This window comes from Cervus elaphus, chromosome 13 (assembly GCF_910594005.1).
Source record: "Cervus elaphus chromosome 13, mCerEla1.1, whole genome shotgun sequence".
NCBI classification, from domain to species: domain Eukaryota; kingdom Metazoa; phylum Chordata; class Mammalia; order Artiodactyla; family Cervidae; genus Cervus; species Cervus elaphus.
Window position 1 is genome coordinate 26,053,339 of NC_057827.1, and position 238,715 is coordinate 26,292,053.

The following is a 238,715-nucleotide window of genomic DNA, read 5'->3' on the forward strand; positions in this document are numbered from 1 at the left end:
TCTTCCAAGGAGCAAGCATCTTTTAATTTCATGGCTGCAGTCACCATCCACAGTGATTTTGGAGCCCCAAGAAAATAAAGTCTCACTGTTTCCATTGTTTCCCCATCTATTTGTCTTAAAGTGATGGGACCGGATGCCATGATCTTAGGTTTTTGAAAGTTGAGTTTTAAACCAGCTTTTTCACTCTCTTCTCACTTTCATCAAGAGGCTTTTTAGTTCCTCTTTCCTTTCTGCCGTAATGGGTGGTGTCATCTGCTTATCTGAGGTTATTGATATTTCTCCCAGCAGTCTTGGTTCCAGTTTGTGCTTCATCCCAGTCCAATATTTTGCATTATATATTCTGCATATAAGTTAAATAAGCAGAGTGACAATATACAGCCTTGATATACTCCTTTCCCAATTTTGAACCAGTCCATTGTTCCATGTCCCATTCTAATTGTTGCTTCTTGACCTACATACAGGTTTCGCAGGAGGCAGATAAGGTGGTCTGGTATTCCCATCTCGTTAAGAATTTTCCACAGTTTGTTGTGATCTACACAGTCAAAGGCTTTAGCATAGTCAGTGAAGCAGAAGTAGAGGTTTTTCTGGAATTCTTTATTTCATTTGGAGTTTACTCTTGTGTGTGGTGTTTGGGAATATTCTAATTTCATTCTCGTTTCCACTGTTGAAGGAACCAGTGAAGCAGGAGATAGATGAGCTCCAGGTTTGAAATTCGCAATCAGCCAGCCTCTTCTTTTCACTTCCTAAGGCAACATAGGTAGGTTCCAGTTGAGAAATATACAACCAATCCCGTCGGAAATTGAAGTAACAGCAGAAAGAGGGGAATAGCCAGTCTTTGTCTCTCGTAAACACCTCCAGGGAATAACCTTGGCAAGGACAGAGAGAGGCAAAGCCCTGTCTGACTAAAGGATTAGGGAGAACGCTACACATGCGCAGAAAGGCTCCTTGGAGTCAAAAGTCAGAGGCTAATTCCAGGCCATAATGAGTCTTGCTCCTCCCAGAAGCCTTCACTTTGAGATCCATCTTGGCTAAGGTTTGTGTGCACCCCAAGGGCGGGTCCTGAGACACAGTATCTGGGTGGGTGGGGGCGGCGGGGAAGACAAAGCAAGATGATTGGCCAGAGGGAAGACGAAGACCTGGAGAACCGGCCGCTTATAAAGGCACGTCTCTGTCTCTGAGCCCGCCCCTGCCCCTTTACACATATACTTTTCTTTTCAGTAAACTTTTTACTTTACTCTTCACCTTCTGACTCCTCACCTGAATTTGTTCTTGACTAGGCAGGCAACGACTAGGGACCTTAGCCCTGACTGCTGGCTCTGTGGTCCAGTGGTGAGGACTCCTGGTCTGGGAAACTAAGACCCTGTTTCTAGGTACCCCTGGCTGCCGCTTACTGCTGGGCACATCAGAAATGACCGGCGCACTGTCCTCCAGACTGGCTGTCACCAATTTGTGTTTCCAGCAGCAGAGGAGGAGGGTTCCCCTTCCTCCACAGCGTCGGCAGCATTTAACCTTTGTGGATTGTTTAGCAGTGGCCGGTCTGACCCGTGTGAGGTGATAGCTCTTGCAGGACTGACAGGACCTCCTCAGCGATGTTGACATCCTGTCATATGACTTTTTTCTTAAAGGATGTGAGTTAAAGGTGAAATCGGCTGAAATCGACTCCCTGAACATCGGCCCAGTTTTGAATTCTTTTTCGTTGACCACCCCTGGGGGACTTCTGGAGAGCAGTTATTTACCTCCAGGCCCAGGGACCTTGGGGATAGGAAGTGCCAGTCAGCACAGTTGCTGTTACAAAAAATGTCCACAAGGAGGCAGGATTTCTTCGTGTCCCACGTTTCATTTTTCCTTTTTCTGGACCTTCATTGTTATTTCGGAGTAGTTGCTTTCTGATATTGTGTTTGTTTCAGGCATATGGGAGCTTGATTCACTTATACACAGACGTTTATCAGTTCCTTTTGGGGTTCTCTTTCCCATGTAGATAATTAAAATGTATTCCATAGACTACCTTGTACTTTTCAATGTATTTATTTTGATCAACTGTTCAACATCTATTAATGAGCATGTGGTATTAGCAATTTATCCCTTAATTTATCCCTTAATTTATCCCTCAATCCTAAGATCTTTTTGGATAATCATGTTTGTTTTCTAAGTTTGTGAGTCTGTTTCTATTGCATAATATCCAACATTTACATTCATTTCAAAAATATACCTGTCAGGGATACCCTGTGATATTTGTCTTTCTCTCTCTGACTTCCTTTACTGAGTATGGTAACCACTCTGCCCTTCCATGCTGCTTTCAATGGCATCTTCTGTTCTGATTCATGGCTGAGTAGTGTTCCAATGTAGAGGGGCATCACTCGGTCCTCATTTTTCTGTCAGTGGATATCTTGGTTGAATTTGTTGCAGTGAAAAGAAAAAAAAAGAAACGAGTTTTTTCTTTCACTTTCCTGAGAACAAAGACAATAAAGAGAACAGTGAGCAGGACTGAACATTCCCAGTTTTTTACTTTAATGCTCCTAACTCTGCATGTCTGTGACTAAGTTTGCTTTTCTGTCCCCTAACTCTGCAGGAGCTACACTTTGCACCAATTTTCCTTTGACTCTGGTAAATACATCCCTATCTGGTGTTTACTCTTACAACACCCTTCCCCTTGTAGTTGCACATCAGAAAGAAGGCCGCAGAGCCACCGAACTGCCAGACTCAATTATTGGGTTACTGATGTCAGTCTATGACTGTCTTTGAAACAATGCAAGAGGAAGAAATCAAGATCCTATCAGCTTTCCTCATGACTGATTCCTGACTGAAGCCCTCATCTTATTAAGCCCCTAAACTCCTCATGGTGGGGAGGGCGCACAGTTCTTGAGGCATGAGCCTCCTATATTCCTCTCTCTGCTGGGTGAGAATTAAAGTCACTTTCTATTTCCTCCAAAATCTGTCTCCATATTTTTTATTTGGCTTCAATGGGCAGAGAAAGCCATTATTTTGTCCAGCAGCAATTCTAGTTCTTGGCCGTTGTTAACCGTGCTGCCCTGAAAAGAAGGATGCATGGGTTATTGTGAATTCTGATTTTCTCTGGGTCTAAGCCCAGACGTGGGATTGTCAGACCATGTGGTTTCTAGATGTTAAGTTTATAAGGAACCTCCTTGCTGGTTTTTATGGTTCCTGTACCCATTTACCTCCGCACCAAGGCGTAGTTTCCCTTTTGCCTCCATGCTCTGCAGCACAGATTCTTTGTGGATGGTTTAGATGGTGGCCATTCTGACCAGTGTGAGGTGACTTTTCATAGTAGTTTTGATTTCGTTGTCATTGTTCAGTGGCTCAGTTGTGTCTGACTCTTTGCAACCCCATGGCCTGCAGCACGCAGGTTTCCCTGTCGTTCACCATCTCATGGAGTTTGCTCAAACCAACGTCCATTGAGTCGGTGATGCCATCCAACCATCTCGTCCCCTGTCGTACCCTTCTCCTCCTGCCTTCAATCTTTCCCAGCATCAGGGTCTTTTCCAGTGAGTCAGTTCTTCACAACAGGTGGCGAAAGTACTGGCGCTTCAGCTTCAGCTTCAGCATCAGTCCTTCCAATGAATATTTAGGACTGATTTCCTTTAGGATTAACTGGTTTGATCTCCTTGAAGTCCAAGGGACTCTCAAGAGTCTTCTCCAACACCATAGTTCAAAAGCATCAATTCTGCAGTGCTCAGCCTTCTTTATGGTCCAACTCTCACATCCATCCATGACCACTGGAAAAACCATACCTTTGACTAGACAGTCTTTTGTTGGCAAAGTAATGTCTCTGCTTTTTAATATATTATCTAGGTTTGTCATCATTTTTCTTCCAAGGAACAAGCGTCTTTTAATTTCATGGCTGCAGCCACCATCCATAGTGAATTTGGAGCCCAAGAAATTATTATATTGTCCTCATTATACTGCTGCCTAATTCATTTATGACATACACATACAGCATATCTCTTTTTTTGGATTCTTTTACCATAGAGGAATTGCATAAGGTCTAGCAAAGTTCCGTGATGAACATCAGATCTTTGTGGAGTATTAGAGATACAGATTTCTGTGTATATGTTAAAGATACAGATTTTGGTAATATATGTTAGACCTACAGATTTTTGTTTATATCTGGAGGAAGGAAGCAAGGAAGGAGATAATCTTGCTGATTATCTCTTACAGATATAGATTTCTGTGTATATGTTAGTGATACAGATTTCTGTGTATTCACAGAGATTCTGAGATTTCTCTATTTGTGGAAGGAAAGTAAAAAAAAAAAAAAAGTGAAAGCGTTAGTCACTCTGTCACGTCCAACTCTTTGCTACTCCATGGACTGTGGGATTCTCCAGGCAAAAATACTGGAGAGAGTAGCCATTTCCTTCTCTAGGGGATCTTCCCAACCCAAGGATGGAACCTGAGTCTCCTGTGGCTCCTGCATTGGCAGGAACAGCCCCAGAGCCCTTGTTAATTGGAGGTGCTAGTAAACACGCAGTGGGCAAGTTATAGTTACAGGAAACGTCCGCAAGGCGGCATCACTTCTTCATGCCCAGCTCTGGTTCCACCTGCAACCCCAGCCTTAGGGAAAGTGGGCTTCCTGGTCTATGAATCAGAGTGAGATGTGCCTGAGCAAACTTCCAAAGACTTGTGTCTCACTACTGCTTCCCCCTAAAGCTTCACCCCTTCCCTCCAGCCTCATCTGAACCTGGGGCACGGCTCCCTGCTGAGGCTGCACTCTTAGGAAGGAGGCTTCAGCACCAGTGAACCTGGATTCTTGGTGACTTTACCCTGGTCCTCAAGGCCAGAGGGTCAGGCCCCCATCGTTAGGGGGCACTAGGAATTCTGGTTCCAGCCAGGGCAAGCCAGACAGTGCAGGTTTAACAGGGGTGTCAATGAAGGGCACCTCCTGGCCTGTCTCGACCCCACCCCAGTCCAGCCGTGGGACTCAAAGTCTACTCAGGTTCCAGGAATGAGATATCAGCCCAAGTTAAGGAGGTGGCAGGGTGTAAACTAGTAATTCCTTTTCTTTAATCTCATGGGATGCTGTGCTGGGATGGTTTTCAGTTTTGTACTTGTTGGCAGTGTACAGCCACCTGAGTCAGTTGTGACATATACAGACAGCTTATCTGTTGTTTTCTTCAATTATTTCTCCATAGAGGATATTGCACAAACTCAACTAAAGTTCAGTGTGATGATCCTCAGGTCCTTGTGGAGTATCTATTAGAGATAGAGTTTCTGCACATGTGGAAAGAAGGAAGGAGATAAAGCCTTTATTTATTCATTTTTTTGGCTTATTTCGTTTGTGTTGGAAATCTGAAAGTCTCTTTTTGTCTTGTAAATTAGTTCCCTGTATCTGCTTTTTTTAATTTTCTAGAATGGACTCATATGCTGTGGTCTCTGTCCATTGACTTCACTTAGTGTGGGATCTTCCAAGGTCCACCCCTGTGGCTAGCAGGGGTGTCACTTCAGTTTCAGCAGCAGTTTCTCTGGGGGAGTAACAGTCCACTGTCTGCATGTACTGCACCTTCTATAAGTTTTAGCCTGTGGGGGAACATCTTGCTGGTTCTGTGTCTTGGCTATTGTAAGGAGTGCTGCAGTGAAGGTTAGTATGCACGTGCCTTTTTGAATGTTGATCTTCTCAGGATATCAGCCGAGGTGTGGGAAGGTCAGATCAGAGGGTTAACTCTCTGAACGGGCTGTCTCTACCCCACCCTAGTCCTTCCTTCCTTGTTTATCTTTTTTGGCCAGGTGTGTGTTTCAATCCTTACCAAATTTTATTTGGGTTGTTTGGTATCATGTGAGTACAGATCATTTATCTGATATGTGGTTTGAAAATAGTCTCTTCCAGTTTGTGGTTCATTTTTTGATTTTCTGAATGAGGTGTTTCATAGTGTAGAAGTTTTTAATTTTATAAATAATTTTATAATTTTTATTTTTCTGAGGAACTTTTTAATTTTTTGAGGAAGGTTTTAACTTTCTAAAGAAGTTTAATTGTATGAAAGTGAGTAATTTTATGAAATGAGTAAATCTATGAATATTATTAATGTATGAAAGTTATTTATTTTAGGAAAGTTAATAATTTGTGAAAGTTATTCAATATATGATAGTTATTCAATTTATGAGAGCTATTCATTTTATGGAAGTTTTAATTTTATGGAAATTTTCAGTTTTATGGAGGTTATTAATTTTATGGAAGTTATTAATTATATAGAATATCTATGTAGCAATATAAATATTTATCTACAGAGATATAAATATCTATCTACCTAAACATGTAAACATCTATCTATAGAGAGATACAAACAATTCTCTAGATACTGATATAAATTTCTATGTACATATCTGTTTATATTCTTTGGCCAGGTATGTATTTCAATCTTTATCAGGTTTTAAGGAGCTGTTTGATATAATTTGAGTACAGATCCTTTCTCTGATATGTGTTTTGGAAATAGTTTCTCCCAGTCTGTGGTTCATCTTTTGGTTCTGAATAAGGTGCTTCATTTCATGGCTGTAGTCACCATTGCAGTGATTTCGGAGCCTGTTTCCATTTCTTCCCCATCTATTTGCCATAAAGTGATTGGACCAGATACCATGATCTTAGTTTTTTGAATTTTGAATTTTATTCCAGTTTTCTCACTCTCCTCTTTCACCTTCATCAAGAGGCTCTTTAGTGCCTCTTCACTTTCTGCCATTAGGGTGGTGTCATCTGCATATCATTACGGAGTAGAAAAGATGGCAGAGTAGAAGGATGGGTGCTCATCTTCTCCTGTGAGAACTCCAAAATTGCAACACGTTGCTGAACCACCATCAATAGGATAATGTTGGATCCCAGCAAAAAAAGATACCCCACGTCCAAGGGCAAAGGAGAAGCCCCAGCAAGATGGTAGGAGGGGTGCAATCGCATTTAGAATCAAACCCCATACCTGCCAGAGATGCTTAGAGGGCTCAAACAAAACCTTGTATGCACCTGGACCCAGAGACCCCACAGAGACTGAGCCAGACCTGCCTTTGACCTGTGTACACACAGGTCAGCAGTGGCCGCATGGGGACAGGGGCTCTGGCTGCAACAGTCCTGGGAGGCGTGGCATGTGGCATAAGTCCTCTTGGAGGAAGTCACCATTAGCCCCACCATACAGCAACTGAGCAGACGACCCATAAATTGGAGAACAATTATATCAAAGAAGTTCTTACACTGTTGCAAAAGTTCTAGGGCCCACAACAGATTTCCCAACCTGGGGATCTGGCAAAGGGACTGAGAACCCCAGTGAATTTGACTTTGGAGGCCGGTGGGATTTGATTGCAGAACTTCTACAAGACTGGGGAAACAGACTCCTGGAGGGCACAGTCAAAACCTTGTGCGCACCAGGAGAAAGAAACAGTGACCTCACAAGAGACTGACCCAGACTTGGCTGCGAGTGTCCAGGAGTCTCCGGCGGAGGCGTGGGTCAACAGTGACCAGGGGCACGGAATACGACAGTCCTGGGAGCTGCAGGGCATGCTGGCATAAGTCCTTTTGAAGAAGGTCGCCATTACCCCACCATGGTTTGGCCTGTGGCCACAGCTCCACCATGATGAGGGGACACAGCCCCACTCTTCAACAGAAAATTGGATTAAAGATTTACTGAGCATGGGCCCACCCATCAGAGCAAGACCCAGATTCCCCTACAGCCAGTCCCTCCCATCATGAAGCTGCCACAAGGTCTTCTCCTTATTCATCAGAGGGCAGGCAGAATGAAAACCACAATCATAGATAACTAAGCAAACTGATCACATGAACCACAGGCTTGTCTAACTCAATGAAACTATGAGCCATGTCATGTAGGGCCACCCAAGACGGGGGTCATGGTGGAGAGTTCTGACAAAACATGGTCCATTGGAGAAGGGAATGGCAAACCACTTTGAATTCTTGCCTTGAGAACCCCATGAACAGTATGAAAAGGCAAAAAGATAGGACACTGAAAGATGAACTCCCCAGGTCAGTAGATGCCCAATATGCTACTGGGGAAGAGTGGAGAAATGGCTCCAGAAAGAATGAAGAGGCTGAGCCAAAGTGAAAACAACACCCATGTGGATGTGACTGGTGATGGAAGTAAAGTCTGCTGTTGTAAAGAACAATATTGCATAGGAACCTAGAATGTTAGATCCATGAATCAAGGTACATTGGAAGTGGTCAAACAGGAGATGTCGAGAGTGAACGTTGACATTTCAGGAATAAGTGAACTAAAATGGACTAGAATGGGAAAATTTAATTCAGATGACCATTACATCTACTACTGTGGGCAAGAATCCCTCAGAAGAAATGCAGTAGCCCTCATAGTCAACAAAAGAGTCCTAAATGCAGTACTTGGGTGCAATCTCAAAAATGACAGAATAATCTCTGTTTGTTTCCAAGGCAAACCATTCAGTATCACAGTAATCCAAGTCTATGCCTCAACCACTAATGCCAAAGAAGCTGAACAGTTCTATGAAGACCTATAAGACCTTCTAGAACTAACACCAAGAAAAGATGTCCTTTTCATCATAGGGGACTGTAATGCAACAGGAGGAAGTCAAAAGATACCTGGAGTAACAGGCAAGTTTGGCCTTGGAGTACAAAATGAACTAGGGCAAAGGCTAACAGAGTTTTGACAAGAGAACACACTGGCCATAGCAAATACCCTGTTCTAACAACACAAGAGATGACTCTTCACATGGATATCACCAGATGGTCAATACTGAAATCAGATTAATTATATTCTTTGCAGCCAAAGATGGAGAAGCTCTGTACAGTCAGCAAAAACAAGACTGGGAGCTGACTGTGGCTCAGATCATAAACTCCTTATTGCAAAATTCAGACTTAAATCAAAGAAAGTAGGGCAAACCACTAGACCATTCAGGTATGACCTAAATCAAATCCCATACGATTATGCAATAGAAGTGACAAGTAGATTCAAGGGATTAGATCTGATAGACAGAGTGCCTGAAGAACTATGGACAGAGGTTCATGACATTGTACAGAAGGCCATGATCAAAACCATCCCCAAGAAAAAGAAATGCAAAAGGGCGAAATGGTTGTCTGAGGAGGCCTTACAAATAGCTGAGAAAAGCAAAAGGTGAAGGAGAAAAGGAAAGATATACCCATCTGAATGCAGAGTTCCAAAGAATAGCAAGGAGAGATAAGAAAGCCTTCCTCAGTGATCAATGCAAAGAAATAGAGGAAAACAATAGAATGGGAAAGACTAAAGATCTCTTTAAGAAAATTAGAGATACCAAGGGAACATTTCATGCAAAGATGGGCACAATAAAGGACAGAAAACAGTATGGACCTAACAGAAGCAGAAGATATTAAGAGGTGGCAAGAATACACAGAAGAACTGTGCAAAAAAGATCTAATGACCCAGATAATCACAATGGTGTGATCACTCACCTAGTCAGACATCCTGGAATGCAAAGTCAAGGGGGCCTTAGGAAGTATCACAATGAACAAAGCTAGTGGAGGTGATGGAATTCCCTCTGAGCTATTTCAAATCCTAAAAGATGATTCTGTTAACATGCTACACTCAAAATGCCAGCAAATCTGGAAAACTGAGCGGTGGTCACGTGACTGAAGAAGGTCAGTTTTCATTCCAATCCCAAAGAAAGGCAATGCCAAAGAATGTTCAAACTATCGCACAATTGCACTTATCTCACACACTAGCAAAGTAACGCTCAAAATTCTCCAAGCTAGGCTTCAACAGTACATGAACCAAGAACTTTCTGATGTTCAAGGTGGATTTAGAAAAGGCAGAGGAACCAGAGATCAAATTGCCAAAATCTGTTGGATCATAGGAAAAGCAAGAGAGTTCCAGAAAAACATCTACTTCTGTTTCACTCATATGCTAAAGCCTTTGACTGTGTGGATCACAAGAAACTGTGGAAAATTCTGAAAGAGATGGGAATACCAGACCACCTTACCTGCCTCCTGAGAAATCTGTATGCAGGTCGAGAAGCAATATTCAGAATAGTACATGGGACAATGGAATGGTTCAAAATTGGGAAAGGACTACATCAAGGCTGTATATTGTCACCCTGCTTATTTAACTTATATGCAGAGTACAGCATGCAAAATATTGGACCGGATGAAGCACAAACTGGAACCAAGACTGCCGGGAGAAATATCAATAACCTCAGATAAGCAGATGACACCACCCTTATGGCAGAAAGTGAAGAGGAACTAAAGAGCCTCTTGATGAAGGTGAATGAGGAGAATGAAAAAGCTGGCTTAAAACTCAACATTAAAAAAATGAAGATCATGGCATCCCGTCCTATCACTTTGCAGCAAACAGATGGGGAAAAAATGGAAACAGTGACAGACTTTACTTTCTTTGGCTCCAAAATCACTGTAGATGGTGACTGCAGCCATGAAATTAAAAGACAGTTGGTCCTTGGAAGAAAAGCTATGACTAACCTAGACAGCATATTAAAAAGCAGAGACATTACTTTGCAGGTAGGTCTGTCTAGTCAAAGCTATTGTTTTTCCAGTTGTCATGTATGGATGTGAGAGTTGAACTATAAAGAAAGCTGAGAGTCGAAGAGCTGATGCTTTTAAACTGTGGTGTTGGAAAAGACTCCTGAGAGTTCCTTGGACTGCAAGATCAAACCAGTAAATCCTAAAAGAAATCAGCCCTGAATATTCATTGGAAGGACTGATGCTGAAGCTGAAGCTCCAGTACTTTGGCCACCTGATGCAAAGAGCTGACTCATTTGAAAAGACCCTAATGCTGGGAAAGATTGAAGGCAGGAGGAGAAGGGGACGACGGAGGATGAGATGGTTGGATGGCATCACTGACTCAATGGACATGAGTTTGAGCGAGCTCGGGGAGTTGGTGATGGACAGGGAGGCCTGGGTGCTGCAGTCCATGGGGTCACAAAGAGTTTGACATGACTAAGCAACTGAACTGAATAGTTACTCCACAGGGAACTGATGTTCGGCACAGAGAACTTTACTCAACCTTGTTCAATAACCTTTGTTGGCAAAAGAATCAATAGAAAGTAATAAAAACTGTATGTATATGTCATAACTGAATCAGTCCATTGTATACTGAGGACAAGCACAAAACTGCAATTGACTAGACTTCAACATAGCATCGGCATGAGATGAAAGAAAAGGAAAGGAAAGAAAAGTCATTCCCTCTGGTCTCCTTGACCTGAGATGCTATCAGATCCCTGGAGCCTGAGGAGGCATGAGACCCAGGGCTGGACTGATGTGGAGTCAAGGTGAACGGTGTCCTTCATAGAGGCTCCCCTTAAGCCTGTGCTGTCTGGTCTTCTCTGGCTTGGACCAGAGTCCCTATTGCACCCCAAAGATGGTGGCCTAACCCTCTGGCCTCGAGGATCAGGGTAAAGGCACCACCAGGCGTTGGGGTACCCAGTTGCAGCCTCCTTCCTGAGAGTGAAGCTTACTAGGAACCACAGCAAGGAGTGCTGTCTCAGGTGCAGAGTAGTCTAGCAGGGAGGGGGGAAGCTTCAGAGGGGAGAAGCAGTGGGACTCAAGCCCTCAGGTGTTTGCTCAGGCATATTTCACTCTTAATTCACAGCCCAGGAAGCTGACTTTTCCTAAGGCTCTGGTAGCAGGTGGAACCCTGGGCATGAAGAAGTGCTGCCGCCTTGCGGACATTTCCTGTAACTACAACTTGACCACCAGTGCTTCAGTTCAGTTCAGTCGCTCAGTCGTGTCCGATTCTTTGCGACCCCATGGACTGCAGCACGCCAGGCCTCCCTGTCCATCACCAACTCCCGGAGTTTACCCAAACCCATGTCCATTGAGTCGATGATGCCATCCAACCATCTCATCCTCTGTCATCCTCTTCTCATCCCACCCTCAATCTTTCCCAGCATCAGGGTCTTTTCAAATGAGTCAGCTCTTTGCATCAAGTGGCCGAAGTACTGGAGTCTCAGCTTCAACATCAGGCCTTCCAATGAATATCCAGGACTGATCCCCTTTAGGATGGACTGGTTGGATCTCCTTGCGGTCCAAGGGACTCTCAAGAGTCTTCTCCAACACCACAGTTCAAAAGCATCAATTCTTCAGCACTCAGCTTTTTTTATAGTCCAACTCTCACATCCCTACATGACTACTGGAAAAACCATAGCCTTGACTAGACAGAGCTTTGTTGGCAAAGTAACGTCTCTGCTTTTTAATATGCTATCTAGGTTGGTCATAACTTTCCTTCCAAGGAGTAAGTGTCTTTTAATTTCATGGCTGCAGTCACCATCCGCAGTGATTTTGGAGCCCCCAAAATAAAGTCTGACACTGTTTCCCCATCTATCTGCCATGAAGTGATGGGACCAGATGCCATGATCTTAGTTTTCTGAATGTTGAGTTTTAAGCCAACTTTTTCACTCTCCTCTTTCACTTTCAACAAGAGGCTCTTTAGTTCATCACTTTCTGCCATAAGGGTGGTGTCATGTGCATATCTGAGGTTGTTGATATTTCTCCCATTAATCTTCATTCCAGCTTGTGCTTCTTCCAGCCCAGCGTTTCTCATGATGTACTCTGCATATAAGTTAAATAAGCAGGGTGACAATATACAGCCTTGATGTACTCCTTCCCCGACTTGGAACCAGTCTGTTGTTCCCTGTCCAGTTCTAACTGTTGCTTCCTGACCTACATACAGATTTCTCAAGAGGCAGGTCAGGTGGTCTGGTATTCCCATCTCTTTCAGAATTTTCCACAGTTTCTTGTGATCCACACAGTGAAAGGCTTTGGCATAGTCAATAAAGCAGAAATAGATGTTTTTCTGGAGCTCTCTTGCTTTTTCTATGATCCAGCGGATGTTGGCAATTTGATCTCTGGTTCCTCTGCCTTTTCTAAAACCAGCTTGAAAATCTGGAAGTTCATGGTTCACGTATTGCTGAAGCCTGTCTTGGAGAATTTTGAGCATTACTTTACTAGCGTGTGAGACCAGTGCTCACTGGCACCTCCAATTCACAAGGCCCATGTGCAATTTATGACAGCTGTCCTCAGGAAAGGTCCTACAGTGGGTTGTTGCAGAAATAAATTCCAAACACAAACAACTTTCAAGAAGCCAATTATAACAGGTAAATTTTCCTCACATCCTTTAAGGAAAAAAAAAAAAGAGAAAAAAGACCCAATAGGCCAGAGGACAAGACGCTCTGCATCCCTAATTAGGACAGAAGGAATGCCAACTAAAAGGACAAGAAATCAATTCCCAAAGAATAGCCATCCTGACTGTCTGCAAACAGCAAATGGAACAGATAGCTGGGAAATGACAGAACCCCCTTCACATTCCGTGGGAATGGTCATGGGCAACAGCCCCTAGGAAGGTTAGCCTCCACTGGCCAGGAAAAAAAAAAACTTCAAGAGAGCTAAACCTAGGATTTTAATACCCATGCTGCTGCTGCTGCCAAGTCGCGTCAGTCGTGTCCGACTCTGGGCAACCCCATAGACAGCAGCTCACCAGGCTCCCCTGTCCCTGGGATTCTCTGGGCAAGAATACTGGAGTGGGTTGCCATTTCTTCCTCCATATCTGGGTCTATATTACGAAAAATCATCCCTCAAAATGACACATGCACGACAGCGTTCACTGCAGCGGTACTTCCGGTTGCGAAGACACAGACCAAAGAGTTGGGCATGGAGAAGTGCTGCCGCCTTGTGGACAGGTCCTATAACTACAACTTGACCACCAGTGCTAAGGGCACCTCCAATTCACAAGGCCTGTGGGGCTGCTAACAGCAGTTGCTCTCAGGAAAGGTCCTGTGGTGGGTATTGCAGAATTAAATTCCAAACACAACCGACTTACAAGTAGTCAATTGAAACAGGCAAATTTTCCCTCATCTTTCAAGGGTAAAAAAGAGAAAAAAACCCAAAACCAAACAGCCACAAGACAAGATGCTCAACATCCCTAGTTATTACAGGAGGAATGTCAATCAAAACGACAAGAAACGAAATCCCATCTGATAGAACAGCCATCCTGACTGCAAACAGTAAATGGTGGAGAGAGCTGGGAGATGATGGAACCCCCCCCTACACGTTTTGTGGGAATGGACATTGGCAACAGTCCCTAGAAAGGATAGCCTTCATAGGCCAGAAAGAAAATTTTGAGAGAGCTAAGCCTAAGATTTTCATACCCACAGCTGGGCCTATATTACAAAAAAGCCATCATTCAAAATGACACATGCAACCCAACATTCACTGCAGTGCAACTTCCAATAGCCAAGATACAGACCCAAAAAATCATCCATGAACAGATTAAATCTTAGAGAAATGTGGTACTTATATACAATGGGCTTTCCTGAGACATGGAAAACCACCATTGAAATTATGAAATTCTGCCAATGGTTCCCACAAGGATGGAATTTGGAGGATCATTCACTTAAGTAAAGTCAGCAACAGACAAAGAAAATAGCAGATGATGTCTCTTCTAGGCAAAATTTAAAAAAGAAATACAGGGTAAGTAATTTACAACACAAGAAAAGACTCTGAGAATTAAAACACAAAGTTTTCAAAAAAAAAAAAAAAAAGGAAAAGCCAGGGATGAATTGGGAGGTTGATACTAAGATATACCCAAAAAGCTGTATCTGTAATAGGTAGTCCACAAGGATTATTTACTTCTTTCATTCTTCCACATTTACACAGAAATCTGTTTATCTAAAAGATACTGCACAAACACCTGATGTTCACTACAGGGAACTTTGTTTGAAATTCTGCAATAACCTCTAGAGCAAAGCAATCCAAAAAAGAACAGATATGACATATGTTAATATATATATTACTGAATCAGGTGGCTGTATAATGACCACAGGCACCAAATGGCAAATCAACTATATTCCCATGTAGCATCACCATTAAGGGAAAACAAAGAAAATCAAAGCGTAGTTAATCTCCTCCCTGACTTGGGCTGCTCTCCCATCCCTGGAGTCTGCGCAGCCTTGGATCCCATGACTGGCCTGGAGTGGGACTGAACAGCCGCGCTGGTGATCCCGAATTAAGCCCCCTCTTTAACCTGTGCTGTCTGGCTTGCTCTGGCTGCGACCAGACATCCTAGCTCAACCAAAGGATGGTTGCCCGACCCTCTGGCCTTGAGTTTTAAAAAGTAACCTAGACTCCAGGTCTGTTGGTGCTGGGGTCCCCAAATCAATCCTCTTTCCTGAGAGAGGAGCCTCTTAGGCACCTCAGTAGGGCTCTGTGGGCAAGGTAGGGATGCGTTGGGAGGTGAAGAGGGAAGTGAAGCGTTGGGGGGAAGCGGTAGTTTGTTTGTTGTTCACTTGCCCGGTCGTGTCTGCACTGGGATACCCCATACTGTTGGGGATCTCCCCGACCCAGGGGTTGAATTCACATCTCCTGTACAGAAGGCATATCCTTTACCACCTGGGCCACCAGCGAAGCCCTTTGGCTTCCTAAGGGTTTTCTGAACATTTCCTAGGAAAGCACGTCACCTCAGAGATAACGTCCAGCCATCTCCAAAGGTCTCAGCATTTCCTTTTTTCCAGGGCATACGTGACCTTCCAGAGCCCCTCTGGGGAGGAGTCAGGAAGATGTAGATAGCCTGTATTTGCAGCAGTGTTGCAGGACTCTTCCTCAGAACACCAGGCCTGCCTGTTCATTAAAGGCCTCTGGGTCTGGGACCTGACTGCAGTCTGGAAATGTGGCAGCTGAGCCACCTGGGCAGCCCAGTGGTAAGTTAATTTGCCTGGTCCCAGGAATGCTTAGGACTGGGGCAGGAAAGTATTTTCACTTCAGCTATCCAAGCTGAGTGCAGAGGACAACTCAGCCATACTGGAGCAGGTAAAGAGGCTTTTGGAGGGACACTTAAAAAAGAAATGAAAGTGACAGCACCTCTTGAGAAATACCTTAGGGATGTCTCAACCTCTTAAGAGAGGTTAAGTTAATTGAAAGTTTGGGATCTTATATAAGTAAGCAAGTAGACAGACAAAAGCCAATTATTTACTCAAGGGGAAAACAAAGCATTTTGCAAGGATGGAAATCATAGTGTACTAAATGACTCTGCCATAATTATGCATAACTGTAAAAATGGAGTGTAGGGAATTCCCTGGGTAAGGAATTAAGGTTTTATTTTAAGGTTTTATCAAGGCCTCAGAAAGAGGAAGAGAATCAGGGCTGCTCAACTCTGAGATTCTGACCTGCAGGCAGTGGTTAAGAAAACAGTAATTCTGCAGCATTAACACACTCAAAAGAACATCCCCCAAAGGATGGTCAGAAGCAAGGTAGCTCTCACTGCTAAGGGCACAGGTTTGATTCCTGGTCGAGAATTAAGTCCCACAAGCTGCACAGTGTGGCCAAAAAAAAAAAAGGGGGGGGTGTAATAATAGGTATAATATAAGCACCTAATAATGTTAAAACTAAGATTATGTTGGGGTGTGTAGGGATTGGATTATCAGGGAGAAAAGCTGAAAAATGGAAGGAACAGTGAATAAGTAAGGAGTCAGCAGCTCACGAGAGAACCCCAGCCGCCTGGTTCTAGACTCACACGTTCGGCCCTGGAGGGACCTGTGACTCTTTCCACAAGTGTTGTGAGCAAACTGTCTGCTGAAACTTGAAGATGAGCATCAGCATAAAGGGTTGTGAACACATGAAAACCTGTGACGGAACTAAAGGCTTAGGGTTGGCTAACGTGGAGTATGTTTTTGAAACCTTAGTATTTTTTATTGTATGTTGTGATGACTCAGAAGGATTTTATTGTTTTCACTGAAGGGTCAACCTGTCTTCTCCAGAGACACCAGGGAATGCCTCTTGTTTGTTTATCGGCAGCCTCAGCCACAAACAATAGAATTGCTCTCTCCAAGCCTTGTATGTGGTGTGAAAGAGATGCTTTTAGAAAAACTAGCTAGCTCTCCACCAGAATTGAGGGCCAGGAGGAATATAATGCATTGTTTTCTACTTGCAGAAAAATTAGACACTATGTGTCCATTATCAGAGTGTGCAATGGCAACAATAAGGTATGTAGGGGGAGCCCTGGGGACCCTGGGGGCCCAGCAAGATTTCCCTTACTGCATCACTAGGCACTGAGAACTAACGGCTTCTGATATTCATTTCTAGGCGGAGAAGATAGCTGAAAGTGTTCAGACTGACAGTTACACAGGTACGGTGCCCCGTATTCATGCTTAGGGTTCACTGAGCTTTTTTTTTTTTCATTGAGCTTTTGAAAAACTGAAAACAGGCCCTACCTCCGATGAGCTCACCTGGTGCGTGGGTGGCACTGTGTTTTCCTAGCGCTGTAGCAGCATCTCTCTCCCCGACTCCCGGGTCCTGAGCACAGGTGGGCATTCTGACAGGTGTCCTGGGCACGTCTCACCTCCAGTGCGTGCACGTCCGTGAAGCTGTGCTGAGCGGAGTGTGGTCTGTCAGCCTGATGCTTGAAGAGGCAGTGGTGTTGGTGTCGGACCACGTCTTCAGCGGGGACACCCCATCAGACCTGCCTCACCTCAGGGCTGTCTCGGGAGGACTTAAGTGGGGGAGACACCTTACAGACCAGGCTCCCTTTTTACAGACAAGGAGATGAAAAGCCCCATGATTTGCTCCGGGACATCCAGCTAGGAAGTGGTCAGCTGGCACTCAAGCCCAGACGGCCAGCTCCAGGAGTCTGAGGCACGTGCTGGGACAGTTCCCCTGGGCACCGGGAATGATCAGGCTTTAACCTGAAAAGAGGAGGGACATATGGACAGCAGGGGCACACAGCAGGTGATCAAGAATGACCGTTACTGGGGAGGAAGGCAGGGGAGCGAGGCACGCTCCAGACAGGGAGAGGTGGACTGGAGTGAGGAGACAGGTACAGAGGAAAAGCGATCCAGGCGTAAGAACAGTGACTAAAGAGGGAGAGTGCAGTGTGTTCTACAAAGAGCCGGGCAACATTCCGACTGGTACAAAAGGTGAGTGTGGGAAGGAGGTGGGATCGTGGAGGGTCCTTCGGTGTTGGGGGGAAATGAAGATCTCCATCTGGAGGCAGCAGCCTCAGTCGTCTTCGCATCCCTGGTGCCTGCCTTAGAGTCTGACCTGCCCCAGGCGCTCAGCGAATGTTTGCTGAGTGGCAGAAAGGGAGACGAAGGAGGGAACTGCAGGAGGTCACAGCGCAGCTTCTCAGCCCGCTGTTTGGACACCAGTCTCCTTGGAGCTCAGAGCGAGGAGACGCTGCAGTCTGAGTGGTTAGAGTAGGTGTGGCTGGACGGGGTAATGAGCATTTGGGCGGGACACCGTGTCCCCGGTTGGAGGCGGAGGAGCAGAGTCAAGGCTGTTCCTGAGACAGGAGAGCTGTGTCCCTGCAGCTCACTTGTGGGCCAGACTGCGAGAGATCAACAGCCCACTCCAGTATTCTTGCCTGGAAAATCCCACACACAGAAGAGCCTGGAGAACTACGGGTCACGGGGTCTCAAAAGAGTCAGACATGACTGAGCACACACACACATCTGGTTTGTCAGCCTCTGTATCATTTCTGCACAGAACTATCAAATTAGACAAAATATTTTAAATACTGTCATTTATAGAAACTTATTATGAAACAGGTGTGACCACAGATTGGAAGGCGTGTATATCAGGAAGCTAAAAGTGTCATAGTTTGTCTCGGAATCTATGTTAAATAATACAGTGGAAAGTTATGAGTGAATTGCAGAACACTCAACAATAAAATCTAGATCATCTAAATCAGCAACAGGTCAAAACCTTAGGGCAAAATTCCTTTGCATCTGTGAATCAGTGAAGCATGACATCAATAGGGCTCTTGCTTCCAAAATGTAGCGATGGGATAGGCATATTGTCAGGCGAGTGTATGCTCCTCGGTTCTGTCTCGTCACAACAAAGATTTGGAGTGACAGACAAAGTCCTCGGCGTGTCTCAGCTCTCGGGTCTTGGACAGACCGTGTTATAGCTCTCAGGTCTTGAACGGGCCGTGTTATAGCTCTTAGACAAATCAGTGTTACAGCTCCGTGTGACAGCCCCATTTTATTTAGAAAATAGCAGGAAAATCCATCCTCGAGGCGTGAGGGCATGTCGACCCAAAGACACGAAGAGAAGAGCGCCCCAGCACGTGGGAGAGAGAGAGAGCCCTTTGGCTCCTCTTTTTATATGTTTTTTTCTCCCCCTGGGCCTGCCCCATGTAAATTGGGCTAGCCCGGAGTGTTGTTTGTTCTACCTGAGGTCCTCATTCCCGCCCTCGGACCTTCCTTTGTTCTATTTTCGAGGGCTTTTCCCTTCCTTATCTTTTAGCCACCACCACTTTGGACTCCTTTTCCCTATTCTAACTACCTAACATTCCCCCCTCAAGAGATTGGAAATTCCCAATTCTTTGGGAATGGGGCATCGAGGTCTCTCTGGCTACTTCCTGCTGAACTGGGATGGCGAGGGATATTGGGCCTCCCCCTCTTGCTAGTCTCAAGCCTCAGAGTCCTGATAGCGGTGTCCATCTAATAGTGAGTGATATTCTCCGTGGTCGGCTGTAGTTTTATATCTTTGTTGAACTGGCACTGTGTGTTGTAGCTTCTTGACCTGGAAAGAGACAAAACAGATTAGACAATTGATAATACACGGAGCAATCATAAGCAGCATCAATATGGGATAACAAGGACTAGTAGGGGCATTACCCAACTCCAAATTCATATAACACATATGATAATAGTTATAGACATTCCTATTCCAGGAAGGAAGAAAACGGAACAGACATAGAAAGGAGTTCCTTGTCCTGATGAGTTTCAGAATTTGGCCCTGCAGAATCCCTTTCCCTGGTGGCTCAGATGGTAAATGCAGGAGACCTGGGTTGGGAAGGTTGATTCCTGGTTGGGAAGACCTTCTGGAGGAGGGCGTGGCAACCCACTCCAGTATTCCTGCCTGGAGAATCCCATGGACAGAGGAGCCTGGAGGGCTACAGTCCGTGGGGTCACCAAGAGTCAGAAACGACTGAGTGACTAAGCACACAGCACAACAATAAAACACACCACCATTAGAAGTGATGATCATAGAGAATTAAATCACAGGGGAAAATGTTTATGACGAATACAAATTCAAGGGGTAAAATCATACCTAGTGTATGTTCTTGGTCATGAAGATGACGAGGAGGAGGAGGTGCGGTGACGGTGTTGTAACCACACTGCCGTCTGGGAGCCCTTCCCTCCTTGGGCAGGGGCTCGAGGCCTGCTGGGCGTCCCTTCACCTCCTCCTCCCCACAGCCCTGCAACGGTTGACAGATGAGGAGGCTGAGGCTGAGAGAGGTGGGCTCGGGGAAGCCAGGCTGCAGATCCCCACGTTATCGAGGAGGTTCACGTGTTGGTTACCAGGCCTGGTTGCCAGCTGGAGACTGCCTCAGGGAGTCGGCTCCGTGTGGGTTCTCTGTTCTGACCTTCTACCTTTTTATGTCCTTTCCTCTTTGGTGTTGGGGGGGCAGGGCGGCTAACTGTGTTGGAACTGGATTATCAAGAGGAACAGCTGAAAAATGGAAGGAACAGTGAATAAGTGAGGAGGGTCTGAAGATGAGATCTTCCCATAAGCATTTGCATGGGGGTCGCCACGCCCCCAGCAGAGATTTCAGAACTGATCTTGTGAAAGCGGACAGACAGGAGACTTGAGCTAGGCTGCCCAGGCAATCCATTTTCCACCTGGGTCATCTCTGGGTCCTGAGGGCCTCTGGAAGGTCAAGAAGGGGTGAAACGCCCTAGGCATGCAAGGGCCTATGGAGGCTTGAGGGATTTTCATAGTTTCAGGACTTTGGTCATCCTGGGAGGAATTTACAACATTTTATGTGAGTGTCTTTTCCTACCCGTTCACCACCCAGGCTTCTCCCCACCCCAGAGGAACTGGGTCTTGACAGGAGCAACAAAAAATTAACAAACAGTAGAGCGTAAGACCTGCCACCTACCTCAGCTAATCTAGATGGATTAGGTAACAATCTCAAGCAGAACAGTGGAAAGCACCAAAGGATGCCTTGAAAAACTGAACCAGAAATACTCACGGATTTCAGTTAATTGAGTTGTATTTATTGTTCCCGCCATATATGAAACAAAGGGCCTGTGTAGCATTGTCTTTCAGAATGTTTCTCTCCTGGGTAGCAGCAAGCTGAGTTATAAAATGTCATTGTTACAGACACAGAGAGGCTAATGTGTGGCCTCGACTTGCTAGATGGCTTCCTCTGTCCTCTCGCTGGCCTGTGACCTCAGAGGTTCAGTCTAGGGGGTCACATGCCTCCCAGTGCCTTGAACCAAAGGAGGCAGAGTTGGTCTGCCAGAATCCCAGGCTTGGTAGGATGGGGAGGGAGCTGAGCCACCAGGTAGCTCTGGTCCTGCCCCTTCACTCGGGCCTGGAGGAGGGTGGGAGACAGTGACTGAGGCCGCGCTCGCCCTGATCCCTGCACCACCTGGTCTCTCCACAGTTTCCAGCCAGAGATGACACTCTTCCATGGCCCGGATTCATTCCATGACGATCGAGGCACCCATCACCAAGGTGACACGGCGACCCCCAACAGTGATGAGGCTCCCCTAGTTGTGCGGAGCGGCTGCCTCTGTGGAGAGAGGAGGGCGAGGGGAGCACTCTGACTGTCTTAAGTTAGCAACGAGCCCCACCGCCAGCCCGACTCTTTGGATTGCTCTCTCATTGCCTTTAAGGTGATGAGAGTCAGGACTTTTCTTTCCGTATTATTGTAGGTCATCAATATCATCAATGCTGCCCAGGAAAGCAGTCCCATGCCTGTGACAGAAGCCTTAGACCGTGTGCTGGAAATTCTAAGAACCACTGAATTATATTCACTCCAGTTCGGTGCTAAGGACGATGATCCTCACACCAACGACCTCGTCGGGGGCCTGATGTCTGTGAGTGTGCTGGCAGGCTGCCGCCTCGGTCCCGCTGCTCTCGCCTGTTTTCTGAGGCTGCTTGTTGACAGCCTGCCCCACACAGCGCTCTTTGTGTGCGGGGTCAGCCAAGGCCTAGATCATCCATTGCCCAGGCTCAGCTGCCCTCCGGCTGAGCCGTCACCCACCTGCGGCCTGTCCGGGGGGGTGGGGGGTACGGGGGGACCTCAACTTGGAACGGAGGGAGGAGCGTGTTTAGGACAGCCAGCTTGTCTGCTGCGTTGGGTCTCCATTTTTACTTAAGGGCTCTACAAGTAGTTGATTTAAATAAAATTTGAAGATTTTGAAAACTGGGGCAGAAAAAAATATGAAGTGTTTCATACCACATTACAGAACAGAACGACTGGCTCCCTCCAGAGCGTCCTGTACAGACTAGGTGACATCATGGGAGGAGGCTGGGGGATCATGTGTTAGCTGGAGGCTCTGGCCCGTGGGCTCCAGGTGCAGCCTCCAGCCGTTTAGGATAGAGGCCTCCAGCTCTGTGGGAAACAGACCATTCCATTACCATCTGTCACCTTCTGTCTTGGTGACAAAGTTCAGAAATAAAAATTCACCTCCCTGCCTAATTCCTGCTTGCTAAAGCCACTAGATTTCATACCAGTGAGGCTGTCAGCAGTCATCAGACGGGTGATCACCGGGGAGCTTCAGTGTGTGCATGTGGATGGAGAAGGCTGCCCGCAGCTGTCCTGTGACCAGCTGACTGGGGGTTTTCAAGGAGTGAGGAATACTTGTGATTTCCCTGTTTCTTATTTCCTTGATTTTTATCAGGATGGTTTGCGAAGATTATCCAGGAATGAGTATGTTCTTTCAACAAAAAGTAAGTTTTTCCTTTATAATTTTTTGTATTGCTATTAGTATTTTAGCTAATACTACTGGGGCTTCCCTGGTGGCTCAGATAGTAAATAATCTGCTTGCAATGAAGGAGACCTGGGTTCGATCCCTGGGTCGGGAAGATCCCCTGGAGAAGGGAAAGGTTACCCACTCCAGTTCTTGCCTAGAGAATCCAGAGAGCCTGGCAGGCTACAGTCCATGGGGTTGCAGAGTTGGACACGACTGAGCGACTAAGTTTCATTAGTATTATAGCCACATTTAAGTGATGAAGAGAAATTTTCAGATAATAATTTTGAGGTTTTTTTTTAATCAGTAAGAAGTTTTTGGTTTATCATAAACCCTAAGAAACAAAGCATCCGCGCCCAAAGATCTACTGCTCCCCCTGAGGGACCGAAATCGCCGTCAAGCCTGTTGATTCTGTTCTGTTCACCCTGCAGACCTTCAGCAGGTTCCCAGCAGCATCATCGTCCCCGTCTCCCTTCACGATGTCCCATCACAGATAACTCGGGCCATGGAAAAGGAGGAACACTGGGACTTCAATATTTTTGAACTGGAGGCTGCCACTCATAAAAGGTGAGCCCATGGAAGCTCAGCAGACAGGGAGTTTGATTCCAAGGGCCAGTGTGGAGAAAGCCTCCCCGGGAGTGTAGGCTCTGCTCAGAGCCAGTCCCTGGTCAGGGAGGAGGCCCCAGGGAAAGAGCAGCAGGTACCTTGAGTCTCCAGGGCCTCAGCATCAGCGAGGGATCAGGGAGAAGCCAAGGGGAGTTCACCTGGCCATGACTGCTGCAGAGAGAGCAAGTGTCTTACTCGGAGTCTGCAAGTAGCAGAGGTTTTCTTTTTGTAAGATACGGTTATTAATTTCTCCTGTAGGTATTAAGCAGTGATATGTTGACATTGCCGCAAAGAGCCTCACTTTAGAGCTCAGAACCATTGGCACTCCAGTGGTTAAGACTCCACGCTTCCAATGCAGGGATCTTGGGTGTGATCCCTGGTCAGGGAACTAAGATCCCACATGCCACTCAGCACAGCCAAATAAATAAATAAATACACAGATGTGCATGCTGATAAGAGCTGTCCCCAGATCTTAGTTGCTGTGTTCGTGACAGGCATGGGGACACTTCAGTGTCCTGACCTGAGTGTGGTCCCCAAGAGCAAGGTGGGATTGGGTTTCCCCTCCCATTTCATACCTCTCTGGAGAACACTCAGCTAGAGCCGTGTGGTTGGCCTGGCACACGGGAAGGGCGTTCAGACCTGATGCCAGCCAGCGCCGCCCTTCAGGAGGGTGAGGCGTCGACCCCAGCAGACAGCAGAGAGAGGCGGTTATAGGAGACTTGTCGGGTCCCGTCCCGGGTGGGTGGTGGTCCCCGTGACAGCCCCTGCCCTTTGCTCACACTCAGCGCGAGTCAAGCTTCTGAGACACTCTGCATCCGCGTGCCCCACAGGGCCAGTGACAGCGGCAGACAAAGCTGTGGGCACTGGTTTACGTCCTAATGTGAGCTGGGACAGGGCAGGTCTGTCCAAGTCCTGAGAGCCCAGCCGGCTTGGACACTGCCTCAACAGAGCCAAGAGCAAAGGCCAGAGGCTAGATGACGGTCACTCTCAAGGACAGGCCTCATTTGGCATCATCTGGTCACCTGTCTGGGGAAACCCCCACCTCCAGAGTGTTGAGACCATCACGGGATGTGTGCCAGCGTCTGGCTGGTGTGCTGCCGTGGGGAACTGGTATCTGCTTCCAGCAAGACGTCTGGCCAGTGATACATGTCCAGCAAGGCCACAGGGGAGGATGGGGTTAGCCTGGCAGCACGTTGACCTGGAGACCCTCCTGGTGCCGGGAGGACTCTGCAGCAGCTAGGGCAGTGGGGAGAACCAGGCGGGTGCCCCCAGAATTGCAGCTGGGCTCTGCCCAGGGCTGGTGCAGGCCACCTTCACAGGCTCCACTTTGCTGCCCCGCTCGCTCCCTGAAGTCTGGCTCAGGTTTGCTTGTTGGATCTGAACAGATCGGACACTGCCAGTTTCTCTGCTATTTTAATGCTGTGGATATTTTTCTCTATAGGCCTTTGATTTATGCTGAGATCCTGGTTACAGATGATTGAAGCCAATTATCACGCTTCCAACCCCTACCACAACTCCACACACTCCGCTGATGTGCTGCATGCCACTGCCTACTTTCTGTGCAAAGAGAGGATCAAGGTGAGCTGTGTTGGCGCCCTGTGCTTCACAGCAGGGATGAGGGTGCAGGGTGTTGGGTGCAGTCTGGCCTGGGAAGGGTGCGGCCTCCTGAGAAGCAGGACCACACCCTGGCTCTGGGGAGTGGATAACTAATTCCCAACTAATTCCCAAGAGGGCGACAGAGTGCCCCCTGCAGGCCACCCTCATAGGCTCCACTTTTCTGCCCGGATTATTCTGTGAAGTCTGTGGCTCAGGTTTGCTTGTTGGATCTGAATAGATCAGACACTCTACCTGTTTCTCTACTTTGATTTAATGCTGTGGATGTTTTTCACTATAGGCCTTTGATCTGCCTTTGTCTCAAAGTGTTTGCTTGCTTGGGAGTCTGTGAATTCTTAAAATGCCCTGAGGCAACGCTGAGATCCTGGTTACACATGGTGACCCCATGACTATACAGTCCATGGAATTCTCTAGGCCAGAATACTGGAGTGGGTAGCTGTTCCTTTCTCCAGGGGATCTTCTCAACCCAAGGATGAAACCCAAGTCTCCCACATTGCAGGCAAATTCTTTACCAGCTGAGCCACAAGAAAAGCCCATCCCTGCTGGGGAAGACAGGCAATTTTTAAAAGTTACAAAGTGTCCCAGTAAGGCTGATAAAAAATTAACTTCATTCTGCTGAATGCTTTAAAAATCACGTTTCTACACCACGGGATCTCACCAACGGAAGCCTCCATCATAGGAGCGGTCCCCTGCCTCCCAGGACGGATACTGCCCATCCTGAGCCCATGGGGCCCCCATGTCGGGGCTTGCACCCACCACCGCCAACACCCAGTGCCCCAACAACTGGTCAGGGAGAACGCTCTCCCGCCATATACCGGCACCTCCACGGCCCTCACGTGCAACCTGCTGTGCCCAGCTTCACCCCTCAGAGACTGAGGGCACTTCTCTGCCCGGGGACGCCACCAGCCACGGAGGCCAGGGAACAACACCCACATGAGTGCTGGAGCAGCGAGCAGCTGAGAGGAGATACCCATGTCCAGTGCCCAGGAGGAGATACCCCAAGTTCAACGTCAGGAGCAGTGACTGTGATGTGCTGGAGCAGCCGTGAAGAGATATCCCACGTCCAAGAATGTATTGTCCAGAAGGCGAGAAGAAGCATCCCTCGGAGGTCAAGAACATCAGTGACGAGCTGGTTGAAGAGAGTTAGTTGTTGGCCACATAATAGGGTGCACGCTATCATTGACCCAGATGAAGAGCTCCCTGAGGACCAGGTGGAGGAGGTATCCAATTCAATGCTGGAGGAAGAGGCTCTTCCCACCTCTGTGACATGCGAAGCAGACAACGAACATGATATCCAGGAGGACCTGATTGAGGAACTGCACCAGGCCTGGGATGAGGAACAGTCTCTGAGTTCCCTGAATGAATATGAAGCAGTCTATGAACACGCTTCCCAGGAGGACCTGGTGGTGGAAGTGCACCAGGCCTGGGCTGAGGAAGAGCCTCTGAGGGCCCAGAAGGCATGAGGAGCATTCCATGAACACGCTTCCCAGGAGAGTCTGGTGATGGAACCCTTCCAGGACTTGCCTGAGGTAAAGGCTCTGAGTACTGTGAACGAATCCGGGGAAGCCAATGAACACGCTTCCCAGGAGAGTCTGGTGATGGAACCCTTCCAGGACTTGCCTGAGGTAAAGGCTCTGAGTACTGTGAACGAATCCGGGGAAGCCAATGAACACGCTTCCCAGGAGAGTCTGGTGATGGAACCCTTCCAGGACTTGCCTGAGGTAAAGGCTCTGAGTACTGTGAACGAATCTGGGGAAGCCAATGAACACGCTCCCCAGGAGAGTCGGGTGATGGAACCCTTCCAGGACTTGACTGAGGAATCCGGGGAAGCCAATGAACATGCTCCCCAGGGGAGTCTGGTGATGGAACCCTTCCAGGACTTGACTGAGGAATCCGGGGAAGCCAATGAACACGGTTTCACTGAGGACCTGCCAGTCAACCCAGCTTGTGACAAGACAGAAGAGACTCCATGTGCCGCCAAGGTGGCGCTTTCAGAATGTGAAAGTGGCTCTATGCTGAGTCCCTAAAGACCTGGACCCCATTCTGGACCCCAGAGGGGATGGAGCCCCCACAGCACCAGGAGCCTCATCTGCACCAGACCGAAGGAGGCCTCACAGCTTCTTTCCTGAGGGCCCTCATTTAGTATAACTTAAGTTGTTTTGTTGTATAGATTTAGTATTAGTTTTATCTACAGTTTTATCTACAAGTTCTGTGTGTATCTGTATGTTCAATATTTATAGATAAGGTGTTTCATTAAAGTTTTTAATCTAAAAAAAATAAAAAAAAAATAAAAATCACGTTTCTGATAGTGTTTTCTATTTCATTTCAGTTCAGTTCAGTCGCTCTGTCGTGTCCAACTCCTTGCGACCCCATGGACTGCGGCACACCAAGCATCCCTGTCCATCACTAACTCCTGGAGCTTGCTCAAATTCATGTTCATCCAGTCGATGATGCCATCCAACCATCTCATCCTCTGTTGTCCCCTTCTCCTCCTGCCTTCAATCTTTCCCAGCATCAGGGTCTTCCCTAGTGAATCAGTTATTCACATCAGGTGGTCAAAGTATTGGAGCTTCAGCATCAGTCCTTCCAATGAATATTCAGGACTGATTTCCTTTAGGATTGATTTTCTGATTACACGGGCTTTAAGTACAACATGCATGCTAAACAACGGGAATCTCAAATACATGTGCAATGAAGCAGGTCTGATACAGTACCCCGGCTTCACAGGCTGGCCGCCCTTCCCTTTCCACCACGAGAACCAGAACAACGTTCACACTGACTGAACGTTCAGGGTCGCGCCAGAATATCCTGGGGGGCTGGGTGGGGGGGGGGCGTGTCCTCCGCATCCGCTGTCCGGTAGGGAATGGATTCAAGCGCCTCGGTCAAGTTCACTGCGGTCCCTCGCCCCAGACGGCGCGAAAGACGACGCGGTTCGGGGAGCGTCCTCCTCACAACTCGGCTAAGCGGGGCCCCCAGGGACCGGGGTCGGTCCTCCTCCCGGCGCCGCCCCGGCCAGGACGGTCCGTGGGCGTCCGTCAAAGCCGGCCGAGAGGGCACCGCGGCCGGGGACGGGGCCCCGCGGGAAGGCTGCCGCCCCGCGGGGCCCGAGTTTCACCGCGGACCGCAGCCCCGGAGCCACCCGCCCGCCCGGAGCCCCTTCTCTTCTTGCCGCTGCCGCGGCCTCCGCGAGGCTCGGACTCTGCGGGTCGAGGCGGCCGTCCTCTGGCCGGGTGGGAGGCTCGGCCCGCCGGGCGCGAGCGGCGGCGCCGCGCACACGATGGCGGGCAGCCGCGCTCCCGGCAGCTCACGGCCAACATGGCCTCGGGGCTCCAGCGAGAGCCGCGTCATCGCCTCGTGGGCGGGGGGTGGGGTGCGGCGAGCGGCGGGAAGGGCGGCCGCCCCTTTTCGTCGCTGCCGCCCCTCAGGGCATGCCCTTCCCGACCTGAGGGCGGCCGCCTCCCTCACAGCCCCGCGCTTCTCTTCATCACGGTGCAGCTACTGTCCAGTGCGGGGCTGTTAGAAGTGATCTGTCATGAGGGATACTTGCTAATTTGGATTTTTAAGTTATTGAAACCTAAGGGATTTAAAAAAAAAAAACAAAAAACTCCTTTCTTTGCGTTTAGAATTTCATATGTGGACTTAAAGTTGGTTTTATTCATAGTTGCTTATATATACATAAGTTATCTCTGGAAAAATGCACAAGACCCTGACAACTATGACTGTCTCCAGGGGAAAGAACAGCTGTAGTTGCATAGAGTTCAGTTTATACTCTTTGTATCTTTAGAATTTTTAATTACGTGGTTTCCATCCTCAAAAAATTTTTAAAATAAATATAAAGGACTAGAGGAAGAGGCATCAGGTACGCCCCATTGATTCTCTCAGCTTTCAGAAGTTCCCCCTTCTGTGTTTCTGGGAACCAAAATTGTTGGGTCTCAAGGTTCCTCTGTTGGGGTGCCTTCTTCATAACCCCAGCTGGCTTAGTTCCATCTCTTTTTATCTTGAGAACTATATGCCTTTCGCTTATGACAGCACTATGAACCCTCTATCTATAGTCTTGCCCCTAAGCTTCCAATTTTAACTTCTGTTCAGGTTCCCCTTGCTAACAGCAGTCTAGGCAGCAACCTTTAGCCTCCGCATTCTTTAAAGCATGCCCTGCCACTGCTGTCCTGGAGAAGGGAATGGCAACCCACTCCAGTTTTCTTGCCTGGAGAATCCCATGGACGGAGGAGCCTGGCGGGCTACAGTCTGTGGGGTCACAAAGAGTCGGACACGACTGAGCAACTAAGCAGGCCACTGCTGTCCGGTTGGTTAGAATCTCAGCCGCAGTGGACACAGGTCCTAGATCACAGCTAGTTTTCAGGAGCACCTGTCTGGTCTGGATCAGTAATCAGCAGCAGTCTCTCCTTTTTCATCTGAAACAGGAATGACTACCAGATGCTGCACCCGGGTATCATCGACATGGTCTTAGCCACAGAAATGACAAAGCACTTTTGTCAACAGCATCAGCAAGCCCTTGGTAGCATTAGAAGATGAGAGGGTAAGTGAGCTGACTTCAAACAGAGTCTGTGTTTAAGGCCCTTCCTTCTATGTGTTGTGGGGAAACCTGGGCTTAAGAAATCATGAATGTTATCATCCCTGCACTGGGCTCACTGCATTTAAATAATTTTTTAACCAATGGAAATTAAAGTTCAAAGACTTGGCAAGACATACAAGAATAGACATGACAATTCTGAAGGGATTGATGATAGACTACCTTTAGATAGGTGGGCCATTCCTGCACCCTTTCTCAACAATTGCCCCGTTCCGCTCCTCTGAGTATTTTGGAGTCAGTTGGAGCCATGAAGTCTTTTACCAGCCACTACCTGCTGGGCAGCCACACCTGTCCTCTGCTGGTTTGTGTCACAGGAGGGTGAGGGTTGGGGAGGCTCCTGGATTTGGACCACAAGGATGTTGGTGTTGTTGGCTTTGAGGCATGGAGTCCAGAAGCACTTCCTGCCTAGGAGAACATTAACCACTTCCCCAGGCAGGAACCCACAGCTGAGAAAGCAGCCAGTCTGAGTTCTCAGCTCTCCTTCTCCACTTCCTTGTCTCAAATGGGCACAGTAGCCCTCGAGGCACAACACTGAGGACATGGCACAAGCTATGCTCTGGATAAACAGCACCTGTTGTGTTCGATTCAGTGTGAGCACAGCACCCGGAAAAGCATGCTGTCCCACGAACCCTCTCCCTGAGGCCCACGTCTGCCTGACCACCAACCCTACATTCCTCCTCCCCAACCCCATCACCCCCCTGCCAGTCTTCACCGAGCATAGAGATGACTTATCCTAAGAGGACAGCCCTTTGAGCTCCAACTCTACTTCTGCGGCTCACTTGTTTGGCTGTGGCTTTTGTCTGTCCCTGGCTTTCTAGTTTATCACCCTTCACACTTGTCCCTGTTTCACCTGATCTGAAACCTGGTGAGAACTCTGCTTGCCTTACCCTGCCTTACCCTTGCCCATTCTCCAGTCTGTCAGTCTGCCTTTACTTTGCGCCCTTTCCAAGGACTCAGTCATTTTTCCATATACAGGCACCTCTCAACAACACTCTTAGCCACCTTACCATTGTTAATGTTTACACCACATGTCTACGGAGTATTTATTAAGGACACTGATATGTTTACCAACATGCATCATGCTATGCCACAGAAAAGATTCAGTAAATTTAAAATAATTGAAATCATATAGAATCTATTCTCCAAGCACAGTGGAATTAAATCAGAAATTAGTAACAGTAAGGTACCTAGGTAAACACCAAATATTCAGAAACTGACAGCACATTTCTAAATAATTCATGGTTCAGAAAAAAGAAATTAGAAAAAAAAAAAAAGAAAACAAAATAGAAAACAAAACAAAACAAAAAAAAGAAATTAGAAAACAGATAGAATTAAAAGATTATGAAAGTATATTAAAATTGTAGGATGCAACCAAAACAGTGATCAGAGGGACATTTATAATTAGAGGAAAAGCCCTAAAGTTAACATCTTAGATTTCAGTTTAAGAAACTAGAAAAAGACAAAGTAAACCCAAAGTAAGTAGGAAAGAAATAATGTAAGAGCCAAAAAAAGAGGAAACAGTAAAGAAACACTAGAAAAAATTAAAGGAAACAAAATGGTGGAGTAGAAGGACTTGAGCTCATCTCCTCTCATGAAAGCACCAGAACCACAACTAACTGCTGAACAACCTACCTAGAAAGATACTCTACACCCAAAGACCAAGAAGAACCACAAGACAGGAGGAGGGGTGCTTTCACAATGTAATCAAATCCCACACCTACAGAGGTTCTCCCATCGGAGTGAATTCTGAACCCACATTAGGCTCCCACCCTGGGGGTCTGGCATCAGGGGGAGGAGCCCCCAGAGCATTTGGCTTTGATGGCCAGCTGGGCTTGAATGCAGGAGCTCCACAGGACTGCGGGAGACAGACTCTACTCTTGAGGGCACTCACAAGGTTTCATGAGCCCTGGGGCCCAGGGCAGAGCAGTGAATCCATTAGAGCCTGAACCAGACCTACCTGCAGGCCTTGGAGGGTCTCCTGGAGGTGGGGGTTGGCTGTAGCCCACTGCAGGGGCAGGAACACCAGTGGTGGAGGCCCTGTGGTATATTCCTCAGCTGAGCTCTCCTGGAGGTCACCGCTTTGGCACTGAGACCCGTCCCCACCCAGCAGCCTGCAGGCTCTAGTGCTGGGACGCTTCTGGCTTTCTTGGATTGGAAGAATCAGTACTGTCAAAATGACTATACTGCCCAAGGCAATCAAATTCAGTTTAATCTCTATCAAATTGCCAATGGTATTATTACAGAACTATAGCATTTTTTTTTAATTTGTATGAAAACACAAAAGACTCCAAATAGCCAAAGCAATCCCAAGAGAGAAAACCAGAGCTGGAGCAATCAGTCTCCTTGACATCAAGCTATATTGCAAACCTATAGTCATCAAAACAGTGTAATGTTGGCAAAAAATAGAAATATAGATCAATGGAACAAGATAGAAAGCCCAGAAATAAACCCATGCACAGTGTGCGCGTATGTGTGTGTGTGTGTGTGCTCAGTCATGTCTGACCCCCTGGGGTCAGCCTGCCAGGCTCCTCTGTTCATGGGATTCTCCAGACAAGAATACTGAAGTAGGTTGCCATTTCCTTCTTCAGGAAATCTTCCCAAGCCAGGGACCAAACCTGTGTCTCTTGTGTCTCCTGCACTGGCAAGCAGATTCTTGGCCACTGCTGTGGAAAACAATTACACTCGCGCATGGGTATTGTGAGGCTGAGATGCAAAAATTCAGTCCGAGGCCCAGCTTGGTGTGGCTAAGCCAGTGGTTCAGGCCTGGATCTCTCACGAGGCTGTGGTCAGACTGTTGGTTGGGGCTGCAGACCCTTGAAGGCCTGATCAGGGCTGGAGGATCCATTTCCAAGAGGGCACCCTCCTAGGCTTTTGGTTAGAGGCCCCAGTTCCTCTGTACGTGGACCTCTCCTAGAGTTCCCTGAGTCTTCATCCCACCACGGGCTTCCCTGGTGGCTCAGGTGGTAAGGCTGCCTGCAATGCAGGAGACTGGTTTGATCCTTGGGTCTGGAAGATCCCCTGGAAAAGGGAATGGCTACCCACTCCAGTATTCTTGCCTTGAGAATTCCATGGACAGTGGAGCCTGGGGGGCTACACCCCACAGGGTCACAAAGTGTTGGACACAACTAACACTTTCACCCCATCTCGGCTGGCTTCCTCCAGAGTGAGTCATCCAAGGGACGGAGCAAGGTGGAAACCACAGTGACTTTTACCTCATAGCTTAGAAGTCACCTGCTGGCATTTCTGCAGTGTCCTATTGTCTTCACATCACAGAAGTACTTAACATGAGAGGGACCACACAAGGGTGCACATACAAGGAGGTAGGGGTCATCGGGTCATGTTGGGGGCTGGGAACCACGTGACCCCTCTGAGCCACTGAGCCAGTCCTGGAGCACCCGTTGCCTGGCTTCTTGTTATTCAACATGAGAAGTCCTGTTATTATTGTGCTATTTAGAGCCTGAAGCATCCTGATAGCCTTTCTCCCAAATTCCTTTTTTGCTTAAAACAGCCAGTCTTGGATTCTGTGACTCACAACCTAAGCCCTTGACGGATACAAGAGAGGAAGCCTAGATCACCAGCCTTGTTTAGGGAAGAGGGAGACGTGGGCTCCTAGGCTGCAGGCCCCCCTGTGGCCATCACTGCAAACCTCACAAATCTGACCTGGTCGTCCAGGGTCTAAGAACAAGCACTGTGAGGGGAAAGAAAACCTGGCTTTTACATGCCTAAATAGTCATAGTTAGGTGAGAATACAAAAGAAAGGGACTTCCTTGGCGGTCCAGCAGTTAAGGGGCTTCCCAGGTGGCTCAGTGGCAAAGAACCCGCCTGCAATGCAGGAGATGTAGATTCAGTCCTTGGGTTGGAAAGATCCCCTGGAGAAGGGAATGGCAACCCACTCCAGTATTCTTGCCTGGAGAATACCTCGGACAGAGGAGTTTGGTGGGCTGCATCCCATGGGGTCGAAAAAGAGACAGGCAAGACTGAGCAAGTAAACAACAATGACACCCAGTGGTTAAGACTCTGAGCTTCCACTGCAGGGGCCACAGGTTAGTTCCCTGGTTTGGGGAATTAAGATCCCATGTGCTGCGTGGCACAGCCAAAAAAAAAAAAGAAAAGAAAACTGCTTGCTATAATGATATGACTTTGGTGCTGCCTGCTTCTCCAGCTAGCTCTGCGGCTAAGTCTCTGTGAAGGGGTGGAATCCTTCTCCTCCTTTTCTCCAGTCTGAGATTTCCTGCTCAACTTTGGAATGGAGCTGATTCCAGCTGAGAGTTCCAGCTTCTGTCCTTGGGATGGCCAGAAACCAAGAGGATCTCAGAATTTGCTGCCAAGAGCCAGGAGAACAGTAAATTTACACAAGTCTGGTCTCCCCGGTGGCTCAGACGGTAAAGAATCTGCCTGCAATGCAGGAGACCAGGTTTGATCCTGGATCAGGATGATCCCCTGGAGAAGGGAATGGCAGCCCACTCCAGTATTCTTGCATGGAGAATTCCATGGATGGAGGAACCTGGTGGTATACAGTCTTCAGGGTTGAAGAGAGTCGGACACGACTGAAAGACTAACACGAGATTCTCCTCATAAAGGTGGGCCAGAAATCAGGATTCCCTGCGCTCTCTGTGTCCTTCATGTGGGTGCTGGCAGGCTGTCACATTTCAGAAGGAAAAGGACTCTTTTTGGACTCTGATCCTCTGGATCAGCTGCAGCTGGGAGCATGGTCATCAGGTGATCCATGGAGGCCAGCAACACCATCACTGCCAAGGTTACTAATTACAAGCTGGGAAAACATCCTGCCCCCACCCAGATTTCTGTACATGTTCTTCTGGGTCTCAAGGGCACACATGCAGAGGGGCAGGCTGCAGGGCAGGAGATTATCTAAGATCATCTTTATCCAATCTTGTACTCCCTTCCCACTCAGAGAACTTGTGAGGGACATGATGAAGCATTTCTTAGAAACAAGAACTGACCTCCATCATTGCAGTGAGGCTCAGACACCGGGGGTAAGGTGGGGGAGGCTGCAGCAGCCTGGGGTCCGAGTTCTGTCACACACAGTGTGGCCTTGGCCAAGTCCCCTCTTGCCAAGCCTGCTTCCTTCTTTGAAAAAAGAAGCCAAGTCACAGAATCTTAGATCTAAAAAGGACAGGGAGAACTTCCCTGGTGGTCCAGTGGTTAAGAATCCACCTGCCAATGCAGGGTTACATGGGTTCAATCCCTGGTCCGGGGAAGATCCCACATACTGTGGGACAACTAAGCCCATGGGCCACAACTACTGAGTCTGCACGCCCAGGGCCTGGGGGAGAATGGATATACGTGTTATACGTGTCTGTGTATGGCTGAGTCCCTTAGCTGTTCACCTGAAACTATCACAGCATTGTTAATGGATTATACCTCAATACAAAATAAAAAGCTTGCAAAAAAAAAAAAAAGAAAGAAAGAGGGATTTCCCTGGTGCTTTGGTGGCTAAGACTCCATGTTCCCAATGCAGGGGGCCCGGGCTTGATTCCTTGTCAGGGAATTAGACCCAACATGCTACTGCTAAGACCTGGAGCAGCCAAATAAATATTTTTTTAAAAAAGAAAAGCCCGCACAGCACCACTAGAGAGTGGCCTCCACTCGCTGCAGCTAGAGAAAGACCACATGCAGCAACACAGACCCAGCACAGTCATAAATAAATAAATAAATAAATTTTTAAAAAAGGAAAAAAGTAAAAGGACAGGGAGATTCAACTGGTGGCCTCGTATGTCAGGTAGAAGGCTTTGGGCTGCAGATGACAGGAGAGCCAGCTAAAAGTAGCTCACACAATGAAATGGTTTTACCCTGCGTAACAAGGAGTTCAGATGCTGGGCAGGTCTACGATGCCCTGGGGACGGTGATGACCCAGTTCTGGTCCATCTTTCTGCGCTGCTATTCTCAGGGGTTGGTGGCTCTCCCCTCATGGTGGCTGGACCACTGAAATGGCTCCATGCATCCTTTTCTCACCCAGTCATTCCAGAGGAAGAAAGCGTCCAATCTCTCTCTCTCTTGTTCTTTTGGATATGGATCATTTTTAAAGTCTATTGAATTTGTTACAACATTGCTTCTATTTTATGTTTTGGTTCTTTGGCCTTGAGGCATGTGGGATCTTGGCTGCCCGACCAGGGACCAAACCTGCACCCCATACATTGGAAGGTGAAGTCTTAACAACTAAACTATCCGGGAAGTTCCCATATGTCTTTTTTGTGTTTCTTTTTCAAAGTGAGCACACCTTTCCAGAGACCCCTCTCCACACCACCCCCTGAGAGCACCCCAGACATCACGTGGGTATGTCACATGCTCATGACCAAACCAATCCCTGATGTGGGGAAAGGTATGACCACGATTGGCTGGAACCAATCAAGCATCACATGGGCTGGGAAGGACCCAGGAAGCAGGTGAGAGGAGGACAGCTACCTGTCTCTCCAACAGGTAACAACCGTGTCTGCCATGGCTGGGTTCCTCCTTTTATAGATGGGGACCTGAGAGGGTCCAGTCCATGGCCTTTCTCCACCACGAGTTGGTGGCAGTCAGGGGTGAATGTAATTCTGACTCTCGGACAAACTGTTTGATCACAAGCTGTTGGTTCCGGCCTGGGTGATCTCAAGTCTGGAACTACAAATCTGATTCTCTGTGAAAGTATTTTTTCTCTAGAGTCACCGTAAGTCCATGGTCATCCTGGGACATGATTCTTCAGCATTAACTCAAGCCCTTGAAATGTGTCTGCCTCCAAATTCAGTAGAACCTTAATGAGAAGTTGCTGTAGCACAGTGGTTAAAAGCTCCCAAGGCGGACCAAGCAAGATCAAACCCCATCTTCCTCTGCCTTATCTGCTATTTGCTGAGCCCAGTGGACTTCCCTGGCAGCCACTGGGAGTAACACCTTCTGCCAATGAGAGCTTAACAGTCACTCCAGCGGTGATTACATCCATCTATGGCCAACCAGGAAATTACAGACCTCTCTGAGATGTCTCAGGCAAAGATAATGATTTAATGAGGGGACTTGGCCAACAGGTGTCGAGGAGCTGGAGACACAGAAGCGTGACAAGGGTGTTCCCAGGGTCAAGAAGCTGCTTAGCTCCAGGGGGACACACACCGCGCCACTGAGCTGCTAGAGGTCCTGCTCCTGTGCTTACCCCGCCCCCCGCTACTGCTGCCACCAACCCAGCCACAGCCACTGCCGTGATGCTGCCAGAGCCAGACCAGCTTTTCCCTTCCTCCTGCCTGCTAATCCCTTCCCTGGTGGCTCTGACGATAAAGAATCTGCTTGCAGTGCATGAGACCCAGGTTCAATCCCTGGGTCAGGAAGATCCCCTGGAGAAGGGAATGGCAACCCACTCCAGTATTCTTGCCTGGAGAATTCCATGAACAGAGGAGCCTGGTATGCTACAGTCCACGGGGTCTCAAAGCGTCAGACACGACTGAGCACCTAACACTTTCCTAGCCCTTCTAACCTCTTTCGTGCATCCACTGACTGAACCCAACTATTAATACAAATCAGCTGGTCAGAGGAGTGGGATGGAAGGGGAGGAAGGATGGAAGGGAGGTCTCAGTAGACCATATGTGGGACAGAAACCTGTCAGATGAAGATCAACAGTGTAGATCTCAGAGTCAGAGAGATCTGGGTTTGTGTCCTTAGTCTGTGACCTTGAGCAAGTCACCTCTTGTGCATGGGTTTTAGCTTCCTCACCTGTAAAACAGAAATGATGGTACTCATCTCAGTGTTGCTGTGAAGGCTCAAAGGAGAATGATCATAAAGAGCTTCAGGCCAGCTGCCAGCAGCTTAGTTGCTGGCAGTCGGGTGAACGTAATTTCAGCAGCTTAGAAGGGGCTCAGTTCCTAAAAGCATGCTCCTCCTTCCTCTCATTTCAGGGCCTTTGTACTCTGGACTTTCTCTGACCTCTGTCTGGAATGTTCCTTCCTACATATTTCATAGATGTATAATTAATGTTCCTTCCCATGGGTTTCCCTTGTGGCTCAGCTGGCAAAGAATCTGCTTGCAATGTGAGAGACCTGGGTTCGATCCCTGGGTTGGGAAGATCCCCTGGAGAAGGGAACAGCCACCCACTCCAGTATCCTGGCCTAGAGAATTCCATGGACTGTATAGTCCATGGGGTCGCCAAGAGTCGGACATGACTGAGAGACTCACTCACTCACTCATGTATATCCTATATATGACTTTCTGACTCATCCTCCTAGCTCAGATAGGACATTTTTTTAGTTGCAAGAGACCAAAATTTTAGACCCACAAAGAGGCTTAATCAAAAGCAGAAGTCATTAAACCTAAAAACTCCAAGCGTAGTTCTAACTTTAGGCATGGCTTGATCAGGGTTTCAACCAATAACACTGACACTCATTAACTCTGGATTGGATCACATGCCTATTTCTAGATCAATTTCTACAGCCAGGGATGTGGTGCGTCCTAAATATTCCACCCAAATAACTTGAGGTGATACTAGGGGTGACCATGGGTTCCCAGAGGAAAATGAGGTAGCTATAAGATGAATGCTGGAGAAGACTCTTGAGAGTCCCTTGGACTGCAAGGAGATCAAACCAGTCAATCCTAAAGGAAATCAACCCTGAATATTCATTGGAAGGACTAATACTGAAGCTGAAACTCCAAAACTTTGGCCACCTGATGCAAAGAACTGACTCATTGGAAAAGACCCTGAAGCTGGGAAAGATTGAAGGCAGGAGGAGAAGGGGACGACAGAGGATGAGATGGTTGGATGGCATCACCGACTCGATGGACATGAGTTTGAGCAAGCTCTGGGAGATGTGAAGGACAGGGAAGCCTGGCGTGCTGCAGTCCATGGGGTCACAAAGAGTTGGACACAGCTGAATGACCGAACAACAATAAGGATGAATGGGTGCTGGGCATGAAGAACAGCTATCTAGTCTTATTTCAGCTTAGGGAAAACATCCTGGTGCTCACCCTCCTCTATCCGAGGTTAAGTCATTTCCTGCTGTGATACACACTCAGAGCTCCTTGTGCGTCACAGCACTCATCAACTTATAATTATACTCTTACGAAGTTGAACAACGCCTGCCTTCAACCTCAGCTTATGAGCTCCATTAATAGGCAGGGGCTATGTTGCCATCCCTGAGTCCCCAGTATCCAGCCCAGCGCCTACACATGCTAGACGCTCAAGAGAGTCTGTGCATGAAGGGATAAATCTGGGACCCTGGTTATGACAATGAGACTCTGCCTGTCACCTTGACTTTTTCCAGCTGCACTTGACTGTTAGGCTGGAGTCTTCCCCCTGCGAAGCCTTCTCTCCCCTGCAAGCAGGCCTGGGAACGCTTACACGGGACACACCTCCCCAGAGAAGCAAATGACAATTTTCCCATGGAACCTGGGAGGCCTGAGACCCAGAACTCTGGGCTGGTGATTCAGGCCAGCAGAGGCAACTCGATGAATCAGGAGAGGAGCCAGCGGAAAAAGGAGGGTTCCTCTGGATTAAGGGCTTTAAGAGGAGTGATTCACGATCATCGCGGCTGACATTTCAAAAGCCCCAAATACTTTTGGTAAACAGTGTGCTGCCCTGCATTTCATCTCCCATTTATCCTGGGAGTAAAGCAGCCTGCATTTGCTCTGGGATGTGTCATATTTCACTTTCTGCTTCTCGAGTATCCATGATGTTTGGCTCCTCAGTTTCCCACATGTAGCTTATTTATCAGGGTTGCCTTGGTGGCTCAGCAGTAGAGAATCTGCCTGCTAATGCAGGAGATGTGGGTTCCATCCCTGGGTCTGAAACATACCCTGGAGAAGGAAATGTCAACCACTCCAGTATGTCCATGGGAAAGCCCATGGACAGAGGAGCCTGGCAGGCTACAGTTCATGGGCCTGGACATGACCTAGCAACTAAATAAGAACAACAACTTATTAAAAATAAGCCAAAGCTTATTTTTGTGGAAGTGCTGGCACAGTGGAGACAGGTTGGGCTTTGGTGTTGGCTCGGGCAGCCTGGTTCTGCTGTCTGGTGTCTGTGTGACCTAGGATAGGTTATTTAACCTCTCTGAGCCTCCCTTTTCCCTCTGATAGATAACATTAACCTCATGGGGCTTTGGGGAGATGTAGATGGTGATATGTCTATTTAGTGCGGGCTCCAGGTTTAGCTGATGCTGTGGCAGGTTGATGGAAGGGGTGGCAAGGAGCACGTTTGTTCGGTGAGGGTGGAGAACAGGGAAAGTCACCAGGCTCTGGGATCTCCCTACACGACCCAGGCATGGGTGTGAGTCTGAGTCCCCAAGAGAAAGTCTGTGGACTGACGCTGGAAGGATTGCAAAAGTAGCCATAGATGTTTTGCCCAAAGTTTTCACTTTCGTCTCAGGTTCAAAGGATTTGTTAACAAAAGAAGCCACTTGTTATATACAAATAAATAATACATACATTTATTAGAGAATTATCTAACTTACTTTCAATATACTAACATTAAAAGAAAAGAGAAATATAAAGAGCAGAGGACACATCACCAAACTGGGTTTTGACCAACATCCAGACTTAAACAGCGCTGGCGAGTCCCTTGTCACAGCACATCTGGAGTCCAGGTCCCAGGCAGCACGTCTGCTCCATGGGTAAGACTTCAAAGATTGCAGTTCTGGGTTCCGGCTTATAATCCCAGACTCAAACTGATATCATCATCAGTGACCATATTGCAAGCCTGGTTTCATTTTAATGCTGTTTGTTTTATCTTGTAAAACTTGGAATGTTGTTAAGCCTGGGGCTTGGTTGGCCAGGTCCCCTTCAGGGGCTCAATAATCTCAAAATCCTTCTCCCGTGTTATCTATGGTGCTGCAAGTCTTACACTCACGGCAGGCAGACACTCACAGTCAGGGCCGTGTCCAGGCAGGTTAGAAGCAAGGTCAGAGGCCTGTTCTGCTTTGTTTCCTAAGCCTAAACAAGATGATTATTTAATCTCCCTAACAATAGACAATGTGTAAACAAATGGGTGTGACTGTGTTCCAATAAAACTTCATATATGGATGCAGATATCTGAATGTCATAGACTTTTCCACATGTTAATATATATGTGTGTGTATGTGTATGTGTGTGTTTAGTCACTAAGTCATGTCTGACTCTTTGTGACCCCATGGAGCCCACCAGGGTTCCCTGTCCATGGGATTTTCCCGGCAAGAATACTGAAGCAAGTTGCCATTTCATTCTCTAGGGGATCTTCCCTACCCAGGGATTGAACCCTCCTGCACTGCAGGCAGATTCTTTACTGCTGAGCCATCAAGGAAGCCCGGAAGGGCTCTTTGCCCAGATACAAACTCTGCAATACACAGGGCACAAACAGCATGGCTTTAGGGCCTAGGAGACAATGTGAGACATTGTGTGTGCGTTTATATGCACACGTGTGTGAGTGCACGTGTGTGTATGAAGGAGGTGTAGGATGATCAACGAGCCTGGTTTGCCTGGATTGCAGGTTTCCAGGGTGCAGGACTTCCAGTGTTAAAACCAGCAGAGTCTTGGGCAAACCGATACATGGTTGGTGACCCTGTGTGTCCTTTTTCCCCAGTGTGTGCCTGGAGCCCAGGGCCCTAAGGACCCCAGAGCCTCAGCTTTCACAGCATCAGGAGTCTGTGCCAGAGGCCCTGCAGTCAGCATGGTACAGGGGTACCCGCAACAGAGAGAATGGGGGGTGATCTCACTGCCTTCCCAGACCCACCCTCAGACACTCCCAGAAGTAACCGGGGGGACGTGGCTGGAGGCCTGCCTTAGTGGAGGGGAAAGAGCCAGCAAAATGTGGGTTATGACCACCATGGTGACCCAGGTGAAGTCTGGGGAAACCTGGGTTCCATTTTGTCATTGTATTTTCTGACGGGCCCTTGATAGTCTAGAGTATCACTCTTTTACTTAATTAAGGTATGTATTTATTGGTGGCTGTGCTGGTTCTTTGCTGCTTTGCCCGGGCTTTCTCTGGTTGCGGTGACTGAGGGTTACTCTCTGCTTTGGGTGTGGGCCTCTCTTGTTGTGGGCAGGCTTCAGAGGCCACAGCACGCCGGCTCAGTAGTTGCGGCACACAGGCTTAGTTGCTCCACAGCATGTGGAATCTTCCTGGACCGGGGATCGAGCCAGTGTCTGCTGCACTGGCAGGTTGATTCTTAACCACTGGACCACCAGGGAAGTCCTCCTGGTCCCTTTTAGATCTAACATTTTGTGATTCAGCCTCTCATTTCAAAGAAGGTAAGTCTCCGTTATTTACTTCTAATCTCGTCATTTTAGAGAAAGCTTTATTCTTAATAACTCTTGCATTGATTACTGAGTATCTTAGATATAAAGCTATATTCCCCACCACTAATGATCAATTTTCTCTCCAGTCCCAATATCTGTGCTATCATTTCTAAGCCGTGCCTCATTGCATTTCTCAGACCATCTAGACAATACTAGGTAACAGTGGTGCGGGTGGTTGCCCTTTATTTTATTTCTGAATCCATTAATTATGCTCCAGTCAAGTGCTTTTTGGTCTTGGGACTCTCTTTAGAGTAGACCTGCTGTATCCCAGCCCTGGGGAGTGTTCTAGGGCTTTACTATTAAATATCTTGAAAGCTCTTAGCTGGAAATAAATACACTTAATTATATTAAAGAAGCATCCTTCTGTTTTTCAGAGCCTTTACAGAGGATAGGTATTGGGTTATTAAAGACCTGCATCAGCCCTCGTTCTAAAAAACGTCCGTGCCTTTGGAATAAATGAGGTCACACACGTGGAGTGCTTGGCAGAAATCCTAACACAGTCTGGCTGGCTGGTATCATCAGGGTCCCATCTCAGGGCTGTCTGGACACACTGCTCTCCTCCTCTAGGCCGGGGGACCCTGTGTTGCTCCCCTACTCCTGCTGTCATGGAGGGGAAGCCAACAGTTATCCACTCCCTGTGGCCTGCTTCTTGAGGTGGCCATTCCTGAGGAAACCCGAGGCCTGTCCCACCTGCCAGGGAGGTAGGGTGAGCCCAGAGGCTGAGCCGGGCTGGGGTGCTGGGTCCAGGGCAGACGGAGGCAAGGACTGTTGTAAAACAACAGGACCTTCAGGGAAGGCCCTGTGAATTTTTCCTGAGACATCACCTTCCTTGCTGGCACTACCCTATTCTTCTCTCCCCTGCACACACCTGAACAAAGCACTTCTCAGAGGAGGGAGGCAGAACCAGCTGCAGAACTTGTGGGGCCCAGTGTGACATGAAAATATGGGGCTTCTTGTTCAACACTTGTTAGGAATTTCAGGATGGTCATAGCCGAGCATCAACCAAGACTGGGGCCTCTCTGAGCATGTGCTCCTGAGGGTAGGGACACTCCAAATTGGGAACCTTGGACAAGGAACTTTCTCTGCAGTGGAAACTGACAGTGTCGTTGTGGGGCTGGGAAGGTAGAGATGGGAGCTCCCAAAGGTCATGTTTTCAGCATCATAAGAAATTATGTCTGGTGAATCAAGCAGTCAGGACTGTGAGACGGTCCTAGTGGCATCTGAGGCCCTGATCTGAGCTCCCTTTCCCTTCCTGTATTCTGGGGAAATGAAGCAAGAAGTACCTGGGTTCGATCCCTGGATTGGGAAGATCCCCTGGAGAAGGGAATGGCAACGCACTCCAGTATTCTGGCCTGGAGAATCCCATGGACAGAGGAGCCTGGCGGGTTACAGTCTCTGGGTTCACTAAGAGTCAGACACAACTGAGCAACTGACATTGGCTGACCTGGAGAGTGCGGCTCTGATGTTTACAACCAAATACAGCAGTGTTTGGAATCTGAGACTGTCCCTAGTAGGTGGGAAAGTGTGGTTGGAGTCGAGGGTAGCAGGAGCCAGCACTGGAGGCTGAGCCCCCTTGTTGGGAGTGGAGGAGTCTGAAATGGCAGGCGCGAATAGGGTCATTCTGAGAAAGAGGGTGCATAGTGGGTGGTCAGTTCTAAGCTCCAGGAGAATCCTGAGTACCAAGGTCCAGAGCCAAACAGAGGAGAGACGTGCTGGGGTGCACCTGGGTTGTGGAGTCAGAGGACAGCATCTGGGGGCTTCTCTCTGCCGTCCTCACCTATGGGAACTGCTGCTCTCTCCTTACGGTTCTGGCCTTCAGGGCGGATCATCCAGTCCCTTACCCGAGAAAGGCAGGAACATTCAAACACTGTACTCAGGTCTTGGAGGTATGGAGAGAAATGAAGGTAAGCCGGCCAGGGGCCTGGAAAGGATGATCAACGGAGGTTTTATATCTGGGGTGGTTGGATTCTCCCTATCCAGGAGCAGAGGGCGTGGCTAAAGGGTTCCCCCTTTCAATTGCTCAGCTCAGCCTGGCTCTAAGTTTTCATTTCCTTTCATCCCTTCTGGAGCTGGGATGGGATGAGAGGGTACATACCTTTTCACCAAACAATTCAACTTTTAGGAGTCCATCTTAACAGAAAAAGATGCATTCAAGGATGTTCACTGCAGCCCTGCTTCTAATAGCAGTGTGTGTGTGTGTGTGATTATTCATAGAAACAGGTCTGGTAGCATATGGTCCAAACTGTTAACAATAGTTACCTCTACGGAAGGAAGGGAGTGGGGAAGGAAGAAAGGCTTTCCTTTGCCTCTGCACATTTTATATGCTTATGCTAAGTTTAATTTTTTTTTTTTTACTATTTTTCTAGCACATATTAATGTGATTTAAAAAGATTTAAAAATCACGTTGTACAAAATCTTGCAATTTAGAGAAATGAACTGAAGTCTGATGGCACAGATTTGTAGTGGTATGGATCCTCGGGGTAATTTTATTCCCTCCAGCAGTTTTTGGCAGTCTGGGGGCAGGCCTGCAGGAAGATGGTGTTGAAAGGACCCAGGAGAATTTGGCAAGCTAAGACACAGGCGCTCAGTAATTATTCTGGGCATCTGACATCGGTTAGCCTATTTAATCCCTGAGGGGTAGATATCGTTAATCCTAGATTTACAGTGAAGGAAAGTGGCTTGGAGAGAGGGCGTGTGGCAGGACTGGGATTCACACCTCAGGGTGTGGGATCTCTCCCGCTTATGGCTGCTTCCAGCTGAGTTCAGTGGGGAGGCAAGGAGAGGAGCAGAAAACTGGGTGCCAGTATCAGCCTTTGAATGCTGACTCCCAGGTGGAGGAGGAAGTAAAGCCAGGAGGGAGCACCAGTTGTAAAAAAAGGATCAGCTTAGGTGTAAGAGGCGCGGAAGCCAAGTTGGTTTGGGTTTTACATAGAATAAAGCTGTGTGGAACGCTGCATCTTCATGTCTCTTATGAACTGGGGAGGGGATCAGAGGACTGAGGAGTCTCCTGGAAATGGCCTGTGTGTGGGGGTGTGGGGGTGCCAGGCTGGCCTCTGTCCCTTGGCTGAGTCCTTTCCCAGTCCCATTGACCTCATGCAGAATAGGTACTGAAGTCGACATTCAGTGACAAGTGTGAGCCTGGTGAGGGGTCAAGCAGTCCTGTTTAGGGGTCCCTGCAGTGGGGGGGAGAATGGATTGGGGTGGTGGGGGAGTATATTCTCCCACATGACTGGGTGCCTCTCCTGCAGCAGCAGTGGGGTTGTGTGTGCGCGCTTTCCACACACATCCACGTGGAGGGCTTCTTCACAGGGACTCAGGTGTCCTGGGTGAGCAAGTGAGTGGCACATGCCAGTGAGGTTTGGGTTAGTTCTGTCACTGTGACTCCTTTTGTGTCTTGTCACTGAGGTCTGGGGAAACTGGGTAGAGAAGTGTTCAGGGACTTTGAGGTTCAGATGATGGCCAGGGAAGGAGGGCTGTGGTGGAATTGGTGTTAGGCAGTCGAAGCTGAGGTGAGAGGGGAAGCTGTGACTTCCTGGAGTGTTTTAGGCTGAGTTCCAGAGTATGGATGAATGTGAGTGAGGGGTTGCTCCTTGTGACCCCAGAAGTAGGCAAATGACTCCCACCATTCCTACCTGCTCCTACTTCATTCTTGGTTTTAGGTCTCTAAGTTTAGTGTTCCTAAATTGCAGACCTGGAAATCAGTTAATGTGCCTATGCAACAGTTCTCTGAGAACAGAGGGTAAGTGACCAGCTCAGGACAGCACAAGGCAGCGCAGGAGGCCAGCAAGGGGATAAGGGGATCAGGGTCAGCTGGGGGTAAGTGTCCTCACCCCTAATTAGAGCAGGGCTCAAGGATTTCCAGAGAGAGGCCAGGACAACAATGTCCTGTATTCGAAGGTGGGCCCAAGAGGCACCCTGGAATGCCAGGAGGAGGCAGGGTCAGTGCTGGGAGTTGTCAAGGCCAGACTTCTCAGTGAGGCAGGGCAGGGAGGACAGAGGGTCTGAGACAGACTTTCAAACTCTCTGATGATTCAAATCATTTTCTTCACCAATTACTCTTTATTCAGAAGAGTCAAGGTTCTGCCTGGAAAAATTACCTTCTAAATCCAGCAGCACAGAGGCAGAAAACACTGCAGTTTTGGTAGTATTACTGGTGATAGTAAAAATCTTCCCTTGTGTCTTTTAAGACATCGTCATTGAGCCGTTGGTACTTTTATAAAGCAGGGAGGCGTATTATGATTATTGCTAAATGTGCTTGAACTTGATAATATAAGTCATGTGCCAGTGGCTTGGGCCAGCTAGCTTAATAAAGAGGGCTGGTAGCGGGAAGCTACTCCCCGGTTACCAGGCTTTCTGCTCGGCTGCCCTCGGGGAACTGCCCGGTGCCCACCTCGGGCCCTAAAGATCCCTGCTGCAGGGGGCGCGGGGGGCTGTGGCTCTTAGGTTCCCTGGCACCCTGAAGCCTGATCCACCGCAGGGAACCCGGCGCTGGAGCCCCTGCGGCAGTGCCAGCGCCGCAGCAGGGACTCCAGCCCGGAGTACGCCTCCAGGTCTTCATAGTAGCCGGGACCAAGGCGGGAGCGGGCGGCACCTCAGGGTCGTTCCAGGGCCGCGCTAGAAAAGGTGTGGAAGGCGGCTGAGGAAAGGGACCCGCCGTGCCGGGGTCTCGGCTGACCGCGAGCCGCCGGGGATGGAGGGGCGGGAGTGAGGGTGGGTCCGAGGTGGGCAGCTCGAGGGTACGTGATGCACACCTAGGGGTGCCACCCTCCAGTTGATCGTGGGAGGGGGGGACCCAGGCACAGAGCGCCTAAGTGATTCGCCCAAGGTCACACAGTGAGCGGGTGGCGATGTGTGTGGGGTGCCCTTCAGCCAATGCGCCTGGCGTCATCACAGGCCTCCTCTGGTTAAGACAGTAGGAGGGCATCCCCAGCCTGACACGAAATGTGGCTTTTTGTTATCCCAGCCTCCCAGTCGCTGGTGTAGGCGGGCCTAGGGCTCCAAGTCTTGGCGAGCGACGACACAGACTGAGCCCGAGTCAGTAACACCCGGCACCCCCCACCCCCAACCCCGGCTCTTGAATGGCTCAGAGACAGGGCCCTGACCGAAGTCACGCAGCTGCTAAGTTTAGGAGCCGGGATTCGAACCCTGCGGTATGGGTTTCAGTGACCACAGGCCGGAGATCAGAGACCACTGGCTCGGGAGTGACCACGTGCGGCCTTGGGTAAGTCGTTCTCCCTCTGGTAGCCCGGCCGCGCGCCCCTCCCGTCGTGGCCGCGCATGCTCCAAGGCGGGCGGAGCCGGGAGGCGGCGGCGGGCGCCCCAGCTGCTTTGCATTGACGCCAGCACCCGCTGGAGGTCACCGCTGGGGGCTGGGCGCGGCGTGCTGCCGGCAAGACCCGGCCCGGAATACGGAGCCGGAGCCGCGTCGCCCTGAGCTCCCCAGCGAGCGCCTCCGCTTCAGCGCTTCTCGACGGCGCGGCCTCAGGTCCGCGTCCCTCCGTCCCTCCCGGGGTGGACGCGGCCTTGCTGTCCCGACGGGATTCCTCCGGCCCGCACCGCTCAACGGCCAGAGATCTATTCTAGGTTTCTCAGCCACCAGCCCTCGGACCAGGGGCATTTATCCGTGGGGCGGCCGGCGGAGCGACGTGAGAGCCCGGGGCCTCTAGAGGCGGCAGCCACAGCGCCTCCGGAGCCGGAGCGGGCGTAGCCCGGAGCTCACCTCCCCTCGGGGGGTCGCGCCGCCTCACGGCGAGGGCGGCGTCGCTCGCGCGGCGGGGACTTGTCGGCTCTCGGGCCGGGAGAGCGCAAATCTCCTCCCCCGAAATTCCCCGGAAGCGCGGCGCGGCCGAGGCGAGCGCGGCGATGTGAGGGGAGGCGGCCGGCGGCTCCCTCCTCAGGAAGGGCATGTTCGGAGGGGCGGCCGCGGTGCGCTGCCCGCCCCACCGCCCCCTCCCCGCCGCCGCCGCCGCCGCCGCCGCCGCCGCCGCCGCCGCCGCGCCCGCACCGCGATAAAAGGGGCGGCCGCACTTCCTGACGGGAGACCCGCGCTCGCCGCCGCCGCCCGCCCAGGCGGCGATGACACGGCGCACGCGGCGGCCCCGAGGCGCCGGGCGGGCCGTTTACTGACCGGATCGCGGCTGCCCGCCAGCGTGTCCGCGGCGCTGCCGCCAGCATGGGCTGCGCCCCGAGCATCCACATTTCCGAGAGCCGGGGGGTGTACCCCGGCGGCAAGGAGGCCGAGGACGTGCCGGGCCCCGCGGCGCCGCCGCTCGCGCCCGGCGGGCCGAGCCTCCCACCCGGCCAGAAGACGGCCGCCTCGACCCGGGCCCCCGGCTCCAGCCTCGCAGAGTCCGAGCCTCGCGGAGGCAGCGGCAGCAAGGTAAAGGGACACCGGGCGGGTGGGCGGCTCCGGGGCTGCGGTCCGCGGTGAAACTCGGGCCCCGCGGGGCGGCAGCCTTCCCGGGGGGCCGGGCGGGGCTCCGTCCCCGGCCGCGGTGCCCTCTCGGCCGGCTTTGACGGACGCCCGCGGACCGTCCTGGCCGGGGCGGCGCCGGGAGGAGGACCGACTCCGGTCCCTGGGGGCCCCGCTTAGCCGAGTTGTGAGGAGGACGCTCCCCGAACCGCGGCGTCGGTTCCCGGGGCACGTCTGTCGCGCCGTCTGGGGCGAGGGACCGCCGTGAACTTGACCGAGGCGCTTGAATCCATTCCCTACCGGACAGCGGGTGCGGAGGACACCTCCCCAAACCCAGGCCCCCAGGATATTCTGGCGCGACCCTGAACGTTCAGTCAGTGTGAACTTTGTTCTGGTTCTCGTGGTGGAAAGGGAAGGGCGGCCAGCCTGTGAAGCCGAGGTACTGGACCCTACCGCCCCGTTGTGTTTTCCCTGTTTGGGCTTTGCACAAGCCTGCAGTGGCAGTTTTCCATTTTCTTTGGACTATTTAAAATGTAATCTGGAATATCAGCTTTGCTTCATTGCACATGTATTTGAGGTCCCGGTTTATTAGCATGCATGTTGTTCTTAAAGCCTGTGTAATTAGAAAATACTATCAGAAACCCAGTTTTTGAAGCATTCAGCAGAACGAAGTTAATTTATCAACCAGTCTTACTGGGACATTTTGTAACTTTTTAAAATTGCGTGTCTTCTCCAGCGCCTGTTGCCTAGGCTATGTTTAGCCAAAGTTTCTGGGCTTCGTCTTTGTTAAGGTTTTCTAAAAGAAAGGTGTTTTTCCTTTTTTAAAAAAGGAAAAAAAGTTCATGAAGACAGACTGCAGACACTTTCGGGTTCTGTGATTTGAAATTTTAGAGCTGGAATTCATGCGTTTGTTTATTAATCTAGGGGGACATTTTCCTGTATGCATGGCTATATAGATTGTTGAGGCTCATCAGTCTCTTTGCTGCTGTATTTTAAGAGTCAGATGTAGAATTGTCTTGATTTTCTTGCTTACTGCTAGATCTTCCAGTTAGAGGGTTAGAAATTGGTTCATTTTCTCTCTTAAATTTCCAGCAGTCATCATGCCTTTTCTACATGAAAGTGAAAAGTCTTTAAAAGTTTTTTTCAGTGTTGCATAACATAGATGCAACACTCCCCCTCTCATACGTGCTCTGAAAATTCAGGTTCATTCTGTTCATCAGATTTGGGAGTCCTTCTATGGAGTCATTGAAGAACCCTGTGATAGTTTTGAACTACTTACCTAAGCTGCTCTTAATACCATTGTAATGCTTGTGGGTTAAGCTACCTAATTGGCTTTTTTTTTTTAAAAGTGTTGCACAGGTGAAGTTGAATAGCAAAGCTTTAACAGCTTTCAAGTTTTTGACCCAGATCTGATATTGGTTATCTTACATTAAGTAATATTAAGTTTTTAGTTAACACGAGTAGCTTTTCAAGAAGTCTTGTGCCTTATTGGCCTACTGGGGGCAGTTGTGGATGTCCTGAATTCACCCAGGTGTCTTGTAAGCATCTCCAGTGCAGCAGTTTGCTCTCTGCCACCCACTTTGCCAGGAGGACCCCTGAGTTTCTAAGAGTCTTGCCAGGCCATTGTCTTGAGTGGGGACCCAGAAAAATACATTCATCATTACAGTGCTGAATCCAGTGGCGTGCATATAATAGGTGCTAAATAAATGTTGAATTTGATTTTTGTTATTAACGAAATGATGAAACTTTTTCAGCCACTGGAATTGGATTCCATAAAACCTCTGGTGCAAGATTTAAGGTTAGTTTTTCAAGAGGAGGAGCCAAATTATAAATAACACCACAGTCACAGAATTAATAGTCCCATGCTTGTTATTCATGAACTACAACATGTTGATACCACATCTCAGTTACAGATATTTGTAATTAGGCCTGTCAAGTGAGACACCAGGGAAGCCCATATCAAGTGATGGTGGTGGTTTAGTCACCAAGTCGTGCCCTGTCAAGTGATAGGCAGAGGTAAATATCAGCATATTTTTGATTCACTATTTTTCTCTTTAAGGGAATGAATCTTCTGAAATTAAGATACTCAGTATGTTCTGGAAATTAAAAAACCCATGTTTAGAGAAGATAAGCTTTCAGCAATTTAGCAAAGTCAAATTATTACACCATGAATTTAAATTCCCTTATATAAACATACCAAGATCCAATTTTAGCTCATTAAAAAATACTTCATATTAAAATATAGTAAGTCAGCTTATTGAATGAATTCCAGTCAGAAATTCACTGGGGAAGTTTTTGTATTTCTATACCATGTCGTAAAGACCAGTTTATCAGAATGCTTGGGAGATTGATAATCAATTGCATTTTCACAGTAATTAAACAGTGCATCCCCTACACCTGTAGTGTATCCCACATGTGTTCCATGAAGCAATTTGTGGACCGTTAATAAGCATTAAATGGATAAAGGGTCCGTGGTGAAGTTAGTTTGGGAAATACTGGCTCAGGCTAAATTTGTCAGATTTCTGTAATACAGGATTTGTCAGAAAACTTAATTTCCTAAAACACACTGTGAACCTCCAAGCCAAGAATGTGCAACACTTCCCAAATGTGTTTGATTATGGAACCCATTTGTTGAGGTATATCTTAGGTAGGCCGCATGTTAAGTCATGATTCCTAACATGAGATAACCAGTATTCAAAGTGCAAGAAATACACTGAACAGTGCAACTCAATAAATATAATTTGCTCCTTAATGATTCCAAAGGTACTTCAGGATCTCGTAATACACGAAGCTGGCTCATCTTTATGAACTCATTTAAGTATTACTAAAAATACGCTGGCTGTTTATTCATTTCAGGAGTTATAGTCTCTGTGGTTACAGATAATGAATGCTGTGTTCAGTTTGAACACTTACAGTTTTGTTTTGTTTTGAATCAGGGTGCACTTTAACTGTAACATTTAATATTTTCTTGTCAGTCTTTAGATTTACTCCGTTTTCCTTTTCCTTGGCTAGGACTCTGAGTTGCCCTTGAAAGATCTGAGTGTGGGGGCGGGAGTGTCCAAGGAGACCTTCTGCTCCCCCCCTCCCTTTTTGGAGACAGGCAGGGAACAACTAAAGGTGGGTCCGCCCTCTCCCCCTGTGTCACTCATCAGCCCTGTGAAGGGGCAGCCCCTCTGTTTTGTTCACTGCTGTGTTCCTGCCTGCCCACCACCCCCCCCCCCCCCCCACACACACACAGTAGGCCTTCCACAGACATTGGTTGAATTGGAGAATTGTGTGAACTAGGCTGTTAGAAGTGGAAAATCCAGCCAGCCCTAGTAAAGGAGAAATAGAAACTAGTTTTACCTAGAGTGGAGGCTGTAGAATTTAGACTTGAGTTTTTGGAAGTGTCTGGTATTCCTTTCTCAGCGCTTTTGTACCCAGGAAGTAATCCATCTTCGCTCTTGTGAGCCCAGGTTTCCCCGTGAAGACTTAAGGATTAGTGCGGCAGGGTGGGCAGCACACAGAGGTGACCGGTAACAGCGCGGCCAACGCTGACCTCTCACCAGGGGTTCCTGCCGTCAGCTCTCAGGCCGACTCTCTGTCCTTCTCTAGTATTTGCTGTGTCATTTTCTTTCCCTCCACCTAGTTTTCTCTTATTTTTCACCACCTTCCCCTTCTTCCCAGTCTTTTCTCCCTTCTTTTCCCCACCAGCCCACTGGTGACATGAATCACCCTAGGCCATCAAAATTTGCTGGTTTCTTAGTGTTTCCTAGCTCTGGAATAAAATTTGTTGCCTACTGTTAATATACAGAGTGGATTAATCCAACTCATATTTCCCTAAAAGAAAGTAAAGTTTTCTTTTTGTGTGACCTGAGTGACCACTCTCCCCCCGCCTCCCCAAGAAGGGTCATTGACCCTTGAATTATAGATTATATAAATTACTGAAACTTTCCCTGTAAAAGTTTAGTTGAGGAAATGGGACCCAACTTTCTGTTCCTGAAGTAAGAAGAATTTTATCTTGAGCTCATGGGCTCTGAGTTCTCTAATCCTTATGTCCTTATGCCTTTTGGTATGTAGAATCTCATTATCTTGCCAAGCCTAGCTGTAAAGATAACTGCTTTTTAAATTTTCTTGAATGCCTGTTATATACATAAATACTTTGTATGATACACTTTTTTTTTTTTTAATGCTTAATGTCATTACCACCATGACTGTAAGTGTGGTTCTTAAGAATGATGTGATATGGGAGGGGGGATCGGGATTGGGAATACGTGTAAATCTATGGCTGATTCATATCAATGTATGACAAAACCCACTGAAATGTTGTGAAGTAATTAGCCTCCAACTAATAAAAAAATTAAAAAAAAAAAAAAAAAAGAGTGATGTGATGAAGGTCACAGCTTTGTCAGCTCAGACCTGCCCTCGGCCGGCCTTGACCTTCTCCTTGCTGAAGTGAGTGTTCGGTCCCTTCTGGCATAAACGTTCCCTGTCAAGTGTCTTGTGATGCTGGTGACCCCTTGGACTGCTTGCCTGTTTGGATTGGGTTCCTCCGTAGGGAATGGTTCGGGATGTGAGGCCATGGGGTGAGGCAGTCATCTCCGAATTACCTAAAATGCCTTAAAGGACAGAGTATTTTTAAAAATTAAAAAGAAATCAGAAAACAGAGGGAGAAGTTGACTGGCACATGGGTAAGCCCTTGGGTGTGTCTGCTGTTGGTGGCTCCTGCCTGGTTTCTCTGCACACAGGGGTGGGTGGTAGGAGGCCTCGGACTCGGAGGTTCTGGGAGTGCAAGCTCTTCGTCCGAGTTGCACCTGGCTTTCCGCGATGCCTCCTGTGTTGTAGGCACTTTGCTGGATGCCTTGTGGACCTTATCTCTCTTCCGCCCTGTGAGGTGGCTGGTGTCATTTCCGTTCTGCAGATAAGGTGCCAGAAGTTAGAAACTCACCCAGGACCAGACAATTAAGCAGGGATGCAAATCCATTGTTCCTGGCACTTATCTCCTGGCTGGTTGCTCTGATAACCAACCACCCCTGTCCCAGTGTTATATCCACCATTCTGTGGCCTCCCACTCAGCTCTGAGCATCGTGGGTCCACCTGGGCTTTAAGCAGGCATCCTGAGTCTGTTACTAAAATTTCAAATCTTGATTTACTGGGGAGATTGGTTCCAGTCCTAGCTTAGGTTCCCATGTCTGTGGAAGTTGCAGCTGTATTCGGCCCTGTCCCAGGTAATGGCCTCCAGTCAGGCATTCTGTGAGGCCCTCTGATGTCCCCTCTTAACTCTCTTAACGAGTCGGCAGGCATCCCTCAGGGCTGCTTTCTCCTCCCTTTCCTGCTCAGGCTGCAGATAACCTACCTTAGCTAGGACCTCCATAGGAGCCAGCCTGCAGGGCAACCCCTCACCCCTTCCTCTGCCCCCAGTTCCACGCATACACACCCTCCCTTGAGCTCTCGGTTGTACTCTCCTCTGCTCTTGGGACCTCCTGTATAGCTCTCGTGGGCTCAGATTTCTCTCCCAAGCCTGCTGCTTGATTATAGGCCTCTGGAGGGCAAGGGCTATGTTTCAGTACAGTTCCCAAAGCGTTTGGCAAACTGTGTTTGGATAAAGACACCAGTCTCTAAGGCTGAAAGGGCTTTTATTTCTATTCCTTGGGTCTATCTCACCTGTTTAAAGTTAACAGAAATTATTGGGGGTGTGTTATGCTTTAAGAAAAAGCCAAAATATCCTGAAGCCAGTGATTAATCTGCAGGATGATTAGTAAAGCTTTTGCCTCTCATTTTGGCCATGTCAGGGTTGAGCAAACGTGCCTGGGTCCCGGCCCTCTGCTCTGCTTTTGTTCTGCTCTGTAAGATGAGTGCTGGAGTATCTTGTGAGAGAGCTGTTTTGACAAGTCTTATGCTGGAGTTTCTTTGCTACAGGCCTCATCTGCACAGATGGGAAGGCAAGCTCAGTTTTCCCCACACTTTCTGGACGGCCTCAAAGAACACCAGGACTTGCCTGGTGGCTAAAGAGTAAAGAGTCTGCCTGCAGTGCGGGAGACCCGGGTTCAGTCTCTGGGTCGGGCAGATCCCTGGAGAAGGGCATGGCAACCCACTCCAGCACCCTTTCCTGGAGAGCCCCCATGGACAGAGCGGGGATGGCCAGCTTTTATGCCGTGTGGGCTGAAAATTTACCCTCGACCTGTGGAGACCGTGCTCGTCGCCTGCTCAGCGTGTGTCTCCCGCCCGCGTCCTGCCCTTCAGTGCGGCACTGCTCCAGCCTTGTCCTCTGCTCCTGGGACAAGCGAAGGTCTGGAGGCCCGGGGCAGTTTCCACGCGGTCTTCACACGTTTGAGATTTACAGCAGCTCCCAAGTGAGGCGTGTTGGAGAGAAGAGAAGTGGGGGAGCCACAGGTGTCTGTGTTTAAAGCCAGCACCATGAGGTACCAGCTGTGTGATATTCAGCAAGTTCTGACCCACGTTTTCTCAAGCATGAAATGAGACTAGAATACCTGGATTTTGGTGAAGATCATTTAAAATAGTCTGTGTGCATATGTTTTGTTAATTCCAAAGCACCAGTACATGTAAGGATCTTTTTCTTTCAGTTACCTTTCTCAAGGACAAACTTTGCTTAAATATATTTGCTTATATTTAATTTTTTTTTTTTTTTTTGGACTGTGTGCATAGCGTGGGAGATCTTAGTTCCCTGACCAGGGACCGAATCCAAGCTGCCTAAACTGGCAGTGTGGACTGGACTGCCAGAGAAACCCTCTATCTGCTTATTTTTTAAAGCATATCTCTTCCTTTTAAAAATACATTTTTATCTTTCCCCTAATATTTTATTAGTTTGAAAAATTTCAAACATATAGCAAAGTTGAAAGAATTCTTACGTGTGTACCCACCACTGAGATTTTATAGGTAACACTTGCCTTTGTTTGCTTTATCATTTCTCTATTCACCCACAAATCTGTTTTATTTTTGGAGCCATTTCCAAGTAAGTTGCACACATCAATATACTTAACTCCTAAACACTTCACTATGCATATCACCTAGAGATCAAAATTTGTCTCTCTCTTTTTTTTGACAGATGTGTATGCCTGTGTAATGGAGAATCTCTGTTCAGGATACAGAATATTACCGTCACCCTAGAAAGTTCTCTGTGCTCCTTCTCCATTCCTAACCTTACCCATCAACAACCACAGTTCTTATATTTTTTTCCATTATAAATTATTTTTGCCTATTCTAGGCTTCATAGAGATAGAGTCTTGAATGTATTCTTTTGTCTAAGGCTTCAGCATAGTATTTTTGAGATTCATCTATGTCACATGAGTCAGTAGGTGGCTCTTTCTTGCTGAGTCGTATTCTGTTTTGTGACTAGATCACAGTTCACTTACTCATTCTCTTGTCAATGGATGCTAGGCCTGCATTTCATTTTCGGCTATTAAGAGTATAGCTGCTATGAATATTTTGGCATAGATTATTATATGGGCATGTACTTTCATCTTTCTTAGGTTAATACCAAGAAGTGGAATTGCTGGGTCATAGGATAGCTATTACCTACTATGTTTAGCTTTCTAAGAAACTGCTTGACCTTTCTTCAGGGTTCCACAGTTTCACCTTCCTGCCAACTGTGTATAAGGAAAGTTTGGTGGTCTGCATCCTAGCCCCAGTTTGGTGTTATCGGTCTTTTAATTTTGGCCATCCTGGTGGGTATGTAGTGATATGTCCTTGTGATTTTGATTTTGATTTCCTTGATGGCTAATCATTTTGTGAATGTTTTCATATGTTGATTGTTTATGTAACTTCCTTTTTGAAGTTTTCATTTTAACAGTTTATTGAAAGGAAATATAAATGTGTCATCATGGTCTCTGGGTTCTGTTGTTCAGTCGCTAAGGCACCTCCGACTCTGGCCACCCCATGGGTTGTAGCCCTCCAGTCTCCTCTGTCCATAGGATTTCCCAGGCAAGGATACTGGAGTGGGTTGCCATTTCCTTCTCCAAGGGATCTTCCCGTCCCAGGGATTGAACCCAGTGCTTCCTGCATTGGCAGGTGGATTCTTTACCGTTGAGCCACCAGAGAAGCCCAAATGAAAAACAGTCTCCTGTTTGCACTAAATAAGTTACGCAAGGCATTTACCGTGAAGGAAAAGGGTGATAAATTAAACTAGATTAAAATAAAGAACTTCTCAACAAAAGAGAGTGAAAAGGAAGGAAACCATAAACTGAAAGATGATGTTTGCAACACTTAATACCAATGAAGGATTAGTATTCAGAATATATCTAGAACTCCTACAATAGATAAAAAGATTAATTGAAAAATAAGCAAAGACTTGGACAAGGAGCTCATTAAAGAGGAAACCAAATGGCCATTAAATATGTGAAAAGATGTCAGCCTCATTGGAGAAATGCAAATTAAAACCACAATGAAATCACATTTTATACCTACCAAATGGGCAAATGTTTAAAAGCCTGACAGTATTTTAACTTTTTATTTTGTATTGAGGTATAACTGATTAACAATGTTGTGACAGTTTCAAATGAAGAGTGAAGTGACCCAGCCATACATACACATATTTCCGTTCTCCCCCACATCTCCCTCCATGTGCTATACAATAGGTCCTTGTTGGCTGTCCATTTCAGACATAGCCGTGTGTATGTGTCTGTCTCAAACTCCCCAGTTAGCCCTTCCCCCCGTGCCTCCCCCCACCCCCACAACCATAAGTTTGTTCTCCAAGTCTCTGGGTCTCTTTCTATTTTTTAAGTTTATTTGTATCATTTCTTTTTAGATTATACATGTAAGGGATGTCATAGGATATTTCTCCTTCACTGTCTGACTTATTTCACTCAGTATGACAGTCTCTAGATCCAATCCATATTGGTGCAAATGGCATTATTCCATTCTTTTTAATGTCTGAGTAATACTCCATTGTTTATATGTACCACATCTTGTTTATCCATCCCTCTGTTGATAGATGTTTAGGTTGCTTCCATGTCTTCTAAAAGCCTGACAGTATTTTTGAGGAATTCTTCAACAGTATAAGTAAAAGTGTAATTCAGTTCAACTGCTTGGAAAACCATTGTCATTACCAAGGAGAGCTAAACATGTGACCCTGTGACCTAGCAGTTTTAACCCTAGAAATACATGTATACATTATGTGTGCTGAGATATGTACAAGAATGTTCATTGGAGCATTGCTTTTATTGATAATAGCAACCTTTTTGATAAAACCCAAGTATCCCTCAGAAACATAATGGATGAATAAGTTGTACTATGCAAAAGAATGCTTTTCAGCTTTGAAAATGAATGGCTTAACATGGAACTCCATGTTATGTGCCAGCCTGGGTGACAGTGGGGTTTGGGGGAGAATGGATAGACCTATATGTGTGGCTGAGTCCCTTTGCTGCTCACCTGAGACTATCACAGCATTGTTAATTGGCTACACTCTAATACAAAAGAAAAAGTTTAAAGTTCAGGGAAAACAAGCAAAAAAATGAATGGCTTATAGCTACAGGTGTCAACATAGATCAGTCTCAAAACAATGTTGAAAGAAAACTTAAGAATTTATAAAGTGTGACTCTTTTAAAGATTAATAGCCAAGCAGTATATTATGTAGGAATGTATGTGATATACACATGCATATAGATATTAAAACTATGAAGAAAAACCAAAGAAATAATTACTATAAAATTCAGTTAGGCAGAGAAAGTTTATTTTACAGACTGAAATGACTGGCAGGTTGATTTGAGTGCCTCCTACAGAAGATCTGGAGCCAAGCAGGAGGCCCTGCCCTCAGGACAGAAGTAGTCTTCTCTGGAAAGGTGGGGCCTCTGACCTGGAAGTGAGGGTGGCGCCTGAGGGGTGGAGTGGGTGTTCAGGGAACAGGCGGGATCTTGGTCTGGACCCATCATTGGTACAGAGGGCAGAAGGCGGGAGGGGCTTGGCCTGCGCTCAGAAGACCCAGGACTTGGGTGGGTAGAGAGTTGGCTGTTTCACAGATAGTGAGGAGTTGACCGGGGACAGGAGGAGAGGCTTGAAAGCCAGGTTGAGGCGTTCAGAGGCCCCATCTGAACCTCGGCATTTTCATTTTCAACATTGTGGTTGCAGGATGAATATATTTTATGAAGTTTTAGGAGGAAGATGCACTGGGTGGAGTGAGGAGAAGCTGGAGGTGGGACATGACTCAGGGCTATGGTGGTGGGTCAGGCGCAAGGTGTACCAGGTATACGGACACAGTGCAGCGGTTTGGGAAGGAAGGGAAGGCCCGCTGACAGGCTGGGGAGTGGGGTGGGTTCAGGGAGCGGGGGGTGACAGAACGGGGCCTACGGCTCAGGGCTGATAACATGCCTCCGTTTGGACTGTGCTGTCCATTGACTGGGTGCTGGTTTTTAAAAAATTGAAATATACTTGGTTTGCACTGTTGTGTTGATTTGCACTTTGTGTTGCTTTACACCGTTATAAGTTTCTGGGGTATAGCAAAGTGAATAAGTTTATATATATCCTTTTTCATTGTAGTTTATTACAAGTTAGTGGATATAGTTTCCTGTGCTATACAGTAGTAGGACCTTGTTTATTTTATATGTAGTAGTTTGTATCTGCTAATCCAGAACTCCTGATTTATCCCTCCCCTGTTTCCCCTTGGGTAACAAGAAGTTTGTTCTCTTTGACTGTGAATCTCAGAATTGTTTCTCTCCACGGAAATCTTCATTAAAAGGGGAAGGATTTATTTGATCTCAAGAGAAATCAGATTATACTGAGTGCAGTTTTTATCCATTATCTCATTTGATCCTCTCCAAGCTCCTGTGAAGTAGAAAGGACAGAGTTTATTTTCCCTGTTGAAGACCTAAAAGAAGCAGAACTTTAAAGAGATCAAATGACTTGCCCAAGTTTGTGGTAACTTCTTTCAGCAACAGGTTCACTATAATAGCATAGGGTAGACGCCAGAGGAAGGAGAGGTTGGGGGGTTTTTTAGAAAAGCCTTTCTTGTCTCTTGGTTCTGGATTTATTTCATAAAAGTAAGTTTTTACATATATATTACCACATGTAAAATAGATAGCTAATAGGAAGGTACTGTATAACACAGGGAGCTCAACCCAGTGCTCTGTGACAGCAGGGGGGTGGCAGGGAGGCTCTGGAGGGAGAGGACGTTTGGATACTTGCAGCTGATTGACGTTGTTGTACGGTGAAAACCAACACAATGCGGTAAAGCAATTACCCTCCATTTAAAAATGAAATAGGAAACAAGAAACCCTGCAAACCAAAACAAAAAAAGGAAGCTTTTATTACTTTTTCTCATTACAAAAGTAATATTCTTTTTAGAAAACTTGAAAAAGGACACGGATCACTTAAATTGCATAATCAGGAGATAGCTACGCGTAAAATTGTGGTATGTTTCCTTGCATTCATGTAGATTACTTTAAATAACTAAAAATATTTCTTAAAATAGTTTTATTCTTTATTTGTTCTTTATTAGTTCTAGGAAACATTTAGCCGTTATTCTTTGAATTGTCACTCTTCTATTTCCTTACTTCCCTTCTGCAGCTTGCTCCAATCATGGGAGTTAGGCACATCTTTGTGCTGTATTTCTTGACTACTTGTACTTCCCCATCATCTGTAAAGGTTTTTAAACTCTCTTAGCTCACTGATTCATTCCTCAGGGTCTACTTGGCTATCTAGCCCATTGAGTTTTGAAATGGGGCAGTTTCTGTGTTCAAGATTTATGGTGTGTGCTTTTTATAACTGCTAATTCATGGTTTTCTTTTCTTTTTTGGTTAGAGCATACTCTGTTATCTTTTTGAGTATATTAATTACATATGCTTTAAAGTCCTATTCTGAATGCTGTTTATTTAAACATTTTTTGAGGTATAAATGCAGTTAGCAAAGTATATAGAATCTTAAAGAGTATGGCTTGATTGAATTGTACCCATATATGCTACATGTAATGACCACCCAGACCAGGAGAGAATATTCCAGCACTCCAGAGGACTGCCTTGTGACTTTTGACGATTATTTAGGATTTCTAACATTTCATTAGACAATATCTCAAAGTTCTTGAAGGAATTTTGCAGTGAACACTTGTATACCTCAAACTCCTGTATTTTATGGTAGCATTTTACTCTGCTTGCATATCATATATATTCTTTACTGTACTTTATCATATATGCTCAGCCATCTGTTTGCATGGGTTCTACCTCTGGGGATTCAACCAATGAGGGTATGTGGGTATAATGGGGGAAATCCAGAAAGTTCCACAAAGCAAAACTTGAATTTGCCTTGTGGTAATGATTCACATAGCCTTTACATTGTGTTTCCAGTAATTTATGTAACATTTACATAGCATTAGGTAGTATAAGTAATCTAGAAACCATTCAAAGTACAAGTATACAGGAGGATTTACTTAGGTTATGTGTAACTTCTGTGCCTCTCATATAAGGGACTTTTGCATCCATGGATTTGGTATCTGAGGGAGTCTTGAAAGCAGTGCCCTGCAGAAACCAAGAAATAACTGTGTGTCAGTCTCTGTCATCTCTATCTCCTTTTCCTTTGATGCATTTTAAAGTAATTGCAGAGATCTATACTTTGCCTAAAATATTGCAGCGTGTATATCATTAATTAGAGTCCGGTATTTAGACTTTTATTTTGAGATAAAATTTATATGCAGTCAAATGCATAAACATTTATTGTGCATTTGCCGAGTTTTGACAGATGCATACATTTATCTGTGTAATTCAAACCTCTGTCAAGGTTAGAATATTGTCTTTCCAGAAAGTTCACTCTTGCTCCTTCCCAGTCTCTTTTCCTATCATCCCTGCAGCCACCTTTTCATTTTTTTTTCCCACCATAGGTGAGCTTTGTCTGTTTGAGAATTTCACAATAAGTGGAATTATGTAATATATACTCTTTTATATAATATGTCTTTCACTTAGCATTATGTTTTTGAGATTCATCTGTTTCATGTATGAGTGATTCATAGTACTGTGACTATTAACTTTTTTGTTTCTGTTTTCTTGGTTATGCTGGGTCTTCGTTGCTGCGTCCATGCTTTCCCTAGTTGCTGGGAGCCAGGGCTACTCTTCGCTGTGGTGTGTGGGCTCATTGAGGAGGCTTCTCTTGTTGTGAGCACAGGCTCTAGGTGTGAGGGCTCAGCATTTGTGGCACACAAGCATAGATGCCCTGAGGCGTGTGGAATCTTGCTGGATCAGGGATGGAACCCGTGTCCCCTGCATTGGCACACCAGGGATGTCCCATGACTGTTGACTTTAAAGGCTCACGGTCCACATTGTTAAATTGTCCTCCAGAAAGATGTGATCAAATTTTAATATCACAGGAGTATATGATAGTGCTTCTTAGGCTTCCAACAATCTGATTGTGTGAGAGTGATATTTTATATTGGTATTTTAGTTATAATTTATTTCATTTATGGTTACCTTTTTCTTTTCCAAGTGTGTTTTGAACACTTGAACTTTGCCTTCACTGAATTTATGTCTGTTGCCTATTTTTCTGGGTTTTAGAATTTAAAAAAATTTTATAAGAGCTTTCTAATGTGTTTGGGAATTAAGTTTTGATTGCTCATGCTTATTGCATATCTTTTTCTCTAGTCTTTTTCTCTTTACTGAATATTTTATTAAAATTGTAAACATCTTATCTTTTTGTGAAATCTATACTCTTCCTTTTATGTTTTTTCCTATTTGCTTTATACAACATCCTGTCTTAAAAAAAAAAAAAATCCTGTCTTATTCCAGAGGCAGTATACAGAGTATGGAAAATTAGCTAGTGCCTCCACAACTAGAGATCACTTATTATGACGTTAGTACATGTCCTTCCAGATTCTTTATCTCCTCCTCCCTCTCTCCCTCCCCTGTCTCCCTGTCCTCCCCCCATCTATCTGTGTATATAATTACATTTTTCCACTGAAATTAGATTACACAGTACATAATGGTTTTTTAAAAAATCATAAAGTATACATAACATTTACCAATTTATCACTTTTAAGTGTACAGTTGAGTGACATTAAGTACATTCACATTTTTCTTCAGTCTCCACCACTGTCAACCTCTAGAACCCTTTCATCTTCCAAAGTTAAAACTTCAGATGTTAAACTCCTCATTTCCTCCTCCTCCCCAGCCTCTGGCAACCACCATTCCCTTTGGACTACCCTAGGTCCCTCATGTAAGTGGAACCATAGAGTACTTATACTTTGTCACTGGCTGATTTCACATAATACAGTGTCTTCAGGGTTCATCCATGTACTAACATGTATCAGACTTTCATTTCTAGGGCTGAATAATATCCCATTGTATGCACACACCACATTTAGTTTATCCGTTCATCCGTTGATGAACACTTGGATTGCTTCCGCCTCTGGGTTATTGTGAATAATGCTGCATACACACATAGGTATACATATCTGTGAATTCCTGCTTTCAATTCTTTTGTGGAGTGAATTTGATGGATCTTACAGTAATTCTGTTTCTAATTTTTGAGGAACCACCATAAGTACATACTGTTTGGCAATAGACTTTGCAGCCAGTAATCTGCATATTTCCATTTCAGTTATTTGTTTTATCTAATAGCTATATCATACCATACCAGTATTCCCGGTGACCCCAGAAACGTCTCCTGCATCGCATCTGCTCTTCGTGACTCGTCCGTTGCTTCTAAACTGGCCTGCCCGCCCCCACCTTTTATATTACACTGAGTTGTTGAAGAGACCTGACCACTTACTTGGTCCCGACTTGTGGATTAATCTTACTGGTTCCTTGTGGTGTAATTTCCTTTTCCTCTCTATCTGCTGTATTTCCTATAAACTAGAAATCACATCCAACATGAATTAAAGTTAGATGTTTTGGGTTAGGCTATATCACTGGCGAGTCACAAATCACATCAGAAAATACATGATGTCTGATTGGCCCACCATTACAGATGCTCAGATTGACTACTGGGTTAGGGTGTTGACCATCTGATTACTCCACTAGAACTTTTAGATTCTCCTCATATGACTAGAAGGTGACCTTGTGGCCCTTGGCATAATATAAATGGATGTGTGTGTTTTAAGTGTATCTATCTATTTATTTATTTGGCTGTGCCCCAGGGCATTTGTGACCTTAGTTCCCCAACCACAGCCTGCACCCTCTTTGATGAAGTATGGAGTCTTAACCAGTGGACCCCCAGGGAAGTCCCAACAAATGTTTAATTCACCATAAGCTGTTCACCTAAGCTTTCTCTTTCTCCCTCCCTCCCTTCCTTTATAGCACCACTTGATAATCCTTATCTAAAGTAACAGTTCTCCCTAGTATTAGGAAATGATGTTTCCTAATTCATTTTACTTTTCTCCATGCAGTAGTTAGTGTTCTTTACAGAGTAAAGTAGAAATTTCAACTATTAGGCCCATCACTACTATAAGATATAGTTCCTATTGGAAAGGTAGTATAAGTGCTTGATTTTTCCCTTTAACAGTTTTAACAGTGAGGAGTTGGTGCCTCAAATGGTAATGAATGTGTTGGGTTTTAAAATATTACTTTTAGGGCTTTCCTGGTGGACATAACTCTCCAAAATAGTCATTATTCCAGCATCTTTTTATGTGGATGATTATTTTTTATTACCAGTTGATTTATACTCTCAGCTTTATCATATCTTTGCACTGTCTATTTTTGATTATCTAGCCTAACTTGCCCTGTTACAGCACTGACTTCATTTTTATAGCTTTATATGTTTTAATAGTGTCTGATAAGGTTAATCCTTTTTCTCATTATGCCCCATTAAAGAAAACTTCCTTAACCCATTCTTCTGTATCCTTCCATGTCAATTTTAGAATGATTTTGTTCTGCTCTCAAATTTGGGGAGTGAACTTGATGGATCATACAGTAATGCTGTATGTAATTCTCAAATTTGGGGGAGATTTTGTTTGTATTGGAGTTAGTGAGTGCAAGTCACTGAGTCGTGTCTGATTCTTTGCGACACCATAGATTGTAGCCCACTAGGCTCCTCTGTCCATGGAGTTTTCCAGGCAAGAATAATGGAATTGTTTGCCATTCCCTTCTCCAGGGGATCTTCCTAACCCAGGGATCGAACCCAGGTCTCCTGCATTGTAGGCAGACTCTTTTACCGTCTGAGCCAACAGGGAAGCCTGTATTGAAGTTAAATCCACTGTAATTTGGGAAGAATTGGTAGCTTTATAGGATTCTTCTGTCATAAGTATGAATTTATTATTCACTTCTCTTTAAGTATTTTCATATGGGTCTCATTCCTTTTTATTAATAGGATAATTCTGTTGTAGCCAGAATCTTCATTAAATCTTCTATTTCAATTAGATAAAATATATTGATGATATCTAATTTAGTAAACAATCGTGTAGTTTCTCAGTTGATTGTCTTTTTTGGTAGTTGTGAAATATATGAATTTTAACTGTATAGTGTCTTGGGTTTTTGAGATAAATGTTCATGTTATTAGCTGACTGATGGTTTTGGGTTTTCCTTTCCAAAAGTAATACTTCATCTCTTGTTTCCTTAGTGGCTTGGCGTTTCAGAAGTTTGTTAAATAATAATGATGTTAATGTGCATTTTTGTTTTATCCTGATGTTAATAGCAACATGTCTCGTTCTTCACCCTGAGGTGTGATATTTGCTTTTGGTTTTAAGACAATATGCTTCAAGATATTTGTACATAATATATTAGTAACTCTTTGCATTCTTTTTTCTTATGCATGCATAGAAAATTTTAAATTTAAAAAATTGTTTTTTGCTATTTTTTAAAAATTGAAGTATAGTTGATTTAATCTTCCCCAGTGGCTCAGACAGTAAAGAATCTACCTGCAATGCAGGAGACTGGGTTTGATCCCTGGGTCGGGCGGCTCCCCTGGAGAAGGGAATGGCAATCCACTCCAGTATTGTTGCCTGGAGAATTCCATGGACAGAGGAGTCTGGTGGTCTACAGTATAGTCCATGGGGTCGCAAAGAGTCAGACACAACGGAGCAACTAACACACACACATACACACACACAAACACACAGCTGATTTATAGTGTTTCAGGTGTACACCAAAGTGATTCAGATATATATATATATGTATATACATAGCCTTTCCAAATTTTTTTACATTACAGGGTATTATGGGATATTGCATATAGTTCTCTATGCTATACAGTAGGTCCTCATTTATAATTTTATATATAGTAGTGTGTATCCATTGAATCAATTTTTAAATGTAAATTTTAAGCAGGTGCTTTGTACAGTTTTATATCCTGATTTTTAAATTTAATAATAAATTGCAACTGTAGTAGATCCTTGGTTATCTTTTTTTTTTTTTTTTTCCTAAAAGATCCGTGGTATCTGCAGGAGATTGATTCCAGGCCCCCAGTGGATACGAAAATCCATGGATGCTCTAGTCCCTTGTATAAGATAGTACAGTACAGTGGGCCCTGTCTATCTGTGGGTCTCTACATGTGGGTACAGAGAGCTAACTGTATTTTCCCATGTCATTAAAATTTATTCAAAACATAATTTACATGACAGTGCTGTGCTGCCATGTCCATCTTAAGTTTTTGTGCATATTTGCGATCATTTTATCAGGGTTTATTTTTAGATGGAGTTCTATTATTTTTGAGTCTTGATTTAAGAACAGTTACGCTACAGCAAGTTTTAAGACCTTTTGGGCAGTCTATAATGAAAAAACATTATTTTTTTGTAAAATTTTTATTTATGAACTTGGCCAGATAAATTACATTTACGTATCGAAATCTTTCATTCTGTTAGAATTTTATTACTTAGTGAAGATGTTTAACTTTACCCTTCCCAAGTTTCCATTTTATGGAGGAGGAAATGGCATAGTGTACTGTTGTCTAGCGGTTTGATTATATCAGAAGCAAAAAAGAAATCAAACACTTGAAATTTCTGATATCATTTGGGTATCAGAATTTGGATATTATTAGTGGAGTTGCTTGATTATTGCGGAATGGTTCTGTTTTCATTTTAATGTCATGTACAGATACCTGTCTCTCTCTTTTAATTTTTAAATTGAAGGATAATTGCTTTACAGATACCTGTGTCTTTATTCTTAGTTTGTAACTCATACGTTTGGACTTTGAATTGGTATGCAGGGAACCTACAGTATTTATGTAGTCATTCACTACATACTTGACCAGTTCTCTTTACTACCCTAACATTTGTAGGTAAAAGCAGGAGGTTTTGTTTCTTTTTCTTCCTGAAGCACTGAAGTCATGTCTTTTTGTTATTCTAGCATTAAGAAATAGTCTTTATTCCTTTTCCGGTAAGCGGCCTGAGCTGACCCCTAAAAATGGTGCGCTATTCACTCGACCCAGAAAACCCCACAAAATCATGCAAATCAAGAGGTTCAAATCTTCGTGTTCGCTTTAAGAATACTCGTGAAACTGCCCAGGCCATAAAGGGTATGCATATTCGAAAAGCCACCAAGTATCTGAAAGATGTCACTTTAAAGAAGCAGTGTGTGCCATTCCGTCGTTACAATGGTGGAGTTGGTAGGTGTGCACAGGCCAAACAGTGGGCCTGGATGCAGGGTTGGTGGCCCAAAAAGAGTGCTGAATTTTTACTACACATGTTCAAAAATGCAGAGAGTAATGCTGAGCTTAAGGGCTTAGATGTAGATTCTCTGGTCATTGAGCACATCCAAGTGAACAAAGATGCCCCAAGATGCGGCGCAGCACTTACAGAGCTCACGGTCAGATCAACCCCTACATGAGCTCTCCCTCCACATTGAGATGATCCTTACTGAAAAAGAACAGATTGTTCCTAAACCAGAGGAGGAGGTTGCACAGAAGAAAAAGATATCCCAGAAGAAACAAAAACTTATGGCCCGGGAATAAATGCCGCAGAAAATAAATGCAAATAAAAGTAAAAAAAAAAAAAAAGAAATAGTCTTTATAAGCCAGAGATTCCAAGTGAGGTGAGCTGCAGTGAAGCCTTGCCTGGGATGAAAGTGTGCATGAGGTTTGGTCAGCCTGGCAGTGAGTCGAGCAGTGTCATCAGAGGCTCAGAACACTCTTATGGGGACACCTGCTAGGGGACATATGAGCCAACATACACTCATTTTTAATACTCAAAAAAATTAGTCAGTACTTCTGTGAGACTCTGATCTCTACAGTGAGATTAGTTTTCAGAGGCTGATTTGGAAGTGTTTTAGAGGTCTTCTGGTCTCACTTCTCCCCGGTGTAGGAATTCTTGCCTCAACTTTCCATCTCCACGAAGAACTCTGGTTTGGTGAGTTGGCATGATAGTCCCTGATTCTTTATTGGACCACGAGGTACTGGATCACAACAAAGCCTGCCTTCCTTCAATCAGGCCACATTTACGTAGAGCTCCCTGCATACCAGGCTCTGCAGTAGGCATTTTAGGTAACACGAGACGAGTGCTTGTAGCCCCCACTTTAGGGTACACATGTCAGGGAACGTGCTTGCCTCTGTTTGTGTCTTCCCAACCCTTGATTCGCCAATGCTTGTCCAGAAATCTGAACATACCCCTTGCAGTGATACAGTCAAAGAGGAGAGGGAACTGGTATCAGACTTGGCTTTGCATTCTGATGTTGGTACTCACCTGGGACAAGCTGTGTCATTTGTCCGTGAGCCACAGTTCCTCATATATGAAACAAGTGTTGGAGAGAAGGCGTGGGAAGATAGTTGTCAGGCACCATAAACTTGACAGACTTTTCTGGTGTCTGTTTGCTTGTGGATCAGAATTGCATTTTCTCACCGGTGGGTTAGGAGAGTAGGAAGCCCTGTTACAGTCCTTTTGGTGCTGCTGAATATACAGATAATGGAAAAATAAACAGGGGTGCCATGGTTTGCTGGCCTGTAAACCAAAAAACAGTTTTTAGTGCCAAAACCTGTGTTTGTTTTGAGAGGCCAAGGATATTTATGCCTCAGATCCCAATTGAATCTCCTGGGGAATCGCACAGTTTTGGTTTGGGGTCACTTGTTTATATGGCTAGCTCTGCTACAATGTAAAGCTTGCTTACTGTGCTCAGTTTCTGCTGGAGTAGAATCATGTAGGCTGGCTCCAGGGGGTCTCCAGTCAGGGCTAGAGGGCTTTGACCTTACTCTTCCAGTGGGCAGGCACTGACCAGTTGCAGCAGCACTCCTGACACCTGGCTAGGCTCTAGAAAGCCCTGTAGGCCTGACACTCTTGCTGGGCTCCTGTTCTTCCCCACCAGGTTGCTTTGGAGTCGGGGGTTTTTGATGGGTGTCTGAGGGCTTTGCCCCCTCCCAGTGTTCTTAGCCTTCTCCACTTCTCCACATTCAGATGTCTGGAGGCCTGCTGTCCTGCAGACAGAAGTTTCAGAGGAGGTGTAGAAGGGTCGTGCCATTGCCTGCCTCAGACCCTCTGTGGCTGCCTACTGCCCACTCCTTTCCATGACCTCAACACCCAGCCTTCTCTAGCTTCATCCCATGCCTTTACAGACCGAACGCTTCATGCTCTTCCTTATACTTCAGGGACTTAATAAACTGTGCAGTTTCCAGAAAAGTACTCTGCTGAGAATTTCTCCCCAATTTAATCAGCAGAGAGAGCAAAAATAACTTTGAAGGCAGAGCTCTATGAAGGAAGTAGGTGATTGTCGTAGAAAGCATCTTATGTCTGGAACAAGTACCCTCAAATTTTTGTGTTTGTGAAATTCCCTTGTGGGGAGGGGAAGACAAGCCTAAGATGGGATGAAGGGTTCAAACTGTCAAGATCACACACGCTCAGAAGATGGATGAGGTCCCCATGGGCATGTCTGGGACCGCGTTTGTGTCCCCCCCCCCCCCCCCGCCCCCTGCTGTCTCACTACAGCTCCTGGGGGCCCAGAGAGTTGAAGGAGGTCGGAGAGAACAGATACCCTAGGGGACAGAGGGGCATGCTGGTGTTTGACACAGCGCATCCTTGCTCACCTCCCAGTGGGTCTGTGGTGGTTGCTATCCTTAGTGGGCACCTGAAGTTGTCCCTTCATTACAGATGAAAGAGCGTCAGGATTTGATGGTGTGCTGTGACAGTCAGGTAGTGTGGGACAGACATGTTTTCTTCTACGGTCAGTGTGGTGCCTGCTTTCACCTGGCTTGATCTGCCTTGACTTGCTAAAAATGGGGGTCACTGACCCAGACATCAACTAAGGTTGATAAAATGTAACAATAACGCACATATTGACGTTTACTACATACCAGGTATTGTTCCAAGTACTTTATGTGTATTAACTAATTTAATCCTCAAGAAAACCCAGTGGGCTTGGTGTTATCCTAAAGACTCCCCTGTAGGAATAAGAAAACTGAGGCAAGTGGGAGGTTTAAAACACTTTGCCCAAGGTTTCCTGGCCGGGAGCTGGCAGCACTTGGATTAAATCCCAGTGCCCTGGTTTCTGAGTCCATACTTGACATTGCTATACTTCTGTACTTTTCATTTTACTTTAGGAGATCTGTGAGATGTTGTGAAATTTTTTGTCTTATCTCTTGAGGCAGTTTTCCTGATTATATTACTCAGAATTGTTTTGATTGCAAGTGATATCAACCTGATCTAAACTAGCTGAGGCCACAAGTGAAATGTGTGGGCCATGGTAGCCTGGCTGATGTAACCAGATCATGAGAGGGACAGGGCCATGCCAGCCTCTGAACCAAATGAAACCAGGACTCTTCTCCATCTTTCCCTCTCATGTGGTATCATTTTCATTTTCTTGGGCTGCTTGTTTTTTTTTTTTTTCTTTTTAACTTTTTATTTTGTATTGTGGTATAGCTGATTAACTGTTGTGGTAGTTTCAGGTGGACAGTGAAGGGACTGAGCCATACACATATGTGTATCCGTTCTCCCCAAAACTCTCCTCCCATCCAGGCTGCCACATAACACTGAGCAGAGTTCTCTGTGCTGTTCAGTGGGTCCTTGTTGGTTATCCACTGTAAACACAGCAGTGTGTACATGTCCACCCCAAACACCCTAACTAGCCCTTCCCTGTCCTTCCCTCCTGGAAACAGTTAGGTTGTTCTCTAAGCCCCTGAGCCTCTTTCTGTTTGGCAAGTAAGTTCATTGTATCATTTCTTTTTTTAATCCCGCATATAAGGGGTGTTATACTATATTTCTCCTTCTCTGACTCACTTCACTCAGTATGACACTCTCTAGGTCCGTCCATGTTGCTGCAAATGGCTTTATTTCATTCTTTTTAATAGCGGAGTATTATTTCATGTATTGGTGTACCATATCTTCTCTATCCCTCCTTCCGTAGATATCCCTTTAGGTTGCTTCCATGTCTTAGCTCTTGTAAATATTGCTGCAGTGAACATTGGGGTGCATGCATCCTTTCAGATCATGTTTTTCTCTGGATACATGTCTTGGTCTGCTTTTTTCTGCTTAGCAAGAAGCAGTGCCCACTGCTAGCTCCTGGCTTTAAATTTCACAGCTTTGTCAGTGGAGTGGGACTGAGTCTCTTCCAGTAGAGACTAGACTCTCTACTTAAGAGTCCATAGGAAGAACCTAGACGAGCCTAGCTTGGAACACCGGCCTGCCCAGTGGCCAGCAGTGGCTTCTCTGACGAGCAGCAGCTTTCACCGAAGTAGAAAGTTGGATGGGAGCAGCTCTCACAGGAAGAGAGGGGTGTTGGTCAGACAGAGAATAGCCGCCCCTACACTGGGGTCCAGCCCAAGTCCCCAAATGCTTTTCAGCTTGAGAACTAATCCCACTTTTATGTGTAATGAGAGTTATCGTTCCTAGTTGTAACTCAGAGGCAATTTGCATTCTCACTTACCAGAGAAACTTTCCAGTAATTCTGTTCGGTAAGAGAAAAATGGATGACTTGTGGGGAAATTTCCACCAGTTTTGACATAGAAAGGGCTTCCCGGTTGACCTGCTTCCTTACTTGTGCATCCTGCCTCAAAGATACTTAGTGATGCTCTGTTGCTCATCACTTCTCTTTTATCCGGTGCTTTCATATCTGTCACTTGTCTTCTGTTCCCGTTTTGCATTCTTGTGGCAAGATCATTGCATCCTGTGTTTTTGTGTTTGTTTTGTCAGTTAAGTGTATCTTGGGCAAGTCATTCAAACTTGCAGACCTTAATTTCTTCACCTATTAGGATAGGCTGATTGTTGTAACAAACCCCTAAATAAACAAAAGCCTTAACCTTGAAAGAAGTTGCTCAGTCACGTTAAGTTTAAAATTGTTGTTGTTTAGTCACTAAGTCATGTCCAACTCTGTAATCCCGTGGACTGCAGCCCACCAGGCTCCTTTGTCCACGGGATTTTCCAGGCAAGAACACTGGAGTGGGTTGCCATTTCCTTCTCCAGGGGATCTTTCCAACCCAGGGATCAAACCCATGTCTCCTGCACGGCAAGTGGATTCTTTACCACTGAGCCACCAGGGAAGTCCAAAGTTTAAAATAGGTGTTCCCTTTTCCAGTTTTTTAAGAAATCTCCACACTGTTTTCCATAGCGGCTGTACTAGTTTGCATTCCCACCAACAGTGTAAGAGGGTTCCCTTTTCTCCACACCCTCTCCAGCATTTATTGCTTATAGACTTTCGGATAGCAGCCATCCTGACTGGCGTCTAATGGTACCTCATTGTGGTTTTGATTTGCATTTCTCTAATAATGAGTGATGTTGAGCACCTTTTCATGTGTTTGTTAGCCATCTGTATGTCTTCTTTGGAGAAATGTCTGTTTAGTTCTTTGGCCCATTTTTTGATTGGGTCATTTATTTTTCTGGAATTGAGCTGCAGGAGTTGCTTGTATATTTTTGAGATTAATCCTTTGTCTGTTTCTTCATTTGCTATTATTTTCTCCCAATCTGAGGGCTGTCTTTTCACCTTACTTATAGTTTCCTTTGTAGTGCAAAAGCTTTTAAATTTCATTAGGTCCCATTTGTTTAGTTTTGCTTTTATTTCCAATATTCTGGGAGGTGGGTCATAGAGGATCTTGCTGTGATTTATGTCGGAGAGTGTTTTGCCTATGTTCTCCTCTAGGATTTTTACAGTTTCTGGTCTTACATTTAGATCTTTAATCCATTTTGAGTTTATTTTTGTGTATGGTGTTAGAAAGTACTACCCAGCAATCCCACTTCTGGGCATACACACTGAGGAAACCAGACCTGAAAGAGACACGTGCACCCCAATGTTCATCGCAGCACTGTTTATAATAGCCAGGACATGGAAGCAACCTAGATGCCCATCAGCAGATGAATGGATAAGGAAGCTGTGGTACATATACACCATGGAATATTACTCAGCCATTAAAAAGAATTCATTTGAACCAGTCCTAATGAGATGGATGAAACTGGAGCCCCTTATACAGAGTGAAGTAAGCCAGAAAGATAAAGAACATTATAGCATACTAACACATATATATGGAATTTAGAAAGGTGATAACAATAACCCTATATGCAAAACAGAAAAAGAGACACAGAAGTACAGAACAGACTTTTGAACTCTGTGGGAGAATGTGAGGGTGGGATATTTCAAAAGAACAGCATGTATACTATCTCTGGTGAAACAGATCACCAGCCCAGGTGGGATGCATGAGACAAGTGCTCGGGCCTGGTGCACTGGGAAGACCCAGAGGAATCGGGTGGAGAGGGAGGTGGGAGGGGGAATTGGGATGGGGAATACATGTAAATCTATGGCTGATTCATATCAATGTATGACAAAACCCACTGAAATGTTGTGAAGTAATTAGCCTCCAACTAATAAAAAAATTAAAAAAAAAAATAAATAAAAAGGGAAAAAAAAAATAAAATAAAATAGGTGTTCCCAATCAGTGGAGGACTCTTCTCTAAGCAGCAACTCGGAGACTGAGGCTCATTCCATCTTGTGGCTCTGCCATCTTCAACACATGGCTCCCTGAGATCACCCTGCCTGTCTGTACAGATAGCTTGCAGAAGGAGAAAGAGCATGAAAGATTGTGGGTGAGAGGTTTTGAGGGACCAGACCTGGAAATAGTTCATGTCTGTCTGTTCCATTGGCCACACCTCCCTGCTCTGGAGGCTGGGGAATATGATCTGTCTACGCCTGTTTATGCCCAGCAAGGAGAGGAACTGGCTTTCAACAGCCAGCCAGCCTCCACCACACCTCTTTGGAAACATTTGTAATTCTTCCCTTTTCCCTTCTCTTGTTCAGAGCACTAGTAAAGTTTGGGTGGAATTGAGCCCACCCCCAGCTCCAGGGGCTCCCTAATGTCCTTCTTGCCACAGTCATTTGTTCAGTAGTGGATACATCACCCAGGCTGAAGTCAGCAGGACATGGATCCTCTGGTCCCAGTCACTAGTTCAGAGGCAGCCACGTGACGTAAACTGTCTCAGTCAGACTGCAATAGCTGGAGGATGGATGTGCCCACCTCCACCCCCCAGTGAGGACCCTGCCAGCTCGTGCAGGAACAGGCTTGGGGAATTGCAGTCACAGAGCCAGAGCCTTATGGAACCAATCCTGAGGCTCAGAAGATCTCACCCTGCCTGTTGCATTTGCATGAGTCCATAAATCCACTTTATCATAAAGTATTTGAGGTCGATTTTATTTACCTGCAGCCAGCTGTGTCCCGACTGATAGAACTTAAGAAAGGTCTTATGAAAGGGAGGGGGAACAGGGAGAGAGAAAGGATAGAGTCTGGATCTCTAAGTTCTGCTTTGGTTCATTGCTACCATATCTGTGATGTTTCTCCAAATACTTGAACACCCAAGCAGAACCTCAGTGGACGTTATCCTAGTTTGACTTCTCAGTTACCTGGAATTACAGCTGAGATAAGTGTTTTTTAATATTCTTCTCCTTTTTTTTTTTTAAACCGTTTAGACAATGATTTCTCTCTGAATTGAAAGATAGTTTCATTGAAGAATAAATTCAGTTTTTTTATTTGTCTTCTACCAAAGTGAACAGAACATAGTTCATATGCTTTCTTTTCCCGTGTTTTATTTAGCAACTTCTCTAAACTTTTATTTTTCATCAGGAAAATATTACAGAATAAATATATCTTACACATTGCAGGATACATTTGGCTTACATAGCTGAGTATTATCTCTATAGGGTATATAGGTCTTCTTTATTTCTTGAGTTGAAGTGTTTAAGCCTTTCTGAAATTTGAACAATTTGTCAAATTTGTTGATTTTATAGTAGCTCTATCTTGAAAAAAAATTGCCACATGGTATTCTTTTTTTTCCCATTTATTTTTATTAGTTGCAGGCTACTTACTTTACACACATGGTGTTCTTTAAAGAACAATTTGGGAGAATTATATGGTACTCACTAAGGCAATTGAAAATAATCTGGTATTTAGGAATTATTCAAGAAGCTAATTTGCACAGCCAAAAGCCATCAGCTCAGCACACAGACACCTCCTGCCACTGTGGTGTCGAAATGTGAACCATGAAGGTCCCGCCTGACTCACTCAGTCCGGAGAACAGCAGAGGGCTGACAGCCCCATCATTAGAGCTGCCCTCCTGTGCTTTACCTCAAAAGAGATTTGAGGCAGAGAATGCTGACTGCAGGCTTAAAAAGCAAGCAGAGAGGACAGGGCCGAGGGAGCACAGGGGTGGGTGGGTCAGTTGCGTCGGGAGTCAGGTCGTGTGTGGCCGTGCCTGCCAGGGGGACTTGGACGGTCACCAGGGGGTTGGGTCACACGTCTGGCGTGGAGCTTCTGCAGCCTCCACAAATGGGAAAACAGCCCCAGAGTTCCCGAGAAGTCACAGGAGCTCGTGACTCAGGAGAAGGTGGTTTCTGAGCCGAAGCCTGAAGAAACGCCCCCCTCCCCCGCCGCCCCGGGCCCTTCCTGAGGGTCAAGGCTCTCAATAATGTTCGCGTAATAAATACGGTGGAGAGGGTCCCTCAGTGCAAGCTGAGGGCATCGTGCTCCATGTGGGCTCCAGGTCAGACCAGAGTCCGTGGGCCCAGGTCCCCTGCTAAGTGGATTCAGGCATTAAAATTCATTCTCTGTGAGAACAGTATTATCACTTTTTTTTTAAACAGTAGAAGAAATTCATTTTTAAATGAAACAAAGAAGGATATTTTTATTGATAAAAGGTATATCACTTTCTAATCTTGGCCAATTTTATTTACATTTCTTTGATTAGAAGTCTTTTTCCAGATATTTATAATTTCTATCTTGTATATTGTCTGTTTCTTTGGCCATTTCCTATTGGAGAACCTGGAAGGAGCTCTTTTCTCATTTGCATAAAGTTTCTTAAAAGTTAAGAATCTTATTAGTCCATTTGTCTTTTATGGTTAATAACTTTTTTTTTTCTAGTTTGCCTTTGAAATTTGCTTATGGGAAATGTTTCTAGGATTGCCTACTGGAGTGAGATAAGCGACCGTGCTGGGGTGGGGAGGATGGGGTTAGGGAACCTGGCTTGAGAAGGGGGAATGTAGGGAGCTGCCTCTCCGAGGAGGGGAGAAGGAGTGTGCAGGGACCTATAGAAAGCACCGTGGGCCTCACGTGGCCCCCAGCCATCTCTTGACACTGTCCTGCAAGGTCACGTGACTCTAGCAGTGCTCGGCCAGTCTTGTGTGTGTGGGCCTGAGCTGGGCAGTTGGGCTTATCTGAAATTAGAGTTTGGCATTTCTCAGAGTGTCCACTAGCTATTGACAAGGCAGATGAGAGGGCAAGAGTAAGGTCTATGAGTTTGGGTTTAGCAGGAGTACCCGACAGAAGAAGAGGCCTGGGCACCTAGGAGAACAGGTGGGCTGAGACCTGATAATCTCCATGAAGGGAACACGAGCCTAGTGCTGAGCACAGCGTCCGCCGTGTAGCACCTCTCAGCACCACTGACTGTCCACAGCAGCCTGCGCCGGCGGTGAGCAGAGAGGCCAGCAGAGAGGCTTGGAGATGATGAACGAATCCTGCCGTCAGAGGCCGCACAGTGGCACTGGAATGGGAGCCCGAGGGGCCTCCAGGACACTAGGAGTGTGGCTTCTTCATCTGGGTGCTGGTTGTGCAGGGGTGTTCAGTTTGTGAAAATTCATCTACTAGTGCATTTACAGTATATGTACTTTCCTCTGTGCATGTTCAACAGAATGTAAAGAAATGAGAGAGCAAGAGCACACTTTGGTGCCAGACCACCTATTTTCAAACCCCAGCTCTCTGTAGCCACTTACAGCTGTGAGACCTTGGGAGAGTTATTCACCTTCTGCACCTCAAGTTTCAAGTCATGACATGTGAGATAATAACTGCACTCATACTCCAGGAGAACTGTGAGGGTTAAATGAGTCAGTACAGGTCAAGGGCTCTAAATAGTGCCTAACACATAGTAAACACTCCTTAGTATTTGTTACTTTTGTTAACAGTGGTTATTGCTAGTATAAACTGAAAAGATAGGAGACAGAAGTGATGAATTGAGAATTTGTGGTCAGAGAAAGCTGGTGGACACTCTGTCAGTTGATGTCCTGAGTGGGGTGGGGTGGACCTGGGAGCAGTCAGAATTAAATGGAAGGAACCTTGGTGTGCTGGTGTGGCCACATGGACCGTGACCTTGCCTAGGACTTGCGGTGGAGAAGGCTGATGTTGAGAGGCCAAGGCCCTTAATGAGTGTGAGTGGCCCGTGGCATCTCGGGGTGATACAAATCTCAGACGGTCAGAGCTGGGGGCTCACTGGGGTGATGCGGGGGGATGAGGAGTGGCCTCCCTCTGGAGAGGAGAGCAGCTGTGGCCTTCATGGAGTTTTATCCCAGGGCTTTCCCAGCAGTCTGTCTGTCGTGTAGCTAGCTGGTGGCCCAGAGAAATGTCAGAAGCCAGGTGACGTATGCTGGGTTGTGGCAGTGAAATATAGGTTAATGACATCTGCTTAAGTGTTTTTTCTGAATTCCATTCCCAGTCTGCTGACACCTGTGGTGGTCTGCCTGGTTTCTTGTCCGTGCCTTTCTCCTTGGACCTTGGCTAGATTTATTTGGCCCCACCTGACCGTTCCTTCTCAATGTGTAACTCCTCCCCCGCAATTTGTGTGTGCACTCTGTTGCTTCAGTCCTATCCGACTCTTTGCGACCCTGTGGACTGGGGCCCACCAGGCTCTTGTGTCCATGGGATTCTCCAGGCAAGAGTACTGGAGTGGAATTTCGTTGGAGGAAATTAAAGTCATCCAAGTTCCACGCTCTGGGACAGCCTCATTTCTGGCAACTGGCCGTTGTTGCTGCAGACGTACTCCCATCTTTAATTCCACTGCCAGGTGTGGGTCTGGCTCTGACATTCTCTCCTAGATTCCTGCCAGTGCCCTGGCTTCCCCTCAACAGCTGAGGCCTCTGTTGAATTTGGCCCCAGCCCCCTTTTCTGCCTGCAGCCACAAGGGTGAGGTCCTAGCACCCAACAGACGCCCACCCTCACTCACCCTCTCCCTGAATCTTCTGTTGCACCTCCGCCCGGCCTCGTCTTGCCCCGATGCTGAGCCACCGCCTTCCACTGAGTCTCCCGCAGGCAGGGTCTGCCAGCATTGTGTGCTGGGTTTCAGTCTCTTCCTGCCTGAGGGAGCCTCCCTCTCCCAGTGTCTGAGGAGCCAGGCACCTACTCCACCTTCGTGAGCCTGTGAGGCAGGCAGGCCGCCCGTCCGCCTGGCCACCTCTCAGGCCAGCCCGTCCTTTGTCTTCAGGGCTCCTGTGCTGACAATGGGCACATGGGAGGGACAGATTTTGAGTCCTGAAAAAAGAAAAAGGAAGGAAGTGCCCTTCACAGGACTTCTGCACGTTTTTCCTTGTTCTTCCTGGGATGTTGTGTGTGTGTGTGTGTGTGTGTGTGTGAGAGAGAGAGAAAGAGAGAGAGAAAGAGAGAGGAAGTGATGTTTTGTTGTTTTGGGGTGGGGGATATTGAAAATGGAGGAGGGTGAGTGGGCAAGTGGAAGAGGAATTTTTATTTTGTGAGTAGGCAAAGGAAGTCTTATAGAAAGTTAACCTGAGACCATCTTAGCTCCCTTCCACCTTTTGATAGAATACTGGAAGACCTTTCAGCAGTATTTACTCTCATCCATCAATTCCACTCCTAGATATATACCCCACAGAAATATGTGCACATGTTCACCAAAAGTTGCATACTAGAATGTTCATAGATGTACTATTTATAATAGCTGAAAACTAAAAATAACCCCATGGTCCGTCAAAAGGAGGATAAATTGTGATATAAGAATACAAGGAACTACTCTGCAGCACTGGAAATGAAAGAACCATGCCACATGCAACAGCGTGGATGAATTTTCACAAGCCAAATGTTGAGTGATAGAAGCCAGACTAAGAAAGATTCCATGCCATGTAGCTTAACTTAGACAAAGTTCAAGCTCAGGCACAGCTGTGGTGTCAGGAGTCAGCATGGTGCTGACCTTTGGGGAAGAAGGGAGACAGGGACTTGGAGGAGGTGTGACGGCCTCGGAGTGTGGTGATGTTCTGTTTCTTCCCCTGGACAGTAGCTCTGAGGGCAAGTTAGTTTTATGATAATTCAGCAAGCTCCACACTTAGGATTCATATTATTTTCTGTAAATATGTTAGTCTTCAATAAAAATTTGTATTAAGAATCTCAGCTGTGTATCATATTTGAGTCAGAGTTTTCACGGATGTGCAGCATCTGTCCGTCTGGTCTCCAGGACTTACTTGGCACGTGCTCCTGCCGCGGTCTCAAGTGTGAAACAGTCTTTCCCCACTCTGCCCGCAGCTCCTTCTCATCCTTCTGCGTCTCCCGTGGTGAGCTGCTCGCCTCCCTTCTCCAGTAACGCAGGGTCCAGTTTTCCTGTCACAGGCTCTGTTGGTACCATGTCCCGAAGCACAGCTTTGACTCCACATGTCTGTGTGAGTATTTGCAGGCCTCTTCTTCTGATCTTAGGGGCTTCCCAGATGGCTCAAAGGTAAAGAATCCGCCTGCCAATGCAGGAGACTAGGTTCAATCCCTGGATCGAGAAGATCCCCAAGAGAAGGAAATGGCAACCCACTCCAGTGTCCTTGCCTGGGAAATCTCATGGATAGAGAGGAGTCTGGTGGGCTACACCCCATGGTGTTGAAAAGAGTCGGACCCAACTGAGTGACTGAACACGCATGCACGCCTCCTGATCTTAAGCTCCAGGAGGGCAGAGGCCAGGCCTGGCTCCACCAGCCACGGTGTCTCCAGGGCTACCCCAGTGCTCACATCCATTGCTGGTTGTCAAATGAATAAACTGAGTGTACTGACTTTAAAGGGAGCAGCCTTTTTTTTTTTTTCTCCACCCTTTTCTGCTTTTAGGTGGGGGAAGTGCAAGCTTGAAGGAGCCATGAGCTTGAACTTCCTTTACAAGATTGTGTGGAACGTTTTGAGATTATGGTGACTTTAATTGCCTTCAAGTGTGACCTGTAGAGGAGTGGAAAGAATGATGCAGAGCTGGCTAACCAGCCACTGTCCCTTAACCTAGTTTTGAGCTCTGTGCCCACTAGTCATGTTATTGAGGACAAACAGTTTATATATGATGACTTCATTTGTCCTGGCTTTTCTCATGACAATCCTAAGGTCAAGCCTATTTTAAGCCTGAGAAATATGTCCTGGAAGTTCGTTCCAGAGTCCCTGTTTCCTTTTTCTTTCCTTAGTATTGAAATCTTGGCTGTCTTCCCTACCCCTTCCCTCCTAAATTGTTCTCTGAAGCAATTTTGAAAGTAACGTAAATATCTTCTATGTTGATCTTCTCTGAACTTCAGTTGTCCCTTTCAACTTGATGTGGGAAAATGGAGAGTTCTCATATACTGTTCTAACCAGCAGCATTAAGCCAAGAGCTTTGCTTTTATTGACCCAGAAAGAAGCATTTAAGACAGTGCATTTAGACTTAGGTTTGTTTGTTGGATGATTTTTGTAGATTTTTTTCCTTCTTGTGGAAAAGTGGTCAGGAGCCGAGCTGTAGAGCCAGGCGGTACCCGTCTGAATCCCAGCCCTGCCTCTCCCTGCCTTTTGACCTTTAGCAAGTCACATAACCTCTCTGGGCCCAAGTGTTTTATTTTTAAAGTAAGGGTAGTCATCACAATTTGATTACAAGCACTATAAAACAATCTGCGCAATGCCTAAAAAATTATAAACACTCAACAAACAGCAGTTGCCTAAAATGAAAGATTCAGCTTTGTCATTAGAAAAATGATAGTTTTAACATATAGTATCTATTAGAGTCTAAAAAATAGATTAGGGCCTTTTGTTTGTTTCTTCTTTTTATTGGCTTGTGGGATCTTAGTTCCCTGACCGAATATTGAACCTGGGCTCCAGCACTGAAAGCCGAGTCCTAACCACTGGTGTGTGCGCACGTGTGCTCAGTCGTGTCTGACTCTGCGAGCTGCAGCCCGCCAGGCTCCTCTGTCCATGGACCACCAGGGAAGACCCTCAGGAATGCTTTTATACTTCTCTGCATAGAGGGTTTTATTAAGCTTAAGTTTAAATTTTTTTTTTTTGCTTTTATAAGTAGTGTTTTCTTTTTTGATTGTATTTTATAACTGACTTTCCTGTAAATGAAGCCCATTGGTTTTTGGTATGTTTATTGTATAACCTGCTAAATATTCTGATTAATAATATTTTTTTTACATGAAGTCTTTGATAATACTATGATATTATGTGTATTGTTTTACGTCTTCTTTCCCAGTTCTTAGATCACTAATTGCAGTCTCTTACCGGTTACATTAGATAGTATCTCCAGTGCAGTGTAAAATAGAAAAGAGAGTGTTTTGTTTTTAATATAATATAGTATCTTATTTCTAGTTTCTCAGGAAATTTCTTGTTTTTCCTCCATTTTCTTCCTTAAACTTTAGCAGACTTTTACATTGAGAAAAGGAACACTGGAAGGAAATTACATGGAAAAATTTTTTATTTGTTATTCCTTTCAAAGTGGGATAAGAATATACTCAAGGATGGTTGTAATAAATGTGATCATCTCTGCTGCTCTCAACTTTATAGTATAGTATCTAATCATTTTCTCAATAGTTGGTGAAATTTCAATGGCTGTTTTCAAATATGTGAAAATATATACTATATTTAAGTGATTTAAAAAATAGTAGAGGCTTTCTTGGTGACTCAGTGGTAAAGAATCTGCCTGCCAGTGCAGGAGACATGGGGTTGATCCCTGATCCAGGAAGATCCCCCGTGCTTTGGAACATCTAAGCCTGTGTACCACAACTGCAGAGCCTGTGCTTTAGAGTCTGTGTTTCACAAGAGAAGCCACTGCAATGAGAAGCCTGCACACTGCAACTAGAGAGTAGCCTCTGCTCGCCACAGTTAGAGAAAAGCCTGAGCAGCCATGAAGACCCAGCACAGCCAAAATAAATAAATAAAATTATTAAAAAAAATAGTAGATACTGTTACTGTATAATTCTAATTTTAAAAACAATTGTATAGGAAAAAAGATGAATGATGTTTAAAAATGAAACCTCAGGGGCTCTCCCGTCTTGTCATTGCCATCTCGGCACCTCGTTCAAGGCTTTCTGTGGTAGGTGCAGAAGACAGCGGTGCCTTGCCCACCATCCAGTACGTGCCTCGCCGACATCGTCACTTAGTGCGCAGTCTCTGGGGTAGAACTAGCTTTATGGCCTCATTGCATGGAGTGGGAAGAGTAATCCTTTTGTGTGCCAAGAGAGAGAACCAGATACGGGTGAGTGTGAGACGTCCCTGCCACACTCTAGAACCTTTGCTAGTGCTAGTTCTATAACCTTTTCAATTTTTACTATGGTTATTGTCCTGTTCTGGTTTTGTGTGCTTTTATAAATTTCTGTTTGTTTCTAGAAAAAAACTTTTTTTCAAGATTTTTAAATGTATTTGCAGTGTATCTTGAATAAGCCTGGTTTGATGGGCATTTCAAAATGATCATTTTGATTCTATCTGAATGAAGCTGGGGGAAGAAAAGCCCCAATTACTTTGGCTGCTGAGTGGAAAATGGATTATAGGGGACACATAAGTAGCAGAAGGCTAAGTCCAATCACAGAGGTAGTTTGGGTTTGGTGGTAGCAGTAGATATGGACAGATGTGGGCAACCTTGGGATATGATTTTGGGAGGTCGAGTCTGTAGTGGTGCTGTTCAGGTAGTCACGTAGGCAAACCATTTCTAGTTGTCTCGGGACAAGGTCAGGAGTTTGTGCCAGGTGTAAATCAACACACTGATTTCTTCGCTGAGAATATCCTGCTGTTAAAAATTTTTTGTGGTTGATTCACATTCTGGCTCAAAGTCTTTATTTCATTGTGAGCTAGTAGCAGCGGGTCCGTGGGCCACTCTTTGAGCAGCACCAATCTCTAGTACTTTTGTTTTAATGCCACAATTTAGTTAACCAGTCTCTTATTGGGCATTGAGATGTTTCAGCACTTCTTCCCCACATCTTCTTTTTGGTACTAGAAATAAGTAATACTGCTTTGAATTCTTATTTATGTAGTTAGGTGTATATCTCTCATGATTCCTTTTATTGGAAATGCACTGATTATTTTTGGCTGCTCTGGGTCTTTGTTGCTGTGCCTGGACTTGGCCTAGTTGCGGTGAGCAGGCCCCTTCATGGCAGTGCACAGGCTTCTCTCACTGGTGCCTCTCTTGCGGAGCATGGGGGGGAGGGCTTCAGTAGCTGAGGCACTTGGGCTTAGCTGCTCAGTGGCATGTGGGATCTTTCTGGACCAGGGATTGACCCTGTCCCCTGTGCTGCAAGGTGAATTCTTACCCCCTGAACCTCCAGGGAAGTCTTCTTGTGATTGTTTTAGCACAGTTCCTGGAAATAGAATAAGAGTTTTGGAACATATTGGAAAAAATTGTGCTCCAGAAAGATTGTACCCACTTACAGAGCAACATTGGTGGTATAGTGGTGAGCATAGCTGCCTTCCAGAAAGATTGTACCCACTTACAGAGCCATATTTTTGCTATCACTGAATTTTTTTTCAAGAAATTTTTGCTAATTTAGATGACACATAGCAAGTCATTATTTTAATATGCATTCATTTGATTACTGTAAGACTGAATAGTTTTCATGTATCTTTTTGAGAATTGATAGTTCTTTCTTTGCTAATATTTTACATTCTTTGATCATTCTTATTTTGGGAGATAAGCACCCTTTACATTAAGGACATTTACTCTTTGACTCTACAGTGAAAATATTTTCCCCCACTTAAAAACAGATTTTCATTCAGTAAAAATTTTTTTTGCCTATGCTGCACGGAAGTGGGATCTTAGTTCTGTGATCAGGGATCAAACACAGGCCCCCTCCATTGAAAGCACAGAGTCTTAAATGGACCACCAGGAAAGTCCCCTCAATAATTTTTTTTAATAAATAAATAAAATTAGATTTTCATGCATTTGTGTTACTTAGAAATTGTTTTATATGAGTCTCAGCAGCATAGTTAGTTGGGTGGTAGTGGTCCAGGCTCTCTGAGCCTTTGTCTAAAGAGGCTGCCCTCTGAGGCAGTCATTTCACTGTTGGTCCACCATTCTGGGCTGAAGGTCTTGGTGTGAGAAACTTAGGAGTTAAAAGCTCTTGTGTCAGGGACACGTGAATGGATGATAGATACTAATAGAATATTTTTAATTTTGTTAGACATGAAAATGGAATTTTGGGGTAGAAAAGTAGACACACAAATCTTTAGGGGTGAAAAATGTCATAGATTTGCCTTAAAATACCATAACAGAAAAGGCATAGATATAGTAGGTGTGTCCAAATTATGATAATTATTGAATCTGAGTGATGTGGAGGTTCTTTATACCATTCTTTATTTTTGTGTATGTTTGAAAGTTTTCATAATGAAAAATTTTTAAGAGGCTCTTCTTGGATCTTTACAGTGCTGCTGGGGGGGTTTTCTCTGGAGTGTCTAGAATTCTTCCTGAGCCCCTTTCTCTTGGCACTCTGTAGGTGATGACCCACGCCACAGATGGAGCTACCGCTGAAGTCAGTTGTGAGTCAAGGAAGGAGGCTCATTATTGTCCCTTTATTTAGATGGTCATGGTCATTTGCAAATAATGTATGTTCTCTGTTTAGGTACAAAGTTCTAAGTATGTCAGTTAAATCAAGGGGTTATTAATCTTCTGAATCCTGTGTCTGTGTTTATTTTGTATGTGCCTAATCTGCCAAACAAGGGTGGCATTTTGAAGTCCTTCACTACGATTGTGGTTTTGGCTAGTTTTTCCTTATACTTCTCACAACTCTGGGCTTTTTTTTTTTTACAAAAAACAAACACAAATTTTAAAATAACAAATAATTTCAGACTTACAGAAAAGTTGTAAAAAATATAGTACAAAGAAGTTCTGCATACTCTTCATTCAGATGCCCCAAATGTTGACATTTTAGCATGTGTTTTTATAATTAATTCTCTGCATCCATATTGCTGTTATTTTCAGAACCAGTTGAAAGTAAGTTGTGGATATGACACCCTTTTACCCCAGAATACTTCAGTGTGTTTCCTAAAAGCAAAGACATTTTCTTTTTTTCCCTTAACTTTTTAAATTATATTTTTAATTGGCAGATAATTGCTTTACAGCAGTGTTAGTTTCTGTCATTGATCACGAATCAGCCATAGGGATGTGTGTGTGTGTCCCCTCCCTGTTGAACCTCCCTCCAACTTCCCACCCTATCCCATCCTTCTAGGTTGTCACAGAGCACCAGGTTTGAGCTCCCTGTGTCATATGCAAATTCCCACTGGCTTATCTATTTTGCATATGGTAGGGTATGTTTCAATGTTACTCTGTCAATTAGTTCCTCCCTCTCCTTTCCCTATGGTGTCCACAAGTCTGTCCTCTATGTCTGCATCTCCATCGCTGCCCTTCATGTAGGTTCATCAGTACCATCTTTCTAGATTGCATATATGCGTTAATATGCGGCTTGTTTTTCTTTCTGAAAGACATTTTCTATAATCAATCCAGTTATTAAAATAATGAGATTAATGTTGTTACAATACTTTTATCTAATCCATAGATGTTATTCAGATTTCATCAGTTTTCTCACTACTTTCCTCTGTAGCCAAAGAGAAAGTTATTATATTTTCTGATCTAGGATCCAGCCCAGGATCACACATATAGTTGTCATGTCTCTTTAGCCTTCAGTCTGAGACAGTCCCTTGGTAGCTGGCTATTGGGATCCAGGCATTTTTGAAGAGTACAGCAACTTACTTTGTAGAATTGTTCTTTTAGGTTTGTCTGATGTTTTCTCATGGATTCAGATCATACGTTTTTGTTGGAGTACTACCACAAGTGATGTTGTGGCCTCCTCAGTGCATCGTATCGGAGGGCACATTATGCTCTTGTTCCATTATGGAAGCTGCTCACTGTGCTTCCTTGATTAACATGGTATCTGCTGGGCCCCCTAACTAAGTTCTGCCTTTGAAATGGATCTCTGGGCAAGTACTTTGAAGCTATGTAAGCTCATTGGGAAAGACCCTGATGGTGGGAGGGATTGGGAGCAGAAAGAGAAGGGGATGACAGAGGATGAGATGGCTGGATGGCATCACCGACTCGATGGACATGAGTTTGAGTAAGCTCCGGGAGTTGGTGATGGACAGGGAGGCCTGGCGTGCTGTGATTCATGGGGTCGCAAAGAGTCAGACACGACTGAGCAACTGAACTGAACTGAAATACCCCTTTTTTTCATTGAACTTTCACCAGTCAGTTTTATTACCCGTTAATGATTTTTGCCTGAAAGAGTTACCATGAGGATTAACAAGTGGTGAGTGTAAATGCCGGCCAGCATATTTTGATGTTTTGTTTTTCAGCTACTCCAGGTCTGTTTCATGCCTTTCTAGTTGAGAGGTACAGCAGCTTTATGGAAAAGAGCAAGCAGATCTCAACAGTGGTCCATGCACATGGGCACTTGGTGGTTCTGTTATACTTCCCTAGAGAGGACTTTGTTGCTGTTCAGTCGCTCAATTGTGTCCGACTTTTCGCAACCCTATGGACTCGAGCATGTCAGACCCCTCTGTTCTTGGAATTCTCCAGAAAGAATGCTGGAGTGGGTTGCCCTTTCCTTCCCCACCCAGGGATTGAACCCCTGCATTGCAGGCGGATTCTTTACTGCTGAGGCACCAGGGAAGCCCATAGAGAGGACTGGTCGGGTCCATTTCTCCCCGCTGCTGCCTGGATGGGCACTGAGCTGCCTCTGCCTGTCTGCTGTCCTCTGAGCTCCAGCACCAGATGATGGTCCAGACAGCCATGTCTTCGTTTGTGGAGCTGTGTCTGGTTGGTTGGTTCTGTGTCACGTAGATTAAGCTAGTTGAGGTTGCTTCGTTCAGAGGGCTGTGTGGCATGGTAGCATGTCATGGAATTATAGCCAAAGGGCTCAAGGGAAGGTTTGTTCTTTTTTTTTTTTTCTTTTTAAAGTGAGAGCTATTTATGAGCATGTTAACATGCAAAAGAGAATAAGTCAGTAGAGAGATTAATGATTAAGGCAGAGGGTCCTCTGGTTGGGCTCTGAGCAGGAGGATGGACTTTTCTTTTAGGAAGGCATTGGAAGGAACAATGTGAGTGTGGAAGTGAACATCATTTTTTTTTTGTATAGATTAAGAGTAGGCTCAAATATGAGAGTTGTTGCCTGATTGCCTCATTTTTCTTACGAAATAGGAGCAAGGTCATATCTTGAAAGTGAAGAAGACATATCCTGAGAGTGAGAGGGTACAGACCTTGATGACACCCCTGGATAGGGAAAGCGTTGGGAGGAATAAGAGCTGGCTGGGCTCGCAGAAATGCTTCCAGGCATCTGAGGGTAGAGATCTTGTATTTCTGGTGGCCTCATTCTGTAAGGCTGTGTGGTTTTCTCCAGCAGCCCAGGTGTAGAAATAGAGGAAATGAGCAGCTGCACTGATTGGGGCGTGTGGCTTTGCCACGTACTGTGTTGGAAAGGCAGGAGGAGGTGGGAGCCCAGAAGGTGGGTTGGGAGTGTAGAACTGTGGAGCGGTGGTCTGTGTAATGGACCATGTTGTCTGTACAGGATGGGAGGTGGTGAATTGAGAAGGAAGAGTGACAGGACCAGAAGTCAGAGAATTATAAGAGGAGGAATAAGTGTTCCAGAGAGCTGGCAGTGTAGGTATATGTCAGAGAAAAAGGATATTGGAGTTTGGCACTTCACTGTGGGACAGTTGTGGGTGATGAGAGGCCAGCGTGGAGTAGGGTGGAGGTAGAGGTCAGGGGGTTGTCAGGGAACTTGGAGTTGCTGGAAGTGCTGTCTGCCTGGCTGTTGACACCACCAGGTGACAGCAGGACGTAGTTGGTGGAGGGAAGGGGGGTGACTGTCCCAGTTGTTCAGGGAAGGAGGGGGAGTTTAGCAGGGATTAAGCTGGGCAGCAGGAGCGCATGGACAACCTTCAGGGAAGGTGACATATCGTCTGCCAAGGTTGACTGTGGATGTGTGCTGGAACTGGCTGTCCACAGTTTCCACAGATGCCTGAAGGTTAGTGGAGAGTGCCGTTTGCTCGAGTTTCCAAAGGGTGGTCAGTAAGTCTTTGCTGACATCGTTTCTTCTTCCTGTAGCCCCCTTTGCTGCACACTGTATATCATCATTGTCTGTCTGTCCTTCTCTCCAGGACCCTGTAACCTCCTTCAGGGAGGGACAGTGTCTTTGCATCCTGGGCACAATGCCTGGCACACATTTGGTTGAACTGTATGGAATTGCCATCTCCTCAGTGAGTTTGCTCTAGTTTGTGATTTCTTCCCTAACAGACAGCCTTCCTTTGTTAGCCCATGTTGAATCTTTTTCTGATGTCACAAGACTCTTTCTTAGTTTGAACTTAGCCAAGTTCCTTAGGCTGAGGAGGTGTCTCAGTGGTAAAGAACCCATCTGCCAATGCAGGAGACGTAAGAGACACGGGTTTGATCCCTGGGTTGGCCAGATTTCCTGGGGGACGGCATGGCAACTCATTCCAGTGTCCTTGCCTGGAGAATCCCATGGACAGAGGAGCCTGGTGGGCTACAGTCCATGGGGTCACAAAGGGTCAGACAAGACTTAGTGACTAAGCAGCAGTAGCTGCCAAGTTCCATGCAGGTGAATGAGTTGTTTCTTAATGACCAGCTAGTGTCTATGCAGGCCACAGTCCCATCTCCTCATGCTGCTCAGGCTTCTGTTTTTGTTAACTTCCTTTTTGCTCCCTTCTGCACGTAGTATAAGAGGTTAAAAGAAACTAGTTTGTCCTCATTCTTTCCCAGTTTCCCCAAATTTCCCAGCCTCTTTGTCCATGTATTTCATTTTCCTGTGGATTCTTACTGAGTACCGACATGCCAAGTAAAAAGCAGGCCTTTTTCTGTGCTTCTGTCTGCCTCGTGCTGGTGCCCGCTGGCTTACGTGTGTGGGTGGGCCTGCAGCTGTGCTCGGTGCCTGCTCTCATCTCCAGTGACTTCAGTTTATTTACCAGTTGCTCCAGACAGTGTTTCAAATACCCAGTGACCTGTGCTTATTACACGTTAAAGAATTAATCAGTGCTCGCTTCAGCAGCACATATACTAAAATTGGAACATACACCATGGAATATTACGCAGCCATTAAAAAGAATTCATTTGAATCAGTTCTAATGAGATGGATGAAACTGGAGCCCATTATACAGAGTGAAGTAAGCCAGAAAGATAAAGACCATTACAGTATACTAACACATATATATGGAATTTAGAAAGATGGTAATGATAACCCTATATGCAAAACAGAAAAAGAGACACAGATGTACAGAACAGACTTTTGGACTCTGTGGGAGAAGGTGAGGGTGGGATGTTTTGAGGGAACAGCATCGAAACATGTATATTATCTAGGGTGAAACAGATCACCAGCCCAGGTGGGATGCATGAGACAAGTGCTCGGGCCTGGTGCACTGGGAAGACCCAGAGGGATCGGGTGGAGAGGGAGGGGTGAGGGGGATCGGGATGGGGAATACATGTAAATCCATGGCTGATTCATGTCAATGTATGGCAGAAGCCACTACAATATTGTAAAGTAACTAGCCTCCAACTAATAAAAATAAATGGAAAAAAAAAAGAATTAATCAAACAGCAGTACATCTAGATTAAAATAAAGATAAAAGGACTCAAACCAGATTTATCTCAGGTAATAACCGTACAACATTTTCCTTTAGAGGTTAGGGGAAGACATGTATAAATCAGTTAAGTTAGTTTAGGCTTCTTCACTGGTTTCCAGTTTACCTTTCTGGTTGACCTTCCACTGTCTCAAGCTCAGATGTGTGTGTTCTTGGTTTTGCAGTCACTGAGAATGTAATATAGACAGACTCTTCATATCCCAAGACCACCGTAAGACCTGCATCAGACCTGCTCCCCTTGAAGTCACCTGAATTGTGACTTGAGAGCCCCTCAGCCCCTACTCCCACTACTTCTCTCATCTGGACCTTTGCTTTCAAGGCGCACTCCCCCGAGGCCAGTCCCTTGAGAGGACCTGCTTCCATGAGGAGGGTGTGCTGAACTTGCTGCCCCTCCCTGGGAGGTTTCCTCACACTTCCCATCTCAGGCTGTCCTTCCTGGCAGTCCTGTGCTACTCATGAATTTCCTGCTTTTCTCCTCAGAGGCAGTACTGTAATATTAGTATAACATTTAAAGAAAGAAAAGCCCAATTAAAGAAAAGCCCAATGACAGTTAAAATCTCTGGCCCCAGACCCGCTGGACACTCTCCATTCATCAGAAATGCTTTCATCCCCACCCTGTCTTTTTAAGAATCTGCTAATCCTTAACAGATTGATCTGAGTTTATATTTAGATAGAAGTTATACACTGACAGAAGAGTCTGAAACCATAGGGCTTTGACAGCATTGAAAGTGGATATAAGTAAATAGGCAGCTTTTAGACCAAACCATTTTTGTGGAGACCCATAAGTATCCGTTCTGGCAGCTGTTATGCAGTGGCAGTGCACCGTCCCTCGGAAGCTGGGAACACCTGAAGACTCAGACGAGAACAACATGATCCAGCTTTCAGCATCATTCACCGTGTTTCAGAGTTTGGCCCCAGTGAATCGGAAAGCTTTCTGATGCTGGCACATTTATGTGGGGTCCAGCACTCCACTGTCTACCTTACCCCACCCCATCCACCCCATTTGCTCCCAGTTGTAGAAATTTCAGCCTGTCTGGGTGTGCACAGACTCAGCAGGAACTTTGTCTGGTTGCATGCCAGGCTTCCGGTACTCAGTCAGTGTCCTCTGAACCAGTGATAGTCAGTCTGCCCAGATGGATCATGACATCGAGTTTGCAGGTTATGCCCAGCACTGTTGTTCTAGTTATTATGGCTGTGACCAACCCACCCCAAACTTAGTGGCATTCAACGACAGTCGTTTTCTTATACTCATGGATTCTGGGAGCAGGTATTTAGACAGGCATGATAGGGAGTAGATTGTCTCTATTCCAGGAGGCCTGGGGCCTCAGATGGCAGGGAGTGATTCAAATGACTGGAATTTAGAATGCTTTGAAGTCTCTTTCACCTGCATATCTGATCTCGGGGCTGGGATGCCATGAAGGTCCCCAGTGGGGACCCACTGGGGTTGAGCAGAGCACCAGAGCGCCTGCATGTAGCCTCTCCATGTGGTTGGGACTTCTCACAGCATGGTGGCTGGTTTTACAAGAGAGAAGGTTGCTAAAGGAAGTGCCCAGAGAGCATGTATTCTCTGTTGTTTGAAACAGTCTTGACCCTGCCCAGATTCAGGGGGAGGGGTCAGGGTCGAAAAGAGTGTGATTATCTTAAAAACTGTTTTAAATTATTTTATTTTTTGTTTTGTTGAAGTCTTTATTGAATTTGTTACAGCATTGCTCCTGGTTTATGTTTTGGTTTTTGGCCTCAAGGCATGTTGGATCTTAGCCTCCCCTGACCAGGGGTCGAACCTGTACCCCATGTAGTGGAAGGTGAAATCTTAACCGCGGGACCACCAGGGAAATCCCTGGGTTATTTTTAAATGAAACAGAATATAAAATAAAGAAGTGCCCCCTGTAGTAAGAATAAATACTATTGTGAAACTGGTGCTTCAGTTATGTGTATCTGTATATTCTGGTTCATGATGTAACTTGTTTTCCTTACATTTCTACAAAATGTTTTTTTAAAACACTGCTTAACTGTAGTAACATCTAATTTTGTTTATGAACACCACATTTTATCTCTTAACACCTCAACTAATAGGTTACCATGGTGTAGTTCTTAGTCACTGATGAAGACCTAAGAAATTGATTGTTATTTGCCTCTGAGGCCTTTCCTGTTTGGGTCTGTTATCACTCACCAGGAGAACCTTGAGGCCCCTTTGGAGAGTCAGTGCACTTCAGAGTGGGCTGTGGGCTGGACTGGCAGCCTGAACTTCCCCTGAATTCTTTTTGTTTTAATATTTATTTATTTGGCTGCTCTGGGTCGTAGTTGCAGCACGTGGGATCTTCGTTGCATCATGTGGGGTTGTGGAGTCTTTTGTTGTGGTGCACAGGATCGCGTCGTGTCACACTGACTTCAGTAGTTGCCTCTTGGCCCCCGACCAGGGATCAAACCCATGCCCCCTGCATTGTAAGTGTGGAGTCTTAACCCCTCGACCAACAGGGAAGTCCCCTCCTTGGAATTTTAATCTAAGCTTTGCCTGTTGGTTTCCTGAAAGGGTAGGCAAGAGGTGTGAAATGAAGAGGGCATACTTCTCTTTGTAGATGATCAGGAAATATTTAAAGATCTGTTTGCTGAAAAATGACCCCTCTGTGAGGAAAGGGGTGTTTCCAGTAAAATGGTCTCGGGAAAGGTGTGCCCCTGTTGGTGTTGAAACCACAGTGAAGTATTGATATTGGACTCTGCTAGGACAATCTGCTTTCCTCTCTTCCTTCCTGCAGTTACTTCTGCCCTTTCAAGGAAATGTGTAAAGTTGACTGAGCAGTGACATTCACTGTCATCTCACAAAACGTACTGTATTTGAGGAGTGAAGTGAGGTGCAGTGAAAGCCACTCAGTTGTGACCGACTCTTTTCAACCCCATGGGCTACACAGTCCATGGGATTCTCCGGGCCAGAATACTGGAGCGGGTAGCCTTTCCCTTCTCCAGGGGATCTTCCCAACCCAGGGGTCGAACCCAGGTCTCCTCCATTGCAGGCAGATTCTTTACCTACTGAGCTATCAGGGGTAGTACCATAAAAAAGACAACATTTTGATTCAGATATCTTAGAAAATTTACATAATTTATGTTTTCCTCAATGTGAAAATGATGCAGGTTCACTTTAGAAAGCTAGAAAATACAAATAAGTCAAAATGTACCAAAAAAATACAAATAAGTCAAAATAAAAATTGTCTGTTATTTTACCACTCAGAGAAAATCACTGAATTTTTTTGTTGCATATCCTTCTTGTCATTTTTCTGTGGCTATATGTACATTTAAAAACAAATGATGGGTTATTATAGTACATTTTTCTGAAACCTTTCTTAAAACTTATGTTAACACATTCCGTGTCAACTAGTGTACTTCTATTATTTTAAATCCTTCATAGCATTATGTCGTATAGGGATAGACCTTAACTACTTGCTGACAATATTTGACTGTTATAAACAATGTTGTGGGGACTCTCCATATAATTAAATATCTTTTGCCACACCATCATTACTCTTAAACTTTTTTGAGAATGTAATATATGCACTTGATACAAAATACGATGATTTCTCTTCAGGAGAAGTTTATGTAATTTGAACTGCTAAATCAAAGAGCATGAACATTTAGAGATACTTTACACTGCTAAATTGTCTTTTGCCAGTTTATACTCCTACCAAAAGTGTTGTCTGTTGCTAGTATTTGACAGTTTGATAGGGAAAAAGCTCACTTCTTGCTTGCTTGTGTGACTTGAGTAGTTGTAGCCTCCTCTTTGCCCTTTTGGCGTCTCAAAAGCCGGCTTGTCCTTCAAGGCTCATCTCCAACCCCATCTCCTACCTGACCCCTCCCACACCTGCTCCCAGCACAACAAAGAATTCCCTTCTGCTCTGCCCTGTGGGCTTGTCTGGTCCTTTTCAAACACCTGTAGTTTGCTTGAGAGCATCAGACACTATCTTTCTTATTTGATTTTTAAAAAGATGTATTTTTTATTTATGGCTGTGCTGCGTCTTTGTTGCCGCGTGCTCTTCTCTAGTTGCAGCAAGTGGGGGCTGCTCTGTAGTCGCAGTGCGTGGGCTTCTTGCCTCTCTTTTTCTTTGGGATGGTTTTGGTCACTGCCTCCTGTGCAGTGTTGTGAACCTCCATCCACGGTTCTTCAGGCACTTTGTCTACTAGATCTAATCCCTTGAATCTCTTCATAACCTCCATTGGATGATCATATGGGATTTGATTTAGGTCATACCTGAATTATCTAGTGGTTTTCCCTCATTTCTTCAATTCAAGCCTGAATTTTGCAATAAGGAGTTCATGATCAGAGCCACAGTCAGCTCCAGGTCTTTTTGATGACTGTATAGAGCTTCTCCATCTTTGGCTGCAAAGAATATAATCAATCTGATTTCAGTATTGACCACCTGGTGATGTCCATTTGTAGAGTCGTCTCTTATGTTTTTGGAAGTGGGTGCTTGCTGTGACTAGTGTGTTCTCTTGGCTTGTAATTGCAGTGACTTTTGTTGTTGTGGAACACCGTCTGTGGGCCTGTGGGCTCAGTTGCGGCTCCGACTCTAGAACGCAGGGTCAGTGGTTGTGGTGCACGGGATCAGCTGCCCTGTGGCGTGTGGCATCTTTCCAGACCAGGGACCGTCTACAGAGAGAAGTATGCCCTCTTCATTTCACACCTCTTGCCTACCCTTTTAGGAAACTGACAGGCAAAGCCCCTGAATTGGCAGGCAGATTCTTTACCACTGAGCCACCAGAGAAGCCCTATCTTTCTTATTTTTTAAAATCTTCTCTTGCATGCAGCATATTTCAGTGTGGGTGTTTAGGACTTAGTAAATACTGAGTTAAATTGGAGTCCACCAGAAAAGATTGATGGCTGCAGAAAGTAGGCTCTTAGGAGTGAGAGATACAAAGAATAAAAAGGCGCATCAATTAAAGACCATGCAGAGCCCTCTGGAGAATGAATGGTATTTCATTTAGGCAGCCAGCCTTGAAATGCTTTGTTAATAATAACTGACAGTTTCTTACTTTAACCATAGGTAGTAGGATCTCCTTAAGCCAGAATTTTCTTTTAAATGACCCAACTTTCCATTAAAAGTTCTTTTCTTAATAAATTGGGGAAGGGAGCCCAGTCTGGTGCTTGTGATGACCCAGAGGAGTGGGATGGGGGAGGGAAGGGAGGTGAGCTGAAGAGGGAAGGGGTGTGTGTGTGTGTGTGTATAAAATTATGACTGATTTGTGTTGTTGTACAGCAGAAAACAACACAAAATCGTAAAGCAATTTCCCTCAATGTAAAAATAAATGAAATTAAAAAAAAAAAAAGTAGTGTTAGTTACAGTCAGGAAGTTAATGTTTCTTATCTTTACTGCTTTTCCCTTCCCTCCACACCTTGTGTTTTTGCCTCGAAAACTCCTTCAGATCTAGCCTGTCCTCATGGGTGTTTTATTATTATTATTTTAATTGGAGGATAATTGCTTTACGATGTTGTATTAGTTTCTACCATATAGCATCATGAATCAGTCATAACTGTATATATCTATCCCCTCACCCTTGAGCCTGTCTCCCACCTCGCACTCCTCCTGCCGCCCCTCTAGGTCATCACAGAGCACCCAGGCTGAGCTCCACGTGCTGCAGCCGTCCCTGCTAGCTGTCTGTTTCACACCTGGCAGTGTGTATGTGTCAGTGCTGCCTTCTCAGTCCGTCCCACCCTCTCCTTCCCCAGCTGTGTCTAAAAGTTTGTGTCTCCATCCCTTCCCTGCAGTTAGTTTCGTCTGTAAAATTTTTCTAGATTCCATATATATGCTTTAATATACTATGTTTGTTTTTCTCTTTCTGACCTACTTGGCTCCATAACAGGCTCAAGGTTCATCTAACTCAGTTCACCTGACTCAAATTCATCTCTTTTTTATGGCTGAGTAATATTCCATTGTGTATGTGTACCACAACGTCTTTATCCATTCATCTGTCCGTGGACATTTAGGTTGCCTCCATAGTTGTAAACAGTGCTGCAGTGAACATTGGGGTACATGTGTCTTTTTCGATTGTGGTTCTCTCAGGGCATATGTATGGCCAGTCGTGAGATTGCTGGGTCATATGGTAGTTTTATCTCCACGCTGTTCTCCACAGGGTCTGTATCAGTTTACAGTGCCACCTGTGGTGCAAGAGGGCTCTCTCTTCTCTGCATCCTCTCCAGCATTTATTGTTTTGTTGACTTTTTAATGATGCCATTCTGACTAGTATCAAGTAATACCTTATTGTAGTCTTGATTTGCATTTCTCTAATAATGAGAGATGTTGAACATCTTTTCATGTACTTATTGGCCATTCATATGTCTTCTTTGGAGAACTCATGGGTGTTTTTTAAACTTTCTTTAAACTTCAGCACATCATTCAAAAATTTGCAGGCATAATATTTTTTAAACCAAAGGTTCTTTTCTGTACTTTAAATGTCCATTACATTTACCTTCTATCCTACTTCTTCCCAAGTATACAGCATTCTATTTCCACTTATTTATTTATTTATTTTTTCCTACTGGGATATTTTTGGTGATGCTGAGTAAAACTATGAGAAGGTCCAATAGTGAAACCTTGGGGGAAGACACATTTTCTGTGCCAGACTCTGCTTTACAGTTTTCCTTCCAGGCCTCAGCCAAGACCTTTGAAGCTGCCCCTTCTGGTCTGTTCTTCTCTGAATCTTGGACTGTCTGTGCTGCAGTTAACAGCATTCACAACTACAAAGCTACTTACTTTTCTCATGTAACAAAAAGTCTGGAGGAGGGGTCCTGGGATGGTTAATTCAGCATCCCTGAGGCAGAGCCTGTCTGCCTTCAACCGCAGGGCAGCAGTTCTGTCCTCAGCATCATGTACTCACACGATATGGTCTCAGGCAGGAAGGTTCACTCTTTTTTTGTTTGTTTGGCCATGCTGGGTCTTCACTTCTGCATGGGCTTCTCATTGCTGTGGCTTCTCTAGAAGCGTTTGGGCTTTGGTAATTGCGGCCCCCCGGTCTCTAAAGCTCAGGCTAGGTGCCTGGGCTTAGTTGCTCCACAGCAGGTGGGATCTTCCCAACCCAGGGGTTGAACCTGTGTCTCCTGCAGTGGCAGGCAGATTCTTTCCCACTGAGTCACCAGTGGGAAGTCCAGAAAGCTTCATTCACTCTTTGAACAGGGAGGAAGCAGTTTCCCACCAGACTGTGTCCCATTGGGGCTTCCCAAGTGGCACTAGTGGTAAAGAACCACTTGCCAGTGCAGGAGATGCAAGAGACCTGGGTTCAATCCCTGGGTCAGGAAGATCCCCTGGAGGGGGTCATGGCAACTTACTCCAGTATTCTTGCCTGGAGAATCCCATGGGCAGAGGAGCCTGGAGGGCTACAGTCACGCCTTCCCCGTCAGCAGGCTGCCCCTGGGGTCCGGTTGGCCCGGGGCTCTGGGTGCCTGTGCTCCACAGAGGGCCACAGCAGGAAGTACCAGCGGGGGGTGGATGGGGAGTTGCTGTGGAAAAGGCATCCTACAGAGGCCATCTCAGGTGTTCAGCTCAAAGCTCTCTGTCAACTTCCATGGGCCCGGCCTACTAGGCGAAGCCCCACAGCCATTTCAGCTTTTCTGTCTGTGTATGAAGTCCTTGAGAAGTCTGACAGCGACTGTCACGGCTTTTCCTGAGTTGTGTCTTCCTGCCTGTTAAGTATCTTGAGTTCCCTGAACCTCAGCCTCCACTGAACCTGACCCAGTTTGCCTTGATCTCCCAGCTGCTGCCCCCACCAGTCCCCCAGCCTCACTGGTCTCCTCCTCCTGTGGGACTTAGTCGCTCACTTCCGGTTCTGTCGGGGATATGGGAGCGGCTTGAACCTGCTGCTGGGGTTTGGGAGCCATTTTATTATTTTTACCTGGAGTTTGTGCGTGGGCCCTTGCGTACTCACCTAACTGGGGCACTGCTAACTGCTGAGGCTGCTGGTGAACCCGGCCGTCTGCCCTCTGACCTGACCCCCTCTGCAGTCTCACCTACCAGGGAATCTTCCATCTCAACCACACTGAGCCACTGGCTGTTTCTGAACATGCTGGCTCCAGCCTGCCTTTGCCACAACATTTTCTCTTTCTAGAATGCTCCTTTCCTTTTCCTTACTTGGCATAGCCCTGTAGTTCCTTGAGGATTTACCTGAGTAGGCATCACTCTCCTGAACACAGTCAAGAATTTTGCATCCCCCTCTGCCCCCCTGCCGGCAGGTTAATCAGTTACTTCTCAGCCATGCTCTGTACAAGTTTTTGTTGTTAAATATTCACAAAGTGTTGTAATGATCTTTTTTATGTATTTCTGCCCTTCTATATTTATTCTATATTTAGCTTCTGGAAGATAAGATCCGTATTTTTATTTCTATAACCTCAGTACTCAGTAAGGTTTAGCCCATAAAAAGTGGCTCTATAAATATTTGTTGGAATGAAGGAATGACAGTTTCACATCCAAACCTGCTGATTAAATAGCTAATTTCATATACTTTTTACAAAAGGAAATCTATATATCCTAAAAGATTATAAAATACATGAGATACTATTATGTTACCTGAACGTGATTGCCCATTACATTCCTTACTTGGCTGACCAGACCGAGGCCCTGAGATGTAAGTGACTAGCCCAAGGCCACATGATGATGAGAGGCAGAACTGGGACCAGACTCCTATCTTTGTCTCTCACATATCTCATCCTCCAGTTTCTTGAATGGGAGTTTGCCAGATAGATGGGATGAGGGAGGGGGCGGGCGAGGGGGAGGAGATCGTGTAATTAGCATCACCCACATGGCTGTCAAAGACTGCCTGTGCCTTCTTTTTCTGTATGCTTTTGCTTACAAGAACTTTGCCCTTTCTCTGCCTCTCTGCTCGCCCAAGTCCAGCCTGCCTCTCCAGACCCAGCCTGATTCTTGCCTCTTCTGCCTTTCTTGATCAAAGGCTCTTTACCCCTTTTCTGAGTTCCCTTAACTGTTTGGCTCGTGAGGCAGTGTAGTGCAGTGCAGGCGTGGGTCTTGGGGTGTTACTCAGCTCTGGTTCCAGGTTCCGTTCCCCCACTTACAGATTAACCTTGGAGTCTGTTTCCAGTCTGTAATCAGGAGTAATGATAACAGTTCCTATTTCATAGGGTTGATGAGAGTATTGAATTAGAAATTCCTTGGTACATAGTAAACACCCAGATGTTACAGGCTGTTATTGGTGGTGGTAGCTTGATTATAGTAAACCACTGAGGCAGATCACTATGCTTCTTGAGCTCCAGGTCTTCTTGGGCCTGACTGCTTTATTGCTGAATCAGGACTTGCCCAGTTTTGTAAGGGGCATATCCTAACCTCCAGGCTATGCTCAAGTACTTGTTGGAGTATTTTTGTGAATAATATTCACTCACAACTGTTGTTCCTTGGTGCCTGCCAGTGCTCTGCCATTTGGAGGTTTGCTTATTTGTGTCAGGGATGTTTCATAGAAAGAAAAAATGTCTCTGTGGTCTGCTGAGCTTAAGAACAGAATGTTTTCTGTTTACTGAACGGCTCCAACCAGCTTTGAGGGTCAGTGTTTATATAGTTCTAAGTCTCTATTGTCAATAATTAAGGAAATGGATTAGAAAAGGCAATTTAATGAAAACTCAGACTGCAGGCAATTTGCATGCATTCCCTGGTTTGACACCATGGTGCAGGCTCACCTCGGGTTATGAAAGGGGCACCCTGAAATTCTCTCGACTTTTCTTGATTAATAACCTGTAGAGGCTGTCCTTAGTATAAAACTTGGATAATTTTGTTGCTTGGATTTTCTCCTCCTTGTAAGTGGGAAACCAGGAAAATACAGTGTATTTATTATATACAGGGAACAAAGGTCTTGGAGACAGTAACTTTTAAAAAGAACCCTTAGTAACCTAGCTTTTAAAGACCTAGGCCTCCTTGTTTTATTTCTAAAAGCCAGTGGAATAAGTCCCTCATTTTCTCAGATTTATACGGAAACTAAAACATGGAAAATTTGGTCTTTAAAGAGGCACGACTTCTAGTTTTATTGGGTTGTTTTATTTTAAAGTTTAAACATTTCAGTGTCTCATGATACTCTCAATTAAAAGGAAGTTCTTGTGAATATCATGTAGCTATTACAAATTGTAACTTAGATCCATATTTGTAAGAAAATTCTCAGTTTTAAGGGAAACAAAGTAGGAAAAGTTGATTTATGTGTGCATCAGGATATGTGCTCATTTGCTAACATGGAGTACTACTTTAGGTTAATGAGATAGATTTCAGGTCACAGCTTTTTCCCTTTGCATCCTTTCTGTACTGTCTGGATTTTGGAGTAACCATGTATTACTTTAGATTCAAAGAAACTATAAAAGCATTTTCTTTTTGGAGGAAAAAAAGGAAAACTTAAGATTTGAACGTGATAAAGTTAGCCTTTCTTCATACTCCCCTTGAAAATTATCCCAAGCAACCAGGAGGGGGTTGAAAAAAACCCTAGAAATGAAAACTCTGTCTTTGGAGAAATTAGGAGATGTCTGCAACCTCAAACCAGAAAACAAGTGGAAAAAGTTCTTGAAAGATTGGACCAGGGATAGAGAGGAAGTATAAAGCACTCGTAGGAAAAGAAAACTCAACTAGCAAATAGCACTTTGCAAGGTGAGGGATACACCCTGGGGTTCAGAACCAAAATGTCTGGTTTGAAAGAGTGGAAGCGACTGTACAGGCTGGTGGCAGGAGCTTTACCGGATCCAGTTTGATTCCAAGACGTAGAGGAGGGTGCACCAAACGAGAACTCACTCAAGTAATGTTTGTGGGGAGCAGGCTGAGCTGTGGGGGCAGGAAGGACAGGACTCTGCTGTGAACAGCGCCCACAACCACCTGGGTGGAGGACGAGAAGCTCAAGAATATCTCCCCCCCCACCCCGAGTGCCCACATACACCAGAAAAAGAAAGAGTACTCCCATCCCCCTGGACATGGCTCTGGCTCCTCTCCCAAGTGAACCTTCTTCGAATAACTGAACCAAGATAGATAAAAAAATGGACCAGGTCAGGATCTTGTCAAACATAATTATTTTTTTAAAATGATGAAGAAACATGAAAATATAGAGCTGACGATGAACAACACTCACTAGAGAAGCACTGGCACAGAACAAGTGAAAATTTGACCAAATATTTCAGAAGTTAAAAAAGTCGGCTCACTGCTGTGAAGAGTTGGAACACAAATCAGAAATACAGGAGCGTTGGGAAGAGGTGGCAGGTCGGCAGGCAAGGAAATCTAAATTCAGGAATGTGAAGGAAAAAAATGAAAGCCATCTAAGAAATGAGGGCAGAGTTAAAAGTGACATAAGAAAATAGAAGTGAAGTAAATAAGTGAAGTGAAAATAGTTTATAAATCTGATAGTTATGAATGAAAAGTACAGAAATTTGCTGAAGGAGGAAAAAAATAGTAGACAAAATAAAAATTTGAAAATGGAAATCAATCAAAAGTGCCCAGAAAGGAGAATTTGAACCTGTAGTTTGAAAGGACGCACTGTACCCAGGAAACATTAGCAGTGAACGGCCAGCCTTGCAGCACATCCCCGTGAAGTTACTGAGCTTTACATTCCAAGTCCAATCTGGGGGCTTCCCTGGTGGCTGAGTGGTAAAGAATCCACCTGCCAGTGCAGGATACGTGGGTTCGATCCCTGGTCCGGAAGGATCCTGTATGCCGCAGGGCAACTAAGCTCATGCACCACAGATGCTGAGCCTGTGCTCTAGAGGCTGGGAGCAGCACTTACTGAGCCCGTTCACCCTGGGGCCCCTGCTCGGCAACAAGAGAAGCCCCCACGATGAGAAGCCTGCACATCGCGACTACAGAGTAGCGCCCACTTGCTGCAACTAGAGAAAAGCCTGTGCAGCAATCAACCCAGCACAGTCAAAAAAGAAAAAAGAAAAAATTGTCCAAATGACAACTAGGCCAAAAGATGGACTAATGTATAAAAGGGGAAAATTTGGCTGCTCCTTATAATCAATCAATCTGGGAGAAGACTGACAAAATCCTTAAGAAGGTAAGTTTGACTCAAGGATTTTATTCACTGAAATTGTATTTTTTAAGAAGACAAGTTTTTAAATAGATGAAATTGAAAAAGAATATTCCCATGAATTCTTCTTGAGGAATCTAGTCAAAGACAAACTTCAGTCCACCAAGTGGTAACTGGAAAAACTCCAGCAAAACAACTGCTACGAGCTCTGTTTACCTGTAGGTTAAAACAAATTTGAAGATCAGTGCAATAGAACAGAAAGTAAAGGTTATATGACCTGACAATACGAAATTCTCTATCTAACCAAATTTGAGAGAAGGGGAAAGAAGATAGTGGTAAGTTTAGAATCTTTTCCCCTCATCTCTAATAGCTGAGGTTCAAAGGGTATCGTTTAAAGCTAACAGACAAACTAATAGAGGTGTAGGTATATATTTGAGTACAAAGTTAAACATGCTATAGTGTGATGGATTAAAATAGGATAGTGGAGGGATGGTGCAAGAGAAGAAAATACCTTAATTGCATCATTCCTCATGGGGATAACCCTCCAAAGAAAGATGTTTTCCAGCTATTAATAAAAGTAAGTACTAGATTATAAACCTAAATATCAAAATATACACACAAAGGAAAATGAACAGTCTCTACAAAGGGTAACAGAACTAATTGATGAAACTAAGGCCACAGACTATCGTGTCAGTAAATATAAGTGGAAATTGGAGGTCATCAGTTGAATCACATACTCCACTGATACGGATCCCTAACAGCAGAGGCACTGCGGTGGGAGGGACATAGCCGGACACCCCAGAGAAACTACAAAACTCTCCCTCCTTGAGAGAAAAAAAAGCTTTAAAACTCAGCAGGCTCCTAGAGAGAGAGATGGGCGAATAGTACCAGTCAGGTGAGACCTCCTCTCTGGTCCTACACTCCCTGCCTCAAAGCAGCAGCTGGCAGGGAGGGGAGGAAGTGGGGGGAGAGGGGTGACAGCCGTCCCCTAGAGGCATGCCGCCCACCTGGGCCCTGCTGATGGAGAGAGAATCTTCCTCAGACGAAAACTGAAGAGTTGTTAAGCTGCTGGACTGATGGCTTTCTTGTTAAAGTACCTAAACTCTTTTTGAAAGTTAATGCAGTTAATGCGTAACTCAGAAGTGTACAACCTGATGAATTTGGTAAATGTAATAACCAGCATCCCAATCAAGAGCTAAAACATTCCAGGAACCTATAAGGCTTCCTGGTATTCTCTTTCAGTCACCCACTGCCTCCCCCCTCCCCCCATGCAACTACCTCCCTGCCAAAATATACTATAGATTAGTTTTGCCCGATTTGAGCTTTATGTAAATAAAGTAGATTGACCATTTTTAATTATTAAATTTAGGCTATATGAGTGACTTAGTGTACTGGGTTGAGTAGTGTCCTCAGAATGAATGTCCACTGGAACCTCAGACTGTGACTGACTTGAAAATCATCTTTGCAGGTGTAATTAGTTCATTAAGGTCATACTGGATTATGTGTGCTCAGTCATTTCAGTCGTATCCAACTCTTTGCGACCCTGTGGACTGTAGCCTGCCAGGCTCCTCTGTCCATGGGATTTCCCAGGCAAGAGTACTAGAGTGGGTTGCCATGCCCTCCTCCAGGGGATCTTCCCCACCCAGGGATCAAACCCAGGTCTCTTATGTCTCCTGCATTGGCAGATGGGTTTTTTTTAACACTAGTGCCACCTGGGACACCCCATATTGGATTTCAGTGGGCCCTAAATCCAATGACTGTTGTGCTTATAAGAAGGCCTTGCCGTGGCCAAGGCAGAGATGGGAGTGACACAGCCACAAGCCAAGGACTTCCGGCCACCACCAGAAACTAGGAGAGAGGCGTGAGATGGCTTCTCGCTCAGATCCTGCAGAAGGAACCAACCCTGCTCACACCTTGATTTTGGACTTGCAGTCTCCTGAACCATGAGAGGATGCCTTGCTGTTGTTTTAAGCCATCTAGTTTGTGGTCACTTGTATGGCAGCGCTAGGAAACTAACAAAATGCAACTCTAGGATTAAGATAGAAAGGGCAGATCCGGTTCTCCCACCGCCCTCACCATGAGTCCTAGCAGCTTTGGCAGGGGGGAGGAGAGGCAGGGTCAGGCTACTCTGCTTTGCAAAGGCTCTCGGTGAGCTGCGGCCTTTAGGCACCTGCCCTGCTCCTTGATACCCTGCCCGAGAGGAAGGTCATGAAGGAGGAGCCCAAGAGGAGATCGGGGAGGTTGTCAGCTAAACCTAAACCGGCTCCTGCAAAAATGGAAACAAAAAAGGCAGTGGGAAAGGATAAGTCTTCAGACAGATAGGTGCAAACAAAAGGAAAAAAGGAAGCAAAGGGAAAACAGGCGGAAGTGGCCAACCAAGAGACTAAAGAAGACTTACTTGCAAAAAATGGAGAGACTAAAAATGAGGAGACCCCAGCCTCTGATGAAGCAGAAGAAGCCAAGTCTGACTAATACCACACACCCGGTCCTCTCAGTGGTCCTTGTTTCCCTTCTTGTACAATCCAGAGGAATATTTTTATCAACTATTTTGTAGATGCAGGTTTTTTAGTAGCTCTAGAAACATTTTTAAAAAGGAGGGAATCCCAGCTTATCCGATTTTTTAAGTGTAAATGGTTTTTTTTAGAGGTGAAATCACTTGCTGGTTGCTTATTTTTTGGTACAACCAGAAAATAGTGGGATATTGAATATGGGAGGCTTTGATTGTCTTGGGTATCAGCTTAACATTCCATAGATGGGGGGTAGCTTTTATATCCTATAATACAAAGCATACTGAATGGCAGTTTGGAGTCAGTTGTGCATTTAATGTCTTGAAGACTTTAAATTACTTCTCTTCCCATATTGTTTTGGTAGTAGTATTTCCTACAGCAAACCACTCACTTCTTGATCTTGGCTCTCCTGGTCAGAATTTTGTGCACCCTATAACATCTTTGGTCGTGGTGGTCCAGTTTTCCTAGTTACTTCTTTAATGTGCTGTGAACGATTGACAGTTTGAGTATGTAGTGTATATGATATTAAAATGTGAATCAGTGGGATTTAGGATGTAACAGCATGTCAATATTTGAAGGTATTGGTACTTAATATCCTGTTAAGGAAAATTTGCTCCAAATTTTAAGCTGTAAAGTCACTGGAATAACTGTTAAGAAATACAACTACATGATTTTTTAGATTTTTGGTATGTATGTGAAGAATTGCATACAAATTGAAATATCTGTGTACTGATCCTCAAAACAACCAATAAAATCTCAATTATGAAAGAAAAAAAGAGAGGGCAGAAAATTTTACAAGACTTATCTTTGTTTTGGGCTTCACTGGTGGCTCAGTGGTAAAGAACCCGTCTGCCAATGCAGGAGACAAAAGAGATGGGAGTCGGGAAGATCCCCTGGAGGAGGGCATGGCAATCCACTGCAATATTCTTGCCTGGGAAATCCCATGGATTAAAGGAGCCTGGCGGGCTACAGCCATAGGGTTGCAAAGAGTCGGTCACAACTGAGCGACTGAACAACACAATTCACAGATACAGACACAGACATTTTTGTTTTAGGAATAGAGGAAGTACTCTTTGCATTAACAGGTTTAAAGTGGGAAAAAGATTTAAAGTCACATTTGGTTACCCTGCACTAGAGCCTGGCATATTCAGCATACCAGTTGCATACGCAAACTGTTGGCTCACTGGAATATCAGACTCTCCAATGTTCACCTCCAGAAGGGCCATAGAGATAAAACTTTTCCCACATTTCTTTCATGCATTTCATTCACTATCAGCTCTTTCTTCTGAATCCCCTTTCCCCAAGCACATTCACCTCTGTGAGTAGATCTTCAGTGATTCCTGTGGGGCCCTGACTTCAGACCCACCACACTTCAGATGCCCCAAAGTGATTGCTCTGCCTGGCAGTGCGTAGAGCTAATCCAAGTTAAATGGCCATGAAAACAAAACCACATATTCAGACTTTCTGTTCTTTTCCGTTGAAAGTCTTTTTTCAGACTAGCTACGGTGTGGTAAATTAAGCTAGCCCCACCATGGATCCCACAGTGACTTTCTCTGAAAAAGTTTTCAGTGTGCTAGGAATCTGGTTTCCCAAAATCCTTCACCCACCTGTTTGCTGAAAACTGTTTGTGAAATATTAATGTAGAATAAATGAAAGCAGCTACTCATTTATTTTCTGAGGCTGATTTATGAATATAATTTCATGTTTCAGATCTATTCCTTATCACTGCCATGTATGTTTGATATTTTAACACTTTTTCATTTTTAAAAAATATTTTTTTATTTATTTGGCTGCACCAGGTCTTAGTTGTGGCATGTGGGATCTAGTGCCTTGATCAGGGATAGAACCCAGGCCCTTTGTGGTGGGAGTGCTTAGCCACTGGACCACCAGGAAAGTCCCCTCTAATACTTTTTCTAATAAGTCTTTCTATTGGGAAAGTTTTCCTACACTATTAAATCAGTATGATAAAATTCAAGTTTCATTTACTTTGATATGTAAAGATATTTTGAGTGTATATAGGTACACATTCAAAATTTGTTATTAGTCTCCAAAATATTTTTGCTTTTATTTATTGATTTGTCTTACACATTTTTCTGCTAAGTCACATGGTCATATCCTAACATTTTTATATGAAAATTGTGCCTTTGATTGAAGTAGAGAAGGCTTACTTCCTGTTTTTTTATATCATGCTTTCTTTTGAGACTCCATTATGCATGCTCAAAACCAATGTTATTTTTCACTTATTATATGTTATAATTTAATGGAAAACAATTTTTCAAAAGGAGGTCAGGCTCTTTCTATGATACCTAAACAAAACATGGTTGACAACAGCAGTTCAACTGGAGAGCCAAAATGCCCAGAGCAGCAGCAAGACAAGAATCTAATCAAGCAGAACTTAGTTTGACTGTTGGACTAATTGACAATATACTCGCCAGTAACAAAACTGAAGATTGGACCATTGCTTTGCAGACCTTTGAGAGTGAGATGGAATATACATTCAGCTGGAAAGATCTCACAGTGAAATTAGAGAGCAGAGGGACTTATCAGGAAGCCTTTCTGGAAACCTAGTCTATCTTGATTTTACTCTAACATCTTGGATTATTGTTCATCCTTTATTTTCTTAGGTATTTCCTTTAGGTACATTTATTATGGAAACATGGGGCAATATTGGGGATTTCAGTCATTTAGTAATTGAGTTCAGAATTCATTAGTTGATTCAGCAGTTATCAAGCGCTCTACTTTCTTAGGTTCCAGTTTTTTTAAAGTGAATAGAACTCAGAAGCCAGTTTGGTAGGAAAAACAAGTGCATATAATCCCGCTATGATTAAGATAAACCCAGGATGCCTTGGAAACACATCAGTGTGTGACACCTCATCCAGATGGAGGTTGGGGCCAGAGGTGTAGGTAGGGTTTCCCCCTGATAGAGTTTAGAAAGATGGGGAGGAACTAGGGGAGAAGAGGAAGAAGTCAGAATGTGCCACACCGAATGAGTGATGTGGCCACAGCAAGACACATGGACTTTCAAGGAGTTCTGAGAGGTTGGGGCAGTTGAAGTTCAGGCTTTAAGCACTGCAGGAGCCTTGAAGGCTTTACCTCGGGCAGTGTGGGGCCTTTGAAGGATTTTACACATACTCTATTTATGGGTCATATGATGTTTCATTCCTTTTGAAACTTAACATTCTGATGTTCTTGTGCTTTGGATTAATATGCATTCCTCACCCCTCCCAGCTCCCACAGTATAGTTCATCTGTTATATTCAGGTAGTCATGACAGAAGGAAGACAGAATTGACATTTTTGGTCTTGATGTTCACAAGACTGTTTAAATGTAATGGATGTGAAATGAGCAGGAAGACATCTTGAAATGTTTTATGTTAGTTCTCTATGTATTTTTGTACATCCTGTAGAAATGTATATTTTCAGGCGCTTGTGAAACCTTAGGAGTATGAATTCATTTTTAGGACTTGTGTGGATGTATTCTCATTATTAATTATTACTGAAGTGCAGAGGAAATGATATCAGCAGATGTGCAGAGCTTTTATTCGCACTGAATACACTATTCATTTAGACAAAAAGATCATTTCTCAATTCAAATCGGAATATTCTAATTTAAGGCCTAAATCAGTTGTGTCATAATCTCTATGGAAACAAAGCTTTGTACTGTGTAGTAATTGCATAAGTAACTCATTTCCCCTTGTAGATACACAAATTGTCAATGCAGATGCTTTTTCCATTTTCTCTCAAGAACTCTCTTAAAATAGAAGAGATTTTAGCTAATGACATTTGTTTATGTTTTATAAGGTTTAAAATATCTGTTCGAATTTCCTGCTTACATACATTCTTATAAAATTGTTAAAACTTAAGAAAAATTCTTGATGAGCTCACTTTCTTTTCCTGGTTGGAATTCCGACACAGAGGACTGAATTATCCTTCCCAGTTCCTAGTGTATTAACATCATCCGCCTGTGCAAGACTCTCTGCAGTCGGGTTGTCTGGTTTTGTCTCGCTGATCTTCAGGCATTCTTTATATATTATAACTGAGAAAGGATGCATACCCATATGTTTTGCAAATCATTCTGTTACTTAACCTTTTCAGTCTTGGACTAGGGTCTTTTGATGAACAAAACTTCCTAATTTAAAAATCTAATTTAAAAAATAAAATAAATAAATAAATAAATAATCTAATTTATTAACCTTTTTCTTTATGGTTATTACTTTAAAAAATAATTTTTATTTATTTCATTATTTATTTATTTGGTCTGTGCCAGATCTGTTGCTGTGTGGGCTTTTCTGTAGTTGCAGTGAGCGGGGGTTACTATCTAGTTGCGGTGCGCGGGCTTCTCATTGTGGTGGCTTCTCTTGTTGTGGAGCACAGGCTCTAGGCACATGGTCTTCAGCAGTTGAGGCACGTGGGCTCAGTAGTTGTGGCTCCTGGGCTCTAGAGCACAGACTCAATAGTTGTGGTGCTTGGGTTTAGTTGCTCCACGACTTGTAGGATCTTCCCAGATCAGGGATCTAACCTGTGTCTCCTGCATTGGCAGGCAGATTCTTTACCACTGAACCACCAGGGAAGCTTGGTTATTGCTTTTTGTGTTTAAAAATCTTTGTGTATTTCCCAAGTTTCCTCTCTTTTTTTGTTGTTTGGTTTGTCTTTATTTGATTCTCCACTCCTTTCCTGCCTACCACAGGTGACCATTCTAATGTATTTACTGTATGTCATTTTGTTTTTATGTATTCTTAGAAAATATGTTTTGTTATGTACTTAAGTATTTTAATTTATATAAATAGTGCTATATTCCAGATCTCATTCTGTTTTCTTTTTTCACTTAGCATATGCTTCTAAGATCTGTGACATTGAACTTACTGGTGGTCCAGTGGTTGGGACTCTGTGCTTCCATTGCAGGGGGAATGGGTTCAATCCCTGGCTGGGGAACTAAGATCCTGGTGTGGCAAAACGAAAAAGGGTCTATCATATTACTGTCCCTCAGTTAGATATATCCATATCACTTGTAACTCCTTGCCACTGTATAACCCTGGACAAACATCTTTGCACATATACCCTAAAGATCTTTGTGAATAGACCCAAAATTCTCACCTCTGGAATGCAGGGTATGCATAGGCAGTTTTGGCTTAACCTTAATAGCTGGTTCCCGAACATCACATCCCTTAAGTGAAAATTTCAAGTAAGAGTCATTTCTTACTATTTCGAATGGGAAAGATTACAATTCATTATAAGTGAACTCAAAACTCTGAACTTATTTCCTAAAGCATAACTGAAACTGACTAAACTACTACACATAAATAACAGTCTGGCATATTAAAGTGTAAAATGCTTAAAATAACACCTTCAAATCACCAGTGGTTATTAACCAGTGGTTGCTTTGAAGGCACTAATAAGGACCGTTTGCCTGCTCCCTGCAACCCCATCACCTGTCAGAGGAAGCAGAGAGTGGGCCCAGGGAAGATGGTTCTGGGTTGGCCTCTCTGCAGCATTTCAGAGATGCACATCCCCTTAGACACTTCCTACTTTCCAAAATGCTTATACAGTTATGGCTACTGTCATCTAACAAGTATATTTGGATTGTAATTTGAGACTTCCTGCACGTAATTTTATTCAAAATGTATTGGACTTCTGGTTTCCAGTTCTGTACATAAGGTGTTTGGAAGTCAACACTCTGACCTAACAACTGAAGCTGTGTGTTAATCACGGGTCGTGTCCAACTCTTTGCAACCCCTAGCCTGCCAGGCCCCTCTGTCCATGGAATTCTCCAGGCAAGAACACTGGAGTGGATTGCCATTCCCTTCTTTAGGGAATCTTTCTGACCAGGGATCAAACCTGGGTCTCCTGCATTGCAGACAGATTCTTTACCATCTAAGCCACCCAGGGAAGCATTTAATGAGTAAATCTGAACAGAGGTACTACATATGATGGAGACACCACCTCTCCTAGAAGACATAACAGTTCTTAATATGTATGCTCCCAGCAACAGAGCATCAGACTGCATCAGACAAAAACCAGGAGAACTGCAAGGAGAGATAGTGGATTAACATAGTAGGGAACTTCAGCACCAATCTTTTGGAAATGGACAAATCTAGCGGGCAAAAATCTATGTAAGGACATAGTTGAACTCAATAGTGTGTGCTCAGTCATATCCAACTCTTTGCGACTCCATGAACTACATGTAGCCTGCCAACCTGCTCTGTCCATGGGATTTTTCCAGGCAAGAATTCTGGAGTCTGTTACCATTTCTTTCTCCAGGGGATTTTCCTGACCCAGGGATTGAACCCATGTCCCCTTCATTAACAGGCAGATTCTTTACTACTGTGCCACCTGCGAAGCCCTGAACTCAATAGGACCATCAGTCAGTTGGATAAAAGTGATATCTATTGACTACTTCATCCAGCAGTATCAGAATACACATTTTTCTTAAGCTCATATGGAACACTTATTAGGACTACATTCTGGGCCACAACATCTTAACAGATTTAAAAGACTAGAAATCAAACAGTGTCTGGCCTCCGACCATGGTGGAATTAAGCTGGAAATGAATAACATAAAGGTAGCTGGAAAATCCTCAAACAATTGGAGATTAAATAATATACTTCTAAGTAATACATGGGTCAAAGAAGAAATTTCAAGAGAAATTTTCAAATATTTTGAGCTGAATGAGAATGATAATGTAATTTATCAAAATCTGTGGGCTGCAGCAAAAGCAGTGCATGGAGAAAAATTTGTGGCATTGAACGCACATGTTGTAAAAGAAGAAAGAGCTAAAATCCGTAATCTAAACTTAGATGAAAAGAAGAACAAATTAAATCCAAAGTTAGCCAAAGAAAAATAATAAGAATTAGTATATTCTTTGCAGGTGAAGATGGAGAAGCTCTTTACAATCAGCAAAAACAAGACCTGGAGCTGACTGTGACTCAGATCATCAGCTCCTTATTGCAAAATGCAGGCTTAAATTGAAGAAAATAGGGAAAACCACAACACCTTTCGGGTATGACCTAAATGAAATCCCTAATTATTATATAATGGAGGTGACAAATAGATTCAAGTGATTAGACATGGTAGACAGAGTGCCTGAAGAACTATAAGCGGAGATTTGTAACATTGGACAGGAGGTGGTGACCAAAACCATCCCCGAGAAAAAGAAATACAAGAAGGCAAAGTGGTTGTCTGAGGAGGCCCTGCAAATAGGTGAGGAAAGAAGAGAAGCTAAAGGCAAAAGAGAAAGGGAAAGATACACCTAACTGAATGCAGAGTTCCAGAGAATAGCAGGGAGAGATAAGAAAGCCTTCTTAAGTGAACAATGCAATGAAATAGAAGAAAACAATAGAGTGGGAAAGACTACAGATCTCTTCAAAAAAATTGGCGATAGCCAGGGAACATTTCACACAAAGATGGGCACAATAAAGGACAGAAATGGCAAGGACCTAACAGAAGCAGAAGATATTAAGAAGAGGTGGCAAGAATGCACAGAAGAACTATACAAAAAAGGTCTTAATGACCTGGGTAACCACGATCGTGTGGTCACTCACCTAGAGCCAGTGTGAAGTCAAGTGGGCCTTAGGAAGTATTACTACGAACAAGGCTAGTGGAGGTGATGGAATTCCCAGCTGAGCTATTTCAGATCCTAAAAGATGATGCTGTTAAAGTGCTGCGTTCAATATGCTAGCAAATTGGAGAACTCAGTAGCGACCACAGGACCAGTTTCATTCCAGTCCCAAAGAAAGGCAATGCCAAAGAATGTTTAAACTACCGACAGTTGCACTCATTTCACATGCTAGCAAGGTAATGATCAAAATCCTTTAATCTAGGCTTTAACAGTATGTGAACCGAGAACTTCCAGATGTACAAGCTGGGTTTAGAAAGCCAGAGGAACCAGAGATCAAATTGGCAACATACACTGAATTGTAGAAAAAGCAAGGGAATTCCAAAAATATATCTGCTTCAGCTTCATTCACCATGCTAAAGCCTTTGACTATGTGCATCACAGCAAACTGTGGGAAATTCTTAAAGAGAAGGGAATACCAGACCACCTTACCTGCCTCCTGAGAAACCTGTATGCAGGTCAAGAGCAACAGTTAGAACCAGACATAGAACAATGGACAGGTTCCAAATTCGGAAAGGAGTACATCAAGGCTGTATATTGTCACCCTGCTTATTTAACTGATATGCAGAGTACATCATGCTAAATGCCAGACTGGAAGACTCACCAGCTGGAATCAAGATTGCTAGGAGAAATATCAACAACCTCAGGTATGCAGATAATACTACTCTAATGGCAGAAAGCCAAAAGGAACTGAAGAGCCTCTTGATGAGGGTGAAAGAGGAAAGTGAAAAAGCTGGCTTAAAAGTCAACATTCAGAAAACTAAGATCATGACATCGAGTCCCATCACTTCATGGCAAATGGATGGGGAAATAATGGAAACAGTGACACGTTTTCTGAGGCTCCAAAATCACTGCGGACGGTGACTGCAGCCATGGAATTAAAAGCCACTTGCTCCTTGGAAGAAAACCTATGACAAACTTGGACAGCATATTATAAAGCAGAGCTATCACTTTGCCAACAAAGGTCCCTATGGTCAAAGCTTTGGTTTTTCCAGTACTCATGTACACATGTGAGAGCTGGACCATAAAGAAAGCTGAGTGCTGAAGAATTGATGCCTTCAAATTGTGATGCTGGAGAAGACTCTTGAGAGTCCCTTGGGCAGCAAGGAGATCAAACCAGTTAATCCTAAAGGAAATCAGTCCTGAATATTCATTGGAAAGATTGATGTTGAAGCTGAAGCTCCAGTACTTTGATGCAATACCTTACATGGTTAATACAATACCTGATGCGAAGAGCTGACTTGTTGGAAAAAACCCTGATGCTGGGAAAGACTGAGGGCAAGAGGAGAAGAAGACAACAGAGGATGAGATGGTTGGATGGTATCACTGACTCAATGGACATGAATTTGAGCAAACTCCAGGAGACAGTGACGGACAGGGAAGCCTGATGTGCAGCAGTTCATGGGGTTGCAGAGAGTAGGACACAACTGAGCACCTGAACAACAAGAACTGAAGTCAATGAAATTGAAAACAAGACGTCAGTAGAGAAAATTCTTGAAACCAAAAGCTGGTTCTTTGAAAAGATCAGTAAAATGTATTAGCCTCTGTGGAAGGCTAAGTACAAAAGAGAGAAGATACAAATTACTAATTTCAGAAATGAAAGAGGAGACTTTACTACAGATCTCATGGAAATTGAAAGGATAGTAAAAGAATGCTTTCACAGCTCTGTGCCCACACTTTGATTACCTGGATGAAATGGACCAGTTCCTTGAGAAGACAGTATCTGCCAAAGCTCACATGAGAAGAAATAGATCTGAATAGATCTATCTACTGAAGAAATTGGGTTAGTAGTCAGTAACCTTCCAAAACAGAAAGTCCCAGGCCCATATTGTTTTATTGGTGAATTCTACCAAACATTTTTAAAATTTGTATTTTATATTAGAGTATAGTTAATTAAGAGCATTGTGGTTTTTTTAGGTGTACAGCAAAGTTATTAATTTATATATATACATAAACATGTATCTATCATTTTTCAAATTCTTTTCCCATTTAGGTTATGACAGAATGTTGACCAAAGTTCTCTGTGCCATACCGTAGTTCCTTATTGGTTATCTATTTTAAATATAGCAGTGTGTACATTTCAGTCCCAAACTCCCAGTTTGTCCCTCCTCTTCCCCCTTCTTCCCTGGTAACCGTAAGTTTTTTCTGTAAAGCTGTCAGTCTGTTTTGTAAATAAGTTTAATTTTTTTTTTTTTAGATTCTACATGTAAGCAGTATCATATGATATTTGCCTTTCTCTGTCTGACTGACTTAGTATGATAATTTCCTGGTCCATCTGTATTCCATCTATGTTGCTGCAAATGGCATTGTTTTTATTCTTTTTTCAACAGCTGAGTAATATTCTGTTGTATATGTGTACCAACCACAACTTTATCCATTCATCTGTCAGTGGACATTTGGGTTGCATCTTTGTCTTGGCTATTGTAGACAATGCTGCAATGAACATTAGGGTGCATGTATCCTTTCAAATAATGTTTTTCTCTGGATATATGCCCAGGACTGGGATTGTTGGATCAGTACGGTAGCTCTGTTTTTAGTTTTTAAAGATACCTCCATACTATTCTGCATAGAGAGTGTACCAATTTACATTCCCACTAACATTCTAGGAGGGTTCCCTTTTCTCCACGCCTTCTCCAGCATTTATTGTTTGTAAATTTTTTGATGATGGCCATTCTGACTGGTGTGAGCTGCTATCTCATTGTAGTTTTGATTTGCATTTCTCTAATAATTAGTGATATTGAGTATATTTTCATGCACCTCTTGCCCATCTTTCTTCTTTGGAGATGTCTCTTCAGGTCTTCTGCCCATTTTTTTATTGTTTGTTTTTTTTGTTTTTTTAATATTAAGCCCCATGACCTGTTTGTAAATTTTGGAGACCAATCCCATGTCGGTTGCACTGTTTGCCAATATTTTCTCTCATTCTGTGGATTGATTGTCTTTTTATTTTGTTCATGGTTTCCTTTGCTGTGTGAAAGTTTTTGAGTTTAATTAGGTCCCATTTGTTTTTATTTCCATTACTCTATGAGATGGATTGAATAAAGATATTGCTGCAATTTATGTCAGAGAGTGTCTGATGTCCAAAATACATAAAGAAGTCTTAAAAGCTCTAATTAAAAGTGGACAATCTGGGGTTGACATGTATACACTACTGTGTGTAAAGTAGATAGCTAGTGAGAACCTACTGCACAGCACAGCGGACTCTGCTCAGTGCTCTGTGGTCACCCAAGTGGGAAGGAAATCCAAGAAGAGGGGAGATACGTGTGTGTACAACTGATTCACTTTGCTCTTCAGCAGGACCTAACACAACACCGTGAGACAACTATACTCCAGTTAAAAAAAAAGAAAAGAAAATGAATAATCTGGTTAAAAAATGAGCCAAAGACCTTAACAGACACCTCACCAAAGATATACAGATAGCAGATAAGCATGTGAAAAGATGCACCCCATCATGTGTCAGGGGAAATGTAGATTACAGCAACAGTAAGATACTGTTCCACACCTATTTAAATGTCCAAAATCTGGAACACTGACAACACCAAATGCTGACCAGGATGTGGTGCAACGGGCCTGGGTGGGGTGGGAAATGTACACAGTGCTGGGGGAATGCAGAATGGCAGCCACTTTGGAAGACAGATTGGCAGCCTCTTACAAAGCTAAACACACTCCTGTCATAGATCTAGCGTTTGCTCTCCTTGTATTTACCCAAAGGAGTTGAAAACTTACACTATGCAAACACCTGCACAAAGGATGTTTTTAGCAGCTTTATTCATAATTGTCAAAACTTAGAAGCAACTAAGGTGTCCTTCAATAGGTGAAAGGGTAAATTGTGGTACATCCAGACAGTGGAATATTAGTTAGTACTGAAAAGAAATGAGTTATCAAGCCACAAAAAGTCACGGAAGAACCTTAAATACATATTACTAAGTCAAAGAAGCCAGTCTGGAAAAGCTACATACTTGTGTGATTCCAACTGCTTGGTAGTCTAGAAAAGGCAAAGAGCTATTGAGCCTGTGCTCTAGAGCCCAGGAGCTGCAGCTACTGAAGCCCGTGTGCCTAGAGCCTGTGCTCTGCAAGAGAAACCACAGCAAGAGAAGCCTGCGGACCACAACTAAAGAGTATCCCCCACTCAACTAGAGAAAAGCCAGTGCAGCCATGAAGACCTAGCACAGCCAAAAATAAATAAAATTATTAAATATATATATATATATATATTTAGTTTGGAGGCTGTAAATATGCATTTTAAAAATACAAATAACAGACAACTTCTGGTCAAGATTTTACCTTAAAACCATTAGGAAGAAGCAGCCCTGGGAGAAGACAGCCTCCCCAGGGAGCCTGTTGCCTGGGCTGTTTGCTGCTGTGAGCACTGAAGGGGGAAACAGGGATTTTCCATGACTTAGGGCCAAGGCTCTAGCCATTCTCCCCTCAGCCCCCATGCTGAACCCCCATCTTGGATCCAAGGCCTTCATCTGCCCCACGGGTTCCTCATCTCTGTTGATAGTGTTACTGTCTTCACTATTTAATACATACCTCCCTCTTTTCCCAGTGGTTTATCTTCTGAAACTCAGAGTTCAGTTTTCTAAACCAAAGATGACTTCTTCCTGGATTTTTCTGAGCTGGTTATTTGAAATTTGGAATTAGACATAATTAGTAGTGAAAAATGTTCCAAAAGAAAGTGTTAAAGAAGCCAGTATTATTTGTTAAACAAAACCATGTAGGCCCATTACTGAGACTCTCTGGATAGCCTCGTAAAAGAGGACTGGGAGATGGTTTCAACAGTAGACCCTCAAATTGAGAACTGCTGCGTTCAGGGCGTCTGATGATTTAACACAGGGAGGAGGTGGGGATGAGCAGTGTTAACTCTGTGTCTTTTTCAAATAGCTTTCCGTTTGGAAGCCCGCTTTCTGCCAACATCTACGTGTTTAGCTTCCACACCTAGTGAGGATTTCGTCCTTGCTCCAGAAGCAGACAAGGGGCACTGCGATTGTGTATGCAGCCCCTTTCACTGGTGATAATGGCCTCTGCCATGGAGCACTTCCCTCTATGCTGGCACCACACAGAGAGCTGCGAGTCTGTTACTCACTTCTGCTCCACAGCCACTGCTTTTTCCAGGCGAGACTTAGCAAAACGAAGAAACTTCCTAAAGTTACCGTTTTTTGAGGGGAGAGAGGTCAGAGTTCAAACCCCTATCTCTTCCACCTCAGGAATACTGGTGAAGGGAAGCTTGGGTGATAGTGGAGAATTCATTTCGTTGTGTGAGTTGTCATTCTCAGTGTAACCCACTTCAGATAGCATTGAGATTTATGAAGCTAACCTGTTAAAACCTGGGCTGGTGTTTGCTTCGGGATGGCTGGTGTGGTCAGCTAGCGGCAGGCAGCTGTAGGGCCTACTGAACAAGGTGGACTGCTGTCTGAGTGTGCAGCGTGTGTGATAAACACGACCCGTTCATGAAAATATGCCTGAAATAGACTTGTCCCAGACAGAGGCTGGATGCTAACTTATTAATCTTTGGTCAGGAATATTCCTCTTGTCTGCACGTCGTCCATGCCTTCTGGATTCAGGTTTTCTCTGGGAGAGAGCTGAGTCAATAACAGTGAATTCTCAGTGTCTGTCTCCTCACTCCCCAGCAGCCTGTATACCCTTCTTATTCTGACCAGTTCATACAAGTGGTCATTCTTTTCTTTTAGGAGGATCTGGGGGAGAAGTGGGCTTCCCCGATGGCTCAGCAGGTAAAGAATCTGCCTGCAGTGAAGGAGACACGGGAGAGTCAGGAAGATCCCCTGGAGAAGGAAATGGCAACCCACTCCTGTATTCTTGCCTGAAAAATCCTATGGACAGAGGAGCCTGGCAGGCTACAGTCTAGAGGGCTGCAAAGAGTCGGATACAACTGAGCGACTAAGCAGGCATGCGTGGGTGAGAAATCGGCTCTTGTCTGGCCTCCGTGGTGTTACAGCTCAGATTTCTGCTGTTGGATTTGAGGGAGTCTTAAATTTCAGTGACACAGTTAAAGAGAGGCAGATGGGTTGGGTTATCCTTCAGTTGGCTAGCCTCATTTTTTTCTGGGTTGGTTCTTTATGTTTTCACCTTCAGAGGCAGTCAACCCTCTTCGAGGGTTTCAAGAAAACCTTTATTTGTCCCCTTTACTGACTACATTAATATTTAAGAAGTGGGTCCTATTTTTTTTTTTTTTTTTACAGTATTTCAAGGTATCATGATGATCATGGTCCTTATTAGCGATTACCTGAGTGTTCTGTAAGAAATAGCTGTTTGGAAAAATATAGTTTTAAACATGCCTGTATGTGTGTGTGTTAGTAAAAGTATACTTTCATAGCAAAAACTTCTTGGAAAACCTTTTCTGTAGGTATTTAGAATTTACTGCACATTACTCACTGTTGGGAATTGTGTTAAGCTCTTTAAATAGCTCTTTTATTCCAGACACCATTTTTTGCCCAACACTATGGGGTTTGGGGGAGAAAGAGCCTGAACAGTTTCACTGTAGCCTGTGGCTTGATTTTGGAATCCAATTGAGGTAACACATAAAAGGCTTCTTGTAAATATGTGCTGTGTAAATTGACTGGAGGGCACATTAAGAGTAGGTAAGGGGAGAGAAGAGACTAGGACATTGAAAGTGGATATTGGGTTTCCCAGGTGGCAGTGAAGAACCTGCCTGTCAATGAAGGAGACAAAAGAGATTTGAGTTTGATCCATGGATGGGAAAGATCCCCTGGGGGAGGAAATGGCAACCCACTCTGGTATTCTTGCCTGGAGAATCCCATGGACAGAGGAGCCTGGTGGGCTACAGTCCAGGGGATCACAAAAAGTCGGACATGACTGAAGCAACTTAGTACGCACGCTTGGAGTGTTTAGATTGCCCTGAGAGAAGGACCAGGGGAAGAAGCTAGGAGGGAGCTTTGCCTCAGGGTAGCTCTTGGTGCCATCTTGTGGGTGGATCTGGAAAAGACCAAGCAGATCCACACCGCTTCTACCAGGATGCCCTGCTTCAGAACCCCAGATTTCTACACAACACTGATAGAAAACTTCTGGTCAGATATGACAGCTATGATCTGGGAATCAGTGGATTTGGTTGTATTCTGTTCATCAACAAGTCCTGATCAGTCCATCTCCAAAACATATTCCAGATTCATCTCTCCATCTCCATGGCAACTACCAGGCCAAGCAAGCATCTTCTCTTACCTACCTGGCCTGCTACTCCAAGAGCTTTCTTCCTGTCTCTCTGCCTCCCCCTCACCCTCTCACTGACTCTTCTCCACAGGTAGCTGAAGGGATCTTTTTAGAAAACAAGAATCAGATCATATCATTCCCTAGTGTAAACTCTCTGGTGGCTTTTCATGAAATGTAGAGTAAAACCCCCGTTTCTTGTCCGGGCTTAGAAAGCTCTGCACCTTACAGCTCCTGCCTGGCCTTAAGCTCGTCTCCCTCTCTTCCCCTCCTCTCCTCAGATGTCCCCCTGGTCCCACCCCCAGTCCTGTGTCTGCCTGGGCCCCCCCGTCCATTCCTGGCATGGCTGACTCCTCCTCGTCCAAGTCTCGCCTTCCCAGTGCCACTCTGTGCCACCTCAGAGAGACTTCCTTGACTCTGATTCCAAACAGCAGCCCTGTTACTCTCCATCAGATCCCTCCCTGCTGTGTAGAGATGTTCTCTGGTCTCTGTTGAATGCCCAGTGCCTGGGAAACCGTTTGATACCTTGTGGGTGCTTGACAGAGGTTTGTGGAGTGGACGGATGATGCTTTCCAGGTTCTTGTCTTGTTTTAGTTAGATACAGGTTACGGTCAGATGTCTTTCCCAGTAGATCATGAAGAGACCATGAGAATTAAGTTTCCAAGAATTGGACCCAGTTGCCACCGTTGCCTGTTACCAGTGCTTTAACCATACTGCTCTAAGCTTCAGTTTGGTGGTGGTGGTGGTAGCTCAGTCATGTCTGACTCTTTGCTACCCAATGGACTGTAGCCCCCCAGGCTCCTCTGTCCATGGGATTTTCCAGGCAAGAATACTGGAGTGGGTTGCCATTTCCTTCTCCAGGGAAGCTTTAGTTTTGTCATCAATAAAATGGAGTTAATGAGCTTATCTACTCATAGGGTAGGGACTAAGTTGGATTTAAATATGATCGGAAGTGAAGTATTTCACACACAGTAGACACCTTCTTTCTCTTTTAAACCTGCACCACATTGTCATCCTTTACGTATTCCCCTGCTACTACTCAAGGACAGGATGGCCGTTTGGTCTTTGCACTCCTAGTACCTGGCTCTCTGCATGGCTTGTGGTCCACAAATGTCTGAACTAATTTTGTCTCTTCCCACCTAAGAGCACACCTGACTCTTTCCCAGGCTGTGCCCCTTTGATGAAGTTAGCACTCTGCTGGGAAAGGCAGACAAGACAGCCACTGGCTGCACAGGGAAGCCAGGAGGGGATGGACATGCTGAAGACAAAATCTGATTTACATCTTTGCTGTAGTTCCTGGGTTTGTAAACAATTAATATAAATTGATCCCAGCATAACTTTCTGTTTCTAATAAGGGGTTATAGGAAAAAGATAGATCACATGATTCTTCTGTGGTTCTGGTGTTCAGGCTTTTCCGAAGGTTCCTCCCTTTGTTTGTGTTCCATTAATAAGTGAAAATACTCTGAAACCTGGAAGTGCTGTGTTATATACCCGTGTTATGTATAAGCTTGTATGAGTATGATTTTTAGATAAATGATTGGTTGAAAGAGATTAGCTGTTGAGTAAACATTGATTCAGAAGTATTTTTTGACTGCCTACCATGTGCCAGGGACTGTTTTGGGTATTGGAAATTTAGTAGTGAATAAGGCAGATAAATCTTGAGACACTCTTTTAATAAGATAACAAAATATGTAGTGTGGGAAATGGGGACTAAAGCTACAGGAAAAAAAAAAAGCAGGCAAGGGACAGGGAGGGTCAGGGGAGTAGAATATTTAGACAGGATGGAATTATATCTCTCTTTCCTGTCCTCCCTCACTGTGAGCAAGATTCATGACATGGTAACTTGGCCCTGCAGCGTCATGTTTGCCCTGTTAGGTCAGTTAGGCAAACAAAAGAACCACCGAAAGTGGTTCATCAAGGTGTCTAATAATAATTTATTTTAGACTTCCATGAGTCATATTAACAAAAAATTACTTTAAACTGTTAAAGTACAAACATCATCCTAATCTAAGATCCCAATTTAACAATAAATCTTAACAAACATATAAATATTAAAAAACCCGAAAGACTAACTCAGCCCCTTGTATAATTACTAATATAAGCCCATAAATATACTGTTGTTTTTATATTACCTAAAAGTATCCATTGCTTTTGAAGCTGATAGCTGTGTTATTAAAATTGAAAATGACTATTCCCTTCTAAAATTAATGTGAAAAATAAATAATTATTAAGAGGGCCGAAGTCTGAAGTATTAGATCAGTTTGATTTTGATTTTGATACACAAAGAAAGAATGGATCCACCAATTCTAGTCGTTCCAATCCCCTTATCCAGAGCGCTTGGGAAGTTGTTTACTCTCTGAGGACCAGCTGCTGACGTCTGCTCGCTGAGTAATGTCATCAGATTTCCTGGTGGTGGTTATTTTGGGGGGGCAGTGGTAAGTAGCTGTCTGGCCCTGCCGGGACACTGCTCAACAGAGGTCCTGAGAGCCGGACATACCCCGTAGACAGGATGTAAGGTTAGAATGCAGTCAAGTTAAGTAAATACAGTCAGTGTTCATGACAAAATAGAATTGCTGAGACATTAATGTTTGAAATGACACTGCTAAAATTATATTGAGGTGGAATCCAAGATCTTTAAAGACAATCTGGAACTTCTTTTCTTTCTTAGAATTAATGCAATGGTGAGTTATTTTTATAAGTTGAGATCATAAAGTTACATTGTCCTTTGTAAAAGTTGCTTCATCCACTTTTGGTGAAGACCATGTCCTCAGGATTGTTTTCCCAGGAGGAGTGGGACTTTTGCCCTTAGCTGTCCATATTTTTATCTTGTCCTTCAGCTTGTGACCAACACTATATACAAATATATATGTATTTTTTTAAAATCAAGCTAGTCATTAACATTTTAAAGTTTTACTAATTATTGCCTTTAACTTATTGTTCTCTCCCCCATTTCCTTAAGTTGAAACTATTGATTTTCTCCATATTTAGTGAATTGGAAGCTTAGTATATTGACTTAATTCTTGTTTCATGACAGAAAGATTTTCCTTCTTTTTCCTGTCATTTTCTTCCTTCTTCCTCAGTGGCTTCACTGTCTTCTTCAAGCAGTAGGCTTCTATCATTTCTTGTTCTTTGATTTCATTCATTTCTTTGAACTTTGTTCACAAAAAACAACAAAAACCTCATTGTTCTTGGTCTCTCTTGGTGCCTCTTGCCTTCCTTCCTACTGCATTGTGAGAGTGACTGTACAGAGTGCCTCTCTCTCTCTCTCGAGACTCTCTTGGGGCCTCCTGGATCATCATCTCTCAGAAATTCTGGCTTCAGTATCCACCTGTGGCTCCCGATGAGGCTGGCCTGTGGCCGCCCAGCTCCGGAGGGGAGACGGTGCCGCAGCGCGTCCGTGCGCACCCTTCCTTCACTCTGCAGAGATCCGTCCGCAGTCTCGGGTCTAGAGGAGCAGCGACCCTCATCCTTACACCTTCTGAGAGATGAGGTCCCTACAAAGCAAGGAAACTGAGCCTTTGTCCCATAATTAGTAGATATTGGCTTCTCACAGTTAGAAATAGACACAGATGTCCTCCGTCACTCTGCAGGTTTTGTTACATGGATTTACTGTAGGATAGATCACTGCTTGAGGGGAGAGATGGGACCTGGGCGGGCAGGTAGGAAGTATCTTGTGAGAAGGTTTCCAGATCTAGTTCTACTGCTGCTGTGGTTTTGGTTTGAAATTGTACCATCACCCAGAGGCCTCAAGTAGTGTAGGAGTCCCGCCAACACACACAGTGTTTCTGGAGAAACTGCAAAAATGTGTCTCTTCTTCCGGGTAGCAGCCCAGGGCCGGGGCTCATGGCTTGGGGCTGGATTTCAGCCTCCATCCCCCTCCCTTGTGCTCCTTTTGTAGTGCACAGACTTTCCAGCCCTTCCAGTGGCCCTGGGCTTGCAGCACAGTTTATAGAACTAAACAGACTGGTTGGCGCAGTCCCAGCTCCTGTGTGGCCTTAAACAAAGTACTTGGAACCTCCGTTTCCCAGTGTGAACTCTCAGCATGTTGCAGAGATGCAGTGAGATATAACCTATGTTCAGCCCTTAGTACAGCACCCAGCGTATGCGGAGCTCTCCATTGGCGCTGTGATCCTTATTACTTGTTGGGGTTTGGTTATGACATTGTATTTTTAAAAATTATTAATTATTTATTTGGCTGTGCTGTGTCTAAGTTGCAGCACATGGGATCTTTTTTATGTTTGCTGCATGCGAACTCTTAGTTGTGGCATGTGGAATCTGGTTCTCTGACTAGGGATCGAACCTGGGCCCCCTGCATTGGCCACGTGGATGGAGTCTTAGCCACCAGACCACCAGAGAAGTCCCCAGTGATACTGTATTTATCTTTGTGTGTTGGTTTTAAGTTCTCAAGTAGATAAGCTTGTTTTTTTTCCCCTCTGTGTGGCTTGTGGGATCATAGTTCCCCTACCAGAGGTCAAACAGGGGCTCCAGCAGTGGGAGCGCGGATTCCTAACCACTGGGCCGCCAGGGAATTTCCAATAAGCATTAATTGATAACTATCGTGTATAGAGAAGGTGTCTTTGGCTCTGATGTCCTGTGGTTCTGCTTACTGGATTTCATTATTTTTGTGCCATTTTAGATGTAAGGGTTCATTTTCCGTCAGGGGAAAGATGGGAGTAGACATGGAAGGACCCAGTGTTCATTCAGTGTCTAATCTGTGGGGCTCTTTATATTATATGCCTCTTGATCTCTGTAACAAGTGAGGAATTGAGGCTGAAGGTGGGCAGTTCACTTAAGAGTCACATGCAGCTAGAAAAAGAAAAGCCGAGAGCAGACACATTTTATTTGTCCTTCTCTGCGCTCCACCTTTCCTGGGGTTTATAAGGAGAAACCTGGGCTCCCTCCATCTAATAAGTATTTATGTAATTTTTCTCTAGAGTAGAAATTTCACTTTCATCTGTGGCACTGATTAGAGAGAGCAACATTTAAGCAAGTTTATCTTTTTTTTTTTTCTTTTTAATTTTAAGCAGATCTTTTTCTTTCAGGTAGCAGTAGCTGATGTGCAATTTGGCCCCATGAGATTTCATCCAGATCAACTCCAGGTAATAATACACAGTGCTATAATCCTCACCTTAATTGTCTCTAAAGATGGGGAGGGAAAGAATCTAAAGGTGTGCACTGAAAGTAATCTTCTCTTTTAGATAAAATATTGGATCCATGTTAAATTCCCTGAACTTGATAGCAGTACTACAGTTATATCAGGGAATGTTTTTTTTCTTAGAAATATAGATGAATTTATTCTGTATGAATCATCTGTATTTACAGATGAAGAAATGTCTGCAACCTACTTTAAAAGTTAAAAGGTTCAGCAAAATAATAATAATAATAATAATAATAATTGTGTGTGTGTGTGTGTGGAGAGAGAGAGCAAAGGTGTAAAAATGTTACCAATTCATGAAATTAGAAGAGGGGGTCACTAGTATTCAGTGTCATTCATAACTTCCTGTAGGTTTGAAATTTTCTAAAACAGAGCAAAAGCGTAATGAATCAGTTCCAGCAGAGAGAAACTATCTGCAAATTTTCTAGTCCAAAATCTTAAACAAAATAACCAACTGAAATTAAGCTCCAAAGTGACCTGATGCCTCACGCACACAAACTGTTAGAATTTTTAATATGTGAAAAGCACTGGCGGAAATGTGCTGTTTGCTTTTGTTGTATTTGTGTACCCTAGTAAGCGTAGAGGAACCCGATCCTCAGGAACAGGGTTTCTATCGGCTTTGCAGCCTCTTCCTCTCAGGCCGGTCAGCCTGGGTATGAAGGGGATGGGGCGGCGCGCCTGTACCAGGCTGGCGCAGGGACCTGGCTGCGCAGGGCAGAGGCAGCCGCAGGCCTCACCTGCCCGGGCCGGGCACAGGGACAGCCCGCTGGCTCCTGCACCTGGAGCTATTCCCGTGTCACTAAATGAGCAGGTTTGAAAGTGTCATGTTTTGGTCTTCTTTGAATCTCCTCTCTTACAATCAAAGTAATTTTTTCTTTTTAAACTTGGAGGGATTATGAAGTCTTGAGTCAGAATATTTAATACTTTAAATATTATTTAAAGTATTAAATATTCTAAGAGCTTGACTGAAATATTGGCATTTGCCATCTAAGGACTTAACCTAGTTAACTTCCTGCTAACTAAAATTTGTGTTTTAGTTGATTTGATTTGAAGATGAAATACTTTAAGTCTTTGTTGAATTCTTCCAATGGGCTTATTAGCAAAAGAAATAAGCATTTGACCCATGCTCTGACTTCCAGACTCAGAACAGCTAGAATAGCACTTGTTTCAGGGAGCTGAGCAGTAACGTTGCTGAGTTACATGGAGGAAAAGGATTTACTCAACAGATTGTAGTGCTCACATCTGTGTACTTGCCTTGAAAACACTTGGGAGTTTTCTGTGGGCTTCTAAGACGTGACAGTTCTAACAGCATCTTTTTAATTTATTTTTTTTTAAAAAGAAGTGTTCATGCTTTTTTGATTCAGGTACTTTTAGTGTTTACCAAAGAAGATAACCAGTGTAATGGATTCTGCAGGGCGTGTGAAAAAGCAGGGTTTATGTGTACAGTTACCAAGGAGGCTCAGACTGCCCTCGCCTGTTTCCTGGACAAACACCATGACATCATCATCATAGACCACAGAAATTCCCGACATCTGGATGCTGAGGCACTGTGCAGGTGAGCCTGAGAAGTGGGCCTCGAGAGTCCTGTGGCATTTGTGACAATAAATGCAGTCCTGAAATACATTCAGTTGAATTCAATGTCTTTTAAGTTGCCTTCCATGCATGTAAAGTGAACAAGACGTTAGACTATATTATTGGGCTTCCCTGGTGGCTGATATGGTAAAGAATCCATCTGCAATGTGGGAGACCTGTGTTTGATTCCTGGGTTGGGAAGAGCCCCTGGAGAAGGAAATGGCAACCCACTCCAGTATTCTTGCCTGGGAAATCCCATGGTCAGAGAAGCCTGGTGGGCTACAGTCCATGGGGTCAGAAAGAGTTGGACACAACCAAGCAACTAACACTTTCACTTTAGAATATTATTACTTCTAGGAGTGATCTTTATCTCTTTTGTTTCATTTTGCTTTGCTTAAAGCAGTAAGAAAATATGAATGTGAACTGTTAAGGGTTAAGATGAAATCTCATATGTCATTAACCACAGCTGTCACTTGCAAAGGACTGCAACAAGCAACAAGAGTTATTGTCATTTTCTAGATGTTATTTGAAGTTACAACACATTTGAAAATTGTCTTCCAACCTTAGGCAAATGTGCCTTGTTTTTAATACTTGCAGAAAATCAGTATCATGAGAGAATTTGTGTAGCAGACATAAATCTAAGAAAGGTGCTTTCTCAAAAAAAGTCATTTGTTGCTGATGGAAGCAAAGCAAAAGTGAAATATCAGTTTTATTTAAAAGGAAGCTTTACTTGGGGGAAGACAAATCGTAATTTGAATATAATGTAAAATTTTGTAATGTGTTAATTTTCCAGTTCCATTTCAGTCACTCGGTTGTGTTTGACTCTTTGCAACCCCATGAACTGCAGCATGCCAGGCCTCCCTGTCCATCACCAACTCCCGGAGCCTACCCAAACTCATGTCCATTGAGTCGATGATGCCATCCAACCATCTCATCCTTTGTCATCCCCTTCTCCTGCCCTCAATTTTTCCCAGCATCAAGTCTTTTCAAATGAGTCAGCTCTTCACATCAGGTGCCCAAAGTATTGGAGTTTCAGCTTCAACATCAGTCCTTCCATTGAATATTCAGGACTGATTTCCTTTAGAATGGACTGGTTCTTCTTGCAGTCCAAGGGACTCTCAAGAGTCTTCTCCAACACCACGGTTCAAAAGCATCAATTTTTCTGTGTTCAGCTTTCTTTATAGTCCAACTCTCACATCCCTACATGACTACTGGGAAAACCATAGCCTTGACTAGACAGACCTTTGTTGGCAAAGTAATGTCTCTGCTTTTTAATATGCTGTCTAGGTTGGTCATAACTTTCCTTCCAAGGAGTAAGCGTATTTTAATTTCATGGCTGCAATCACCATCCGCAGTGATTTTGGAGCCCCCCAAAAGTAAAGTCTGCCACTGTTTTCCCATCTATTTGCCATGAAGTGTTGGGGCTGGGTGTTAATTTTAGGGATGTTTAAATCTTGGCTTTTAGGAGCTAGAAAATATTAAAAGCTAAATATTAAGGTAACGGTTTAAAAACTGAGCTGACAAGAAATTGACATCCCATCAGAAGGCTGTTTACAGGTACATGGTGACTTCTGTGTACTTGAGAATTCACCTGTCAGGAGGTCAGACAAGGTGGCTTTCACCTTGGTGTGATCCACGTCTGTTAAAACTTGCCCCCGGCCTTGGTCTCAGGCCTGCTGTGCTGCCTGCGTCGCTTTCCTGTTACTGTCGGGTTGATGTCAGTTAGCCATTGTCCCTGGAGCCATATCTGTCGGACTTGCCATCTGGCAGTGCATCCGTGAGGGCAGCAGAGGTGTGGAGGGAGTCCTGACCCCGGGGCCTAGCCTCTGGCCTTCAGGTCACTTTACATCTTCTCTGAGGATGTGTTTTCTCAGCTGTAAATCTGGAATATTTGGTTTCCAAGATCCTTTCTCTTTCAAACATTTGATGGCATTCAGAGGAACGGAAGAAAATGTCTCAGTTACATGGTGCTTATAGTCTTAATGGACTGCTGCGAGGCAGGAGAGGTATCTGAAGAGGGCCAGAGAGCCCAGATAGATGAGGTGAGAGGGGTGAGGCGCTGAGGAAAACCTGGCTTCCTTCATAGTCTTATCCAAGTCCAGACCTAGCCACAGATGTGTGCAGAACACTGACCTTCACACTTATAAACATGGCCTTGCTAGACCGCCCAGGGCTCTAAGGGAAAGATTAAATTGTGGTGGTTATGTTCTGCTTTTTTTTTTTTTTAACTTTTTATTTTCTATGGGAGGATAGCTGATTAACAGTATTGTGGTAGTTTCAGGTGCATAGCAGAGCAACTCAGCCATACGTATACATGTATCCATTCTCCCTGAAACTCCCCTCCCATCCAGGCTGCCACATAAGATTGAGTAGAGTTCCTTGTGCTGTACAGTAGGACCTTGTTGGTTATCCACTTTCTTTCTTTCTTTATTTTGGTTATCCACTTTAAATATATGCTCTACCTTTTTTTTTTTTTTACTATGGAATACAAAAGTAGGAAGTCAAGAAACACCTGCAGTAACTTGCAAATTTGACCTTGGAGTACAGAATGAAGCAGGGCAAAGGCTAACAGAGTTTTGCCAAGAGACTGCACTGGTCCTACCAAACACCCTCTTCAAACAGCACAAGAGAAGAAGACTCTACACATGGACATCACCAGATGGTCAGTACCGAAATCAGATTGATTATATTCTTTGTAGCCAACGATGGAGAAGCTCTATACAGTAAGCAAAAACAAGACCAGGAGCTCACTGTGGCTCAGATCATGAACTCCTTATTGCCAAATTCAGACTTAAATTGAAAAAAGTAGGGAAAACCACTAGACCATACAGGTATGACCTAAATCAAATCCCTTACCATTATACAGTAAAAGTGACAAATACATTCAGGGGATTAGATCTGATAGAGTGCCTGAAGAACTATAGACGGAGGTTCGTGACATTGTACAGGAGACAGGGATCAAGACCATCCCCAAGAAAAAGAATTACAAAAAAGCAAAATGGTTGTCTGAGGACGCCTTACAAATAGCTGTGAAAAGAAGTGAAAAGCAAAGGAGAAAAGGAAAGATACACCCATCTGAATGCAGCATTCCAAAAAAGAGCAAGGAGAGATAAGAAACCCTTCCTCAGCCATCAGTGCAAAGAAATAGAGGAAAACAATAGAATGGGAAAGACTAGAGATCTCTTCAAGAAAATGAGAGATACCAAGGGAACATTTCATGCAAAGATGGGCACAATAAAGGACAGAAATGGTGTGGACCTAACAGAAGCAGAAGATATTAAGAAGAGGTGGCAAGAATACACAGAAGAACTATATAAAAAAGATCTTCATGACCAGATAATCACAATGGTATGATCGTTCACCTAGAGCCGGACATCCTGGAATGCAAAGTCAAGGGGGCCTTAGGAAGTATCACTACGAACAAAGCTAGTGGAGGTGATGGAATTCCAGTTTAGCTGTTTCAAATCCTAAAAGATGATGCTGTGAAAGTGCTGCACTCAATATGCCAGCAAATTTGGAAAACTCAGCAGTGGCCACAGGACTGGAAAAGGTCAGTTTTCATTCCAGTGCCAAAGAATGTTCAAACTACTGCACAATTGCACTCATCTCACACACTGGTAAAGTAATGCTCAAAATTCTCCAAGTCAGGCTTCAACAGTGCATGAACCGTGAACTTCCAGATGTTCAAGCTGGATTTAGAAAAGGCAGAAGAACCAGAGATCAAATTGCCAACATCTGCTGGATCATTGAAAAAGCAAGAGAGTTCCAGAAAAACATCTATTTCTGCTTTATTGACTGTGCTAAAGCCTTTGACTGTGGATCACAACAAACTGCAAAATTCTTTAAGAGACAGGAATACCAGACCACTTGACCTGCCTACCTGAGAAATCTGTATGCAAGTCAGGAAGCAACAGTTAGAACTGGACATGGAACAACAGACTGGTACCAAATCGGGGAAGGAGTACATCAAGGCTGTATATTGTCACCCTGCTTATTTAACATACATGCAGAGTACATCATAAGAAATGCTGGGCTGGATGAAGCACAAGTTGGAATGAAGATTGCTGGGAGAAATATCAACAACCTCAGATATGCACATGACACCACCCTTATGGCAGAAAGTGATGAACTAAAGAGCCTCTTGTTGAAAGTGAAAGAGGAGAGTGAAAAAGTTGGCTTAAAACTCAACATTTAGAAAACTAAGATCATGGTCTTTGGTCCCATCACTTTATGGCAAATAGATAGGGAAACAGTGGAAACAGCGGCAGACTTTATATTTTGGGGCTTCTAAATCACTGCATATGGTGACTGCAGCCATGAAATTAAAAGATGCTTGCTTCTTGGAAGAAAAGTTATAGCCAATCTAGACAGCATATTAAAAAGTAGAAACATTGCCATCAAAGGTCCATCTAGTCAAGGCTATGGTTTTTCCAGTGGTCATGTGTGGATGTGAGAGTTGGACTATGAGATAGCTGAGCACCGAAGAATTGATGCTTTTGTACTATGGTGTTGGAGAAGACTCTTGAGAGTCCCTTGGACTGCAAGGAGATCCAACCAGTCCATCCTAAAGGAAATCAGTCCTGAATATTCACTGGAAGGACTGATACTAAAGCTCCAATATTTTGGCCACGTGATACAAAGAACTGACTCATTTGAAAAGGCCCTGATGCTGGGAAAGATTGAAGGCAAGAGGAGAAGGGGATGACAGAGGATGAGATGGTTGGATGGCATCACCAACTCAATGGACAGGAGTTTGAGCTAACTCCAGGAGATGGTGAACGACAGGGAAACCTGGCGTGCTGCAGTCTGTGGGGTTGCAAAGAGTCAGACACTACTGAGTGACTGAACTGAACTGAACTGAAAAATACACATAAGGCTTCCCTCATAAAGAATCTGCCTGCCAGTGGAGGAAGCACAGGTTCCAGATCCCTGGGAGTCAGTAAGATCCCCTGGAGGAGATGACAACCCACTTCATTTTCTTGCCTGGGAAAATCCCATGGACAGAGGAGCCTGGTGGGCTACAGTCCATGGGGTCACAGAAGAGTCGGACACAACTTAGTGAATAAACAACAACAAATATATATAACATGCAATTATGCTCCACTTTTTGAGGTGGGAAAATGTTCTGTTTTTACACATTTTGGGAATGGAATCTTCCAGACCCAGGAATTGAACCCGGGTCTCTCACTTTGCAGGCAGATTTTGCAGGCAGATTCTTTACCATCTGAGCCACCAGGGAAGCCCTCTAAACAAATAGGGTAACTTATTCAGCAAATTTTTATTGATATATAAATGTACAGTTTTACAGTTTGAAAATAGAGAAGGTGACTTGGGTTGCTTCCTATGTGGTTTTAGAGACGCACAGACTGCCATTTGTGCATGTCCTCTCCAAGTCCCCACCACCATCTGTCCAGCCTCTTCTGGGGGTTAGGGGTCCCAAGGGGCAGTCCTGAGTTTCAGAAGTTCTCCTCCATGTTGAGCCCAGCTTTGTCCATATTTGGCCCAAGGGTCACTAGAACAGTTCTAATCCCTTTCCCCCACTTCCCAACATTTGAGGGCAGGAACGGTCTTTTTGGGGTGGACGCATCCTCACTGTTGTCACAAAGTGTGGTCTCATATTCCAGTCCCAAAAAGAGGGTCTCTTCTCAGTTCCTTCCTCTAATCAGGAGCTCTTGTCAGCCTGGCTCCAGAACTGAAAAGCCCACAGGTTTGGGAGGACGAGTGTGGAGCAAGCAGAGCAATGTTCCCCTCTGTGTTGGCTGGAGAGCTGACCTCTACACACGCACCCCAGTCACATTCCCTTCCTGATGACTGTGTCACAGCCCCGTCGAGAATCTGGAGTCTCTCTCACTAGCTGTTTTCTACCACATTGTATTTGTCTTGTTGGCTGAGGATTTGCAAGGGGGAGGGACCCTTGTGCCACATGTAAGGAGTTTTCTAGAGGCAAGAGTGGGCCTTGATTTATCTTGCTGGTCAGTTTCATCTCCATTCTGCCCCTTACTGGTTTATGTCCCTTGAGATCATCCCTTTAAGGGGGCCTGCCCACTTTGGACTGTCCCTTCAAGGACTCGCTCCAGGATCTCCCTCCTGAACCTACTCTCCACTTACATGTCTCATAAGACCTTAGCCCTGGCGGAGCTCTGTCTGTCCTTTGATCTTCCTTTTGGGACACCTGATCAACACCCCTGAGTAGGGTTTTTCGTCAGTTGCTGACTTTTCTCAGCAGTCGTGGTTGCCACCTGGAGAGTGAAGTAGGAGATGGACAGGGCAGAGGCCAGCCAGCCCACTGAGGCCAGGGCCCCCTCCCAACTTCTCATGGCGACAGAAGCTGACCACAGCCATTAGCAAACCAAGATAAGATGACAGATGTGTCAAAAGTCCGGAGACGGAGAAGGACAGGTTCCCTGCCAAGTCTCTTGTGCTGTGGGGACTAGTACAGGAGCCTGTTCCGGGAATGTCCTCTGCAGCTGAAATCCCAGGCCCTAGAGGAAGGAAGAGGGAAGAAGCTAGCTTCACTCCAGCTGCGTACCTCTGAGCCTGCTGCTGGAGCCACACCAACCAGAGCCGAGCATCTACATCCCCTGGAATTGCTTTCTACATCCCCTGGAAACACAGGACAGGGAGCAGAGGGAGGCAGACAAAGATATGGTTTCTCCTGCCGTGTTTAAGAAGGGTGGAGGCGTGAGGAGCCTGACATCAGTCTTTCACCTACTGCAGTATCAAAGCAGCAAACTGCGTTAATTCTCAATGTAGAGAAGGAGAGAGCGAGTAGGCCAGGAGGCCGCTGTGTGTAGCAGACCCATGCACACCTGCTGGCGGCGTGCTCTGAGCGTGAACCTGCTCCCATTGACTGCTCTGCAGGCCCAGACCTAAGAGGAGGATGGCTGCTAACGCCCAGGGAGACGCCTCGGACCCTTCCTGCTACAGATACGCTGCCTGGTTGATGACGCTCCAGTTCAAGAACAAAGATGGGGCCCTGTAAAAAGCTGCCAAGTAATGGAGGGGGAAAGAACAGCATTAAAGACTAAGAAAATTATTTTCTATAAGCAACTGAAGGGACTTCCCTGGTGGTCCAGTGGCTAAGACTTTGTGCTCCTAATGCAGGGGGCCCGGGTTCCATCCCTGGTCAGGGTACTAGATCCCACATGCTGCAACTAAGAGTTTTCAGGTGACACCTAAAGATCCAGCATGACAGCTGAGACCTAGCACAGCCAAATAAATAAATATATATTTTTGAAAGCTGCCACAAAACCCCGCCAAAGAACCTTTTAGAAGACATATGCTTAGTGTCCTCAGAAGAAATGAAGAAATACTCCTCTGTGCAACAGGAGCAGGGCACTGTAATGAAAGGGGAGACTTTTATAAAAGGAGATAGGGGAAATAAAGCACCACACAGAAACCCCACATACATGGACAGAATGTTCTGTGATGAGTGTAGAAGCGAGACTGCACTCAGAGTGCTGGATGCTTTCATAACCATCTCTGCATTTACCATGGTCTGAAGATCATCCTTTATTTACTACTGTAAATTCCATTCTTGTCCTTGTGAACCTCATTCCCCATGGCAGAGGGAACAGTGTCAAAGTACACATGATGGAGTTGTGCTTTTGTAAAATTTAACTCATGGAAAGGCTTTGCTGTATTCTTATAGTGAGCCTCCAGCTTGTGGCCTTTCTCTAGTTTCAAGACCATCATCAGAATTACTTGTAGTTTCCTGGTGCATCTTGACACTGGTAGTTGCCCGCCCCACTCCCATCCCTCCATACCCATTTCTACTCTTTTCTTTTCTTCTTTTGGCCATCCTGTGGGACATGTGAGATCTTAGTTCCCTGACCAGGGATCGAACCCACGCCTCCTGCAATGAAAGTGCAGAATCTTAATCACTGGACCACCAGTGAAATCCCTACTCTTTTCTTAATAGTAGAATTTCTAGTGTTTCGGTGGGAAGACAACCACCTAGAACATACACTGCACCCCCTGGCTTTTCTTGCTGCTGGTCAGTGGGCATGTCACATGCATTTTCTGGAAAGTGTCCATGAAGGGAGAAGGCAGGCACTTCTTACTATTCTCTAGATTATGGCTAGAGCTTGGCATCTGTCTTGGATTATGGGAAGAAACCAAGACAGGAGAAGCCAGGTTCCTGATGTTGCAAAGTGCCATAGCAGCTTGGATTCCCTGCCTCTGCACATCTTTCATGTGGGAGCTGAGTCCTGTTGAAGCCGCTTTCTCTGGAGTTTCCTGTTGCGCACAGCCGAGTCGGACACGAGGGTCACGCCAGGGAGCCTGGCTCTGGGGCTCCCCGTGTGCTCGCGAGGCCTTCAGAGTGCCATGCTGTGGACTCACGCCCCGTCTTTTTTCTGACTTCTTGAAGTCATCCTTCCTTACATCTGGGGGTACATCTTGATGGCACCATGTCATCTCTTTCTTGGTTTTCATGAATTCTAAAGGAAAGAGGCTTAGTTTTCAATCTAGATTCCTGACATTTCTATTTCCTGGTCAGTTCTTCTTTCTTATGGACCAGAAAAAACCTAGAATACACTCCTACCTTTTTTTAAATTTATTTTTTTAATTGAAAGATAATTGTTTTACAGAATTTTGTTGTTTTCTGTCAAACATCAACATGAGTCAGCTATAGGTGTACATATGTCCCCTCCCTCTTGAACCTCCCTCCCATCTCCCTCCCCATCCCACCTCTCTCCGTTGATACAGAGCCCCAGTTTGAGTTCTCTGAGACATGCAGCAAATTCCCATTGGCTATCTATTTTACATATGGTAATGTAAGTCTTCATATTACTCTCTCCATACATCTCATCCTCTCTTCCCTTCTCCCCATGTCCATAAGTGTTCTCTGTTTCTCCACTGCTGCCTTGCAAATAAATTCATCAGTACCATCTTTCTAGATTGCATATATATGTGTTAGTATACAATGTTTCTCTTTGTCTTTCTGACTGACTTCAGTCTGTATAATAGGCTCTAGGTTCATCCACCTCATTAGAATTGACTCAATTGTGTTCATTTTTATGGCTGAGTAATATTCCATTGTATTTATGTTCTATGACTTCTTTATCCTTTCATCTGTTGATGGATATCAAGGTTGCTTCCATGTTCTAGCTATTGTAAATAGTGCTGCAGTGAACATTGGGGTACATGTGTCTTTTTCAATTTCAGTTTCCTCAGGGTATATGCCTAGGAGTGGGATTGCTGGGTCATATGGTGGTTTTATTCCCAATTTTTTAAGGAATCTCCATACCGTCCTGCATAGTGGCTGTATCAATTTATATTCCCACCAACTGTGCAAGAGCGTTTCCTTTTCTCCACATGCTTTCCAGCATTTATTGTTTGTAGACTTTTTGATGATGACCGTTCTGACCAGTTTGAGGTGATACCTCATTGTAGTTTTGATGTGCATCTCACTGATAATAAGCGATGTTGAGCATCTTTTCCTGTGTTTGTTAGCCATCTGTATGTCTTTGAAGAAATGTCTGTTTAGGTCTTTTTCCCAGTTTTTGATTGGGTTTTTTTTTTTCTGGTATTGAGTTGTATGAGCTGCTTGTGTATTTTGGAAATTAATCCTTTGTCAATCTTTTCATTTGCTATTGCTTTCTCCCATTCTGAGGGGAGTCTTTTCATCTTGTTTATCATTTCCTTTTCTGTGCAAAAGCTTTTAAGTTTAACTAGGTCCCACTTGTTTTGTTTTTATTTCCATTACTCTAGGAGCTGGGGTAAAGAATCTACTTGCAGTGCAGGAGACCCTGGTTTGATTCCTGGGTTGGGAAGATCTCCTGGAGAAGGGATAGGCTACACACACTCCAGTATTCTTGGTCTTGCCTTGTGGCTCAGCTGGTAAAGAATCTGCCTGCAATACAGGAGACCTGGGTTTGATCCCTGGTTTGGGAAGATACCCTGGAGGGAAAGGCTACCCACTCCAGTATTCTGGCCTGGGGAATTCCATGGATTGTATAGTCCGTGGGGTCACAAAGAGTCAGACACAACTGAGCAGCTTTCAGTCTTTCAGGAGGTGGGTCATAGAGGATCTTGCTTTGATTTATGTCATCAAGTGTTCTGCCTATGTTTTCCTCTATGAGTTTTATAGTTTCTTACATTTAGGTCTTTAATCCATTTTGAGTTTATCTTTGTGTATGGTGTTAGAAAGTGTTCTAATTTTATTCTTTTACCTGTAGCTGTCCAGTTTTCCCAGCACCACTTATTGAAGACGCTATCTTTGCTCCATTGTATATTCTTGCCTCCTTTGTCAAAAATAAGGTACCTGTAGGTGTGTGGGTTTATTTCTGGGTTTTCTGTCTTGCTCCATTGGTCTGTATTTCTGTTTTGTGCCAGTACCACACTGTCTTGATGACTGTAGCTTTGTAATATAATCTGAAATCAGGAAGGTTGATTTCCTCCAGCTCCATTCTTCTTTCTCAAAACAGCTTTGGCTATTCAGGGTCTTCTGTGTTTCCATATGAATTATGAAATTTTTTGTTCTAGTTCTGTGAAAAATGAAATTGGTAGTTTAATAGGGATTGCACTGAATCTGTACATTGCATTTGGCAGTATAGTCATTTTCACAATATTGATTCTTCCTACCCGGGAACATGGAGTATCTCTCCATCTGTTTATGTCATCTTTGATTTCTTTCATTAGTGTCTGATAATTTTCTGTATATAGTTCTTTTGTTTCCTTAGGTAGGTTTATTCCTAGATATTTTATTCTTTTTGTTGCATTGGTGAATGGGATTGATACCTTAACTTCTCTTTCTGATTTTTCATTGTTAGTATATAGGGATGCAAGTGATTTCTGTGTATTGATTTTGTATCCTGCAACTTTGCTAAATTCACTGATTAGCTCTAGTAGTTTTCTGATAGTATCTTCAGGGCTTTCTATGTATAATATCTCATCATCTGCAAACAATGAGAGCTTTACTTCTTTTCCAATCTGGATTCCTTTTATTTCTTTTTCTTCTCTGATTGCTGTAGCTAGGACTTTCAAAACTATGTTGAATAATAGTGGTGAGAGTGGACACCACCCCTGCCTTTTCATACAGTGTTAGACCTCCTTTGGAGGGATGGGCTTGTCTCTGGGAAACAGTCTTTCCTCCCACTTTGTCCTCAGCCCCATGTCCCTTATCCCTGTGTCCTGACCTGCTTACTGAGGTCATCTGTGTGGTTGCCTACCTGCTCTGTTAGCACTCAGATCTCTGTTTCTCCTGTAAAAAGACATGAGCTGGTTTGAGGTAGCTGGTGGCATACTTCAAAGTTGCCATTTCTCCCTCTAAATCTTCATGATATGATAGAAATATAAACAGATGAACAACTAGAAATGTCCTAAGAAGCCATGGAACTACTATTTGTGAGTCCACATCTTTCATTCCCTGTTTAAGGTTAGTGCTGGGGTGAGTATCAGCCAGCAGGTTTGAAAAGTGGCTGGGGCCCGGCTGTGTGAGTGTCTGCCATGCCACTTATGCTTCTGAGCTCACACAGCCCTTTCCATGTCTTCTGCTCCAGGAAGGTAAGCTCGGCTCTGTTCCAGGCAGGCAACCACGATGGAACTGGGGCCTGGTCAGCAGGCCCTCCAGTGACCTCCCTGAGAGAGCCATGCAAGGAGCGCCCTTCAAGTTGGTTCCCTCTGGAGATGCTAGGCAGAAATGGAAGCTATAGGACTAGAGTGGACACTGGGGAAAGCAAAAGTGTTGACAGAGAGTGTGTATGTGTTATGAGCCGTGTGGCCCATGAGAGAGACTGGCCTTTCCCTGGAGATGGAGAAGCGTCTCCATCCCTGAGCAGCTTCCCAACCCCAGAGCTACTCTGCATATACTGTTTGGATTCTAAGCCTTGCTCCTCCTGAGCTCCAGAAGAAAACTTAGCCTCAATACCCTGAGGCAGGGGTAGGCACAGGGGAACACAGGCAGGCCCATTCATTTATGTATTGTGTGTGCCTGCTCTCATGCTTCAGGGGCAGGATTGAGTACTTGTGACAGAGTCCATATGACATGAAAAGCCTAAAATACTTACTGTCTGGCCCTCTGCAGAAAAATTTTGCCCAAACTGAGGCATCCTTTGCATATGATGACTTGACTTTTCCCTTACACAGCTGGAATGGTTATGTTCTGTGTCATCCTCGGGACAGTGGAGAAATAGTCACGTCAGTCATTTTCTGTATTCTGTGATTCAGAAGTGACACAAGTGATTCTTTTTTTTTTTCTCACAAGTGATTCTTGAACCAGCAGAACTGAAGTTAAGCAGTGAGTCTTGACTCTTCTCTGTCCCATCGTGGACACATCCTCCAAGGGCCAGCTTGCTTCTGTCTTGACAGGGGGAGTCCAAATCCAGCCCTCTGCATACCTTTCCATCTGCAGTCACCCTCTTATGTGCATCTCTTCCTTCCAGGCCAGAGGCCAAGTTCCTCCCCCTTCCTGTGGCCTGGCTTTTCTTCTCCAGAGAGTCCTTCTCTTTCCTGCAGTGTAGGGTGGGTCAAAGCCATTGCACATCTCAGTGGGAAGTTTATATTGCTTCTGCTCTTCTCCATCATGTTTATCTCTGCCCTCTCTCATCTCTTGGCTGAATTTTCATTCCCCATGGCTTCCTTGGGAGCTGCTTCTCCAGAAGGGTTAAATTCAGTCCCTTTGGCAGCCTCATTGCTGTTTAGTTGTTAAGTCTTGTCCAACTCTTTGCAACACCATGGACTATAGCACAGTCTTCCCCATGGACCCCATGAATAGCCAAGTTTCCCTGTCCTTCACTATCTCCCAGAGTTTACTCAAACTCATGTACATTGCGTCAGTGACACCATGCAACCACCTCATCCTCTGTCATCCTTTTCTCCTCCTGCCCTTAATCTTTCCCAGCATCAAGGTCCTTATCAGTGAGTTGGCTCTTCACATCAGGTGGCCAAAGCATTGGAACTTCAGCTTCATCATCAGTCCTTCCAGTGAATATTCAGAGTTGATTTCCTTCAGTAGTGACTGGTTTGATCTCCTTGCCATCCAAGGGCGGCCTCATACTCCTTGGGTAACTTCAGTAGAGCAGTGTCTTCTGCTTTTCTCCGTCAGTCTTCTGTCCTTAATTTTTCCTGTCAGGTTTGATTCTCCTCTTTCTGATGGATAAGAATATTTTGCATTTCTGAGTTTTAAATATTTATTGTTACTGTTTTGCCTGCATCCTGCTTGGGAGCCCTTCTCTGCACTGCTTAGAATGCAGTGGCGATCTGGCCCTCGGGCTGCCTCACCCCCACTGTAATGGTCGCCATCCGCTGGCTGTGATACATGCAGACCTGCATCTTCCTTTGATAGGAAGAGACGAGTGGCCCTTCTCATGTAAGGGAGATTCCCCAGGTACGGAAGACTCTCCACCTGAAGTAGCTCAGACCAGAACAAGTAGAAGGCACATCATCAGAGCTGGCTGCAGTCTTCATGCTCCGTAATTGTGAGGGTCACCATGGGCCACTGGTTAGCAGTTTGTCCCCTGAAGAAAGAAAGGTCAGGTTAGTCAAGAAGGTTTCTCCAGAGTGTGGAGGGGTCTTTCGCTCTCCCCCAACTTTAACTGTCCTACCAAAATTTAGGTTTAGGTGTGTTTAGTTTTTAAAGAATTGCTTTAAATTTATTTTAAAACTTTTTTTAAAGGTCTATCAGATCATCAAAACTCTCAGAAAACACCGTTATTATTGGTGTAGTACGCAGGTAAGATGTTTTTCTTTTTTAAGTGTTGAAATTCAGATGTCAGTGTAATGTGTGTTCTTAACAGAGGCCTGAATTACAGCTTGTGGCCTGTGACAGGCATCACCCTTTCTAGTTTGGCCTTTTCCTCTTTCTTATTTTCTTTCATTTTGGCAGTTAAATTCATGGCTGGAGTTTGTACTTTAACACTAGTGTTTTGTGATTTTGGACTGTCTTTCACTTTAGAAAAGGGCCAACCAAGGGAGAATGCCATTCCTGAAGTATGAATGTTTTCCGGATATATTTCTTAGGGACTTCTAACTCCAAATATCTATGAGAATTTACATTATACATAATTGGGGGGAAGCTTATATTTCATTTTAAAATGGGAGGTAAGAAAAGAATAAAAATAATTCAGTTTAAAATTTATACATATCATATAGCTACGTGCTCACTCTTGTGTTCTGGCTCTTAGTGTAATCTCTATATTTCAAGCATTTGTATCTATTGTCAAAAAGCCAGTGTGAAACTAAAACAGAAAATTGTTTTAACTTTGTACATTTGATTTGTACGTTAATCTAATTCATCTAAAAGTATTCATTATATGCCAATGATAATATTATATAAATTAGTAATTAAAGATGTGAGATGTAACTGATTAGAAAAAACTGTCTCTAACCGTTTACTTGTCCTTTTAAAGGGTGGATAGAGAAGAGTCATGTGTAATGTCCCTCATTGCTGCTGGCTTCACAAGGGTATGTACTCACTTCTTTGTTATGCAAGTATAATTCAGCATGACAAATTATTTTATCTCAGCTTTAGAGCCTGGCAATAGTTTTGAATTAATTTGAAAAAGAAAACTCATCCTTGTGCTGTGTTATAGTTTGATTTAATTTTATAATCTGGTAATCTGATAATCCACAACACTTTGCTTTCTCAGTTGCTCAAAACTATGCCTGCTAAATGCATCTAAACATAAAAACATCTCCTTCAATGGCTTACTCGTGAGTTAAAAGCTGTACCACAGGATGTGTTGTCATAAAGCTCACAGACATACCTGCAACTTTAAAGCCAACTCAAGGATTCTGGAAGTAAGACCTACACAACATGGCTCCATTTCTTTCCACCCCTGGCTCTAATCTCTTGGTTTCCCTTAAGTCAAAAAGCTTATGCAGGCTTTGGTCAGCTAGTTGCTAGTGAGCCTTGGGAATCATGGTGGAGAGCTCACATAAGACTGATCATTGGGCAGACTTGTAGCCCAAATATCAGTGAGGTCATGGAGAAACCTCACCCCTTGATTCTGGCTGGTAGCACTCCCAAGTATCTGGAAGAAGCAAATACGCATCCTCCCAGAGGGAGATTCCTTCTTCTTCAGCCTCGGAGAGTCTCTGCAAATAATCATTCAAGGGCAGCAGGCAGCCCTCAGTCAGCATTAACCTGTCCACAAGGAAACACAGCATTCCAAGTGGGAACTAGCAGGGGGGAGAGGCAGTGGGAGCAGGCCCTCACAGTTCTCAGAAATTACAATTGTCAGATAAAATCGTGAAATGATTATGCTTATTATATGTAAAGAGACAAAGATAGGACAAGCTTGGAAATATCTTCAAGGAATAGGAAGCTATAAAAAGTGATGTAGCAAATTTTAAACATAACATAATTGGATTTTGAGAAATGCACATATGATAACTGAAAATTTTAAAACTTAGTAGGTCAGAAGAGATTATCCAGCATGTGGCACAAAGATCCAAAAACAGAAAATAAGTTAGAGAAGTTTAGAAAAGTGGAGGATAGAGTGGATGGTTTAGCATCTGCATAACTGGAGTTCTGGAAGAATAGGAGAGAGAATGGGGCGTTATATTTGAAGAGAATTTTCCAGAACTGATGGAAGACTATAATCCACAGATTCCAAAATTCCAAAGTAGAATAAATAAAAAGAGAACATACCATAGTGAAAAAACAAACAAAATAAAGAGACAATATTAAACTTAGTCAGAGGGAAAAAAATTAGAACAGCAGACTAACAGCTGGCTTCGTGGCAGCAGTAGGTTGATGTTAGGAAACAGTGGAATAGTGTTTTCAATGTGATAAAAGAAAATAACTGCCTTCCTAGAGTGTTGTACCTAGAATGTGCTCAGTTGCTAAGTTCAGTTGCTCAGTCATATCTGACTGTTTGCGACCCCATGGACTGTAGCCTGCCAGGCTCCTCTGTGCATGGGATTTCCTAGGCAAGAATAACTAGAATGGATTGTGTCTCCTGCATTGGCAGGCAAATTCTTTACCACCGTGCCCCCTGGGATCCCTTATACCTAGCATAAATACTTCCAAAAATGAAGGTGAAATCAAGACTTTCAGAAATATGAAAATGACACAAATTGTAACTAGCAGATTCTCAAAGGAAAATTCTGAAGGATGTGCTTAAAGCAGAAGCAAGATGAGTCCTAAATCCCAAGTGGGAGGCCTGAAAGGTAAGAACGAGTAAGGAGCAAGAAACTGTGAATGTGGGCTGAACACAAACACTTTTGTTGTTGTTCAGTCGCTCAGTCGTGTCCGACTCTTCGAGACCCCATGGACTGCAGCACACCAGGCTTCCCTGTCCTTCACCATCTCCCGGAGTTTGCTCAAACTCATGTTCATTGAGTTGGTGATGCTGTCTGGCCCTCTCATCCTCTGCCGCTTCCTTCTCCTTTTGCCTTCAATCTTTCCCAGCACCAGCATCTTTTCCTATTATGTAAAGCAGTAATAACAGTGTCTCACCTGATTAGAGATCACAGATGGAAAAGGATCATAACCTGAGAGTCCCACACCAGCCAAGTGATTGTTCACCCTTCAGGGCACAAGAGGTATTCCTTTGGGCATTATATTAATACATAAAACTCAGAGATGTATTTCCCCAGAAGCCTTGTCTGAGGAAAAGAATTAAATAAGGACTTCAACCATTCAACAAATGAAGTAGAACGGAACTCTTAAGATGAGGGAGAAAGTAGTGGAGAGAGTGGTGTGTTTACATAATACACATTTGTGTGTGTGTGTGTAATGTAGAATATGTATTTTTATATGTGATTATATAACATCCAATAATACCTCAGCATTTAAATTCTAGGGTATCTAAGCACACCCTGCCCTAGGTGTCTTCAAGGTTTCAGGGCACAAAGTGGAAATAAATGCATTCTTGTGGCTCATCTAGCAAACAGGGAAGTGGGTGGGCAGTGAAAGTATTCTGAAGTTTTCTTCTTTGTGGGAAATGTGCAGACTAGAGCACTGCTCATGGGAGACTTTGTTCTGGAATGAATTGGTATCTTGTTTTCAAATAATAGTAAAGAAATCTATGTCTGCTTTTGAGATCAGTGAAAAGGAAAGTAATCAATAATAGAAGAGTTTAAGAAAATTTCTGGGGGCTTTCCTGGTGGCTCAGTGGTAAAGAATCCACCTGCCTAAATAAAATACATTAATTTATTATTAAATAAATTTATTTAATAATCTAAATAAATCTACTTAGGTTATTAAAATGATCTAATAAATTTTAGACTCTTATTACATAGTTTTGTGGTTCAAACCCAGGAGACATTGGTTTGATCCCTGGTCCCTGAAGATTCCACATGCCCTGGAGCAGAGCAGCTAAGCCCGTGAGCCACCAGTACTGAGCCTGTGCTGTAGAGCCTGGGAGCTGCAACCACTGAAGCCCGCATACCCTAGAGCCCGTGCTCTACAGTGAGAAGCCTGCTCACCACAGCTAGAGGGTAGCCCCTGCTTGTCACAGCTTGTGACAGAAAAGCCCTCATAGCAACGAAGATCCAGCATAGCCAAAAATAGTTTTTAAAAAGAACTGAGTTAATAAAATATGGAGTTTGTGGGAATTCCTTGGTGGTCTGGTGGTTAGGACTCCACACTTCACTTCTGAGGGCCCAAAGTTCAATCCCTGGTCAAGGAACCAAGATCCCTCAAGCCTTGCAGCAACCCCTGCCCAAGAAGTATGGAATTTTTAGCAACTGGATCACACTGGCATATCCAAGGAAGAGGAAACAACAGTGAAATCAGTGATAAACACAGAGTAAGATGGGAGCAAAATCAAGTGCATGAAAATGGGCTGGATTCTCCCATTAAAGGAGAAGCCATTAGACTGGGTTACGAAAGTACAATTATATGTTGTTTATAAGATAGTAATAAAAGGAACTTAATAATAAAGAAAAAGGTAACAAGTAAATGCAAACAAAAGGAACACAGGAATTCCAATATCAACATCAGATATGGTGGAACTTAAGACTTTGTTTTAAATACACATTTTATATACAAATTTTACATTGTTGTTATTATTACATAGTTTTGTGGTTCTCCTTTTTTGATCCCACCCTCCCCAACATTCACATGTGTCAGCACCTGTCCGCATTCCCTGACTTCCAGTTGAACTTGTATGAGAACAGCCATGCTAGCCAGCGTGCAGGTGAGCATCATAAGGATACCAGGTTGGAAGTTGTGGGTCACCTGTTCCCAGCGGATCCTTAGGTCACCCCTCCTTAAACTGCCTAGGGAAGCATTCACATGAGGAAGAAACTTCCCCTGAGAACTCCGAAGTTGCTTGTGTTAGTACTCTTAGGCTACAGAACTGGCCATTCTTAACAAGGACCTTCGATGTTTCTGACTTTCCAGTGAAGCTAGTGAAACTGGGAGGACAGATTATTCATCTTGCCTTAAGTTGTTTGCTTACCTATAGCTGCCATAAACAGTGACAGACTTTATTTTCCTGGGCTCCAGAATCACTGCAGATGGTGACTGTAGCCGTGAAATTAAAAGACGCCCTCTCCTTGGAAGAAATGCTATGACCAACCTAGACAGCATATTAAAAAGCAGAGACATTCCTTTGCTCACAAATGTCTGTCTAGTCAAAGCTATGGTTTTTCCAGTAGTTATGTATGGATGTAAGAGTTGGACTATAAAGAAAGCTGAGTGCCGAAGAATTAATGCTTTTGTACTGTGGTGTTGGAGAAGACTCTTGAGAGGCCCTTGGTCTGCATGGAGATCCAACCAGTCAATCCTAAAGGAAATCAACCCTGAATATTCTTTGGAAGGACTGATGCTGAAGCTGAAGCTCCAATACCATGGCCACCTGATGTGAAGAACTGACTCATTAGACAAGACTGTGGTGCTGGGCAAGATTGAAGGCAGGAGGAGAAGGGGATGACAGAGGATAAGATGGTTGGATGGCATCGCCGACTCAATGGACATGAGTTTGAGCAAGCTCCAGGAGTTGGTGATGGACAGGGAAGCCTGGCATGCTGCAGTCTGTGTGGTCACCAAGAGCTGGACAGCTGAGCAACTGAACTGAACTGATAGCTGCCAGCAGTCATTAAGCTTTTTATTTGTATGAGGTTGTACAAGCAATATTGGAAATACTGTTTAAAATTCTGTGCAAGGAAGTCCATCAGCACAGCTTCATGGACTGCAAAGTATATCCTGGTAGAAAGGCTAGTTAACCATGGGCCTCGTGTTTTCTTAGTACAATTGAGTTATCATTAAACTGTAAAATTCAAAGGTAACTGATGCACACTCTCTCCCTGCCCTCTCACCTGCACTACTTAATCAAGGTATTCCCTGCAGCCTCTGCCAGAATTGTGGTTAAGTGCATGTCTATGAAAAACACTTCATGCAAAAAGCACAGGTTTGAAATAGTCATTTTAGAGGTCTGTGACTTAGGAAATATGGAAGTAGCAGTCTCACCACTTAGTAAGTGACGAATCCAACTAGGTGACCAGTCCTCCGAGACCACGCGAGGTAACTTGTCTTCTCACACAGAGCCCCGTACTCTCAGGTGTCAGAAGGATGCTGAGGTGACAGGGGGCACAGAGAGCAGAGCATTCAGGCCTGGAGGTAAGGTGGTTTTCCCAAGTCTCATGACCGGGAGGCAGTGTGGCCCAGGCTTGAGCCCAGCCCCAGACCTGAAAGCCATCACTGCAGTGAGATCTCTGGATTCATAGGGCAGACAGCTTTTCTGTAGATTGGCCATAGTTCAGGATTCCACAGTGGATGCACACTTGCTTACCTCCTCAGTTGGACTTGGCCTTTGAGCTTTCTGACTAAAATCTCAGAGGTTAGGGAATTTTTTCCCCCTCTTATTTTTTTCAGATATGAAAACACGATAACACACTTACAGGAGACTTGGAAAATACAGAACAAAGTTACATATAGTTCCACGATATAATACAATTTTTTTAAGTAGATTAAATTAAGATTTTTAGTTGTAGTTTCAATATCAAACTCTTAAATTAATAGAATGCATATACAGAGAAGTAGAATCTTATGTAGACCTGAAAAGCACCATGAACCAATTTGAAATAATTATGATTTATTATACAGTTTTCACACAGCAGTAGGATACAAATTCTATTCAAGCTCCCATAGATTATAAACTAGGAGACACTGAAAGATATCCAGGGACATAAGACCAGGTGCAAAAATTTGGTGGTCTAAAGTTATTAAAATCATAGAGTGTGTTCTCTTATCACTGTGGAATTATGTTAGAGATCAATATCAAAAGATATTTGAGAATAACCCAATCCATATATTTTCAAGTGCAGTGTGACTTTACCAAGAGATATCTTTGACTTAGCCATGAAAGCCTCAATAAAGTTAGAAGACTGAAAAAACACAGGGTGATTCAAGATAAGAAAGCATTTAAATGTGAAATTAGTATCAAAATTAGAAATTAATATCAAAGATACCTTAAAAATCCCATGCATTTGGAAATTAAATGTCCACTTTTAAATGATGGGTGTATCTAAGAAGCTATAACAAGGAAAATTAGAAAAATATTTGTATTGGAATAAAAATGAAAAGAGAATTTACCAGAATTTGTTGCATGTACCTGAAGCTGCTCAATGTAATATAATACAGTGTGGAGTCTTGAATAAGGTATGAAAACAAATAATGGACACTAACATAAAATTTTGTGAAATTTAACAAAGTCTGTATTTAGTTAATAATACTGTATCACATGTTAATTTCTTGTTTGTTTGTTTTTTACAATATTGTATTTCTTTATATCCTCAGAATTGGATTAGAAGTTTCAAGCCTCATTCAAAAAAATTGTCTTTAATGTGACTAAGATAAACTTTCTAGACTTTTAGCAGTGCAGTAATACTATATGCCAAAATACATGGAACTGTGTCAAAGTTTTGAGTGAATTTAAATTATAAATCTAGCATTCTATTCATACTAAGTCAAATGTGTGGAATCAAAATGTCATAAATGTTTTAGATAGGCAAAAATTCATGTTTTCTAAAATATATATAATACATACTATTTATGTTTACAAAAGCTTTTTGACTGCACTTGGTACAGGCTTGAGAAAGAACATTTAAAAAAAAAAGATGAGAAATTGGAAAACATAAATTAAATGAAATATGAGCACTGAATATGAAATAGGAAAAGTGAAACCATCTAGATAAAAGATCATCATATAATCCAGTTGTTTTTAAACATATCTGCTCATTAGAAACACATCTGGAGCTTTGGAGGGAAAAAGCAAAACCTGGGCATTTGTATTTTTCAAAAAATTCCAAGATAATTCTGATACACATCTGGATTTTAAAAAGTGATTACAGATTTTCCTATTTAAATGGTAGTTTTAGTGATACAGAATTCTTTTCTGTTGATCAATCATGGTACAATGGTATTAAACAAATAATAGTTACATAATCCCAGTAGTAAAAGATATTTATCAGTTTTCACAATCAATAGTCTGACAAAAAATAAAAGATCATTACAATTGCAAGCCATAATGAAAACATGATTAGCCTAACAATATAAAATAATTTGATACAGTTTGGGGGGTTAAGCAGAGTGATGTGGTAAGTGGAAGTGCATACATGCACATGTTTTCATCTGCCCAGCCAGTCTATGTCTTTTTGTTGGTGCATTTAATCCATTTACATTTGAAGTAAATATTTGTGATCCTATTACCATTTAAATTGTTTTGGGTTTATTTTGTGTAGGTCTTTTCCTTATCTTGTGTTTCCTGCCTAGAGAAGTTCCTGTAGCATTTGTTGTAAAGCTGATTTGGTGGTGCTGAATTCTCTTAACTTTTGCTTGTCTGTAAAGCTTTTGATTTCTCCATCAAATCTGAATGAGAGTCTTGCTGGGTAGAGTATTATATTTGGTTGTAGGTTCTTCTCTCATCATTTTCAATATATCATGCCATTCCCTTCTGGCTTGTAGAGTTTCTGTTGAGAAATCAGCTGATAACCTTACGGGAATCCCCTGTTTTGCTGTTTGTCGTTTTTCTCTTGCTGTTTTAATATTTTATATTTGTCTTTAATCTTTGTTAGTTTGATCACTGTGTTTTGCTGTGCTTGCTCCTCCTTGGGTTCTTCCTGCCTGGGACTCTCTGTGCTTCCTGGATTTGGTTGACTATTTCCTTTCCCATGGTAGGGAAGTTTTCAGCTATTATCTCTTCAAATATTTTCTCGGGTCCTTTCTCTCATCTCCTTCTGGGACCCCTAAAATGCAAATGTTCTTGCATTTAATGCTGTCCCAGAGGTCCCTTAGGCTATCTTCATTTTTTTTTTTTTCATTCTTATTTCTATATTCTGTTCTGCATCAGTGATTTCCACCATTCTGTCTCCAGGTCACTTATCCTTATCTGTTCTGCCTCAGTTATTCTGCTATTGATTCCTTCCAGTGTATTCCTTCCTCTCTTTATTCTTTAGTTCTTCTAGGTCTTTGGTAAATGTTTCTTGCTTCTTCTCCATTATTTTTCCAAGATCCTGGATCATCTTTACTATCATTATTCTGAATTTTTTTTTTTCTGGAAAGTTGCCTGTCTCCACTGCATTTATTTGTTTTTGTGGGGTTTTATCTTGTCCCTTCATCTGGGACATAACCTGCTTTTTCACCCTGATTAACTTTCTGTAATATGGTTTTCATTCTAGCCACTATGGGATTGTGGTTCTTCTTCTTATGTCTGCCCTTTGGTGGATGAGGCTAAGAGGCTTGTGTAAGCTTCCTGATGGGAGGGACTGGCATGGGAAAACTGGGTCTTGCTGGTGGGCAGGGCTCAGTAAAGCTTTAATCCAATTATCTGCTGATGGGCGGGGTGATCCCTCCCTATTAGTTTTTTGGCTTGAGGCAACCCAGCCCTGGGGGCTGCAGGCTCTATGGTAGGGTTGATGGCGCCCTCCAAGGGGCCCTTCCAGGACTGCTGCTGCCAGTGCCCCTGTCCCCTCGGTGAGCCACTCACCCCACGCCTCTGCAGGAGACCCTCCAACAGCAACAGGTAGGTTTGGTTCAGTCCCCTGTGAGGTCACTGCATCTTCCCCCTGGCTCGTGGTGTGCACCAGATTTTGTTTGTGTCCTCCAAGAGTGGAGTCTCTGTTTCCCTCTGTCCTGTGGCAGTCCTGTGATCAAATCCTGCAGGCCTTCAAAGTCAGAGTCTCAGGATTCCCGGTCCCTTTGCCAGACCCCCAGTCTGGGAAGCCTGATATGGGGCTCAGAGCCTTCACAGCAGCGGAAGAACTTCTTTGGTATTATTGTTCTCCAGTTTGTGGGTCATCCACTTGGCAGGTATGGGATTTGATTTTATCATGATTGCACCCCTTCTAACTGTCTGACTGGGGCTTCTTCTTTGTCTTTGGATGTGGGGTATCTTTTTTTGGTGGGTTCCAGCATCCTCCTGTTGATGGTTGTTCAGCAGCTAGTTGCAATTTTGGTGCTCTTGCAGGAGGAGATGAGTGCACGTCCTTCTACTTTGCCATCTTGAACCAGAACCTTGAGGTTTGGGTTTGGTGTCTCTCGGCCCTAGTCATGCATTAGAACTCCCTAAGAAGTGTCCCTGAGGAGGCCCTGGTTCTGTTGGTTTGGGCAGGGCCCTGCACCCTGGTGTTATTTTGTAGATTGCAGGGAGTTCTAATGTGCAGCCAGGGACGGAGATGCACTGGGGATGGGGGGCCCGGTGGGCGTGAGGTGCTCTGGGGAGAGGCAGGTTGAGTTGGCTTGGGAGCCAGTGCCCCACCCCTCTCGTGGGCTGGGCTGGGGTGAAGAGACCAGCTGCTGCTCAAGCAGAAGGAACAGCAGCCTGATTCCTGAAGCTCCTTGGGCCTGACGCCCTTCTCTACCCTCCACAACCCTATGGAATCCTCAGGACATGAATGAAACCTGCAGAAGGGTAGGAAAGACAGGATGTTTAGACACAGAGCCAGCAGAGGCAGCAAGGTGGGGAGCAGACAGCAGGAGAAAGATGCGCTGCTTCTGTTAACGTGCACTGGTTTTCTAACCTGAACACCCACCTTTGGGATAAAAATGTTTGGATGCACACATTCACACCCAGTGAAAACTCTGGCCACATGCACAGGAGGCTGTGATACACGATACACATGGCTCCCTGTCCCAGGATTTCCCAGAATAGGTGAGGCCCAGCAAGTGCGAGAATAGCTGGGGATCCCTGTCCACCTCAGGTCCCCCACCTCTTGTCTACTGGCGGCACGCTCTGTGCCCCAGAAATCTCGCCACTGTTCCTGCCCTGTCAGCGGTGGGCGCCTGTGCAGATGAGCAGTGTTCTTGGGTGTTCCTGTGGCATCGTGACACTGAGGAGAGAGCTGCAGGGCCAGTGCTCTCTCTTTCTTTTTTTAAATAATTTTATTTATTTATGGCCTTCCTGGGGCTTCAGTGCTACACAGGCTTTTTCTCTAGTCCCAGCGAATGGAGGCTCCTTTCTAGTTGTGGTTCACAGGTTTCTCATTGCAGTGGCTTCTCTTGTTGCAGAGCACAGGCTCTAGGGCACATAGCTTCAGTAGTTGCGGTGTGAGGCTTGGTTGCTCTGTGACATGTGTGCTCTTCCTGGACCAAGAATCAAGCCTGTGTCCCTTGCACTGACAGGTGGGTTCTTAACCACCAAGCCGCCAGGACGTCCCAAGGCCAGCAGTCTTACTCCTCCCAGTTGGTGGGAGCTGGCGGGCATGTCCCCTCTCTGACTTGTGTGGTTAGGAATGGTTGTGTTTGGCCTGCAGGCCTAGGGACCATCATGCCCATGGCCAGCGGGCCTGGCTGTCCCTCCCAGGGGACAGCAGTGACTGCTGTGTGTTCATGCAGCAGTCCGCAGGTGCTGTGCTTTCTTGTGGTCATGGTCAGAGATGCAGGGTGGTCTTGTTTTGCGGGTAAGGAAGAAGGCTCTGGAAGCTTCAGGGCCTCGTAGAGGATCATACAGCTTTAAAAGACATGAACCAAGGGCTGGGCTCTTAGATTACTTGACACACAAACAAGATCACGGTTCCAACAGGGGGATGTCTGCCTTCACTGGTGGTAGAAGGAGCATCACAAGAGGCCCCATGCCCCAGGCTGGTCTGGCTTTGGCTTGTGGATAGTGGCCTGCATATACCCTGCCTCTGAAGCCTCAACTTCCTCGTCACCAGGTAGAATATTATCCATGTGTTGAACAGGTGAAATCAAGAGCATGCCACAGAAACAGGGGCAAGTAAACACAAGTATTACAGCAGAGTGGAATTACATGATAGTACATAGTGACATGTAAGATGTCTTCATGAAATTCTTAATCTGGTAGTGGAATGGGCTCAAGCTTCCCATTTCCATGTGGTCTGCTTTGTTGAGATGTTTTCATCATGTAGAGAATAGTTAGTGTCCGCAGGAGTAGGAGCGCCTGGGGAAGCCGTGGCTCTGCCAGTCCCTCTGCTGTGGAGGATGACCCTTTGTCAGCTTAGCTGAGCTGCTGTTTGATGTTAGTAAAGGGAAATGTTGCCTAGTGGGAATGACCTCTGTGACACAGCTGCGAAGAGGTGTGCAAGTGTGTCTTTGCTCACCGTGAGCTTGTGCAGCTCGAAAGAGGACAACATACTGCTCATCTAAGTGACGAGACTCCGAAAGTTAATATAAATGGGACTTGCGTTAATAAATTTCTTCCTTCTGCGTATTCTAGCCTTTACCAGTGACATGTAGACATCAAAAAATCCTCATAGCTCAAGGCACTGAAAGAAAAGTATTCTTAAGCCCTGGTTTTTTTCCCTTGAGCTTTTTTTTAGTGGAAGAATTTACACTGTTGTGTTAGAACAACACAGAAAAGTGTACATAAAAGTGATTTAGTCATATATATATGCTTTTGCTGTTCTTCAGTTGCTCAGTCATGTCTGACTCTTTGTGACTCCATAGACTGCAGCACGCTACGCTTCCCCATCCTTCACCATCTCCCAGTTTGCTCAGATCTGTGTCCATTGAGCTGGTGATAACATCTAACCTTCTCATCCTCTGCTGCCCCCTTCTTCTTTTGCCTTTAATCTATCCAATAATCAGGATCTTTTCCAATGAGTTGGCTCTTTGCATCAGGTGGCCAAAGTATATACATACATGTATATACTTTTTCAGATTCTCTTCCATTAAAGGTTATTACAAGATACTGAAATGTAGTTTCCTGTGATACCTAGTAGGACCTTGTTTACTTATCTTCCATACAGTAGGGTGTATCTGTTAATCTCAAGCTCCTAATTTATCCATCCCCACATCCCTTCCCCTTTGTAACTATAAGTTTGTTTTCTGTGTCTGAGTTTGTTTCTGTTTTGTGAGTAAATTCATTTGTATATTTTTAGATCCCACATATAGGTGGTATCCTATGATATATTTCTTTTTCTTTTACTTCACTTAGTATGCTGATCTCTGGGTTTATCCATGTTGCCGCAAATGGCATTGTTTCATTTTTTATGGCCAAGTAGTATTCCATTACACACCCCCCCCACACACCCCTTCTGTTTCCATTCCTCTGTCAGTGGACACTTAGGAGGTTGCTTCCATCACACACACACACACACACACACACACACACACACACACACACACCCCTTCTGTATACACACACACACACACACCCCTTCTGTATACACACACACACACACACACACCCCTTCTGTATACACACACACACACCCCCCTTCTGTATACACACACACACACCCCCCTTCTGTATACACACACACACACCCCCCTTCTGTGTACACACACACACACACACACACACACACACACACACACACACACACACACACACACACACACACACACACACACACACACACACACACACACACACACACACACACACACACACACACACACACACACACACACACACACACACACACCCTTCTGTATCCATTCCTCTGTCAGTGGACACTTATCAGCTATTGTAGATCGTGCTGCTATGAACTTGGGGGTGCATGTGTCTTTTTGAATTATAGTTTTCTCTGGATATGCCCAAGAATGGACCCTGTTTTTCCAAATTTCATTTATTGACTACTTAATTGAGATACCATTCATTTTCTATGTAATTCAGCTATTTATTTTAAAGTTGATATAACATTTTTATAGGAGAAATACATAAATAATTATAACATGATTTTCCATTTCTTCATGTCACTTGACAGTGTATCTTGTGCATCATTCCATATAAGTTCACATCCACACCATCACTTGCTGTTTCATTAAATGGTTATACTAGTTTTAAAAAATTATTTTAAAGATTTTTAATTTTATCTTTTTCTCTTTCCAGCAAACACTTTCCTTTTTCTTTCTTTCCTCCTTTCTGCCTTTTTTTCTTTATTGAGGTACAGTTGATCAATTCAGCCACTTAAAGTGTACAATTCAGTGGTTTCTTAATATGTTCTCAGATATGTGCAAGCACTGTATGCTGATTTGGTATTGTAAGTTTTCATCTCATTTCCTGTTTATCATTGAAGATAAATTATTTGTTAGATTTCAGGTACCAAATTGAGAAGTCTGTTGGAAAGCATTATTTTGTATATATGTGTATAATAATTTAAAGGTACACATGTGTTGATCCGCACCATCCCCTTTCTGTTTGTAGAGGTATATAGAAAACCCCAGCCCCATGGCCTGTTACAATGAACTGCTCCAGCTGGAGTTTGGAGAGGTGCGCTCACAGCTGAAACTCAGGTAATTCTGCTGCTTCGGGAAAGCCCACCATACCACCCAGGGTGTGGCTGCAACTGAGGACTTGAGTGTGGACAGCTGGCTCCATTTTGGCTGTTACTGACTTCCTGCTAAAGTAGGGTGGGGTGGTGGGAAAGCACCTCTCCTTGCATAAGACTTTCAGAGTCTGCCTGGATGTCTAACAGATAGGCATGTTAGTGATATGAGACTTAACATCTAAAGATGGGGCTCCAGTGGGGACTTCCCTGGTGATCCAGTATTTAAAATTCAGTACTCTCACTGCCAGGACCCCACGTTTGATCCCTGATGGGGGAACTAAGATCCCACAAGCTGCATGGCACAGCCAAAAAAAAAACGATGGGGCACCAAAATAATAGCAAATAAAAAAGCAGGATGTGAAAATATATATACTGAATTACCTGTTTTGTTTTTTATTTAAAAATTCTTTTTGATATGTACATACATATTTCCGGTAGGTGACATGTTTTCTTCTTTACAATAAACATTTTGTAATTTGCTCTTGCTAAACAGTTGTTTTTTTTTTAACCTGAAAAGAATATAAACCTAGTTCTTTGTAGAATGAGAAAAGCAGCAAAATTAGTAAAATTATCTGAGGTTGACAGAAGTAAAAAAAAAATATCAGTAGCTCTTTCTCATCTTCATTCTCTTCCTTGGGTTCTGTTTGACATTTCCTTTACCAGGATCCAAGAGAGAATGGAATCACTCTGTACACGCTCAGGGGGAGATAAGGGGGCTAGAATTTGGAGTATAAAGATTGGTGGGGACCAGCGCCGGGTACCACATGCGGAGAAGAAAATACTTCATAGACAAATGAAGCGTGAGGTAGCAGAGAAGTGCTGTGAGCAGAGATGTTTCAGGGCTGGTGAGGTCTACAAAAGAGCTCCTTTTTGTTGCCAAACTCTTCAGGGTAGCTTGAGATGGATGTCTGGCCTTGGGCCTGCCCCTTTCCTTACTCCTGGGTCTTCCACAGCCTGGCTGCCACACTTCCCGCTGAGAGCCATGGAGCTTATTGTTGGCGAATTAGGAATCATGATGCAGAGACTGATACCGGGGAGGTTAACTGACTTTGGCCCAAGCTCTCACATGTGGCACAGGACAGAGGTAGTCCTCTGGGCTGTAACCCACATCTTCAGGACTGCACTCACCGTCTCTCCTCATGCTGCGCTTCGTCTCTGGTGTGCCAGCTGACAGCCAGAGGGAGATGGCCACTGTTAGGGAGACAGGATGACAGGAGAGGGAAGGGACGAGTGCGGGCTGAGCACTGAGGGCCACAGAGAGAGGCTTCTTCTGAGATACTAAAATGCACTAAAAAGCTATGTGTGACAAGCTATCTGTGTTACTGCTAGATCAGTAACCTAGAATGTAAAGTCTAGAAATATGGCGGTAGTGATGAGTGTATTTAAGCATGAGTGTATTTAAGAATTGAGAACATAAGTATATATGTTCACCATGGCAGTTTAAATCCACACAGGAAAAGGTGGATTTTTCAGTGAACAGAATTGTGACAATTTATTAACTATGTGGAAAGAAAATTAAGTTATATCCCAATCTTACACCCAATTCCAAAATAAACTCCAGTGTGCATCATGTTAAAAAGTAGGGCCACGAAAGTACTAAAAATATAAGTGAACATATGTCATTGGATAGTGAAGCCTTGGTAAACCCAGTGTGATGTCAAAAAGATTTCATAAAGGAAGAGAAGCAGATTAGGCAAGATAAAAACGTTAAGCTTGTCCCAGTGAAAACACTTTGTGTGTTAAGTTGCTTCTTTCGTGTCTGACACTTTGTAACCCTATGGACTGTGGCCTGCCAGGCTTGTCTGTCCATGGGATTCTCCAGGCAAGAAAACTGGAGTAGGTTGACATTTCCTCCTCCAGGGGATCTTCACAACCCAGGGATCAAACGATCCAGCGATTGAACCCACATCTCTTGTGTCTCCTGCATTGGCAGGTAGATTCTTTATCACTACCGCCACCTGCGAAGCCCTGGAGGCTCAGGTGGTAAAAATACCTTAACACCAGGCTCCTCTGTCCATGGGACTTCCCAGGCAAGAATACTGGAGCGGGTTGCCATTTCCTCCTCCAGGGGATTTTCCTGACCCAGGGATCGAACCCACATCTCTTGCATCTCCTGCATTGGCAGCTGGGTTCTTTACCACTGGCACCACCCGGGAAGCCCATATAATGTTAAAAATTTAGACAAATAGCAAACTAGGAAAAAATAAGTTCATAACATTCAGGACAGACAGATTAATATCCTAAATATGTAAAGAGCTTTGATGAATCAGTTTAAAGATGGAAACATCCAGTATAAAAAAATTACAAAGGACATGTCATAAACAAGTAGTTTATAAGAGATACTGATGGCCAGTGAACATGAAAAAAATGTTCAGCTTCAGTAGTAACCAAAGAAATTAAAATGATTCACCATTTTTTACTTACCAGATCTGCAAAAATTTAAAAACACGTGATAAAATCCAGTAGGGCTTCTCACAGATCCATCTCCTCCTAGCTTGCTCTATCAGAGGTGGAAACTTCTTATTTTTTCATTCTTGTTTTTTTAAATAACAGCTTTATTGGGCTAATTCACATACCGTCTCTTGAGTTTTATATGCCAAGAAAGAAGGACTAGTTTTTATTGGCTAAGCTGTTTTGTCTTATTTACCTAGACAGCTTAGTAATACCAAGAATAAAGTAACAGCATTGTATGAACAATTATGAATTTTATGAAGAAGTAGACAGTTGCATTCTTTTTTTTTATCATCTGAGGCATATGCAGAAAAAGCTGAAAGCAACCTAAATGTGTAGTCATGGGAAATTTGTTTGAATGAATTATTGTGTAACTTTAGAATATTACATGTTATTAAAAGTGATGATAAGGAACTAATTAATGATGTGGAAAGATATTTATATAATTTTTCAGTGGGACAAGATTATCAAACTGTAGGGTATGATTATACTTTTATAAATATATATATTGCATGTATTTTTTTTGCATGTATATTTATATAAGAAATTGCCTAGAACACCAATTGATTTGTGTTCAGTTCAGTCGCTCAGTCGTGTCTGACTCTTTGAGACCCCATGAATCGCAGCACGCCAGGCCTCCCTGTTCATCACCAACTCCCAGAGTTTACTCACACTCATGTCGATCGAGTCGGTGATGCTATCTAGCCATCTCATCCTCTGTCGTCCCCTTCTCCTCCTGCCCCCAATCCCTCCCACCATCAGGATCTTTTCCAGTGAGTCAACTCTTCGCATGAGGTGGCCAAAGTATTGGAGTTTCAGCTTCAGCATCAGTCCTCCCAATGAACACCCAGGACTGATCTCCTTTAGGATGGACTGGTTGGATCTCGTTGCAGTCCAAGGGACTCTCAAGAGTCTTCTCCAACACCACACTTCAAAAGCATCAATTTTTCGGTGCTCAGCTTTCTTCACAGTCCAACTCTCACATCCATACATGACCACTGGAAAAACCATAGCCTTGACTAGACAGACCTTTGTTGGCAACGTGTTGTCTCTGCTTTTTAATATGCTATCTAGGTTGGTCATAACTTTCCTTCCAAGCAGTGAGCGTCTTTTAATTTCATGGCTGCAATCACTTGATTTGTGTAGGTGTTGGGATTTCAGATGATTTAATCTCATGTACTTTTAAACAGATTTATTGAGATATAATTTACATTCTATACAATTCATCCATTTAAAGTACCCAGTTCAATGGCTTTGAGTATATTCACAGAGTTGTGCAACCACTGCCACAATTTTAGAACATTTTCATGACCTCCAGCCCTAGATAACCGCTAATCTAATTTCTCTGTATATATAGTTTTGCCTATTCTGGACATTTCATTAAAATAGAATTATGCAATATGTGGTCCTTTTGTGACTGGCTTCTTTTAACTTAGCATAATGTTTTTTAAGATTCATCCATATTATGGCACAGGTGAGGACTGTGTTTCCTTCTGTATCTGCATAGTATCCCATTGTATGGACATATCACATTTTGTTCATCTGTTCATCAGTTGATGGACATTAGGGTTGTTTGCACTTGTGGGCTGTAAGTTTTTGTGTGGATGTATGTTTTTGTTTCTGTCGGGCACCTCCCTAGGAGTAAAATTGGCAACTCTGTGCTTTGCAGCTTGGGGAACTGCCAGACTGTTTTCCAAAGCAGCTGTGTCATTTTACACTCCCACCAGCAGTGTTTGAGGGTTCCTTACCAACACTGTCTTTGATTATAGCCATCCTAGTGTGTATGATGTAGTATTTCATTTATTTTCATTTTCTAATTAAAAAAAAAACACCCCGTTGTTACCTGTGTAACTCAAAAATGTTTTCAACCACCAAGGACAGGGAGAATGCTCACAATATAAGGTAAGTAGAAGCAGGGAACAAAGCCAGTGATGTCGATGATCTGTTTTGTGAAAAGAATTTGTTGACGGTGGTAGCTGCAAACGATGGGCTGCCTCTTTTCTGCCAGGTTTTGTGCGGGGAGCTTGAGTCCACTTTCTCTTTGAGTCCTCATGAGGACTCTGCACATGGTGAGAAGGGAGAGACCCAGGGAGGCTCAGTCACGTCCCACAGCCAGTGAAGGGCTGTGCTGTGGCCCACGGCGGGCTGTGGGTTCCCCTGGTCCACTTGTTCTTAGAATGGAAAGAAAAGCACCAGGTTGTGCAGAGTCATGATCCCAAGTGGCAGGATTGCAGGAGGCGTTTATTTCTTCCTTCTGTTTTTTAATCTTCCCCCCTTCTTTTTCTCAAGTTAGCATCAGTTACCTTTATAATCAAAAAATTCATTTAAGTAAGTTAATGTAATATCCCAAGACTATAATTCATTTTATAATATTTATATTAATCAGTCCTTTTTCTTTTCTACCCATAAAGGGCTTGTAACTCAATGTTTGCTGCATTAGAGAAAAGTCAAGAAGCAATTGAAATTACAAGTGAAGACCACATTATCCAGGTTTGTTATTTGGGAAGCTTGTCCCTCATTTCTGGTTTGTTTGCATTTTTAGGGTTGAACCCCTTTGGTTTTTTTTTTTTTTTTTTCTTTCTCTCTTTGAAGTTCAAGGGACCAGTTTTTCCTTAGAGGTTTATTAGAACAAAATGTGTAAAATATAAAGTCTAAGATAAGTTCCCTCTGGGGTAAGAAAAGTTTCTAATAATTACTTAATGTGTTAGAAAGTATTCTGTAGACATGTGGCACTGGCATTTATTTTTTCTCTCCTTTTTGCTTGTTTATTTATTATGCAAGGAGGGGCCTTTATCCAGGATTTTGGAGCCGGGTGGGGAGAGACTGTTGCAATAAGGACAGGCCCTGCCCATAAGGGCTGTGTGCTCTTTCCTTTCTTAACTGTTTTTGATGGTAGTTTACTATAGAAACTATAGAAATTTACTGGACACTACTCAAAATTTTAAAAATAATCTAGTACTTAACAAATTATTAGCAAAGTGGCTTCATATAAGTGACTTAAGATAATAAAGCTTTCATTTAAAAATGGTCCACAGTAAAAGAAAATAACCTTTAAAAAAATAGATAACCAACAAAGACCTATAGTATAGCACAGGGAACTCTCCTCAGTATTTTGTAATGACCTATATGGGAAAAGAATCTAAAAAAGAATGGATATATGTATATAACATATACATATGATTTCCTTTGTTGTACAGTGACTAGACTTCAATAAAATTAAAAAGTGAAAGAGGGTCACATGGCTTTCAGATAACAACAACCAGGTAACATGTGTTCTCAGATAACAGCAAAAGAGGGAGTTGTGCCAAGGGAATGTTCCTTGTGTTTGAGAATGAGCCGCACTTTGATTTTAGTAATGAGCACTGCAGTTCTTCACTTCAACTGTAGCTTTCTTGGTAAAGAGCCTGATGATGTCCACATGCAGGAGTCGGTGCCCTGAGACGTGACACTGGCCGGTGGTTGAGAGCACAGGCTTGGTATCAGTCAGGCCTGCGTTCCATTATTCTCGGCCTCTACCGAGCTGAGCATCTACGGGCGGGTTACTCAATCTGTCTGAATCTGCTCTCTCATCTATACAAATGGGAATAATATTAACACTGACAATCACCTGCCTTTCGTAAGGATGTTCTGAGGACTGAAAGGAGTAGATGTGTGTAACTTGCTTGCTGTGGTGCCTAGCAAGGAAAACAAACCTTAAACAGCATGACTGTTGTTTATCATCATCATTATGTTATTTTTATTAGCGCACACACAGCTCTCCCAGGCATTTTCTTGTACTCTTACAGTCCTATTTGAAACTTAACCATAAAGCCTTATATTTGTAAACATTTCCTTTGTCACAGCCTGCTTTCCAAATTCATTTTTCATTTGCATCATGTGAGAGAGGCTAAATAAATGTTTCATCCCCATTAAACAGATGTGCAGACTGAAACCTGGGAGGAGCTAAGTGACTTTTGGAAGTAGGGGCTGGGTGGGTCAGACTCCCAGATGGTGCTTTCTTTCAGTATCGTAATCCCAACAGCCCATGTGCAGCAGCCCCAGGTGTCTCCATGCTCCTTTCCTCCAAGGGTGTTTAAGTGGGAGCTAGCCTGCCGCCCTCCCTGGACCTCAGGAGAACACGGCAGAAAGCCCAGCCCAGCATCACCAGAGCAGAGGCTTCTCCAGACTCCAGGGTTTTCCTGGGGTTGTGCTCTTGTAACTTTAGAATCGTCATAGTGAGCGCCAGGCTCCTGGGCTTTCTGGGGGAAAACTATGATGGTTTAGGTTGAACACCTTTGATTGTCCTCTTTTCAACATTTCTTTTAATTGACTTGATGTTTTCTCTTTTGTCTCCCCACCCCCCAGTATGCAAATCCAGCATTCGAAACAACAATGGGCTATCAGTCAGGCGAGTTAATAGGGAAGGAGATAGCAGAAGTGCCTATAAATGAAAAAAAGGCTGATTTGCTCGATACTATAAATTCATGCAAGGTGAGTAAGAGAGTGGCACCCTGGTCCCTTCCACAGGAGCAGAGAGGGGTGGAAGGAGGTTGAACACTCGCTGAGCACTGCCACAGCTGGGGAACCTCAGGCCTGGGGAACCATGGGTGGTGGTATCCCTGTTGTGCCCACTTTGCAGATGAGGAAACTGAGGCTAGGAAAGTACATATAACCTGACCAGCCAGGAAGAGTAAGTTTGACACATAAAGTCATTGTTTTCATTTTTGTAATAAGTAAGTTGATCTTTCTAATAATTAATCTTCTCAGTGATGGATGTTGGCAGTGGTCAGGGTAAAGGATGGCCAGTGAATCCACACGTTCTCAGAACACAGCTGAGCCCATCAGTTCTCTGGGCCTTGTTCACTTGGTCAGCATTTTTTGAATGCCAGGCACTGTGCTGAATTCCGGTATAGAAAGATGAGCAAAGAAAAACTGCTCAGAGAATACGTTCCAGGACACAGAACAGACAGATAAACTATGACATGAGGAGTTGCAGTACCGTGGTGCTAAGGACAGACACAGAGGCGGGCTCCGGCTGGAGGTTGTTTCTGTCTCTGAACCCTGGCTTCTGTCAACACCTCACTGGTATTAGCTTTTAAAATACGCCAGGAAGGAAAAGGCCACTGCTTTCCATAGTCATTCCCAGGCTTTTCTGCTGGGCTCTTTTTAACTTTTAGGAATTGGGATAGTGAATATGATTTTTTAAAACATTTGAGAAGTTGGTGAGCTGCTGTCCTGCCGGCCATTGGAGGCCCTTGGAAGTGCTGTCCCTGGGGCATGTGGCCCCACGCCTGTCTGGTCACCCACGAGGGCAGGCTACCAGCGGGGGCAGAAGGGCTGTGCAGGGTTCATAGCCCCACTTGGCTTGGGCCCCCCGAGGACCCTGTGAGTGGGCGGGTGTCCTGCACACTCAGGGGTGGCTTTGCAGTGAGAACAGGGAAGGGGCTGACCAGCTGCGGGGCCGGGTGATGCACCTTCGTGGAGTAGCCGATGTGGGCTCTGAATGCATCCTGATTTCCTTCAGCTCTCCCTTCTGTCAAGGAGGAAGATTTTCTTACCAGAGAGAGTGGCAGGTTCTCTGGAAAGAGAAACAGAGGTGGTAATGAATGAAGAGAACGCAGGAACTCAGGCCCACCAGTGTTCCCTTGCTGGGCCGAGGGGGGCATCCTCCAAAGGCAGCCACAGGAGCAGCCATGCAGACCCACGGTGGCCTCCCCAGTCGCGGCGGCCAGGTCCAGGGCAGCCACGGGGTCAGCCTGCAGTTCTGTCGTGAGGCTCTGTGGGCTGTCAGACAGACACGAGGGCTCTTGCACCGCTCTATCTGGCAGCAGCAGGGTCAGTGAGGCACTCCTCTCCCTCTCAGGAGAGCAAGTGGAGATGGGGTGGGATGGGGGAATCCAGCAGATTAGCTGCAGGTCCAGAGATCCCCCCAGACCCCTGTGGGCAGCGTCTCGCCTCCTGAGTCTTGCCATGGGGCACCAGGTATGAAGGGCCTCAAACACCAACAGCAGGACACATGTTCTCTACATCTGTGTTTGCTGTGAGCAGCAAATACTATCCTATTATCAACCTCTATACTTAACTGCTTTATTTCAGAATGGAGCCAGGGCATTGGTTCTGCGTGATCTTGAGTTCCTGGGGAGAGTGTAAGAGCTGCCACATGTCCGTTGCTGGTCATTCCTACTTGGCTGGCCACACTGCAGCAGGACAGACCACTTAGCTGGGCAGGTTTTTGTTTGTTTGTTTTTTTGTTTTTGAGGACATGCCCTTTCTAATGGAATCTTCCCAGGGATACGAAGGGCTTGTTGAGAAGCGGCCAGCCTGGACGAACAGTGGGCTGTGGTCCGTGGAGAGGGTTCAGATCTGTGCTGGGGACGGGGCTGGAGCCTTCATAGGAGGTTAGATGATGGTTGGGGCTTTGGAGTGTCAGGTTCTAGTTGTCCAACCAGCCAGATATTCTGGGGGGCACAGGAGAAATTCCAGTGATGTTAAAATGGAAAATATTGCAAACAAGGAGCCCTTGAGCTTTTTATAATTTTTTTTCCTTTTGGCTTCGCCATGCAAATTGTACCCTGAGCAGTGGAAGTGCAGAGTCCTAACCGCTGGGCTGCCGGGAGTCCCAGCTTTTCACCCCTTGCACCCTCTGCAGCCCCCGGGACTCCCCACTTACCCCTCTCTCCAGATCCCCTCTCCCCATCCTTTCCTCCCAGGTTTACAGGGTGCTCTGTCCCCTGCTGGTCCCTCAAAAGCTCTTGTGTCATTGAGCATCCTTTCTCCTCTGCATACCTGCCTCCCATTCCCCAGTTTTCACCTGAAGGTCTTTTCCAAGGTTTGTCTCAACACCTGCTGTCATCTTGGAACCAACCTGTAGAGCGATGATTCTCTCTCATCCCCCACTGACAGAAAGCTTAGTCTCTCTCGGTCCTCATCTGTCTCTGCTTGTTGACTGTCTTCACTCCTGCTTGGACTTTGAATCCTGGACTCGTTTTGGATTCTCCCTCCCCCTTTGTCCCCTCTTTATCAAATCCATCAGCAGGGCTGGATCCATGGCCTGGGCCTGACCACGTTCAGGACCTCCTCCCCACACTCCAAGACGGCGGTAGCTGAACGCAGTTAGGCCTCCCGGCCCAGGACCCTCACTTCCAGTCAGTCCCCCCACTCTGCTGGAGATGAGTCTCGCCGGGTCATCACTGATGATGTCACCCCCTCATGGAGCGCTCAGGTCCCTTAGCCTGGCTGCCAAGATTCCGTGGTCTGACCTTGATCCAGCTTTTCCATTCAGTAAACTAAGGCCCCAAGTGGTCCTTGACCATTTACCACGTGCCAGCTCTGTGCTCACCCCCAGATAGGACAGCTGGATGGCGATGATGGAATTGTTAAGGCCGCAGACCCCACCATGAAGAGCCTGTCCCAGTAGTCAGAGAAGTCCCGTTCACTGCTGAGCTAGCCCTGGAGTAGAGGGAGGTACAGGCCTCATGTCATTCTGAGAGGAGTGCAGACAGACAGACACATGTGCAAAACCAAACAGGCCCCTTACTGGCCGTCTGTGTGTGTCAGCACTTGGCAAGGAGTTTGTGAGTGTTACCAGATTTTCTCTTCATAATAGCCTTCTAGGTAGGACTTTGTTATTTTCAGGATCTGAAACTTTGACTTCTGTTGTATTTTGCTAAGAAATAGGATCTGTGTTGAGTAAATACTTTTTGTTTCCATTTGACTGGAAAACTTACAGGCAACTCTGTTATCTAAACAGTCACTGGCTGAATTGTCCTCCTTAGCTGGATCTTGTTCTCCTAATTGCTCTAGTGGCCACTGGGCGTGAACAGGAGCCCGAGGTGGAGGATGTTCTCAGGTTCATGTTTGGAACACAGTGTATGATGATGCTGACATTCCATTTACAGGAATGGCAAGGAATTTACTCTGTCAGGAAGAAAAATGGAGATAACGTACAACAAAATGTGAAGATAATACCTGTCATTGGACAGGGAGGGTAAGTAGAAAAAACAAGTACTTCAGTCAATATACCATGTTTGGCTTATTGCAGCATATGCTTTAAATACTTAAGTAAGTTAAGAACCGCACATGGAAACTTATAAGAAGTTTCCTGACCTGGTAACCAGGTCAGTTACCACCAAAGTGTGACCTTCCAGGGTGGCTTCCTCATGGTCACAGCCTGACCCTCCTGCTGGTGACCCAGAGCTGCAAGACTCCGACAGTCCTGCTTAAGCTGTGTGACCACATACATAAAAGATGAAAGCATTTAAATCCAATGCCACCTCACTGAGCTTTGTGCCAAGAACACTCACTGGTGGACTCTGTATTTAAAAGATTTCTCTCTGGCTTAGCAGGTAAAGAATCTGCCTGCAGTGCAGGAGACTCAGATTCGATCCCTAGGTTGGGAAGATCCCCTGGAGAAGGAAATGGCAACCCACTCCAGTATTCTTGCCTGGAAAATCCCATGCACAGAGGAGCCTGGAGAACTACACAGTTCATGGAGTCTCAAAAGAGTCAGACATGACTGAGCACACACACACATCTGATTTTGGTAGCCTCTGTATCATTTCTGCACAGAACTATCAAATTAGATAAAGTATTTTAAATACTGTCATTTATAGAAACTCATATGAAACAGGTGTGACCACAGATTGGAAGGCAGTGTATATCAAGAGCCTAAAAGTGTCATAGTTTGTCTCGGAATCTATGTTAAATAATACAAACAGTGGAAAATTGAGTGTGAATTGCAGAACACTCAACAATAAAATGTACCACAATTAGAAATGATGATCATAGAGAATTCAATCACAGGGAAAATGTTTCTGATAAATACAAAAGTCAAAATGTAAAATCATACCTAGTGTATGTTCTTGGTCATGAAGAAGAGGAGGAGGTGTGTAACAGTGTTGTAACCACGATGCCATCTGGGAGCCCTTCACTCCCTGGACAGGGGCTCAGGGCCTGCTGGGCATCCCTTCACCTCCTCCTCCCCGCAGCCCTGTGACGGCGGCTCTGTGACCGTCTCTGGTTGACAGATGAGGAAGCTGAGGCTGGGAGAGGCTCAGCCCAGGGCCTGGCTACAGCGCTCGGCGGAGCCGGGCCACAGACCCCCACGTTGCCCGTGAGGCTCATGTGTTGGTTACCAGGCCTGGTTGCCAGCTGGCTTCTGCCTCAGGGTGTCGGCTCTGTGTGGGCTCTCTGTTCTGACTCTGCCTTTTTATGTCCTTCCCTCATTGGGCGGGATTGGATTATCAAGGGGAAAAGCTGAAAAATGGAAAGAACAGTAAATAAGTGAGGAGAGCCAGCAACTCTCAAGAGAACCCCAGCCACCTGGTTCTAGACGCTCACATTCGGTCCCAGAGGGGCCTATGACTGTTTCAATGAGTGTTGTGAGCAGGCTCTGCTGAAACTCGAAAACGAGCATCAGTGTAAAGGCTTGTGAACATGAAAATATGTGACAGAACTAAAGGCTTTTGGTTAGCTAACGTGGAGTACATTTTTGAAACCTGGGTCTTTTTAATTGTATGTTGCGATGGCTCAGAAGGATTTTGTTCTTTTCACTGAAGAGTCAGCCTGACTTCTTCAGAGACACCAGGGAATGCCTGTAGACTCTTGTTTGTTTATTGGCAACCTTGACCACAAGCAAAGAACTGCTCTCTCCAAGGTGTGTGTTATGAAAGAGAGATGCTCTTTTCATAAGGGAAAAACTAGCTAGCTCTCCACCAGAATTGAGGGCCAGGAGGAATATAATGCATTGTTTTCTACTTGCAGAAAAATTAGACACTATGTGTCCATTATCAGAGTGTGCAATGGCAACAATAAGGTATGTAGGGGGAGCCCTGGGGACCCTGGGGGCCCAGCAAGATTTCCCTTACTGCATCACTAGGCACTGAGAACTAATGGCTTCTGATATTCATTTCTAGGCGGAGAAGATAGCTGAAAGTGTTCAGACTGACAGTTACACAGGTACGGTGCCCTGTATTCATGCTTAGGGTTCATTGAGCTTTTTTTTTTTTCATTGAGCTTTTGAAAAACTGAAAACAGGCCCTACCTCCGATGAGCTCACCTGGTGCGTGGGTGGCACTGTGTTTTCCTAGCGCTGTAGCAGCATCTCTCTCCCCGACTCCCGGGTCCTGAGCACAGGTGGGCATTCTGACAGGTGTCCTGGGCACGTCTCACCTCCAGGGCGTGCACGTCCGTGAAGCTGTGCTGAGCGGAGTGTGGTCTGTCAGCCTGATGCTTGAAGAGGCAGTGGTGTTGGTGTCGGACCACGTCTTCAGCGGGGACACCCCATCAGACCTGCCTCACCTCAGGGCTGTCTTGGGAGGACTTAAGTGGGGGAGACACCTTACAGACCAGGCTCCCTTTTTACAGACAAGGAGATGAAAAGCCCCATGATTTGCTCCGGGACATCCAGCTAGGAAGTGGTCAGCTGGCACTCAAGCCCAGACGGCCAGCTCCAGGAGTCTGAGGCACGTGCTGGGACAGTTCCCCTGGGCACCGGGAATGATCAGGCTTTAACCTGAAAAGAGGAGGGACATATGGACAGCAGGGGCACACAGCAGGTGATCAAGAATGACCGTTACTGGGGAGGAAGGCAGGGGAGCGAGGCACGCTCCAGACAGGGAGAGGTGGACTGGAGTGAGGAGACAGGTACAGAGGAAAAGCGATCCAGACATAAGAACAGTGACTAAAGAGGGAGAGTGCAGTGTGTTCTACAAAGAGCCGGGCAACATTCCGACTGGTACAAAAGGTGAGTGTGGGAAGGAGGTGGGATCGTGGAGGGTCCTTCGGTGTTGGGGGGAAATGAAGATCTCCATCTGGAGGCAGCAGCCTCAGTCGTCTTCGCATCCCTGGTGCCTGCCTTAGAGTCTGACCTGCCCCAGGCGCTCAGCGAATGTTTGCTGAGTGGCAGAAAGGGAGACGAAGGAGGGAACTGCAGGAGGTCACAGCGCAGCTTCTCAGCCCGCTGTTTGGACACCAGTCTCCTTGGAGCTCAGAGCGAGGAGACGCTGCAGTCTGAGTGGTTAGAGTAGGTGTGGCTGGACGGGGTAATGAGCATTTGGGCGGGACACCGTGTCCCCGGTTGGAGGCGGAGGAGCAGAGTCAAGGCTGTTCCTGAGACAGGAGAGCTGTGTCCCTGCAGCTCACTTGTGGGCCAGACTGCGAGAGATCAACGGCTGGCTGCAGCCAGCACACTGCTCCTGTCCTTGACTGCCAGGGAGTTCCTCTTTACCTCCGAGGTGCTGAGGGTGTTGAGCAGGTGAGCCATGGACTCAGAGTGGTTTATTAGTGGTGCTCTGGTTTGTGTGTGTGCATATGTCTGGAGAAGCAGATGCGTGTCTGTTGAGCATCTGCAATGTGCTGGCAGCGCTAGTCACCCAGGAAGGGGTGGGAAAGGTCATTTCTGCCTTCATGTCATTCACAATTAGTGAGGGAGCTGCACAGTAAAGCCGGTGGTTCCTGGTGGGGTGGGGGTCAGGGTGGGGCTGAGGCATTAGGGGAAGGCTCCCCAGAGGAGATGATACCTGAACCACATCTGACCTGCATCTCCAAGAGGATGGAGTGTTAACCAGGCGGAGAAGGCAGCCAAGGAGGGGGCGCCTTCCTAAGTGGGGGTGAGCAGTTAGTGCCACGGCAGAGAGGTCTGGGAGGTGGCCTACCACATCATAGGTAACTCGTGGTAGCTGGAGAGACAAGTTTCAGACACAAGGGACCCTGGGTCCACACTGGGGAATTTACATCTGACCCTAAAAACAGGGAAGCACCATTACAGTGTTTTAATCAGAAGAGTGAGCACTGTCTGGAGAGAATGGGTCGTAGAGAGCAAGGCTGGGGCTGGTAGGACCGGTGAGGCAGGCTGTCCCTATAACCCGGAGGACAATTGACAGGTGTCTGAGCCTGGACAGGGAAGGAGTGGGGAGAGACGTTTAGGACGTGGAATCTAGACATTTATCACACCTGAACACTTGAGGGAGGGCAGCAGCAGGGAGCTGTCACGGACAACTTGTCTCCAGCTAAGTGGAAAGGTAGATGCTGCCCAGTGACTGGGATGAGGAATGGCCTGGGAGAAGACAACGAGCTCATCTGAAGTGCTGAGGGCTGGGTGTCCCCATGGAAGTGACGAGTGACCGGGGAGGATGGAAGTCTGGGGCTCGGGAGGAAGGCCCGGGATACGACAGCTCGGGACTGAGTAAAGGCTGTGGGGAAGAATGAGGAGACTCTGCTGTCTGAGAAGAGAAGGGGGTGCAGAGGATGAACCTATGGGAACGCCGGGGTGCTGAGGAACAGGAGACATGGTGATGAAGACCAGGAAGGAACAGCAGGAGACGCAGGGAAAGCCAGAGTGGACGTGTGCAGAGCTGTTTTCAGAAAGCAAGCTCAGTCTAGCACTGACTAGTGTCTAGTACACAAGTCAGAAGAGTCAGGTAACGACGGACTTGGGTCCTTCAGAGGTAGCAACAGGAAGGTCATCGGCGATCTTGACAAGGTTGTTGTCAGTGCCCCCATAGAGGAGAACGTACCAGAGAGCAAGTGGAGAAGGTTCTGGATGGTGGAGAGGAGTACTAAGAGCCTGCTTTTGGATCCTGTATGCGAGCAAGAGTCCAGGGGAGGAAGCCAGGAGAAGGCAGAGACGATTGGAACTGCCAGTGGGAAAAGGGAGAGCCAAGCTCATCTCACAGGGCTCCCAGTGTCCTCATCTGTGAAATGAGAACAGGCTGGAGAGGCTTGGCACCCCGGGTGACACCCAGGAGGGCGCAGGAAGGAAGGTTAACTTGGCCTTGTCATTGATCGGTGTGGGGTCCGGGGGAGAGAGGAGGCAGACACCTCCTGTTTGGGCTGGAGGGTCAGTGGTGCCATCCACAGAAATGGGTCTCAAAGAAGTAGACCCCAGACCACCACTCCCTGTCCTGCCTCCAGAAGAGAGGCATAGTCTCCCCTGGGACATTTTAGGGCTTGTATTGTAGAAAAAACACAGAAAAGATTTTTTCACTTTGGGACAAGGGTGGATGGGGATCAGAATTTTCCCACCACTTGTTCAACTATGTAGAAGTAGGTGAAATTCTGAGTTCATTTCTGTGGCTTGAGACTCTGTAATTACACAATCTAGAAACTGAAAAGCCCTTGTTTATGGTGAGTGGAAAATTTTTTGAGAAAGTTTGTCTCACTTAAACCCAGGTGTTCAGATACTTCATCTTGGTGTACTGTGTTGATTTTTGCAGCATCCTAAGTGGTATTCTAAACCTTAAATTTTGTCTTTTAAAGCTTTCATATTGGTAATTATACTAATATGTTGTTAAAATCTCTTCACGGAGGTAATTTATAATTTATTTCCACAGATAATCAGTCAGGCAAACATAAAGACAGGAGAAAAAGCTCCCTAGATGTCAAAACTGTTGCCTCTCGAACAAATGAAGGTAGGTGACAAAGACAAGAGGAAAAAAACGTGCTCCTCTGAGTGGTGGGCACATGGAAACATGAGGCTCCCTTCCTCATCTTGTCTGGGTCACTGCCCCCACCCTCAAGCTCAGCAGACGGGAGGGGCCCCTATAGAAGTCTGCGTGCATTTCTCCCTTGCCCCTGACTCCTTTGCCAGTAGGTTCATCTGACCCTTCTGATGGAGTCCGGGAATAAAGAATAGATTCCCCGCCTCTGCTGCAGGGGCAGGGGGCAGAGGTGGTGCAGGGAAGTGTGTGTACTCGGGCCTTAGCTTGACCTTGAAGCTGGGTTCAGGTCCCAGCTTCATCTACTCTCTGTGCAGCCTTGGGAGTGGCCTTGAGAGCTTCCCTTTCCGTATCATCAGATGGGGATAATTCTGTCCGCAGGGGACAGTGTAAGGATTAACTGAGGGGGTGCGGTGCCTGGCAGGGGTCATGGCAGCTGCTGGCACCATCTTCACCATGGTCCTCGCTGCACGGCCCTTGAGCAGAGCAGAGACCACTCGGACGCCCCAGACCATCCTCGCTGCCACACTCTGACTCCTCTTCATCCTTTGTGTTACTTTGTCCATTTCTCTATTTTGAAGAGTTAAACATTTTTCTTTTAATGTTTTGGGGTTTTAACCTCTGTTCTTTTTGATTGACTTGTAATTTACGTATAATTCATATTAAGTGTTGAGTTCAATATGTTTTGACAGTTCTGTACCGTTGACCTGTATAGACTGTTACCACCCACCCCAAACTAGATACAGAAAAGACACACATGCAGGCCTGCACTCGCATACAGATCTCACCACACAGAGGCATCCACTGATTTCTTGCACATGAGTTAATTTGGCCTCTTCTTGTGCCTCATAGAAATGGAATCGTACAGTGTACACGCAGTATGGCCCCTTTCCCTCGTCTTAGCGTTCTGGAGGTTCATCCACGTTGCTGGGGGTATTAGCATTTCGTTCTTTTCTATTGCTTGGTAGCACTTCATTGTTTGTATATGCCACAATTTGTTATCTGTTCTCTTAGGAATGGTCTTTTTGTGTTCATCTTTCCGTGTGAGGGCTCTTACGGGTAAGGCTGCTGTGAATGCTTGTATGCGAGTCTTCCTTTGTGGACATGTGTGTCCGTCCCCTAGGACTGGCACTGTGGGGCCTCTGTGCACAGTTCTCCAACATGGCTTGTACCTCATGCCATCACTCATCTTTGAGTGTTCCAATTGCTCCTCATTCTCTCATACTGGGTTACACTAGGTTCTAAACTATAGCTACTCTACCAGATGTGGTTTTAATTTTAATTTTCCATACGACACCCCTTTCGTATGCTTACTGGCCATTTGGATATCCTCTTCTGTGAAGTGACATTCATAAATTTTGCCCATTTTTATCATTGGGTTATCTCTTGCTTGTTGGTTGTAGGAATTCTTTTCATATTCTAGATGTGGATATAAGTATTCCAGACATACTGTTCTTAGTTTGTGGATTGCATTTTCACTCTTAATAGTCTTTTAATGAACAGAGGTTCTTAATGAATCTTAAAGTTCATTTCATCAGTGTTTTCTGTTATACCTAGTGCTTTTTTGTGTCCTGTTTAAGAACTCTTTCTCTATCCCAAGGTCATGAAGACTGTTCTCCCACATTTTCTTCTATAAGCCTTATTGTTTTATCTTTCACTTTGGCTCTATGATTCATTCCAAATCAGTTTTTATATTGAGTGAGGGTAGGGATCAAGGATGAATTTTCTCCCTACAGGGAAACCCAACTGTCCCATCACCATATTGAAAAACCATCTTTTCCTATAGTATCATTCTTGTAAACCAGTTGACTATATATATATGGTCTGTTTCTGGACTCATGTATTCTGTTTCATTGTTCCGTTAGTCCTTGCTTGCACCAATACCACGATCAGTTACTACAGTTATATGATAAGTCTTGATATCTGGTAAAGTTCTTCAAGATTATCTTGACTATTCTAGGTTCTTTGCATTTCCATATAGCATTTAGAATCAGCTACTTAGTTCACACACACACACACACACACACACACACAAAACCTCCTGGAATTTTATTTGGGAGTGTCTTACATCTATAGATCAAGAGAAACTTGAAATCTTGATAATACTGAGTCTTTCAAAACATGAGCATGCTCTTTATCTTTATTTAGGTTGTCTTTTTTCCTCAGCAGTGTTTTGCATTTTCAGTGTTTAAGTCCTACACTTAGATTTCCATTAGATTTATTCCTGAATACTGATTTTTTTGATGCTTTCATAATGGTTTTTTTAATTTTAGTTTCCAGTTGTTTGTTGCTAATATATAGAAATATAATTGACTTTTGTGTATTAACATTCCACTCAGTAATGTTGATAAAACTTACTGATTGTAATCAGAGTAGCATTTGTAGAGTCTTTCAGATTTTCTGCACACATAGTCAACAACAATCTTTATTCTTTTTCACCTTATTGTATTGACTGTATTGTTTGGTTTCTGTATGTCACCTTCACTATATTTTTTTAATGAGAACAAGTCCTATTATGACATAGGGATAGAATAGTGGTTTCTACTTTCGGTTTAATGACCTTGTTGGGTAAAATGGAAAGATAGCATCCATGTGCCGGTCACCAACATTAGATTTAGGGAGTTTTTGTTGGTCTCTGCAATTTAAAACATGTGAGAGCCCCTGAGTAGGTTAGTCCTGGTTGTTTCTGCTCAGGCCCTTGTTCGGTAAAATAAGGCTGACATCTCAGCGGGTAGAGCAGTGTGTGGTCATCTCTAGCCTTTGGTAAACAGCATGTGGCTGGACAGTGGGGCTTTCAGGGAGAGACAGAACACCACTGAGTGTCTTTTCCTGCCCGTTCACCGCCCAGGCTTCTCCCCACACCAGAGGAAGTGGGTCTTGACAGGAGCAACAAAAAATTAACAAACAGTAGAGCGTAAGACCTGCCACCTACCTCAGCTAATCTAGACCGTTTAGGTAACAATCTCAAGCAGAACAGTGGAAAGCACCAAAGGATGCCTTGAAAAACTGAACCAGAAATACTCACGGATTTCAGTTAATTGAGTTGTATTTATTGTTCCCGCCATATATGAAACAAAGGGCCTGTGTAGCATTGTCTTTCAGAATGTTTCTCTCCTGGGTAGCAGCAAGCTGAGTTATAAAATGTCATTGTTACAGACACAGAGAGGCTAATGTGTGGCCTCGACTTGCTAGATGGCTTCCTCTGTCCTCTCGCTGGCCTGTGACCTCAGAGGTTCAGTCTAGGGGGTCACATGCCTCCCAGTGCCTTGAACCAAAGGAGGCAGAGTTGGTCTGCCAGAATCCCAGGCTTGGTAGGATGGGGAGGGAGCTGAGCCGCCAGGAAGCTCTGGTCCTGCCCCTTCACTCGGGCCTGGAGGAGGGTGGGAGACAGTGACTGAGGCCGCGCTCGCCCTGATCCCTGCACCACCTGGTCTCTCCACAGTTTCCAGCCAGAGACGACACTCTTCCATGGCCCGGATTCATTCCATGACGATCGAGGCACCCATCACCAAGGTGACACGGCGACCCCCAACAGTGATGAGGCTCCCCTAGTTGTGCGGAGCGGCTGCCTCTGTGGAGAGAGGAGGGCGAGGGGAGCACTCTGACTGTCTTAAGTTAACAACGAGCCCCACCGCCAGCCTGACTCTTTGGATTGCTTTCTCATTGCCTTTAAGGTGATGAGAGTCAGGACTTTTCTTTCTGTATTATTGTAGGTCATCAATATCATCAATGCTGCCCAGGAAAGCAGTCCCATGCCTGTGACAGAAGCCTTAGACCGTGTGCTGGAAATTCTAAGAACCACTGAATTATATTCACCCCAGTTCGGTGCTAAGGACGATGATCCTCACGCCAACGACCTCGTCGGGGGCCTGGTGTCTGTGAGTGTGCTGGCAGGCTGCCGCCTCGGTCCCGCTGCTCTCGCCTGTTTTCTGAGGCTGCTTGTTGACAGCCTGCCCCACACAGCGCTCTTTGTGTGCGGGGTCAGCCAAGGCCTAGATCATCCATTGCCCAGGCTCAGCTGCCCTCCGGCTGAGCCGTCACCCACCTGCGGCCTGTCCGGGGGGGTTGGGGGTACGGGGGGACCTCAGCTTGGAACAGAGGGAGGAGCGTGTTCAGGACAGCCAGCTTGTCTGCTGCGTTGGGTCTCCATTTTTACTTTAGTTGATTTAAATAAAATTTGAAGATTTTGAAAACTGGGGCAGAAAAAAATATGAAGTGTTTCATACCACATTACAGAACAAAACAACTGGCTCCCTCCAGAGCGTCCTGTACAGACTAGGTGACATCATGGGAGGAGGCTGGGGGATCATGTGTTAGCTGGAGGCTCTGGCCCGTGGGCTCCAGGTGCAGCCTCCAGCCGTTTAGGATAGAGGCCTCCAGCTCTGTGGGAAACAGACCATTCCATTACCATCTGTCACCTTCTGTCTTGGTTTTTATCAGGATGGTTTGCGAAGATTATCTGGAAATGAATATGTTCTTTCAACAAAAAGTAAGTTTTTCCTTTTTAATTTTTTGGATTGCTATTAGTATTAGCTTAATACTATTGGGGCTTCCCTGGTGGTCCAGACAGTAAATAATCTGCTTGCAATGCAGGAGACCTGGGTTCAATCCCTGGGTTGGGAAGAACACCTAGGGAAGGAAAAGGTTACCCACTCCAGTGTTCTTGCCTAGAGAATCCATGGACAGAGGAGCCTGGCGGGCTACAGTCCATGGGGTTGCAGAGTCGGATACGACTGAGCAACTAATACTTGATTAGCATTATAGCCACACTTAAGTGATGAAGATAAATTTTCAGATAATAATTTTGAGGTTTTTTTTTAATCAGTAAGAAGTTTTTGGTTTATCGTAAACCTTAAGAAACAAAGCATCCGCCCCCAAAGATCTACTGCTCCCCCTGAGGGACCGAAAACGCCGTCAAGCCTGTTGATTCTGTTTTGTTCACCCTGCAGACCTTCAGCAGGTTCCCAGCAGCATCATCGTCCCCGTCTCCCTTCACGATGTCCCATCACAGATAACTCGGGCCATGGAAAAGGAGGAACACTGGGACTTCAATATTTTTGAACTGGAGGCTGCCACTCATAAAAGGTGAGCCCATGGAAGCTCAGCAGACAGGGAGTTTGATTCCAAGGGCCAGTGTGGAGAAAGCCTCCCCGGGAGTGTAGGCTCTGCTCAGAGCCAGTCCCTGGTCAGGGAGGAGGCCCCAGGGAAAGAGCAGCAGGTACCTTGAGTCTCCAGGGCCTCAGCATCAGCGAGGGATCAGGGAGAAGCCAAGGGGAGTTCACCTGGCCATGACTGCTGCAGAGAGAGCAAGTGTCTTACTCGGAGTCTGCAAGTAGCAGAGGTTTTCTTTTTGTAAGATACGGTTATTAATTTTTCCTGTAGGTATTAAGTAGTGATATGTTGACATTGCCGCAAAGAGCCTCACTTTAGAGCTCAGAACCATTGGCAGTCCAGTGGTTAAGACTCCATGCTTCCAATGCAGGGATCTTAGGTTTGATCCCTGGTCAGGGAACTAAGATCCCACATGCCACTTAGTGCAGCCAAAAAAATAAATAAATACACGGATATACATGCTGATAAGAGCTGTCCCCAGATCTTAGTTGCTGTGTTTGTGACAGGCATGGGGACACTCCACACTCCAGCATCCTGACCTGAGTGTGGTCCCCAAGAGCAGGGCAGGGTTGGGTTTCCCCTCCCATTTCATTCCTCTCTGGAGAACACTCAGCTAGAGCCGTGTGGTTGGCCTGGCACACGGGAAGGGCGTTCAGACCTGATGCCAGCCAGTGCCGCCCTTCAGGAGGTGAGGCGTGGACCCCAGCAGACAGCAGAGAGAGGCGGTTATAGGAGACTTGTCAGGTCCCATCCCGGGTGGGTGGTGGTCCCCGTGACAGCCCCTGCCCTTTGCTCACACTCAGCGCGAGTCAAGCTTCTGAGACACACTGCATCCGCGTGCCCCACAGGGCCAGTGACAGCGGCAGACAAAGCTGTGGGCACTGGTTTACGTCCTAATGTGAGCTGGGACGGGGCAGGTCTGTCCAAGTCCTGGGAGCCCAGCCGGCTTGGACACTGCCTCAACAGAGCCAAGAGCAAAGGCCAGAGGCTGGGTGACGGTGACTCTCATGGACGGGCCTCATTTGGCATCATCTGGTCACCTGTCTGGGGAAACCCCCACCTCCAGAGTGTTGAGACCATCACGGGATGTGTGCCAGTGTCTGGCTGGTGTGCTGCCGTGGGGAACTGGTATCTGCTTCCAGCAAGACATCTGGCCAGTGACACATGTCCAGCAAGGCCACAGGGGAGGATGGGGTTAGCCTGGCAGCATGTTGACCTGGAGACCCTCCTGGTGCCAGGAGGACTGTGCAGCAGCTAGGGCAGTGGGGAGAACCAGGCGGGTGCCCCCAGAATTGCAGCTGGGCTCTGCCCAGGGCTGGTGCTGGCCACCAGGAGAGAGGGTGACAGGGCACCCGCTGCAGGCCACCCTCACAGGCTCCACTTTGCTGCCCCGCTCGCTCCCTGAAGTCTGGCTCAGGTTTTGCTTGTTGGATCTGAACAGATCAGACACACTACCTGTTTTCTCTACTTTAATGATGTGTATGTTTTTCTCTATAGGCCTTTGATTTACCTTGGTCTCAAAGTGTTCGCTCGCTTCGGAGTCTGTGAATTCTTAAAATGCCCCGAGGTGACACTGAGATCCTGGTTACAGATGATTGAAGCCAATTATCACGCTTCCAACCCCTACCACAACTCCACACACTCCGCTGATGTGCTGCATGCCACTGCCTACTTTCTGTGCAAAGAGAGGGTCAAGGTGAGCTGTGCTGGTGCCCAGTGCTTCACAGCAGGGATGAGGGTGCAGGGTGTAGGGTGCAGTCTGGCCCTGGAAGGGTGCGGCCTCCTGAGAAGCAGGACCACACCCTGGCTATGGGGGGTGGATAACTAATTCCCAGCGTGACCCTGGGTATTCCACTTTAGAATAGGAGCCACTTTAGCTCCAGCTTTGAGGGCTCAGGAGCAAAGGGAATGTGACTGTGTCACAGTAAGGGCGTCACAGAAGAAAGTGCCATCCAAGGCACTCTGCTCACTGTCCACTTCCAAACCAAGCTTCCTAAGAAAGCTTTTCACATTGTAAACTATTTCATTAGGGAAATGTCCAAAGCAGCAACTAGACATGTACTGCTTTGCCAGAGTATTTGTATTGTTAGTATTTCCGTCAGCATCCGCCATAAACTGGCACAGAAGGCCTAGGGAGCGCTAGTGCGTGGCCGTTTCACTTGTGGAAGTACTTGAGAGCGGAGAATCAGTGAGAAATCAGGGCCTCATGAGGAATGAGACAGGTCAGCCTCCCGGCACAAGTGCAGGGCAGGCAAGTCCAGCCTCCCTCTAGTTGTGTTGTTTGGTGGTTTTTTGTTGTTGTTTTAACTAAAGGTCATGACTAAGACCGTAGGTAGAACAAGAGTCCAGGGAGAGGTCTGTTTTTATAAAGTATGAACACAGAGGGCAGAGGACAGACATCTGTGTCAGTGTGGTTCAGCATAAAGGCAACCTAATTTTTGCTGTAATTTACTGCTTTTGAAACTCCTTAATCAATAACATACAAATACACATTCAGAAAGCTATTAATAACTTAATTTTAACAACTTATTGATGTAATTCACATCATAAAAGTCACCCATTTAAAGTTAAAACTACCTGGGTTGCTTCCCTGGTGGTTCAGTAGTTAAACTCCACGCTTCCAATGCAGGTGGTGCAGGTCCAGTCTCTGGTTGGATCCTACATGCCATGCAGCATGGCCAACAAAACCTTTTTTTAAGTTAAAACTATTGAATTTCAATTTAAATAAATTTACAAGGCTGGTTTATTAGATATCCTACAAACACTTGAAGAAAAGGTGTATATTTCCAGAAATGATCTTGATACTAAGACACAGTCTTGATATACTTCAAAAAACTTAAATAAAAAAATGTCAGCCACTGCATATGAGAAAATACTTCGAACAAATTGGGGTTAAACAAAGAAATAAAACCAAAAATAACAGAAAACAACAAAATGAGAAACCTATGTATCAAAACCTATAGAATGAGAAGAGCAAAGTGATCATCTGGGATTGTTCTTTGAAACAACCAAGAGAATTCACTGCAAGCCAGACTAATCAAAAATACAGAAAACAGGAATATACACATTAGAAATGGAGAATACTAGAAGAAAGTACCATGCACTTCTGTACTTAAAGTTGTAAATGAAAACTTTTGGCCATGCCACATGGCATGTGGGATCTTACTTTCCCAATTGATAAAGTTTTAAATCAAAGTAACGTTCGAAGTAGTAAGTCAATACCTCAGACGAAGGACCTTTTTGTGTGATGCGTCTAAAGACAGACTGGCTGAGGAGGTGACTCCTATCGGGTGAGGACACCCTGTGTCTTGGTAAATCCCTAACTTGTGCGAGACTGAGAATCCGATAATGTTTCCTCTGAAACATGCAAAGATGAAACTATTTCTGAGTAGAGTTAGGAAAACTGGATTTGCTCAACACTGTGCTTTTCTCAGAAGTCAGAAGGGCAGAAAGAGAACTACACAGAAGGCTACCTTGCTTTCAGTGCCATGCCCCAATTTTTAAAAGAACTCTTGTTTTCAGCAAACTTTAGACCCACTTGATGAGGTCGCTGCGCTCATCGCAGCCACTATCCACGATGTGGACCACCCCGGGAGGACCAACTCCTTCCTGTGCAATGCCGGGAGCGAGCTGGCCATTCTGTACAACGACATGGCTGTGCTGGAGCACCACCATGCGGCCTTGGCCTTCCAACTGACCACCAGCGATGATAAATGCAACATCTTTAAAAACATGGAGAGGTAAGAACAGTGAGCTGGAAAGTATGTTTCCTTTTTGCTCTTTAAAAAAGAATTTTGTTGAGATATAATTAGGTACTGTACAGTTCACCCATTTAAAGCGTGCGGAGTTTTTGGTATATTCCAAGTTGTGCAGTCATCCGTATAGTCGACATTTACAACATTTCCATCACCCCCAAAGGAACCTTGAGCTCCTGAGCAGTCATTCTCCTGCCCCCTGGTAGGCAGAAACTGATCTACCTTCCGCCTCCGTAGCTTTGTGAGTTCTGGGCATTTCAGACGAATGGAAGCACCTGAGGATGTGGTCTTCTGTGTTGCATGATGTTTTCAAGGTTCAGTTCCTTTGTGTCCTGAACATTTCAAGACAACAGTGTAAGGCCGACACCTTGACAGATTCAGAAGCTGTCATCTTACATCTCTGCCTGGCAGACTCCCAACAAACTCTGCCCAGCAAACTTCTCATGTCTGATTGGTGATGCTGTGAGATTACAGTGTCTTCTCTTCTTCATGGTGCCCTCACTGTCTAGCAGAGAAGGCAATGGCAATCCACTCCAGTACTCTTGCCTGGAAAATCCCATGGACGGAGGAGCCTGGTAGGCTGCAGTCCATGGGGTCACAGAGTCGGACACAACTGAGTGACTTCACTTTCACTTTTCACTTTCATACATTGGAGAAGGAAATGGCAACGCACTCCAGTGTTCTTGCCTGGAGAATCCCAGGGATAGCAGAGCCTGGTGGGCTGCCATCTATGGGGTCACACAGAGTTGGACACGACTGAAGTGACTTAGCAACAGCAGTGTCTAGGGTGGGGCTGTTAGACAAAAGTGATCTGTTATGAGGGATACTTACTAATTTGGAAACTTCAAAGGAAGTTATTAAACCTAAGGGATTTAAAAAAAAAAAAACCTCCATTTTTTTCTATGTTTTAGAATTTCATATGTGGACTTAAAGTTGGTTTTTTTCATAGTTGCTTACATATACATCAGTTATCTCTGGACAACTATGACTGTCTCCAGGGAAAAGAACAGCATAGCTGCATAGAGTTCAGTTTATACTCTTTGTACCTTTTACGTTTTTAATTAAATGGTTTCCATCCTCAAAAAATAAATTTTTAAAATAAATATAAAGGGCTAGAGGAAGAGGAATCGGGTATGCACCATTGATTCTCTCAGCTTTCAGATGGTCCACCCTCTGTGTTTCCGGGCTCTAAAATTGTTGCGTCTCAAGGTTCCTCTGTGTGGGGTACGTTCTTCATAACCCCAGCTGGCTATGTTCTAGCTTTTCTTCAATCTTAAGAACTATATGCCTTTTGCTTATGACAACACTATGAACACTGTATCCATAGTCTTACGCATGTGCTGTGCTTAGTCACTCTGTCATGTCCGACTTTTTGCAGCCCCACAGACTGTAGCCCACCAGGCTCCTCTGTCCATGGGGATTCTCCAGGCAAGAATACTAGAGTGAGTTATCATGTGCTTCCCCAGGGGATCCAAGTCTCCCGCATTGCAGGCAGATTCTTTACCATCTGAGTTACCAGGGAATCCCAAGAATACTGGAGAGGGTAGCCTATCCCTTTTCTAGGGGATCTTCCCAACCCAGGAATAGAACTGGGGTCTCCTGTATTGCAGGCAAATTCTTTACCAGCTGAGCTACCAGGGAACCACATAGTTTTGCCCAAAGATTCTCATTTTAACTTCTGTTCAGGTTTTCCTTACTAATAGCAGTCTAGGCAGCAACCTTTAACCTTCACATTCTTTAAAGCATGCCTTGCCACTGCTGCACAGTTCCTTAGAATTTCAGCCGCAGTGAACACAGGTCCTAGATCACAGCTGGTTTTCAGGAGCACCTGTCTGGTCTGGATCAGTAATCAGCAGCAGCCTCTCCTTTGTTGTCTGAACAGGAATGACTACCAGACGCTGCGCCAGGGTATCATCGACATGGTCTTAGCCACAGAAATGACAAAGCACTTTGAGCACGTCAACAAATTTGTCAACATCATCAACAAGCCCTTGGTAGCATTAGAAGAAGATGGGGTAAGTGAGCTGACTGCAAATGGAGTCTGTGTTTAGGGCCCTTCCTCCTATGTGTTGTGGGGAAACCTGGGCTTAAGAGATCATGAGTATTATAATCCCCACGCTGGGCTCACTGCATATAAATAATTTTTTAACCAATGGAAATTAAAGTACAAAGACTTGGCAAGACATACAAGAAAAAACATGACAATTCTGAAGGGACTTGATGATAGACAGGTGGGCCATTACTGCGCCCTTTTTCAGCAGGTGCCCCGTTCCCCTCCTCTGAGCATCTTGGGGTCAGTTGGAGCCATGAGGTCTCTCACCAGCCACTGCCTGCTGGGCAACCGCACCAGTCCTCTGTTGGTTTGTATCACAGGAGGGTGAGGGTTGGGGAGGCTCCTGGATTTGGACCACAGGGTGCTGGTGTTGTTGGATTTGAGGCATGGAGTCCAGAAGAACTTTCTGGCAAGAGAAGAACATTAACTGCTTCCCCAGACAGGAGCCCACGTCTGAGAAAGCAGCCAGTCTGAGTTCTCGGCTCTCCTCCGCTTCCTTGTCTCGAATGGGCACAATAGCCCTTGAGGCACAACCCTGAGGACATGGCACATGTTGTGCTCGATTCAATGTGAGCACAGTACTCGGAGAACATGCTATCCCAGGAACCCTCTCCCTGAGGCCCATGTCTGCCCGACCACCAACCCCATGTTCCTCCTCCCCGACCCCAGCACCCCCCTGCCAGTCTTTGTGAGCACAGAGATGACTTATCCTAAGAGGATAGCCCTTTGAGCTCCAACTCTACTGCTGTGGCTCACTTGTTTGGCTGTGGCTTTTGTCTGTCCCTGGCTTTCTAGTTTATCACCCTTCACACTTGTCCCTGTCTCACCTGATCTGAAACCTGGGGAGAACTCTGCTCTCCTCACCCTTGCCCGTTCTCCAGTCTGTCAGAGACTTTACGCCCTTTCCAAGGACTCAGTCATTCTCCCATGCACAGACACCCCAGCTGACCCCACCTCACAGAAAGAAACCACGTACCTCACAGACTTGGCTTCCTCCATCCATTCTGGGAAGTTGCAGAGTCTTCATTCTTCTTGACAGTCATGTTCCTCCTCTCTGCTGTCACAACTTGGATTTTTACTGAGAGACTGGGAACCAGGATCCAGTGGGTCATTGCTGGTGGAAGAAAATAGTTCCCGGTGGGCAGTACTGAACAGTAGTCACACACCTGCAGAGAGAAGGGTCAGCACAAAGCTGGTGGGCAGTGGGAGATGCGGAGAATCACTGAGGACACGGTCTCTGTCACTTTCTAGGAGACCAGGCAGCCTGGGCTCAGGGTCCCCCCTACCCGTCTTGTCCCCACTGAGAGGGGATGACTGTGACTGCTCACAGAAACCACGTGGCTGATTCCTCTGGAAAGCTGCTTGATGGGCCCAGAATCAGAAAGAAGAGATGCTTGCTCATGTCTTCGACCCAGTACTCCCTCTTCCAACCTGAATTTGCTTCAGGGGGCCCGTAAGCAGAGGGCCCCTCACACCATGGGCTGAGGCTACGTATCCAGAGGGGCTCCCTGTGAGTCAGATAGCAGGTACTGCTTTGGAGTGACAGAGTCCAAGACTAGAGGCAGGACTCACGCTCTTATCTTGGGTCAGCTCAGTACCTCTGAGTCTCTTCACCTCGTGGAGTCCCAGCATCCTCATCTGTAAAATATCATGGTGAATTATACTGATTTTCATGCCTACCACAAGATATCTCTGTGAGTGCAGATCAGAAGACTGTGACTAAGTCCTCTGTCCACCATAAAATGTGAGGGCAGAGTTTAGGGAACATCAGCGTGTCCGACACACTGTGGTACACCGATGGTGGACTCCCAGGGCTGGGTGGGGAGAAGCAGAGCCCCTGGTGGACCACAAGACTGCCTGTTATAAGGGCAGAGAAAGGTTTCACTTTTCAGTTCACATTGTTTTTTTAATGAATATAAATAATAAAAGATAAAGCCAGTCTTTGAGTACTTAGCGAGTGAATGATAGAAAGAAAAGGCAACTGTGAGAAATAGTCAAGATGGGGAAAGACAGATATGCCAGCCTCCAATGCTATGCTCTACTTCCGGGTTCTGCTGGAATCTCACTGGGCCTTGGTTTTCCCCGCTGTAGAGTGAGGGCCAACCTCAGCTTCCCCGGCACTATTTTGAGAGCCCCTAACCGTAGATCCCAGACAGAGCCTCACTGTGGTTACGGTGGGGCCACACCAGTAAAACAGGGCTTGGTACCTGGGGTCCCGTTTTGATTGCTTTGAATTCCACTCATGCTTTAGGAAACTGATAAAGATCAAGAAGCCATAAACACCATGCTCAGGACTCCAGAGAACCGGACTCTGATCAAACGGATGCTGATCAAGTGTGCTGACGTGTCCAACCCCTGCCGGCCCCTGGAGCAGTGCATCGAGTGGGCCGCACGCATCTCAGAAGAGTATTTCTCTCAGGTAAGATGCAGCTTCTGAAGTTCCCTCAAGTAAAAGAGAGAAACACCATAAGGACCATAGGAAGTAATGGACTTAAAACTAGAAGTGGAGTTCTAAATGAAATTCTGTCCTTGAAGAACATTGGTTATATTACAGGCTTACTGGCAGTGAATTTTATTAGTTTTCCCTTATTTGAAAATGTGTTTTATTTTGCCTTTGCTTTCATTCTTACAAGATATTTTCAATGGATATTTGACATTTTCTCCTAATAGCACTTTAAAGATATTATTACACTGTTAGCTGCCCCTCCCAGTCTCTCTAGGTAGAAAAAAATTCTCGTGGGGGGGGGGGGGGGGGGCGGAAAATATATATATATATATATATATATATATATATAAAAAATGGCTAAAATTTTTCCAAATTTAGTGAAAGATATATACATACAGATTTAAGAAACTCAACAAATCTACCCATACCCAGATATGTCATACTCAAGCAGCTACTAGCCAAAGATATAGAAACAAAATTGAAATCACTCAGAGAAAAATGACATATTACTTACAATAACTTCCTGTCAGAAACTATGGAGGCCAGAAGACATTGGAACAACATCTTAAAAATGTTGTTAGGAGAAAATTGTCACCCTAAAATTCTGTATCCAGTGAAAATATCCTTCAAGAATGAAGGCAAAATAAACACTGTCACACTGTGGGGAACAGTATGGAGGTTTCTTATACTATTACTAGGAGTAAAACTACCATATGACCCAGCAATTCCACTGCTGGGCATATACCCTGAGAAAACCATAACTCAAAAGCTACATGTACCCCAGTATTCACTGCAGCACTGTTTATGATAGCCAGGACATGGAAGCAACCCAGATGTCCGTTGACAGATGAGTGGATAAAAGAAGTTGTGGTGTGTGTGTGCTCAGTCGCTTCAGTAATATTCCATTACATGTAAAAGGAAAGAATTTGTCAGTTCTAATGAGGTGGATAAACCTAGAGACTGGCACATACAGAGTGAAGTAAGACAGAAAGAGAAAAATATCGTATATTAATGCATATATGTTGACTCTAGAAAAACAGTACTATCTGCAGGGCAGAAATAGAGATGTGGATGTAGAGAACAGACTTGTGGACACATGGGGAAGGAGAGGGTGGGACAGATTGAGAGAGTAGCACTGAAAATGGTAAATAACAAAACCATGCGATAGCACTTCACATCTGTTAGAATGGCTATTATCAAAAAGATAAGTATCGTCAAGGATGTGGAGAAGAGAGAGCCCTTGTGAACTGTTGGTGGGAATGTAAATTGGTGCAGCCACGATGGAGATGCTTCAAAAAATTAAAAATAGAACTACCATGTGATCCAGTAATTCTACTTCTGGGTGTTTATCCAAAGGAAACAAAAGCACTAACCACCCCCAAAAGATACATGCACTCCACGTTCACGCAGCACTACTTGCAATAGCCAAGTTTAAAGCAACCTAAACATCCATTGGTAGTAGGTCAGTGAGTAAGATGATGTGTATGTGTACACATAATGGGATATTATTTAGCCATTAAAAAGAATGAATCTTGCCATTTGGGACAACATGGATGGACCTTAAGTGGTTTATGCTAAGTGAAATAGAAAAAGACAACTATTATATCATCTAACTTATATGTGGAATCTTACAGAGAACAAATTTGTGGTTGCTAGCTGAGTGGATGCAGGATGGTTAAAGGGAGTCAAAAGGTACAAACTGCCATTTATAAAATAAAGAAGTCAAGGGGTTGTAATGTACAGCATGGGAACTGTAGTTAGCAACTTTCAAATATGCAGTACTGTATTACTAAGAGAATAGATGTTCAAAGTTGTAATTATAGGACAAATTTTGTAATTATATATAGTGACATGTTAAGTAGATTTATGGTGGTAATCATCTTGCAATATATGAAAAATTTGAATCATTATGTTGTACATCTGAAACTAATATAATGCTGTGTATCAAATTCCTCAGTAAAAATAAAAAGATGAAAACACTTTAAAAAATGATAAACAGCTGGGTAACTATAAAAGTTTTTTTCCTTCTTGGAATGTCTCTAAATACATAGGACTATTTTAAGCACAAGTTATAACACTGAATTGTAAAGGATATAATATATGTAACCATAAGCTATATGGCAACTATAGCATAAAGGATGGCAGAAAGTAAAATAGACCTACCTGAATCCAAGGTTTCTACATGTTACATTAAGTGTTATAATATTAGCTCAGTAGACTGAGAAGTGAAGGATATATTTAGTAATCCCTAGAGCAATCAGTGTACCTTAAAAGCTAATAGATAGATATATGATTATAATGGAATTCTAAAATTTTTTAAATTATATAAAGGCAACAGGAGAAAACAAGAATAATAGAAAAAACAGTCAAATGGCAGCTCCAACTCTAATCATCAATACTTACTTAAATTTAGTGAACTAAACACTCCAAGGCAGGATGGATCTTGAAAAAATAATCCCAACTACATGCAGTCTACAAAAGACCCACTTAAATTATAAAGAACAGAGAGGGGTAAAGTGAACGGGTGGAAAGAGATATACCATGGAAACTGTAAATATAAACATTAGAATGGCTATATTAATCTCAGACAACATAGACATCAAGACAAAGAATAGTACCAGAGATAAAGTGAGACACTTCATAATGATAAAAAGTCCTATAGGAAGACATAAACATAAGTGTATGTGTATCTAATAACAGAGCTTCAAAATAAATGAGACAGGTACAACGTGGTTGGAGATTTTAATACCCCCTTTCAGCAATTGATAGAACCACCAGATTAAAATATCAGTAAAAACACATAATCCCAACAACACTGTCAACCACCTTACCTTACTTAATGTTTGTAAAACACTGTATCACACGTCTACAGAATATTTATTAAGGGCACTGATATGTTCACCAATATGCATCATGCTGGGTCACAGAAAAGATTCAGTAAATTTAACATAAGTGAAATCATACAGAATCTATTCTCTAGGCACAGTGGAATTAAATCAGAAATTAGTAACAATAAGGTACCTAGGTAAACACCAAATATTCAGAAACTGACAATACATTTCTAAATAGTCCATGGTTCAGATAAAGGATTAATCAAAGTATATTAAAACTGTGGGATGCAAGCAAAACAGGGATCAGAGGGACATTTATAATTAGAGGAAAAGCCCTAAAGTTAACATCTTAGGTTTCAGTTTAAGAAACTAGAAAGAGACAAAGTAAACCCAAAGTAAGTAGGAAAGAAGTAAACATAAGAGCAAAAAAAGGAAACAGAAAAGAAACACTAGAAAAAATTAAAGGAGACAGAATGGTGGAGTAGAAGGACTTGAGCTCCTCTCCTCTCATGAAAACACCAAAATCACAACTAACTCTTGAACAACCTCATCAAAGAAGGATTGGCACCTACCTAGAAAGATACTGTACACCCAAAGACCAAGAGGAACCACAAGACAGGAGGAGGAGCACTTTCATGATGTAATCAAGTCCCACACCTGCAGAGGTTCTCCCACAGGAGTGAGGTCTGAGCCCACATTAGGCTCCCAGCCTGGGGGTCTGGCATCAGGGGGGAGGAGCCCCCAGAGAATTTGGCTTGAGTGCAGGAGCGCCACAGGACTGGGGGAGACAGCCTCCACTCTTGAGGGCATTCACAAGGTTTCATGAGCCCTGGGGCCCAGGGCAGAGCAGTGACTCCATTAGAGCCTGAACCAGACCTACCTGCAGGTCTTGGAGGGTCTCCTGGAGGCGGGGGTCGGCTGTGGCCCACTGCAGGGGCAGGAACACCAGTGGTGGAGGCCCTGTGGTATATTCCTCAGCTGAGCTCTCCTGGAGGTCACTGCTTTGGCACTGAGACCTGTCCCCACCCAGCAGCCTGCAGGCTCTAGTGCTGGGACACTTCTGGCTTTCTTGGATTGGAAGAATCAATACTGTCAAAATTACTATACTGCCCAAGGCAATCAAATTCAGTTCAATCTCTCCCAAATTACCAATGGCATTTTTCACAGAACTGGAACAAATTTTTAAATTTGTATGAAAACACAAAAGACTCCAAATAGCAAAACAATCCCAGGAAAGAAAACCAGAGCTGGAGGTATCAGTCTCCCTGACATCAGGCTATATTGTGAACCTATAGTCATCAAAACAGTGTGGTATTGGCATAAAAATAGAAATACAAATCAATGGAACAAGATAGCCCAGAAATAAACCCACACACCTGTGGTCCTTAATCTGTGACAAAGGGGGTGAGAAGATAGAGTGGAGAAGAGACAGTCTCTTCAGTAAGTGGTGCCGGGAAAACTCTTAACACCATACACAAAAACAAAACTCAGTGGGTTAAAGACCTGAATGTAAGACCAGATACTAAAAAAGTCTTAAAGGAAAGCATAGGCAGAACACTCTAACATAAATCACAGCAATATTTTTTTGGATCCACTTCTAGATTAATGAAAATAAATGGGACCTAATTAAAAGCTTTTTGCACAGCAAAGGAAATCGTAAACAAAATGAAAAGAAAACCCACAGAATGGGAGAAAATATTTGCAAATGAAGTGATTGACAAGGATTAATCTCCAAAATAAACAAATAGCTAATATAGCACAATATCAAAAAAACCCCAAATAACCCAATAAAAAGATGGCCAGATCTAAATAGGCATTTCTCCAAAGATGACATACAGATAGCCACAAAGCACATGAAAAGATGCTCATCATCACTAATTATTAGAGAAATAGAAATCAAAAGTATAATCATTTACCACCTCACAGTAGTCAGGAATGTTCATCAAAAAGTCTCCAAACAACACATTCTGGAGAGGGCTTGGAGAAAGGGAACGCTCCTACACTGTTCAGTTCACTTCAGTCGCTTTTGCGACCCCATGAATCACGGCACGCCAGGCCTCCCTGTCCATCACCAACTCCCAGAGTTTACTCACACTCATGTCCATTGAGTCAGTGATGCCATCCAACCATCTCATCCTCTGTCGGCCCCTTCTCCTCCTGCCCCCAATCCCTGCCAGCATCAGGGTCTTTTCCAATGAGTCAACTCTTCGCATGAGGTGGCCAAAGTATTGGAGTTTCAGCTTCAGCATCAGTCCTTCCAATGAACACCCAGGACTGATCTCCTTTAGGATGGACTGGTTGGATCTCGTTGCAGTCCAAGGGACTCTCAAGAGTCTTCTTTTTTTTTTTTTTTTTTTTTGGAGAAGAGTCTTCTCCAACACCACAGTTCAAAAGCATCAATTCTTCGGCACTCAGCTTTCTTCACAGTCCAACTCTCACATCCATACATGACCACCGGAAAAACCATAGCCTTGACTAGACGGACCTTTGTTGGCAACGTGTTGTCTCTGCTTTTTAATATGCTATCTAGGTTGGTCATAACTTTCCTTCCAAGGAGTAAGCATCTTTTAATTTCATGGCTGCAGTCACCATCTGCAGTGATTTTGGAGCCCCAAAAAATTAAGTCTGACACTGTTACCACTGTTCCCCCATCTATTTCCCATGAAGTGATGGGACCAGATGCCATGATCTTAGATTTCTGAATGTTAAGCTTTAAGCCAGTTTTTTCACTGTTAGTAGAATGTAAATTGGTACAGTCATTATGGAGGTATAGAGGTTCCTTAAAAAGCGAAAAACAGCTACTATATAATCCAGCAATCCCATTCCTAGGCATATATTCTAAGAAAATCATAAAGTATACATGCACCCCCATGTTCATTGCATCACTATGTATAATAGCCAGGACATGGATGCAATCTAAATGTCCATCAACAGAGGAATGGAAAAGAAAATGAATTATTATTTAGCCATAAAAATGAAACAATGCCATTTATAGCAACATGGATGAACCTAGAGATTATCATACTAAGTGAAGTAAATCTGATAGACAAGTATTAATATCATATCAGCTTCTATGCAAAATCTAAAAAAATGATACAAAGCAACTTATTTACAAAACATAAACAGACTCACAGACTTCAAGGGAGAGGGATAAATTAGGAGTTTGGGATTAACAGATACATACTACTGTATATAAAACAGATAATCGACAAGCTCCTACGGTATAACACAGGGAACACCATTCAGTATACTCTAATAACCTATATGGGAAAAGAAGCTAAAAATGGGTGGAGATACATATGTATATAACTGATCCATTTTGCTATACACCTGAAACTAATACATTAAAAGTGAACCATACTCCAATAAATTTTTTTAAAAAGATACATGTATAACTGAATCACTCTGCTGTATACCTGAGCCTGACACAGCATTGTAAATCAACTATACTCAGCATAAAATAAAAATTAAGAAATATTTAAAAGAATAATAAAAATTTTCAAAGCCAAAAGTTGATTTTTTTGACAAAATTAATAAAATTGGTAAATACGCAGCTAAAATAAGAAGAATGCAAATGACCAATAGGAATGTCACAATAAATTTGACCACTTAGATGAAATGGATGAATTCCTTAAACACTGTCAATACAATTTACCCTAACTGACATGATTAAGTAATAACCTTAGAAAGTCCATAGTCAAGAAATTTTTTGTCAAAATGTTTTCATGATTTTTTTTTTAATAAAGAAAACTCTAAATGATTTCATTGAGGAATTCTGTCAAACATTTAAGGAATAAATAATGCTAGTCTTACAAATTAAACCAGAAAACAGAGGTGAGATATTTTCCAACTCATTTTCTGAAGCTGTTATTATCCTGGTACATAAACCTGACAAAGGCATCCCAGGAGAAAGTCACAGCTCATTACCCTCAAGAACACAGATGCGGGATTCTTAACTGAACAGCTGCCCAGGGAAGGCGTGTGAGGAGAGCACCCACCCCAGGGCCTGCTCTCTGAGCAGTCAGGCCGGTGGGCTGTGAACCCAAGGCTGCTCTGCACCCACCACCCCCTGCCTCTCATGCACCAGGGCAGAGACGCACACGGAGCTGACCCTGCTGAGCCAGCACTGGCCTGAGAGCAGAAACCCAGACGTGTCAGTATTCTCTACTCATGCTCTGCCTAGAGCCCCGGACCCTGCCGCCCACGCCTCCTGGGGTGTGCTCCTGGCCCGACAGCTGGTGTAGATGGTCTCTGCCCAGCCTCTCAGGAAAGCCTGGCCTGAGCAGTTGCAGCCAAGCTTGTGTGCCTTGGCTCCCAGGCCTGGAACAGCAGCGGCTTCTCCTGCTGGCTTCTCCCCTGGCCCAGAGCCTAGCACCGTCCACCTGCACAGGGGAGCCCAGGCCTCTTCCTTGGAACTGTCCCCAACACAGTCAGCACCTCCTAGCATAAGCGCATCTCTGCAGCACGGTGCTACGCGCAGAACGGTCCCTCCGGGGAGAACTTCCAGAGGTTACCTGTTGTCCTCCAGGGGAGAGTGCATGTTGAGAGCTGTAGTAAATCACTGTCCTCTGCCTTTAGCTGTGGAGCCCAGTTCTTCCAGCGTCTCTGGCCTTGGACCCACTGACGCGCAGGGCAAGGTGGCCGTAACTTCTCACCAGTCCCTGCCACCCTGCTGGTGATTGCCAGGCCTCAGAAAAGACAGAATAGAAGCGGAACGGAACCAGCTGTCCAGAGCAGTCCTAGGCTGGGGGGACAAGGAGGACTGCCCAGTTTGCCCTGTGGGAACAGCTCCAGGTATAAAAGTTGGGGGGACAGGCTTCCAGCCCCAAGTGTAGGTCTTCTTTTGCTCCCGTGGAACACCTGAATTCTGGTCCCCGTATTAGATGCTTAACAGAGGTCTTTCACTCTCACACAGCCCTACAGAGCTCAGCCGCCAGACCCAGGCTCTGGCTGATGGCCGAATGCATTGCATACCTCCCGTCCTCAGCCCTTGCTCTCACTGACCCTCCTCCAGAGAAGCCAGGACTGGTCAGCAGGTCCACTTGTCCCAGGATCTCCACCCCCCTCTGCTGGATGCCCCTAGAGAGCCAACTCCTGCACCCACACCAGGCTTCCTAAGTGTTAACTCCCTGCCTGTCTTCTGTGTTGAGCTGCCCCTTCCATCACCTTCTCAGTAGCTGCCCACAGGGCAGCCTGCTCAGACCAACAGAACAAAGACCCCGGACCCCTGAGGACAGCTGTGCCTCCAGAGCCAGGGGATGGCTCCAGTCCTCTCGCCAGGCTCACCCCAGCCTTACTTGGTCCTGCACTCAAGACCCCTCAATCCTGCCCCTTGGGTCACCATCTGTTTAACTCTCAGCCCTGGCTTCCTGGCTCCCCAGGGAACTCTCAGTGATTTCAATGGTGCCCTCAAACCCTCCGAGTTCATACTTCAGTCCAGGAAGAACCCCCTGCTTCATCATCACCCTCCGGGCATCACTTCATCCTTTCTCCTGGATCCTTTGATGAAAGCAACATGATGAAAACAAAGAACAAGACATTCCCTTATATCTTTTAAGATAAACCTGCCTCCCACCCCCCACCAGGATCTTCATTATATTTCCAATTTTGTACACATATTATTGGAATACTGAAGATGTTCTGGAAGGGTCTGTCAAAGTACGTAAAATCTTCATCCTAGAGCTTTTTTGCCTCAAGGGTGTTCAGACCTTTTTTAAATAAAACAATCTGGCCTGAGGTGAGAAGCAGGCACTTGTCCCTTCTCTGTGGAGGGGGCTGTTTCTCACTCCGCACTGCGGCCCTGGCTCAGGCCCCTGACACGCCCACAGGTGGGCGACGGCTGGGCAGACTGGTGTGCTCACGCACTGCAGGAACCCCGCACAGCACCCGCAGGAGCTTCGGCAGGAGGCTTCGGGTGCCGAAGATGTGGGTGGGGTGGTCCCCTTGGGGACGACGTGACATGTCGTGGAGGGTCCAGGTGCTTGGCTGGCGCTGTGACCGGCTTCTCCCACGAGCTCTCTGGGCTGCCAGGAGAGGCTCCGGTGGAGGAAATGCTCCTGGTGGGCGTGGAGCCTGTTCCTGGGGTCTCGCAATTCTGGCATTTCCTGCCTTGCAGACAGACGAAGAGAAGCAACGGGACTTGCCTGTGGTGATGCCAGTTTTTGACAGAAATACCTGCAGCATCCCCAAATCCCAGATCTCCTTCATCGACTACTTCATCACAGACATGTTTGACGCCTGGGACGGTAAGAATGCGCGGAATGTGTCTCCCTCAGTAACAGGGAGCCCACGTTAAATAGCGCATGTTCTGACTGGTATGTTTGGGGGCTCAGTATGCAGAGGCCGAGGAGAAGCCAGGCGCGGTCAAGGAGGTCCGGGAGGACGGGGCGCTCTCTGCTCTTTCTCCTCAGCTGCCCCCGGCTCCAGGGCTACCCGTTGTCGCAGTCACAAAGACGAGAGCACTGAACATGGGGCTGAAGGGGCTGCTGGCCAAAAGCCCCGGATTCAAAACCACTTCCGTTCTGAGGGAGCTCTTCCGCTGTCCGCTCCCCCAGCTTCGCCGCCTCCCCGGGTAGCCGACCTGAGGGCAGGCCTGTCTCTGACGGGGGCACGTCCCTCCTCGTAGCCCTCAGTGCGGGCGGAGCCCCCTGGCAGGTAGAGGGTTTTGAGGCAAGGGGCCCTGCCGGGAGGCAGACCCACGTCCAGTCCAGACCCCGTCAGCAGGAGACGAGCCCATGTCTCGGTGCTGAGGGGCGGGGGACGGAGGACTGAGGTGGCGGAAGGCACTCGGGCCTCCGGCCAGACTGCAGGCTCTGCTCACTGCTTCTGGGCCGAGACCAGGCGGGGGCACTCCCGGCCCATGTTTTCTTCACTAGCTCGCTGCTCGTGCCACGTGCTGCAGGTGGAAGGGGACGGGACCAAGGAAGGGGGATGGGACGCCCAGGAGAGCCGCTCAAGGCCGGGATCAGGCAGCCCAGGCCCCAGGCTGCTGATTAATGGTGACAAAACCGGCAAGCCCCTTGGCTCCACCCGCCAGAGCTGTCAGCTGGGGTTTCAGCTTACCCAGGCTGCGGGCCGTGCCATGTCTGCCGAGCACGGAGCACTGTCCCCTCCTGTCCGTCCCTCTCCTTAGAAAGCCTCCATGTGCACCCTGGGAAGCTGCAGTCTTACCACACTCCCGTCTTTCTTGCAGCCTTTGTAGACCTGCCCGAGTTAATGCACCATCTCGACAACAACTTTAAATACTGGAAAGGACTGGACGACATGAAGCTGCGGAGCCTGCGCCCGCCCCCGGAATAGCGCGGTACCCCGTGATCACCGGGGACTCCTGAGGGCGGCCAGCGTTCCTTTCAGTATTAGCCAATCAGCCCCCTGACGCACAGAGCCTGCGAGAGCACCCAGGGTCACCTTCCTGAACCACCTGATGCCATTGCCGTAGAGTGAGGCTTCCTTCACTCACTGCACCAGCCTGCTACCAGGGCTCCGCAGAGAGTCTCAGAGAACACGGCTTGCATCAGCATCCATCTGGCCAAACCTGAGCTCGGGAGGCCCAGCCAAGGACGCTAACGGAGTTTCTGCCGGTGACAGAGAATGTCTTGTTGCAGTTGCTCTCCATTATGTTCAGCACTTAGGAACAGCTAATGGCAATCGGATCATTTCCACATCATAGAAGGTGCAATCACTCACTTTGGAACACTACTGAAAGTGACTTCTCTTTTAAAATTAAATGGCAAATGAAAAAGACAAATTCTGAAGTTGATTATTAATATCAATTATTAAAATGTTTTATTTATTTTATTAGAAGTTCACTATTTTCTATGAATTTAAAAATACTTCAAAGCCAAAGCCAACTTTAGATACCATGACCAAATTTACATGATTCATAGTCATTAAAAATACGCATCACTTGGTGTATAGACTTATTTTCATAATGCAAATGTAAAATAAATGATACATTTTTACTGCACTATAGAAATATTTGTGTATGTTACGTGTACCCCAGTGTTCATCATAGCACTGTTTATAATAGCCAGGACATGGAATCAACCTAGATGTCTATCAGCAGACAAATGGATAAGAAAGCTGTGGTACATATACACAATGGAATATTACTCAGCCATTAAAAAGAATACATTTGAATCAGTTCTAATGAGGTGGATGAAACTGGAGCCTATTATACAGAGTGAAGTAAGCCAGAAAGAAAAACCACCAATACTGTATACTAACATATATATGGAATTTAGAAAGATGGTAACGATAACCCTATATGCAAGACAGCAAAAGAGACAGATGCATAGAACAGTCTTTTGGACTCTGTGGGAGAAGGCAAGGGTGGGATGATCTGAGAGAATAGCATTGAAACATGTATATTATCATATATGAAACAGATCACCAGAACAGGTTCATATGAAACAGATCGCCAGTCCAGGTTCGAAGCATGAGACAGGGTGCTCGGGGCTGGTGCACTGGGACAACCCTGAGGGATGGGATGGGGAGGGAGGTGGGAGGGGGGTTCAGGATGGGGAACACATGTAAACCCATGGCTGATTCATATTAATTTATGGCAAAAACCACTACAATATTGTAAAGTAATTAGCCTCCAACTAAAATAAATTTTTAAAAAATAAGTAAAAAAAAATTTTTTTAATGCAAAAAAAAAAAAAAAAGAATTATTTGTGTATGTTAGGCTTTTTTGATTGATGTTAATTGGGAAAACTGTTTTGAAATCCAAAAAGGCACAATGGCTGTCTGAGGAGGCCTTACAAATAGTTGAGAAGAGAAGAGAAAAGTGAAAGGCAAAGCAGAAAGGGAAAGATACACCCATCTGAATGCAGAGTTCCAAAGAACAGCAAGGAGAGATAAGAAAGCCTTCCTAAGTGAACAGTGCAAAGAAATAGAGAAAAACAGTAAAATGGAAAAGACTAGAAATCTTTTCAGGAAAATTAGAGATAACAAGGAACATTTCATGCAAAGATCAGCATAATAAAGGACAGAGATGGAATGGACCTAACAGAAAAAGAGTAAGATATCCAAAACAGAAGTTACTATGAAGAGGTGGCAAGTATATACAAAAGAACTATATAAGAAAGATCTTAATAACCCAGATAACCTTGATGGTGTGACAGACATCCTGGAATGTGAAATCAAGTGGGCCTTAGGAAGCATCACTATGAACAAAGCTAGTAGAGGTGATGGAATTCCAGCTGAGCTATTTCAAATCCTAAAAGATGATGCTGTGAAAGTGCTGCACTCAATAAGCCAGCAAATTTGGAAACCTCAGCAGTGGCCACAGAACTGGAAAAGGTATATTATTATTGCAATCCCAAAGAAAGGCAATGCCAAAGAATGTTCAAACTACCACACAATTGTACTCATTTCACATGGTAGCAAAGTAATGCTCAAAATTCTCCAAGCTAGGCTTCAACAGTACGTGAACCAAGAACTTCCAGATGTTCAAGCTGGATTTAGAAAAGGCAGAGGAACCAGAGATCAAATTGCCAACATCCACTGGATCATAGAAAAAGCAAGAGAATTCCAGAAAAACATCTGCTTTGTTGACTACACTAAAGCCTTTGACTGTGTGGATCACAACAAACTGTGGAAAATTCTTAAAGAGATGGGAATATCAGACTACCTTCCCTGCCTCCTGAGAAATCTGTATGCAGGTCAAGAAGCAACAGGTAGAACCAGACATGGAACAATAGACTGCTTCAAAATTGGGAAAGGAATATGTTAAGGGCTGTATATTGTCACCCTACTTATTTAACTTATATGCAGAGTACATCATGTGAAATGCCAGGCTGGATGAAGCACAAGCTGGAATCAAGACTGCTGGGAGAAATATGGATAACCTCAGATGTGCAGATGATGTCCCCCTTATGGCAGAAAGTGAAAAGGAACTAAAGAGCCTCTTGATGGAAGTGGAAGGGGAGAGTGAAAAAGCTGGCTTAAAACTTAACATTAAAAAAAACTAAGATCATGGCATCCAGTCCCATCACTTCATGGCAAAGTGATGGGAAAATGTGGAAACAGTGACAGACTTTATTTTCTTGGGCTCCAAAATCACTGCAGATGGTGACGGCAGCCATGAAATTAAAAGAAACTTGCTCCTTGGAAGAAAAGCTATGACAACCCTATACGGTGTATTAAAAAGCAGAGACATTACTTTGCCAACAAAGGTCTGTATAGTCAAAGCTATGGTTTTCCCAGTAGTCATGTACAGATGGTGAGAACTGAACCAGAAAGAAAGCTGAGTGCTGAAGAACTGATGCTTTTGAACTGTGGTGTTGGAGAAGACTCTTGTGAGTCCCTGAGACAGCAAGATCAAACCAGTCAACCCTAAAGGAAATCAGTCCTGAATAGTCATTGGAAGGACTGATACTGAAGCTGAAGCTCCAATACTTTGGCCACCTGATGTGAAGAGCAGACTCATTAGAAAAGAATCTGATGCTGGGAAAGATTGAAGGCAGGAGGAGAAGGGGACGACAGAGGACAAGATGGTTGGATGGCATCACCGACCTGATGGACACGAGTTTGAGCAAGCTCCAGGAGATAGTGAAGGACAGGGAAGTCTGGCATGCTGCAGTCCATAGGGTCGCAGAGAGTCAGACACAACTGAGTGACTGAAAAACAACGAGTGACCCCAGAAGAGTTCGAAAGGGCTCTTTTGTGCAGCAGCCAAAGCGCCAACACTGGCTCTGCAGGCAGCTCCCCAAGGCGAGGCTCTGCGGGCAGCTCCCCAAAGTGAAAGAAATTGGACTTCACACTTATTTTTCCTGAAAATTTTATACTTGAATTTCCAAAAGTCTGCCTTATTTTGTATACAGTGTTTCTATAGAATATTCCCAATAAAAAACAGAGAAAATGGAATATTTCGTGAATTGACATTTTATAACTAATATGTTTTCATCTGTATTTGGAGTCTTTGATTCCAGAAATTTATAACGGTTCTGTATCTTCACATTTTGAACAAGTTCTAGTATCATTTAAAAAAAAAAAAAGACACGATGACATGTCAAAGTTCTTGCTGTTTCCTTTTAAACTTGTATGTTTTTACAGATAAAAATGAAATTAAACTATTTGTTTTAAAGAAAACATATGTCATCTTTTCTTTGAAGTCTTATAGTTAAAATACTTTATCTTTTTCTCCATATATATAAAGAAGATACCTTTTTTTTTTTAACAGAAGAAATAAATAGTTAAATGACTTTTTCAGATCACAAAGGGCCAGAATATGTTGAAGAATTCTCAGAGATACCTTTAATTCACCACTAGGTGCCCATTCAGAGAGGTCATGTGCCCTGGAGGACTGGCAGAGGGGCTTCCCAGGGATGGTCCCGGGTTCCTGATGGCCATTCAAGATGTCAGGGCACTCGGGAGGTCTGACAAGGCTAGCCCCTGAGGGGTCTCTCTGTCTAAGGAAACAAATCCCCCCTTTTCCTGTGTGGAGACAGACCACCCAAGTTGGTAACTGTTGACTGATGTGGGAAGAAAGCCCTCTCCCCTCTAGGAAAGAAAAGAGAGTAATCCCATGAGGAACTCAAACATCATGAGGCAGAGATGGAATAATCAGCAAGAGACTCTAGGATGAAAGCACTTAACATGCTTGAAGCAATGGAAGAAGCAATGAAAACCATAAGGTAAACCAAGGTAGTTCTGGAAAAAAAAAAAAAAAGAAAATCTGAAAAAGAACCAAAGAGACATTCTAGGCATGAAGACCACAGTCATTAAAACAAATGGAAAACTTCTGCGTGGGTTTAACCGAAAGCCAGACATAACTAAAGAGAGAAGTAGCCAATTGGAAGATTTAAGGAAATGACTCAATGTGTAGCACAGAGATTAAAAATGGAAAATGTGAAAGCAATATTAAAAATATGGAGGGTAGAATGAGATGCTCCAAACTTTGTCTAAATTAGGTGATCTGGGGGGAGGAGAAGTGGGGAGAAGCACTATCCAGAGAATGCCTGGGAGTCCCTCCAGACCTGACAAGCCAAGTCCTCATGTTACAGGGCACATCAGATCTCAGATGGGATGACACAGCACCGTGAAAAGGCAGAGTGTTCAGCCTCAAGAGAAAAACCTGACACCTGTGGGAACAGACAGATCACTGACAGAGGAACTGGCATTCGACTGCCATCCGAATTCTTATTTGCAACAATAAGGGAATAGTATTTCAAAATACTGAAGGAAACTGTCAGCCTAGAATTACACACCAAACTATGGTTCAAGAGTGAAGGTAAATAAAGATTATTCCAGGTGTGCACAATGTTAATCATAAACAGAACACTATGGGAAAAAAACTGCTGAAACATTTACCTCTTTAACGAGTTCAGAAAGAGGAGGTGGGGTATCTATAGAAAGCAGTGGTAAGCACAGATTGGTAAACATCCAGACAAAATTAAGTCGGTATAGTTGTGGGGGAGAAACAGGTCACATTCTGAGGTTTCAAGGTATTTGAATTTGGGGGGAGATTATTCAACCTGCTGGGCTTCTCAGGAGGCTCAGTGGTAAAGAATCTGCCTGCCAAGCAGGAGATGCGGCTTCATTCCCTGAGTTGGGAAGATCTCCTGGAGGAGGAAATAGGAACCCACTCCAGTATTCTTGCCTGAGAAATCCCATGGACAGAGCCTGGTGGGCATTAGTTCATGGGGTTGTGAAAGAGCCGGACACAATGGGTGACTAAACCACAATTCATTACAGATGGTGATACCCACCCTGCACACTCTCTTGTTCTTATCTGCTTGCTCTGATGAGGCAAGCTGCCATGTCGTGAGCTGCCCTATGGAGAGGCCTGCATGGCAAAGAAGCCAGCCTTCAGCCCATGGCCACCACAGAGTCATGTGCCAGCAACCACACGAGTGTGCTGGGGGCAGATTCTGCCACAGCTGGGCCTTCGGATGAGACCACAGCTGCAGCAGACACCTGAGACCCTGGGCCAGAGGACCACCTCAGCCACACCCAGGTTCCTACCCACAGAAGCGGGGAGATGGTAAATGCTGTTCCTTGCCAGTAAATTTTAGGATAATTAGTTACACAATAACAAATAACTAATACACATACAATACACAGCAGTTAAAAAGAATGAAGTAGAGCTGCAGATGTCAACAGGGAAAGGCTTAAGAATATTGACAGAAAAGCCTAAGTTGCAGTATGATACCATTTGCATCAATTTTTTGAATACCTGAAACAACACTCTATTGCTCATGGAAAAATTAATAGTAGGAGCATTAAAATGTTCAGGAAGTTTACCAATGCTGTGATCTGGCTTGTGTGACACCAAGCTCCTGGTGTAGACACAAACTAGAGAAGCAATTGCTTTTCCCTCCACACTCCCTCAGGTTCCCCTGCAAGATGGAAGGGCTTCCCAGTAAAGAACCCACCTGCCCATGCAGGAGATGTAAGAGATGAGTGTTGGATCCCTGGGTCGGGAAGAGCCCCTGGAAGAGGGGATGGCAACCCACTCCAGCATTCTTGCCTGGAGAATCCCAAGGACAGAGGAGCCTGGCGGGCGAATGTCCATAGGGTTGTAAAGAGCTGGACATGAGTGAAGCGACGTAGCACATACATGCGCATCAGATGCAAATGTGCAAGGCTCTATGTAGAAATGTTTCACAGGGACTTCCCTGGCGGTCCAGTGGTTAGGACTCTGTGCTTCCACTGCAAGGGCTGCAGGTTCGCTCCCTGATCAGGGAACTAAGATCCCTCATGCTGTGCTGTGCAACCAACATTAAAAGAATCACGTCATAAACGGAGAACATGTGAAGAGCTGTTGACTTTGCATTCTCCCCGCTGGCAGCGCTGACTGCAGTGGAAGCAGGAGGCTCTGGGGCACAGCAGCTGACTGAGCCCAAGCCCTGATCTGTATTTTAGGGAGACTTTCCAGGAAACTCAGTCAAGAGTTCTGATAAGTCCCTTCCATTGCGGCTAGCCTGAGGGGGTTCTGCAGTCTCAAAATCAAGGCCCCCGACCATGACCAGAAGGGCACACTGCAACTTCACAAAGGCGGTGACCTCAGGGGCAGGGGAGGCACTGTTGCTGGAGAGACGTTCAAAGGAAAGAAATCTAAAGCAGACATGGCAAAATATTAACATTAATTCTGGTGATGGGTATGTGCTGCACGCTAAGTTGCTTCAGTTGTGTCTGACTCTTTGTGACCCATGGACTGTAGCCCACCAGGCTCCTCTGTCCATGAGATTCTTCAGGCAAGAATACTGGAGTGGGTTGCCATGCTCTCCTCCAGATCTTCCCGACCCAGGGATCTCTTACATCTCCTGCATTGGCAGGAGGGTTCTTTACCACTAGCACTGCTTGGGAAGCCCTGGTGATGGGTATATCTGTCTTTTAAAAATGTATCACTATACTCTTCTAAATGTTGAAATATTTCATCATCTTTTTTTTTTTTTTTAATGTGGTCACCATGCCTGGTGATTAGATGGCTAGGAAAATATTTTAAGTAGAGAAAGTCTAACTGGGAAGCCATATGAAAAAAACAGTAATGAGCTCAACTATAAAAATATTCTAGATACCAACCACAATAAATCAAAAGAAACGAAATGTTTCTAATTCATTTTACAAAAAGTGTACTTCCCAAAATACCAATTGTTGTGAGCTTAATAAGTAAACAGTAGGAAAAATAGGAAAATGATATGAACAGAAAGTTCATAGAAAAAAATATAAAAAGATTCCAGTTTATGCTAAGTCTCACTGATAGTGACTGAAATGCAAAGTAGCACCAATTTGAGATATTTCTCACTTTTAAGATTAGTAAACAAAAGAGACAGTGTTGGTAGAGTGTGGACACAGGCACTCTTACACGTTGGCGGCGAGTGTAAACCAGTACAACCTCTGCCGAGTGTGCCCCGATCACAACTACAGGTGCACTGTGGCCGAGCAGTTCCACTTCCAGAAACACCTTCCTAAAGCCATGCTCCAACTCTGTGACCCCACGAACGGTAGCCCACCAGGCTCCTCTGTCCATGGGATTTTCTCCAGGCAAGAATACTGGAGTGGGTAGTCATTCCCTTCTCCAGGGGATCTTTCTGACCAGGATTCGAACCCAGGTCTCTCACGTTGCAGGCAGATTCTTTACCATCTGAGCCACCAGGAAAGCCCCAAAGATAGGCTCATGTATGGGAAATGATTCATAAACAGAGTTGTTTATGACAGCCCTGCTTGCAATAGTAAAAGATTGAAAACACTAAATGTCTATGATTTAAGAAGGGTGAGTAAATAAATGATGGTTTGTCCCTACAATAAAATCTTATGCTTTTTTTAGGTATAAAAAGGAATGAGAAGGTTCTTCATGTGCTAATATGGAGAGATTGACAAGATATATTAAAATGTGGGAAAAGGACATAACAGAACAATATACATACATGCTAGCATTTGTTTAAATACTACATAAGCAAAATCTCTGGTTATGCACACACGGAACAAGTGACATGGATTGCCTGTGGGGACCAGGGGTCACTCTGTGTCCATATGTGAATTCTGAACAGTGCTCCTGAGGAATATAAAAGATCTGAATAAATGAAAAGGCAAACCCTACTTTCAGGATGAGTTAATTTTGTAAAACTGTCAATTTCTCCCTAACTTATTGTATGGATTCAAAATCTTTTTAATGTAGTTGTCATTCTCATGCTAATCTGTCGTATGAAGGAAAATCAGGAACACTCTGAAAATGATGAGTGAAGAGAGAGGACTAGCCTAAGACATGAAACACAAAAGGCCGCCATGATTAAAACACTGAGACACTGACCCCTACTTAGATGAATAAATAAAACTGAATAGAGCCAGGAATATATCAGAACAGATGCAGTTTAGTAGAATAGTACAGGTGCTGCTTCACACCATTGGAGGGAAGATGGATTTATTCCACAAATGTTGTGAGGATGACTACGTAGCTATCTGAGAAAGTGATTCTTAGTGTGCCCATGCTTCAGAAGTGAAAATGAGATGGTTGGATGGCATCACCGACTCAGTGGACATGAGTTTGAGCAAGTTCCATGAGACGGTGGAGGACAGGAAAGCCTGGCGTGCTGCCGTCCATGGAGTCGCAAAGAGTCAGAACGACTTACCAAGTGAACCACAACTGCTGGTCCAGTGGTTAAGACTCCATGCGCCTAATGCAGGGGCCCATGTTTAATCCCTGGTCTGGGAACTAGATCCCACATGCCACAACTAAGAGTTTGCATGCCACAACTAAAGATCAAAGATCCTGCATGCCACAACCAAGACCCCATGCAGCCAAAAATTTTTTTTTAATTATAGAAGTGAAAATTAAACATAAAAGCATTAGCAAAAAAACATGAAAAAAATATCCTTATCATCTCACAGTGGAAAAGGCATGATATAAAATACAAAGTTTATTTCAAAACAGAACAAAAAACCCTGCTAATTTCACCCAAGTTTAAGAGACAAGGCAATCGGCCCCTGGGCCAAAGCCAGGACGGGCTGGAGAGGGAGGGGGAAGCTGGAACACGGCACTAACTCAAGCAATAACCAGCGAGATGGGGACCACAGGGAAACCTCAAGGGAGTGACCACAGCTATTTATAAGTTAGAAACTGGGAACAGTCAAAATGCCCAGCAAAGGGGACTGTTGAGAAGAAAAGTTTGGTGTGATTCCAAAACGGAGTTGTTTGCAGTCACTAAAAAATGATTTAGTAAATCAAGGAAACAGGACAACCTCAAGGCTGTGTTATGAAGTGAAAATTCATTGAAGAATATGGAATGACCCATTTTGGAGGGAGAGGAGAAGATACATGTGACTAGGAAAAAGAAACTAGAGGAAGGAAATGCACTGGCACTTCTGTGGGGTTGTCTCTGGAGGCAGGGGCTGCTGTGGAGGTGCGGGCTGTCTTTGGAGGCGGCGGTCACTGGGGCCTCACTGCCAGCCTTGTGCTTTTCTGGGTTTCTCTAAACATAATACCTGTGGTTATTCCTATAATTCCAAGGTCTGAAATCTGAATGACGGAGGAGGTGGTGTGAGTCCATAACCAGGATTCGAGAGGGGAACCACTAGTCCAGACGGGGATGTGACCGCTGAGGGCCTGTGGACACCAGAGGAGGGAGGCAGCTGGAGGTGGACTCGACTCTGCAGTGAAGCCTACCTCATGTTTAATTCTGTGGACACCACACAAGCTTGGAGCAGTCAGGGGCAAGGCGGGGAGAGGGCAGACGGAGGGCGCAGCTCTAATCCCTGCTGCTGGGGTCCCTGGGGCGGCCGCAGGTGAGGTCTGAGCCCTCGGGCACTCCAAGGAGAGGGAGAAGCAGAGCAATAACCGTGTTCCACACCTTCCACCTCCTGCCTGAGCCTCACAGAGGACTCGGCAGGAACGGACAGTGGTGAGTGGGCGCTGCCTGTGTCTCCTCGAGAGCAGAGAGAGGCCCAGGAGCAGAGGAAAAGGTCTGTCTGCCCACCTTGTTTGAGCTGAACCTTTCCAGCAAGGGGAGAAAAAGGTCAAAGGAAAGTAGGAAGCAGTCTTGCTCCCCCATTTTCTTCAAAGAAATAACTGGATGTGGAAGAACGGGCTTCTGAGTCACAAGGAAACCTTGTCCCCAAGGATCGGGATCAGAAACAATAGGGAAAGGAGTTATTAAAACCATCGGCTCACAACAAGCTCAGGAAGAAGCTGAATAAACTTTGAACAATTTGGCTCATCCTGCTATAAAAAGAGGAAATTTTGGAAAGTCAGGAACCATCACGTGCGCACAGTTAGAAGCCCTTTCACTCCATTGACACGGTCATGGCTCACGTCACGAGAGAAAAGCTCGTCTTCGCTCCTCCCGCAAGGCCTGTGCACCAGAAAACGAGACCTCTCACAGCAGGCACAGCGCACCGGCAGCCTGGGCACTGCCAGCAGCTGGCTGGACACACTGCTTCCTGGCCCCCGACCTGCTGCCCAGAGCCTGCCTTTCAGCAGTCTGGGCCCAGCACGCTGATTCTGAAAAGGTTTAATAGATACTCTCTTTGTAGAATGAAGGGCCCTGCAACATGGTGTTCTCACAAGCCACCCTTCCCATTTCCTGTCACCCCCACTTCACCAACGCCTCAGACCCCAGCTGAAAGGCCCCATTCTTGTCCCGTGGAAAAGATCCTATTTAAAACCGAGAAAAGGAGGAAACACACTCAGCCGTCAGGAAGCAATAGCATTAACTCAGGGGCCAAAAACAACAGTGCAGGCCAAGAACAATGCAGGAGGCGGCGTGGGGAGGATCAAGGCAGCTTCGTCGGCTGCTTCTGGTCCCCGAGAGTGAGAGGGGGCCCGAGTGCGAGTCACTCACGGAGGGCGGAATAGGCAGTGTTTTTAACAATAGAAATAATAAGAATTTATCTGAGCATTTTCATATATTAAGAATATGTTTCCTTCTGGACAGAGATTGGCTTCACATGAGGCACTGGTCTCTCACTCCATTGTTCAGCTCAAAATATCCCCAGGTACCTAGTGATGTGGCCACAGCCCTGCAGGTGGTGGAGCTCTCAAAAAGAAAATGATTTTGGAAGAGAAAAAAAAAAAAAGACTTACCTTCCAAATGATTTTACAAAAAGTAAAGACTCAAGTTTCCCTTAAGATAAACTTTTAAAACCTGAAAATTAAAAATACTATTTTCAATAAGCTCCACTCCAAGAATGTATAGTTTCCAGAAATTTCACACACAATTAAAAAATGAAGATAAAAAAAGCTAATGGGAGGGTAAAACATGCCAGAATGTCCCATAATTGCTCCAAGTAGGAGCAAGTTTAGCTTAGAGTTTCCTGGCAGCCAAAGGGAAAATAGAACAAGATTGATGTGGATTCTTAAAGAGATGGGAACACCAGGCCACCTTACCTGCCTCCCAAGAAACCTGTATGCAGGTCAAGAAGCAACAGGTAGAACCAGACATGGAACAATGGACTGGTTCCAAATCAGGAAAGGAGTACGTCAAGGCTGCATATTGTCACCCTGCTTATTTAATTTATATGCAGAGCACATCATGCGAAATGCCAGGCTGGGTAAAGCACAAGCTAGAATCAAGATTGCCGGGAGAAATATCAATAACCTCAGATATGCAGATAACACCACATTTATGACAGAAAGCAAAGAGGAACAAAATAGTCTCTTGATGAAAGTGAAAGATGAAAGTGAAAAAGCTGGCTTAAAACTCAACATTAAAAAAAAAAAAGATCATGGCATCCAGTCCCATCACGTCATGGCAAATAGATGGGGAAACAATGGAAACAGTGACAGACTTTATTTTCTTGGGCTCCAAAATCACTGTGGATGGTGACAGCAGCCATGAAATTAAAAGATGCTTGTTCCTTGGAAGGGAAGCCATGACAAACCTAGACAGCGTATTAAAAAAAGCAGAGACATTACTCTGCCAACAAAGGTTCATATAGTCAAGAAAGAAAAGAAAGAAAGTGAAGTTGCTCAGTTGTGTCCAACTCTTTGCAACCCCGTGGATTACAGCCTACCAGGCTCCTCAGTCCATGGGATTTTCTAGGCAAGAGTACTGGAGTGGGTTGCCATTTAGTCTAAGCTATGGTTTTTCCTGTAGTCATGTATGGATGTGAGAGTTGGACCATAACTAAGGCTGAGCACCAAAGAATTGATGCTTTTGAACTGTGGTGTTGGAGAAGACTCTTGAGAGTCCCTTGGACTGCAAGGAGATCAAACCAGTCAATCCTAAAGGAAATAGGTCCTGAATATTCATTGGAAGGACTGATGCTGAAGCTGAAGCTGAAGCTCCAATACTTTGGCCACCTGATGGGAAGGGCCGACTTATTGGAAAAGACCCTGATGCTGAGAAAGATGGAGGGCAGGAGAAGAGGACGACAGAGGATGAGACGGTTGGATGGCATCATTGACTCAATGGACATGAGTTTGAGCGAGCTCCAGGAATAGTGAAGGACAGGGAAGCCTGGCAATGCTACAGCCCATATGGGGTTGCAAAGTGTTGGACACGACTGAGTGACTGAACAACACCTGTGACATAAAGACCTTAGAACAAAGCTCCAAGTTCAGGTTTAATGCTAACTCTCACTGCCTGCAGGAAGGCCACCATCTCTGCTTCACGGATACTGAGGTTGCCTCCCACACCGAATGCTTACCCTGCATCTATCAGTGAGGGTTTCAGCAATGGACAGGTGACCCTATCCTGCTCAGGAAGCCATAGAGAGAAATCCGCAAGAATGACTGTGAATCAAGTTCTAACTCCTGCCAGAGAGCCATAGAAAGAGTATCTCTCTTTCTCTCTCTCTCTAGGTGGGTTGGGTCTGGATGTGACACCCAGCACTGTTGCAGCCATATTGTTCCTAGTTTAAGGATAAAGCCACCTCCAACAGAGAGAATGCTGAAGGACGGAAGAAACCTGGGTTTTCAGTGTTATCAACCAGCCCTGGAACCCTCAAAACTCTAGACTTCCTGTTCAGTGAGATAACTGCCTGTCCTGTGGTAGAATACTAGATTCATTCAGGTTTTTCATTTCTATGGAAACAAAATGTAAAAGCCCAGGTTATAGAGGGCAAACACGAAACTAGAAATGGGAATTTTCTACCCATAACAGAAATCTTGAATAAATAAGACTATTCATCCCAGCATTATGTTTTTGTTTTTTTTTTCTTGAAATCCATCACAGGAATGGAGGAACACCCCTCAGCAGACATTTTCCTCAAGCCAGACAAGTCTATGTCAGCCTGTCTGCCAGGACGTCAACTTATGACATAGCCTGCCACATGTGGAAGCCTGTCTCTGGTGCAGGAAAGGCTAGAAAGAGATCTCTTTGTCATCAAGCCTCTGCCAGCTCCTATATAACATATGTGGCAGAGTCAAGTCCATTTGAAAACTTAACACATGTGCCAGAAAGAAAACTACCACAATCCAGCATTATTTAAAAGAGCAGAAGACTGGATACAGTCTTAATATACACCATTGAGTGAGTGGACAGATATCCATCATAAGTTACTGGTCAAATGCATGCACAGTATCTCAGAGAGCCATAAAAAAGAAATGGGGACACTTGCCTTGTGGTCCAGTGGTTAAGAATCCCCCTTGCAATGCAGGAGTCACTGGTTCGATCCCTAGTTGGGGAGCTAAGATGCCACATGCCACAGGGCAGCTGAGTCATCACGCCGTAACTACCAAAGCACATGCGCCACAAGTAGAGTCCGTGTGCCACAGCAAAAGATCCTGCATGATGCAACTAAGACTCGATGCAGCCAAATAAATTAAAAAAAAAAAAAGAAACCACTATTCACTAAGTAAAAAAACATATAGAGCACTGTGTAAAGTGTGCTTTAGTATGTATTTAAGAGCAGAGAAATATATGTATTTCCTTACAAATGGTATCACTACCTAAAAAATTACTCAAACACTTAGCAACTTCAAGAACAGATGTTTATTATCTCAGTGTCTGTGGGTCAGGAATTTGGGGGTGCCTTTGTAGGATGGTTCTGGTTTAGTCTCTCTCTCAGAGTTACAGTCAAGATGTTACCCAGGGAGTGGTATCAGTAAAAGTGGAGAAAGGACCTTCAATAATTCCAACCAACCTCCAGAAAGGCAGTAAGAAAACTGACAAAAATGATCAGAACCAACTTTTCAGAATCTGGAAATTAACCAGAAGAGTGCAGCAATCTGGGAAGTTTCAATCAAGAAAAGTGACTGAAGCTCAATAATGACAGTGAGCTTTGGGGCACTTTAACTTGTCTTATTCCCACCCCACTCTCTCTGGCTACATGACAGCCTTGAAAATCAGCAACCACAATCACAGTGGAAAACGGCAGCCTGGCAGACAGCAGGAGGGGCAAGCCGGGGTCGGAGCTTCTTGAAAGCCTCATTCCCACAGAACTGCCATCATGTGACCTGTCTGGTAGCTCCCAGAAGCCTCTATTGCAAGGCTGTTCTTATTGATTAGATTTGGAGCTTGTCCAGTGAGAAAAGTCTTTTCCCTGAGGGTGTTAGTAAAAACATTTCAAGGTCATTTTTTTTGATGCTATGGCTACTGCACGCAGTAGGTAACAACTGAGGCAAACAACAGGTTACCTCTAAAAGTTTAAGATCTAGGGTGGAGATGTCCATACGGGCTTTGAAAATCTGAAATGTTCCTCAGAATCCAGAAGGCTGAGGCACAGGTAGTAGGATTGTGTACATGCTCAGAAAACAACTGATAAGGCCCTCTCACTGCAAGCTGACACTCAGGCTCTTTACAAGCAGAAAGTGAAGTGTAAGTCTCTGGCAGAGTGTTGAAGGCATACCACGACAAGCATACAGAACTCCTTGGCAATGACCAGGTGATTTACTGTTCCAGGCATTAAAGGAAACCTTCGACCAATTGTTGGCACTAACCTAACCGAGCAGAGACTTCAGTGGACACACACAAGAAAGCATACAGACCTTACAAAAATAGTTCAGAGAAGTCACCCAACAAGTAACTTCAGCAACTACAAAAACCTCTGAGGATGAGGAAAGAACCTGATTTCCAAAGCTGCCACATTATATTAATTTAAATGGCCGATTTTCATGAAAATATTACAAGACATGCAAAGAAACAACAACAACAAAAATGTGATCCAGATACGGCAGGGTGGCGGGGAGCAGGGGGCGGCAAAGCCTTCTCAATGAGAAACAGTTTCAAAGACCAGACTAGAGACTTTAAATCAGCTACTTAAAATATATTCAAAGAACTAAAGGAAATACTATTTGAACTAAAGAAAAGTATGAACACAATGTATTACCAAAGAGAGTATCAATAGAGAGAAATTATAAATAAAGAGAGTCTAGAGTTAAAAAGTACAATGACTGAAATGATAAATTCACTACAACTATCAATAGCAGATTTCAGCAGATGGAAGAAGGAATTGGTAATCTTGAAGACAAGTAAACTGGGTTTACCAGTCTTGAAAAGTAGAAAGATAAAGAACACTGAACAAACCTCAGAGACCGCTAGGACAGCATCAAGTGCAGCAGCATACATAATGAGAACTCTAGAAGGAGAGGAACAAGGGCAAAAAGGATGTTTGAAGAAATAATGGCAGAAAATTACCCAAATTTGATGAAAAACATTTGCCTACAGACCCAAGAAGCTCAATGAACTCCAAGTATGATAAACTCAAAGACAACCCTACCAAGACACATCATAACCAAACTATTGAAAGCCGGAGAAAGAGAATCTTAAAAGCCAGAAGAGAGAAGTGACTTAGCACATATCATGTGTAAGACATCCTCAATAAGAGTAGCAGCTGATTTCTCATCATAAAACTATGGAGGCCAGAAGGCAGTGACATGCCATGGCACTGGGATGTGGGTGGGCATCCAATATATAAAGATTTAATGTGCATGATAACAACACAAAGCAAGGGAGAAATAGAACTGCATATGAGCAAAATTTTGCATATTATTGAAATAAAGTTGGTATTAATCTGAACTAGATGATTAGATTATTATAAATGAAGATATCCAGAACCACCACTAAGAAAATAATTCAAAAGACACATAATAAAAGAAATGACAAGGTAACTTAAATGGTGCACTAGGGAATATCTATTTAACAGAAAGAAGGCAGTTGTGGAAAAACAGAGGAACAAAAAAGATGTGAGACACAGAGGAAACAAATAGCCAAAGGGAAGGCATACCTTCCTTACCTCACATACCTACCTTATCAGAAAGGATACTCAAGTGGATCAGACACTACACCTAAAGGTGGAGACTGTCATAAGGGATTTTTTAAAACAACCAAACTATATGCTATCCAATCAATACAAGAGACACACCTTAGATTCAGAGACAAAATAGGTTGAAACTAAAAGGACACAAATGGTCTGTCCCTCAGTAGCTGAAAGGGAACTGAAGTGGCTATACTGATATCAGACAAAATACACTTTAAAACAACAACAAAAAACTGTTACCAGGGACAGAGGACATTTTATCATGCGAAAAGAAGCAATCTATCAAGAAGATATAACAACTAAAACATATATACCTAATAAGAGCACTAAAATGCATGAAACTGAAAGAATTGAAGGGAGAATTAGACAATTTAACAGTAATCATTGGAGGAGTCCTCAATACCCCGCTTTCAATTATGGGCAGACAGAGGATCAACAAGGAAATAGATCTGAACAACACTATAACGCAACTGGGCGTCAAAGATGGCACTAGTGGCAAAGAACCTGCTTGCCAATGCAGGAGACATGAGACACAGGTTCAATCCCCGGGTCAGGAAGATCCCCTGGAGGAGGGCATGGTAACCCACTTCAGTATTCTTGCCTGAAGAATATGACATGCCAAGATACAAGGCTCAATAAGTTTAAAAGGACTGAATTCATACAAAGTATGTTCTTACTCAAAATGAAATAAAACTAGAAATAAATAACAGGAAAATTTGAATATTCACAAATATGTGGAAGTTGAACAACATAATCCTTAATCACTAAAAGATTAATGAATAAGTAACAAGAGAAATTATAAAATACTTTGAGAATGAAAATGAAAATATAAGGGTCAAAAAAAAAAAGAAAAAAGAAAATATAAGGGTCTAAAATTTATGGAATGTAGCAAAAGCAGTGCTTGCAGAAAAATTTACAGCTGTAAATTATACATTAAAAAGATGACAACTCAAATCAACAGCTTTCTGCCTTAATAAGTTAGTAAAAGAAATGCAAACTAAATCAAAGCAAACCTTAGGAAAGAAATAATAAAGATTACAGCAGAAGTAATTGCAACAAAGATAGGAAAACAATAGAGAAACAGCAACAGACCAGAAGTTGATACTTTGAAAGATGAACAAATTGAAAAACTTTGGGCTAGATAGAAAATAAAAAAGAGAAAATCATGAATGAAAGATGGGGTCACATTGCTACCAACCTTACAGAAATAAAAAGGATTATAAAAGAACACTATGAATAGCTATATAACAACACTTGAGAGAACTAGGTGAAATGTACAAATTCCTAGAAAGACACAAATTAATGAAACTAACTCAGTAAGAAATTGAAAAGCTGAATAGATCTATAATAAGCAGAGGTAGAATTAGTGACCAAAAAATTTCCCACAAAGAAAACCTCAAGGCCAGACGGCTTCACCATTGTATTCTACCAACATCTAAAAAAGGATTAACACCAATTCCTGTCAAATTCTTCCTAGACACAGAAGAGGAAGGAACACTTCCCAGCTCATTTTGAGGTCAGTATTACCCTTCTAGTACCAAAACTAGACAAATATATAACAAGAAAACTATTAATCATTGTCATTTATAAATATAGATGCAAAAATCCTCTACAAAAACTGAATGCAGCTACACATAAAAAAGTGAGATTTATCTCAGGAATGCAAGATTGGTCCAATGTTGCAAAATCACTGTAACGCATTTCACTCAAAGAATAAAACTACATGATTATCTCAAGAAGCATTTGATAAAATTTGACACTCTTCCATGATTGAAAAAAAAAAAAAACCCAATAAACTAGAAATAGAAAAACCCACAGCTGACTTCTTGCTTAACGGTGAAAGACTGGAAACTTTCTGCCCAAGATCAGGAATGAAACAAAGATACCTGCTCTCAATACTACTCAACATTGTACTGAGGCAAAGTACCAGGAAAACTGGGAGGGGGAAAAGAAAGAAAAGTCTCCAGATCAGAAAGAAAAAATTAAAATTATGTCTATTTGCAGACAATATGATCTTGTATATAGAAAACCCCAAGAAATACCCACACACACACACACAAACCCATTAGACCTAATGTTGGGGATCAGAGGGGTTTTCCTGGTGGCTCAGATGGTAAAGAATCCGCCTGCATTGCGGGAGACCTGGGTTCGATCCCTGGGTTGGGACGATCCCCTGGAGAAGGGAAGGGCTACCCACTCCAGTATTCTGGCCTGGAGAATTCCACGGACTGTATTGTCCATGGGGTCACAAAGAGTCGGACACGACTGAGCGATGTTCACTTTCATTTTCACTTGAGATCAGAGCAGGCCACTCCAAAATATGCCACAATGATGATCTTGAGTTGAAGTTACTTGAGAAATAGAGGACAGACTGATATAAAAAGTACTCTGACCTCCCTGTTTCCCCCTGAAAGAGGAAGGAAAATCTCCTCCCTATACCAGGAGGACAGAAAGCACCCTCATCACCAGAGTTAGGGAATTCAAGGCTAAGAAAGCTGTATGAACAAAATTTTGCAACTTTAAGCACAAGCCCCTTCATTAAATTTTCACAGATAATTGTTTCTTTGTTTTAAATTGATATATAAAATATCCTGCTTTGGTCACTTTGGGAGTCTCATTTCTATGAGACCTCCATGTGTACAAAATAGTTTCTTTCCTTCCTGTTAATCTGTTTTGTGTCTATTCAATTATTATACCAGCCAAAAGAACTCAAGAGGGGTAGGGGGAAATGTCCTCCTTTCCAAAAGTAGCAAGGTTGCAGGATACAATTTCAATATATAAAAATCAAGTCTATCACTTCACTGTGTGTAGAGCAGAGACTAACACAACATTCATTGTAAAGCAATTATCTTTCAATGAAAAAATCACCTGTTTCTACACACTATGAATGATTAAGAATGAAATTAAGGAAATATAGGTAATATAATAATCTATAATGGAAAAGAATCAAATATATAATATATACTGTTGTGGTTGTTCAGTCAGTCGTGTCTGACTCTTTATGACCCCATGGACTGCAGCATGCCAGGTTTCCCTGTCCTTCACTATTCCCTGGAGTTTGCTCAAATGCATGTCCACTGAGTCAGTGATACCATCCAACCATCTCATCCTCTGTCGCCCCCTGCTCCTCCTGGTATATTATATATACCCTTCCAATAGCCATATGTTCAAATCTCAACCCCAGTGCCTCAGAAGTGACTTTATTTGTATTAGGGTCATTTGTGGGTGTAATTAGTTAAGACAAGGTCACCCTGGAATAGGGTGGGCCCCTAAATCAATATGATTGGTGTCCTTATAAAAAGGTGCCATGTGTGATGCACCTACAAGCCAATGAACACCAGAGGTTGCTGGGAAACCACCAGAAGCTAGGAAGAGACAAGGATGGATCTACCTATAGGACTGAGGAAGCATGGCCCTGAAGATACCTTGATTTCAGACTTCTAATCTCCAGAACTATGAGAAAGTTGATCCCTATTGTTTTAAGACACCCAGTTTGTGGTTCTTTACTATGGCAGCCCTAGGAAGCTAATACAATCCACAGATTGATCTATGGATTCAACACCATCCCTTTTAAAGGCCCAATTGCCTTTTTTTCTTTTTTTTTTGGCAGGAGTTGTCAAGCTGATCCTAAAAATTCATACGGAAATACTAAAGGCCTGGATAGCCAAAACAATCTTGAAACAGAACAACAAAGTTGGAAGATGCACACTTCATGACTTTAAAACTTTCTATACGTGCTAAATCGCTTCAGTCGTGTCGGACTCTGTGACCCTATGGACTGTAAGCCCACCAGGCTTCTGTCCATGGGGATTCTCCAGGCAAGAGTACTAGAGTGGGTTGCCATCCCCTCCTCCAGGGGATCTTCCTGATCCAGGGATCAAATCTGCATCTCTTATGTCTCCTGTATTGGCAGGAAGGTTCTTTAACACTAGCACCACCTGGGAAGGCCAAAACTTTCTATAAAGCTTCAGTAATGAAGACTGTGTAATACTGGCATAAGGATAGGTATATTGGTTAATGGGATAGAATTGAGAGTCCAGAAATAAACCCTTACATTTATGATTAACTGATTTCCTACAAAGGTGCCAAGATCTTCCAGTGGGGGAAAGTACAGTCTTTTTAACAAATGGGGCTAAGATAGCTGGATATCTCCATGCAAAAGAATAAAGTTGGACCCCTACCTCACATCACATAAAAAAATTAACACAAAGCAGATCAAGGACCTAAACATGAGAGTTAAAACTACAAAACTTTTAGATGAAAAAGTTTCCCTGGTGGTTCTTATTTCCTGGGCTTCCCTGGTGGCTCAGCAAAGAATCTGCCTGCAATGCAGGAGACCTGGGTTCAATCCCTGGGTTGGAAAGATCCCCTGGAGAAGGGAATGGTACCCACTCCAGTATTCTGGCCTGAAGAATTCCATGGACTGTATAGTATTTAGATGAAAACACAGGCATAAATCACAGTGACCTTCGGTTAGGCAATGATTTCTTAAAGCACAAGCAACCAAAGGAAAAAACAGATAAATCAGATTTCAACAAAACCTAGAACTCTGTGCTTCAAAGGACACTATTAGGAATGTGAAAAAACCATTCATAGAATGAGAGAAAGTATTTGCAAATCGTATATCTGATAAGGTCACAGTAAACAGAATATACAAAGAATTCTTATAATTCAACAATAAAAAGATAAATAATCCAGTTCTTAAATGAGCAAAGAATTCGAATAGACATTTCTTCGAAGAATATACACAAACGGTCAATAAGCACATGAACAGATGCCCAACATCCTTACCCATCAGGGAAATGCACAACAAAACTGCAATAAGACACCATTTCACATACTCTAGTGTGACATCACCAGAAAAGGACAGTTAATAAGTTTGGCTGAGACTGTGGAGGAATTGGAAACCCCACACATTGCTTGCTGGAATGTAAAATGGTGCAGTTGCTTTGGAAAACAGTTTGGCAACTTTTCAAAAAAGTCAAACATCAAGCTACCGTGGGACCCCAACAAGTGCACTCCTAGATACACACTCAAGTGAAATGAAAACTTAGGTTCATACAAAAAATTTTATATGTTCATAGCAGCACTATTCACAATAACTAAAAAGTTGAAACAACCCAAATGTTCATAGATTGATAAATGTATAAACAAAATGTGGTATCACCCATACACTGGAATATTATCAGGCCATATAAAGGAGTGAGATACTGATATACTGCAACATGGTTTAATGCTGAAAACATGATGCTAAGCGAGGGAAGCCAGGTACAAAAGACCATAATATTATACAATTCTATTTATATGAAATCTCCAGGCAAATCCATAGAAATTAAAAGCAGGTTAGTGGGGACATCCCTGCTGGCTCAGTGGTTAAGTATCCACCTGCCAGTGCAGGGGACACAGGCTCCATCCCTGGTCAGAGATTTCACATGCCTTGGAGCAGCTAGGCCCACGCACCACAACTACTGAAGCCTGTGTGCTCTAGGGGCCATGAGCTGCAACTACTGAGCCTGTGGGCCACAACTACTGAAGCCCACGCACCCTAGAGCCCGTGAGCCGCAAGTTCCGAGCCCATGTGCTGCAACTACTAAAGCTTGTGAGCTCAGAGCCTGTGCTCTGCAATGAAGAGCAGCCCCTTCTTGCCACAACTAGAAAAACCCCAAGCACAGCAATGAAGATTCAGCGGCCCAAAACAAATGAATACTGTTTTATTTATTTTTTAGGTAGATTAGTGGTTGCCAAGAGCTGGGGGTAGAGAAATGGGGAGTGAGTTGGTACTAGGCTTTCTTTGGGGATGGATGGGCATGTTCTGAAATTAGATAGTGGTGACAGTTGCACAATCTTGTGACTATACTAAAAACCACTATGTTTATACTTCAAAAGGGCAAACCTTATAATATGTGAATTATATCTCAATTTAAAAAAATAAGATGTTATCTGGGGTGCAGTCATCTGAAAGTGTCCTGGGGCTGGAGGGCTGGTCCACATCCAAGGCGACTTCCTCCCAGTGTGGTTGTGGTTGTCTCCTAGTCACCAGGTGGACCTCTCAAAAGGCTGCTGAAGTGTCTTTCCGACAAGGCAGCTGGCTTCGCACAGAGCAGTTAATCCAAGGACGTCACAGAGTATTCTGATGACCTCGTCTTGGATGTTACAGACTGTCACTTCTGTCGTGTTAAGTGAGTCACTAAGTCCAGCCCATAACCAAGGAGAGGGATGAAACCTACACCTCTTGAAGGGAGGGAGTCTTAATGCGTGGGCACACTTCATGGATCACTGCCTTGTCGTGGTGAAGGGCCTTGCATAACTCAATGAACCTATGAGCCATGCTGTGCCGGGCCACCCGAGACATCACAGTGGAGAGTTCTGACAAAATGTGACCCACTGGCGGAGGGAATAGAGCAACCACCTCGGTATACTTGCTGTGAGAACTCCACGAACTGTATGAAAAGGTAAAAAGATATAACACCAAAAGATAAGCCTCCCAGGTTGGAAGGTGCTACTGGGGAAGAGTGGAGAAATAGCTCCAGAAAGAAAGAAGAGGCTGGGCGAAAGCAGAAATGATGCCCAACTGAGGATGTGTCTAGTGATGAAAGTAAAATCTGATGCTGTAAAGAACAATACTGCATAGGAACCTGGAATGTCAGGTTCATGAATCAAGGTAAATTGGAAGTGGTCAAGCAGGAGATGGCAAGAGTGAACACTGACATTTCAGGAATCAGTGAACTAAAATGGACCAGAATGGGCAAATTTAACTCAGATGACCATTATATCTACTATTGTGGGCAAGAATCCCGTAGAAGAAATGGAGTAGCCCTCATAGTCAATAAGAGCTTGAAATGCAGTGCTGCTGCTGCTAAGTCGCTTCAGTCGTGTCCGACTCTGTGCGACCCCATAGACGGCAGCCCACCAGGCTCCCCTGTCCCTGGGATTCTCCAGGCAAGAGTACGGGAGTGGGGTGCCATTGCCTCCTCCGTGAAATGCAGTACTTGCTTGCAATCTCAAAAATGACAATGATCGTGGTTCATTTCCAAGGCAAACCATTCAACATCACAATAATCCAAGTCTATGTCCCAACCACTGATGCTGAAGAAGCTGAAGTTGAATGGTTCTATGAAGACCTACAAGACCTCCTAGAACTAATACCCAAAAAAGATGTCCTATTCATCATAGGGGATTGAAGTGCAAAAGTAGGAAGTCAAGAGATACCTGGAGTAACAGGCAAATTTGGCCTTGGAGTACAAAATGAAGCAGGGCAAAGGCTAACTGAATTCTGCCGAGAACGCACTGGTCATAGCAAACACCCTCTTCCAACAACACAAGAGATGACTCTACACATGGATATCATCAAATGCTCAATACTGAAATCAGATTGATTATATTCTTTGTAGCCAAAGATGGAGAAGCTCTATACAGTTAGCAAAAAAAACTGGGAGCTGACTGTGGCTGAGATCATCAGCTCCTTATAGCAAAATTCAGGCTTAAACTAAAGAAAGTGGGGAAAACCACTAGGCCAGTCAGGTCCGACTTAAATCAAATCCCCTATGAATACAGTGGAGCTGATGACTAGAGTCAAGGGGTCAGATCTAGTAAATAGAGTGCCTGAAGAACTATGGACAGAGGTTCATAATATTGTACAGGAGACAGTGAACAAAACCATCCCAAAGAAAAAAAAATGCAAGACGGCAAAGTGGTGGTCTGAGGAGGCTTTACAAACAGCTGAGGAAAGCAGAGAAGCGAAAAGCAATGATGAAAGGGAAAGGTACACTCAGCTAAATGCAGAGTTCCAGAGAATAGCAAGGAGAGACAAGAAGGCCTTCTTCAATGAACAGTGCAGAGAAATAGAGGAAAACAACAGAAGAGGAAAGACTAGAGAGCTCTTCAAGAAAATTGGAAATATCAAAGGCACATTTCATCCAAAGATGGGCACAATAAAGAACAGCACACAATAAAGACCTAATAGAAGCAGAAGAGATCAAGAAAAGATGGCAAGAATACACAGAAGAACTGTACAAAAAAGCTCTTAATGACCTGGATAGCCCCGATGGTGCAGTCCCTCACTCAGAGCCAGACATCCTGGAGTGTGAAGGCAAGTGGGCCTTAGGAAGCACTGCTGCCAATAAAATTAGTGGAGGGGACGGAATTCCAGCAGAGCTATTTCAAATCCTAAAAGATGATGCTATTAAAGTGCTACACTCAATACGCCAGCAAATTTGGAAAACCCAGCAGCAGCCACAGGACTGGAAAAGGTCAAACTTCATCCCAATTTCCAAGAAGGGCAGTACTAAAGAATGTACAAACTACTAGACAATTCTCCCATGCTAGTAAGGTTATCCTCAAAATCCTTCAAGCTAGGCTTCAGTATTACGTGAACAGAGAACTTCCAGATGTTTAAGCTGGGTTTAGCAAGGCAAAGGAACCAGAGATCAAAATGCCAACATATGCTGGGTCCAAGAGAAGGCAAGAGAGTTCCAGAAAAACATCTACCTCTGTGCTTCATTGACTTCGCTAGAGTCTGACTGTGTGGATCACAACAAACTGTGGGAATCCCTTAAACAGATGGGAATACCAGACCATCTTACCTGTCTCCTGAGAAACCTGTATTCAGGTCAAAAAGCAACAATTAGAACCTTATGTGGAACAACTGACCGGTTCAAAATGGAGAAAGGAGTAGGACAAGGCTGGTTATTGTCACCATGTTTATTTAACTTATATGCAAAGCACATCATGTAAAATGTCGGGCTGGATGAATTTGCAAGCTGGAATGAAGATTGCCGGGAGAAATATCAACAAACTCAGGTATGCAGACGATACCACGCTAGTGGCAGAAAGCAAAGAGGAACTAAAGAGCATCTTGATGAGGGTGAAAGAGGAGGGCGAAAAAGCTGGCTTAAAATTCAATATTCAAAAAACTAAGATCATGGCATCTGGTACCATCACTTCATAGCAAATAGAAGGGGGAAAGGTGGAAGCAGTATCAGGTTTCCTCTTCTCGGGCTCTAAAATCACTGTGGATGGTGACTGTAGCCATGAAACCAGAAGATGACTGCTTCTTGGCAGGAAAGCTATGACAAACCTAGACAGTGAATACAAAGCAAAGACATCACTTTAATATAGTCAAGGCTGTGGTCTTTCCAGTAGTCATGTATGGATGTGAGAGCTGAACCATAAAGAAGGCTGAGCAATGAAGAACTGACTAAAGAATTTATGGTTTTGAACTGTGGTTCTGGAGAAGATTCTTGAGAGTCCCTTGGAAAGCAAGGAAATAAAACCAGTCAGTCTTAAAGGAAATCAAACCTGAATACTCATTGCAAGGACTGGTACTGAAGCTCCAATACTTTGGCCACCTGATGCAAAAAGCTGACTCACTGGAAAAGACCCTGATGCTGGGAAAGGCTGAAGACAGAAGGAGAAGATGGAGACAGAGAATGAGAAGGTTGGATGGCATCACCGATTCAATGGACATGAACTTGGGCAAACTCCAAGAGGTGGTGAGGGACCGAGAAGCCTGGTGTGTTGCAGTCCATGGGGTCACAAAAATTCAGACATGACCTGGTGACTAAACAACACTTTAAAACCTCCCACATGTATGTGTAACATATCTAGGACATATTAGAAGCTGACAACAGGGCTCCATGAGCCAAGGGGGAGCCAGCAGGCTGAAGGACATGAGCTGGATGGAAACTGCTCACTGTAAACTCATTTGTAACTTTTGAAATGTGAACCACGTACATGCTGCCTGTTCAAATAATTAAAAAAATTTTTTTTAATTAAAAATATTCATTTTCTTTTAAGAAGGAAAACAGTCTTAACCTGTAACTTGCCTTGCTCACTGAATCTGTTAAGTCCTAAATCAAACTGCACTTTTATAAACACAAATTTATTATTATATGTTTATATTTATCTCTCCATACATGGATATTTTTCATGCCCTAGCTCCTAACAGCCAAGGTTTAACAAAAGACAGAACTGGAATCCTTCTTTGGGCTCTAAAATTGGATAATCTGGATGAAACTGACAAATTCCTCAAAATACACAAACTACCTAAATTGACTGAAGAAGTAGAGAATCTCACTAGACCTATATAACAAGTAAAAACATTGATTCGGTAATCAGTAACTTCTGAACAAAGAAAAGTCTAGGACCACGTGGATTCACTGGTGAATTCTACCAAAAGTTAAAAGAAAAACTGATACCAGTTCTCAAACTCGTCAAAGAAATAAAGTAGGAGAGAACACTTTCCATCACATTCTATGAGATCAGCACTTCCCTGGTACCAAAACCATATTAAGATAATCACAAAAAAGAAAATTAGAAATCACTACCACTTATGAAAAGCAATGCAAAGATCCTCAACAAAATATTAGCAAATCAAACTGAGTGTGTTAAAAGGACTATACACCATGACAAAGTGTAATTTATAATAGAAATGCAAGGATTCAACATAAGAAAAAAGTGAATGTAATATATCACAGTAGTAGAAGGAAGGGAAAAAATACTGTCAGTTAATACAGAAAAGGCATTTACAAAAGCCAACACTCTTTCATGATAAAAGTGCTCAGAAACTATGAAGAGAGGGACGATTCCTCAACATGATAAAGGGCATTTACAGAAAAACCACAGCTAAATTTATGCTCCACAGAGAAAAGACTGCAAACTTTACTTGTAACTTCATGAACGAGACAAGAATGCCTGCTTTTACGACTGCTATTTAACACTGTCCTAGAAATTCTAGCACAGCAATTAGACAAGAAATAAAAGGCATCCATATTGGAAATGAAGAAGTAAAGCTATCTGTATTTGCAGGTGACATGACCCTATACACAGAAAATCCCAAGGAATGTATCATAAAGTTATTAAAGCTAATCAACAAATTCTCAAAATTGCAAAAAATCAGTTGTTTCTATATACCAGTAATGGTTAGAAAAGAAAACTGAGAAATCAATTCTATTTATAGTAATAGCTGTGTGTAGGTTTTCCACACCAAGCAATTCTCAGATTCTCTGTAGACAACAACTGGTGTCCTACAATTTCATTCAGTTCTGACACTCACTACCCAGAGTTAGCACAGAATCCCCCCATGGTTTAAAATGTCAATCCACCTACTTCAGCCATGAGCCCCCAGGTTATCCACACTTCTGTCTGACTTGGTTACAAATTGGGGGCTCCCTTGACCCCATCTGAGGTTCAGTAATTTGCTGTAACAGCTTACAGAACTCAGGGGAAAACATTATTATTACGGGTTTATTATAGAGGACACAGGTGAACAGCCCAGTGAGGAGTCACACCTGGTGGGTTCTGGAAGAAGCCCAAGCACAGGCTCTTCAGTCTCCAAGGAATATGGAATGTACCCTCCCAGTACTCATTCACTAACCCTTATCACTTAAGAGTTTTTATGGAGGCTCAATTATATAGATGTGATGGATTAAATCATTGGCTACTGGTGATTAACTCAATTTCTAGCCTCTTAGCCCTCTGCATGTATGGATGTGAGAGCAGGACCATAAAGAAGGCTGAGCACTGAAGAACTGACAAGAATTTATTCTTTTGAACTGCGGTTCTGGAGAAGACTCTTGAGAGTCCTTTGGACTGCAAGGAGATCAAATCTGTCAATCCTAAAGGAAATCAACCCTGAATATTCATTGGAAGGATTGCTGCTGAAACTGAAGCTCCAATACTTTGGCCACCTGATGCAAAGAGCTGACTCCTTGGAAAAGACCCTGATGTTGGGAAAGATTCAAGGTAGGAGAAGATGACAACAGAGGATAAAATGGTTGGATGGCATCACCAACTCAATAGATATGAGAAATAATCTCCCTCGTGAGTTGTAGAGGAAATGCCATTTAAACTCCTTTTTTACTGAACTAATTACAAAAGAAACTTGGGCAGTGGAAAATGAGAGAGGTGAGGGTGTGGGGAAGCAAGCAGCTCAGCACACCTAGATGATGGTTTCTCTGCCTCAGTGGATTCTCTGAGATGCCACCTTTTAAAAGAGCAGTTACAACCTTTCATCCTCTGATGCAACAATTCCAATTCTAGATCTCTTTAAGGAAACAGCCTCTCCCAGAACTTTATAGATACAAATGCATGTTGCAGCATCATTGGCCAAAAACTGAAAACAGCGAAGATATCAATGACTGTGTTACATAAATGACGCTATGTTTATTGATGAACTATTATATCACCATCAAAATATTGTTTAGAAAGGGTTTATGATAGTCTGGAAAGTCTTATACTGTTCATTGTTAAAGTGGATTCCCAAATTATAAAACTTTCCCCCTTGCTATGATAAAAGATTGCTACTTGCACTGTTTTTCTGGGAAAGATTGAGGGCAAAAGAAGGAGGTGGCAGAGGATGAGACAGTTGGATGGCATCACTGACTCAATGGACATGAGTTTGAGCAAACTCCAGGAGACAGTGAAGTACAGGGAAACCTGGCGTGCTGCAATTCATGGGGTCACAAACAGTTGGACATGACTGAGCGACTAAACAACTCCCCTCCACAGAAATCAGGGATGGGGCTTAAAGTTCCAGTCCTCTAATCACCTGGTTGGTTCCTCTAGCAACCAGCCCTCATCTGGAAGCTATCGATACCCTACCAAGAGTCACTTCATTAGCATAAACTTAGGTATGGTTGAAAGGGCTTATTATGAATAACAAAAAAGGGTCCCTGAAAAAAGAAAAAAAAAAAAAAAGGGTCCCTGGTGGCTAAGACAGCAAAGCATCTGCCCAAATGCAATGCAATGTAGGAGACCTGGGTTTGATCCCTGGGTCAGGAAGATCCCCTGGAGAAGAGAATGACTACCCACTCCAGTATTCTTGCCTGGAGAATTTCATGGGCAGAGGAGCCTGGTGGGCTAGACAGTCTATGGGGTGCAAAGAGTCAGACACAACTGAGGAATTAATATTTTTACTATTCTTCACTTAATGAATAATAAATCATGGGCCTTCCATCTCTAACACTGAGGAAATTCCAAGGGTTTTAGAAGATTTTGTGCCAGGAACTGGGGAGAAAGACCAAATATGTATTTCTTATTACATCACAATGGGCTTCCCAGGTGGTGCTAGTGGCAAAGAACCTGCCTGCCAATGCAGGAGACAGGTTCCATCCCTGGGTGGGGAAGACCCCCTGCACTAAGAAATGGCAACCCACTCCAGTATTCTTGCCTAGAGAATCCCATGGATAGAGGAGTCTGGCAGGCTATGGTCCACAGGGTCACAAAGAGCTGGACATGACTGAAGTGACTTAGCACACATGCGCTTATCACAATAGCACAATCTGAAAGAATAAAATGCCTAGGAATAAATTTAAGCAAGGAGTACAAGAAACTGTTCCCTGAAAATTACAAAGTATTCCTCTAAGAAATTAAAGAAGATCTAAATAAGTGGAAAGACATCCCATGCTCACGGATTAGAACACTTAATATTGTCAAGATGTCAATACTACCCAAAGCCACCTACACAATTCAGAGCAACTCCTATTAAAATTCCAGTGGGCTTCTTTTGCAAAAAACAGAAAAGCTGATCCTCAAATCATGGAGTCCATGTAAGAGGCTGAAGTGTATTCCCCAAAATTCACATGCAGGAGTCTTAACCCTCAATACCTCAGAATGTGACTACATCTATAGACAGGGCCTTTAAAGAGGTAACCGTGTCACAATGAGGCCCTTAGGGTGGGCCCTCATCCACTCCTCCTGGTGTCCTTATAAGATGAGGAAATTTGGACCCACAGTAAGACCAGGGCTGTGCATGCAAAGAGAAGATCACGTGAGGCCACAGCAAAAAGGCAGCCAGCTACAAGGCAAGAAGAGAGAAATCAAAATTGGGAGAAATCAAAGCTGCTCACATCTTGATCTGGGGCTTCCAGCCTCCAGAATGGCAAGAAAATAAATCTGTTTAAGCCACCCAGTTTGTGGTATTTTGTTATGGCAGCTCTAGCAAACTTACACAGCCCAGGTAAACAAACAAACAAAAAATCTTGAAAAAGAACAAAGTGGGAGGACTTAAATTTCACAGCTCACTCAAAGCTACAGTAATCAAAACACTGTGGACTGACGGAGGGACAGACTTACAGATCAGTGGAACAGAATTGAGAGTTCAGAAACAAACCCGTACATTCATGGCTAACTGATTTTTGATAAGGGTCTTAAGTCCAATCAATGGGAGAGGAACCGCCGCTTTAACGAATGATGCTGGGGACAACTGGACTTCCATATGAAGGAAAATGAAGTTGACACCCTACCTCACTACATATACAAAAATTAACACAAATGGATACGTGTATATGTATGACTGAGTCCCTTTGCCGTTCACCTGAAACTACCACAACATTGCTAATTGGCTATACCCCAATAACAAATAAAGTTTAGAGGTTAAAAAAAATATGATCACCCCCCAAAATTAACACAAAATGCATCAAAGAATTAAGTATAAGAGCTAAAACCATAAAATTCTTGAAAGAAAACACAGGGATAACACTTCATGAGGATTTGGCAAAGGATTCTTAGATATGACACCAAAAACATAGGCAATAAAAAAATAACTAATTGAACTACATCAAAATTTAAAACTTTTGTGCATCAAAGGACACTATCAACAGAGAAGGCAACCCACAGCCTGGTAGAAAACACATGCGAATCATACCCAATAAAGAATTAATATCCAGAATATACAAAGAGCTCCTGCAACTCAATAACAATAAAACTCAGTTTAAAAATGGACAAAGAACTGGAACAGATATTTCTCCAAAGAAGATATACAAATGGCCAATCAACACACTAAAAGATGCTCAACATCTTTAATCATTAAGGAAATGCAAATCAAAACTACAATGAGATACCACTTCACACTCATGAGTATGCCCATTATGTGTGTATACATATATATATATTTGTGTGTGTGTGTATATATATATACACACAATATATATATTGTAAAATATAATTATTTTATATTGTATATATACAATACAAAAAATATATATATTGTAAAATATATACAAATATATATATATAAACCTACTAGGGGCACCCTTGGTGGCCCAGTGGTAAAGAATCTGCCTGACAATGCTGAAGACACAGGTTCCATCCCTGATCTGGGAAGATCCTACATGCTACAGAGTGACTAAGTCCATGTGCCATTAACTACTGAGCCTGTGCTCCACAGCTGGGGCGCTGCAACTACTGAGTCCACGCACACCACCCCTGAGCCCATGGGTCACCACTCCCGAGCCCATGGGTCACCACTCCCAAGCCCACGAGCCACCACTCCCGAGCCCATGCACCACCCCCGAGCCCACGCGCCACCACCCCCGAGCCCACGCGCCACCACCCCCCGAGCCCCCGCGCCACCACCCCCGAGCCCACGCGCCACCACCCCTGAGCCCACGCACCACCACTCCCGAGCCCACGCGCACCACTCCCGAGCCCACGCGCCACCACCCCCGAGCCCACACGCACCACCCCCGAGCCCACGCGCCACCACCCCCGAGCCCACACGCACCACCCCCGAGCCCACGCGCACCACCCCTGAGCCCACGCACCACCACCCCCGAGCCCACGCGCACCACCCCTGAGCCCACGCACCACCACTCCCGAGCCCACGCGCACCACTCCCGAGCCCCCGCGCCACCACCCCAGAGCCCCCGCGCACCACTCCCGAGCCCCCGCGCCACCACCCCAGAGCCCACGCGCCACCACCCCCGAGCCCATGCGCCACCACTACTAAAGCCTGCACACCTAGAGCTACGTGTTCCACAACAAAAGAAGCCAAAACAATGAGAAGGCCACACACCACAACAAAGAGCAGCCCCACTTACTGCAACTAGAGAAAAGCCCACACAGCAACAAAGATCCAGTACAGCCAAAAATAAATACTTAAAAAAAATAAAATAAACTCAGAAAGTAAGAAGCTTGGGCAATGATGTGGTGAAATTAGAAATCTTGTGCACTACTAGTAGGAATGTAAAACAGTGCAGTTGCTGTGGAAAATAGTACATTTCCTCAAAAAAATTAATCATAGATTTACCATATGATCTAGCAACCCCACTTTTTGGTAGATACTCAAAACAACTGAAAGCAGGGGTTTGAACTGGCATTTGTACACCTGTGTTCATAGCAGCATTATTCACAAGGACCAAAAAGCAGAAGCAACCAAAATGCTCACCATAAAATGAATGGATAAACAAAATATGATATGGGAGAATAAGGAGTTATTGTTTAATGAGTACAGAATTTTTGTTGGGAATGATGAAAAACTTTAGATATAGCAATTATGGTTACCATAACACTGTAAACATATTTAATGCCTCCAAACTGTACACTTATGACTGGTTAAAGTCAAGTCGCTCAGTCGTGACTCTTTGCGACCCCATGGACTGTAGCCTACCAGGCTTCTCTGTCCATGGGATTCTCCAGGCTAGAGTACTGGAGCGGGTTGCCATTTCCTTCTCCAGGGGATCTTCCCGACTCAGGGATGGAACCTGAGTCTCCCGCATTGCAGGCAGACACTTTACCCTCTGAACGGTTAAAATAATAAATATTTTATGTTTTAAAAAACTTTACCACAATTAAATAACACTTTATCAAAATCGATGGAAGTGATGATGGTTAAGTCTATGAGAGTAAAATTCATTGTGAACAGTTACTAGTTCAGTAACTGACAGACTTATTTTCTGTAGAATACATATTAATGAGTAATGCAATGAACAGCACGGGTTTTAAACACTTTAGATTTCTGCAAACTTTTAATTCTGTACAAATAAGGTCCTTTCTGTTGCACATATTTCTATCAACATCAGCTATAACATTAGCTCAGCCAATTCTCACTTCAGGTCATGTTGAATCAGTGATTTATCATCTTTAAAAATATTCTCACCAGTAGCTGTTCCATGCAGATTACTCTACAGACTTAATTCTTCAGACTCTTCAAAGTTGGCACCCACTCTTGCATAACCCAGCAGTATTGGTAACATCTTTGACTTATCAAGAGTCAAGGAAAACCATTCAGAATTATCTACTTTGTTTTAAATTGACTATTCATATTGCTCCCAATGTTTTCAGCACTTTAAACAACCACTCTCACCCAAAGACTAACGGTTTTAAACAAGCTAATTTATCTGGAAGAAACACATGCAGAGAAAACAAACTCAGCACTGATAACAACTTCCGCTGCCCACCTACCGAATGAGCCGCTCATACCTTAACACTGAAAGTCCAGTTTTCTCTTTTTTTAATGAAAGTATGCACTAACAATTTGTAAAAAATAAAATGTGATTATATGGTGATCAGTATGGCCCTCAAAACACTATGGTGTAATAAATGTGTAACTGCAATCTGTAGTGTAACGTGATCACAGTGCCTCGTTACTGTCTCTATGGCAACTATGTAATCCAGCCATTAAATCAGGAACACAGCCATCTACAGTTTGTAAACAAAAGAATGTGGCTACGTCCTAATGAAATTCTGTATGTAGACACTGACTTCAATTTCACATAATTTCCATAGCCCACAGGATTCTCCTCTTGCTGCTGCTGGGTTTTAACGCAGTGGTCCCCAACCTTTCTGGTGCCAGGGACCGGTTTTGTGGACTTTTTCCACGCACCGGGGTGGGGGTGGGGGGGCGGGATATGGTTTCAGGATGATTCCAGTGCATTACATTTATTGTGTACTCTTTTTCTATTATTATTACATCAGCTCCACCTCAAGACATCAGGCATTAGATTCTGGAGGTTGGGGATCCCTGTTTTAAAGCATTTAGAAATGTGAAAATCATTTTTAGTTCACGTCTTATTCACAAACGGGCAGCTGGGCACAGTTTGCTGACCCCTGCAGTCGAAAAAGAGAAAACGAGCTTTACTCACATTTTTTACAATTGAATCCGGCTGTTTGTTTTCTCCAGCGTCTAATGAGGAAAAGCGGCAACCTCAAGTAAAAAGAAAGTTAAAACTCCTGAAACTATCAATAAAATAATCAAACATCTGACAAGTTTAATTTAGAAAGCAAATGTGACATTTAAAATGATTCACATACCAATAAAACTGAAAATCTTAAGGACATAGGCAATACACAGAATATGAATTCATATATTCACGGAGATAGGATATACATCTACGAGTTTTGCCCTCAGATAGAGGCGAAACTTGTGCTTCAACTGTTAAGCGCAACGACCTGGGTGGCTTCCCCCCAACCCCCCCAGCACTCCAGTGGGAGTCTTTCTTCCTTTATCTTCTCAGAATCTTTTGGCAATGGGATGCTTCTCCTTAGGGGCATATTAAAATCAGCCTCATCATACACAAAGGTAGAAGTGGAGCTGCTCTGTTCCAAGACCGGGTGAAGGACCCTGACTGTTGCTCTGTCTCCCCCTTGTCAGTCACAGAGACTGTTTCACAGCGTCCTGGGAACCCATAAAAGGTCTGAGAACCTTTAGTTTAGTATAAAGACCACTGGCGGGGAGACCCAGGTTCTCAGTTAGAAATGGAGCTCAGGCCAAGCTGTCCCGTGGTGGAAACCAGGAGGAGCAGAGTGACCTAGGAGCTCAGAGACTGTCTCAACAGCAGTGAGCAGCCAAGTGGGGGAAGGACGTTGGCAGAGCTCCCATGCTTCCGCCAGAGGAGCTCCTCTTACCACTGTTTTCTTTTACTCAAAAAAAATTTTTTTTGGTTTTTGATTTTTACAAATGTTGGTGTACAACAACGTGCCAATCAGGCTATAATTATATATACATCCCCTCCCTCCCCACCCTCTCTCCCATCCCCAACCTGGGGTTTGATTCAGATTCTAAACAGAGGTTTTGCATCTTTCGCTGCCTTAAGAGCTATTTTACAACTCTCCAAGTTGTAGATGTCTGACAATGCAACTAATTCTTACCTATAGACAAATGTAAATAAATTCTGTTGGCTAGAGGTTTAGCGGACTTCCCTCCAGTGGAAGAGGTCGGTCTTGTGTCCATTTATAAATTCAGCATTCCCTTTCTCCAAATTTGTCCCTGACTTCTTTTTTCAACTGACTGCAACATCGGTTTTTTAAAAATTAGGTTTTTAAAAAATACTTACCAAGTTCATTTTATATCTGTGTGACAGTCATTTCACTTTGTTGAAAATTGTACGTTAACAAAACTAAGGACAATATGGGCTCCCTGGAGGCTCCGCGGTAAAGAATCAGCCTGTAGTTCAGGGGCCGCAGGAGACGTGGGTTCGATCCCTGAGTGGGTAAGATCCCCTGGAGAAGGGCATGGCAACCCACTCCAGTATTTTTGCCTGGAGAATCCGCATGGACAGAGGAGCCACGGGGTCGCAAAGAGCCGGACACGACTGAGCGACTTAGCACAGCACACAAGGACAATATAGGAAAAAAAAGAAGAAAATTACCTTCAAAACGTTCCTGGGACTCTTTGAAATCTCCAAGCAGCAGAGTCGGTGACACAAAAGGCAGAAGACTATCATATTTCATGACATATGCCAATAGACATTATCAGACGCAAACAACACAGGAGAGACGCTAGTCCGGTGGCGTCCAGCCCAGCTGGGCTGGAACCGCCCGCGAGCACACTTAGCACCGAGTGGACACACCTGAGCCGCGCGCCCCGCCCCACCACGCCTGAAGCCGCGCAATCTCAGGCTGGGGGCAGCGCCTCACCACCTGCTTTTAACAAGTTCCACAAGAGGTTCTAAGGAGCCCAGGGCTGATTTTACAGATGCAAGAACCAAGGCCTAGGAGAAGCTCCTCAACGCTGATGGAGAATGAAACCGCTTCTCTGTGCCGTCCCGGTCGGCTCCCTGCTCCTCCCCAGCCCTTCCCATCCCTCATCTCACTTACCTGGAGCCTTAGAGGTGGACCCGCCGGCAGGCGTGGAGCTGCGACGGCACTGCCTCCTAGTGGCGGAGCACGGCAAACACCACAGCACACAGCCTTGTGTTTTAATTTTCTAGTTTCTCTCCCCTACAGAAAGCCCAGTCCTTTCCTCATCATTGACACCGAAAACCGAAAGAGGGAAGGCTTCTTTACACAGAGCCGTATGTAGAAGGCAAGGTTACTTGCTGAGAATGCCCGACTCCACACCAAGAAATGGAAAGAAATGTTCTTGGTGAAGAAGAGAAAACTCCTTCCCTACTGTACAATACTAATAAATATAAGGTAATCATGGAGGTAAAATAACAATAGATGTTAAAAGCAGTGAGTGAAAGGTTGAACAACGGGGTATTTAGCCACAAAATACCTTCTTACAACTTAACAGCGGAGAAACTTGAGAGATACACCTTAATCCAAGCACTTGAAGTGAACATCACTGAAACTGTGACAGATATTCTGTCTCTCAGTATGATGCATCGAGTACACAGTATCGAGTACTCAGTATCACTTCTGTGGTACAGATCTGCCTTGACTTAGGATGGGGTTATGTTGCAATAAACCCATAGTAAATTGAAAATACCCTAAGTCAAAAATACATTTTATTCACAACCTACTGAACATCATAAATCTTCCTGCCCATGCGGGAGAAGCAGGAGAGGCCAGTTCAGTCTCTGGGTAGGGAAGATCCCCTGGAGAAGGGAATGGCAACCCACTCCATTATTCTTGCCTGGAAAATCCCATAGAGGAGCCTCGCAAGCTGTGGGGTTGCAGAGTCAGACATGGCTGAATATCATAGCTTACCTGAGGCTGTTTTTAACATTGTAACGCATTAACCTACAGTTGAGCCAAATCAACTAGACGAAGTCCACTTTATAATAAAGCACTGGGTCTCTCTCATATGTGCAAGATCAAGCCAATCACTCCTGAAGGAAATCAACCATGAATAGTCACTAGGACTGTTGCTGAAGCTCCAATGCTTTGACTACACAATACAGAAAAGCCTACTCATCGGAAAAGACCCCGATGTTAGGAAAGACTGAAGGCAAAAGGAGAGGGGGCGTCAGAGGATGAGATGGTCAGGTAGAGTAAGTGACTCAATAGACATGAATTTGAGCAAACTCTGGGAGATAGTGGGGAACAGAGGAGCCTGGTGTGCTGCAGTCCATGAGGTCGAAGTCAGACTCGCCTTTGTGACTGAACGTCTCATGTACTGAACACTGTACTGAAACAGAATGTATAACTACAGAATAGTTAAGTCTATTTGTTGCTTTGAGATCACATAAGCTGACTGGGAGCTGCGGCTCACTGCCCCTGCCCAGTCATGAGTTAAACACTATCCTAACCTGTAAAAAGATAAAAACTCAGTTCTCTGAAGTAGTGTCTACTGAATGCCTGTCACTTCCACACTATACTAGTCAAAAAATCTTAACTCAAACCACCTGTATTTCTAAAATTAAAAAAAAAAAAAATCTAAGTGCAAGACATCAAACTGAAATTGAAGGACATTCTACAAGGAGTCAGCCAACACTTTTCAAAAACATCATGAAAGACATGGAACGAAAAGGACATAAAAAGTAGGTATAGTGATTCTGGGTTGGATCCTCAACCAGGAAAACTGGAAGAAATTACTGGGAAAATTGGCAAAATCTTACATTGGATTATGGATTAGAGAAGAAACGCTAAAGGCAAAGGAGAAAAGGAAAGATATGCCCATCTGAATGCAGAGTTCCAAAGAATGGCAAGGTGAGGTAAGAAAGCCTTCCTTGGTGATCAATGTAAAGAAATAGAGGAAAACAATAGAATGGGAAAGACTTGCGATCTCTTCAAGAAAATTAGAGGTACCAAGGGAACATTTCATGCAAAGATGGGCAAAATAAAGGACAGAAACAGTATGGACCTAACAGAAGCAGAAGATATAAAGAGGTGGCAAGAATACATGGAAGAACTACACAAAAAACATCTTCATGACACATAACCACAACACAATGGTGTGATCACTCACCTAGAGCCAGACATCCTGGAGTCTGAAGTCAAGTGGGTCTTAGGAAGCATCACTACGAACAAAGCTACTGGAGGTGATAGAATTCCAGCTGAGTTATTTCAAGTCCTAAAAGATGATGCTGCACTCAATATGCAATTTGATCTCTGGTTCCTCTGCCTTTTCTAAATCCATATTGAACATCTGGAAGTTCTCGGTTCACGTACTGTTGAAGCCTCACTTGGAGAATTTTGAGCCTTACTTTGCTAGTGTGTGAGATGAGTGCAGTTAAAGTGCTGCACTCAATATCCCAGCAAATTTGGAAAACGCAGCAGTGGCCACAGGACTGGAAAAGGTCAGTTTTCATTCCAATCCCAAAGAAAGGCAATGCCAAAGAACGCTCAAACTACCACACAATTCCACTCATCTGGACATGGAACAATAGACTGTTTCAAAATTGGGAAAGGCTGTATATTGTCACCCTGCTTATTTAACTTGTATGTAATCATGCAAAACGCCCAGCTGGATGAAGCACAAGCTGGAATCAAGATTGCTGGGAGAAATGTCAATAACCTCAGATATGCAGATACCACCATCCTTATGGCAGAAAGTGAAGAGGAACTGAGGAACTTCCTGATGAAAGCAAAAGAGGAGAGTGAAAAAGCTGGCTTAAAACTCAACATTCAAAAAACTAAGATTATGGCATCCAGGCCCATCACTTTATGGCAAATAGATGGGGAAACAATGGAAACAGTGACATACTTTATTTTCTTGGGCTCCAAAATCACTGCAGATGGTGACTGCAGCCATGAAGGTGCTTGCTCCTTGGAAGAAAAGCTATGACCAACCTAGACAGTGTATTAAAAAGCAGAGACATTACTTTGCTGACAAAGGTCTATCTAGTCAAAGCTATGGTTTTTCCAGTAGTCATGTATGGATGCAAAAGTTGGACTATAAAGAAAGCTGGGCACCAAAGAATTGCTTTTGAACTGTGGTGTTCAAGACCCTTGAGAGTCCCTCGGACTGCAAGATCAAACCAATCCATCCTAAAGGAAACCAGTCCTGAATATTCATTGGAAGGACTGATGCTAAAGCTCCAATACTTCAGCCACCAGATGCGAAAAAATGATTCACCGGAAAACACCCTGATGCTGGGCAAGACTGAAGGCAGAAAGGGATGACAGAGGATGAGATGGTTGGATGGCATCACCGACTCGATGGACATGAGTTTAAACAGGATCTGGGAGTTGGTGATGGAGAAGCCTGGCGTGCTGCAGTCCATAGGGTCAGACAGTAACTGAACTGATGGGTTAGGTAGCAGTATCATATCCATGTGGATTTCCTGATTACCATCACTCATTTATGGTTGTTAAAAGAATGTCCTTGTTCTTAGGAAAGTGACAAGATATTTCAAACAAAGTGGCACATAGGTAACTTAATCCCAATGGATCAGAAAAAAATGTGTATGTAAAAACAATATATGAAGCAATTGGGAGAAAATGTGAACTTAGAGGCCTGGAAAGAGTATTTATAAGTTCTTTATGCCATCTTCTTGCAACATTGCAAGTTAGAAATTGTATCAGGTGTTATAACTTTGTGTATTTACAGTACACATTTTCAAGATGTTTCCTAGGATCAAAGTGCTCCAACTGCTCCTCCAGCTACTTGTGAACAAGGACCAGCCCAACCTAGCACTCTCCACCATGCAGTTGGACCCACTGCCTCAGCAGGATCCTTAAGTTCAGAACCATCTCTCAGGATTCACCTAGCAAGCTCTGCCTCCCTTAACCTGCCACATCCCATGGTCTCACTGATCCTTCCACACACAGCCATTCACACTCAAGTCTCCATTCTATCTCCCATCCCTAGAAAACCCAACCCTCATACATATGAGGAACATGACCCTTTCAAGACAAGAAGGTTCACTAACCCAAACTCCATGTACCCAGGAGAGGCTGAGTTCAAACACGTAGGAAACATGGGGTAAAGAGGGAAAAGTATTTCCTGACTTTTGCCCGAAGCCAGAGTGAGTGCGAAGGACCTGCCAGGACCAGGCCTTCTCATACATTCAGTCTGTATGGACACTGCCCACAGGTGCTCTGCAGGACACTTCTCCCATGAGAAAGAATTCCTGCCCTTAGTTCCACCAGGACCGAACCCCACAGATGACACAGGCAAGGTTGTTGTCCGAGGTTTATTGAAAATATTACAGCACAGCAGAAAGACTCAAACAGCTCCACGTGGTGTTTTGAAGTTCATCCCAACTGTAGGCTGAGTGACCTGCAGGTTGGACAGACTGCCAAAGTCCTGTAATGATAAAAATGGGCTTAGTGTGGCTGTTCTGGCAAGATCCATGTCCAGAGTCCCAGCACCATCATTAGGCTATGCTTCACCAGCCCCCTCCAGCTCAGGTCAGACTGCTAGGACCCTGCAGAAAAGTGAGAGCCTTCTCCCCACCCCAGACCAGTAAACTCACAAGGGGGTGGACTCCATCTGAAGGATCCTCCACCCTAACAGTCACAAGGGAGCTGTCCTGTGCATTCTAAGACTTTTAACAGCATCTTCAGCCTTTACCCATAAGCTGTGTACCCCCAGCTGTGACCAGGTATCACCAAATGTCCCCTGGGTGCAAAATCTGTCCCTTTGAGAATACCGCTCTAAGGCTAACACAGTGCCCCTTCACTTTCAGGACCAGTCTCAGATAGGAAGCATCACTCATGCAGCCAGCATTTGTGAAGGCCCAGGAAGAGGAGTGGTGGGACAAGGGCAGCACCTGCCTCTGAGCTGGCTCAATCTAAGTGCAGTGAACCCAAGGGCACACCACATAACCAGAAATTAATTCCTCATTTCATGCTCAAAGACCAATTTTAAGGTTGAAAATAAAAAGCTACATTCCAGGATAGTGGTTATTTCAGGAGAAAATAATCTGTAACAGGCTTTAGCTGTACTGGTGATGTTTTTCTGAAGCTGGGTGGTAGCTATATAGGAATTCATGCTATTATTTAAACGTTTCATCATCATAAAAAAGGGAAAAATAAAGTTGCTCGAAATCAACTGCCTCCTGGACTCTGAAGCTCATGCTCTCACCAAAATGCAGAAATACTAAGATAAATCACAGAAGAGACACTTATCAGTGTGCTGAAGACAGCTGAACCCCTCAATTAGTGCCCTGTCAGCACCAGAAATGGAACCAGAGCTCATGTGAGTGGTTAGCATGAGGACACAGGAGAGCAAGAAGAATGCAACAATCTCTAGATCTGGGAATTATCGTCATGTGGACAGCAAACTCAACCTTTAGCAACCAGCTAAACCCCCTCTGAAGATAGTCTAGCTTAGTGGTTAGAAGTGTGGATGGATTCCCACCTCTGCCACCCACTAACCTGAAATTACCACTCCAACATCTATAAAATGTAAACAACAGGATGTGCCTCGTGGGATACAGTGAGAAAAACAACATATAGAAAATGTGGAAATTACCTGATATATTTTAAAGATTCAACAAGTGTTACCCAGGGGTATTACAGATGGTGGAGAGCTACTGATGGTTGGTGACCAGGGAAACCCTACTTCAGGAATTCAGCAAACACCTACCAAGAGCTTCAGCATTTCCTTAGTGTCAGGATCTACTTCAATGATTTCCTGATCCAGGGCTGAGACCTAGGAGAAACAAGGCAGGCCCCAAATAGTAATGAGTTAGAGAATCTCTCACCTTCCCTGCCTTTTCTCCAAGATCCTTATATGAGGAAGAAAAATTGGGGGAGGGGGGAAGCATAGAGGGGATACAATAGGATCCCACAAATTCAGTATTTAAAAAAACCTTAAGACTGGGTTTATATCAACAGTCCAGGAATATTATACCAAAGCAAAAAAAAAAAAAAAAAAATCAAGCCAGAAGACATGGTAAGTCACCAATCATGCAAGGTTCTCATGTACAGAACTTACATGGTCCTAACAGGACACAACACATAGGCAGGTACTAAGAGATTATGGGCACCTACAGCTGCTTATGGGCTTCCCTGGTGGCTCAGATGGTAAAGAATCCGCCGGCTATGTGGGAGACCTGGGTTCCACTCCTGGGTCGGGAAGATCCCCTGTAGAAGTGTCTGGCAACCCACTCCACTATTCTTGCCTGGAGAATCCCACGGACGTGGCGGGCTACAGCCCAAGGGGTCGCAAAGAGTCGGACGCGACTGGGCCACCAAGCAGAGCACAGCTGCTTGGGTGTGGGGAGGAGTCTATGGAGACGCAGCTGAGGTCCCCCTGGAAACCAAGTACCCGAAACGGTTCTCAGGAACCTGCTTCTATCTTTCAGGATGAACCGGAGATCCAGAGTGAAACCCAAAAAGTTTACCTCAGGCACGTAATTGTCTCTCCTCTCTCTCTCCTCCTCCTGCAGCTTGATGGAGATACCTCTCACCGGGCCTCTCTGAATCCGCTTCATCAGATGTGTGACGTAGCTACAAAGCGCCCCAAGAACACACATTGGTCCCCACGGTACACAGCACGTCTGGATGTGCACGTAGGAGTTTCAGTTCTTTTCCCGTAGTGAGAAGAGTCATCATCATCATCTTGGGAGTCCTGACTCTTAAAAATCTTCTACATACACAGAACCTCTACACGCAGCTCCGCTTAACCAGGCATGCCTGTCCTCTGTATTCATGTTCGTTTGTAAAATCACCAAATACTCCAACAAACTTTCGCGATCCCTCCCAACCCTCATCTGCTTTCCTTCCAATTCCAATTCACGCAATACAACAGTAAATCAAGTAGATCTTTAAATATCCTCTTCCACAGATCGACTAGGGCTAACTTCGTCCAAGCGCCACTGCCAAACAGCCAAGTATCAGCAACGTGAACACAAGACAACTTCACCAAGAAACCCCACAGATGCACAGCTCCCAGGACCCACCCGCGGGGCCACGGAGGCCCTGGAAGCCGAACGCAGGCTCGACTCACCCTGCGATCTTATTGCGAAGCTTCTTGCTGGGAATAATGGCGATTTCCTCGCATACCCGCTTGTTGGTGTGGAAGTCATTGCCCAGGCGCGTGTAGTACTTCTCAATGATGACCCGGGCCGCCTTCTTTACGGTTTTGGTGCGAACGCGGCCCTGCGGGTGGAGAAAATAGGGTCACTCGCGAGGCAGGACCACCCCGCTCCAGGAAACAACGCGGTGTCACACCCTGACCCGAGTTGGGTTCGTGAGCTGGGGCTGAGCCCGATAGAGTAAAGGCCCGGCCGGGCAGAGCTGGAGCGCGGGGTCAACGCGGAAACCAGCCACCTACGGAGGCTTCAGCCTCACAGGGCAGTGCGCGCCTCCTCACGGGCTGGGAACTGAGGGAAACGGCGGATGGAGGACGATTCTGGTGGGCACGAACTTGAAGCCAAAACACCTACCATGTTGGCGGGTCCTTGGTAAAAGAGGAAACAGGAAACACAAGAGAGACCTATAAAGCGCAGGCCAGAAAGCCGCTTCCGCCTAGCCTGGGACGCGCTGAGCCTACTCCAGCTCACCACAGCGACTCCTAGCGGGGCGGAGGCAAAATAGAATGGAAATACGGACGGCTCGTCTGCATCCGGTAGGCGGAACGAGCTATTGACCCGCCCCCTGATGGTCAAGGCTCTTCCGCTCCGCCCCGCCTATGGTCGTCTTAGGCTGGTGTCTGAAAGCCTTTTCTTTCTTTATTTGAAAGCCTTCTACAGTGGTTTCTACAGCTTCTACATTGGTCCTGAGTATTCATTGGAAGGACTGACGCTGAAGCTGAAACTCCAATACTTCTGCTGGCCACCTGCTGCGAAGAACTGACTCATTGGAAAAGACCTTCATGCTGGGAAAGATTGCAGGCGGGAGAAGGGGACGACAAAGGATGAGATGGTTGGATGGCATTACTGACTCGATGGACATGAGTTTGAGTAAGCTGACTTTACCCCCGCGGCTTGCAGTAGGAGAGGTGCATCTCTTCCACACATACTGGCGGTGGTGGGTATGTTGGGGGGGCGGGGGTGGGGGGAGGAGGTGGACAGCGGCAGCGAGTGGAAGCACGGAAAAGTGAGAAGGTAGGGGATGGCCTCGCACACAGGGTCCCCACCAAGTCCATGGCTCAGAGCCTTGTGGCCTGGTGGGGACACAAGTACAACTGGGAAACAATTATCTCACTTCTGACTCTTTACTCAAATGTCACCTTATCAAAGGGGCTTTTCCTCCAATTTATGTATGAAGTAGCACTGTTGTCCTTTTTTTTTTTTTTAGCACTTCAGTTCAGTCGCTCAGTCGTGTCCGACTCTGCGTCGCCATGAGCCGCAGCAGGCCATGCCTCCCTGTCCATCACCAACTCCCGGAGTCTACCCAAACCCATGTCCATTGAGTCGGTGATGCCATCCAACCATCTCATCCTCTGTCATCCTCTTCTGTCCTCAATCTTTTCCAGCATCACGGTCCTTTCAAATGAGTCAGCTCTTTGCATCAGGTGGCCAAAGTATTGGAGTTTCAGCTTCAGCATCAGTCCTTCCAGTGACCACCCAGGACTGACCTTCTTTAGGATGGACTGGTTGGATCTCCTTGCAGTCCAAGGGACTCTCAAAGAGTCTTCTCCAACACCCCAGTTCAAAAGCATCAATTCTTCGGTGCTCAGCTTTTCCTATAGTCCAACTCTCACATCCATACATGACTACTGGAAAAAGCATAGCCTTGACTAGACAGACCTTTGTTGACAATGTCTCTGCTTTTTAATATGCTGTCTAGGTTGGTCATAACTTTCCTTCCAAGGAGTAAGTGTCTTTTAATTTCATGGCTGCCATCGCCATCTGCAGTGATTTTGGAGCCCAGAAAAATAAAGTCAGCCACTGTTTCCCCATCTATTTGCCATGAAGTGATGGGACCGGATGCCATGATCTTAGTTTTCTGAATGTTGAGCTTTAAGCCAACTTTTCCCACTCTCCTCTTTCACTTTCAACAAGAGGCTCTTTAGTTCTTCACTTTCTGCCATAAGGGTGGTATCATCTGCATATCAGGTTATTGATATTCTCCCGGCCATCTTGACTCCAGCTTGTGCTTCCTCCAGCCCAGCGTTTCTCATGATGTACTCTGCATGTAAGTTAAATAAGCAGGGTGACAATATACAGCCTTGCTGTACTCCTTTTCCTATTTGAAATCAGTCTGTTGTTCCATGTCCAGGTCTAACTGTTACTTCCTGACCTGCATACAGGATTCTCAAGAGGCAGATCAGGTGGTCTGGTATTCCCATCTCCTTCAGAATTTTTCAGTTTATTGTGACCCACACAGTCAAAGGCTTCAGCATAGTCAATAAAGTAGAAATAGATGTTTTTCTGAAACACTCTTGCTTTTTCAATGATCCAGCACTGCTATCCTTTTAATGTTGCTCTAGCATTTCTTAGCACGTGTCACAGTGACTTGTCTCAGCTTTCTGAGCTAGGGATGAATTGTGACAGCAGTGTTTTGCATTGAACAATGCCTAGCACAAAGTTTGTTCTCAAATATTTACCAGAAGGGCCCAGTTCACCTGTAGTGCTTCCAACTGAGGCACCTTCTCCAATCACCACTGCTTCTTCAGGCTGTTCCTGTCTTACCCATCCTCAAACCTAGTCCTTCTGAAGCCAACAGCACTGGCTCCTTACTACCCTGGCGCCCAGCCTCAGGAGTACTGCTCCTTCTCTCCACCTCTGCTGAAGTGGGTTCCGGGCCCTCACCTGACTTAAGGAAGGGCTGGGCTGCCCAGGTTGGATGAGGTCAGGGGCACCAGGCTGTGTGCCTCATCCCTCAACTCCTGGACAGTCAGTCCTTCTAAACTGATAGGAATGGAAGGCTGAAGGAGAGGAAGCTCGTGCCCTGAAAGCAGCATATGGACCAGAATGAGACGAACTGAGAGAAGAGATGACTCTGAACAGGACAGGACACCAAAAGGGCGGGTCAGAGCCCCTACCCCGAGAGAGCTGCAGGAGTTTACCAGTGAACTTCCAATGAGGCGGCAGCCAGCCACACCTTGGCTGACAGGACTCCCCGCCCACCATGACAGTGAGTTCTTGCATCTCTTCATGGAAGGGATGCTTCAGCATGCAGAGCTCCCTCTACCAATGACTAAAATGGAATCTTCCAGAAATTGCTCCAGCAGCTGGGCCCAGGCACGACCTACCTGAAAAAATCATCAGTAGACCAGGATTAACAAATCCTAGAAGCCTGTGAGGTTAGAGTCCAGGTGACAGTCCCGAAGAATAGCAAAAATTTACTCCCGTTCAGTAAAGAACTGGGTCAGCATAGATGACTCCAAGAGATAGGAAGCCTCCCAAGAAGAAGAAAGCTCCGAGGTGTACAGGAGGAGCTGAGAACAAGTGGCCTGTGTGGACCCCAAGGAGCTATCCTCCGGTCCCTCCAAGACGGGTCTAGGATGATGAGAAGAGGAGCCCCCTGCCTGCTGCCTGCTAAGTCACTCAGTCGTGTCCAACTCTTCACAACCCCATGGACTGTATGTAGCCTGCCAGGCTCCCCTGTTCATGGGATTTTCCAGGCAAGAATGCTGGAGTGGGTTGCCATGCCTTCCTCCAGGGGATCTTCCTGATCCAGGGATCAAACCCATGTCTCTTCTG

General features: G+C 44.6%; 3 protein-coding genes, 4 long non-coding RNA genes and 1 other non-coding gene across 16 annotated transcripts; 3 read left to right on the forward strand and 5 right to left on the reverse strand.

Moving 5' to 3' along the window:
- The first annotated feature begins 15,484 nt into the window (after window positions 1–15,484).
- On the forward strand, window positions 15,485–24,835 carry LOC122706869 (high affinity cAMP-specific and IBMX-insensitive 3',5'-cyclic phosphodiesterase 8A-like). Its single transcript, XM_043922399.1, has 8 exons — window positions 15,485–15,648; window positions 16,878–16,929; window positions 17,030–17,072; window positions 21,342–21,412; window positions 21,613–21,777; window positions 22,585–22,633; window positions 23,085–23,220; window positions 24,701–24,835. The coding sequence occupies exons 4-8, from the start codon at window positions 21,368–21,370 to the stop codon at window positions 24,738–24,740; spliced, it is 435 nt and encodes a 144-aa protein (XP_043778334.1). The 5' UTR covers window positions 15,485–15,648; window positions 16,878–16,929; window positions 17,030–17,072; window positions 21,342–21,367; the 3' UTR covers window positions 24,741–24,835.
- On the reverse strand, window positions 19,260–27,249 carry LOC122706870. 2 transcript variants are annotated; one of them, XR_006344485.1, is made up of 4 exons: window positions 25,807–27,249; window positions 20,925–21,470; window positions 20,000–20,401; window positions 19,260–19,468 (listed from the first exon to the last, which is right to left on the reverse strand). It is a non-coding gene; the product is annotated as an uncharacterized LOC122706870 (long non-coding RNA). The 2 variants fall into 2 exon arrangements; XR_006344486.1 differs by having other exon boundaries at window positions 20,832–21,470.
- A 19,190-nt stretch (window positions 27,250–46,439) lies between these two features.
- On the forward strand, window positions 46,440–192,618 carry PDE8A (phosphodiesterase 8A). 4 transcript variants are annotated; one of them, XM_043922612.1, is made up of 23 exons: window positions 46,440–46,928; window positions 123,273–123,329; window positions 124,750–124,940; window positions 138,576–138,632; window positions 139,309–139,363; window positions 152,461–152,549; window positions 157,447–157,525; window positions 159,380–159,505; window positions 162,913–163,001; window positions 164,777–164,828; window positions 164,929–164,971; window positions 168,346–168,423; window positions 171,893–171,963; window positions 172,164–172,328; window positions 172,891–172,939; window positions 173,400–173,535; window positions 175,060–175,258; window positions 177,085–177,302; window positions 179,200–179,332; window positions 179,576–179,677; window positions 181,622–181,789; window positions 190,763–190,892; window positions 191,840–192,618. In XM_043922612.1, the coding sequence occupies exons 1-23, from the start codon at window positions 46,860–46,862 to the stop codon at window positions 191,944–191,946; spliced, it is 2,463 nt and encodes an 820-aa protein (XP_043778547.1). In that variant the 5' UTR covers window positions 46,440–46,859; the 3' UTR covers window positions 191,947–192,618. The 4 variants fall into 4 exon arrangements, with proteins under 4 accessions (XP_043778547.1, XP_043778546.1, XP_043778548.1 ...); XM_043922611.1 differs by lacking the exon at window positions 46,440–46,928 and adding an exon at window positions 47,148–48,086; XM_043922613.1 differs by lacking the exons at window positions 46,440–46,928; window positions 179,576–179,677 and adding an exon at window positions 47,159–48,086.
- LOC122706991 lies at window positions 52,506–66,518 on the reverse strand. Its single transcript, XR_006344543.1, has 3 exons — window positions 66,386–66,518; window positions 62,792–62,797; window positions 52,506–52,517 (listed from the first exon to the last, which is right to left on the reverse strand). It is a non-coding gene; the product is annotated as an uncharacterized LOC122706991 (long non-coding RNA).
- LOC122706990 lies at window positions 65,033–82,372 on the forward strand. Its single transcript, XR_006344542.1, has 5 exons — window positions 65,033–66,501; window positions 69,034–69,043; window positions 74,594–74,600; window positions 75,628–75,636; window positions 82,362–82,372. It is a non-coding gene; the product is annotated as an uncharacterized LOC122706990 (long non-coding RNA).
- LOC122706989 lies at window positions 177,313–228,059 on the reverse strand. 5 transcript variants are annotated; one of them, XR_006344539.1, is made up of 5 exons: window positions 227,658–228,059; window positions 226,152–226,213; window positions 181,578–181,813; window positions 180,347–181,008; window positions 177,313–177,649 (listed from the first exon to the last, which is right to left on the reverse strand). It is a non-coding gene; the product is annotated as an uncharacterized LOC122706989 (long non-coding RNA). The 5 variants fall into 5 exon arrangements; XR_006344538.1 differs by lacking the exon at window positions 227,658–228,059 and having other exon boundaries at window positions 180,347–180,536; window positions 180,943–181,008; window positions 226,152–226,468; XR_006344537.1 differs by lacking the exon at window positions 227,658–228,059 and having other exon boundaries at window positions 226,152–226,469.
- Window positions 205,361–205,508, reverse strand: LOC122707265. The gene has a single exon (XR_006344779.1). It is a non-coding gene; the product is annotated as a small nucleolar RNA SNORA12 (small nucleolar RNA).
- Window positions 228,060–232,296: 4,237 nt separating the features above from the next.
- On the reverse strand, window positions 232,297–235,635 carry RPS17 (ribosomal protein S17). Its single transcript, XM_043922262.1, has 5 exons — window positions 235,512–235,635; window positions 235,073–235,224; window positions 234,468–234,573; window positions 233,708–233,773; window positions 232,297–232,423 (listed from the first exon to the last, which is right to left on the reverse strand). The coding sequence occupies exons 1-5, from the start codon at window positions 235,512–235,514 to the stop codon at window positions 232,343–232,345; spliced, it is 408 nt and encodes a 135-aa protein (XP_043778197.1). The 5' UTR covers window positions 235,515–235,635; the 3' UTR covers window positions 232,297–232,342.
- Between the last annotated feature and the right edge of the window lie 3,080 nt (window positions 235,636–238,715).

What these genes read in the sequence shown, in the direction of transcription:
- LOC122706869 (XM_043922399.1), top strand. Translation starts at nt 21,368, where the DNA reads ATGGCCCGGATTCATTCCATGACGATCGAGGCACCCATCACCAAG. An exon ending in TCGTCGGGGGCCTGATGTCT is followed by an intron (nt 21,778 to 22,584) that starts GTGAGTGTGCTG and finishes GATTTTTATCAG; the next exon opens with GATGGTTTGCGAAGATTATC. An exon ending in GTATGTTCTTTCAACAAAAA is followed by an intron (nt 22,634 to 23,084) that starts GTAAGTTTTTCC and finishes TTCACCCTGCAG; the next exon opens with ACCTTCAGCAGGTTCCCAGC.
- PDE8A (XM_043922611.1), top strand. Translation starts at nt 47,880, where the DNA reads ATGGGCTGCGCCCCGAGCATCCACATTTCCGAGAGCCGGGGGGTGTAC. An exon ending in ACCGCACCAGTCCTCTGTTG is followed by an intron (nt 179,678 to 181,621) that starts GTTTGTATCACA and finishes CTCATGCTTTAG; the next exon opens with GAAACTGATAAAGATCAAGA. An exon ending in CAGAAGAGTATTTCTCTCAG is followed by an intron (nt 181,790 to 190,762) that starts GTAAGATGCAGC and finishes CCTGCCTTGCAG; the next exon opens with ACAGACGAAGAGAAGCAACG.
- RPS17 (XM_043922262.1), bottom strand. An exon ending in GAGACAATTACGTGCCTGAG is followed by an intron (nt 233,774 to 234,467) that starts GTAAACTTTTTG and finishes TGTTTCTCCTAG; the next exon opens with GTCTCAGCCCTGGATCAGGA. An exon ending in AGGAAATGCTGAAGCTCTTG is followed by an intron (nt 232,424 to 233,707) that starts GTAGGTGTTTGC and finishes TTATCATTACAG; the next exon opens with GACTTTGGCAGTCTGTCCAA.